At 42.6% G+C, this 288,358-nt stretch overlaps 1 protein-coding gene across 1 annotated transcript; it reads right to left on the bottom strand.

Annotated features, from left to right (window-relative positions):
- Positions 1-99,180: 99,180 nt before the first annotated feature.
- LOC126106292 (zinc finger protein 570-like) lies at positions 99,181-253,865 on the bottom strand. Its single transcript, XM_049912512.1, has 8 exons — positions 253,836-253,865; positions 248,264-248,316; positions 248,056-248,107; positions 240,823-240,885; positions 216,194-216,253; positions 194,475-194,537; positions 185,375-185,424; positions 99,181-100,028 (listed from the first exon to the last, which is right to left on the bottom strand). Exons 1-8 carry the CDS (start codon positions 253,863-253,865, stop codon positions 99,305-99,307), a joined length of 1,095 nt encoding a protein of 364 aa, XP_049768469.1. The 3' UTR covers positions 99,181-99,304.
- Between the last annotated feature and the right edge of the window lie 34,493 nt (positions 253,866-288,358).

The following is a 288,358-nucleotide window of genomic DNA, read 5'->3' as shown; positions in this document are numbered from 1 at the left end:
ATTATCGTATAAACTATTATCGCCACAAAATTGTTTTTATCAGTTTCAATACAACTCTTCTGGTGCTATCGAGAAATGCCAATAGAACTGTTATACAAATTTATTTTTTCCAAACTGACAAATAATTTTTTACTATACCAAAATTTTGCCCATTTATTGTTTTCTACCCGAAATTCTGCAGAACTATTCGTGTTTTGAGCAGGGAAATCTAGAACTATTGCATACATATAAAGAACTATTAAAAAATGTATATTTCTCGTAAAAGGGGTGCCAACTTCACGGGAAATGCTCATAAGCATTCCTTATTAAATGCAGTTACTACGTAAACAATACACTTGCACAGAATATGTTACCAGTATTTTCGATAGAACTCTTACATTGCTATCCAGAGCTGTCATCAAAACATACGAATAGACATAATTTTTTTTAGAGTAAGTGAGCCCCACAATTAATCAATTATCTTACAAACTATTATAACCACAAAAAATGTTATTATGATTATCGATAGATGTCTTGGGGTGTTATCCAGAACTGTTCATCAAAACTGTTGCAAGATTTAATTTTTTTCTGTGGATACAGTAGGTCTTCCATCAAAACAGTTACCGTATAAACTATCACCGCCACAAAGAGATGTTATTAGGATTTTCGATAGAGCTCTTGGTGTTCTGTTCAGAACTGTTGTACGAATTCATTTTTTTCGAAAATTGACAAAGAATGTTTTCGATACGAAAATTTATTCGAATTTTGTTGTTTTCTTCGCAAAATTCTGCAGGACTATTCAAATTTTGTACAAAGAACTCTAGAACTATGGCATTTCTATCAAGAACTCTGAAAAAAATATATATTTCTGTAAAAAAGGGTGCCAGCTTCACAGTGGGAGCTCTTATAGAGTTCTTAATTATGTTGCAATTTCCTCTTAAACTATTACCTGCACAAAAAAATACTACCAGGATTTTCGATAGAACTCTTCACGTGGTGTCCAGAACTGTCATCAGAACTGTTGTACGAATATATTTATATTTTCTGTAGAGAAAGTGTGTCCCACATTAAATCAATTTATCTCATAAACTATTATAGCCATAGAAAAATGTTATTGGCATTTTCGATAGAGCTCTTGGGGTTCTGTTCAGAACCGTCCTCAGAACTGTTGTACGAGTTTAATTTTTGCGAAAATTGACAATGAATGTTTTCGATACGAAAATGTTTTCGAATATTGTTGTTTTCTTCGCTAAATTCTACAGAACTATTGAAATTTTGTACAAAGAACTCTAGAACTATTTCATATCTATCAAGAACTCTGAAAAAAATATACATTTCTGAAAAAAAGGGTGCCAACTTCACAGTAAGTGAAAAGATTTTCTCCTTAAATTGCAATTATCTCGTAAACTATTAGCTGCACAAAAAAATGTTACTGGGATTTTCGATAGAACTCTTGGAGCTCTATTCAGAACTGTGCTCAGATCTGTCTTACTTATTTACATTTTGCGGAAATTGACAATGAATGTTTTCGATACGAAAATTTTTTCGAGTATTGTTGTTTTCTTCGCTAAATTCTGCAGAACTATTGAAATTTTGTACAAAGAACTCTAGAACTATTTCATATCTATCAAGAACTCTGAAAAAAATATACATTTCTGAAAAAAAGGGTGCTAACTTCACACGACTCGCCGAGCCCCAGGCTGTACCACGCAGCCAGCGAACAACGCTACGCTGTAGTCGCCGCTCAGTCTGCTATTCGCCGATTTCCACCAATGGCAGGCAGTAAAGGAAACTCCAATGAAAAACGCACATTTCCGCGAATGACAACACGCAATGCGAAGACCAATAACACCTAATACCCTTCCACCCCACCCTCATATCCAGTGACAGCACTCTTCCATAGTATACAGGGCGTTACAAAAAGGTACGGCCAAACTTTCAGGAAACATTCCTCACACACCAATAAAGAAAAGAAGTTATGTGGACATGTGTCCGGAAACGCTTAATTTCCATGTTAGAGCTCATTTTAGTTTCGTCAGTATGTACTGTACTTCCTCGATTCACCGCCAGTTGGCCCAATTGAAGGAAGGTAATGTCGACTTCGGAGCTTGTGTTGACATGCGACTCATTGCTCTACAGTACTAGTATCGAGCACATCAGTATGTAGCATTAACAGGTTTGTGTTCATCAAGAACGTGGTTTTGCAGTCAGTGCAATGTTTACAAATGCGGAGTTGGCAGATGCCCATTTGATGTATGGATTAGCACGGGGCAATAGCCGTGGCGCGGTACGTTTGTATCGAGACAGATTTCCAGATGAAGGTGTCCCGACAGGAAGACGTTCGAAGCAATTGATCAGCGTCTTTGGGAGCACGGAACATTCCAGCCTATGACTCGCGACTGGGGAAGACCTAGAACGACGAGGACACCTGCAATGGACGAGGCAATTCTTCGTGCAGTTGACGATAACCCTAATGTCAGCGCCAGAGAAATTGCTGCTGTACAAGGTAACGTTGACCACGTCAATGTATGGAGAGTGCTACGGGAGAACCAGTTGTTTCCGTAGCATGTACAGCGTGTGCAGGCACTATCAGCAGCTGATTGGCCTCCACGGGTACACTTCTGCGAATGGCTCATCCAACAATGTGTCAATCCTCATTTCAGTGCAAATGTTCTCTTTACAGATGAGGCTTCATTCCAACGTGACCAAATTGTAAATTTTCACAATCAACATGTGTGGGCTGACGAGAATCCGCACGCAATTGTGCAATCACGTCATCAACACAGATTTTCTGTGAACGTTTGGGCAGGCATTGTTGGTGATGTCTCGATTGGGCCCCATGTTCTTCCACCTACGCTCAATGGAGCACGTTATCATGATTTCATACGGCATACTCTACCTGTGCTGCTAGAACATGTGCCTTTACAAGTATGACACATGCGGTTCATGCACGATGGAGCTCCTGCACATTTCAGTCGAAGTGTTCGTACGCTTCTCAACAACAGATTCGGTGACCGATGGATTAGTAGAGGCGGACCAATTCCCTGGCCTCCATGATCTCCTGACCTCAACCCTCTTGACTTTCATTTATGGTGGCGTTTGAAAGCTCTTGTCTACGCAACCCCGGTACCAAATGTAGAGACTCTTCGTACCCTTATTGTGGACGGCTGTGATACAATACGCCATTCTCCAGGGCTGCATCAGCGCATCAGGGATTCCATGCGACGGAGGGTGGATGCACGTATCCTCGTTAACGGAGGACATTTTGAACGTTTCCTGTAACAAAGTGTTTGAAGTCACGCTGGTACGTTCTGTTGCTGTGTGTTTCCATTCCATGATTAATGTGATTTGAAGAGAAGTAATAAAATGAGCTCAAACATGGAAAGTAAGCGTTTCTGGACACATGTCCACATAACATATTTTCTTTCTTTGTGTGTGAGAAATGTTTCCTGAAAGTTTGGCCGTACCTTTTTGTAACACCCTGTATACGTAACCAAACTAGTGCTCATTCAGCATTTAGCAGTACACCCTGAGGAAGGCATCTTGCCATAGTCGCCGAAACGTCGGAATTTTATAGTTGGCAATGCGGCCTCAAACCCAGAAGAATTTTATTGACTGTGACAACGGTCGTGGAAGCCTACGTTTACATCAAAGTGAGTTCACTATCATGATCCTCAACCCACTGTAGCACAACTATGGCCTTCTGATATTGACAGTTATCCTATCCTGCCGGAAGATGTCATCGACGTCGGGGACGACATCTAACACTAAGCGTGTTAGCCACCATGCTGCCTCTGATTACTATGAGAGGTCCCGCGGTTGCCCAGCTGGTTGTACCTCTGGCCTGCCACTGCTGTCAGTGGCAGAGGCAGGACGGCCCCGTGCATGTCAGAAGTAGCTGCAGAGGAACAAAGATGAAACATAAACATTTCTTGCTTTTAAGGATGTGCCCGAGGCCTCCATGGGCATTGTAGGGACCTTAAATGTTTTGGGACACAGGTGGGCATACACATAGTTCTTTATTTACTCATTCAACTTGACTCCACCATGAACACAAATTACCGGTAGTCCTTGATTGAATATGGTAGTTTGAAGAAGGGAACGGTTCCCACACTTTTTTCATGGGGAAATACAAAAACTTCCTCCTTTTCTTATTGCTAATTTTGTCGTGACCAAACATTCATATGAAATTGATTACATTAACCTCCTATCTGAGTGAGACAGGGTTGTAGCCTCTCCTGATGTTATTCAATCTGCATACTGAGCAAGCAGTAAAGGATACAAAAGAAAAATTCGGATTAGGTATTAAAATCCATGGAGAAGAAATAAAAACTTTGAGGTTCGCCGATGACATTGTAATTCTGTCAGAGACAGCAAAGGACTTGGAAGAGCAGTTGAACGGAATGGACAGTGTCTTGAAAGGAGGGTATAAGATGAACATCAACAAAAGCAAAACGAGGATAATGGAATGTAGTCGAATTAAGTCCGGTGATGCTGAGGGGATTAGATTAGGAAATGAGACAAAAGTAGTAAAGGGGGTTTGCTATTTGGGGAGCAAAATAACTGATGATGGTCGAAGTAGAGAGGATTTCAAATGTAGACTGGCAATGGCAAGGAAAGCGTTTCTGAAGAAGAGAAATTCGTTAACATCGAGTACAGTTTTAAGTGTCAGGAAATCGTTTCTTAAAGTGTTTGTATGGAGTGGAGCCATGTATGAAAGTGAAACATGGACGATAAATACACTCCTGGGAATGGAAAAAAGAACACATTGACACCGGTGTGTCAGACCCACCATACTTGCTCCGGACACTGCGAGAGGGCTGTACAAGCAATGATCACACGCACGGCACAGCGGACACACCAGGAACCGCGGAGTTGGCCGTCGAATGGCGCTAGCTGCGCAGCATTTGTGCACCGCCGCCGTCAGTGTCAGCCAGTTTGCCGTGGCATACGGAGCTCCATCGCAGTCTTTAACACTGGTAGCATGCCGCGACAGCGTGGACGTGAACCGTATGTGCAGTTGACGGACTTTGAGCGAGGGCGTATAGTGGGCATGCGGGAGGCCGGGTGGACGTACCGCCGAATTGCTCAACACGTGGGGCGTGAGGTCTCCACAGTACATCGATGTTGTCGCCAGTGGTCGGCGGAAGGTGCACGTGCCCGTCGACCTGGGACCGGACCGCAGCGACGCACGGATGCACGCCAAGACCGTAGGATCCTACGCAGTGCCGTAGGGGACCGCACCGCCACTTCCCAGCAAATTAGGGACACTGTTGCTCCTGGGGTATCGGCGAGGACCATTCGCAACCGTCTCCATGAAGCTGGGCTACGGTCCCGCACACCGTTAGGCCGTCTTCCGCTCACGCCCCAACATCGTGCAGCCCGCCTCCAGTGGTGTCGCGACAGGCGTGAATGGAGGGACGAATGGAGACGTGTCGTCTTCAGCGATGAGAGTCGCTTCTGCCTTGGTGCCAATGATGGTCGTATGCGTGTTTGGCGCCGTGCAGGTGAGCGCCACAATCAGGACTGCATACGACCGAGGCACACAGGGCCAACACCCGGCATCATGGTGTGGGGAGCGATCTCCTACACTGGCCGTACACCACTGGTGATCGTCGAGGGGACACTGAATAGTGCACGGTACATCCAAACCGTCATCGAACCCATCGTTCTACCATTTCTAGACCGGCAAGGGAACTTGCTGTTCCAACAGGACAATGCACGTCCGCATGTATCCCGTGCCACCCAACGTGCTCTAGAAGGTGTAAGTCAACTACCCTGGCCAGCAAGATCTCCGGATCTGTCCCCCATGGAGCATGTTTGGGACTGGATGAAGCGTCGTCTCACGCGGTCTGCACGTCCAGCACGAACACTGGTCCAACTGAGGCGCCAGGTGGAAATGGCATGGCAAGCCGTTCCACAGGACTACATCCAGTATCTCTATGATCGTCTCCATGGGAGAATAGCAGCCTGCATTGCTGCGAAAGGTGGATATACACTGTACTAGTGCCGACATTGTGCATGCTCTGTTGCCTGTGTCTATGTGCCTGTGGTTCTGTCAGTGTGATCATGTGATGTATCTGACCCCAGGAATATGTCAATAAAGTTTCCCCTTCCTGGGACAATGAATTCACGGTGTTCTTATTTCAATTTCCAGGAGTGTAGTTTGGACAAGAAGAGAATAGAAGCTTTCGAAATGTGGTGCTACAGAAGAATGCTGAAGATTAGATGGGTAGATCACATAACTAATGAGGAGGTACTGAATAGAATTAGGGAGAAGAGGAGTTTGTGGCACAACTTGACAAGAAGAAGGGGCCGGTTGGTAGGACATGTTCTGAGGCATCAAGGGATCACCAATTTAGTACTGGAGGGCAGCGTGGAGGGTAAAAATCGTAGAGGAAGACCAAGAGATGAATATACTAAGCAGATTCAGAAGGATGTAGGCTGCAGTAGGTACTGGGAGATGAAGAAGCTTGCACAGGATAGAGTAGCATGGAGAACTGCATCAAACCAGTCTCAGGACTGAAGACCACAACAACAACAACCTCCTATCTCAGTATCTTGGAGAGATGAATTGGGTTGCCCTGAAGGACACAACACAATATTAAAACCCGAGGATGGGTTGCCTTCTTCAAACTGATTATGAATTACGCATTAAAACTTGTTATTATATCAAAAATAGTTATATTTTCACAAAACATTCATAGCAGAACGCGTACAGGAGATGTCTATACTACTCACTGATTTTAAAAGCATCATCTATGAAATTTATTCTGGAAATCAGTAGTGTCCTACATTTTTACTGTCCTCTGCAGTAGCTATTGCTGGTCTCATCACTGCCTCCTCAAAAATGGTTTGTACTCAAGTGGGAAGTATGAAACTGTCTTGCATACATCCTTGATCTTCTTGTCTTGAACTGGGTTTCTTTCCATTGTAGACAACTTCTATCGGAACGTGGGGCACTCTTGTCCTTTTGTAGCAAGAAAAAGTTCTTGACCACACTTTTAATGGTCTCAGACGTGGTTAAACAACCTTTAGGCAAAAAGTTTTCTAAGTGCCCGTGCTTGAAATGGACATGTGTGGGGATTTCGTTGTTGTCGTTATTGCCCAACTAACAAACTTTTAAACCATTTAGAGCAGATTACTATATGAATAACTATTATTCATTTACCTTTAATGAAGACTGTCTAATTTCAGATGTCAGACATTAAACACAAATCAGTGCTCTGATGCACTGCAAACATGAGGTTTTAAGCAACTGCGTAGCATATATGAACACCAGTTGTTTAGCCGGCTGCAGTGGCCGGGCAGTTCTAGGCGCTTCCGTCTGGAACTGCGTGACTGCTACGGTCGCAGGTTCGAATCCCGCCTCCGGCATGGATGTGTGTGATGTCCTTAGGTTAGTTAGGTTTAAGTAGTTCTAAGTTCTAGGGGACTGATGACCTCAGATGTTAAGTCCCATAGTGCTCAGAGCCATTTTTGAACCAATTGTTATAGCGGCCACGGCATTGACAGTGGACGGACTCGAAACTGGGGTATGTCCCCTTTTTCAGACTAACGAAAATTTCCGTGTGAGTTGTTATCATTCCCTTTTGATGCCTCACAATGCATATCTACATGCTAACACATTTCGTGAAAGAGATCGTTTTTTTTTATGTGTATGTTCCCTTTTTCAAAATACGAAGTCAGTTAATCTGTCTGGCTAGTACAGTCTCTGAAGTGTGTTTCTGTTTTGGCGTAATAATGCGGTGTAGTACTGAGAGGCAGGGCTGTGGCCAGACCACAGGAACGCATGCTGCTTACGCAGAGTAATGCCGAGACAGCACGCTGACTCGCTGGCGACGGCGGCGACGGCCCTGACGCCATAAAGGCGGACCAGGCAGGATAAGGTCGCTGATGTGCAGTGACCAGTTTTCAACCAGCTCCGAGCAAGTTCATTCGTTTGTTTGGAAGGAGAGGCCAACAGAGTTTGTCACCTTTTGGCCGGTTGGCAATAAAAGAAGCGAAGTGCACATCCAGCAGTCTTTCTCAAACGATTTTACAGAAACTATTTGGTAAAATATTTACTTATAGCTCTATATGTCAGATTCATGATGATGTAACCATTATTTCGTTGATGGTCATAGTTATTATGATATTTACATGTAATGCCAAAATGGTACTGAACCAGAAGATGACAGACTAAAGGCCGAAATAATAAATGTCTTTTTCCAAAGCTGTTTCACAGAGCAAGACTGCACTGTAGTTCCTTCTCCAGATTGTCGCACAAATGACCAAATAGTAGATATCGAAATAGTCGACAGAGGGATAGAGAAACAATTAGAATCCCTCAAAAGAGGAAAGGCCGCTGGACCTGATGGGATACCAGTTCGATTTTACACAGAGTACGCGAAGGAACTTGCCCCCCTTCTTGCAGCGGTGTACCGTAGGTCTGTAGAACAGCGTAGCGTTCCAAAGGATTGGAAAAGGGCACAGGTCATCCCCGTTTTCAAGAAGGGGCGTCGAACAGATGTGCAGAACTATAGACCTATATCTCTAACGTCTATCAGTTGTAGAATTTTGGAACACGTATTACGTTCGAGTATAATGACTTTTCTGGAGACTAGAAATCTACTCTGTAGGAATCAGCATGGGTTTCGAAAAAGACGATCGTGTGAAACCCAGCTCGCGCTATTCGTCCACGAGACTCAGAGGACCATAGACACGGGTTCCCAGGTTGATGCCGTCTTTCTTGATTTCCGCAAGGCGTTCGATACAGTTCCCCACAGTCGTGTAATGAACAAAGTAAGAGAATATGGAATATCAGACCAATTGTGTGATTGGATTGAGGAGTTCCTAGATAACAGGATGCAGCATGTCATTCTCAATGGAGAGAAGTCCTCCGAAGTAAGAGTGATTTCAGGTGTGCCGCAGGATAGTGTCGGAGGACCGTTGCTATTCACAATATACATAAATGACCTGGTGGATGACATCGGAAGTTCACTGAGGCTTTTTGCGGATGATGCTGTGGTATATCGAGAGGTTGTAAAACTGGAAAATTGTACTGAAATGCAGGAGGATCTGCAGCGAATTGACGCATGGTGCAGGGAATGGCAATTGAATATCAATGTAGACAAGTGTAATGTGCTGGAATACACAGAAAGATAGATCCCTTATCATTTAGCTACAATTTAGCAGGTCAGCAACTGGAAGCAGTTGATTCCATAAATTATCTGGGAGTGCGCATTAGGAGTGATTTAACATGGAATGATCATATAAAGTTGATCGTCGGTAAAGCAGATGCCAGACTGAGATTCATTGGAAGAATCCTAAGGAAATGCAATCCGAAAACAAAGGAAGTGGGTTACAGTACGCTTCTTCGCCCACTGCTTGAATACTGCTCAGCAGTGTGGGATCCGTACCAGATAGGGTTGATAGAAGAGATAAAGAAGATCCAACAGAGAGCAGTGCGCTTCGTTACAGGATCATTTAGTAATCGCGAAAGCGTTACGGAGACGATAGATAAACTCCAGTGGAAGACTCTGCAGGAGAGACGCTCAGTAGCTCGGTACGGGCTTTTGTTGAAGTTTCGAGATCATACCTTCACCGAGGAGTCAAGCGGTATATTGCTCCCTCTATGTATATCTCACGAAGAGACGATGAGGATAAAATCAGAGAGATTAGAGTCCACACAGAGGCATACCGACAATCCTTTCCACGAGCAATACGAGACTGGAATAGAAGGGAAAACCGATAGAGTTACTCAAGGTACACTCCGCCACAAACCGTCAGGTGGCTTGCGGAGTATGGATGTAGATGTAGATGTAAGTAAGACACAGATTTTTTAAATTTTTTTTATTGTGTCGTATGGCTAGGGCGCCCCGTCGGGCAGACAGTTGCCGGGTGCCAGTCTTTCAATTTGACGCCACCTGCAGTCAACGATGAAAGGACGATGATGATGAGGACATCAAAACACCCAGTCCCTGGGTGGATAAAATTCCCCGACCCAGCCGGGAATTGAACCCGGGCCCAGAGGATTGACAATCCGTCACGCTGACCATTGAGCTACCGGGGGTGGACATTAAGGCACTGTGAAAAATTCGAAAAACTTTATCATGAAAAATAGGGGTGGCTATGATTTTGCAATTTGAGGTGCATAGTATGTTGCTCCATATGAAATTTAACTAACATATCGAATTTTTCTTTAGACTTGGATGGAGGTCTCAATCTGCCACCAACCTAGAAAAATTCATCTGATGTAGCTCACTGATTTGCGATAAGACCAAAGTGAAATATCCACAACATTCCTCATTTTTCATAAGCGATTTGAGATATTGAAAAGAGATTTTGGCAAATGATAGGACATAAAGAGGGTAGTATTTTGCAATACATTCATTATACAAAGTTTCATTATCTCCCATGTTATTTCACTAAATGCAGACCATTTTTAATTGAATTTTTAAGGGTCGCCGACAGCTGGTGAAACGAGAAATGCGATGGATTCGGGAGTAACATAATCGAAGACATTACACGCTTATTTTGTCCCGAGGAGGTGGTTTTTCGTAAGTTACTGACCTTACTTTTCCTCAGTTCCTCACTTAATAAACTTAATAAACCACTGTTTCAGAATTCTCTCGAACAACATACTAATGAGATGACATTGTGTAAACACATCTTTGTTTTGGCAAAAGAAGCAAATTTTAACATGGAACAAGAGAAATGTGTAGGTTGTACTCAAAATTCGCACTCACGGCGCTTCTCTGAAAGTTAATTATGACTTACAAGTCACGAAAAAATAAATCGCTGCATTCTCAGTGTAATTCTTTTTAGATACTAACGAAAGCAAATGTGGCAGGTCTTCCTGAATGGTCGCCATACAAGTGTGGGTCTCGAGGGGCTTCACTTAATATTTACAAAAAATGTGAGCTTCACTTGACAATGGCACTTGCCCTCCAGTGCTCGGCATTTCCCCTGCAGCGCCTGCCTCTAACCCCCACCACTACTGCTCCCCAATCACGTGCCCCGCCTACTGCACATTTTAACCGTCCACGGTATTTCACACGGACTTTATTGGAAAAGACGAGGTAGCAGCAGTAGCAGCAGCACACGTAGCGGCAGGTTGGAGCACTACCCGGAGTCCGACTCTGAACTGGTGCCTGGACTCTGGCGATGGCGAGCGATCCTGTTGAGGAGGCCGTCATTTGCTGACTGCCAGTGTTGGGGCAGTCAGGCAGAGATCCGTAGGTCACGGCCCAGCAGCGGCAGAGTTTACAGTCGAGACTCCAGGGCTGTATCAGTAGGACTTGTAGTGACAGCCAACACATGGCAGGCACTGTGTGTGGCGAACGCGACTCGCCAGCCCGACACTTAAACACCAGTTCTAGGAGATGAACTCATCAACGGGTGGTGTTTGTGGGGCACTGCAAACTATTTGGAACAGGGAAAAGCCTGAGGTCTGGCGTATGTAGTGTTGAGGAATAGTAAAGAGTTGGAAACATGGAATATTTTCAAAGTTTCGTTGCCTATGCTGAGAGCCAGAGGCAGTACGTTAGCCGAGAGGAAAGGGGATTGCACGTGTATGGAATGTGTCGTCACGCAGGGGCAATGGCCTGGTTACACACAACAGGCGAGAGAGAATTGCTTAGCACACGGGTTTGTGTTAGACGGAGACTTTCATAGAGTGCGAGACAGAGGTATAGCATCAGCTGTACTGCATTTCACAACTTCGCGTAAGTCTGCCGCAACAACACATAACCCTGTCGCAAGAACACCTAAGGGGCGACTATGACAGATGAATCGGCAGTATAAGTGGAACGAATTAGAGATGGGGGATCCGCTCTTGAACTAATTCATAGAGTTCAATCTTTCAAAGGAGTGAACAATCAGTGATTCAGAAAAAAAGAACAGTAGCTCCAAACGTTTCCCACGGCAGAGAGAGAGAGAGAGAGAGAGAGACGGAGCATATCAGCAGCGCCTCTGCTGGTCACAGCACAGTGCACGCCACACAACACAGCCAGCGCCGGCCTCTGCCCTGCTTCTATCTTGGCTGCCTGCATTGCGCAGTGCCCCATTGGATTTTGTGGCGTCTCTGTGCGTCGTCTGCCGCGCAGTGTCTGGCGCAGCGTAACTTCGCATCGCACTCTGTCGGCGATCGTTTCAGTCGCACGTCCTGCCCTCTGGGCAGTTGATGCGAGCAACAGGACAGAGAGCCACCTAGCGGATAACATAGGAACTACTTGCAAAAACCCGCTCGCAAGGGAACGAACTATTTGTCTCGGAGCGGGTGAGTTCACCGCTACCCCCTCCCTCGGAACTCGCCCGCTCAACGCTCGCCCCACCGTCTCGACTCTAGCCAGAGCGTCGAGCAAAGCGACTCAGGTGTCACTGTGGTCTCTGCGGTCTCAGCTCACGCAGTAATACAGCTCGCGGCTCGACCTGCTCGACTCAGCGCCTCTGCATCGGAGTTCGTCCCCACTGGATATTGTTCTTCGTAGTAATGCCGCTATGTATATTACATTATTATGTTATGTATACATCAATTGTTTTTATTTTATTTTTATTTGTTTAAACTGATTAGATTAGGTTCCTGATGACTCCTCTTACTATAGGATTTTTATTATAGACACTCGAATTTACGCTTTAATTACGAGCGAACCGATAAACGTATCGCAAAATGTGATACACCAATATTTTCCTTGTTTTATTCTGCGTAAGGCTACATGCAGCACTTTCGTTTTACAGTCAAATTTATATTTTTTTTCTTATTCTGGTACGGATTTTGCGATTTTAGGCGTCTTTGGAAGGAAACGTTCACTTTAAAAATATATGGCTTGCAATGTATTTGTATGAGGTTAATGAAATTTTAATACGTTATAGCCAAATATATTGTTAATGTAAATCTCAAGTTACAACATTTTCCGATCACCCAAAAAACCACGATAGTGCAAAATAAATCAATAATCAAAAACTTTGTCATATCGTGGAAATTTCAATAAACAATACAAAATTCTTACTCATTATCTGTGTTACTTCAAAATAGGATCAAATAAGATCAAAATACAGGTATAGTACTGGAATAAACCAAGTTTAAAGGGCAATGTGCCTTCCATTTATTTTATATTGTAAATGAGTGGTGAGTCATGAAAAAGAGCTAATTCATTTCAGGGAGTGAACAGTTCTGATCCAATCTCTGAAAAGAACAGTTTTGCCCATCTCTAGAACAAATGCGTTCATTACAAACGAGCATGACGTCAGGACGTCGCTCGTGCTTCCTTTAAATACGCCAGCTTTGATTGCAGCAAGGCACTCGCCGTAAGATTTGCAGTTAGATGTGTACTGGGTCGCTGCGTAGCGCTCAGCTCGGTGATCGACATGTTAATCTGTATTAAGGAGATGTTGCAGTAAGGGCGGCCCATCCAGCAGCAGACGTGAGGGGACAGTACCAGCACTGGTCCTCTCTGCTGCCGCTGTCAATCATCGACCCAGGATTAGCAGACATCGCAGCAGACTCGCTCGCCGCCAATGCTGACCACATCAGTGAGCCGTTGTCGAGATCGTGCGGGGCCTAGGCCCTGTGCATCCGCCATCACAACTGGGTGAGCCGACGACACTGGGGAATTGCAGCCCGTTCCGCCCGTCCACCGCGGACGAGCCACCAGGAGGAGCAGGGAAGAAGACGGGGTGGGACGGAGTACACTCCGCACTACGAGAACGCCTCTCGTGCCGACAGCGTCGGGACTCCAACCTAGAGCCTCCACGCACAGCAGCTTGCTGTCCCCAGCCGGGCGCCGCCAGCCACGCGCGGCCGAAGTAAGGGCATTCCTCCGCTACGTCACGGCATGCGGCGCTGTGCTAGCAAGACTGGTGCGGCCCGGATCTGGTGTCATCGCTACGAGTCAGCGAGGACTTGGGGAAGGTCGTTGATATCACCAAGTCACATTGTACTCGGCAGGAATAAAGGTGTTATGAATTAATAATGTTTCTTTGGCGTTTCTGACGCTTTTACAGCCATTTCCTAGCATCCTGACAATTGGAGAGGTTACCGCTCGGCCATCCAGTCCACCATAGGCGACCGGGACCACCGGGGCGCCTACACGTAATCAATCAGTTGTATTACTTCCTGTAGGCTGGTCAATGTCCCAAGTCACCGACATATGGAGCTGTGATGTGCACAGAAGCAGGCTCATGTCAGCAGGGCATTGACTGAAAATGGTGGCATTCCTGATAAAGCACTCACATTGGCTCCGCATCCTGCTATAGCTTCATTCCACTGCACTGCCTACACCTGCCTGGGTGATGGTGTATCTGGATACAACCATTGACATAGTGTGACAAGTAACATGATCGATCCGACCAGATGACTCGTTTCCATCAGTCCACAGCCCAATCTCGTTGATCGCTTGCCTACTGTAATCATATCTAATGATGTGATAGCATCAATGTGGGAATATGTAGTGATGCAGAGCTCCCTGCTGGACAATGTGTGCTGAATATTGTGCTCTGAAACGTTTATGCCTGCATCAGCTCTGTACTCTGTCATCAGATCTGACACAGATCTGTCTTTGACCAAAATTTGGCCACTTCCAGCCCATTTTCTGTCGCTTGATGGAGATCTTCTGCAATACGGGAGGTTGGACACAATCAACACTGAAGCATGTACTGGACAGTCTGGACTTCTCCACGATCACACTTAATATTGTTTTCTATGCTGTAGCCACGTGTCACCAGATTAAACCTCGATCTACCCACTCCTGATCTCAGCCTATTCAAAGATTTCCAGTTCACCCATTACTCGTCATGTCCTGGCGGCAGAAACTCTTTTCAGACTAGAGGGAAGGGAAGCCTCCAAAGTTGCACCCTGGCATTTTCAGCAGTGGTAGTAAGTACCTTTGATGTTGTAAGGAAAGTCTTACTTGACTTCAATCACTGCGAATGCGGTTTATGCCCATACAGGAGATGGGTTTCTTCTTGTCCCACTTTCTTTCGTTCCTTATTTGGTGCAATTTCTCTTCAAATGAGAGGTGGTGCTATTCCTGCAAGGTGTCAAATCCATTCGACAGGAGTACCATTTCAAGCAACCTGTTATAATTCTGCAGGTGTCGTTGAGAGCTACGTCTACCTGTTTGGCAGATGATGAATTTTATCTAACAGGAAAAGAGCACTCTGCTGCAGAGCAGACTAATACTAGTTCAGAGGTACGGATGGCTTCTGGCTGGCTGCCCTACTGTGATCTGGCCAATTTTCTTACCGGATTGTTCCTGGTGGAACTTTTTACTTACAATTCATGCAGCGTCTCTTGAAAGTAAGAGATTCGTCCAGCATCAGTCCTAGGTGCTTTGGAGTGTAGCAGTGTTGTAACTCATTACCTGACCATGCTATCATCAACTTGCGAGTAGCTCCTCTATTTCTCAAATGAAAAATACAGACTTGAGTCTTTGAGGGGTTTGGTTTAAGCTGATTTGTGCTATAGTACCTTGATGCATCTTCAAGGGCATTTGTGAAGGTGTTCTCCACTGATTCAAAGTCTGAGCTCTGAGTGGCAAGAGCAAGGTCACCAGCATACAAGAAACTCCTGGTGTTGGGGGCTATAGATTGGTGGTTTGTATACATGTTGTATAGGATTGGAGCCAACATGTTTCCTTGGGGAAGACACATTTTCTGTAGTCTCTATCGTCTGTGCTGCCCTTGAAAGTCAATGAAGAACCTAGTGTTTTGCAGAATTGCTGCGATGAACCTAGTTAGGCTAAAATCCTTGGTCATATTGTATACCTTGAGCAGTAGTAACTGGTGGTTGACAGCGTCATAGGCCATTGATAAGTCGACAAATACAACCTCTGTCACTTTATGAGCTTCAAACACATCTTTCACGAACTCTGTAAGATTCAGCAGTTGGCCAGTCCAGCTTTTGCCAGGACGAAATCCAGCTTGTTGGGGTATTAGCAGGAGTCAGTTACAGACATCAGTTTGCATAGATGGCAGAGTAATGAAACTGGTCTAAAATCTTCGGATTGTTCCCTTCTTTACCAGGTTTCAGCAAAGCAATCACCCAGCTCTTCCGCCATATCTTTGGGATTTGATATCTGCTCACACAGTTATTAAAGAGCTGCAGAACCCATTTCTTTGTTGTTGTTCCAAAGTGCTTAATTTGCTCAGTTCGTATATCATCCGAGCCAGATGATTTTCCATCCTTACGTTGTGAAATAGCCTTGTCTAATTGTTCCATGCTAAATGATGTTCTAAGTAGATTGTTCTCCTCTTGCTCTTCTCTTTGCAATTTTAGCTTTTTGGGTTTGTGGGTTACCTTCGCGTTCAGCAGTAACTGATGTGCTATTTTATTGGCTGTAATATGTGCGGTGGTCGTTGATGGATCATTACTTATCTGTTTCAGGGTCTCCAGGCTTTATGACTGTCTTTTTTTTCATCCAAGTTTTCTATGGTTTTCATCCATTGATCCCTTTTTATCTTTCTCGTAGAGGTAATGAGTTCGTTCCCTACTTCAGCTGTTGTTTCATTCGAAGGATCTTCTTCAAATAAGTTCTGGTATTCTCTGAGTAGGATGGCTTGGTCTGATGTAAGTCCAGGAATGTAGGATGTTTGAGAATCACGAGCAGTTGACATACTGGAACAGCAGTGTGAAGGTGTCATATTGTTCTGGTGCTGATTCTATAGAAGTGACTTCGACGTCGAGCAATGCTGCAAATCTCGGCCAGTCTGCTTTTCTAAAACTAAACCTTCTTCGACACGGTAATTTGCGAGATGTAACAGCAGAAAATATTTCACAGATAATTGGTCTATGTTGTAAGTCGGGTATTGGGGGACCGACAGATTTTACAGATTGTTGGCTGATTCTGTTGCCGCTGAATATGAGGTCAGGTGATAAAGATACGTCACGGGCCCCCTCACAAAATGTTCAAGCAGTGTCGAGAGTTCACGGATTTGGATAACTGGAACACGTGACCACATCTATGATTTGGCGAGAGCGCAGAGATCATTCAAGTGACAGTTACTTTTGTATAGTGATAACACCGGGAAACAACAAGAAAAGTAAATGTAAAATGATTCTAGTTTACTATCAGCTACATGCCCAGTGCCCTATTCAGCCGAAATTCCAGTTCCAAAGAATTACCCTCTTTGGAAATACAGGAATGAAAGGCTGGTGAAGAACGGAGTGACCCCTACAACGAAGATTATGCTACTGGAGATGATTCTGTTTGTATGCAATTTGAATGATTTGGTACGAGATCTGTGACTATCCAAAAAAGCTTCAAAACTCTTAGCATCAATATTGCGCAAGAAAAACTTACTTGAAGAAGAAGCTAAAGTATCCAACCCTCGATTAAGAGACGATGCGTTTCTGCAATTTTTCGAAGTGACGATGGATTTGCATATTACCATAACGTATATGGTTTAATGGAAGAGTTTGAAATTTCAGGCTATAATGTAGCAGAACGATGATGTTCATCAATAAGTCAAATGTGAGCCTGAAGTGTGTCCTCTTCCATTATGGCACTTTATTTCGCGCAGTCCCTATAAGTCATTCAGTCTCTTTGAGTGAAGAACGCGAAGACAGGAAGACAGTCACTGATTTGTTGCAATATCACATACAACAAAGGATTATCTGTGTTGACCTTAAAATGGTCTGCTTCTTCCTTCACCAGCAACATGGATATACCAAGTATCCTTGTTATTTGTGATTGTGGGACAGCACAGCTCGTGAGAAAAACTGGATGCAGTTGAACTGTCGGCCAAGATCTGATCTGAAATCTGGTCGGAAACCTGATGATCCAAACATTTTTTATCATCCACTTATAGACAGAAGTTCCACCTCTGCATATAAAACTGGGAATCATGAAGCAATTTGTTAAAGCTTTGTCAATTGAAGGAGACTGCCTCAAGTATCTTATTTCGGCATTTTCTAACCTGTCGAAGGAAAATATGGAAAGTGGTGTGTTTGGTGGTTCATAGATTCGGCACCTCGTTAAAGATGAACTTTTCATCAGAACAATTGACATTCAGATATATTGTATGGCGTCCCCAGTGAAATAATACGAAAAGACTTAAAAACAGTATTTATAAAGAAGAGACATTTAAAAGTTGAATAATATACATTTTTCTCATGTACCTGTAAAATAATAATTTCTCTGTGTAAGTTTCGAGGGCAAAGAAATATAAGAAAATGATCTATATAGACGACAGGATATGCTCTTTTGTTAATTTTTTAGTCGTCTTCACTTCTTCTCTCGTCTTGGTTGCGTGTAGACGGACATCTTGCGAGTGCTGGCAAATGCAAGCATATTTGTACTAATTAAGCAGATAATATATTGATTTAATATTATTGTTCACTTTTAATTTGTAAGAGGTGATCCCGATTTCATGTCCGCCTGCCTTGAATTAACCTGCATTCGAGTAATTTACAGTGCAACAATCGCAGCGGCCGATGCAGCCAACGACGTCATTACGTGGCGATATTAACTTATAAAAAATTAGCGGAAGCGCAAAATTCGCGCGCTATTAACATAATATACATTTCTCTCCACAGCCGCCCGACGCTGCAGAAAATACGTAGCTTTAAGATTCTTATTTTCAGTACCACAGCCGAGAGCCAGACTCCGACTACGAGGCAATGGTTAACGGAGGTAAGAAAAAATACTCTCGCGCGTGTGTGGGCCGCAATTGTAATTAATAACTAAAGATTTTTGCTTTAAAGCTGACTAACTGAGGAAATTAATATGAAAAGCTTACTCCATTGTTCAACTTACATGCTCATGTTTTAACGTTCATTAACGTAACAAATAATTTACACTGAAGATTAATATTGTTAAAAAAAGAACTTCACAAAAGCATTTAATTGTAAATCGAAATTAAATGAAATATCAGTTTCATTAAGGCCCACCACGTAAGTCGGCAACAATCACCATCACCAATAAATTTTTGTGGTAAATAATATATTAAATTACGACGACTGACGAACGCGAGAATTGATCAAGATTGTCTAGTAACTCTTGCGGAACACCGAAGTGCTTTCTTGGAAAATGAACATCAAATTTCTTTTGTTTACATAGCCATCTTGCTGACTTCTCAGATCTTGGTGCAATATGTGATGGGCAGAGCGAACGATTCCTCCAAGATTTGAAGGTCACGGAGCCACGGTATCAAGGTAGAGAGGATTTACGTATGATGGCTGACTATTGTTGGAGCAAAAAGAGAGAATATCCACAGATTAAACACTTCGGAGGAAGCTATAGGCGAAACTTTTTACGTTACTACACTATATTTACCGTTTCGTAAAGAAACTTTACTATTTGTATGAACACAATTTAACTTGCAGTATACAGCCTTTCTATGAAAAAAACTATTCTTTATATACGTTTTCCCTTTATTTTCCTTTGTGGACATTTTGGATTACTTTTAGGGCACAGAGAGGGTATGGTGTAGCTTAAAATGTTGACATGAAAGACGAAAACTGTGAAAATTTTTTCTGTTCAGAGATTGAACGAAAGTTAGTCAAAAATAAATCGCAGATCTAAGACAACACTGCCGTTCTCAAGTGTTATCTAATTCTGGTTTTTGTAAGAAATGAAGCGAGATATAAAAGTAAGCGTAGTATATGAAACAATCTGAGTTGTACAGCAGAAACTACATGTCACAAACAAATATAAATATTTGCTAACATGCAGAGAGACAATTACCTTCGTATGTAGGGTGCAATTTGTCAAGACTTATATTTATGTGACTGACAGCTTGTATAAACCATTGTACATAAATATGCCATTCGCAGACGTGCAGTTCTTTTCCAGAACAAGACCACAGGTGACATGACTTGATGATAGCAATACAAACGTACCAAAACACGAAAAAAAGGACAAAGTACAGAAAATCACACGGAAGGGTCAACGCTTTATCGCCATAACTGACATTTAATAGTGATTGGAACAACCGAATGTAAACACTCAACTCATTCGGTTGGAGCTTTACAGTGGTATTTGTTGCATTACCTCTTACAATTAACAATTTTTGTTACAATCATTGAATAACTGAGCTAAATTTGCCTGATTTCTCTTGATTTCTATCAAAAATGAATATACACAATAATTTTTGTCAATTTGTTTTTATTCTTAATTTTTGTTTAAATGAGTGGATATTTCAGCTATTCTGTCTGCTATTCTGAAATATGAATACTATTGTTGAAAGAAACACTGCATTTTAATGTTGTAACATAACACTGATGGATTTTACTGTTTGTATTGCCTCATATGAACACACTGTTGCATTTAATACTTTGTTGCTCCACCACACGCCTTAATCACCGCTTGGCATCGTGAAGGCATCGGAAGAATTAACTTTTTAATGTACTCCTCACTCAGTTCATGAAACTACACATGCACAAGGGTCTCCAACAGCTCACGTTTATTCAGTGGCTTCTTTTTGGTGATAGCATTTCCCATAACCTTCCAACAGTTCTCAGTAGGATTGAGATCAGGGCTGTTTCCAGACCACTCTAATACTCGAACCCCATTTTGTCGAAGGAAAGATTTTACCTGAAATGTAGAAGTACATGACAATTAATCAGGAAAGTAATCTGCTTCGTGTTTGGTACAAATATTAGCCAAAGGACTCACCTTCAAAGCTCTATGGCATGGAGCGGAGTCATCCTGGAAAATGCAATTGGAAACATCTCCAAACTGGTCTCTAACGGTTGGCATAAGCTTCCTTTCAAGGATGCTTATGTAGGCATCTGCGTTGACAGTGCCATTGATGAAGTCCAGACGACCTACTCCGTGACTGGAAATGCACCCCCAGACCATGTGTCCTTGTGGGTGTTTGGCTGTATGTGTTATGCAAGATGACAAACATTCTTCACCTTTTCTGCGACACATGAACACTTTTCCATCTGAGTCATGCAGATTAAATTTGGACTCTTCTGAAAACATTACATTGTTCCACATCTCTGGTGTGCAAGTTGTATATGCCTTTACCCACTGTAGTCACTGTTGCCGCATTATCTTGGTCAATAAACGTTTCCTTCTAGGACGATGGGCTGAGAGCCCAGCCTCCAGTAGTCTCTTTCTTACAGTTCTACTTGTTACTGAGATGTTGCACATTTCTTCCCAGTCTCGCTTTAGTTCAGTTGATGACAGGTGACGATCGTTGAACGAAATCCTTTTCAATACCCTGTCCTGTTAGGCAGTAGACGCCCATTTCCGATCTCTTCCTTTCTCATGATCAACATTTCCTTTTTCCCTGTATTTTTTCAGTAACCTCGAAATCGTAGACTGATTAAATCCTGTCTTAGAGGCTATCTCTCTGGTGCTGAGACCAACAGACGAATAAGCAAGTATAGCAGCTTATTTTCTGGCGTTAATTCAACTGACCCTCCCATCTTCTCACTGCAAAGTCTCAACTCAAAACGGCAGTATAAACACTGGTTTCATTGTGAAACCAAATGACAACAACGAAGAGTTGTGTATTGTTAGAAAACATGCATGAAGAAGTCAGATTATTAAAGCAAGAATATGTCAACAAAGTTTAGCAACAATGGGACTGGTGAAGCAAACTTCTGGAAAAAACAAAAAGATGAAGTAATTCATGGCGATGCAATAAATATTTCCACCACTGTACATATCAATTCAGTTATTCACTCACTCTTTTGAATGAAAACAGATGGAAGTAAATGAGTAGTAACAATCGAATCAGCCAGCTGTAGTTTTTATTCTCTCTCTTCAAGTGAAAGCAGTTTTTAGTTTTTCTGTCAGTTGAAGCTTCTTCATCCATTCAACTGGAAGCACTATCCAGTGGTTTAGTTGACTTGACTGCGTTATCCAGTAATTCTTCTGAGAGGAAATAGTCTGTACGTAGTACATTCATCAGGTATAATACACGTACATAACAATCCACCAGATGCACACAAAGACAGTGGGTAAGCCAAAGTTGAATAAAATAAGCAATATACATATTCATTTAATTATGTAATGAAAGACTAATTCTTTCTTCTTTTCACTGACAAATGGAGGATAGCTGTGCGTTAATCTGTTCCAGGTGCATAACTAATAAAAAATCTTCGTTGTAAGTACGAAGTTGAATGAGCATAAAAGTGCTCTTAGGGGTAGGTGAAGAAGAAAGGAACATTGCGAAATTTTTGCGACTGTTTGCATTCCGTTTTACTGAAAATAATAGAGCGTCCTAGCTCCCCGTAAGCGTCCTGCTGCTGCCAGGGCCAGGGCAGCAGCCGGCATGAGAAGGTGGCACGGTGGCCAGCTGCGCACCCGCGTCCATCACGCCACCTGCTGGCCCCATATCCGGCAATACTCTTCACGCCGGCCACTGCGCCACCTCCTCGTGGCGGCTGCTACCCTGGCCCCCCCGTTCCCGGCAATAGTCTTCACGCCGGCCACCGCGCCACCTCCTCGCGCCGGCTGCTACCCTGCCCCCCCCCCCCCCCCCGTTCCCGGCAATACTCATCACGCCGGCCACCGCGCCACCTCCTCGCGCCGCCAGTTGCCCTGACCCAGACAGCAGCAGGAGGAGGCTACGGACGCGGCGCCATGCGCCTGCCCCAATGACGATGACTGTCACCCCTCCCATAGAAAAGTGTTAAATCACTCAAACCTACAGACTGAGTGAAATCACTCATTTGTATAACTGACGTAACTGACAGATAATTTGTGTCAATCGGCTGAGTGGTTGAAACCACTCAGACCTGGAGAGGACTAGTTTCATTCGGTTGTTTCATTTGACTGAAAAAAGCGACTGAGAGAAAAAACAATTCACTAGTCAATCGGTTTTTGGAAACAGTCAGTTGTCCCATCACTAACATTAAAACCAGTGTGATACATAAGTTGAATATCCCAAAGAAGGATTTTCCTGACAGTTCCATCTCGCTTCCCACACCCGGGTTCCCGGGTTCGATTCCCGGCGGGGTCAGGGATTTTCTCTGCCTCGTGATGACTGGGTGTTGTGTGCTGTTCTTAGGTTAGTTAGGTTTAAGTAGTTCTAAGTTCTAGGGGACTGATGATGGCTCTGAGCACTATGGGACTTAACATCTATGGTCATCAGTCCCCTAGAACTTAGAACTACCTAAACCTAACCAACCTAAGGACAGCACAGAACACCCAGCCATCACGAGGCAGAGAAAATCCCTGACCCCGCCGGGAATCGAACCCGGGAACCCGGGCGTGGGAAGCGAGAACGCTACCGCACGACCACGAGATGCGGGCGGGACTGATGACCATAGATGTTAAGTCCCGTAGTGCTCAGAGCCATTTGAACCATGTTTTTTTTTTACAGTTCCACATGGTTAGATGAACGTTCTGTGCATTGTACTCGAGGGGGCAGAGGCTGTGTCTACAGTACAGGATGGTTATAATTAAACTTTCACTACTTCAGCCAGTGTAGAAAGAAAAAACTATTTACCGCATGGGTACACAACTTTATTGGAATGATGTTCAGATTGTACGCTGCAGTATTTGCCTTGTTAGTAGTGTTACTGTCATGGCTTGCCGCTAGACGCCAGTACTGGTATGGCAATGCAGGGCTGAAACACAAGCATCAGTGTGCGTTACTACTGCAGACAACCAACATCGGTCTGGACGACATCAGCAGGGCTTTACTCGTAAAGCTGTTTCATCAAAACAACGGCATTAGTGCTGCTGCTCTTTTCAAGTATCGACACGTTAAACTAACACAGAGAGATTCTTTTCTTCAGTGTGGTTAGAGAATATTGTTCGAAATTTCGAACTGACTGGCGATTTGAGAATTGCTCCTGGGAGAGGCGTATGGCCAACTGGGCCACAAATTCACGAAGAAGTTACTGTTGCCATGGCTGAGAATGCTGGATCCAATGTGTGACTTTCAAGCAGTGCACGAGTTGTGGCACGACAACGGAATATTCGTTGGTCCACTGTTCAAAAAGTGCTGTGAGCAGTTGTGAAATGGCATCTCTAGTGCTGTTCTGAGGTGTCGAGGATGCTGATGGTCATCGCATCGAACAACGTTTGTAACCTAGACCGTAAACATGCCATGCAGCAATGTTACCACCTCATGTCGAAATTAAAGTGTGTTTCTCTCAGCAGTTTGTTCGCTATTTATCTTCCACATGTCCTTACAGAGTTTTCACAATATTTCATTGTCCTACGATCACTAGTTTTTCGCGTGTGCCCACTCAAGTAGCGAATGTTTAATTATAAAAAGAATGTAGAACACCAGAAGCATTAAAACCATCATCTTAACTTTTCTCTCTTTTTATTAATCCACTCTTGAAACTTTTTGTGTTTAAGTCACATAATAGTATTTATTTTGCAAATACAAATAATTTATTTGTTAACATACAATACACTTTTCAGACTAAAGTTGACAGGGAACATATTACAATTTTTGTGATGATGTTCGATAACTACTGATTTAACTACACTGTAAATATGGAATCAAATGACGAATAAGTATCTGTGATCCAAATCCATTATACGACCAATAACTTTGCTTTTGCTTGTGCCTTTATCCTGTGGTTGCACAGGGTCGGCATGGGTGGAGTCGGATTTGGCAAGGTTAATGTTAAGGGGTGGCCAGATGCCATTCTTTCCCCCACCCCGTACCCACCGGGGCAGAATTAGTTCACCCCAGCTGTCTGTGACTAGTGTAATCCATGGAATAGTGTGAACATGTTCAGATGTCTGCGAGTTGTGTAACTGAGGCGGGACATGGGGAACAGCTCGGTATTCACCTAGGGGATGTGGAAAAGCACCTAAAAATCACATCCAGGCTTGGGCAGGTTGGATCAGAGGCCGGCGCGCCTACCCAAGTCCAGGCAGCAGCGCATTAGCGCTCTCGGCTAACCTAGTGGGTCTTATATGACTAATAACTAATTTCCTAAAATAAGTGTCTGAGTCTGTAACTAAACGTCTTATTCATGATAAACTTACTTGACACGAACAATGTGTTTAAATTGGACACTAATACTCAAATTAGTCGTAAATATCGAGCTGAGTGTGGCCATTCAATGAAAATAGCACTGCATATTTTAGCAATGTGTAAAATAAGTAATGGACGAGTTACATATAATTATGTATTGGTTTGAGGTCGAGAACAATATTTAGAGTATTTTCAATTGTATTTCAGTGTATGTGTAAGGTAGTTAAGTGCTATCTCAATTCTGTGATCTCTATTATAATAGCGCGCAGGTAAGAACATGTGTGGTGAGGTGATGCACAGCTGCCGGAGTCAGCGTACAACATCATGCTCCAGTCAGTCGTGGCATTCTGTTGTGTCTGTCTGCAGGGCACACATAGAACACTTCATTTTAATTCCAATATGGGGAATGTACTTAGCCACAGCAGTGTTCATTAAGGATAGTTTAAAGCAAAAGTATTACGAAAAGAAGTGACAGAGTGTGTTTTCCAAACTCATAAATTTTTCCGGAGAGGGACAGAAGCAGAAACAGAGGCCCAACATAGGACTCAGCCAAGTGTTGCCAGTTAGCAAGTTATGCAATGGCTGGAGTGTGAGTCATGGGACAGAGAGAGAGAGAGAGAGAGAGAGAGAGAGAGAGAGAGAACTGTCTGGCAATGTCACAAAGTGTACTCTGTGCCTCCCTCCACAGGACACATTACACATCTACCTTCACATATGTGCACCACTTCTAGGCTGGAGTCTAAGATGCATTGTAAAATCTTCAGCAGTAAGCTTTTAACCGGTAACCATTGTTTTCTCACAAAATTTAACACTAATAACAAATTCCCTGTTGAAACAACCAAATAGGTTGGTTGACTCATTGCCTCCACACTTCGGGCAGAATGGGCTGGAATGCAATTTAGACATATTAATTCTCCCTCTGTCTGCATTTACAATCTAATGTGGAGATGGAGATAACATTCGTTTAAGAAATGCAGAGATAACGCAATCAAACTGGAAAACAGCTTCGAAGATCTCTTTTTTCCCAGCTTAACAGAGGCATGGTAAAGAGAACGATCTGGTACATGTTTTTATTGTTGTTGTCTTCAGTCCTGAGACTGGTTTGATGCAGCTCTCCATGCTACTCTATCCTGTGCAAGCTTCTTCATCTCCCAGTACTTACTGCAATCTACATCCTTCTCAATCTGCTTAGTGTATTCATCTCTTGGTCTCCCTCTACCATTTTTACCCTCCACGCTGCCCTCAAATACTAAATTGCTGATCCCTCGATGTCTCAGAACATGTCCTACCAATCGATCCCTTCTTCTAGTCAAGTTGTGCCACAAACTCCTCTTCTCCCCAATTCTATTCAATACCTCCTCATTAGTTATGTGTTCTACCCATCTAATCTTCAGCATTCTTCTGTAGCACCACATTTCGAAAGCTTCTATTTTCTTCTTGTCCAAACTATTTATCGTCCATTTTTCACTTCCATACATGGCTACACTCCATACAAATACTTTAAGAAATGACTTCCTGACACTTAAATCTATACTCGATGTTAACAAATTTCTCTTCTTCAGAAACGCTTTCCTTGCCATTGCGTCTACATTTTATATCCTCTCTACTTCGACCATCATCAGTTATTTTGCTCCCCAAATAGTAAAACTCCTTTACTACTTTAAGTGTCTCATTTCCTAATCTAATTCCCTCAGCATCACCCGACTTAATTCGACTACATTCCATTATCCTCGTTTTGCTTTTGTTAATGTTCATCTTATATCCTCCTTTCAAGACACTGTCCATTCCGTTGAACTGCTCTTCCAAGTCCTTTGCTGTCTCTGACAGAATTACAATGTCATCGGCGAACCTCAACGTTTTTATTTCTTCTCCATGGACTTTAATACCTACTCCGAATTTTTGTTTTGTTTCCTTTACTGCTTGCTCAATATACAGATTGAATAACATCGGGGAGAGGCTACAACGCTGTCTCACTCCCTTCCCAACCGCTGCTTCCCTTTCATGACCCTCGACTCTTATAACTGCCATCTGTTTTCTGTACAAATTGTAAATAGCCTTTCGCTCCCTGTATTTTACTCCTGCCACCTTTAGAATTTGAAAGAGAGTATTCCAGTCAACATTGTCAAATGCTTTCTCTAAGTCTACAAATGCTAGAAATGTAGGTTTGCCTTTCCTTAATCTATTTTCTAAGATAAGTCGCAGGGTCAGTATTGCCTCACGTGTTCCAATATTTCTGCGGAATCCAAACTGATGTTCGTTGAGGTCGGCTTCTACCAGTTTTTCCATTCATCGGTAAAGAATTCGCGTTAGTATTTTGCCGCTGTAACTTATTAAACTGATAGTTCGGTAATTTTCACATCTGTCAACACCCTCTTTCTTTGGGATTGGAATTATTATATTCTTCTTGAAGTCTGAGGGTATTTCGCCTGTCTCATACATCTTGCTCACCAGATGGTAGAGTTTTGTCAGGACTGGCTCTCCCAAGGCCGTCAGAAGTTCAAATGGAATGTTGCCTACTCCCGGGGCCTTGTTTCGACTCAGGTCTTTCAGTGCTCTGTCAGACTCTTCACGCAGTATCGCATCTCCCATTTCATCTTCATCTACATCCTCTTCCATTTCCATAAGATTGTCCCAAGTACATCGCCCTTGTATAGACCCTCTATATACTCCTTCCACCTTTCTGCTTTCCCTTCTTTGCTTAGAACTGGGTTTCCATCTGAGCTCTTGATATTCGTACAAGTGGCTCTCTTTTCTCCAAAGGTCTCTTTAATTTTCCTGTAGGCAGCATCTATCTTACCCCTAGTGAGATAAGCCTCTACATCCTTACATTTGTCCTCTAGCCACACCTGCTTAGCCTTTTTCGCACGTCGTGTCGATCTCATATTTGAGACGTTTGTATTCCTTTTTGCCTGCTTCATTTACTGCGTTTTTATATTTTCTCCTTTCATTAATTAAATTCAGTATTTCTTCTGTTACCCATCGATTTCTACTAGCCCTCGTCTTTTTACCTACTTGATCCTCTGCTGCCTTCACTACTTCATCCCTCAGACCTACCCATTCCTCTTCTACTGTATTTCTTTCCCCCATTCCTGTCAATTATTGCCTTATGCTCTCCCTGAAAATCTGTACAACCTCTGGTTTAGTCAGTTTATCCAGGTCCCATCTCCTTAAATTCCCACCTTTTTGCAGTTTCTTCAGTTTTAATCTACAGTTCATAACCAAAAGATTGTGGTCAGAGTCCACATCTGCCCCTGGAAATCTCTTACAATTTAAAACCCGGTTCCTAAATCTCTGTCTTACCATTATATAATCTATCTGATACCTTCTAGTATCTCCAGGATTCTTCCATGTATACAACCTTCTTTTATGATTCTTGAACCAAGTGTTAGCTATGATTAAGTTATGCTCTGTGCAAAATTCTACCAGACGGCTTCCTCTTTCATTTCTTACCCCCAATCCATATTCACCCACTATGTTTCCTTCTCTCCCTTTTCCTACTCTCGAATTCCAGTCCTGCATGACTATTAAATTTTTGTCTCCCTTCACGACCTGAATAATTTCTTTTATCTCATCATACATTTCATCAATTTCTTCATCATCTGCAGAGTTAGTTGGCATATAAACTTGTACTACTGTGGTAGGCATGGGCTTCGTGTCTATCTTGGCCACAATAATGCGTTCACTACGCTGTTGGTAGTAGCTTACCCACACTCCTATTTTTTTATTCATTATTAAACCTACTCCAGCATTACCCCTATTTGATTTTGTATTTACAATCCTGTATTCACCTGACCAGAAGTCTTGTTCCTCCTGCCACCGAACTTCACTAATTCCCACTTCAACCTATCCATTTCCTTTTTTAAATTTTCTAACCTACCTGCCCGATTAAGGGATCTGACATTCCACACTCCGATCTGTAGAACGCCAGTTTTCTTTCTCTTGATAACGACATCCTCTTGAGTAGTCCCCGCCTGGAGATCCGAATGGGGGACTATTTTACCTCCGGAATATTTTACCCAAGAGCTGTAAAGCTGCATGCCCTCGGGAAAAATTACGGCTGTAGTTTCCCCTTGCTTTCAGCCGTTTGCAGTATCAGCACAGCAAGGCCGTTTTGGTTAGTGTTGCAAGGCCAGATCAGTCAATTATCCAGACTGTTGCCCCTGCAACTACTGAAAAGGCTGCTGCCCCTCTTCAGGAACCACATGTTTGTCTGGCCTCTCAACAGATACCCCACCGTTGTGGTTGCGCCTACTGTACGGCCATCTGTATTGCTGAGGCACGCAAGCCTCTCCACCAACAGCAAGGTCTATGGTTCATGGGGGCAGGTACATACGATCTGGTACATACGGAAAAAAAATGTCTTGCACACTGAGATAAGAAAAGTAAAGTTGTATGGCATTGTTGGGTGGGAGACCCCAAAGGGCAGGTTCAACCAGCTAATTGGAAAGGTTTTTCCAATTCTTTACGCACAATATCACATTTCTTTCTTGAAGCTGCGTTTCTAATTGTATTTGGTAAGTGTAGGTGACTATAATCTGCATGTGCATCGTGTGATGTCATGTTTGATGTTCGTCTTGGATGGTGGTGGTGAGGATGATGATGATGATGATGATGATGATGACGATGATGATGATAAGAGAATGGAGTGAGTGAAACCTCATGCCAGCACATAGCCTACGCCTCTCGAATAGAACCACCGAGCATAACATCCCCATCTTTAAGTATCGACCCGCATCAAGAGGGTCATATGCCCTCACTTCATGAGACCCTGTGGCGTGGTTTGGAATTTAATCTAGGTCATTGGTGCAAAGACTGGTGATGACAGATTTTATATCGTCGCCTCTATGTTTTGCCACAGAGGTAAGGGAAAAATGCCAACAACACTTGGAAGTTATCCATCCAACCACTGGCCATGCACAATATTGCTTAACTTAACTGATTAGATGAGAACGATGTATTCTACAAGGCAAGGCCATCAGCTATGAGGCATGTGTGCACATGCACATCCCTACACCTGCACACACACACACACACACACACACACACACATGCTGATGTGCCAAAACAATATGACTGGTGCTGAAGAGTGTCCCACATATATTCCACTGGGTTCAGATCAAGTGAAATTGCTAGCCAAAACATGAGTTCACTATCATGCCTCTCAGACTACTGTAGCACTTTCCCGACTTTACAACACGGGCAGTTATTCGACTGGAAGATGTCATCACCATCAGGGGTGGGGTGGGTGTGCGAGGACATTGAGCACGAGAGGACGAAGTGGGTCTGTAATAAAGTCCGTGTAGACCATAGCTGTCACAGTGTCTCAGATTTCTCCTTCCCGTCCCACTGATGCCCTAGGTGTATCCTCTCCGTACTGGCTCCAGTGACCTGCATCTGTAGCACACGGACGTTTCGAGGAGCCTTTGGCCAGGATGACGGTGTATCTGGACATACGATTCATCCAACCAGGCGACCATTTCTGTTGACATTTCGCCTAATCTCGATGATCCCACATCCAATGTAGTTGTAACTGGTCTCTGGATCAGCATGGAAACATACAGGGGATATCCTGCTGCAGAGCTCCAGTTCAATGACATGTGCCGAATGGTGTTCTCTGAAACACTTGTGCCTGTGTCAACATTGTAGGTGTGAAATGTAGCACAAATTGTTGGCTATTCTGATCCACAGAGTGGGCAAACCTCCAATATCAACGTTCTGTGATGAGACGCAGACATCCAATACCTCGACACCTACTTGTGCTTTCACTGTTCTTCAACTACTTTCCCTCATGTCAGCAGCGTACAAACAGCTGCTCAGCTTCACGGTTGCCAAGACGCTCATTCCTGGGTGCTGAATTGTAACAGTGGTGCTTACGTCCCACTTGGGCCCGTATCGTCATTAGAGCAGTTCCCCAGTCACTGACTCTCCTCTCCTTGCGGCGCCACGCGGCCGCAACGCCGCCAGGCGCCATTCAGTCCCGTGGTGGGCCGGGCCGGCAGTGGTGCTGTTCTGGCTCGTGAGTGCGTCGTGGCCAGCACGGCAGTCGGGCGCGTGGCCGCTGCTTCACACACTGGCAGCTGTCTGTCGGCACTTGGAGTCTCACTGACCGTACTGCTTCACACACAGGATTTTCACTTCACACAGTAAATAATGATGATTAACGCCATACCACAGATATGAAATTGGCTAAAATTCTGGCAAGTTTGGAGACAAGAATGTGTCTTACTGACTTGAAAGTGTACTCCCACTGATTTCTGTGCACCTATGAACACTATGTTGACTTAGACTGACTAGATTTAAAAGAGAAAAACACCAGGACACTTGCTTTTTATACTTTATATCTAAATTCATTCCTATTCTCTCGCTTACCTTACTTGTCAGTTATTGTGGTATTTTCAGATCGATAATCAGCATGAGGATGTAGCATTTGAAAAACCCACTGCAAGTATGTATCTTTTTTTTGTGAATGGGAAAGGAACATGTAGGTGCATTACACATAAAAAAAATCTTTTCTTCAGAAATAAAACATGCTGATACATACTTTTTATTGCAGTAGCCTGGATATATTTTATGCAAGTTTAGTTACTTACAAGGTAGTAAGGTACAATTTGTTAATTCTAAAACGTGTGTAATATTTCTAATCAGTAACCGTAGACAAATTACATATTTCATACTAAAATTTAAGATTTAGTTAGAGCAAGCATGCATAGATGGCAAACAATATTCAAGTAGTAGTGCTAACATCACTGCATTGCTCACATTCTTCACAAAATTAACTTCCATACAGCTGGAGTACCGTTAGGAGAAATAGTCAAGTGGTGCTCCTTTACACCTGGTTTGGTTTCGTTACTTGTCTCAAGGACTGTAAAGCGACAGGTTGACAAGTCAGAGGCGGACGTAGGTAATACCTGCTTTTCTTTCAAGCATATCTCTTACTCTCCCTTTCAGCATGAGACAAGTTAAATCAAATGCGATAGGCCTATAGGGGGTATTGTAAAAGTATATGTCTCGACAACGTTCTACTTTTAGGAAAACTGTTTTTCAGAAATATTTAGTTAAATGAGAAATATCATTGGACGCATTTTGTTCCTCGCGCACCAGGACGTTTATATCAGGAAATTTATGTGAAGACCAGGACTGTTTTGCCCAAAACCGGGGCGTCTGGTCATCCTATGTTGACTGAAATACGCTCTTTGAAAGTCTGAAAGCAGCAGGGGTAAAAATAAGAGAGTGAAATGGGGAGTGAAAGATTACCTGTAACTTGTACGGAGACCAGATGCAAGTTGTAAGAGTTGAAGGATATGAAAGGGAAGCAGTAGACAAGAGTGGAGTGAAACAGTTTATAGCCCATCCTCGATTTTATTCAGCCTCGGCATTATTCCACTTTGGGGGCGATATAGATTGATTTGAAATGAAAGTAACAAATTTCAAAAATGCCATGATCACTGTAGTAGAGCGTTTATTCAGATTATTACCGGCTTTGGAAAATTATATTGCCGTCTTTGGATCTGTAAAGCATAGACTGAGTAAGAACAAAAGTGGGTATGAGATGTCTACATAACATGGATCCAAAACCAGCTTACACAATAGACTTAAAAAAAAAAGTCGTCCATGTGTACAATAATTTGTGTCATGTAACAAATAGACATTCCAAGAACATGTATGGCACAGTATATCGGCATGTCAGAAGTAAAAGAATCATTATAGAACGTATCATACACAGTGCACCGAATATATGTGCTCATGCTAGCTTAAAAGCCGCATACAGACTACGATTTGGTAGTAAGCATGGCAGATGTCGCAGGCAGACAGCCAGTGGCCCCGCACTAGTAATAAACTGAAATGCAGAGTTCCATATAAAGCCTAAGCACAAATATAAATCTACATAGAGTTTTACAACGCAATTATGCAGAGAATTATCCAAATCAGAGTGTAATCTTTTTGTATAACAAGCAACCCCTTAAAAAGCGTTTTTAAAAATGTTAAAAACATGAAAAAGTTGTTTTTTAAATTAAATGACTTGGATATTCTCTGTATAGTTACATTGTTAACATGTAGAGGGTGTTCAGAAATACCCGTTACAATCTTCTAGGACTTGTTAGAGGGGCGTGAGTACATAATACGGGTATTTTGAATTAGAGACCATGTCCGGAATGTACCGTTTCCGTGCTACAACCATTTGAAAACGTGTTGGAAACGCGACCACTTTTACACCTAACTGATTAAGCGTGACCCACTACTTCTCGTATTTCAGAATTCCACAAAGAAATCGCGATGGAGTCGGACGTTGTGGAGGTCGAGCAGCAGGCCATCCGTCGCCGTGAGCCTCGCCATTCAGAAGAATCATGTCGGTGTAATCTGCAAGTGTGCAGTCAAACATGTCGTTCTAAAACTCACGTACGCGTAAATGAGGTTCGAACCAGGTCTGAGAGGTAGGACTTACATCGAATGATATCAGCTAATCCGTTGTTGTTGTTGTGGTCTTCAGTCCTGAGATTGGTTTGATGCAGCTCTCCATGCTACCCTATCCTGTGCAAGCTTCTTCATCTCCCAGTACCTACTGCAACCTACATCCTTCTGAATCTGCTTAGTGTATTCATCTCTTGATCTCCCTCTACGATTTTTACCCTCCACCCTGCCCTCCAATACTAAATTGGTGATCCCTCGATGTCTCAGAACATGTCCTACCAACCGATCCCTTCTTCTAGTCAAGTTGTGCCACGAACTCCTCTTCTCCCCAATTCTATTCAATACCTCCTAATTAGTTAAGTGATCTACCCATCTCATCTTCAGCATTCTTCTGTAGCACCACATTTCGAAAGCTTCTATTCTCTTCTTGTCCAAACTATTTATCGTCCACGTTCCACTTCCATACATGGCTACACTCCATACAAATACTTTCAGAAACGACTTCCTGACATTTAAATCTGTACTCGCTGTTAACAAATTCCTCTTCTTCAGAAACGCTTTCCTTGCCATTGCCAGTCTACATTTTATATCCTCTCTACTTCGACCATCATCAGTTATTTTGCTCCCCAAATAGCAGAACTCATTTCCTACTTTAAGTGTCTCATTTCCTAATCTAATTCCCTCGGCATCACCCGACTTAATTCGACTACATTCCATTATCCTCGTTTTGCTTTTGTTGATGTTCATCTTATACCCTCCTTTCAAGACACTGTCCATTCCGTACAAATGCTCTTCCAAGTCCTTTGCTGTCTCTGAAAGAATTACAATGTCATCGGCGAACCTCAAAGTTTTTATTTCTCCTCCATGGATTTTAATACCTACTCCGAACTTTTCTTTTGTTTCCTTTATTGCTTGCTCAATATACAGATTGAATAACATCGGGAATAGGCTACAACCCTGTCTCACTCCCTTCCCAACCACTGTTTCCCTTTCATACCCCTCGACTCTTATAACTGACATCTGCTTTCTGTACAAATTGTAAATAGTCTTTCACTCCCTGTATGTTACCCCTGCCACCTTCAGAATTTGAAAGAGTATTCCAATCAACATTGTCAAAAGCTTTCTCTAAGTCTACAAATGCTAGAAACGTAGGTTTGCCTTTCCTTAATCTTTCTTCTAAGATAAGTCGTAGGGTCAGTATTGCCTCACGTGTTCCAACATTTCTACGGAATCCAAACTGATCTTCCCCAAGGTCGGCTTCTATCAGTTTTTCCATTCGTCTGTAAAGAATTCGCGTTAGTATTTTGCAGCTGTAACTTATTAAACTGATAGTTCGGTAATTTTCACATCTGTCAACACCTGCTTTCTTTGGGATTGGAATTATTATATTCTTCTTGAAGTCTGAGGGTATTTCACCTGTCTCATACATCTTGCTCACCAGATGGTAGAGTTTTTTCAGGACTGGCTCTCCCAAGGCTGTCAGTAGTTCTAATGGAATGTTGTCTGCTCCGGGGGCCTCGTTTCGACTGATGTCTTTCAGTGGTCTGTGAAACTCTTCACGCAGTATCATATCTCCCATTTCATCTTCATCTACATCCTCGTCCATTTCCATAATATCGTCCTCAAGTACATCGCTCTTGTATAGACCCTTTCATTAGCTAACTATGCCTATCAGTAGTTAGGTCTAAAATCAGTAGTTAGAGTCTTTTATTTAGCTGGCAGTATTGGCGCTCGCTGTATTGCAGTAGTTCGAGTAACGAAGATTTTTGTGAGGTGATTCATGAACGGTATAGGTTATTGTTAGTCAGGGTCATTCTTTTGTAGGGATTATTGAAAGTCAGATTGCGTTGCACTAAAAAAATTGTGTGTCAGTTTAGTGATGATCAGAGTAAGTAAAGAGAGAAATGTCTGAGTACGTTCAGTTTTGCCTAGCTTTTTGAAATTCAAATAACGTAAGGGGTTTACCAGCACAGTAATTCATTAATTTTTCTAAGGGGACGTTTCATAGTGTGTAAGGTTAGGGGCTGATGACCTTAGCAGTTAAGTCCCATAAGATTTCACACACGTTTTTTTTCCTACTGCATACCTACTAGCAAACATGTTTCAAAACGCCTGTACCATGGAAACGATACATTTCCGGACAGGGGTTCTTGTTCAAAATATTATGTATTCACTCCCCTGTACAAGACCTAGGAGATTGTAATTAGATTTTCCGAACACCCTGCACGTGGATTTATATAGGGTGTACATAAAGTTCGGGAACATTTTCAATTATTTATTGAGCAAGAACCGAACATTGTACAAATATCATAACTATGCCATTCTGAAGAGAAATCCTTAAAGTTTTTTTTCATGTATACCGCCACAGCGTAGTTTGGTAATTTGCTGATAGTGCCAGTCGCAAACATGGCGAGCTCAGGTGCCGAGCGAGCTTCCTGTCTGTTGGACTTCGAAATGGCCTCCCCGATCACCACATCTCACTCCGTGTCTTTTTTTATTCTGTGGGGTCACATTAAAGATCTGGTGTAAGTACCGCCTCTACCACGTGATGTAGCAGAGCTCCGGGAGAGAACACGGGAAGCGACTGCCACAGTCGACGATGCCATGCTGGGGCGGGTATGGCGAGAATTCTATTACCGTATTGACGTCTGCCGGATCACTCATGGTTCACATATCGAATGTCTGTAAAAAAAAACTTTCAGAATTTCTCTTCAAAATGCAAAATGTATGACATCTGTACAATGTTTAGTTCTTGTGCAATAAATAATTGAAAGTGTTCCTGGACTTTATGTACACCCTGTATTTGTGCTCAGGTGTTATACAGACGCCGTAATTGTTTGTTACTTCTGTGGTGCCACTTGGTGTCTGATCGTGATATGTATCATGTTTACTACCCGACCGCAGTCTGTATGCGGCTTTTCAACGCGCATGAACATGTATATACGCTACACTGTGTATAATGACCTATAAAATGATTGTTTTACCATTGACATGCCGATATATTACGCCATGCATGTTCTTGAAATGTGCTTTTACTACACTGATCAGCCGAAACATTATGAGCGTCTACCTCCTTAGCTGAGTGACGCCGGTACAGTAGCTAAGCGTGTCTGGTCAGAGGGTTAGCTGCCCACTGTAATAAAAAAAAAAAAAAAAGAAACTGAGTTAATCGATCAACAACGAACGGATGTCACGCCTTCTCCCCCCCCCCTCCCGAGCAGATTCAACGAGCGAAAACGAACAAAATGAGATAAAAAAAAAGGAAGTGGTAAAATGCTTGTCTCCCATGCAGTCGGCCCGAGTTCAGTTACCGGCCGGGTTGGAGATTTTTTCCGTTCGTGGACTGTGTATTGTGTTGTCATTATCACCGGCACGCACGTCACCCAGTGTGACGTCGACCGAAATAAGGCTTTCACTCGGAGGCCGAACTTCCCCGGAGGGGGCCTCCCAGCCAACAATGCCACACGCTTATTTCATTTCATTTCATTATGCCCACCTGCTGAACAGCGTGTAGTTCCACTTTTCAAACACAGTACAACAGAGATTCTACAAGTAAGTAGCATCAGATGTCTCTGTACAGGTCAAGTAATTCTCACAAATTACGGGGTGGTGCTTTACGGGCACGCAGCTGGCGCCCTATATGCGTTCCGATGGGTACAGGTCAGGCACATTTGCTGGCCGAGACATCAGTGTCAGTCCACTATAATGCCGCTCAAACCACTGCAGCACGATTCTGACCTTGAAACAGGGACAGTTATCCTGCTGGAAGATGTCATCGCTGTAGGGGAGACTTCAAGCATCAAGCGATGCAGGCGGTCCGCAGTGATGTTCACGTAGTTTGCTGCTCTCTTGATTCCTTCGGTTACCACCGCAGAGCCAATGGAAGTCCAACACACTCTACCACACAGCATAATTCTGCCCACATCCTTTGTGCAGCCACTCTTCCAAATGACGGCGTGTAAAGTGGGTATTACGTGACGATCCAGTGGGATCGGTACTGGTCTAGCGCGACAGCCATCTAACGATAGGACGGGTGAAACTACGAAAATTAGCAGACATTATCCACTTGCCAGAACAGAGAGCAGTTCTAAACTGCCGTCAGTTCGTGCATGTGCACTAAGTAGCGATAACTCATGCGTGCACTGAAGGGGGTACCGCAGTGTTTTCTGCTTGTTTCCAGAATGAGATTTTCACTCTGCAGCGGAGTGTCCGCTGATACGAAACTTCCTGGCAGATTAAAACTGTGTGCCAACCCGAGACTCGAACTCGGGACCTTTGCCTTTCGCAGGCAAGTGCTCTACACGAGCTTCATGTATGTAAAGCAGAGTTAGCTGCTCAGCAAATGAGAAAAGAAGCAAGAAAGAAAAGAAGGTAGGCACTGGGCTATTGTGACACTGAAGAAGACACAGACTATGGGCCAAGGCAATTCTAGTGCATAAAAGACGCAGAAATGTATAAGAATTTGTAATAAAAAAGTTTTAAACCTCAATATCTCTGAACTACATTTTTTGCAATAAATGACCTGTTTTCTAAAAAAGTACTGGTATAATAAAATTTTCATAGCATGCCAAGTGTGAGATTCAGCACATAAGGAACTATAATTCTACTTCAGTGTATCTAGAAAGGTGCACTCAATAATTATAGAAAATTTTAAGTTGGTGTCTTAAAAAAAGTTTCCAAGATAATGGGTCACAAAATTCGATGATTTAACATTGGCGGCGTAGGACATACAATGTCCCCTTAGAGGAAACAGGGAAGAAATTCGGAAAGGGATCTTTCCAAAACGTGTTTTTCCCCTGAGTTTCGTCTTTTAAAGTGCCGGGAAATTCTACGCTGGTGTGTAAAACATAACCATTCAAAGGGTTGATACGTTTTGCAGTTCCGAGGGAAAGTATTATGTCACTTAACTCACCCGGGAGAAAGCGTATTTTTAAGCGGTAAATCCGGGATAAATCCGGGAATTTTTTTTCCTTGTCCGCATATACACCCTGATACTACGCGTTCCACATCGCTGGCAACGGGTTCTACACAACGCTGGTGACTACTTTGAAGGTCATTAACAGGTGCAAACATGTAACTCTTTTGTATCGGTTGTGGATAAATAGTTGCCACTTAAGTTCCAACCCTCGTATTTGGAGATGAAGAGGCTTGGTAGGACAGAATACGGTGGACTAGAGTGGCATCAAACCAGTCTGTGGGCCGAAGACCACAACAAGAACACATAACCACAGTACAAACTGCCTTGCAACTATAATTTCCCATAAAAGAGAAAAATTATATAAAAGCGAACGGCTCCTCTAGTGGGAGATGTATATCAAAATCGGAAAACACTGACTGAGCCACACGTGAATTTATAATCCCCCTCAAAACCTTGAAGACATTACACGGCCAGAAAATAACATATTTTATTTCCATCAGAAACAGTTGCAGAGTATTTGCTGACAGAAGTACCTACACAATGACGCATCGTCCTTCAAAACAAAACATGTTACGTATTGTACAGCATACATTTAGAGGCAATGACAACCCACCGATGCAAGGTTCCACATTGGTGATGTTCACAGACACAATTTCCCTGCTTCGCGCCTCTTGAAGAACTGGAGCAGCGATCGTCAAACTACAGCTCGAAGGTTGCTTGCGGCTCGAACCAAGTACTGGAGTGGCCTGCGGTTCTTAGCCGTGTGTTACAATAGTATCTAGCAACTAACAGCCGAATCAAAAAGGTCAACTAACATTGAGAGCATCTTAAGAAGGTAGTTTCCCTCGTCAGTTACAAAAATAGAGAGACAGTAACATCTTAAGGTGTGCTTAATTTTAATTGACGTTGGCGAATCCGGGCATGAGGTAAGTAAAGCTGGCTGCTTACCACAGGGGCAGAGCACTAGGCTTAGAGTATGTGAGTGGTGGAAATTTTATTGTTTGTTTTCCGGTACTGACAAACCACGGGCATGTGCGACTCGTACCGATCAGCTGCTACAGTATAAATTTTGACACTGAGGTAACCTAAATTCGTGAATGTCCATTATAAAGACGGTCTTCTTCAAGTATGGCACATAGGCCTACTGTAGGAAGGAATATGAAATTAAATTAAGCCTGTTTTAATACAAAGCAACGAGAAGAAGAAAAATGACATTCAAAACATTTAGAAATGATTTGTGATCGTGTCTCGTACTGGACTGGCGGTGCCATTACTCTGGAGTCGCTGAGAGTGTCAGCAATCTGAAATACAGAACAGTCGACCCGGAGCGTTCTGAATGGTGCCGACTTCAATCAATACTTGGGGGCTGGTGACCATATACCACGCTTACTATAACTAGGCTACTGGGGGCTCATAAAATACCAACACGATTAGGCTAAAAATTAGTGAGATCGGCAGATATGCGTCCGATGTGCCGCTTCGCAATATCAGCATTGGCTCTTAAGTGGAAAACTTTGACGACCACTGGACTAAAGGAAGAAACAGAGGAAGGAAGGTAGATCAGGGTTGAACATCTCATTGCCAACCAGGATGTTGGAGTTGGAGCGGAGCATGAGCCGGGACATGAAGAGGATGGCTAAGGATTACTATCTACATCTACATGATTAGTCTGCAATTCATATTGAACTGTTGACAAAGGATGTGTACAACGACTTTCAGGCAAATTGTCCACAGCTCCGTTTTCTAACAGCGCGTGGGGAAATTGAATACATAAATGTTTCTGTGCGATTTCTGATTTCCCTTGTTTCATCAAGATGGTCGTTTCTCCGTATGTAGGTGGGAGTCAACAAAATAGAACGCCAGAAAAAATTTATACATCCTTTTAGAGGTTTCCAATTCACTCAAGATTTATTGTTGCAACAGTGCATAACAAGCGCATGAAATGATTACATTTACAGATCAATAGCACAAGCGGTTCTGAGGTACCAGGTATCGAACCGTGCTGACACACACGTGGCGTAGCCTCCACGGATGGCAATGCAGGTGTTCACTCTGGCGTCCAATCGACTGAACAGACGGCTAAAACTGTCCTGGGATACGTTGTACCACACCTGGTCGACACACTGGACTCGCTTTCTGCAAGACGACGGTTCAAACCCGCGTCCGGCCATCCCGATTTATGTTTTCTGTGATTTCCCTAAATCGATTTAGGCAAATGCCGGGATAGTTCCTTTGAAAGGGCACGGCCGACTTCCTTCCCCATCCTGCCCTAATCTGATGAGGCCAATGACCTCGCTGTTTAGTCCCCTCCCTCAAATCGACCAACCAACCTGCTCGAACTGTTCACGTAGTTCTGTATGAGTTGATGGCTAACGAGTCGCACAAGCCATTTCTCGTCCCCCACCACATCCCATCTGTGCTCGATTGGAGACAAGTCCAGAGATCGTGCTGTCCAGGGAAGTTGCCGCTCGTCTGGCAGAGCATGTTGAGTTTCACAGGCAGTGTGTGGGCTAGCGTTAGCCTCTTGGAACGACAGAACGGTAAAAGAGCAGGTGTAACAACCTTGGCTCTATGCTCAGTTTCGCGTTCACCTTGACCTCAGCTCGCTCCCAAAGGAGGTTACCCCAGTTTCGGTATACCGCTCACGGTTTGTCGAACTTCGTTCGAAGTTGATTAATACGATCTTCATCTATACAGATGGCTCTATGACCAATGACGGTGTCGGTTGTTCTTTTATTGTCGGGGCACACAGTTTCAAATACCGGCTCCATGGCCATTGTTCGGTCTTCACAGCGTAGCTATTTGCCCTCTACCAGGCTGTTCTTTACATCCGCCGCCACCGACATTCTGCTTACGTCAAAAATGGTTCAAATGGCTCCGAGCACTATGGGACTTAACATCTATGGTCATCAGTCCCCTAGAACTTAGAACTACTTAAACCTAACTAACCTAAGGACATCACACAACACCCAGACATCACGAGGCAGAGAAAATCCCTTACCCCGCCGGGAATCGAACCCGGGAACCCGGGCGCGGGAAGCGAGAACGCTACCACACGACCACGAGCTGCGTACTGCTTATGTCATCTGCTCTGATTCCCTGAGCGCCATCCAGAGTCTCAGTGATCCGTATCCGGTTCACCCTTTCGTGCACCGGATCCAACGCTCTCTTCAGCAGCTGGCGGACGACGGTTCTCCGGTTACCTTTATGTGGGTTCCTGGCCATGTCGGCATCCCTGGGAAAGAAGCTGCAGATGCCGCGGCCAAGGCTGCAGTCCTCCAGCCTCGGACAGCTTCTTGTTGTGTGCCTTCATCTGATTTTAGCAGGGTCATTTGTCAGCGCATTTTATCGCTGTGACATGCCGATTGGGCTACACTTACTGAAAACGAGCTTCGGGCCTCGAAACCTCTCCCCACGGCTTGGACGACCTCTTCACGCCCTTCTCGGCGGGAGGAGGTCGTTTTGCCCCAGTTACGAATTGGACACTGCCGGTTCAGCCATCGCCATCTGCTGACCGCTGCGCCGGCGCCGTTCTGCCCATGTGGGCAATTGCTGACGGTCCGCCACATTTTAACGTCCTGTCCGAATTTTAATACACTGCACTTTGATCTTGGCCTGCCATGTACTGTGGATGACCCAGGAGCAGCTGCTCGCGTTCTTCGTTTTATCCACTAGACAAACCTTTCTAAGGACATTTGATTATGCTGTTTTCTTTAATCCCTTGCCTGTTAATGTGCCTTTTATAGTGTTGTCCTTTTTAGTTGCTGTTTTAACCTTGTGCCTCGCAGTGCATTCATAACTTAGTCTGGGTGCTAATGACCACTGTAGTTGTGCGCCCTAAAACCACAAAAAAAGGTCTAACAACATTCTGTATGTACCAGGCGCTGGTTAGCGTCCCCTCCAGGAACACCAAAGGGGAATGAGAGTTGTAGCTTATCTCACCCCATACCATAAGGCTGTGGTGGAACCAGATGAATGCAGTCCATGGGACAGAACTCTCCACGTCTATATCACTCATGCAAATGACACTTGCGTGCAGGCATAACCTGCGTTCATCACTGTTGATCACGGCGCGCCATTCCATCTCCGAGGTGGTCCTCTGACGGCAGCAACCGAACACTACATGTCGATCCTGTGGCACGAGTGGAAGATGGGCTAGAGGTGTGTGCGGCCATAGACCCCAGTTCGCAATGGCTCATGTTGACATGTCTGGGCTCACGAGCTCTCTTATCAGTACTGTGGCAGCTGTCTGCCCTTACGATACGACGGTCCTGGATGGCGTCTGTGCTTCGCGGCCGTCCAGGACTTGGCTTACGGGTGTGAGAAATGTTCACGCGATCACAGATACCATCGTCATTGAACAACTGACCCAACACGTCCAACTCGTGTGGCAATTTCCTGAAAGGACCACCTCGCCACTTGAGAGGCCACAATTTGCCACCTTTCGGATTCGCTCAGTTGGCTGTAGGAAGCACGAGTGGGTCTCCATGGCACGGTTCCCTGCTTGCTTCACACATTTACACCACACACTGAGCCTTTCGGCTGTGAGCGTTTCCTATTAAAGGGCAGACACAGCCGGCGCTCTGGTAGCTATGTTGGCGGAAGGCGTTGAAACCGTTATCAGTACACCAGCTATCCCCCAGGTGGCATATGCCGCCATCGGATCAAAATCGGCGTCATCTTTCCAGGTGTGCTATTTTTCCTGGCAATGTATTTTGGCATTCAGAGGAGAAAGTAGGTGATTGAAATTTTGTGAAAAGACCTCCCCACAAAGAAAAATGCCTTTGTTTTAATTATTACCTCCCCAACTCGCTTATCATATACACACACTCACTCCCGCACTTCGTGATAATACCAAACGAGCTGTCCTTCTTTGAACTTCATCAGTCCTGTCTGGTAAGAGTCCCGTACTGTGCAGCAGTATTCTAGAAGAGGGCGAACGAGCGTTCTGTAGACAGCCTCCTTAGGAGAGATGTTGCACTGTCAAAGTGTTCCGCCAATAAAAATTAGTCTTTGAGTCGCCTCCCCTCCACAACATTTACTATGTAATGGTTCCAATTTAAGTTGTTCTTAATTGTAAACCCTAGGTATTCAATGGATTTAACAACTTCGGATTTCTACGATTTATCGTGTAACTGAAATTTAACTGGCTTCTTTTAGTATGCACGTGGATTATTTCACACTTTTTAGTGTTAGGGTCAATTGCCACAAGTTACACTCTTGTTAAATCATTTTGTAATTCGTTTCGAGCTTCTGATGGTTTTACAAGACGATAAACGAAACCTGAAAGTATTTGTATGGAGTGTAGCCATGTATGGAAGTGAAACGTGGACGATAAATAGTTTAGACAAGAAGAGAACAGAAGCTTTCGAAATGTGGTGCTACAGAAGAATGCTGAAGATTAGATGGGTAGATCACATAACAAATGATTAGGTATTCAACAGAACTGGGGAGAAGAGGAGTTTGTGGCACAACTTGACTAGAAGAAGGGATCAGTTGGTAGGACATGTTCTGAGGCACCAGGGGATCACAAATTTAGCATTGGAGGGCAGCGTGGAGGGTAAAAATCGTAGAGGGAGACCAAGAGATGAATACACTAAGCAGATTCAGAAGGATGTAGGCTGCAGTAGGTACTGGGAGATGAAGAAGATTGCACAGGATAGAGTAGCATGGAGAGCTGCATCAAATCACTCTCAGGACTGAAGACCACAACAACAACAACAAACGATGGCAACATTTGCAAACAATCTAAGAACATTGTTCAGATGGTCTCCTAAATAGTTTTCACACATTAAGCACTATCTTTCTTCCTTTCTTTCTTTCTTTCGCTACCGCCCTTATCCCGCATGTGCGCTGGGTCGGCAGGGTTAAGTACGGAATTGGCATGGCTAATTTTAAGGGGTGGCCGGATGCCCTTCCTGCCGCCATCCCTTAATCCCCCGGGACAGAAGTAGTGTGTCTCAGTTGTCTGTGTCTACTGTAAATCGTGAAATAGCGTGAATGTCTTTCAAATGTCTGCGAGCCGTGTAACTGAGACGGGACGTGGGGACCAGCCCGGTATTCAACTATTAGGATGCAGAAAACCGCCTAAAAGCCACATCCAGGCTGGCCGGCCGCTAATCCGCCGGGCGGATTCGATCCGAGTCCAGGAAGCAGCGCGTGTACCCTGGCGGGTACACAGGTTAAGCTCTGTAGAGAGCCTGTAAACACTTCCTTGGCGTAGCCCAGGTATAACTTTGGTTTCGTGCGCTACTCTGGCCTTTCTGACCGGAAATCGCCAATCTAGTCACACAGTGAGGACACTCCTTAGAGACACAATTGATTAGAACCCGTTTGTGAGAAATGATGTCAAAAAACTTTCTGGAAATCTAGAAAACAGTTGGCCGCATTGTGTGGAACTTTGGCCGATTTGGATTGCAAAAGGACATTGAAAAGTTCAAAGAAAGACAGCTCCTTTTGTATTATCACGAAATAGAGCAAAGAAAGTCACCGATATTAAAAGTGAGTTGCAATGCTAGTCATTAAAACATAGGTATTTTTCGTTGCAGTCAGATCTCTTCACGAAGATTCCAACACAAATTTTTCTCCTATGAATACCAAAACAGCTTCAATGGTTCATGCTCATCGCAATATTTTAACGAGACAGCTGCTCGTCATCTCCAGGTGCTTACTGACTTGTTGCTGCAGTGGCGCGCCAATATATGTGCTGGCTCGCTACAAAGCGCAGGCGCCGAGCAGTGGGGCTATGAAGGCGTCGTACACGAATCATTCAGCACGGCGGGATCCTGTGCCCCCTGCTGGACTGTAAGTACGCTGTTCGGGTCCTTATGTCGGTAACGCCATGTAGCGCTCTGTATGAAAATCACTGACTGTGCTGTGTGCAGTCTGTGGCTGGTTGGACTCATTGTTGGAATATTCGCTTGTGTAGTGTTCGGCAGTTGGATGGGAACAGCGAGTGGCGTTGCGCTGTTGGAGGTGAGCCGCCAGCAGTGGTGGATGTGGGGAGTGAGGTGGCGGAGTTTTGAGAGGTCACTATAAGCGGACGATCTGGACGTGTGTCCGCCAGAAAAAGGAAATTTGTAAAGATGGGTGTCATGAATTGATTATATGTATGTTGTTGTTGTTGTGGTCTTCAGTCTTGAGAGTGATTTGATGCAGCTCTCCATGCCACTCTATCCTGTGCAAGCCTCTTCATCTCCCAGTACTCACTGCAGCCTACATCCTTCTGAATCTGCTTAGTGTACTCATCTCTTGGTCTCCCTCTACGATTTTTACCCTCCACGCTGCCCTCCAGCACTAAATTGGCGATCCCTTGACGCCTCAGAACTTGTCCTACCAAACGATCCCTTCTTCTAGTCAAGTTGTGCCACAAACTCCTCCCCAATTCTGGTCAATACCTCCTCGTTAGTTATGTGATCTACCCATCTAATCTTCAGCATTCTTCTGTAGCACCACATTTCGAAAGCTTCTATTCTCTTCTTGTCCAAACTATTTATCGTCCACGTTTCACTTCCATACATGGCTACACTCCATACAAATACTTTCAGAAACGACTTCCTGACATTTAAATCTGTACTCGTTGTTAACAAATTTTTCTTCTTCAGAAACGCTTTCCTTGCCATTGCGTCTACATTTTATATCCTCTCTACTTCGACCATCATCAGTTATTTTGCTCCCCAAATAGCAAAACTCCTTTACTATTTTAACTGTCTCATTTCCTAATCTAATTCCCTCAGCATCATCCGACTTAATTCGACTACATTCCATTATCCTCGTTTTGCTTTTGTTGATGTTCATCTTATTCCCTCGTTTCAAGACACTGTCCAATCCGTTGAACTGCTCTTCCAAGTCCTTTGCAGTCTGACAGAATTACAATGTCATCGGTGAACCTCAAAGTTTTTATTTGTTCTCCATGGTTTTAATACCTACTCCGAACTTTTCTTTTGTTTCCTTTACTGCTTGCTCAATATACAGATTGAATAGCTTCGAGGAGAGGCTACAACCCTGTCTCACTCGCTTCCCAACCACTGATTCCCTTTCATACCCCTCGACTCTTATAACTGCCATTTGGTTTATGTACAAATTGTAAATAGCCTTTCGCTCCCTGTATTTTACCCCTGCCACGTTCAGAATTTGAAAGAGAGTATTCAAGTCAACATTTTCAAAACCTTTTTCTAAGTCTACAAATGCTAGAAATGTAGGTTTGCCTTTTCTTAATCTTTCTTCTAAGATAAGTCGTAGGGTCAGTATTGCCTCACGTGTTCCAACATTTCTATAGAATCCAAACTGATCTTCCCCGAGGTCAGCTTCTACCAGTTTTTCCATTCGTCTGTAAAGAATTCGCGTTAGTATTTTGCAGCTGTGACTTATTAAACTGATAGTTCGGTAATTTTCACATCTTTTAACACCTGCTTTCTTTGGGATTGGAATTATTATATTCTTCTTGAAGTCTGAGGGTATTTCGCTTGTCTCATACATCTTGCTCACCAGATGGTAGAGTTTTGTCAGGACTGGCTCTCCCAAGGCTGTCAGTAGTTCTAATGGAATGTTGTCTACTCCCGGGGCCTTGTTCCGACTTAAGTCTTTCAGTGCTCTATCAAACTCTTCACGCAGTATCATATCTCCCATTTCATCTTCCACTACCTCCCATTTCCATAATATTGTCCTCAAGAACATCGCCCCTGTATAGACCCTCTATATACTCCTTCCACCTTTCTGGTTTCCCTTCTTTTCTTAGAACTGGGTTTTCATCTGAGCTCTTGATATTCATGCAAGTGGTTCTCTTTTCTCCAAAAGTCTGTTTAATTTCCCTGTAGGTGCTATCTATCTTACCCCTCATGAGATAAGCCTCTACATCCTTACATTTGTCCTCTAGCCATTCTTGCTTAGCCATTTTGCACTTCCTGTCGATATCATTTTTGAGACGTTTGTATTCCTTTTTGCCTGCTTCATTTACTGCGTTTTTATATTTTCTCCTTTCATTAATTAAATTCAGTATTTCTTCTGTTACCCAAGGATATCTACTAGCCCTCGTCTTTTTACCTACTTGATCCTCTGCTGCCTTCACTACTTCATCCCTCAGAGCTACCCATTCCTCTTCTACTGTATTTCTTTCCCCCATTCCTATCAATTGTTCCCTTATGCTCTCCCTGAAACTCTGTACAACCTCTGGTTTAGTCAGTGTATCCAGGTCCCATCTCCTTAAATTCCCACCTTTTTGCAGTTTCTTCAGTTTTAATCTACAGTTCATAAGCAATAGATTGTGGTCAGAGTCCACATCTGCCCCTGGAAATGTCTTACAATTTAAAACCTGGTTCCTAAATCTCTGTCTTACCATTATATAATCTATCTGACCGGTATGTACTCGGCAATGACTATTTAAGCTGCTCCGACACGCGAACGTCTTGTGACACACGTCACAGTGTAGGGACGTTCTCCCGTGTGCAGAAGCACACAAGAGCACTGCTGATTGTGAACGTCTTCTGGCACGGTTCGCAACCATAGAGGCGGTCAGTACTGTGCAGACGGAAGTGTTTCTTCAAGACCTTCCTGCTTGGGTACGTCTTACGACACACATTGCAGCAATGCAGAGTCCCAGGACTCTCCTCGTCTTTGTCATCCTTCAGGTCCTGGAAATATGCAAGTATCCTCTTACAGAAAAGTGCTACCTCCTTCGTGGAGCATTGCACGTTGGTAACCGCCGCTACGGGTGGGCAAACTCTGGTAAGTAGAGGGCCACTGCCATCACTTCTGCTGTCGTGCTCCACTCCAGTGGGGATAACACTGCGAAAATCCAGGAAAAAAACTGTGTCAGAAAGCTTTGTCGTAACAATATAATATTGGAAATAGAAAATTACCTTAACGTACGCTAGATTGCCAAATAACTAACAAGACCTTCACGAATGTTCTACACACGTCAGTACCTTCAGAAAAGGTTATGAATGGGGAGCGTAATCGATAGACATCACAGATTTTCGATGTGTTTTATTTTTTTATCTCAATGTAAATATGTCACAGATTACTCACAGATGATACATGGACCAAAATCCATTGATAGCGATGTTACGGCAAACCAAAAATCAGGAAAATACAAAACTCAATCTTTGTCTTGCCAGGCCTAAAAAATTGTCTGGTAAGTACCATTGTACTTAAATGCATACTGTAAAGCTTATTTCGGACGACTCTTTTACTGCAACTCGCTGGTAATCGGAAGAACGGATATACTGTACCTATCCTACACTATCTATAATTCGTTCATCACAAGAAAAACCTGATGTACACAAACACAAACGCGATGACTGGTCAGAAACCGTAGCTCACGTACACTGGTGGTGTTACGCTCTTGGAAGTAGGTCCTACTTATGTATTAGATATCTTGTTACCAAGTTACGTTAAATGAAACTTTAAGATATTCTAATGTATTAGCAGCCACCAACGTTTTTCTTAATGACGGTTTAGCTATGTAGTTTTTATTTCAAAAATCGTATACAGTCACAACCTCTGCAGCGTTGTGCTCTGATTGTTGTGCTGCTAATGCGCTTATGAAAATGTCTGAGGCTGCTTTCTGTTCCGTAGTGAAACACGAGCGTGGGACACGGTTAAAAAGTTCGGAGAAATATAAATTTACGGAGATAATCGGCATTGAAGTTTTCTCGGTCGTATGAAATTCAGTTGGTAACGTAACTTAGATTAAATGTGTAGCCATGTCGGTAGCGAAATGGAATGTGATCCACGTATTGTTTTCGTGCGGTGGTTCAAATCTTCAAATCTCCACGTTATGACTTTTTTTCTCGTTCAATTTGAAATGGATACATCTCGTAATTATAAAATTCATCATCATTTTTATGAATAATGCACGTCTCCTTGTTTCTAATTACATATTGGACGTGAAATTCCTGTTTCTATTCCAAATATTAATTCTTAATTATCGATGTTTTATGAAAGACTGTTCATAAAAACTGTTTAAATTAACAAAAAGTAACAATTTAATTTCTCTAGGCAAAAAATGAAAAACCAAATCCTCTTCATTTGCACTATGTCCATCGTTTTATACTACAGAGGTGGATAAGTATCGTAGAAATATGAAAAGTAACCATTTTCACAACATCGAGCACATCATACAAATGCTGCATTTGCCACTGTACCATTACAATATGAGCCCAACAGAACTGATCTGGAGCCGAGCTGCGGGATTTGTCCCGTGAAGTAACAAGACTGTTAAGCTGCCAGACGTACTGGAACTAACGCACGCAGCTTTTTCACACGTCACTGCCGAACGCTGGCGGGACAGACAACGGCTCGTCATAAAAGGAGAAGAGAAAATGCCGCGCCCGGTTGGCTTCGTGCATTCTGTTGTGGGCAGGCTCGTTATCAACACGGCAGGTGACTCTTCTAGAGCTGAAATGTATATAAGGAACGAGCTAAGAGATTACCAGACGACTGACTGTAATTAATACCTTCAGTGGCTTCAATATTTAACCATACGGTGAAATCCTTCTATACTCTCTTACGCTACACACAGCTTATGCAGAAAAAAGTACCCTGTCGGCAAGTAAGGAATTTTCATCATTCTTGTTTTTAATTACAATAGTACCTTAGCTAAAACCGCTAACGTGTTGTGGTTTTCGTCTAGTCGTCTAAGGACCGTATTGCGGAAGATTTGCAGTGTGTTATTTCATTCTGCTTATAAATTAAATGAGATTCGAAGCTGTATTGCTCCTCTGCTCGTCTCTTTTTACGTTTGAACTGCAGCTGGCCACGTCACTGTACCAGCTTACCGGTCAGTGCTGTCCAAGTTATATGCGCCGGTAAAGCTGTTGTCCAGTATTATCACGTAGTAGTTCTATGCGTAACGCACAGCACAAAAGGTACCCTTATTATCGTACTTGACAGTACTCGAGACAGCTTGGCTGTAGTCCCACGTGAAACGGAAATCCAATGATGTTCCAGCAAACGCGGAAGAATACATAGGGCAATGTTTACATCAGGTTTATTCTTATGATGAACGGATGAGAGGTCATAATTTAAACATGACACACTTCCTCCATCCCGTGCAAATTGAAAAAAATGTTGGTTCTTTTGCCTTAGATATGGTCTAGGACGGGCCTTAGGCATCAATCATTTGTAGATGGACGTTTCCTGAGAAACCCCCGAAAAACCACGATTTATGGGTATGAAAAGAAGTAATTGTGGGGATGGTCGCTTTTGTAATTTATATTCAAGGTAGATCGTCGAAATTTTTATCATGTGTTCTTAAGATGATATTCTGGTGGCACTTTGAAACTTTTTTCGATACCATTACCCATCACCGAGCTCCAGAGGTTCAAAGTTACCATACTTATGCCGCAAAAACAGTTTTTAACGGTTTTGCATTGTGGGCTGCAGTTATCTAAATAACTAACCATAGAAAACGGCTCAAATGTTAACTCACATTTTTAGGCATTTATCCAGAAACGCCAGTTTCCCGTTTTCGAACATCTTTATCCGTTATCAAGGTACATGTCAAAAATCATGACTTTTGGGTACCAAAAGTACTAACTGTGAGGATACCCGTTTGTATAATTTACATTCACGGCAAATAATCGAAATTTTCACTATATGTTCTTGAGTCCATGTTCTCGGGGAACCAACTTATGCACGTGAAATATTCATGTAATATTTGCTCTGAGGCGTAAATGTAGTTTCAACTGACGTAGTGGGCGCCTGGCAAGGCTTCTGGTGTCATCTCAAGAGTTGAGAGGTAACGTAACTATGTTTTAGTGGCCATTTTTTCGCCAATAAAAGTTTATGACGCTGTGTATCTGTGGAACGGGCGCTTCAAGTCTACACACGCTGTCGTGGGCTGGAAATTCCTCTATGGGGCCACCTGGAGGCGAAGCACCTTACGAAAAATTATTCTGTCATGCTAAATTCTTTGTATTTGTAAATCAAACACAGAAGTTTTCGGTAAACTATACAGGTGTAGCCTAAAATGTTGTGACTTTTATGTAAAGTGAATTTGTGTTTGATGGCAGACGACTTTGTGTTAACTCTATATTATGCTTACTTACTTGTTGTTTATATGTGCCAAGTACGCAAATGTGTCGATGTTTGAGTATATAAATAAACCCTCAAAACTTTGATGATTTACAGAATTCGTTTTGTACAGGGTGGTCAGAAACAGTCTGAAAAGCTTGTAAGGATGTTACAGGGTAGACTGTGCCGGGAAATAATTGCTAAGAAAAAAGTTCGATACATTGCGCCGTTTCCTGGTTAAATAGCCGTTCCGCGCGCACTTTCAAGCCAGAGACGCTGTCGTCAAATACGTTCTCCCCTTTGTTTCCTAAAACCGAACAAAAGAGCGTTACAAAAATTGTATGTGGGACAAGACGATACGTTTACTAATGCAGACCGCATCAATTATGACAATATACACGTGAATTTTAAAATTGGATCTCCGCGCGGGGACTACTCAGGAGGATTTTGTTATAAGAAGAAACAAATCTGGCATTCTACGGATTGGAGAATGAAATGTTAGACCCCTTAATCGGGTAGGAAGGTTAGAAAATTTAAAAACGGAAATTGATAGGTTGAAGTTACATATAGCGGGAGTCAGTGAAGTTCGGCGGCAGAAGGAGCAGGAGTTCTGGGCAGGTGAATACAGGATTATAAATAAGAGATCAAACAGGGGTAATGCAGAAGAGGGGAAAATTAATATCCTTACTGCTGTTGCAGTTGATCCGCACGCTAGATCCCGCGCAATCGCACGAGAAAGTGGCATGAGTAAGGCAAGTGTTCATGCATTCTCCATCGACATAGGTTCCATCCCAGTCACATCTCTCTTCATCAAAAGCTGCTTGGAAACGATTATTAGAAACGTGTTAACCTCTGTACATGGGCATCAAGGCAGGTTACTCCAAATGTGTCTTGTATCCTGTTCATCACAAATAGATTCAACCGCAATGATTGGTCAGAAGCCGTAGTACACGTGCATTGGTGTTACTACGCTCTTGGAAGTAGGCCCTACTTAAGTATTAGATATCTCTTATTACTAAGTTACGTTAAATGAAACTTTAAGATATTCTAATGTGTTAACAGCCATCAACGTTTTTCTAAATCACGCTTTAGCTATGTAGGTTTTATTTAAAAACTCGCGTATACTCACAGTCTGTGTACTGTTGTGCTCTGATGGACGCGCTGTTAACACGCAGTGGGAAAATGGTTGAGGCCGTTTTCTGCTCCGTAGTGAAACACGCGTGTGGAACACGGTTAAAAAGTACCCAGAAATACGTTGTCCTTAATGTTTTTCACAAATTTACAGAAAAAATCGGCTTTGAAGTTTTCCATGGAACTGTATTTGAGTTGAGATACAAATACACACCTGATGTATACCGGACTCGGTAGCCTAGTAGACTGATAAACTGGTGCTGTTCGTGGGACGCTGGCTCAGGTCTTGCCTTAGCCATCCTTTTCTTCGTTCAATTTGAAATACCTACCTGTCGTAATTGCAAAATTCATCATCGTTTTTATGAGTAATGCACATCTTATAGTAGCTAATTACATAGTGCTCGCGAAATTCGTGTTTGCATTTCAAACATAAATTCTTAACTGTCGATATTTTATGAAATATGTACACTACTGGCCATTAAAATTGCTACACCAAGAAGAAATGAAGATGATAATCGGGTATTCATTGGACAAATATATTGTACTAGAACTGACATGTGATTAAATTTTCGCACAATTTGGGTGCATAGAGCCTGAGAAATCAGATGACGAAGAAATTGAAGAAATCTATGATGAGGTAAAAGAAATTATTCAGAGAGTAAAGGGAGACGAAAATTTAATAGTCATGGGTGACTGGAATTCGATAGTAGGAAAAGGAAGAGAAGGAAACGTATTAGGTTTTTATGGATTGGGGGTAAGAAATGAAAGAGGAAGCCGGCTGGTGGAATTTTGCACAGAGCATAACGTAATCATAGCTAACATTTGGTTCAAGAATCATAAAAGAAGGTTCTATACATGGAAGAAGCCTGGAGATACTGACAGGTTTCAGATAGATTATATAATGGTAAGACAGAGATTTAGGAACCAGGTTTTAAATTTTACGACATTTCCAGTGGCAGAAGTGGACTCTGACCACAATCTATTGGTTATGAACTGTAGATTAAAACCGAAGAAACTGCAAAAAGGTGGGAATTTAAGGAGATGGGACCTGGATACACTGACTAAACCAGAGGTTGTACAGAGTTTCAGGGAGAGCATAAGGGAACAATTGAAAAGAATGGGGGAAAGAAATACTGTAGAAGAAGAATGGGTAGCTTTGAGGGATGAAGTAGTGAAGGCAGCAGAGGATCAAGTAGGTAAAAACACGAGCGCTAGTAGAAATCCTTGGGTGACAGAAGAAATATTGAATTTAATTGACGAAAGGAGAAAATATAAAAATGAAGCAGGCAAAAAGGAATACAAACGTCTCAAAAATGAGATCGCCAGGAAGTGCAAAATGGATAAGCAGGCATGGCTAGAGGACAAATGTAAGGATGTAGAGGCTTATCTCACTAGTGGTAAGATAGATACTGCCTACAGGAAAATTAAAGAGACCTTTGGAGAAAAGAGAACCACTTGTATGAATATCAAGAGCTCAGATGGAAACTCAGTTCTAAGCAAAGAAGGAAAAGCAGAAAGGTGGAAGGAGTATATACAGGGTTTATACAGGGGCGATGTACTTGAGGGCAATGTTATAGAAATGGATGTAGATGAAGATGAAATGGTAGATATGATACTGCGTGAAGAGTTTGACAGAGCACTGAAAGACCTGAGTCGAAAAAAGGCCCCGGGAGTAGACAACATTCCATTAGAACTACTGACAGCCTTGGGAGAGCCAGTCCTGACAAAACTCTACCATCTGGTGAGCAAGATGTATGAGACAGGCGAAATATCCTCAGGCTTCAAGAAGAATTTCATAACTCAAATCCCAAAGAAAGCAGGTGTTGACAGATGTGAAAACTATTGAACTACCTGTTTAATAAGTCACAGCTGCAAAATACTAACACGAATTCTTTACAGACGAATGGAAAAACTGGTAGAAGCGGACCTTGGGGAAGATCAGTTTGGATTCCGTAGAAATATGGGAACACGTGAGGCAATACTGACCCTACGACTTATTTTAGGCAAACCAACGTTTCTAGCATTTGTAGACTTAGAGAAAGCTTTTGACAATGTTGACTGGAATACTGTCTTTCAAATTCCAAAGGTGGCAGGGATAAAATACAGTAAGCGAAAGGCTATTTACAATTTGTACAGCAACCAGATGGCAGTTATAAGAGTTGAGGGACATGAAAGGGAAGCAGTGGTTGGGAAGGGAGTGAGACAGGGTTGTAGCCTATCCCCGATGTTATTCAATCTGTATATTGAGCAAGCAGTAAAGGAAACAAAAGAAAAATTCTGAGTAGGTATTAAAATCCATGGAGAAGAAATAAAAACTTTGAGGGTCGCCGATGACATTGAAATTCTTTCAGAGACAGCAAAGGACTTACAAGAGCAGTTGAACGGAATGGACAGTGTCTTGAAAGGAGGGTATAAGATGAACATCAACAAAAGCAAAACGAGGATAATGGATGTAATCGAACTAAGTCGGGTGATGCTGAGGGAATTAGATTAGGAAATGAGACACTTAAAGTAGTAAAGGAGTTTTGCTATTTGGGGAGCAAATTAACTGATGATTGTCGAAGTAGAGAAGATATAAAATGTAGACTGGCAATGGCAAGGAAAACGTTTCTGAAGAAGAGGAATTTGTTAACATTGAATATAGATTTAAGTGTCAGGAGGTCGTTTCTAAAAGTATTTGTATGGAGTGTAGCCATGAATGGAAGTGAAACATGGACGATAAATAGTTTGGACAAGAAGAGAATAGAAGCTTTCGAAATGTGGTGCTACAGAAGAATGCTGAAGATTAGATGGGTAGATCACATAACTAATGAGGAGGTACTGAATAGGATTGGGTAGAAGAGGAGTTTATCGCACAACTTGACTAGAAGAAGGGATCGTTTGGTAGGACATGTTCTGAGGCATCAAGGGATCACCAAGTTAGTATTGGAGGGTAGCGTGGAGGGTAAAAATCATAGAGGGAGACCAAGATATGAATACACTAAGCAGATTCAGAAGAATGTAGGCTGCAGTAGGTACTGGGAGATGAAGAAGCTTGCACAGGATAGAGTAGCATGGAGAGCTGCATCAAACCAGTCTCAGGGCTGAAGACCACAACAACAACAACAGTACACAGAACGACCACCTCTGGCCGTAATAACGGCCTTGATACGCCTGGGCATTGAGTCAAACAGAGCTTGGATGGCGTGTACATGCAGCTTCGACACGATACCACAGTTCATCAAGAGTAGTGACTGGCGTATTGCGACGAGTCAGTTGCTCGGCCACCATCGACGAGACTTTTCAGTTGGTGAGAGATCTGGAGAATGTGCTGGCCAGGGCAGCAGTCAACATTTTCTGTATCCAGAAAGGCCCGTACAGGACCTGCAACATGCGGTCGTGCATTATCCTACTGAAATGTAGGGTTTCGCAGGGATCGAACAAAGGGTAGAGCCACGGGTCGTAACACATCTGAAATGTAACGTCCACTGTTCAGAGTGTCGTCAATGCGAACAAGAGGTGACCGAGACGTATAACCAATGGCACCCCATACCATCACGCAGGGTGATACGCCAGTATGGTGATGACGAATACACGCTTCCAATGTGCGTTCACCGCAATGTTGGCAAACGCGGATGCGACCATTATGATGCTGTAAACAGAACCTGTATTCATCCGAAAAAATGACGTTTTGCCATTCGTGCACCCAGGTTCGTCGTTGAGTACACCATCGCACGCGCTCCTGTCTGTGATGCAGTGTCAAGGGTAACCGCAGCCATAGTCTCCGAGCAGATAGTCCGTGCTGCTGCAAACGTCGTCGAACTGTTCGTGCAGATGGTTGTTGTCTTGCAAACGTCCCCATTTTTTGACTCAGGGACCGAGACGTGGCTGCACGATCCGTTATAGCCATGCGGATAAGATGCCTGTCATCTCGACTGCTAGTGATACGAGGCCGTTGGGATCCAGCACGGCGTTCCGTATTACCCTCCTGAACCCACCGATTCCATATTCTGCTAACAGTCATTGGATCTCGACCACGGCGAGCAGCAATGTGGCGATACGATAAACCGCAATCGTGATAGGTTACAATCCGAGGTTTATCAAAGTCGGAAACGTGATGGTACGCATTTCTCCTCCTTACACGAGGGATCACAACGTTTCACCAGGCAACGCCGGTCAACTGCTGTTTGTATATTAGAAATCGGTTGGAAACTTTCCTCATGTAAGCGCGTTGTAGGTGTCGCCACCGGCGCCAACCTTGTGTGAATGCTCGGAAAAGCTAATCATTTGCACATCCCAGCACCTTCTTCCTGTCGGTTAAATTTCGCGTCTGTAGCACGTCATCTTCGTGGTGTAGCAATTTTAATGGCCAGTAGTGTAAATAAAGGTTGCTTAAATTAAGAACACATAACCGTTTAATTTTTTAGGGCAAAGATGAAAAACCAAATACCATTTTATTTGGACTATGTCCATTGTTTTATACCACAGATGTAGTCTCAAACGAAGCATCGAGCACACCATTCAAAGGTTGCAATTTTAAGTCTGCCACTGTACCATTACAATATGAACCCAACAGAACTGATGTGGAGCCAAGTTAAGGGATTTGGCCCGAGAAGTAACAAGACTGCTACGCTGCCAGACGTATACTGGAACTAACGCACGCAGCTTTTTCACACGTCACTGCCGAACGCTGGCGGAACGCAGAGCGGCACGTCGTAAAACAAGAGGAGAAAGTGAGGCGCTTGGGAGGCTTCGTGGATTATGTTCTTGATCGACTCGTTACCAACGTAGCAGATGACAGTTCCAGAATTGAAATGTATTTCTCGGATTCAGATAAGGAAGGAGCTAAGACAATTCCAGACGACTGACTGTAATTAATAGTTTCAGTGGCTTCAATATTCAACAATACGATGAAATCCCTGCAGTATGCTTACGCATCACACATAGCTCACTCAGAAAAATTACGCTGTGTTTGAGTTTGGAATTTTCATTACTGTTGTTTGTAATTAGAATACCATGTTAGGTGAGAGCCAGAGCATTTTATGCTTTCCGTCTGGTCTCCTAACAAGCTTGCGATAGTGCTAGAGTTTTGCTGAATATTACTTCATTCTCTTTAAAAATTAAATGACACTCGAAGCTATATTGTTTCTCTGCTCGTCCCTTTTCACGTCTGAAGTGCAACCGCTCACACCACTGCAGGTTAGCTGCACCAGCTGGCTGGCCAGTGCTGACCAGGTTAAATGCGCCGGAAAACTGTTGTACCGCATTACCGCTCAATATATGTGCGTGTAACAGCATAAAACGTATCCTTATGATCATGCTTGACTGTACTGGACACAGCTTGGCCTCCACTCCACGTGAAACGAAATCCAATGAGATTCAAGCAAACGCGGAAGAATACATGGTGTAATGTTTACATCAGGTTTATCCTTATGATGAACACAGTGTAGTGATGAAGCCACATTTACCAATTATGATCAGAAAAATCCCCGAAACATGCACTATTCATCTGTTGACAATCCCCGATGGCTTCGTCAGGTGGAACGTCAGCGTACATGGACTGTAAACGTGTGCTGTGGGATACTAAATTATCAGCTGATAGGCCCGATTTTTCATAGACTGGTTCAAATGGCTCTGAGCACTATGAGACTTATCATCTGAGTTCATCAGTCCCCTAGAACTTAGAACTACTTAGACCTAACTAACCTAAGGACATCACACACATCCATGCCCGAGGCAGGATTCGAACCTGCGACCGTAGCGGTCTCGCGGTTACGGACTCAAGCGCCTAGAACCGCTCGGCCACACCGACCGGCCCTTTCATAGACACTGAAAGCGCACAAGTATTGCAGCCTCCTAACAGACCATCTTCCACGGATGCTAGAAGACGTTCTCCTGCAGACTAGCAGGAATCTGCGGTACCAACAAGATAACTGTCTAGCCCATAGTGCACCAAGTACTACAGCACATCTTCTCGAATTGTTTCCAGATCGTAGGGTTGGGCGCAGACGACCCCTACCTTGGCCGTCCTCTTCCTCGGATCTGACGTCTGTAGACTTCTTTTCTGTGTGGAAAACTGAAGGGCGTTGCCTATAGGGACATGCCAACTACACAAGATGATATGCAAGGACGTATTACTGCAGCCTGCTCGGACATCTCCGCTGAAATACTAGCATTTGTGCAACAGTCGTTCCACACCAGACTGTCGCTGCCGGTGGTCAGTTTGAACACAACCTCTCGTGGTCAACTGTCTCGTTACTGGCCATAACTAGTGTTTTTCTTTAGTACATGCTACCACAGGTATTGTATAAGTATCGGCATGGGAACTTTTCGAAATATGTTATCCCGTAAATCACTCTATCTAGAATCCTGCACAAACACCACTGACATTCTAATTTACCCTACGTTTAGTATGTTAACGGCATTAGGCATTGTTCCATTTAAAAAAGCGTATGCTTCTACAAAAAATACCGTTTCTAAGTATTATAATAATTTGTTGACTGGCTAAAAATACGAGCCCCTGAGTAGCAATCCATTCTGCGAAATTCGCACATCATTAGCGCTTTGCATTTCCGCAGTATTTGCGCTGCAAGTTTCAGGTGATTCACCCTATTTATAACCGACATACAGACAAGATGTTAGTGTGGCCTTCCAACGCAAACTTTTTTATCGTCTCTTTCATTTATCTTCTTAGTTCGTACTTTTAAGCCGTTGTACTTCCCAGTCATGTTGCTGGCAATGTCGTAGATTTGTCCACTACTTTCATTCAATGCCATTATCACTTAAAAAAACTATTACACTTTCGGAGAGTTGCTCAGCAGTATGGCCTTCCATGTCCAGAACCTTGCAAATCGTTGCATCGGTACAGACGGCAGGACATAACGAACTATCAGACTCAATTGGTCAATGACCTCGAATCGGTGTAGCGATCAGACGGATAAACTCTTCGCTTGTTGTTTTTCACAAGTATGACTCATACCCCAGTCCTTTATTGCCTGAACATGTGTATGTTGAATACGAAAATAGTCAAATTTACTACTAACTCTAATAAACCTAAATAATTTACATTGCAAGGTTACTCTACAGTTTCATCACTACCCTGAAACGCAAGACCTGATTTTGCCAAAAATGGCTATAACTGCAATAATTTGTTCTAAGAGCGTCCGCCAATACTTTTGTTCGATCCCAGTTTGACCTGTAAGTTGAGATTCGACACACGCATCCTTGTATTTGCGAACTAACAACGAAATTATCGCTTGTTTATGTGAAGTGCTTTCTTCATGCCTTTTGAACTAAATCTTCGCTTTCTTCCAGTCATCTGTTCCATCTTTTGCAAACCATGACGAACCGTCTGCATCCTCAATTTTGCAAACAAAACAGAATAATTCCTCTTTAGATTCTTTTCATATAATGCACTTCACTATTCTTGTTTCCCAGTCGGAATATTTCGCAATCACTAGACAATATTATAATTCGCTCTCTTAATATATTCCACTATCGTTAAACAGTAGTATTTTAGGCTATTGGTCCACAGCGAACGGCAAAGAAACGACGACACAAAATTAACGAAGGAATCGCGAAACTGCAACACGTTATACAACAGTAGAAACCTTCACTCTAGACGGCTCGTATCAAGTGCACTGTATGAAAAATAAATGCATTGTAGAACTACCGAACTACCATAACACACTACTTACAAAAATAAGTACTGTAACTATTGAAGGACATCTTCTGTACACCATGTGCTGCATTGCAAATTTTTATCTGCCAAATATGTATTTTCGTGTTTATAACCCATCATCAGTGGCAACTGTTACGCAGGAACAAACAACTATATGTACATGGATTTCTACAAAATGACAACTGTACATGTAGTAGCGGTAATATAAGTCTACTTACATTACATACCTCTATAGTAGTGAAATGCGTATAAAATAATACGATAGGATCTGAGATCTGTCATATAATAGAGTGTACAGGTTGTCGTGTACGTTACTGCTGTCAAATCTTAGGCAGTGATAATTCTTGATAACGTTTGACACAACTGTCATAGAGTGTAAACATGGAACTGACAGATCAAAGAGTCTACATTCCCTGTCCTTTGTTATTTCTAGGATATACTTTATATGATTTTATTCATTTGTTTGGAGTTTAAAGAATCTTCTGTATGTAGCCATCAAATACAAAAATTTTATAAAAGAATATAACAATATCGAAAACAGATAATATATCAGTAATATGAAGTAAAATTCACTTCAACCTATACCTGTCGAATATATTCATTCCAGTCTTCTTAATGAAATTACGAATTACTTTATACAGGGAGGTCCATTGATCGTGACCTGGCTAAATATCTCACGAAATAAGCGTCAAACGAAAAAAACAGAAAACTACAGTGAACGAAACTTGTCTAGCTTGAAGGGGGAAACCAGATGGCGCTATGGTTGGCCCGCTAGCTGGCGCTGCCGTAAGTCAAACGGATATCAACTGCGGTTTTTTTTTTTTAAATAGGAACCCACATTTTTTATTACATATTCGTGTAGTACGTAAAGAAATATGAATGTTTTAGTTGAACCACTTTATTCGCTTTGTGATAGATGGCGCTGTAATACTCACAAACATGTCTCACAATTTTAGACGAACAGTTGGTAACAGGTAGGTTTATTAAATTAAAATACAGAACGTACGTACGTTTGAACATTTTATTTCGGTTGTTCCAATGTGATACATGTACCTTTGTGAACTTATCATTTCTGAGAACGCATGCTGTTACAGCGTGATTACCTGCAAATACCACATTAATGCAATAAATGCTCAAAATGATGTCAGTCAACCTCATTGCCTTTGGTAATACCTGTAACGACATTCCTCTCAACAGCGAGTAGTTCGCCTGCCGTAATGTTCGCACATGCATTGACAATGCGCTGACGCATGTTGTCAGGCGTCGTCGGTGGATCACGATAGCAAATATCCTTCAACTTTCCCCTCAGAAAGAAATTCGGGGATGTCAGATCCGGTGAACGTGCGGGCCACAGTATGGTGCTTCGACGACCAATACACCTGTCATGAAATAAGCTATTCAATACCGCTTCAACCGCACGCGAGCTATGTGCCGGACATCCATCATGTTGGAAGTACATCACCATTCTGTCATGCAGTGAAACATCTTGCAGTAACATCGGTAGATCATTACGTAGGAAATCAGCATTCCACCACTTAGATTGCCATCCATAAAATGGTGGCCAATTACCTTCCTCCCATAATGCCGCACCATACATTAACCCGCCAAGGTCGCTGATGTTCCACTTGCCGCAGCCATCGTGGATTTTCCGTTGCCCAATAGTGAATATTATGCCGGTTTACGTTACCGCTGTTGGTGAAGGACGCTTCGTCGCTAAAAAGAACGCGTGCAAAAAATCAGTCATCGTCCCGTAATTTCTCTTGTGCCTAGGGTCAGAACTGTACACGACGTTCAAAGTCGTCGCCATGCAATTGCTGGTGCATAGAAATATGGTACGGTTGCAATCGATGTTGATGTAGCATTCTCAACACCGACGTTTTTGAGATTCCCGATTCTCGCGCAATTTGTCTGCTACTGATATGCGGATTAGCCGCGAGAGCAGCTAAAACACCTACTTGGGCATCATCCTTTGTTGCAGGTCGTGGTTGACGTTTCACATGTGGCTGAACACTTCCTGTTTCCTTAAATAACGTAACTATCCGGCGAACGGTCCGGAAACTCGTATGATGTCGTCCAGGATACCGAGCAGCATACATAGCACACGCCCGTTGGGCATTTTGATCACAGTAGCCATACATCAACACGATATCGACCTTTTCCGCAATTGGTAAACGGTCCATTTTAACACGGGTAAGGTATCACGAAGCAAATACCGTCCGCACTGGCGGAATGTTACGTGGTACCACGTACTTATACGTTTGTGACTATTACAGCGCCATCTATCACAACCATAGCGCCATCTGGTTTCCCCCTTCAAGCTAGACAAGTTTCGTTCTTTGTAGTTTTTTCGTTTGATTCTCATTTTGTGAGAGATATTTGGCCTGGTCACGATCAATGGATCACCCTGTATACTACAAAAACATGTCTTGCAAAATGTTAGTGAAACTGCAATACCGCTGTATACGCACCCACTTCGGAGTGATGAAATCCACACCAACAAATGCGCTACTGGTAGAGGGGGAGTAGAACAGGATCTCATTGATACACTCCGCACAAAACGCAACACCGCTCCTGGTCACGATCGTGTCACCTACCGTCACCTTCGTGAAGCTCCTGTCTCTTTCCTCTCCACTCTAACCAGGCTCTACAATGTAGTCCGGTCCACCGGTTACTACCCCGACCTGTGGAAAACCTCCCGTATCCTCATGTTCCTTAAACCTGGCAAACCGCCGTCCACCGTCTCCTCCTACCGTCCCATCAGCCTTACCTCGGTCTTCAGCAAGGTCCTGGAATCTATCCTCACCCGACGCATCCACCAGCATCTCCACCAGCACTGCCACCTTCCCGTTACCCAGTGTGGCTTTCGGCCGTCCTTCTCTTCCGACGATCTTCTCCTTCAACTCACTCATCTCCTTTCCGACCAGCTAAATTCCCGTCGCTCCGCAATCTTCCTCTCCCTTGACCTCGAACGCGCTTATGCCCGCTTATGGCATTCCGGTCACCTCTTCAAGCTCCAAACCTTCGCCCTTCCCATTAACTACGTCCGTCTGATCGGTTCCTTTCTCTCCCGCCGTCCTTCCTATGTCACCATCCATAACACATATTCCTACACCTTTTTCCCCTCCGCCGGTGTGCCCCAAGGCTCCGTCCTCTCCCCCCTTCTGTACCTTTTGTACACGGCGGACATGCCGCCGCCGTCGCCCCTTGTCCACCTTCTCCAGTTTGCCGATGACACCGCCTTCCTTGCCCTTGCCCCCACCCTGCAACGCTCCCAACACCTTCTCCAATGCCATCTTGACCGGTTCACTGCTTGGTGCAACCAGTGGTTGCTAAAGGTCAATCCCTCCAAAACCCAGGCGATCATTGTAGGCAAAACCACCCCTTCCTTCCGCCTCCTCGATTTCTATCTCACCGTCTATGGCCGTCCTGTCGCCCTCACTCCCACCCTTAAGTACCTTGGCGTCACCCTCGACCGTCGCCTCTCCTGGATACCCCTCCTCCGGACAATCCAAGCCAAGGCACGTTCCCGACTCCGTCTCCTCAAGCTCCTTTCCGGCCGTACATGGGGTCTGGACCCCTCCACAATCCTCCACACCTATAAATCCCTCATCCGCCCTATCCTTTGTTACGCCCATCCAGCCTGGATCTCCGCCCCCCCCTACCTTTTATAAATCCCTCCAAATCCTGGAACGTCATGCTCTCCGCCTCGCCTATCGCATCCGTCTCCCCTCCCCCACGCGGATCCTGTATGATCTCATCCCCTTCCCCCACATCCTCCTTTTCCTTGAAAGGATACGGATCCTGTACACCTCCCGCAAACTCGATCCTCCTCACCCGCTCGTATCCCCGATCCTCTCCCACCCCCGCCCGCTGCCGCGCCTGTGTTCCCACGTCCCACCCGATCTCCATCTCTCCACCCTCCTTACCCTCTCCCGAGGTGGCTTCCGCCAGCTCCCCCTCCCTGATGATGTCCTCCTCCCCTCCATCTACCCCTCCTATCAACTTTGACCTTCCCCCCCCACCTCCTGTGTCCTTTCCTTTAGGCACCCTCCCTCCCTCAACTTCTCTTTCCTCTCCCCCCTTCCTCCTCCCCTCTTCCCCCGGGCTTCCCCTCCCCCTTCCTCCCTCCCCCTCTCTCCTCTGCCCATGGCATCTCTTCTCTCCCCTCTCCCATTCCCCTCCTCCTCCTGCTCCTTCTCCTCCACTCTTGGCAGGTCCCCGGACTCATACACGCTCAGTGGACTTTCGCGCGCCGGAGGTCATCGCCATCTGTGTGTCGTGTGTGTGCCTCGATTTGTGTTTAGTGTTCTGTCACCGTCACGCATCAACTGTTCACGTGTGCCGTCGCCGTCATCCGTGTTCTGTGCGCTGTGTCACCAAGTGTTACTGTTTTTGCGTCCAGCGTGAACGGCTTCATGTTTATTGTTTTTTGTATCTCCTTTTTTTGCCCGCAGTTTTTACTATATTGTCTCTATCACCTATATGTCTTGTTATTGTTCCACTTAAGGCTGAAGAGCAGCGTACTATGCTGCTGACAGCCCGCCTGTATGAGGTCATGAAAATTACAATAAAGGAAAAAAAAGAGGGGGAGTAGATTAGTGTTTAACGTCCCGTCTACAACGAGGTCATTAGAGACAGAGCACAAGCTCGGAATAGGTGAGGGTGGGAAAGGAAATCGTCCGTGTCCTTTCAAAGGAACCGTCCCCGGATTTGCCTGAAGCGATTTAGGGAAATGACGGAAAACCTAAAACAGGATGGCCGGATGCGGGTTTGAACCGTCGTTCCCGCGGACGCGATTCCAGTGTGTCCAGCACAGCGCCGCCTGGCTGGGTGCCCCTCCAAATGAAGAGGAAGGCACTCAGGGGAGGATGCGCAGTCGAGGAATCATCGTGCCTAGAGCGTTCGTACCGTCAGATTTAGAGATTGTTCTGTCCTCCCGCAGGAAACTGGGGCATGAAGCCTTTTCACTTCATTTTGGCATACAATGTTTTGGCATATGAGTGCAGTGATTACAATTACAGCATTGCAAAGACAAATGGAGGAAACAAGACAGTGAGTAACACTGATGCACACAGACCGATCGAAGACAACAGGAGAGGACAACGCAGGACGTGCTCTATGTAGTCCACGATGACGGATATCCCCAAAAAATAAATCACCAGCTGTTACCTCCACCTATATGTCGAAACAATCACAGCGTCAAAGGTGACACAATGTTGTAGGAACACCTGCTGGTGTGGCCGAGCGGTTCTAGGCACTACAGTCTCGAACCGCGCGACCGCCACGATCGCAAGTTCGAATCCTGCCTCGGGCATGGATGTGAGTGATGTCTTTAGGTTAATTAGGTTTAAGTAGTTCTAAGTTCTAGGGGACTGATGACCTCAGATGTTAAGTCCCATAGTGCTCAGAGCCATTTTAACCATTTTATCCTAACGCATTAAGTTCCTCCACAGTAGACCGTCGATGCATAGTATTACTGTTCGTTTTTGGAGTATCATCTGCGACCAGCTTTGCGAGAGAAGCGGCGACACTTCCTGCGCAACCCACCCATCAACTGCACGACAATGCGCGGGCGCATAAGCGCAAGCTGTGGCTGCTCTGTTCGGTCAATGGGACTGGAAAGCACTGTACTATCCACCATATTCCACGGACTCAAGTCCTTGAGACTTTGATTTGATTCCAAAGATGAAGGAACCACTTCGTGGCATTCGCTTCAGAACTGTTCCAGAGATTCGACAGGCAGTAGACCGCTCCATTCGCACCATCAGCAGAACAGGCTCTGCCAACGCAATACAGGGTGTATACGCGGACAAGGAAAAAAAATTCCCGGATTTCCCGGTTAAAAATACGCTTTCTCCCGGGTGAGTTAAGTGTCATTATACTTTCCCTTGGAACTGTAAAACGTATCAACCCTTTGAATGGCTATGTTTTATACACCAGCGTAGAATTTCCCGGCGCTTTAAAAACGAAACTCAGGGGAAAAAACACGTTTCGGAAAGATCCCTTTCCGAATTTCTTCCCTGTTTCCTTCAAGGGGACATTGTATGTCCTACGCCGCCGATGTTAAATTATGGAATTTTGGAAAGTTTTTAAGACACCAACTTAAAATTTTCCATAATTATTGAATGCACCTTTCTAGATACACTGAAGTAGAATTATTACTAAAATTGTATTGTGGGGCATGTTACTCTTTTTTTTTTCAAACACTCAATTTTTGACAGAATTTTGTAAATTAGTGAACATAAAAACAAAATAACAGGATATTTTAATTATTATAGTTCCTTATATGCTGAATCTCACGCTTGGCATGCTATGAAACTTTCATTATACCAGTACTTTTTTAGAAAACTGGTCATTTATTGCAAAAAATGTAGTTCAGAGATATTGAGGTTTAAAACTTTTTTATTACAAATTCTTATACATTTCTGCGTCTTTTATGCACTAGAATTTCCTTGTCCCATAGTCTGTGTCTTCTTCAGTGTCACAATAGCCCAGTGCCTACCTTCTCCTTTTCTTTCCTGCTTCTTTTCTCATTTGCTGAGCAGCTAACTCTGCTTTACATAGATGAAGCTCATCCAGTTCCCACAGTCCTTTATCTGTGTTGCGTCCAAATCTTATCCCTAACCTCTCCATAACCTTAAGTCTTTCATAGTCCCCACCATTAAAAGTTATTACAGCGTCAGACACTGCTAACTTTAGAGCCATAAGGCCAACAAATACATTTTTAGGCACCTGGCACCACACAACATTATCGAAGGACTCATTCACATTCTGGGTCTTCCCATGTAAACACTTCTTTAGTAGCTCAGGATGTTTATGTGTAAATTCATGGAAGGTACCAGAAAATTCAGCTTGCCTATATTTAAACCAAGTGTTTCGTGGAGATGGACACAAAGCACGACATGGCTCTTCATCGGTTGATATTCGATGAAAGAAAGAGCTCCACACAGCTCTTTTCGTCTTCTCTAAATTGTCACAGTCGTCTCTAATGGCCGTCCCATAATATTCCTATAATTCATGAATTGCTTTGTCCGTTAGTCTTCCAGCACATTTTGTTGTCTTGCAATCAGACAATTTTGTGTTACCCAGCTTGGTTTTTACGTTTATTCCAACTTCTGAGACGTTGCAGTAGGCACAAAACAAAGCAATTCACAGCCTTCTAGACCGTGTTGTTCCCAAGATATGGCTGCTCAACTGTGGTAGTATATGCGCAGCTGTAAAATTTGACAGCCACACGTCAACATTCAAAATATTATTCGAAAGTCTAACAATTGTCTGATTTTAATATGTTATATACCAAAATGTTCAGGTAAGTCCAAAGTACATTACGGAGTAGAAAACAGAAAATGCCAAATCTCAGCGAATTTCACGTACAATGTCCCCTTAAGGATTGCTCAGTATACCGACTGAGTAAACGAAAACAGAAGTAACAAACTTGGAAATGCCACGATCGCTTTGGAAAGCATTTTTTTTTTCAAATTACCAGTTTTTGTAAACTCTGTTTCCACCTTTGGATCTGTAAAGCATAGACTGAGTAAGCACAAAACTTGGTGTGAGATACCTACATAACATTTTTAACATAATATGGATCCATAACGTAACATACTCACTGCACTTCAAAGTATCTCGCCCACGTGTGCAATAATCTGTATCACATACACTGATGAGGAAAAACACTACGACCAGTGCCTAATGCGAGGTTGAATGCCAGGTGCTGTTGTGGGCATGTGACACAGTAAGGAAAGGATGTGAGCGGAAGAAAGACGAATGGGCAGTCATTACAGCTAAAATACGGGCCGCATATTCGGAAAGAGATATAAGCGGTTTTGGCAAAGGGTACAGTGTTGTGGCGCTGCGGGTTGGAACTCTCTGAAATGGCGAAGCTGGTCACATATTGGCATACTACTGTCGTGAACACCTGTGGAAAGTGGTCGAAACAACGAGAAGGCCATATAGTGTTGGACATCACAAAACTAGAGACCAGAGGATCCCCCGCCGTGTAATTCAGGATAGCCACCTGTGGCAGAACCTGACGGCAGGGAACGGTGCTGGTGCAGGCACAAGTGGTTCAGAGCACACCACCATCACACAGGCCACTGTTGAACGTGCAGCTCCACATCACACGGCCCCTATGAATTCCAGTCAAAGACCTATTCCAGTGTTGACCTACCGACATCGTCAGCTACGATTGCAGTGGGCAACAGCATCACCGAGTTTTCACTACGGATCAATACAAACGTGTCGCTTGTCGAATGAATCGGATTTCGTGATACACCAGGCCGATGGTTGGGTGCTTAAGCCCCTGTTACACGATGCGCATAAACTGTACACCTATGCACCAGTGCCCCAAGCGTGCATATCTGTAACTACACGTCTTGTTCGCGTAGACCTACGGGGCTTGTCCAGAAAGTAACTTCCGATCGGGCGCTAAATGGAAACCACGTTGAAAATCAGAAACATTTCATTTGAAAGTGTTAGCTACACTTTCCAGATACTTCTCTACATAGTTGCGGCTCCGACTTGGACATTTGTCGGAGCGTTATACCAAATGTCCAACACCGTCGTCACAGGAGGCAGCCGCCTGTGCTTTTCGATAATTCTCCACTCTCTGGTCTGTAGCGCGTAGCCTGCGCCAAGTGTCGTCTTCGTATCCAGCATTTTATGTGAACAGAGATGACGCTCAGGACGAGCCAGTCAGGGCCGTGCTGTGGGCGATCCAACACTTGCCGTCGGAAGGGCCGCGGGAGCGTCTTCGCTGCCCCTGCAGAGTGCGGCTGAGAGTTGCCGTGAAGAAGGCATTTGTTGGGGCGGATTTCATCACTCCTAAGCAGGTGCGTATACAGCGGTATTGCAACCTATCCAGTTTCTCTAACATTTTGCAAGACATGTTTTTGTAGTATACAGGGTGGTCCATTGATCGTGACCGGGCCAAATACCTCTAAAAAATGAGCGTCAAACGAAAAAACTACAAAGAACGAAACTTGTCTAGCTTGAAGCGGGAAACCAGATGGCGCTGTGGTTGGCCTGCTAGATGGCGCTGCCATAGGTCAAACGGATATCAACTTCGTTTTTTTTAAAATAGGAACCCCCATTTATTATTACAGATTCGTGTAGAACGTAAAGAAATATGAATGTTTCAGTTGCACCACTTTTTTCGCTTTCCGATAGATGGCGCTGTAATAGTCACAAACATATGGCTCACAATTTTAGACGAACGGTTGGTAACAGGTAGGTTTTTTAAATTAAAATACAGAACGTACGTACGTTTGAACATTTTATTTCGGTTATTCCAATGTGATACACGTATCTTTGTGAACTGCCCGCAAGGCCTCGTCGATCGTCCAGTTTGGTGTCTGTCAGTTTTATTCGCTCAGTGTCACAGGCTACGACAGTACGTTCCGACCAGACTAGTGACTGTAGTGTGACTAGTTTACCTCAATCAGAATTGTACTTCACCAGCAGTGAGAAACTAAAGTTTGTAATAGCAAGATTACCGATATTGACATTACTTCAGCCTACAAGAGGACGAAATTCCAGTGCTCGGACAGTTTAGTCTGCCTGCCACTTACAAATCTCACAGTAGGATGGTCAATTTTACTGTGGTGAAATTAAGAGACAGTGATAACATATTCAGCTTAGATGCTTTTAATTTGTTTGGACTTAGCATCGACGACAATGTACTTTCAGTGTCTGCTTTTAAACCAAAAGACAATGTAGCTTGCTTAAAGAATTTCCTGAATTATTGTCAGAAGGAATGGGGAAAGCTCATAACTTTCTAGCACGTGTTACATTGAAAGACAATGCACAGTCTGAGTTTTTCCGCCCCGTTCCAGCTGCTTTAAGCGAAAAAGTAGCCAGTGAACTGAAAGAATTGCAAGATACTGGTGTAATTGCTCCCACTGAGACTTGTCACTGGGCAAGACCTCTCGTTTTGTTGCCTAAGCATGCTGGTCGCATTCGCATTTCAGTTGACTTCAAGTCTCCAGGCAGTAGTTCACACTTAATCCGTTACCTCGCCCTGAGGACAGGCTTGCGTGATGCCTACTTGTAAATTCCATTGGATGAAGAATCACAGAAAGTGTTTGCTGTAAATACACACTAGAACTGTTCAAGTATTTGCGTTTGCCTTCGGCAGTGTTTCTGCACCCGCCATTTTTCAACGTAACATGGAACAGCTGACTGCAAAAGTGCCATTTTTCAACGTAACATGGAACAGCTGACTGCAAAAGTGCCATTTTGTTCAAACTACCTTGACGATATTATCGTCTCAGGACGTACGCCAGAGGAAGACATTGTCGACTTGCGTGCCTTTTTTTTCTCGAGTGTTGTCAGAAGCAGGACTCAAGTGTCGACTCGAAAAGTGTGACTTTTTTTCAAAGTGAACAACAGGCCATGTGATAAACAGTCCGCGTGTGCAGCCCCTCCAATGTCATCTGCTTGCAATCCGTGACCTGCCTCTTCCTCGCAATACGCCTCAACTGCAGTCAGTACCGGGCAAGATGACGTGACGTGAGGCACTACATTCGGTTCATACCGAATACCGCTCAGATCGAGGCTTCACTGCATCGCTTGTGTCGGAAAAATTAGCCTTTCCTGTAGACCAAAGAGTGTCACGACACATTTCAGAAACTCAAAAATATCTTGCTCAGCGGCAGATGTTCAGTGTATTTTGACCCTGCCAAGTCATTAGTTTTGCAAGGCGACGCTTCTTCCTACAGAATTGGCGCTGTCCTTTCGCGCAGGATTGGTGCACAAGACAGACCTGTTGATTTTGCCTCAGAGTTGTTAACTCAAACTCAGTGCAATTATTCTCAAATAGAAAAAGAGGCTCTCGCTATCGCGTTTGGTGTGACGATATTCCATCACTATTTGTATGGTTGCACGTTCTTTTTAGTTACATATCACACGCCTTTGAAGTCCTTGTTTCACCTGTCAAAGCCAGTTCCAACAAGCACTGCTCAAAAATTGCAACGATGGGCTTTGTTGCTTTCGCAGTATCAGTATGAAATTGTGCACAGGCTCACGGTAAAGCACGGTAATGCAGACGCCCTACCTCGCCTTCCAATTGGCCCAGAATCTGATTTTGATGCATCTGCAGCATCTTGTTGCCAGATTGATGCGCAGGACTGAATTCCTGGAATCTTTTCCCATGCACAACAGTAAAATTGCACAGGACACGGAAGAGGACCCTGATCTGAGGATTTTGTTGCATTACATTCGCACGTATTGGCCTCGCTCATCGAACAGTATTCAGAACTCGGTAGTGCGCCGATACTTTGCATGTTGGCATAGCCTCTCAGTTCAACAGGGTGTTCAAAAATGGTTCAAATGGCTCTGAGCACTATGGGACTTAACGTCTGAGGTCATCAGTCCCCTAGAACTTAGAACTACTTAAACCTAACATCCATGCCCGAGGCAGGATTCGAACCTGCGACCGTAGCGGTCGCGCGGTTCCAGACTGTAGCGCCTAGAACCGCTCGGCCACCCCGGCCGGCTCAACAGGGTGTGATTCTAGTTCAGAATTACAGTGGGCAAAATCCCGTGTGCTTATTCCCAAAGTATTGCAAAAGGATGTGTTCCGATTGCTCCACCGAGGACACTGAGGAATCGATCACACTAAACAGTTAGTGCTATGACACTGTACTTGGCAGAGCACGGATGCCCATACTGAACAGATGATATAACAGTGCTACCCATGTACGGAAAACCAATTCGCTCCACCACAGACATTTGCAGCCTGGCCTAATACTCAATCGCCAAGGCAACGACAGCATATAGACTTCTCAGGACCAGTTTGGAACACTCGTCGGCGCATAGTGGTAGACTCGTTCAGCAAGTTTCCATTTGTGGTGCCTATGGCTTCTACCCCATCACGTAGCACCATTCGAGCGTTACACTCCGTCCGTGCAGGACAGTTTGCCAGACGTACTTGTGTCGGACAATGGACCGCCGTACACTTTACGTGATTTTGAACAGTTTTGTGAATGAAATGGTATCCGTCGTGTAACAAGTGCTCCGTTTCACCCCCAGTCCAACAGGGAAGCAGAGCGCTCCGACTCAAAGGAAGGCCTCGGCGCTTGTTGGTGACGTCACGTCAGCTAGGCACGGCGGACGCCAGGTCTGTCGCAGGCACAAACGCCTGGGCGTACTTATCACTATAAATCTCTTACTTTTGGACAAAATGTTTGGTATTGTTTTGGATTCTGCAGTTTTATTTAGATGAAAGATTTTCTTACTATCGTAAAGCTACAAATGAAGATCATAGTTCTGTACATCTACATCTACATCTACATCTATACTCCGCGAGCCACCTTACGGTGTGTGGCGGAGGGTACTTATTGTACCACTATCTGATCCCCCCTTCCCTGTTCCATTCACGAATTGTGCGTGGGAAGAACGACTGCTTGTAAGTCTCCGTATTTGCTCTAATTTCTCGGATCTTTTCGTTGTGATCATTACGCGAGATATATGTGGGCGGTAGTAATATGTTGCCCATCTCTTCCCGGAATGTGCTCTCTCGTAATTTCGATAATAAACCTCTCCGTATTGCGTAACGCCTTTCTTGAAGTGTCCGCCACTGGAGCTTGTTCAGCATCTCCGTAACGCTCTCGCGCTGACTAAATGTCCCCATGACGAATCGCGCTGCTTTTCGCTGGATCATGTCTATCTCTTCTATTAATCCAACCTGGTAAGGGTCCCATACTGATGAGCAATACTCAAGAATCGGACGAACAAGCGTTTTGTAAGCTACTTCTTTCGTCGATGAGTCACATTTTCTTAGAATTCTTCCTATGAATCTCAACCTGGCGCCTGCTTTTCCCACTATTTGTTTTATGTGATCATTCCACTTCAGATCGCTCCGGATAGTAACTCCTAAGTATTTTACGGTCGTTACCGCTTCCAATGATTTACCACCTATGGCATAATCGTACTGGAATGGATTTCTGCCCCTATGTATGCGCATTATATTACATTTATCTACGTTTAGGGAAAGCTGCCAGCTGTCGCACCATGCATTAATCCTCTGCAGGTCTTCCTGGAGTACGTACGAGTCTTCTGATGTTGCTACTTTCTTGTAGACAACCGTGTCATCTGCAAATAGCCTCACGGAGCTACCGATGTTGTCAACTAAGTCATTTATGTATATTGTAAACAATAAAGGTCCTATCACGCTTCCTTGCGGTACTCCCGAAATTACCTCTACATCTGCAGATTTTGAACCGTTAAGAATGACATGTTGTGTTCTTTCTTCTAGGAAATCCTGAATCCAATCACAAACCTGGTCCGATATTCCGTAAGCTCGTATTTTTTTCACTAAACGTAAGTGCGGAACCGTATCAAATACCTTCCTGAAGTCCAGGAATACGGCATCAATCTGCTCGCCAGTGTCTACGGCACTGTGAATTTCTTGGGCAAATAGGGCGAGCTGAGTTTCACATGATCTCTGTTTGCGGAATCCATGTTGGTTATGATGAAGGAGATTTGTATTATCTAAGAACGTCATAATACGAGAACACAAAACATGTTCCATTATTCTACAACAGATTGACGTAAGCGAAATAGGCCTATAATTATTCGCATCTGATTTATGACCCTTCTTGAAAATGGGAACGACCTGCGCTTTCTTCCAGTCGCTAGGTACTTTACGTTCTTCCAGCGATCTACGATAAATTGCTGATAGAAAGGGGGCAAGTTCTTTAGCATAATCACTGTAGAATCTTAAGGGTATCTCGTCTGGTCCGGATGCTTTTCCGCTACTAAGTGATAGCAGTTGTTTTTCAATTCCGATATCGTTTATTTCAATATTTTCCATTTTGGCGTCCGTGCGACGGCTGAAGTCAGGGACCGTGTTACGATTTTCCGCAGTGAAACAGTTTCGGAACACTGAATTCAGTATTTCTGCCTTTCTTCGGTCGTCCTCTGTTTCGGTGCCATCGTGGTCAACGAGTGACTGAATAGGGGATTTAGATCCGCTTACCGATTTTACATATGACCAAAACTTTTTAGGGTTCTTGTTTAGATTGTTTGCCAATGTTTTATGTTCGAATTCGTTGAATGCTTCTCTCATTGCTCTCTTTACGCTCTTTTTCGCTTCGTTCAGCTTTTCCTTATCAGCTATGATTCGACTACTCTTAAACCTATGATGAAGCTTTCTTTGTTTCCGTAGTACCTTTCGTACATGATTGTTATACCACGGTGGATCTTTCCCCTCGCTTTGGACCTTAGTCGGTACGAACTTATCTAAGGCGTACTGGACGATGTTTCTGAATTTTTTCCATTTTTGTTCCACATCCTCTTCCTCAGAAATGAACGTTTGATGGTGGTCACTCAGATATTCTGCGATTTGGGCCCTATCACTCTTGTTAAGCAAATATATTTTCCTTCCTTTCTTGGCATTTCTTATTACACTTGTAGTCATTGATGCAACCACTGACTTATGATCACTGATACCCTCTTCTACATTCACGGAGTCGAAAAGTTCCGGTCTATTTGTTGCTATGAGCTCTAAAACGTTAGCTTCACGAGTTGGTTCTCTAACTATCTGCTCGAAGTAATTCTCGGACAAGGCAGTCAGGATAATGTCACAAGAGTCTCTGTCCCTGGCTCCAGTTCTGATTGTGTGACTATCCCATTCTATACCTGGTAGATTGAAGTCTCCCCCTATTACAATAGTATGATCACGAAACTTCTTCACGACGTTCTGCAGGTTCTCTCTGAGGCGCTCAACTACTACGGTTGCTGATGCAGGTGGTCTATAGAAGCATCCGACTATCATATCTGACCCACCTTTGATACTTAGCTTAACCCAGATTATTTCACATTCGCATTCGCTAATAACTTCACTGGATATTATTGAATTCTTTACTGCTATAAATACTCCTCCACCATTGGCGTTTATCCTATCCTTGCGGTATATATTTCATTCTGTGTCTAGGATTTCGTTACTGTTCACTTCCGGTTTTAACCAACTTTCCGTTCCTAATACTATATGCGCACTATTTCCTTCAATAAGAGATACTAATTCAGGAACCTTGCCCTGGATACTCCTGCAGTTTACCAATATTACGTTAACTTTTCCTGTTTTTGGTCTCTGAGGACGGACGTTCTTTATCAACGATGATAATGTCCTCTCTGGTAAGCCGTCAGGTATTTTATCGTTTCGCCCAAGGGGGGGTCCCTCTAACCTAAAAAACCCCCGTGTGCACGCCACACGTACTCTGCTACCCTAGTAGCTGCTTCCGGTGTGTAGTGCACGCCTGACCTGTCTAGGGGGGCCCTATTACCGAATCCTGTCGAAACTAACGTAGATCAATATGAGAAGACGCTTTGCCCCATTGCAAGCTTCGGAAATTTTACACTCAAGTAACTATATTTACTTGATCCATTTTGTTATCGAAACTTACCCCAACCCCCTTACAATGAAATCGTTTCTTTTATTTATTTATTTTCGTTTGACATCGTCACTGGAATTGTGAACTAATTTACATGTGTAAATGTCCAACTGTTGCCAGTCATTAGATTACAGTCGTTTTCAACGAAAGGAATTCTAAACAGGAAACAAAATAGCTTCATACATCGAAAATATTGCTGAGCTTAAACTTTTTTAAACATGCACATTAGAAAAGATAAATATTCCCCTCTTGGAACTGAAAGGAGAAACTTCATAAGATAAAAAAATTTTATACGATAAAATAAGTATCTCTCTTTTGCCTCTTCTTCTGTCCCCCATCCCCTCCCCCAAGGTGTACAATCGCAAGATATTTCATTAACATTCACTGCTCCTCACCCCATAGTCAACCGAGATACCTAAAAAAGAGCACCAATATGTTCACAGTTTTTTGTAAAAGCAACCCAGTACAAACGTCACTTCCTCAGATTTACAAATAAGGTAAAGAAGCACGAATTCTGTTGCTGCTGGACCATGAAGTTGTTTTTGTACGTCAATCCTTAAAACAGGTGGAAATTTAAGCTCAGGAGTACACTATTTGTTAAGAAATGTAATGAATTGCACAATTAATTGATTGCAGAAATCTCTCAGAACAATGTGTGTCGGTCAACTACCGCCAATAGTTTCACATTTTCCAGTGTCAGGGAGGGAGACACCACCATTATGAGTACGCCTGCAGCAGACCTGGCGTTCGCCGTGCCTAGCTGACGTGACGTCACCAACAAGCGCCGAGGCCTTCCTTCGAGTCGGTGTTGTCCGTACGCACTTTTAAACAACAGACGGCCAAGCTTCGCACCACCTAGACACGGGAACAGGCTCTGCAACTCCTTCTCGCCTGCTATCGCTCTTGCATCAACAAAAGCAAAACGAGGATAATGGAATGTAGTCGAATTAAGTCGGGTGATGCCGAGGGAAATAGATTAGGAAATGAGACACTTAAAGTAGTAAAGGAGTCTTGCTATTTGGGGAGCAAAATAACTGATGATGGCCGAAGTAGAGAGGATATAAAATGTAGACTGGCAATGGCAAGGAAAGCGTTTCTTAAAAAGAGAAATTTGTTAACATCGAGTACAGATTTAAGTGTCAGGAAGTCGTTTCTGAAAGTATTTGTATGGAGTGTAGCCATGTATGGAAGTGAAACATGGACGATAAATAGTTAGGGTAGGAAGAGAATAGAAGCTTCCGAAATTTGGTGCTACAGAAGAATGGGTAGATCACATAACTAATGAGGAGGTATTGAATAGAATTGGGGAGAAGAGGAGTTTGTGGCTCAACTTGACGAGAAGAAGGGACCGGTTAGTAGGACATATTCTGAGGCATCAAGGGATCACAAATTTAGCATTGGAGGGCAGCGTGGAGGGTAAAAATCGTAGAGGGAAACCAAGAGATGAATACAGTAAGCAGATTCAGAAGGATGTAGGTTGCAGTAGGTACTGGGAGATGAAGGAGCTTGCACAGGATAGGGTAGCATGGACAGCTGCATCAAACCAGTCTCAGGACTGAAGACCACAACAACAACAAAAATCGCTCTTACCCGCGAGACGAACCATCACGGCGGAATTTGTGCGTGGTCTCCACCACCGGACGCTGCTGTACTTGCTGCACCCACCGTAGCATCCGGCGCCGCCAGCGGTCCGCAAGCAGCACTTCGCGCTTCGCAGTCGTGTTCTTTTCAGAGTTTACGGCAACCGTGGGCGCTGGGGAAAAGACATGATCCAGAAACGCAGTGGCTCTTTTACCTACTCGATTGCAGGTCCCGATAGTTTGCAGCGCCGCCACCAGAACCAAATTCGTGCGTGTCGTGTGCCCCACGATGCTGCTGCTTTTCTTCCCCCAGAGTCACGGCCTTTGCAGCCGCTCGCTGGTGCCACCAGGGTACCCCGGGAGCAGCGGGAGGGACGGTGCGCCCGCGCCGTCTCCGCTCGCCGACCCGCCACTGGCGCAGCCGCCGTCGCCCCAGAACGCGGCGCGCCCTCGCGCGTGGACGTGTGCCCAGGCAGCAGTTTTCCGGAGGACGTCCCTGTTGCCTCGCGTGCCAGGTAGCCTCGTCAGCATCTTCCCTTTCCCGGATATATTTCCGATGCGTTAAAGATCCAGTTGTTCTCAATTTATCATACACATATCTAAATGTACGACGTGTAGGGTAAGTACGTTGAGGATATCTTTCTGCGTATAAGTCTCTAGCTCTCACTTAATTTCGTTGGGATTCTCCGTAAATGAGAAGCGTATCGACTTGTTCTTCGAAGCAATACATCATTCACATTCGCTTGATTCGACGATAGTAGTTTTACCGTTCCATTTAGTGTTGTACTGCGAAACCGTCGAATGGTGTTTACATGTCAACGGCACGTTAGAGGGATACGCCACATTCGGCGAATATTTACTATTTGCACGATATACGACAGAGAATTGTCAGAGCATGTGCTTCGATTAGTGCAGAAGTCATAAAAGGAATACCACTCAATCCATGATAAGAAGATTGTAGCACTGCACTGATACGAATAGTCATCACTTCGAACACTTTCTGTAAATGGACGTTCGTGCCACCATTGCGACTTTCGTTGACCTTCGAAGACCTTAGTGTTACACATGATTGGATTTGTCTCGATAGCCGCTTTCGGAAAATAAGCACCAAACTATATCATCCCATTTTAAAAAACAAAGTTCTGACGCGACCCCACCTAGCAACAAGAAACCAGCGTCATATTATGGCCATCGTTGTCCAGTGCAACTTTTGTCCCACACACTATTCAGCTCCTGTTATAGTTTCCAAGTTATTCTAGGTGGAAATACCCTGTATAAAAGGCAATATCCTGACTGACTCACTCACTTACTGTTTATTACCCAGCCCCAATCACTAAGCATAGTAAATTGAAACTTGTTGATGGTTTTGCTCTTATACTGAAGGCCTCGTTTAAGTTGGGGTTTTTTGATACTACAACGCTAAGGGGTGGAATAAGGGATGAAAGGCTTTTTGAAAATATGTCACTATTAAGATAATTTTGAAGATAGACCTAAGGAAATTCGTATTTGGTTTGTCGGCCAGAAATAAACAAATATGTGTTTCAGCACTTTTGGAAATTTAACGCCTTTGGGGCTGAAACAGTGGGTCAAAATTATTTCGAAAATAAATCATTATTAAAGAACTAATGTATTTTTGAAGTTACATCTATGAAAATTGGTATTTGATTTCTCGGTTACAAGTAAAAAATTATGTTTTTCATTGTTTGTAGAAATTCAACAGCTAAGAGGGGATAAAATGTTTAACAAATATTTTGTTGGATATAAAGAAATTTGTGTTAGGGGATGAAATTTGTATGGAAATATCACCAACAGAACACAAAAGGTACGATTATCAAAAACCAGAATCGCTTTTTGGTCAGAAGTGCATTCGTAAAATACCATGCTTCTATGACCTGTAGATGCTGTTGCAATTTGTGAACATAAAAATGTTATTAGCGAACAAAACAAAAAGATCCTACTGACCTTACAGTCTATGTGAGCGAAACAGGGGGCGCTAATTTAGTTTATCTACTAACAGTATTTGTAAGTATCACTGTGTGTATGTCCCACATGTCCTCCTAAACCACTGGGCCGATTGCAACCAACCTTGCGCCACATATCGTGTCGTTTCTGGAAAGACGAACTATGGGAGCAAGAGGCACCTACCTGCCATAGGGGAGAGGGTGGGGCTGAAAAGAGTGTGACATAAAAACATAACTCGGAAATGTCTGAAGCAATTTCGACAAAACTTTGTACGAACGAAACAAATTATTTGTTTAAAAATAGTGTGGGTGTAACATACCTTACCACTACTAAGAGTGAGGCTGCGGATGTGGAGTCACGATATCTACCAAATATTCGGTAACGCCTGATTTTTAGCACCGAATCCCCGGTTTTAGGTGTCTCCAGGTTCCAGGTTCATAAGACCTAGAGGGTGGCATAACCACAAGCGCTGGCACGAAGACGAACGACGCGAGAGCAGAGAAGGCTGTGAGGCGGTGTCAGCCGGTGGCCCGCCGACCAGGACCCCGCACCGCGGCGACGGGGTCGGGTCGGCCTCTGCCCGCCCGGAGAAAATGCACGGTGTATGTTTAGAACCAAGTACTCATAAGAAGCCACCAACAAGGGAGGCCATTTACCACCGGCACAACAAATTCGTTACGACGGGTTGCTTGTGCCCGGCAAAGAGAAGCGGACGTCCCAGTGTGAGTGAAGTGAATATGGAGTGCGTACGAGAGACATTCATAAGGAGTCCAAAGAAATCGGTGCGTCGTGCATCCCGTGAACTCGAAATGACTCCAGTGACAATGTGGAAAGTCCTGCGACAGAAGCTGTTTGCGAAACCATTCAAATTGGAGCTAGTGCAGAAGCTCAATGACGATGACAAAGACAAGCGTTTTGAGTTTTGTTCGCAGTTGCAACAATTGAATGAGGATGGCGATGGCATGGTTGATCGCTTAATTTTTAGCGACGAAGCCACTTTTCACACTAATGGGGAAGCGAACGGGCACAATTGTCGAATCTGGGGTACAAAGCATCCACACGAATGCACTGAATTTCAGCGTGATTCCCCAAAGGTAAATGTTTTTTGTGCCTTGTCAAGTCGAAAACTGCATGGGCCATTCTTCTTCGCCCAGAGCACTGTCACTGGATACTCCCCCTTGGGCAAAATTTGCAGTAATGGCTGATGCCTCGAATACAATCGCACTCTCCATTCATCTTTGAGCAGCATGGAGCTCCACCCCATTTGCATCGTCAAGTTCCTGGGTACCTGAACACGGAGCTGCCAAATTGATGGATCGGCCGTGCCACAGAATGGGACACCTGTTTAATGAAATGGGATCCCTGATCACCAAATCTCATTCTGTGTGACTTTTTTCTGTGCGGACACATCAAAGATCTCGTGTATGTACCACCTTTACCACGTGATGTAGCAGAGCTCCGGTAGAGAATACGGGAAGCGGCTGCCACAGTCGATCACGCCATGTTGGGACGGGTGTGGCAAGAATTCGATTACCATATTGACGTCTGCTGGGTCATTCATGGTTCGCATATCGAATGTTTGTAAAAAAAAAAAAAAAAAAAACCCAACTTTCAGAGTTTCTCTTCAAACTGCAATTGTATGACACCTGTACAATGTTTATTTCTTGTGCAATACATAATTGAAAGTGTTCCCGGACTTTATGTACACCCTGTACAAGCGCCGCTCCAGCCAGCTTCGGCCGCAGGATGGTATAGACTGGCACTAGCGGACCCGGAGAGTAGGAGACGGACATTAGTAGAAACCACGCCTCAGAAGACAGCGCTACGATAGCAGTTATTAGAGATCCATATCCATTGCTCGTATGGACATTGTATATAGTGAAGGACTCTGTTTGCATGTCGCCCATCGCTTGTGACACGTTCTTGTGATACAAAATTAAGTATTGTCAGTCTTCTTCATTGACATAAAAACTATTAATGTTATTTGCTTCAATTGTTGAATAGCTATCCGAGAACGCAGAACCCTTTAGGCACCCTATAAGCGACGAGTGGGCAGGATCCCACAGTTAATATCTACAGCAGCACAAAATTGTATAACTGGAGTAGGAAAAGGAAGGTAGGGCTGACAATTTCGTGATAAGGTTGTTCTCACCAGAATCGACATCAAATCAACACCATAAGCAATACTTCAACATCACGGAATTTGAAATGACAAAATACATGTATAAGAAAGGTAACAGAAGAAATACTTTGGCAGAGGAGGATGGAAGTACAGAAAGGCACGGGAAGGGAAAAACAGGAATATCCCAACACAATTCACTAAAGAATGACATACACTGAAGAGCCAAAGATACTGGGACACCTACCTAATATAGTGTAGGGACCCCATGAGCACGCAGAAATGACGCAACACGACGTGACATGGACTATTGTCTGAAGTAGTGCGGAGGGAATTGACACAATAAATCCTGCAGGGCTGTCCATAAATCCGTAAGAGTAAGAGGGTTTTGGAAATCTCTTCTGAACAGCACTTTGAAAAGGATCCCAGATATGTACAGTAATGTTCATGTCTGGGGAGTTTGATGGAAGTTTTTAAATTCAGAAGAGTGTTCCTGGAGTCACTCTATAGCAATTCTGGACGTGTGGGGTGTCGCATTGTCCTGCCGGATTTGCCCAAGTCCGTCGAAATGCACAATGGACATGAATGGATGCAGGTGATCAGACAGGATGCTTACGAATGTGTCACCTGTCAGAGTCGTATCTAGACGTATCAGGTCCCCAACTGCACACGCCCCACACTATTACAGAGCCTCCACCATCTTGAACAGTCCCCTCCTGACATGCAGGATCCACGGATTCATGAGGTTGTCTCCATACCCGTACACGTCCATCCGCTCGGTACAATTTGAAACGCGACTCGTCCGACCAGGCAATATGTTTCCAGTCATCAACAGTCCAATGTCGGTGTTGGCGGCCCCAGGCGAGGCGTAAAGCTTTGTGTCGTGCAGTCATCAAGGATACAGGAGTGGGCCTTCAGGTCCGAAAGGCCATATCGATGATGTTCCGTTCAATGGTTCGCACGCTGTCACTTGTTGATGGCCCAGCATTGAAACCTGCAGCCTAACATTCACGGTACACTCGTGAAATGGTCGTACGGGAAATCCCCACTTCATCGCTACCTCGGAAATGCTGTCCCACCGCTCGTGCGCCGACTATATCACCACGTTCGAACTCACTTAAGTCTTGACAACCTGCCGTTGTAGCAGCAGTAACCGATCTAACAACTGCGCCAGACACTTGTCTTATATAGGCGTTGCTGAGCGCGGTGCCGCGTTCTGCCTGTTCACATATCTGTTATCTGAGTACGCATGCCAATACCAGTTTCTTTGGCGCTTCAGTGTAAACAGAAGTGCAGAGAACCTAAGGTGAAATGGCTGTACGAAAAATGTGAAGGAACAGAAAGAGAAATGGTCACGGGTTGACACATTCAGCACATAAAAAGTCAAAACAACCGTCAGTGAAATTTAAAAAGCTAGGCATTCAGCATTACTAGTGCATGAGAAACTCTACTGCTAAACACAGAGGAGAGAGCGGAGAGATTGAAAGAGTATGTTGAAGGCCACTAAGAGGAGAATGAACTGCCTGACGATTGTTATAGAAGAACTGTGAGTCAGCATCGATGAAAGGTGTTACAGAAAGCGCTTAACAGTACTTTAGAACAGCTGTGATGAAATAACACAGAAGATAAACATAATATTCCTGTTGAGTTTCTGAAATCATTGGGAGAAGTGGCGGGCAAATGACTATTCAGTTTGATATATAGCGTACTCGTAGGCGAGACTGGAGACATACCATCAGCGTAGTGAAGTTGGCAGCCAGCTTTCAAGAAATATACATTATTTTCAGAGTTCTTCACAGGTCTGCCATAGTTTTAGAGTTTTCTCAACAAAATTTAGATAGTTCTGCAGAATTTCTCGAAGAAAACAATAATACCTGGGAAAATTTTAATCTGGTAAAAAATCGGCAAATTTGCGAAGAAAATAATAATCGCAATTCTGAACAGCTCTCCAAGCGTTCTGCAGAAAACCCTAATGACATTTTTTTGTGCAGGTAAAAGTTTACGAGTTAACTGCAGTAATAAGGGGCCAGTTTCTCAGTCATGTTAAGTTGGCAGAAATACATTTTTTTAGTTCTTGGTAGATATGCTATAATACTAAAGTTCTTTGTAAAATTTTTTGATAGTCATGTAGAATTTTGCGAAAATAATTATGGTCACAATTCTGAATAGCTGTGAAATTGGGAACGAACTTTCGAGAAATATACGTTGCTTTCAGAGTTCTTGGTAGACATGCTATAGATCTGGTGTTCTATGTACTAAGTTTGAATAGTTCTGCAGAATTTCGCGAAGAAAACGCTTGTAATCGGGAAAATTTTAATGTTGAGATAAATTATTTGCCAATTTGTGAAGAAAACTTGTGATCGCGATTGTGAACAGCTCCCCAAGAGTTCTGCAGGAAACCTTAATGACCTTTTTTGTCAGATGATTATGAGATAATTGCAATAATGAGGGGCCTGTTTTCATTACAGAAAATATACGAAATCGCACTTGAGTTCTGATGACAGTTCTGGATAACACCCTATGAATTTTACCGAAAAACATGATGTAATTTCTTGTGAAGGTAATCGTTTATAATTGCAATAATGTGGCATCCGCTTCACTAACATATAGCGTTTCGTTCGGAGGCTGAACTTCACTGTCCTAGTTGTGATCGATGCATGTACTGTAGATACAAGTTGCTATGCATTCGACTGCTGGCAACCCCGGCAATCTAACCGTAGTTGCTATTTTTTCGTCTGCTTATTGCGTTGTGTTACAACTATGTTAATTTAATTTGATATTCTTTCCTACAGCTGAGTACCAGATTTGAAGATAGATCTCTTATAATTTGCTTACACGAAATCCTGTTACTTCAATGTTCGGTATATACTGGGATTTACTAAAATTTGGCGACATACATTATTTTTTCACAGAGGAGTACAGATGTGTCATACTATCCAACCGCCGAAGCAATATGGCGAAGGCCATTTAAATTTTAGTTTTGGACCTCCGTTTCTGTATGGTGTCTTTTTTAGCCAATTTTCCACGTGTCTGTTTTTAGCTGCCTAATATTTTGTCAGTTGGGACTGAAGTACAGTCGTTTAACTCCTCTCTGTGTTCGTGTTCTATAGTTTTGACTTGGGCGCGTATGACCCCAGTTGTTTTTTGCGACGTAAAGCAAAATAAAACAAACAAAACAAACCACTTTTTGTGCCTTCATACGTTCATAATCAGGGTTGGAAAACAGGGATAGGGGTAGGATCTCGTTCGCTTAAAGGAGGTAAAAGAACAACTGATTCACATAATTACATGAAGTAATTGCCGTCAGCTAAAAAGACACACAAATATCGGAGCACCAATCATCAATAGTCAGAAATCATCTCTTTGATGAGAGGGTGATGCTGTCTTGGATCTCGCTTATGGTGCTACAGCTGTCGGAGAGTGTCTTTTGGTGAAGACAATTAATTGTGGGCCAGATTTCTGGGTGCGAAGAGTGAGTGAGTGAGTGAGTGAGTGGGTGAGAGAGAGAGAGAGAGCGAGAGAGAGAGAGAGAGAGAAAGAGAGAGAGAGGTATATGGAGCACTGAGAGTGTAGAACTTGGAGTTGTCTGTTCACTCTGCTCACTAGAAAGAGTCCCAGCCGATGCTTAGTAGCCTAAGATAAAAGTTGTTAATATGATTTAATGGTAATTAAGTCTACAAACAATCTTTATTTTAAGGTATTAAGCTTCATCGTGGACTCCATCTAGTGCATAAGTCAACAGACAACTCTTTAAGTTCCAAGGTTTCAGTGTTCCATCTCTCCCTCTCCCCCCCCCCTCCCTCCCTCATCCCTCTCTCTCCCCATCCCCCCTCCCCTCTCTCACTCTCTCTCTCTCTCTCTCTCTCCCTCTCCATCTCCCTCTCTCTGGCAGCTGTAGCACTATACGCAAGGTCCACAAAAACACTCGCCCTCTCATCGAAGAGATTTCCGACTACTGACGTGCTCCAATAAGTGTGCGCCTTTTGAGCTGACGTCAGTTAATTGATTTAATTGCGTGAGTGACTTGTTCTTAATCTATTTAAACATCATCTGTTACAGCTCAGGAACCTTGCATGCTATTAATTTCTTTCTTTTATCCGTACATTGTTTTGTCTACAATAAATGTCAGGGATAAAAAGCAGCGCCGGCTTTAGGGTGGGGCGACCCGGGCGGTCGCCCAGGGCGCCGGGGCCCCAAGGGGCGCCACATACTAAACACATGTAAAAAAAAAAATACAATTTACAATCACCCATTTCGCGAAACTAAAATATTATTCAGTCTCATTCAACATAGGTCGCTAATCTCACGAATGCGCGATGAATTCGGGGTAGCAGAAGAGAAATCATGCTGAATGCAATCTTCGTATTGTCTGCAACCATCCATGTTTGACGCGGGCTAGCACGGGCTCTACCAAAGCGCCTCTCTTATTGGTTTCAAGAACTGCAACAAGGAAGAGCCCATGCAGCCGCACCATCTCTCGTTCACAACAGAAACTACCGGTCGCTCCAAATAAAAGAAAATACAGACTGTGAAATATACATTACATTATGATTTAATTAATACGAATGTATTTATATCGAATATTTGTGACTTAATGACTCATGTACATTAATTAATAGATCATGCAATGCGTGCACTGCATTCATAGAGAATTCTCCCCTAACGTACTGAAATAATACAGCGCCACACAATGTTTGTTAGACTGCATATGTTGGCAGCGCTACGATTTGCACCCGCATGTCAGTAATTGTCAGTAAGAGTCGGAGGCAGCGGTCATGTTTTCGTGGCGGAATAATTGTGAGTGAAACGAGTGTCGTGACTGTGTCAAAATTTTAATTTTCTGGTACGTGCGAAAAACATTTTTATCTTTCAGTTCAGGTTTTTTTCTAGTTACGTCTACTAATAGGTGAATTTCTTTATTTGTTATAGATCGAATATTGTGGTCGCGAAATAGAGCAGTGTCCAAGCAATAATTTGTCAAATTATTAAATCATGCCAGAAGAGAAGGAAATGATTAAAAAAAAGCTTTCTGGTTCAGAAAATCGGAAAAGAAAAGCTGAAAAAGAAAAAGTTCTTGAAGAAACTAAAAAGTACATGAATATTCATAAGTACCTTAAAGGAAATTCTAAGGCAAATACTTCAGATATTGAATCAAAAGTCCATGTATCAGCAAATATTTCTTCAGACTGTGAACAATTATACACAAAAAATATACAATCACCTATTGAAGGTGATCAAATTGACCAGCGCAGTACATCTTTGCATGAATCCTCTGATATTTCTCCAAGTCAAAATCAACACATGACATCTGTGGTCGATGAAAGTATCAACTTTCTTGCAATAAAAGAATACAATGTTTCTGATGTAGGTACGTGGCCAAAAGTACTTAATGCTAGAGATATAGATCGCATTATAATATGTGGACCCTCACAAGTATGTCTAAATAACTTTCCAAAAGATGAAAATGGGCGTCATTTCTCTTCAACTCATTACACAAGAAAACTATCAAACGAAGAAACTATCAGACGACGGTGGCTAGTTTATTCTGTATCAAACGACAGTGTCTTTTGCTTTTGTTGTCGACTGTTTGATTTAAAGTCAACTACTAATTTGACTACCACTGTGGGTTTCATAAATTGGAAACATTTAAGTGAAGCTCTGAAACTGCATGAAAATAGTCCTAACCACAAAAAAGCATTTACTCAATGGACTGAAGCTGAAATCAGGTTTAAAGCTGGATTAACTATTGACAAGGAAGAACAAAAGCTAATTTCTAAAGAAAGTTTACGATGGAGCAATGTGCTTCAAAGATTGATGCACATTACATTGTATTTGGCTGAAAATAATATGGCATTCAGAGGGTTATCAGATAAATTATTTACCCCAAATAATGGAAAATTCTTAGGTCTTGTACAGTTATTGGCAAAGTTTGATCCAATCATGGAAGAGCACGTCAGACTGGCATTGAATGGTGATTTGGCTGACCATTATTGCGGTAAAAATATACAAAATGAATTAATAGAACTCATGGCATCACACGTTATGTCTACAATCGCATTTCGCATAAAGGGTTCAAAGTATTATGCAATCATAGCTGACTGTACTCCAGATATAAGCCACAAAGAACAACTTTCGATAACTTTAAGATGCGCCGACATAACAGAGGATGGCGTAAGTGTAAAAGAACATTTCATCTCATTTCTGCAAATAGATGATACAACCGGTGAAGGTCTCACAGAAAGCATTTTAAAAACATTGAGTGATCTTGACCTTAACATTAATGACTGCAGAAGACAGGGCTACGATAACGGCGCGAACATGAAGGGGAAAAATAGAGGCGTCCAGAACAGAATTAAGAAGTTAAATCCACTAGCTTTTTTTGTGCCATGTGGATGCCATAGTTATAATTTGGTATTGTGTGATGCGGCAAAATCATCAGTAAAATCCGTGACACTGTTCGGAATGTTACAAAAAATGTTTAATCTATTTGCTGGATCGGTAAATAGATGGAAAATTTTGACCGACCATTTGAAGATATACACCCTGAAAAATGTAAGTGTCACACGCTGGGAAGCTCGAATTGATAGCGTCAAAGCGGTTCGTTATCAATTATGCGAAATGCATGACGCTTTGGTTTCCTTGGCCGATGCTACTGAACAAAGCGATGCTGCGGTGTCACACGAAGCGACAACACTAGGAGGACAATTAAAAGACTTCAGCTTCATTGTTTCTCTCGTGACATGGTATGATGTTCCGTTTCAAATTAACGTTGTGAGTAAAGCAAGTCAGTCACCCACAATCAACTTTGTCGAGTTTATGGGAATCCTTGACAAATGTTGCTCTTATTTGGAAACATATAGACAAACAGGTTTCGAACAAGCTATTGTAACAGCAACTGAACTGGCTTTGGATCTTGATACGCAGCCATTATTTAAACCACAAATGCGATTAAGACGTATTAAACGCAGGCCGGGTGAAGAGGCTGTTGATGATCAAATAACTGACCCAAAAAAGAAGTTTAAAGTAGAGTTTTTCAGTGCACTGTTGGACACCGTGCACATATCCATGAAAGAAAGATTTGAACAGATGCAAGAATTTTCTGCGACGTGGAGCTTCTTGTTTGACATTAAAAAAAAATCAAAATAAAGAAGAACTAATACAATGCTGTTCTAAATTACAAGAAAAGTTAACTGTCAACATGAAGTCAGATATTGATGGAAATTTGCTGTGCGACGAAATTTTAGGCCTGCAACACTATCTCGAAGACAGCCAGGCAACGCCTATTGAAGCCTTAAACTTCATAAAAAAGCATAATCTTCAAGAGTTATATCCCAACATCTGGATAACGTTACGTATTTTGCTAACAATACCAGTGACTCTCGCAAGCGGCGAACGCAGTTTTTCCAAACTGAAGTTGATAAAAACGTACTTCCGGTCTACAATGTCTCAAACAAGACTAACCAGTTTGGCCTCACTGTCCATTGAAAATGAAGTTGCAGAAAACCTGGACTTTGCTAATCTGATCAGAGACTTTGCCGACAGAAAAGCGAGAAAAGTAAAATTTTAGTTGTTTATAATTGTTTTTCATTAGGCGTAATATGTTTTGTGTTCAGATGACTGACAGAAAATATAGGTTTATGGCTTACAGTTATACACTCCTGGAAATTGAAATAAGAACACCGTGAATTCATTGTCCCAGGAAGGGGAAACTTTATTGACACATTCCTGGGGTCAGATACATCACATGATCACACTGACAGAACCACAGGCACATAGACACAGGCAACAGAGCATGCACAATGTCGGCACTAGTACAGTGTATATCCACCTTTCGCAGCAATGCAGGCTGCTATTCTCCCATGGAGACTATCGTAGAGATGCTGGATGTAGTCCTGTGGAACGGCTTGCCATGCCATTTCCACCTGGCGCCTCAGTTGGACCAGCGTTCGTGCTGGACGTGCAGACCGCGTGAGACGACGCTTCATCCAGTCCCAAACATGCTCCATGGGGGACAGATCCGGAGATCTTGCTGGCCAGGGTAGTTGACTTACACCTTCTAGAGCACGTTGGGTGGCACGGGATACATGCGGACGTGCATTGTCCTGTTGGAACAGCAAGTTCCCTTGCCGGTCTAGGAATGTTAGAACGATGGGTTCGATGACGGTTTGGATGTACCTTGCACTATTCAGTGTCCCCTCGACGATCACCAGTGGTGTACGGCCAGTGTAGGAGATCGCTCCCCACACCATGATGCTGGGTGTTGGCCCTGTGTGCCTCGGTCGTATGCAGTCCTGATTGTGGCGCTCACCTGCACGGCGCCAAACACGCATACGACCATCATTGGCACCAAGGCAGAAGCGACTCTCATCGCTGAAGACGACACGTCTCCATTCGTCCCTCCATTCACGCCTGTCGCGACACCACTGGAGGCGGGCTGCACGATATTGGGGCGTGAGCGGAAGACGGCCGAACGGTGTGCGGGACCGTAGCCCAGCTTCATGGAGACGGTTGCGAATGGTCCTCGCCGATACCCCAGGAGCAACAGTGTCCCTAATTTGCTGGGAAGTGGCGGTGCGGTCCCCTACGGCACTGCGTAGGATCCTACGGTCTTGGCTTGCATCCGTGCGTCGCTGCGGTCCGGTCCCAGGTCGACGGGCACGTGCACCTTCCGGCGACCACTGGCGACAACATCGATGTACTGAGGAGACCTCACGCCCCACGTGTTGAGCAATTCGGCGGTACGTCCAACCGGCCTCCCGCATGCCCACTATACGCCCTCGCTCAAAGTCCGTCAACTGCACATACGGTTCACGTCCACGCTGTCGCGGCATGCTACCAGTGTTAAAGACTGCGATGGAGCTCCGTATGCCACGGCAAACTGGCTGACACTGATGGCGGCGGTGCACAAATGCTGCGCAGCTAGCGCCATTCGACGGCCAACACCGCGGTTCCTGGTATGTCCGCTGTGCCGTGCGTGTGATCATTGCTTGTACAGCCCTCTCGCAGTGTCCGGAGCAAGTATGGTGGGTCTGACACACCGGTGTCAATGTGTTCTTTTTTCCATTTCCAGGAGTGTATTAAATTCAATAAAAGTATGGTACCCAATTCAAAATTAGTGTTTTTTCGTTATACATATTACCTCCTATATATAAAGATCAATTGTTGTGTGTTAGTCTCACCAAAACAAAGAAATGGCTTGACCAATTTGAATAATTTTTGTTTTGTTTTGTTCGCTTTAGTACAGGGGTGCTTCAGAAAAGAAAAGAAATATTTGGGATATACGAGCCCGTTTCAACCACATTTTACGCATCTTTTCTTTGTTTGGAACACGCAAAAACAATTTTCTGGAGTTTTTGTAGATGTACAGTGCAGTACTACGCAATATTTTTAGACAATTTCCCAAAACGTGAATGCCCAAACAATATATCACTGCTATACTGACTGTTACGGCAGCGACAGCAGCATGCTGGACTGACGTCACAGGCTACACAAGACTCACATGGAGCGTCTTAGCGGGCTTTCAGATTATTTGGATTTCATTTCCATTTAAAAAAATAAAATACTCAAATTTACGATGGAAAAAACCATGTTATGATCATAAGAAGACGCCATTAACCACTTAAGACGATTTCTAGAAAACAGTCAAATACCGTGTTGCAAAGCACTGCCAGGTTCGCTATTTATACAATAAAGGGCGCCAACTGGACGACTCGCCCGGGGCACCTGGATGGCTAAGGCCGGCCCTGATAAAAAGGATTGTATTTACCTCCATGTCGTCTCAAAGAGACATATGCATATATAACTATCGACAACTGTTCTTAGCTCTAGGAAATGTTCACTGTGTAATGACTGCCATAAATTAGATATGGGAGAATTTTTCGAGGACTTCACTTCATAGTTTGGAGGTCCTGATTTTTATTTAAAGCGCATCCATCAGTAATGGACTTTCGCATTGTCTCTTGAAGTACTCTTTCACGTAATAGACGGTATGACCTTGACAGACACCAGAAAACACAAACTCAGACTAACAAAGAAGAAGTGAAGCTTGTACTTGAATCTGACGAATGGAAAGAATATGTGACTTAGAAAAAGGAAGACTCCAGAAAAAGACAAATTACTTTTGCTAAAGTAAGTTACAAAGAGTTTGCGTCACAAAAGCGTTATATGAACCTTCTTTAGCATTAGTAAAATTAAGATAAACTTCTTTTTGATGGTGATGATAAACTTGGTCTCCAAATATTTGCACGCCACCTTGGTAATAAGGGTACTGAAATGAAAGCGAAAAAATTGCTAAACTATGGGAGCCAGTAACGAGACAATGAGGAACTCTCTCAGAACGTATCTCAGCAACTGGAAGACCTTGCCCATTCTTGTACTTTCTGCTCTCTAGCTTTGGATGGATCAACGGACATAAGCGATGTTGCCCAGTACATCATTTTTATAACTTCAGTTTTTGTTAATTTTAATGTCTTCGATGATCTTGCCAATCTGGAGACACTGTATGCTAAAACAATAGGTTCGCAGGAGATCTTCTGTAAAGTTTGGAAGGTAGGAGGCGAGGTACTGGCAGAAGTAAAGCTGTGAGGACGGGGCGTGAGTCGTGCTTGGGTAGCTCAGATGGTAGAGTACTTGCCCGCGAAAGGCAAAGATCCCGAGTTCGAGTCTCGGTCCGGCACACAGTTTTAATCAGCCAAGAATTTTGATATCAGCGCACACTCCGCTGCAGCGCGAAAATCTCATTCTGGCAATAGGATCACAAACATTTGAAAAATTAAAATTGTGCCTACAAAAATTTAAAAGTACAAAACGTCATCAATGGGTGTAGTAGTGGAGAGCCGTCAATGGCACTGCGACTTCGCTCAAAAATTTTTAAAATTACCCTATTCTAAAACAGTACTGCAGTATACATTGAGTCACTGTGTGGAAAGACTTTAACACGCAAAGTATGCAGGATGTTATGCCACTGGTTATGTGAGTAAACCTAGAGCTACAACATTAACTACACGAGATTTATGAGGGTACTGTGTATTTTTGGATTTGGAGTATGGTGAACTTGTCTTACATTGTGAGACGCAGTATTTCTACAGGAAAGCTTCTGAGTACATTTTGGAACTTGAAAAATGCTGTTTCTGATGTTTTACGAGAGGAAAATGCACAACCTGAAAAATGAACCATATGATACGACGACAAGAAATTGGATTTGGCATTTTTAGTTGAAGTTAGTTGCCATCTCAAAATCTAAATTTACAACTAAAAGACAAAAGCTTGCTTGGCGCGGGTTTCTTTTTGTTTCATTAGAGCGAACCTGTTTCAATTGCATTTCGAAGGCTGCTGCCCAAGAAACTTCTGATGATCTGGTGCCATGTGCATTGTTTATCGGTTGCATCTGGAAACTGTGAAATGACTTTATTGGGACAGGCACCACGCTTTTCTGAACACAGATATTACATTTGATTTGGACGTGATAGCTATATTTTCAACGCTTTTTTTCAACAACTTAGGAAATTCGGATTTTGGCACCACTCCTCTATTCTTCCATTTCCAATCATCTAGCACATTTATCCAAGCAAGTTTTAAACGTCTAAATAAGGCCACAGCATGTGGCTGGCACAAATGAGTAGAATTAGGTGGTAGAAGCACAAATTTAATGACTCGAGAGATTGTCATCTGTAATCGCTTTAGGTGCTTCTAATTGCCAGGCATAAGGCAAGACAATTTCAACAAACAATGATTCAAACGTTGTTAGGTCAAACCAACCACTTTGATTCCTAGTATACCCTGCACCAGTTATGCCCCCTTCAGTCCAATATCGAAGAGATTTTTTGCCCTATAAACCGTGTCCTGGGCCGTCGACAGCTGCTGCTGTCATCACACTGATACTTGACTTACAACTATTCACTATCGTTTTCAGACTGTCTTGTGCCTCGCTTCACTATTACTTTCACTTGTCCAGGATCGTCACAAAAGGTTGTCTCGTCATTGTTTATAATACTGGAGGGAGGGACACCGCTCAACATCACTTCAAGTTTCTGAAAATAATCAATCACTGTTTCTGGGGTAACTGCTGCCTTTGCCCTCTTCACATTTCCACTTACTCTAACCGTTAGCTCTTTATTTCTTTTCAGAAAAGATTCTGCCCACTCGGACCAGACTGACTGTCATGAAATCTTTTTTCAATCCTCCCTGCTCGATTGAGATATGTCTGTACAAAGTTCCTAACATCATTATTCCTCAAAGGAAACCCCCATTTCGCAGAACACAATAATCCTTCAACCAGGCTTTTTGCCTCACTGTTGGTGAACAATAGTTGACCGCCTATTTTGTATTTGTATCTTTCCTTGAGTCTGACATTTAATGTGGTACATGGAACTGCGTAGTACTCTGAACCTTTCCGGATACTTAATTTTCCTGATTTGACAGCTTTCACCGGATTTAGAAGAAATTCTGGTTTGTAGTTAGATTTCCGTGTTGGTCCAGGACCTTTTGGAACACTCGCGTGATCGGATTCACCCTACAAAAATGCAATTTTGTAATTAGGCCTGCATAGTGACTAAGCAGTATTAGCAATAAACAAAAAATGAAACTGTATCACTTAAGACGTTCAAATGCAAGCAATAATATTGCAATTCACCAGTTACACTTTGGAAGTAACAGGCACCAGCAGAAGTTTTCGCATTGTTGTGTTGACTACACGAGTGCAGCCCAAGAACGACACACCTACTGGCAATGAGATTTGCTGGTTGCGCGCACTCCAACACGCCATTGTTGTTGATAGGTTACTCAAGAATTGACGACAATGGTCGGATGAAATATAATTGTTAAAATGCTACGCTCAGTTATCCAAACGTGGCAAAACCGGCAAATGATTGGATTGACACTACCTGATCGGATTCACCTCATTTTACGGTTTTTTTTTTGTTTCGGCGATAGCTGTAGCGCCATTCCTTGCTTGATCTTTTCCCAAGTCTCATCGCCTGTAATAATTTTCCCCAGAAATGCATCACCTTCGAGATGGACACAATGCAAAAATTCTTCACAGGCATCGAAGGGATGGTCTTTCAATTCGGCAATTTTGATGTGGCATCCATATTGCAGACACCTTACTGAAGTGTAGTAGATTCTGATAAACATTCTGCAATGAATCAATACTAATTCTCAAACTTGTGGCTATTTTGTTCAGAGTTAAGTGCGTGTTCTTTACAAGCTCCTCTACTAACGCAATGTTCTCAGCTGTCACTATGCAGAAGGCCCGGTCTGGTCTTTGGGCATTCTCCACAGAAGTTACACCGCTTTTAAACTCTCTACACCAGTCGTACACTTGCTGCAATGACAAACACGAATCGCTGCATTGCGCTGTCATTCTACAATGAATTTAGAATAGTTTGACACCTTCACTACACAAAAAACGCATCAAACATCGCTGCTCAACCGTGGAGCATGTTGACGGCGGGGTTGCCATCTTGATGTGCTGCCTTCCCCTGCATTGTAGCATCACTCTGCCACCTGTTGGTCACTTTCTGACAATAAAAAAAAGAAAATGGCGAACATACATTTAACATCTTTAGAAAACCAACAGCCGCAGACACAATAATACATTCCATGTCTAACCATCCCCAAAGCCAGAAACTTGGCGTACTAAGACGTATGTTACATACATTAAACAGAACCCCACTCAACAAGAGCAGCTATGAAAAAGAAATGAATACAATCACACAAATAGCTAGGAACAATGGGTATGACACACACATAGTACACAGGCTCAATAAAAAAAATACAAAACAAACACAACATTTCCAACCCACAAGCTGACAACTTACAAATACACTCAACAAACACACACAATGATAACACCACACAGAAAAGAACCAGATGGTACACTATGACCTACATCAATAAACTAACACACAGAATTGCAAACATCGTGAACAGACAGGGATTCCAAATAGCTTATAAGTCTAGGCAAACCCTCCAATCACACCTAAGCCAACCAGCTACCAAGAGGGACAAATTCCAACAATCAGGAATATATAAACTTGAATGTCAATGTTGTGATGCAGTATATGTAGGCATGACATGCAGGAATTTTAAAACACGATACAAAGAACATATATACATACACACACACATACACACACACACACACACACACACACACACACACACACACACACAGCCCACAAAAAAAGCCACACGCACACAAATGCATACACAAACAGATCACAGAAACTTCAATAATTACACCCAACAGTTTGGCAATAACATCTGACAGTCGGCAACACAAACCAAAACATTGCATCGAAACAAGTGTTCAGTTGATAGTGTTGTGAAATGCGGGAAAAAACCGCAAACTGGCACTTATAAGAAGAACAACAACACCAAAAATGCAACAGGAACGTAATACGTAGGAAATCATCCATACAACCTGTAAGTACAGTTCAAAATATTACTACTTAATAGGAAATACCAACCACAAGAAGTGTTTATAACCTAAACGTACAGTGACTAAAATGTAAATTAAATAGCACACATATATACATATTCCAGGCCATTGACGATGCCTTGCAGGAAATAAAGGCTAAACGCATATGGCACTAAAATCGTGTTTTATTTAGTTGCTGTCAGACGGTCCATAAGTAAAAATTATCAATATACCGTAAATGATGAGGTTCTGTTGGTTACATGGTACTAAAGGGAGGTGAGAGAGTAAAAATTGTAGGACAAGACAGACACTGGAATACTTACAGACGAAGACATCAGCAATCAGCACAGGAGAGGAAGTTGTAGTGGGACATGTCAAACCAGTCAGATGACTGACGAGCCCTCACCATCCCTCACCCCCCCCCCCCAAAAAAAAAAAAAGAAAGGCTGATTAGTGACAGTGCTGATGCGGTTTTGTATCTAGATGTGGTTGGGGGGAAGGAGGTATACCTCTGTAACACCATAACATACTTCTACCATGTTTGGTACACGTATCAGTTGCTATGTGGAAATATGTATTGTGACAGTAGGACATCTTTAGCATCGCTATGGATAAGGATGGGGCTGAAATAGTAACATAAAAGCATAACTCAGGAAAACCCGGAGCAATTTCAACCAAATTTGGTATGCACATGCATCATTTTTATTGGTATAAAAATGATGTGGAAGTACCATACTCCTACCTTACCCGGGGTGGGGGTGGGGTTGAGAAGGGGGGTGACATCTAAAAATGTTCGAAAACTACTTGTTGGTATTTACTTGCTATATTCAGGGGACTTTAAATACTTTAAAGTATGGAGTGCATTCCATCTCTTATTGTGTTGGCCGGCTGGGGTGGCTGAGCGGTTCTAGGCGCTACAGTCTGGAACCGCGCGACCGCTACGGTCACAGGTTCGAATCCTGCCTCGGGCATGGATGTGTGTGATGTCCTTAGGTTAGTTAGGTTTAAGTAGTTCTAAGTTCTACGGGACTGATGACCTCAGAAGTTAAGTCCCATAGCGCTAAGAGCCATTTGAACCATTTATTGTGTTGCTCGTTTTGTCAACCGGGTGGCGAGAATCAGCAGTGCAGAGAGCCGATGATTTTATCAGCGTGTTTCACGACAATGATCATACCGCACGAGTGAGTACCGCTGATACATTTACCGTCCTTTCTGGAATCACACGGTGTAAAACAAGAGGAGAACCAGGCAGTTCCCACCGATAGTCCTGTTTCTTGAGATGACAGTCTGCTATTGTCAACTTTTGGGGAAACGGAAACATTGGGGAAGAAAATTTCTGGACTGGGAAAATTGGGGAGGTATTTTATCTGCCTGGTCTTACTGCCAATGCCATGGCTAATATTTTAGTTCAAACAACACAAACTTAGGTTTTTAGATAATCACTAGATGTCCCTCTCTTTTCAGATCAATCGATACACCTTTCCTTTTGTGGGAGACTAGCCTCACAATTGAGACCTCTCGCTGACGTCACTATGACGTGTACATGCCCAGTTCCCACAATTCAGGATGTTTATCGTCTTTTGTGTTCGTATCGAGTTGAGTGAAAACGCCATATTGGATTCAATTATTTCAGGTGAAGCTTGTATTTGTTGGGTTTTATATTACACCGTATGTCGTATGAATATACGATGTTTCAAATATTGAGGATCTGTCGAAAACGTGTCGATATTGATATGATTTGCTATAGTTAAATGTAAGGTATTAACAAAAAAATGAAAGATCTTGTGGCATTTTTGGCCAAGAGGCCCCATCTGGGGAAGTTCGGCAGCCGGGTTGCAAGTCATCTCAGGTGATGCCACATTAGGCGACTTGAGCGTCGATGATGATGACGACACAACACAACGCCCAATCCACGAGCGATGAAAATCTCCAATCCGGGTCCGCTGCATCGGGAGGTGTAAAAAAAAAAAAAATACCAGCCCTCAGGGATGGATTTTGTGTGTTCACAGAACAGGTATCAGTTTCGAAGTGAGATATACGAGGGGTGTTTGAAAAGTCCATGCAAAAATAAATACTAGTTACATGTTTGGGGTAAACCTTTATTACATGTCGACATGGCCTCTTTTTAGACTTATACACTTCGTCCAACGCTGTTCTAATTTGCTGATCCCTTCCGAATAATAGGAATTGTCCAAGTCTGTAAACTAGCTGTTAGTTGCTGCAGGTACCTCGCGTGAATAAAATCTTTGTCCCGCCTGCCATTTCTTCAAATTGGGGAACAAATAGTAGTCTGAGGGAGCCAAGTCTGGAGAACAGGGAGGATGTAAAACGAGTTGGAATCCTATTTCCAATAATTTTGGGATCACAACTGCTGAGGTGTGTGCTGGTGCTTTGTCGTGGTGGAAAAGGACTTTTTTGCGGCTCGGTTTTCAAACGGTCCAATAACCGTGAATAATATGCACCTGTAATAGTTTTACCCCTTTCCAGATAGTCGATGAGGATTATCCCTTGCGAATCCCAAAAGACATTCGCCATAACCTTTCCGGCTGAAGGAATGGTCTTGGTCTTTTTTGGTGCAGATTCTCCCTTGGTAACCCATTTTTTAGATTGCTGTTTGGTCTCAGGAGTACAGTAATGTATCCATGTTTCGCCCACAGTGACGAAACGACGCTTAAAGTCCTGTGGATTCTTCCTGAACAGCTGCAAACCATCCTTGCAACACTTCAAACGATTCCATTTTTGGTCAAGCGTGAGCAATCGCGGAACCCATCTTGCAGATAGTTTTCTCATGTCCAAATATTTATGCAAAATATTATGTACCCGTTCATTCGAGATGCCCACAGCACTAGCAATCTCACGCACCTTAACTCTTCTGTCATCCATCTCCATACCATGGATTTTATCAATGATTTCTGGAGTCGTAACCTCCACAGGGCGTCCAGAACGTTCAGCATCACTTGTGCCCATATGGCCACTCCAAAAATTTTGAAACCACTTATAGTGTTCTGCACGAAGGTGCAAAGTCACCATAATGTTTATCAAGCTTCTCTTTAGTCTCCTGAGGCGTTTTGCCTTTCATAAAGGAATGTTTAATCACCACACGAAATTCATTTTCGTCCATTTTTTGACAATCACTCGACTTCCTTGATTCACACGAATGCCAAACACAAAGAAATAGACCAATATGGCTGAAACCTGGTGTGCGTTCTTTCCAAAGATGCTACTAACTACACATGACCTCGACACGCGTCGGTGGTGCCATCTCTCAGACTTTGCACGGACTTTTGAAACGCCCCCTCGTACGTGATACGCTAATTGTAAGCAACTGGAACAATGGAAATATAGAAGAAAGAAATCAAGCGTGAAGCCTCTAGAGCACATTATTTTTTATTTTTTTTTTGTCAAGTTTTTTTTTATTTGCAAATTAGAAATGTTAGATTACGTGCTGCAATTTTTTGATCTGTACGGTAATATTACGGCCCTAAACACACAATTCCACCTCCTCGAGCTACGAACATGGATAACAAATAATAGTTTAAAGGAATAGGTAGGTTCGAGATGTTTGGGGAAAGGTTGTGTAAACAGAATCATTTAGGGATCGTCTTTGTCTGCTATGCGGGAATTTCTGAAACTCAGTCTGGAAAAGCCGATCTCAAACAAAATGTAAGTGTACGGGGCACAAATATTATGTGACATATGCATACGCAGACAAAGCTATGGGCAAAAAGGTAGTTTACTAGTATTAATTAGATACAACGAGCGCCATAAGACGCGTCGCAGTCACACGACTCCGTGTGGGTGTACGAAGTCCTACGGAGCACGTGACAGCCGTACGGGCGTCAGCCCGAGTGCACGCGCGAGTGAGTCTTGAGGCTGGAACTCTGGTTGAATGCCTTGTGGCAGACCTGACAAGTGTACGGGCGCTCGCCCGAGTGCACTCTCGCGTGCCTCCTGAGATTGCTGCCACATACGAACGCCTTGTGGCACACTCCGCAGGAGTAGGGGTGTTCCCCCGTGTGCACGCGCGAGTGTTTCCTCAGGTTGGTGCTGCTCACGAATGCCTTGCGACACACTCTGCAGACGTACGGCCGCTCGCCCGTGTGCACTCGCGAGTGGACCTTGAGGCTGCTCTCACACGACAACACCTTGTGGCACACTCGGCAGACGTGAGGGCCGTCGCCGGTGTGCCGACGCGAGTGGCTCTTCAGGTGGGCGTTGCTCGGAAAGGTCTCGTGGCAGACGTCGCAACTGTACGGGCGCTCGCCAGTGTGCCGGCGCGAGTGGATCTTCCAGCCGCCCCGGCTTACGAATGTCTTGTGGCACACACTGCACGAATACGGAAATTCTTTGTCCTCCGCCAGCCCCAGGAACTGTGCAGTTGTCTCCTTGGCGGTGGCGAGATTGTGCACACTCTGTAGCGTACCATTGTCGCGTTCACAGAACGCTACCTGATTGGGGCTGCATTGTACGGTGTTGCTCGGTCCAGTAGGCACACCATCTCCGCTAGCCAAACAGCAACTGCCATCCGTTTCCTTGTCGTCTTCCGTGCCAACGGGGATACTACTGCGGAATTGTGAAAAAAAAAAAAGGTTTCAGAAAGCTTTGCCATAACAGTACACTATTAGGATATGAAAAATAACATTGAAATATGGACTGTTGCACAAGTCAAATAAAAGGTCCCTCAATGTATTTCATACGAGATCGTCTGCAAACAATACTATAAATCATAAGGATAATGCATCTATATCAGAGATATGCTTCATTCTTGGTCCGAATGAATTTGTAAATTTATCATTGATTATTCACGGCCATTACATGAACCAAGTTCACTGACAGCGATGTTATTGCAACCTGAAACGTCAGAGAGCATGAACTTCTATTAGTGCTCTACCAGATGTACTAAATTCTCCGAAATGGTCAGCGCAACTCTAACACATACTACACTACTGGCTACACCACGAAGATAACGTGCTACAGACGCGAAATTTAACTCGAAGGAAGAAGATGCTATGATATGCAAATTATTAGCTTTTCAGACCATTCACACAAGGTTGGCGTCGGTAGCGACACCTACAACGTGCTGAAACGAGGAAAGTTTCCAGCCGATTTCTCATACACAAACAGCAGTTCACCGGCGTTGCCTGGTGAAACGTTGTTGTGATGCCTCGTGTAAGGAGGAGAAATGCGTACCATCACGTTTCCGACTTTGATAAAGGTCGGATTGTAGCCTATCGCGATTACGGTTAATCGAATCGCGACATTGCTGTTCACGTTGGTCGAGATCCAACGACTGTTAGCAGAATATGGAATCGGTGGGTTCAGGAGGGTAATACGGAACGCCGTGCTGGATCCCAACGGCCTCGTATCACTACCAGTCGAGATGACAGGCATCTTATCCGCATGGATGTAACAGGTCATTCAGCCACGTTTCGATCACTGAGTCAACAGATGGGGAAGTTTGCAAGGCAACAACCATCTGCACGAACAGTTTGACGACGTTTACAGCAGCAGGGACTATCAGCTCGGAGACCACGGCTGCGGTTACCCTTGACGCTGCATCACAGACCCGTGCGATGGTGTACTCAACGACGAACCTGGGTGCACGAATGACAAAACGGCATTTTTTCGGATGAATCCAGGTTCTGTTTCCAGCATCATGATGGTCGCGTCCGTGTTTGGGGACATCGCGGTGAACGCACATTGGAAGCGTGTATTCGTCATCGCCATACTGGCGTATCACCCGGCGTGATGGTATGGGGTGTCATTGGTTACGCGTCTCGGTCACGCACTTTGAACAGTGGACGTTACATTTCAGATATGTTACGACCCGTGGCTCTAACCTTCATTCGATCCCTCCGAAACCCTACATTTCAGCAGGATAATGCACGACCGCATGTTGCAGGTCCTTTACGGGCCTTTCTGGACACAGAAAATGTTCGACTGCTGCCCTGGCCAGCACATTCTCCAGATCTCTCGCCAATTGGAAACGTCTGGTCAATGGTGGCCGAGCAACTGGCTCGTCACAATACGCCCGTCACTACTCTTGATGAACTGTGTTATCGTGTTGAAGCTGCACGGGCAACTGTACCTGTACACGCCATCCAAGCTCTGTTTGACTCAATGCCCAGGCGTATCAAGGCCGTTATTACGGCCGGAGGTGGTTTTTCTGGGTACTGATTTCTCAGGATCTATGCAGCCAAACTGCGTGAAAATGTAATCACATGTCATTTCTAGTATGATATATTTGTCCAATGAATATCCGTTAATATCTGCATTTCTTCTTGGTATAGCAATTTTAATGGCCAGTAGTGTATTTGAACATTATTCAAAGAGCTCTTCACTTGAAATAAACAGCTGTCCAATTACAATTACTTGACGGCTGACGCCTGACACTCGGCGCTCCAGTGTCGCCGCATCGCCTGCCGGCTGTCGCTCGGTTATGGGCGACACACAAACACGGCGGGTTACTTCACAAATGCTGTTAATGTCTAACGCGGAGCTTTGTCGGGAGTGGCTGCCACGAGGTATGTCGGAAATGCGAGACGCTCCGTCGACAGGTGATCTCAAGTGACCAGTGACTGACCTGCGGCAGATGACGCCTTTTGTTGCTCTGAGTTAAAACTCACGACCTATGCTGACCACAGTCTCGTGATGTGCAATGTATCTGAGAAAGCGGCGGTCAACATTCTGCGGCAGAACTCAAATCACGATCGTTTTATTTACGGCGATCAAGCTAACCTCTACGAGCAAACTCAAGACAGAAAAATATCCGGTGTCATCGCTAAAAGCAATTCGTAATTCCTCGCTATTACTGGTTACCTGAAACTATACTCGCATCAGCTACACGATCTGCTGCATTAACAACCGATGAGCAGTCCTCGTAACCTACGGCCTTCTATAGGTCACGTATGTACGCTAATCATTGCCCCACGGCACAAAACTGCGATAAGTAGTTACATTTATGACTGGTGCTCCAGTCGAAACGATGAATTGAATCCTTCAAAAATTGCTTCACATAATGTCGTGCGAAGCTTATCTGATGCAAGCCGATCTCTGCGGTTATGATAACTACATTATGACGCTCAATCGCATCTTGTGCGGAAGTGTATTGTAGTGTTTGGTTAGTTCTGTGTATGAAACGCGTGTATCTCGTAAGGCTAGGCGCAAATTGAGACGCGTATAGCGCGCATTTTTGTAACATCACAGTTTCAAATAGGACCGCGCAAATTGCGACGCGACGCGACTGGGACGCGACACGCGCCTGCGCCAGGTCGCGCGGCGTTGTGGCTGAGGCACAGTTTCTCGCGCCGCACGTCGCGCGTGCCTCGCTAGCACCGTGGGAAATTTGAGGTGGGAAGCGGAAGAGTAGCCCGGTCATGTGCTCACATCGGACCGGTGCATATGAGCAGTGGTAGTATTGCCCATACGATAAATTTTGCCTTACTGTGTACTAAATTTCATTGCCTCTGGGTAGTGTTTCGTTTTTCGCCATTTAAACGCTCCATCTTTCTTCGTTAGTACATTATACTTTTCTGTTATTTATATCTGTATAGTTTTGTTTTGTTTTTCTTCTGTCAAGAAAAATGCATACTTCAGTAACTGATGAGCCATTGGCCGCTGGAATTGTATCATATGCCTCCGCGATGTTTTCAGATCGCAAGAAGGGACAGAGAGTAGTCAATAAGGAAGCAAGGAATATTATAAAATCATGTGATTAAGAATCAAGGTAGGAAAGTGAAGCAAGGTTATCTTCTCGCTGTCTAGTATGCTGGCGTATCCGTATGATCTGTTACAAAAATTTAGAAAGGGATAATCTCCACAGGTGTGATCCCTTTGTGCTCCTGGCAAAAAGCGTCCAAGATCTGAAGTACAGAAGTCTCAGTGTGATTACTCTGATATGGATGTAATAATGTAACACGTCACACTGTACTACATGTATGTGAACATCACATTTCCACTGCAAGCTAGAAACAGTCGAAAAGCAGTCACAAATAACCAAGTTTTAATTGGTTCGCCGTGATGAGAAAAAGCATTTCAATTGTTGCATGCACATCATCAGCACTAATAAACTAATTATACAACAGGCTACACAAATGAAGAAAATGGTCGGTATTATTACTAAAGTAGGAATATCCTAAAAGAGTGTTATGATTAGATATATTTAATTTGTTGAAATGTACTGCTGACAAAGGCAGATCTACTTTCATGACAATGTTTTTCGAACTCCAACTCACAACGCACACATGCGCATTCCTGTCGCGCGCATTATCCTCCGCTGCTGACAATACACTGACCATTGTGTTGTGCGACAGATCAATTGTTTATTTTTCTCAATAACAACTATTTTATTCGCGATCACACATTGTCGGTTTGGCAAGCCGTAGGTGAGTAACCAGTATCTGGCATGTGCCTATCATTACGCCTGAAGGAACGCTCGTCATTATTTTAATACTGCTCAGATCAAGAGAAGGAATAAAATCCTTTGGTAAGTTTCCATTCCAGTCGCTCAGTGTCAAAATACGGTGGGTTACGTGGATTCCACCAAAATTCCAATGGAATTGGTAATCTGTTTTTGTGTGAGTTGTTAATCGTTTCTCATTCGAAGAAGCATCACCGTTTCTGAGTAACGGCCACATTTCTCTTGGTGAATGGTTTAATTGTACTTCCTTTGTCTCAGTGTAATTTGCAAAACTCATCTCACAGCAACTATTGAGACAGAATTCCGAAACGGAGTGCCTCATTAAATAAGTAATTGGCAATCAAGGAGCTCAATAGCTTACGAAAAACCACATAGTGTCGGTTTGCAGTAACATAAAAGAAGAAATTTCATGCTTATTTTCATACTAGGAAGCGGCCGGCCGAAGTGGCCGAGCGGTTAAAGGCGCTACAGTCTGGAACCGCACGACCGCTACGGTCGCAGGTTCGAATCCTGCCTCGGGCATGGATGTGTGTGATGTTCTTAGGTTAGTTAGGTTTAAGTAGGTCTAAGTTCTAGGGGACTTATGACCACAGCAGTTGAGTACCATAGTGCTCAGAGCCATTTGAACCATACTAGGAAGCTATTGTTTCGCTAGCTGTCGATAACTCTTAAAGAATTAGTCACTGGAGTGCAATAAATTAAAAAGGGAAGTATAAGTACCGATATATCGCCATAGATAAGAAAGTTCCGTGTGTTTAAGAATTGACAGAACACTCTCCTCCTTGTGTGCTATCATTCACCAAAATTTCGTTTCGATGTCTCGAGCGGTTTAGGAGATGGAGAGATGTTGCGAGTATTTCATTCTCTCGGGCGTGAGATCGGAAGTGAGCGTGCTACATGGGATCCGTTTTCTCGAGATCGGAGGCAGATAGAGACCTCCTCCCAAATCTAAACAAAAATTGAGCATGTTAGCTAAATTTCATACGCAGCAACATATGGTGCAACACGCACCAAACGCAGAATCATAGCGACCCATAACTTTCGTTGCAAACTTTTTGAGTTTTGCATAGTGTCTTACTAAAATGTGTACATCACAATAAGAATGGTCATTAGCGAGTTGATGGGCACTTCGCCACGAAGCTGACATATAACGCTACAAGTAAGGCAAAAATCATATATTTTCAGTGAATGGTTTCTGTAAAATCGTTTGAGGAAGATAACAGGTTGCGCGCGCTTCGGTTCTGTCAGCGCAGAGCTTCGCCAGTCGTCGCGTGCGAAGTGTGGTGTGCGCGTCGCAATATGCGCTGCACCCGCGCGACTCGTGGGGAACGTGCGTGTCGTGCTGTAGTAGTAGTGTCGTGTCACGTCACACGTGCTATACGCGTCTCAGTATGCGCCTAGCCTATTTAGGCAAGCGCTCACGCGCGCGCGCGCGCGCCTGTGTGTGTGTGTGTGTGTGTGTGTGTGTTTTTGTTATCATACGAAATAAAATGGCCAGACTCATGATTCGTGATCCTAACACATCAAGAAAGAATCCCGGACAAGAAATTGGCAGTGAACTGACCAATTGTTACGCCAGTTTGGCAACGACGATCAGTTCTGGCGTGACGTAGAGAGCTTTGGCTGGACGAAACTAGCTCCAACGCGTGAAGTGTCAACTACCAAGTAGTTTTCATCGGACTAAAGTAACGTTGGGACGTGTTAGGGCTCTGTTCCGTCGGCCTTCCTACCACCACAAGTCACTTTCACAGAAACTAGTGAGCGACCCTGTCAAGACACCAACTCGGTGTGCCCTGTACGCCGTAGTCTTCTTCAGTTACGAAACGACAATGTAAAGTTTCTACACTCCTGGAAATGGAAAAAAGAACACATTGACACCGGTGTGTCAGACCCACCATACTTGCTCCGGACACTGCGAGAGGGCTGTACAAGCAATGATCACACGCACGGCACAGCGGACACACCAGGAACCGCGGTGTTGGCCGTCGAATGGCGCTAGCTGCGCAGCATTTGTGCACCGCCGCCGTCAGTGTCAGCCAGTTTGCCGTGGCATACGGAGCTCCATCGCAGTCTTTAACACTGGTAGCATGCCGCGACAGCGTGGACGTGAACCGTATGTGCAGTTGACGGACTTTGAGCGAGGGCGTATAGTGGGCATGCGGGAGGCCGGTTGGACGTACCGCCGAATTGCTCAACACGTGGGGCGTGAGGTCTCCACAGTACATCGATGTTGTCGCCAGTGGTCGGCGGAAGGTGCACGTGCCCGTCGACCTGGGACCGGACCGCAGCGGCGCACGGATGCACGCCAAGACCGTAGGATCCTACGCAGTGCCGTAGGGAACCGCACCGCCACTTCCCAGCAAATTAGGGACACTGTTGCTCCTGGGGTATCGGCGAGGACCATTCGCAACCGTCTCCATGAAGCTGGGCTACGGTCCCGCACACCGTTAGGCCGTCTTCCGCTCAAGCCCCTACAACGTGCAGCCCGCCTCCAGTGGTGTCGCGACAGGCGTGAATGGAGGGACGAATGGAGACGTGTCGTCTTCAGCGATGAGAGTCGCTTCTGCCTTGGTGCCAATGATGGTCGTATGCGTGTTTGGCGCCGTGCAGGTGAGCGCCACAATCAGGACTGCATACGACCGAGGCACACAGGGCCAACACCCGGCATCATGGTGTGGGGAGCGATCTCCTACACTGGCCGTACACCACTGGTGATCGTCGAGGGGACACTGAATAGTGCACGGTACATCCAAACCGTCATCGAACCCATCGTTATACCATTCCTAGACCGGCAAGGGAACTTGCTGTTCCAACTGGACAATGCACGTCCGCATGTATCCCGTGCCACCCAACGTGCTCTAGAAGGTGTAAGTCAACTACCCTGGCCAGCAAGATCTCCGGATCTGTCCCCCATTGAGCATGTTTGGGACTGGATGAAGCGTCTTCTCACGCGGTCTGCACGTCCAGCACGAACGCTGGTCCAACTGAGGCGCCAGGTGGAAATGGCATGGCAAGCCGTTCCACAGGACTACATCCAGCATCTCTACGATCGTCTCCATGGGAGAATAGCAGCCTGCATTGCTGCGAAAGGTGGATATACACTGTACTAGTGCCGACATTGTGCATGCTCTGTTGCCTGTGTCTATGTGCCTGTGGTTCTGTCAGTGTGATCATGTGATGTATCTGACCCCAGGAATGTGTCAATAAAGTATCCCCTTCCTGGGACAATGAATTCACGGTGTTCTTATTTCAATTTCCAGGAGCGTAGTTCGGTCGTGTCGAGTGAGAGAGTGCGCTGAAATTGTACGACCGGCACGGTGACGTGTGATTATTATGCATTTGAAGAAGATGTAAAGTTCCGTAATGGAATTTTTCTTGAAAACTGTGACGTAAAGGATGTTATTCTGGAAGAAAAGTTTTCACTGGAATAAGCTGAGATTTTGTTGAGACATGAGTAGACAATGGTGGTACGGCGTGTTTGGAAAGTCGATGTGCAGGTTACGTTAAAGGTTCGAAACAAAGTTGGCAGAACTGTTTTTTCATAGATAGTCAATTTTTCTTTATTTAATTCATTCTACTGTTAAGTAACATCTGGCTGTTTGGTTCCGTGGATGAAAGTTATTGAATGTGATATATAATATCTAATGTTTAGATTTTCTATTTGTTTTCAAATTACGGTGCTTTCAAGTAAGGAACATACTTTTCTTGTTGAACACGTGCTTCGACGAGGCGATTAACACAAATATTTAGTGGAGGTGGCATTTTCTAAAAAATTCTTGGAAACAGTTCTACCTCATCATAATGCAGTTCGTCGACGTATTGAGAAATTTTAAGAGACAGGCTCAGTGTAAGAACTTGAAGAATACCTATACTAAACGAACAGAAGTTGTTGGATGCTTCTGACTATGCAGCAGGGCCCAGTAAAATCACTGCACACGTTCGCACAAGAGAAACATATCGGACTTGCAACCGCGCGAAAAGTAGTTAGGCAAACACTGAAATTGTTCCCGTATAAAGTGACTGCAGTTCAAGAATTGGAAGATGCCAGTACTGAAATGTGAAATCCGTTGCTACAAATGGTTTACATTATTTGCTAGGAGGAATACCAGTGATAGCTTCTACACAGACGAGCCCTGGTTCCATCTCTCTGGTCATGTTAACACACAGAACACACGACAATGGCCAACGGAGATTCTCCTGCTATGCTTGAAACGCCATTGCATGACCAGAACATTGGAGTTTGAGCAGCGGGATTATATTATTTTTTGAAGAAATTGTGAACAGTAAACATTACGGTTTAATAGTGGACGATTTCATTGGCCGGCTAATGGAAGATAAAATCAGCTACTCGCAGTTTAACTGCGCACACAGCTAACATCTCTACGCCTCTCTGCAAGAGTGTTTGGAGAAAGTCTCATCTCAAAATAATGCGGCCCGCTCGCTTCCCGGATCCCGCGAAACCAGACCTTTTTTCCTTGAGGATAGCAAAATCTGTTGTGTATCGCAATCGCCTATGCATGCATTGTGGCCGACAAACGTAAGTAACTGCGCATATCACAGTCAGATATGCGGAAAGTGTTATCTAGTAAAATTAACAAAACAACTCTGCGACAAGAAACAATTTATTTAGGACACTCAACAGTGTATTAGGTAATCTTAAACAGCTAAGTACTAATCTGTAAATAATTGTATTTGTGTGAATCCCTAATCGTTTTTATACAGTATCGACCTGTTATTAAGCTGTTTTTTGGAGAGGAAATTCTAAGTAATGAGACATAACTAACATTTGAAATACTTCATTAATATAATACAGTATTTTGTTCGGTTTATCTGAACTGTGATCATATTTCTTGAGGGCACACAGGATACTTAATTGCAAATGTAATAAAGGTTATGAAGCCACAGAATAATGCTATATCCACCTATGATAAACTCTAGTAGTCAGTTCTGGGAGAAAGTTTACATCTAGAACCCCAACGATATCCATCATCCATAAATAAATGCGAATGCACGGCATAAGGTGCTTCCCATTGCACCACACACAGAAGCTCAAGCCACGCATTCTCCGACAGCGAATGAGTGTTCAGTAGAGTTCTGAGCGCCCTGCTGTGAATGCCGTAGCCAACATTTTATTCATCTTCAATTGTCATTGACCATATATATATAACGGAATAGAATTCATCTCTTATACATAATATCGACATACACAGTTACAGAAATATAGGCATGAATTTTAAATTTTAACATACGTTCACAATCCGTACACCAAACAATTTTGTTATATTATAAAATGGAGCTTCAGTCAACCAGTTAAACATTTTTCTTTGAAATAATTTACAAGACATGGAGCGTGCTGAGGCTGGTAATTTGTTAAAAGATTTTCCTCTGGGAAAGAGGGATGCTTTTACCAATTTGTCTTGGAATATCTGTTTTAATTTTTTCCCTAGTGTTGTGCTGGTGTATATCTCCTCTTATTTGATATTCTTTTACATCCAATTTAATGTATAGCGAAGTGCCATACACAGGTTGTTCTATGCAACACGCAATGTTATAGTTGGCCTTCATAAATCACGCACGAGATTTTCATATTCTCTGGCTCGCTATGCACAGGCTATAAGTCCTACGGAAGGAACGAACAGGACCTTTTTGTGGGAAACAGGGTAATTAAATTTTGCACTGGGATACGTTTTCCCCAGAGGCCGTAATTTTCAAGCTATTCAAGAAAGGCGTACAAAAGCGATCTTAAAACGGACCCACACTCAGCCCCACCGGTCAGGATTTCTACTGTGTTGCTCATGGCACTCTCTCCTGCCACTGCACTACTATTCGCGACTGCGCGGATTATTTCCCACATACAACCTCTATGGTCTTCATTGACTGGCTTTATTACGCCACCGGCTTAGTCGAGCGCTTACAAATTATAAAACTGAAGTTTTTATACATTATATCAAACAGTTGTCTGAATTTTAACAGCATAAATAATTAAATCTTTCTATTCGTACTGCCTTCTGACCACGAAACTATTCTTCTTGTAAGGATTAAGTTTGGATCGAACTGCCAGCGTAATTAGTTTCAGCATAAAGTTCACGAAAGTCGTTTTTCAATCAATATCCTCACGAGCACATTTAAATTAATAATGCTAACGAAATAGCCGAATATGTTGGTGGGGTAATACTCCAATCAATAGAGATCAGAAATGTCGAACATCGGGAACAGTCCGCGTAGTCGGAAATTTTAGCACAGTGGTGGGAAAGAGTGTCAGAACAAGATACTAGAAATCATGACTTTGAGGGATGACTGTAGGACGGAGGTATGTTTGAAGGTCACTTTCTTGAATAACTCGTAAATTCCGGCCTCCAGCGCATCGCAGTACAAAATTTAACTACTTTAAATTTCCTACAAAAAAGACCTGCTCACTTTTTTCTGCTAGATTAATATTTTGCGCGTAGCTAGCCAAAGAACACGAAAATCTCGCGCATAACACAACATCGGTAAGGACAGTTGATTCATCCTGTATACATGGTGGTCCATTGATCGTGACCGGGCCATATATCTCACGAAATAAGCGTCAAACGAAAAAACTACAAAGAGCGGAACTTTTCTAGCTTGAAGAGGGAAACCAGATGGCGCATGGTTGGCCCGCTAGATGGCGTTGCCTTAGGTCAAACGGATACAAACTGCGTTTTTAAAAACAGGAATCCCCATTTTTTATTACATATTTGTCTAGTACGTAAACAAATATGAATGTTTTAGTTGGACCACTTTTTCGCTTTGTGATAGATGGCGCTGTAATAGTCACAAACATACGGCTCACAATTTTAGACGAACAGTTGGTAACAGGTAGGTTTTTTAAATTAAAATACAGAACGTACGTACGTTTGAACATTTTATTTCGGTTGCTCCAATGTGATACATGTACCTTTGTGAACTTATCATTTCTGAGAACACATATTGTTAGAGCGTGATTACCTGTAAATACCACATTAATGCAATAAATACTCAAAATGATATCCGTCAACCTGAATGCATTTGGCAATACCTTTAACGACATTCCTCTCAACAGCGAGTAGTTCGCCTTCCGTAATGTTCGCACATGCACTGATAATATGCTGACGCATGTAGTCAGGCGTTGTCGGTGGATCGCGAAAGCAAATATCCTTCAACTTTCCCCAAAGAAAGAAATTCGGGGACGTCAGATCCGGTGAACACGCGGGCCGTGGTACGGTGCTTCGACCACCAATCCACCTGTCATGAAATATCCTATTCGACACCGCTTCAACCGCACGCGAGCTATGGGCCGGACATCCATCATGTTGGAAGTACATCGCCATTCTGTCCTGCAGTGAAACATCTTGTAGTAATATCGGTAGAACATTACTTAGGAAATCAGCATACATTGTACCATTTAGATTGCCATCGATAAAATGGGGGCCAGTTATCCTTCCTCCCATAATGCCGCACCATACATTAAACCGCCAAGGTCGCTGATTTTCCGTTGCCCAGTAGTGAATATTATGCTGGTTTACGTGACCGCTGTTGGTGAATGACACTTCGTCGCATTCTCAACACCGACGTTTTTGAGATTCCCGATTCTCGCGCAATTTGTCCTACTGATGTGCGGATTAGCCGCGAGAGCAGCTAAAACACCTACTTGGGCATCATCCTTTGTTGCAGGTTGTGGTTGACGTTTCACATGTGGGTGAACACTTCCTGTTTCCTTAAATAACGTAATTATCCGGCGAACGGTCCGGACACTTGGATGATGTCGTCCAAGATACCGAACAGCATACATAGCACACGCCCGTTGGGCATTTTGATCACAATAGCCATACATCAACACGATACTGACCTTTTCCGCAATTGGTAAACGGTCCATTTTAACACGGGTAATGTATCACGAAGCAAATACCGTCCGCTCTGGCGGAATATTACGTGATACCACGTACTTATACGTTTGTGACTATTACAGCGCCATCAATCACAAAGCGAAAAAAGTGGTCCAACCAAAACATTCATATTTCTTTACGTACTACACGAATATGTAATAAAAAATAGGGGTTCCTATTTTAAAAAAACGCATTTGATATCCGTTTGACCTACGGCTGCGCCATCTAGCGGACCAACCATAGAGCCATCTGGTTTCCCCCTTCAATCTAGACAAGTTTCGTTCTTTGTAGTTTTTTCGTTTGATGCTTATTTCATGGGATATGTGGCCCGGTCACGATCGATGGACCACCCTGTATAACATCAAAACGTTGGCAGTTAAGTTGGGCTTGGGACCCACCTCCTAGTGTGAACGCCGGATCGAATGTTCGTTGGTTCTGTAGCGATTTATTGTGTCTATTGAATGGCTATGTATTTTCTGTGTCTGAAATTTTGGAGTACTGACTCGAATATGGGAACAGCATTAAAGCTTTGAGTTTTTTCATGAATGTGAATGTGTATGGGAAACTACGAACTGCGAATGTAACAACAAATTGAAAAGATTGGGCGCTTGGAACGAAATAAGTAAGCTGTTACAAAATAATCTGCGCGATGTGAAAAAGAAAACGGAATCTTTGTGGATATCTTTCTACTGCAGGTACAGCTCTCCTAAATAGAGTGACAATATTTCGAAATTTTAGAATCTACGTAATGGAATAACAATTCGAAATATTTAGCTTCCACTGCGGAAATACACTCCTGGAAATTGAAATAAGAACACCGTGAATTCATTGTCCCAGGAAGGGGATACTTTATTGACACATTCCTGGGGTCAGATACATCACATGATCACACTGACAGAACCACAGGCACATAGACACATGCAACAGTGCATGCACAATGTCGGCACTAGTACAGTGTATATCCACCTTTCGCAGCAATGCAGGCTGCTATTCTCCCATGGAGACGATCGTAGAGATGCTGGATGTAGTCCTGTGGAACGGCTTGCCATGCCATTTCCACCTGGCGCCTCAGTTGGACCAGCGTTCGTGCTGGACGTGCAGACCGCGTGAGACGACGCTTCATCCAGTCCCAAACATGCTCAATGGGGGACAGATCCGGAGATCTTGCTGGCCAGGGTAGTTGACTTACACCTTCTAGAGCACGTTGGGTGGCACGGGATACATGCGGACGTGCATTGTCCAGTTGGAACAGCAAGTTCCCTTGCCGGTCTAGGAATGGTATAACGATGGGTTCGATGACGGTTTGGATGTACCGTGCACTATTCAGTGTCCCCTCGACGATCACCAGTGGTGTACGGCCAGTGTAGGAGATCGCTCCCCACACCATGATGCCGGGTGTTGGCCCTGTGTGCCTCGGTCGTATGCAGTCCTGATTGTGGCGCTCACCTGCACGGCGCCAAACACGCATACGACCATCATTGGCACCAAGGCAGAAGCGACTCTCATCGCTGAAGACGACACGTCTCCATTCGTCCCTCCATTCACGCCTGTCGCGACACCACTGGAGGCGGGCTGCACGATGTTGGGGCGTGAGCGGAAGACGGCCTAACGGTGTGCGGGACCGTAGCCCAGCTTCATGGAGACGGTTGCGAATGGTCCTCGCCGATACCCCAGGAGCAACAGTGTCCCTAATTTGCTGGGAAGTGGCGGTGCGGTCCCCTACGGCACTGCGTAGGATCCTACGGTCTTGGCGTGTATCCGTGCGTCGCTGCGATCCGGTCCCAGGTCGACGGGCACGTGCACCTTCCGCCGATCACTGGCGACAACATCGATGTACTGTGGAGACCTCACGCCCCACGTGTTGAGCAATTCGGCGGTACGTCCACCCGGCCTCCCGCATGCCCACTATACGCCCTCGCTCAAAGTCCGTCAACTGCACATACGGTTCACGTCCACGCTGTCGCGGCATGCTACCAGTGTTAAAGACTGCGATGGAGCTCCGTATGCCACGGCAAACTGGCTGACACTGACGGCGGCGGTGCACAAATGCTGCGCAGCTAGCGCCATTCGACGGCCAACACCGCGCGGTTCCTGGTGTGTCCGCTGTGCCGTGCGTGTGATCATTGCTTGTACAGCCCTCTCGCAGTGTCCGGAGCAAGTATGGTGGGTCTGACACACCGGTGTCAATGTGTTCTTTTTTCCATTTCCAGGAGTGTATTATGAAGTAGCCATATTCCAAATCTGCTCCCTACTTTTTAAAAGAGAGGTTGTCAGGTAGCATAGTTTCTTCTTCTACTCCTTTTTCGGATGATTAGCTTCTTGCAGTAAAATAAATGCAAAGTCTTCTTCTTCCCTCACAATATCGGCCGACGAAACTACTATTATAACGCTACTTGATAACAGTAACAAAATGGGAGCAACTTCGACAGGTTACCAGGACCAACTGCAATTCCACGTGACCAAATCCCTTGAGCCCAACGCTTTGGTATGCTGAGGATGTCAGATCGAACGCCAATGGGATGGCGACCAACATATCGGCCGAATCCACTGGCTATCGTTCGTTTGCCTTTGTTGGACTACCGTGTACGTGCCTTAAAACCGCTTTCATACCGTTTACTGGCAATGTATCGTCAAAAATTGGGAGACTACTGCAGCAATACCACACAACGTCCGTTTTCCGCCCGCCAGTGAAAATACGGACTTTATTACAGACAGACCTTTGTCTCAAAAAAGCGGAAATGTGCCAAGTTCCGTGGTAACGCGAAAAAAGTTTGTATTGGACATACGGTTGACGCAATCGAAGATAGTGTACAGAAAATGAGCACGACACCACTTACTGCAGCCCAACAGCTCTGCTACAGCAAACACTGCACTGAAAATGGACATAAACTGAATAACCAGCAAACGAAGGTCCGGGGTAGTATTGATAAATTCTGGGACTCCATTTTCAAAGAAGCGATTGAAATGCGTGTGAGTGATAACTTACTCATCAGGATCACTGCTTTCCAACTGAGTAAGGCGTGGTAGCCAATACTAGGCTCCATCAAAGCAGAGCGTGACACATCCCCTATCACGATTGTACCACCTCCAAAACCCATTGCCAACGCTGAAGTGTCTGGCGTAGGTCAAGTACCCGGCGAGATTTGTTTCACTGTTCTAATGTCTTAGGCTAAATTTACACTGCCCGCGATGCGATGCGATGCGATGCCGAGCCGAGCGGAGCGATGAAGCGCTGAAATCGCGACAATGGACAGGCTTGGTTTAACAGTGGCAACAGAGCGATGACCGCTTAGACTGCAGGCTGGGCCGAGCGATGTGATGCGGTGCGATGCGATGACTCCGCTGTAGTCGCAACCGAGTTTGCGTTTCGCGCGAGTGTTTGGAGCGATTGCTTGTTTGCGCTTGCGTCTGGAGTAATTGCTTGCTTGCGATGGACGTCGAAAGACTAATTAACAATGTGCGTGAACGCCCCGTGTTGTGGGACCAGAAAAATAAATATTACCACAATAGGGATTTTGTTCGTCAAGCATGGAACGAAATAGCTGAAGATTGTGGAACAGACAGTAAGTACAAAAAAGTAAAATAAATAGCTACAAGACTCCACGAAATAAGTAACACAAACAACTTAGTTTATTTTCTAATTTTAATTGTGTGTAGATACTATTACAATGTTTTGATAATGAAATGACGTTCACAATAGTTACAGTATTTGATAATTTTGGCATGAAATATTTTTGCATTAATGACTGTTGAAATGGTTTTTGGCGGCCTCTCTGACACTCCTCGCTCTTCTTGAAGCACTACTGTTTGCTCTGTCATTTTGGAAGCATGCTGCTAAAGCACTGTGTTCTGATATGTCCTGGTCAATAGACAGTTGAAGGGAAATGTCAGGCCCATCTTTATCGATTATTGTATTGTGCAAAACGCAGATGCACTGAATAATAATGTCTGCATGTTCTACAGAAGTTTCAATTTCCTTTCGGAGAAGGCGCCACTTGCTGGCCACAATTCCGAAAGTGCGTTCCACCACCGTTCTAGCCCTCGATAGCCTCCTGTTAAATAACCACTCTTCCTCAGTCAGTGACAGTCCAGGGAAAGGGCGCATTAAGTTTTCCAGTAGTGGAAAGGCTTCATCTCCAACCAACACTAATGGGGCTTTTACTGAAGTACCTGGTAGTTCTTTCGGTGGAGGCCAGTTTTCAGTTTCGTTCAAAATATTATTGTACAAGTTACTTGCTCTAAATGTGCCACTATCTGATTGCTTGCCACAGCCTCCAATGTCAACTGCTATTAATCTGCAATTAGCATCGGCTACAGCTAGTAAAGCAAGCGAAAAATATTTTTTGTAATTGTAATACATTGTCCCAGAATGAGGTGGACATTTAACCCGAACATGCTTACCATCAATGGCGCCCACACAATTCGGAAAATTCCAGTTGGCATACATGTGTTTCGCAGCGGTTTGAAGCAGTGGTATAGTAGGAGAAGGCAGGTGTACAAGGCTCAGAATTTCGCATATTGTGGCGCATGTTTCATGCACACATTGTGCGACTGTAGTTAGACCCATCCGAAACGACTGTGACAGTGCACGGAAAGACATCCCAACCGACAAATATCTGAAAAAGAATAAAATGAGCGTAATTGAAGGATGTGATAAGGACAAAAATGTATTAAGTATACAGTGTACTTAATTATTTACGCATATTTCACGTCTATATTTTCAGGCGAGGTACTGAAGAATAAATGGAAGAACCTACGTGACACTTTCCGTTCTGAACTCAAAAAAAAAAAAAAACTCGTGCTGAACGTTCAGGAGACGAAGGTGGCATGCCGCCTTTCCAATCCGTGGTACGAGCTAATGACCTTCCTGACTGACATAATGACACCACGGAAGACGAAGACTAATCTTCATCACAGTAAAAGAACAGCATCGCAACACGACGACGCACCCCACGACGTAACATTTTCACCAGCTCTTACAGAGAGAGATGAAACCAACCAAGCCAACTCTTCAAGACTGTCTGTAAGTTCAGAGGGTAGCGTTTCGATGCCTGCTCCCTCACCCACCCTACACACAAACCAAGACAAAAGATCCAAGAAATCGACAAACTCTGAGTTGCTAAATATAGAGAAGCAAAAGTTGAAGCTAATTGAGCAACAAATGTCGAAATCAGAAACGCAAGATGACAGCTATCATTTTGTAGTGAGTTTGCTGCCAGCAATGCGAAAACTATCACCAGCAGCTCAGTTGAGAGCCAGGATAAAAATTCAGCAGGTTCTTTTGGAAGAATTGGAACATTCAACCACATCCACTGCACATTCGTTGATGTCACCTTATGCACCTGAAAATCCATTTGAATTCGTAATTGCTGGAAATCCGCAAAATGAAATAGTCATTTCTGAAATTCAACCTGATGACATTGTTATTTTAAGCCACCAAGATTCTGAAAACTTTGATACTTAAGTGAGTGAGCTGTGATGTATTTAACTTCTCATTGTCAACTACATCAAAATTTATTAAAAGAAAGTTTGAATCTATCACAATTTGTAAATTTTTCATAATAAAATGATTACTGTAAACTTAATATTGTGTACTTACCTGATGGTGATCATAACTTTCTCTTCAGGGGTAATAGCCATTCTGAAATTTGTGTTTTGCTTCTGTAATCTATTTGAAACGGACGACACTATATAATCAAATGTCTCTGTAGTCATTCTGAAATAATTACAAAATGTATCCTCATCTTTTCTCAAGTCACTGTACAAATGATGAAATTCTCCTAAAGACCTCCTCTGCTTGTTGATTTCATGCACCCATTCACGACTGCGTTGAATTCTCAGAGCACTGTTTTCTAATATAAAAGAATTTACTGGTTCGAGGAAACACGACATCGTGCCGAGGCTGCTCAACTGCCCGCCAGATCGCGAGCGCGCTGTATCGTGTGCAATGTAAACGCTCCATCGCATTGCATCGCTTTGGCCATTATGCTTCGCGTCGCATCGCATCGCAGGCGGTGTAAACGTACACTTATGCTGTTTGACGTACAACGTACAACGAATTGAACGAAATTGTTCTCTTTAAATTTTAAAGTTTAACATATCGTCGCTAGGCAATGAAAACCTCGTAACTCCATCTGACAATGAAATCCACGTAACTCCATTACCAAATGTAGACAATTATGCCACACAGCCTGTTGAAACCTTCCTTCTTCGAGTTGTACGGTGTCGCCATCTAGCGGTTATAATGAAAAACATCTCCACCGATATGTAGTTTATGCTGTAAACCTCGCATCTCCAGTAATCGCCATTGTTGGTGTACAGGGCGAACGCATGCTTCAAGATCAAAACGTCTTTTGGTGTGATAGTAACCTTTTTGACTGACAGACCCAACACTGCTTTATTGCCACAGGTACGTCTTAGTATTTCTAGGTATTTATGTATTGTATTTTAATATACTGAATTAATATTGACCTCGTTAAATACAATGTTGATTTACGAGTTTTTCATCGCGCGTAAAGCAGACTGCACTCGGTACATGCGAGGTTTTAATTTTAGAACTTAACAGAATCGTATACATTCTACAGTAACTACTTTGTTTCCATCTATGGGTAAAATGAGTAAATTCACTCTTCACCTTGTGAAACAAGCCGACAACGGGTCATATCGTATAAAATCACCGGGAGAAGATTCTAGTCAAGTTCCCCCTTGTCCTGCACCAAAAGAAAGAGTAGACCTACAAAATGAAGGTAAACCGTAGTTTATATTGTTGTAGCTTCAAGTAAGATCCTTGTTTGAAAGTTAAGGTGATTAAATTATTTAAATATTATTGATGACATTATTGTTTACACTACAGATAATGCGGAAAAAGAAGCCAATACAGAGGCGGATTCCACTTCTGAGTCAAGTCTTTTCAAACACAGCAGCGAGGATGATATCTCCAGTGGCAGTAGTGGTGTGTATGATCCAGATAAAAACAAAAATGACCATAGCAGTAACAACAGGTCGAAAGACGACGATGACGAAGTTGATGTGGGAATAAAAAGTACTAAGCAGCGCCGTAAAAGGAAAAGTAATCAATCACTTCAAAGTTTGCAGAAAGAAAAACGTATGAGGGGACAGGATTATTTAGGAATGCAAAAAGATGAGTTTGGCAAAAAGAGACCAACAATGAACAGAAGTAGGAGGGAAATGAAGCCACGATGTACTTGTAAACATTCTCCCTTAAATCGGAACAGGAATTGCACGGATATTACAGAAGAGCAGAGACCGCTAATATTTAATCATTTATGGGAGGATATGTCTTGTGGTGAAAGAAACATTTTTGTTAGAAGCCATGTCTACTACGTTCCAGTTAACAGACGCAGAAGTAATTCATAATCTAATAAATCTCACCGTTTTAACACACTATATTACAATTTTGTAATAGAAGGACAGAAAAAAACTGTCTGCAAGACTATGTTTCTGAATACTTTGTGCTTAGGCGAATGGAGTGTGAGAACATGGGCATTTAGTGCATCAGGAAGAACGCTTGCAGAAGGGCCTCAAATGCAGGAGAGACCAACGAAAGTTTCAGGTGGACGACAATCAGCATCAGATTTTTTGCAGAGTTGCCGAAACTGGAATCGCATTACTGCCATCATTCTTCCACAAAACTCTACTTGGAACCTAAATCAGAACTACATTGGGAATATATAGAATTTTGAAAGAAAAGATGACAAATCCCAGCTGCTTGCAAACAGTTCTGCGAGGTATTCGATGGAAACAATCTTAACTTATTTTCTCCTAAAAAGGACCAGTGCGATCTTTGTTGTTCTCACCAGACAGGCAATCTCTCAGACAGTGAATACTCTTTGCATACGGCCCGAAAAACTGTGACAAGGGAAGCGAAAAATAGTGATAAATTAGGACCAGCTAGAGTGTTTACAATGGACCTTCAAGCACATCTGCTTTCTCCCAGGCTAAAAGCATCTGCTCTGTACTATAAAAACAAACTAAAGGTCCATAACTTTACCATCTATGATTTAAAAAGTAACGATGGTTATTGTTACCTTTGGCTCGAGAGTGAAGGTTGACTAACAGCTTCGGAATTTGCCAGTATACTCGTGTATTTTATAGAAACGTACGTCCAAAATGATTCAGAAGCCATTTTCTATAGCGACGGATGCACGTACCAGAATCGAAACTCAGTCATGAGTAATGCACTGGCTCACTTGCCAATCAGAAAGACATTACAATAGCGCAAAAATTTCTGGAGAAAGGTCACACTCAAATGGAGTGTGATTCTATGCACTCCACCATAGAAATGAAGTTAAAAAACAGACATATTTATACTCCTACTGGCTATGTAGAAGTTTGTACTACTGCAAGACCTTATGTTGTCAATTATTTGGACCACACGTGTTTCAAGTCCTGTGATAAACTCTCGTTGTATTCGTCTATTCGGCCAGGATCCAAAACTGGGGATCCAACAGTGACTGATATCCGGTGTCTCAAGTATGATCCCTCCGCAAGAATGGAATATAAATTGCAATTCAGCGACACATGGGAACCACTTCCAAGAAGGATGTCAAACATACCCAGCTCATTTACAGTGCCCCCTCTCTACAGTTCACCACTAAAGATCAGCGCAGAAAAGTTTACGCATTTGCAACAACTAAAGCTGGTCCTTCCTGAGGATGTGCATTCATTTTATGACCCACTGCCTCACATTTTTAATGAGAGAACATGTCCGTCCCTAAAAAAATGCAGCCGAAAATAAACATGTTTACAATTACCTATGACCGTGATTGTGATAGCAGCAGTAATAGTAACAATGATAAATGTTAATAAACTGCACAAGTGCTTACAGTAATAAAAGTTTAATTAAAGCTAACAACATTGTTTCTATGTTTTTTTAACACTGTAATTTATTGACATCCAGATTCCAATATTTTGATCAATGTGAAATTATTCATTTCACTTTATATCTGTAACAATGTATCCTTACAGATGTTTCATAATAGAAAAATACTGTAAAGTTTAAGTAAGTATTTTTTAAAACAAATTAAGCATTCATTCATTTCAATTCTTAACCGTGCTCTCGTTACATGCCTCTTATCTCCATTACTACCAAAAAAATAACTGTGTAAACCTCGTAACTCCAAAAACCGGCAGACAATTTGAAGTGCATAATAAAGTCTTATGTACCAATGACCAGATCCATATTGTGTAGCATAAACCACTACATTTGACTAATCAGGTCCCCATGTGATTTCTATATGAATGGTTCCCTAGTGGTTGTACGAGGGTTGGAACTTGAATAGTGGCAGCTATTTATTCACGACCGATACAAAAGAGTTACATGTCTGCACCTGTTACTGTCCTTCAAAGTAGTCACTAGCGCTGAGTAGAACCCGTTGCCAGCAATGTGGACGGCGTAGTATACCGTTATAGTTGAATTCTTGTATCTTGGCGGTTCGCGTATGCCCGCCCAGACGCGGGAGATTGCTGCGTTGCCAGTTGTACGCGCCAAGGGAAGCAGCGTCATAGTATAGTTCGCAAACTTACGTTTAGGGGGGAGCGCGCAGTTTATGAAGGAAAGCCACTACGGCCGCATTAAGCCTTTCGCTGCTGCAGACAACGTGCTCCCCGCAGTCCGCGCTGTGCGGCATTTTGCCATCACTGCACTGCTGTGCAGACACACGGTGTTTCGACTGCTTTGACACTTTATCATTCGATTTCACAAAAACTATTTGGCCCAAAACTTTGATTTTTACACATCTTCTTGACTGATACCTTCCTCTCAGAAATGACTTAATTTTGTTTCGATGTTCAACGCAGTTATTGTTCAGCATTAAATGTAGTAAACCATTGCACGCAATTTTGAAGAGTTTGCAGAGGTAAAAGTCCACAGCGTATACTTTCCGTATGGTCGATTTTAGTTGCCACTAGAAATTACAAAAAATTACATTCAAACGAATAAAATTCATGAAGTAAGACACTTCGATATTGTAAATAAAGAAAATATTAAGCACCGAACAATATTTGAACTCAGAACCTTTCGTTAGCATCCCAACACTTTAACCATTATGCTAACGCAGCTCATCATTCAATTGTTTTCCTGGAGGACTTTAAAATATGACGCAAAATACCCACAAAAACTGATGGTATGACTATGAATTACTCACGTTTCGTCGAAGTACAACAGGAAATAAACAATTACCGCTGTTCTTTATTGCAAAGAAAGCGGTTAGTGAGAATGGTAAAAAACACCTTTCCTTGCTATCGCCTGAATTAGGAGGCTTATTGCCTCTTTGGTTTAATTAATTAATAGAATATGAAGCAATTGGTATAAAGAATGATTTTTCCAAACTTTCTATAAAAGAAAGCCTGCTATCAAGACAATGCTTTTGTTCAGTTACTTTATTTAAGACTGAACGTTTCTAAAACTGAAGACACTCCATGCTATGCACTGCAGTCGAGCTCTGGCAACGTCGTTCTCTGTTCATTGGCTGACTGTGTTTTGTGACATCAGATGCACAGAACGAACCTAAACTCGGCCGCCGTCGTAAATGACGCGCACTTTAGCAGAGTCTGTTCTGTTGATGGTGCGAATGGAGCGGTCTAAAGTTATGGTGGTTCTCGTGTACGACTGTGCTGGTGTTATCTTAACGCATTTCGTTCCTCCACGGCAGACCGTCAATGCACAGTACTATTGTTCGTTTTTTTGGAGCATCACCTGCGACCAGCTTTGCGAAAGAAGCGGCGACACTTTCTGCGCACCATCATTTTGCACGACAATGCGACCACCATACTGCCCGGACCTAAGTCCTTGTGACTTTGATTTGATTCCGAAGATGAAGGAACCACTTCGCGTCATTACCTTCAGAACTGTTCCAGGGATTCGACAGGCAGTAGACCGCTCCATTCGCACCACCAACAGAACAGGCTCTGCTAGCGGTATACTACGCCCTCCACATCGCTGCCAATGGGTTCTACACAATGCTTTGAAGGACAGTAACGGCTGCAAACATGTAACTCTTTTGTATCGGTAAATAAATAGTTGCCACTATTTAAGTTCCAACCCTCGTGCTATTCTGTTTGACAATGTTGTTTCTGTTGGGACTAGGTCGTCTGTTTCCTGGTTTTTCAACGAACAATACATTTACTGATTCACTGAGTTGAAGTTTTATCAATGTACGTCACCTGAGTACCAAGGAATAAAAGCTTCTACTGTAATAAAGTTAGCAATATTAACTCTAGAATTCTGTGTGAATCTTCTCAGCAGCTTTCCACTGAAGGAACCCTGTTTCGTAGCCAACCTGCTCAACTGGTGTAGAATTTTAACAGAGCGGTTTCAACGATGGAATTCGCGCGCGCGCTCTTGTGTGTTTGTGTGTGTGTGTGTGTGTGTGTGTGTGTGTGTGTGTGTGTGAGAGAGAGAGAGAGAGAGAGAGAGAGAGAGAGAGAGAGAGAGAGAGAGATAGATATGTACATAAGATGTTTGACTTTAGCATAATAATTAAACGAACTTTATCGTACAGGCTATTCAATTACAAGTCCAATGAGCTTTCCTGCTTCTCTTTTGGAAAGAAGAGTCTTAGCTTGAAGGGAGTGTATAATTTGCTGACTGTAATCCGTCGAATGTTTAATGATCGATTTACATGTGATCCATCAGTCCGTCTAACAATACAGTGCATTTATCAAAAGTTTATGGAACCTTGATCGGCAGCAGACAACTGGCAACGAAATGCAGGACTCCCAAGACCAGGAAGATCTGCAATGAACGTAGCTCTCCTACGAGGTGTAGCATAAGGATCATCAAGCCAGGCAGTCGTTGCAGTTTTCAAACTGGGATTCCCCAATGAACTGCGTGGCGTACGTTGAAATATGATCTTGCGATATAACATTACCACATTCAAATCGCCCAACCTCTAAAAATGGATCAAAAATTTGTTACCATTTAATGCTGTCAGATTGTATTTGCACTGGCGAATTACACCTGTGACTTCAAGAAGCGATATTCATTGCACGTGGTGTGTACGTGCCGGCTTAATCGTTCGTTTCTGTGTGTTAATCATGATGTCGAACAGGCTGAAACTTCTACGTAAATTACAAATTACGGAAAAAAAATGGCTCTGAGCACTATGGGACTCAACATCTATGGTCATGAGTCCCCTAGAACTTAGAACTACTTAAACCTAACTAACCTAAGGACATCACACAACACCCAGTCATCACGAGGCAGAGAAAATCCCTGACCCCGCCGGGAATCGAACCCGGGAACCCGGGCGCGGGAAGCGAGAACGCTACCGCACGACCACGAGCTGCGGACACAAATTACGGAAAATTCTTTTCACTTAATTTAAGAATACGTTTCATGACCGGGAGCATATCTATCATGCTAAAGATTAACACTTTAGCCTAACTTTACTCCACTAAAACCGGAAAAAATAATGAAGTACAACATAGCAAGTCTCATTCATGAGATGGCTAACAATGGAGTTTACAAATGAATAAAAACTATTACAGTCACCGGTCGTGAAACAATTATTGCACTAAGACAGACGTGTGAAGGCGGTTTTTAACTAACAACGGTATCCGTAAAAAGTCCACCACAGATTTGATTGAAATTTAGCACAGGTATTAGTTTCGAACACAAAATCCCAGCCTATGTTGTACTCCACCTTGACTGTAAGCTTTTCTTCTTCTATTTTTTTACAAATTCGACATGGCAGTTTTCTGTGCCACGTAGGACCTAATTACTGAGCTTGACTGATTCATAATTTGTTGATATATTACCATTTGATAACTAAGTTGTACGTCACTACTGTACATTTATTCGCATCATATTACAAATAACGTCCCATAATAAAACAAACGTTTCCACCAATTCTCATTGGCACTTGGCGACATTTAACACGGCTCACTAACCCAGCCTCAGGATAGCGAGCTACTGCCTGTCACGGCATCCTACCAATACTGTTTACTGAAACACGCCTGTTGGGAGTTTCTTTGCATTTCTGGAACTCGTGCATACTTTGGATGTCTCGAGCGCTAAGAGACAATTTTAAATTGCTTATTATTCGCGCGTAGGCTTTGGTCAGAGTGGCTGGGTCGCTGGAAGATGTGCTTCTTTTTGTCATCGTCGCTTGGCAGGGAGGGGCGCGGGAGTTCTACTGTGTAAGGTAGTAGTGAGGCAGGCGCCGAGCTGAGGGTGGCATTGTAGACGTGAAGTTCAGTGCATCTGTGTTTAAGTAAAATGATTTGAAACAGTGGAGAAAGATTTCATTAGTGATTTAGAACGAAAAGAAGAATATTTTTTTTATTTAGTGACACTAGAGTCGCACGTAGTTCGGAATGAGACATCCATTTCAGGGATTTTTCTTTATCGACTGAATAATTTCACTGTAAGGTACTTTTCACGTTTATTAATGATTTGTCTAACATTTGTGAGAAGAGATTGGTATAAATGTTGCCCTTTGTCAATGTTAATGAGTGTTGTAACATGAATTGCATACAAGTAATAATATATCAGATAATTTAAAAGCAGTTTGTGGAATGGTGGAATAAGGAGTGTGAAAAGCACTAATACAAAGAGCCCAAAAATGGAGAAAATGGAGATGTTCGAAAAAAGAGAAAGACCTTGAACAATTCAGACAACAAAGAAAAGAAACATCAGAAATAATGTGGAAAATCAAAGGAAACTTTGAAAATTCTCAGCTTATTGAAATAGAAGAAAATATCACCAAAAATAATACTAGAAATTTTTATCAAACTTTTAAAAACATACTTAAAGAATATCAGGCGCCAAGTATTTGTTTCAAAGGTGAAAATGGCAAAATGGGATTAAATAACAAAGAAAATTGTGAAATTTTTGCAAAAATTTTTGACACGCTGTTAAACTGTCCAGTTCCAACAGATAAATTAGAATTTCCAATGACACCTCAAAATCTAGAGGAAGACTTCCCACCAACAGTGTTAGAAATTCATGAAGCCATCAAAACATTCAAAAACAATAAAGCAAGTAGTGAAGACTCCATTACAGCAGAATTATTGAAGAGGTCAGAACCAAAAATCATAAGGTACCTAGAACTGCTTCTTGAGAACATTTGGGAAACTGAAAAGATTCCAGTTGAATGGAAGACGGCATTAATCCACCCGCTACATAAAAAGAGAGACAAACAAAATGTCAGTAATTACAGAGGGGTGTCTCTTCTGCCAGTGGCATACAAAATTTTACCAAAAATTCTTCTGAGCAGAGTGGTAGCTGCTTTAGACAAACAACTGGGAGAATATCAGGGTGGTTTTCGAAAGGAAAGATCCTGTGCAGAACAAATTTTTAACTTAAAGTCAATAATTCGCCATAGAATGCTAACCAACAAACCAATAACACTAACATTTATTGATTTCAAGAAAGCATTTGATTGTATACACAGAGAACCAATAGATAAGGTCATTAGAGAATTTGGTGTTAAATCAAAATCAGCAAATATAATTCGTGAAACAGTAACAGGTACAATATATAAAGCCTAATTTATGGGAGAAGTGTCTCACCCATTTGAAATAAAAACTGGTGTTGGACAAGATGATGGTTTATCACCTTTACTATTTAATTGTGTTCTAGAAAAATTGTAAGGATCTGGAATTCGGAGCTACAAAATCACATAATTGAACCGATAACTTTGGGAAGGAAAACAAATGGAATCAAGGTGAACTGCTTGGCTTTTGCGGATGATTTTGCAATACTTTCAGAAAACCTGACAGAAGCAATTATTCAGTTAAACCTTCTCGAAAAAAGAGAAAACATAACTGGTCTCAAAATTTTAGTTGAAAAAACAACGTTTATGACAAATATAAAAATGCGCCAAAATTCATAGAAACACAAATAGGTAAAATAGAGCGAGTAAATAAATTTAAATATTTTGGAGAGACTATACAACAGAATGGACTAGAAAAATCTGCAATAGATGTAAGAATTAACAAAATGGAAAGAGCACATGGTTTGACCAAAAATATTTACAACAAGAAATGTATATCTATAAAAACAAAACTAAAACACTACACCACAGTGGTACGACCAGAAAGTTTATATGGATCTGAATGCCTAACGATGAACTAGAAGATGGACAGACTAGAGGTACTGGAAAGAAGGATTATTAGAAAAATAATGGGTGCAGTAAAAACTGCGGATGGTTGGAAAATAAGACGTAATGAGAAGATCTACAAAAATATAGAGAAAATATCTGAAGTAATGGCCAAACGAAGTTTAACCTTTTTCGGGCACCTCTACCAAATGGATGGAAATAAACAAAACAAATACTCCTATACTTCTGGAAGAAGAAATTGACAACAGCATGGATTACAGAAGTAAGGAAAGATCTAGAAAGAAACACCATCAAGGAATCAGAAATAGCAGAAAGAAACCGTTTTAAAAATAAAATACTAAATTTGGTAGGCTTTCCAAGCAGAAGAAATAAAAAGTCGGGAACAACATGGACAGAAGAAAGGAAGAGACTTCACGGGGAGAAAATGAGGGAACACTGGAAAAATAGGAAACAACAACAAAGGAAGAAGAGGAACTGAAGCTGTTAACGTGATCCAAAAAAAAAAAAAAAAAAAGTAACATTTCACTTAAGAGCATCGCCTAAAGTCTCGATCCAAGTCATTTTTATAATGTGTATAAAAGAGTTTGCTTGGTGCCTGGAGCTTTGCACCAAGTCCTCAGGAATGGTCGTTAGAAATTGAAGCTGCGTACAGGAAGCAGCAGGCAATTACATTACAGCGTAAGATATTTTCATTTCAGGATCAGTTTGCTACGAAAATCATCAACACACAGGGACCTTCTCATGCGCAGCATTCACTTTGTTTAATTAAAGAGATTCGTAGTAAAGTTCAGGATTTAATCAGTTTGCACCTTTTTTTAGAATGATCATAAAACAGAACCATATTGTATTCTGGTAGGCAGATATATATGGTTTCTCGTGCAGTTGGAAATGCACAAGTCAGCCAAAGCTAAAGTTACAACAAACTCGGAATGAGTTCTAAAATAAAATCAAACAAAAAAAATATTTTTAACTTTCAGTTGGCGATAGTTCTGTCTGCTTCGGGCGTCGGGGAATCTTTTGTGAATTTTGTAGTCAGATATGCACCCTGTAGTTAGATTATGTACCCTGTTCTCTCTAACATTTTCTTCGTAGTTCGTTTTTGCGCTACGCTTATAAATTAATCATTTGTGTTTTCTGTCGGATCTAGATCAACATACATAATTTTGAAAATATATTTTCTTGTGAATATTGTTCTTTACTGTCACGCTGCGTAAGACGACAAACAGGAATTCTCGTACCAGTATTCATTAGACAATAGCTATGTCCAATTCAATAAAAAATAGCTCCGAATTCTAACGAATTACTGCATCCTACTTTAGACAATTCAAGAGGTAGATTCTTCCCGCACAGACAGTCACGTTCCAACAAATATGGAAAAGTTACCTAATTCGAATAGGAATGTGTTTGCAAGCCTAAATGTTTCTTTTGTCAATGACACACCTACTTCAACTTCACAGGTTTCAGTTTCCAGGCGGGGAATCGACCACAACACAGACATTACAAAGTCAAGTCACAACAAACGTAGCCAATAAGAATACTGATAAAACACTCACCACACAATGATTAACGGCAGCTCTTCAAAGACCAATGATCTCGGGACAATGCTTCAGATTTTACTCGCAGAAAACAACAAAATTCTGGCGACACAACTTGACAACAAACAACAGGAAAGAACATTTTCGCGACTCAACAACCAGAAAGTAATAAAACGTTAGCGACACATCTTGACACAAAACAGAAGAAAAGTAACAAAATTCTATCGAGTCATATTGACCAAACATTGCGAAAGCACAGTGAAATACTTGAGAATCAGCTAACAAACCGCACTGACACGAAATTAAATAAAATTTCTCAGCATTTCGAAGCGCTTGTAGTAATCAGACACAGTTTCAGACTATTTTCGCAACGAGTTGTTGAAGTAGATAATCAGTTACAAAATATCAAAGAAACAATGCACAAAGAGAAAGATTTGCTTCTTAAGAAAATACATAAAGTAGTTCCCAGTGCTGCAGTCGCAAGACGACAACGTAAAACACTCAAGCATTCGAAACAGATCAGTGATTTGGAATCGGCAATTAATAAAGTCGACAATGACGCAAGCGTAATTTTTAACACCACAAGTAGAAGACGTTTCTCAAAAAAAAAAGTCGAACAATTAGTGCTCAACTCGGCAGACACACTTCCCACACCTTTTACACAAACAGAAGAATTTCTTCCATTACAGCGTTTTCAACATGACCAGCAAACAGTGAACAACATCAACGCACAGGAGATTAAAAAGCAGTCTTGCCAACATTGCGAAAATCATATGACCAAAACCCTTTTGATTCTCCAAATACTTTTCAAGGACAGTCAGACGGATTTACATATGAACAAAATGTGCGCAGAATGAGAAGAATAAGGGACTCTGAAACGGAACAGTGGCAATCGCGAACATTTTACGATAGAAACGATATACAAAATTCTCCAAGACACGACCGTTCGACTATAAATATTTTCTTTCAGTACGAACATTCAAAGCTTTTAAAAATGCAAATACAGACTTGCACCCATTAGACTGGATTCAGCAACTCTCTTCCTCTTTAACTCCAGCATGACAAGTAACTCACAAATTAAGAGTTCATTGGCAGTTTTTTAAAAGGCGGATGCGCCCAGTATCCAGCAATATTATTCTGTTGAAGAAGAATTCCAGAACGTATTTTTAGCGGCGTATTGGTCGGAAGCGGCACAGCGAGGCGTCAAAGATCATTTAATTAAACCTACCAAATTTTGAGAATTCGCAACAATTTCGTAATTTTTTGAGAACACTGTGCAACATTTAACAGAGCCAGTTAGTCCGCTCCCATTCAGCCTTGCATTTCAAAACTTTCTCGTTCACTATGTTTTCTTTACTTAAAGGTCAACAGAAAGAATGTACACTCCTGGAAATGGAAAAAAGAACACATTGACACCGGTGTGTCAGATCCACCATACTTGCTCCGGACACTGCGAGAGGGCTGTACAAGCAATGATCACACGCACGGCACAGCGGACACACCAGGAACCGCGGTGTTGGCCGTCGAATGGCGCTAGCTGCGCAGCATTTGTGCACCGCCGCCGTCAGTGTCAGCCAGTTTGCCGTGGCATACGGAGCTCCATCGCAGTCTTTAACACTGGTAGCATGCCGCGACAGCGTGGACGTGAACCGTATGTGCAGTTGACGGACTTTGAGCGAGGGCGTATAGTGGGCATGCGGGAGGCCGGGTGGACGTACCGCCGAATTGCTCAACACGTGGGGCGTGAGGTCTCCACAGTACATCGATGTTGTCGCCAGTGGTCGGCGGAGGGTGCACGTGCCCGTCGACCTGGGACCGGACCGCAGCGACGCACGGATGCACGCCAAGACCGTAGGATCCTACGCAGTGCCGTAGGGGACCGCACCGCCACTTCCCAGCAAATTAGGGACACTGTTGCTCCTGGGGTATCGGCGAGGACCATTCGCAACCGTCTCCATGAAGCTGGGCTACGGTCCCGCACACCGTTAGGCCGTCTTCCGCTCACGCCCCAACATCGTGCAGCCCGCCTCCAGTGGTGTCGTGACAGGCGTGAATGGAGGGACGAATGGAGTCGTGTCGTCTTCAGCGATAAGAGTCGCTTCTGCCTTGGTGCCAATGATGGTCGTATGCGTGTTTGGCGCCGTGCAGGTGAGCGCCACAATCAGGACTGCATACGACCGAGGCACACAGGGCCAACACCCGGCATCAAGGTGTGGGGAGCGATCTCCTACACTGGCCGTACACCACTGGTGATCGTCGAGGGGACACTGAATAGTGCACGGTACATCCAAACCGTCATCGAACCCATCGTTCTACCATTCCTAGACCGGCAAGGGAACTTGCTGTTCCAACAGGACAATGCACGTCCGCATGTATCCCGTGCCACCCAACGTGCTCTAGAAGGTGTAAGTCAACTACCCTGGCCAGCAAGATCTCCGGATCTGTCCCCCATTGAGCATGTTTGGGACTGGATGAAGCGTCGTCTCACGCGGTCTGCACGTCCAGCACGAACGCTGGTCCAACTGAGGCGCCAGGTGGAAATGGCATGGCAAGCCGTTCCACAGGACTACATCCAGCATCTCTACGATCGTCTCCATGGGAGAATAGCAGCCTGCATTGCTGCGAAAGGTGGATATATACTGTACTAGTGCCGACATTGTGCATGCTCTGTTGCCTGTGTCTATGTGCCTGTGGTTCTGTCAGTGTGATCATGTGATGTATCTGACCCCAGGAATGTGTCAATAAAGTTTCCCCTTCCTGGGACAATGAATTCACGGTGTTCTTATTTCAATTTCCAGGAGTGTATTAATGCATTTCGCAAACTACTTCAATTACTTGAAATTCAGCAGTCTGATTATTCTTCCGTTAAGAAAAATTTCTCTCAAAGCAACAGAGGTTACAATGGCAATAGGAATCAAGGTTATAACAGATCATTTAAGAACAGACACGACCGACGATACGGCAATAATCAGAAGAGGGATCAGAGTAATTACAGCACGCGAATCAGTTTTAACAGACAGCTTCAGTACAGTCAGCAAGAAAACCAAAACTCTGCTGGTACCAACCAACACTTTCAGCAGCAAGGTAATAGCTGGCACACTTCGTCTCGGCAAAATTACGGATCACAGCAGAATTAGAATAATAATAATCAGGAAAACAATTATGTTCATCGAAATAAAGAGTTAAATGCCAAGCGTCACGTATCAGAGGGTACGACAACAGAACCACAATCAGAATTACAGGCACAGTAACAGCAATGACACCAGGCAAAATGATAGTTCGGAACAGCAACAACACTGCGTATTCAGTGAACCAGATAGTCGCTTTCGTCCTCCTGACACACAATGACTAGAAGCTCAGCATACTGTGGACGTCAATAGCAAAGCCTCTTCTACAGACAGTATGACTACACTAACAGAACGTACCACGATAGAAGACATAAGAGACACTTTATTGTAGGAAAAAGAACAGATACAAAATAATGTGTACCATCCGATTATCAATATACAAACTGAATCACATAATTTCACCGCAGTAATTGACTATGGATCTCCAGTTACAGTGATTAGTGATGCAGCATTTAATAAATGCAATGCGAATAATTGTTGCCCTACATTCCCATTACAAAAGACTAAAGTTAGAGGAGCAGTTCCTGGAAAAGGAGTAGATGCAAAACTACAGACACACTTAAAACTTACTATCATGGTCACACATTTTATACAAATTTTTGGATCGTCCCAGTTTTAACAACTGAAATTATGCTAGGTATGGATTTCTTGAAAGAACATAAAGCGCTTTTGGACTTTAAGGACTCATTTTCTACAACGTAACAATAACAAGCAAGTTGCCTTACAGTTTCAGCAGAGCATTTCAGTGAATGAACAGGAAATTAACAGGATATGATTTCGCACCAAGTAATGACGTCTGACTGAAGAATTTTATTTGTTATGCCATAATTGATTGATATCCTTCGACACTGGATCCTTATCATGTTTTTGGCAATATCTTTTAATGCAAAAGACACAAAATTTTCACACGCAAGTTTTTTAAACACAAAGAATACACAACATCATTTTTCACTGACATCTTTTTCTACCGACAATGCAGGTGAAGAGTCTAATTTCGACGTTTCGCAGACGATCAAAGCCAAGGTAGACATTTGTGAAGCAGCAACAGACAAAGACAGACAACAGTTACAAGAAGTTTTATAATCGCATTTACAGGTTTTTGACAATGCACCCGGCACATGTGGTTCCAAACAAGACATATCGTTAAGGCGTGTGTGGATTCACGACAGATTAATGAAACAGATAGACCACAGGAACTTGATGAAATGATACAAAAGTTTCATGGTGTAACAGTGTTTTCGACGTCAGATTTAAAGACTGGATTTTGGCAAATAGGACTTTACCCCAATTGTGGTAAGTACACTGCCTTCTTATGCTTTGGTAATAGTTATCAATTCTGCAAATTACCCCTCGGCCTTACCATATCTTCAGCAGCTTTCATTCGTGGCATGAATACTATTCTTCTATATGATTTAAAAGAAAGGGTCACAGCATATGCCGATGACATACTCATTGCGGAAGCAACTTAGCATAAACACAACAGTATGTTGAATGCACTACTGGATACATTATCACATCAGGGTATTCCAGTCAATCTACATAAATTAGAGTTTGGAAAATCTATTTTTAGGCCACATTATCTCTGTTGAAGTAACTGAACCTGACTCAGATAAACTTCCAGCTACTATTCCCACAACTAAAAAAACATTAAGTTTTCTTGGCCTCGTCAATTTTTTTAGCCGTTTTATTCATTATATGGCTTTAGACATACTAAGGCTTTGTCAGCTAGGTGGTAAATACTCAAATTGGTTCTGGGATGATCAGGCATTAACTGAATCTGAAACGTGCTTTATAGAATGCCCCACTATTATCACACCCAGATCTTTTCAAAGATTTTTGTGTTGCACAGACAGCTCCAAACGGCACTTGGAGTTCATCTCTTCCAGGAAATAGAAGAGAATGATGTGATCGTCACGAAAAGTATTGCCTTTGCCAGTCGTGTATTTTCCCCAGCAGAAATAAATTATTTCATTATAGAACTCGAAACATTATCGGTCCTCTCAGCTTTTACAAAATTTCGTTATTTCTTGTATTGCAAACACTCTAAAGTGTGTACAGACCTCTGTGCAATTCAGTTACTCATGTCCGCCAAATTTTCGCAAAGTCGTCTGGGAGGAAGGAAATTTTATGTACAGTCATTCAATTTCAGTCATCCATATTCCAGGCACACAAAATGTAGACGCTGACGCTTTATCACGATCTCTTACTGCTTCCATACAATTTTGTCGATCAAACTTTTTTACATCTAGCAAGTTGCGTTAAAAGATATTACCAAAGAACAGGTTAAGGATCCAGTGTGGAAGAATATCAAACAATTATGGCATAGCCGAGAATTCTTCCGGGTTGTATGGCCGTGGTCCATGGAACTCTTCTATCCCTGACGTTTCGTCCAAGGCTACGTTGGACGAAACGTCACAGTTCCATAGACCACGGCCATACAACCCGGAAGAATTCTCGGCAGCTGATACATCCGGTCGTGAAAGCCTTCATTGTATAATTATGGCATAACAAACAAAATTCTACTATCAGACATTATTACTTGGTACGAAATCACATCCTTTTCAAACATTTAAAACCCGACAGTAATACTTGGCTTCTTCTTGGTGATCTTACCAACAAACTGATATGGTATGCTCATTACGGGCCAAGAAAGTGTTTCCCCATACTTCGTCAAACAACCTATTTCATGGACATGGAGAAAAGAATTAGGCGCGTTCTCGCGAAATGCAAACACTGTCAGCATGCAAAATCTTCCGATACATCACATTTGGCTCCACTTTTCCCAATTATCCCCATTAAATTACGCCATTTAGCGGCGGTCGACCTCTACACGCCTATTCTAAGGAACAAAAAAAGTTTTGCTTACATGTTTGTTGCAGTTGAGGTAACATCTACATTTATTTCCTTTACGCCACTTCGCAGAGTTACAGCTAAAACTCTTTCAGTTGCATTCACTAAGAATTTTTTACCACACGTAGGACACGCAGAAATGGTTATAAAATGACTTCCTTTTAGTAAAGAATATTAAATGAAATAAAGAAAATACATTCACATTACAAACAGCAAAACATATGATGACGTGGTTATGTCACAAATATCAATATCCGCAACGGCCTCGGACATTGCACAACTGAAAGATTAAACACATTTTTATATACAGGTACCATGCTTCCTCCAACCCATGTGAAAGAATAATGAAACAGATAGGAAAAGTATGTAGACTTTATTGCCACAAACAATACCCTGAATGGGACAGATATATGAGATAGTTTAGGACACCATTAATTCAATTCCTAATGATACAACTTTGCTCTTGCCACAGTTACTTTTGAAGAATAAAATCCTCCAAACAAAATAAAAGAACTTGTTTCTTTCTCCAAGTCACAGTGTTTACGTAATCGTGAACTGATTGGCATTGCAACTACTAAAATAATAAAGATAGCTGAGAAGAGGAAAATGATTCGAAGTTGGACAAAAAGTTTTGGTTCGAGCTCAAAATTCTCTTGTAAAGCAAAGAACAAGTGTCAAAAATTTCCATTACTTTATTACGGACCGTTTCGGATTCGAAGAGTTCCACATCCCAACGTAGAACGAAAGCTTCGAGATGTCATCAAATCACCAATACAAAACCGTTCACTGAATAATTATTTGAATTTCGTTTCTCTAAAGATGACACCAACGCACCAATCTACACTAAAGAAATTGGTATAGGTATGCGTATTCAAATACAGAGATATGTGAAGAGTCTATATAAGACAACAAGTGTCTGGCGCAGTTGTTAGATTGGTTGCCCGTGTTATGTATATAAATGAGTTATTTATGAAGGTTTTGCCTGATACCACTTGAGTTCAGTTCTGTCAATGAGTGTGGGCTTGTGGCTGTCACTATTCCAAACTGATTTTAGAATCTAAGGGTGCAAGAATGCAGATGTAATTCTTCTGATTTACGAATTGTGCTTTATAATCAGTGAAAGTTGTTGAATGCAGCTACCTCACTTTTGAGTTATGTCTATAATTACCTGTAGGCTCGTATCACGAGTTCGAGCTGTTTGTTTGCATCTTAAAAAAAAAAAAAACTAAAGGGGAATTTCTGCATTTGTAGTGTGTTTAATTTTTGCTAAATAATTAACTAACGAGTCGTCTCTGTTGTATCTTTCGTTAACAGTGATCTTGTTAAAGATGCCTCAGTACCATGACTGAAATTTTAATGAAGGTTTCTATTGCTGTGGTAGCGGCAACCACCGTCCTGTGTTAGTAGAGGAGGAGGAATTATTGCTACTGACGTCACCCCTGCCACCGCCCCTATCACCATAAATTTGGACCACCTTTGTCAGCCATTTTGGCTATTTCGAAGGCAATGGCGTTCTGATAATTACTAGCAATAGCCGAGGCTGATATTTGTGACATAACCACTTCATCATATGTTTTGCTGTTTGTAATGTGAATGTATTTTCTTTATTTCATTTAATATTCTTTACTAAAAGGAAGTCATTTTATACTGTTGCCCTTATGAGTTGTTTGCCATTAGTTGCTTCTTGAAATTTAGTCATTTCAGTTAATGTTATTCTTGAACGTTTGCTTTTAAAAATAAATTCATTAGTGTTTCAAACAACGTTAATAAATTCGTTATGACTCAGTACCAGAAACACTCAACACCTGCTCTGTACCGATTCTAACATGTATATGCACACAGAATAGCAATTGCTTTGGCTCATACTGTGTCTATAGGGCGTTTCCTCTATTTGGTTTCACTGCGTCATGACTTATGTAGTAGATACAATTGTTACAGACCATATACAACGCTATGTTCTAAAATAATTGACCCAGATCTTTACAATCCATCATTTTACAAGCAAAGGTTACGTAAAAGAAGACAGCTTGGATTTTTTCCGCCAAAGACAAAGGCGTCACAGAAGATAAAAACAACACGAGAAACAATAACATCGAATTTTGTGCGTCATAATGCATTTTCTATTACAGGCTAACGTACAGATAGGAATGACAGAACAGGTAGCGTACATATATTTGCAAATGTGCAACATGTACCGTCAGTAATCAGAGGAGATATTTAATTTCAGCGTCTGTGCTACAACCATGGTTTCTTCATTGACTGTAAGAATTTTAATATAGGTGTCGCATATGAAGTGAAGACTGAATCATTTATTACAGATGAAGTATGTGAAGCAATAATTTGTGGATTTTTATGATGATGACATGATGACATAACAGGAAGTGAGGATAGCGAATTTTTTATGATTATTATGCAGACGTTTATGGTTTATGATTTGAAGTATGGCATACTGATGTTAAAGATTGTTAGTGATTATGTGACGATTTTACCCTTGGTGCATGCTATGTTGATTGGGGTTTGGTGTGTTTCTCTAATGAGTAGTATTTCTAATGGTTTGCGATAAGGTGTTGCATAACATAGTGCAAGTCTATAAATTTACAGGAAGATAAGCACTTTGTCTCAACAATATGCATTTTCTTCTTTGTGAACAGCAACGTGAAGAACTGAAGACGCTTATTGCCATGTACTTGATTTGATGCATCCGTAGTTCTGTTTGCGCTAATGGATTTTTTCCTCATTCACAGGATATCATTTCTCATTCTTTTTCAGCTATAGTTAACCGACTTCATAGGAAAGACAAAATTTCTTAATTATTTTCATTCTGTATTTTTATTTTGCTTGTTCATAGATATTGAGTACTCTTTTTGATACCATTTAAATTTTGCATTTACAGTCACTGGCTAATTTATTAGACGCACTATAGTTTTTAAGCAAATTTTGATTTATGTCTCACGAAATTTGTTTTTTAATACACAAATTGTGATAAAATGATTATGTTTAGTCTACTTCATAACTAAGGTGATATAACAAATAAATAAAACGTAGTATCTGTTGAAAATATTTTATTTCAATTTGTTGAAAATTTTTCAATAATGACAACAAAAATTAAAATATTGTATAAGCGAAAACATTAGTTTTAATATCTTGTTTTGCCACCTTTCGCAGCTATGAGAGCCTGCATTTGTGGATGATGATATCACACATGGATGATCTTCTCTAAGAACTGTGTTTTCGTTGTGATATCTTTTGTCACTTCACTCTTCATTAGTTCCAATACATTTTCTATGGGGGTCCATGCCGGAACTACCTTTCCAGTCTAACAAAGGGATATTTTGTTCCTTCAGAAAGGATTTAACTGACCTGGCTGTGAGACAGGGAGCTCCATCCTGCATAAAACTTCGGGCACCATTGTCTGAGCTGTGGTATTAAAAGTTTATGCAGGACTTCCTTGTGCTGGTCTTGTCTCATTATGCCTTTAACCACGTAAACACTTCCTGTACCCTAGCCACAGATGACAGACCAAATCATCACCTTAATTGCATGTTTTACGGTCTGAGTAATGCAGTCGGGATGAAATTTTTCTCCTGTTCGACGGTGCACGTACTGAGATTTGTTAGTTAAAATTTCAAACGTGCTTTCATCGCTGAAGCATACCTGTAAAACATCAAGAAACGTAATTAATATACTACGAATAAATGCAGCACAGGTTATAACACACCGAAAATGATAATCTTAAAGTTAAATTACCATTTCCAGACGTTCACATCTTTATCACACCACTGTTTAGCCCACTTCAGACGCTTTGCTTTCATTGTGGCTGTTAACTTTGGTTTTACAGCGGGTCGACAGGCCTTGAAACCAATATCCTTCAACTTTCTGCGAACAGTGCGTTCAGATGCATTCACATTAGCCTCGTCCGGTTGAGATTTTAACTGTTTCGTTGTTGCAAATCTGATTTTTGGGCAAATTCTTTTGAGAAATCTTTCAGAACTTGGAGTGAACATTTGTTTTCTTCCACGTTTATTCTTCCTTCTGGGGCTCATTCTTCACCTGAATCAATTTTCTTCATGCGCCTCACGCTAGCTTCTGACATTTCCCGATTGGAATACATTTTCGTATTAACGAGGGCTTTCACCTAAGGTTTTTTACGTAGTGAAAGGTCACCTTTCTTATCCATTTTAAAGGATTAGTAATATCTAGCTGTTAAACAATCAATTGTGATGTCGTTATTACGCTGTACTGTGCACATTGATACTTACAATAAGTCAATACTCAAATGTCACGAAGCAACAACAGATACAAAATTCAACAATGTAGTAAGTGCCCTGACTAACTGTCATAAATTTTCCGCTTAATCACATTAAATATAGTACTCAACACGTAATCATTACAAATAACATTAAACATGTGCAGTGCGTCTAATAATTTGGCCAGGGACTGTAGGGTAATTACAAGTAATTGGCATGTGCATAGGTTAAGGTTTAGAGATCACATTTTCATTTGCTTTATGTTTTGTAACTGACGGACGACAGACAAATGCAATAATTTCTTCTTTTTTTACAGCAGCAAAATATACTTCACATTCCTCTATTTTCCTTCCCTTTACTCTGTAATCTTATGAGCATTCACTCGAGTATGAAAAAAAAAAAAAAAAATGAAAAAAAAAACACTGCAGAAATCACTATAGTACTCTTGAATAACGACACGCGTGGTCTACTCATACTCGTGTGAACAGTAATAACACTGACAACAATGTTTGCATATTGATATTTGCACATTGCCCGTGCATGTAATGATTACAGTATTTTAATGTTTCTTTCCTCTCACAGATTTCGATTGTGATTATTTTCTCTAAGATGTCACTACCGACACATCTGTATAAAATGTAATTTCGATGCTGGTCAGAAATAATCATCTTGTGGTGCAGTCAGAAATGTTTGTTATTCTTTGCCACGTAATCTGAGAATTTACTATACATAGCTTTGGATAAATGTCTTAACTTCATTTTTTTCTCGCTGTATTGTAACAGAATACATGTGCTGTGTAAAAGCAGCACATTCAAGGACTCACTAAGTGCAGTCTGAGAAAGTTCGACGTATTATGAACGTTTCTTTAGCGCGACATGCCACATCGATTAACATGATTTTAGATGACTACACAGTCATTTGGTGAAAATGACATGGCAGTACCTTTTGTGAATTGACTGACTCTAGTTATCACTGGACTCATTATGGGCAAGTACTGCACCCATTCTTAGTCGCCTCACAAACAATCATGCTACAATGCTTGCATTTCATAAATTATAACAATGTTATAAGTGCTAAAAGACACTTCATCATTTGCTAGGTAGTGTACTGTGTACACTCACGCCAACAGCTTCGTGTACAATGACCACGAAAAAAAATTGCTTCGATACATATTTGCTACGACTAAAAGGCAATGTAATCACAGGTCAATCTCATGCGTTTTTGTGCAGAATGACTACAAAAATAATAACGCCATTAATGTCATTTTTCCCACACTTGATGACTTCATAACTAGTGCACACTAATGTAATACACAATTTTCTTCAACTTGTGCACACTTCTATCAAATGAAATATAACATATTCTGAGTGCACCTGGGCACCAATGTAAGCAATATTTGTAACATTACTTGGAGCACGAAATGTACAAAGCTTTTTGGAAATTAATTTATGTGCGACTGAGCACCACTAACTACAAAACAAAATTTTTCGTGACTTCTTTACGGTGCATATATGCATGTCACATGTATATATTGTATATTCTGTAATCTTTTCATGTTTCTCTATGATATAATGTAGTACTTCTTAGTTTACTTCTAGTTTGTGTACTATTGTATAGACGAATATTTCAGTACGCTCTTTGCCATATGCAAAAATCATCCTACAAAATTCTGGCTGCAGAGGCCGTGGGATAGTGAAATAGGTCTATTGGGAGTTCGTTATTTGCATTCCTGGAATTTTTACATACTTTCGATGACTCAAACGCCAAGCGATAATTTTGAATCTCTTATTTTTCAAGAACAGTCTTTGGTCGCAGTAGCTCTGTAGCTGGAAAATGCGTGTTTTGTCATCGCTGCTTGGCAGCGAGCAGCGCAAGTGTTCTGTCGTTAGGGTGACAGTGAGACAGACTCCGAGCAGAGGACTCGAGGCAATGTAGAAGTAAAGTTAAGTGCATACGTGTTTAAGTAAAACGATTTGTGTTTGAATATTGTGAAACAGAGGAAAAAGATTTGATTAGTGATTTAGAACGAAAACAGCACCAAGATGAATAAAGGTAAAATTTTTTATTTAGTGGCACTGCAGTCGCATGATTTAGGATTCATTGTTGAATGAGACATCCATATCAGGGAACTTGAGATTTTCATCAAAGATTGAGTAATTTTCACTGTAAGGTACTTCTCATGTTTATTGACAAGCTTCCTGGATGCAGGGACAATGACATCGCAATCCGAGATGGCGTTGACAGGAAATGTAAAGAATACAGAATGGCAGCAGTGGGAAATTTAAAGAAATTAAACAGTGCCGGGGGAAAATCTAAAGATTTTAGCTTCTATTAAATTGAAACAGCGAATCACAGCACAGTATGTTACCAGCCATTAGAACGAAAAAGTCACCAGCCAGTACCTGCCATGTTCAAAAGTATCTGAACGGTCCGAATTATGAATCAAAATATTTTAGATATATCTAGAATACTACACTACTTCAATTTTTAAATTTCCCGTCATCAGCTATCTTGAATTTTTTTAATTTCCCACCAGCGCCATCTTAGATTGCAATGCCATCCTCCCTGCAACTAGTGAACACGCATATGTTGGTAACATAGCATTCACGGGGAGCTAAAGCCACGATATAGATCCCAAACCGAGGCTGAAGGCTACGCCACAAACCCTACGACATACACTCAGGACAAGAACTGACGATAACTCTACGGTGGGGAAGGTATAACAGAGATGATGATCAGTTCTGAAAACATTCCCTCTGAAGAGAATAAAGGGCAAAATGGAACACGTCTGAACCACCTCCATTTTGCCAACGACATTGTACTATTTGCCTCTGCAAAGAAACTTCAACACTGAAACTGAGAGCTTAACGGAAACTTCCGACACATATTGTCATGACAGAAAATCTGTCATGACAATATTATTTTAATCTATCTACCACACATAGACACAACCTTGACTCTTAACAAATTGGTAAGTTGTTTCGTCTAGTGTTCTGTCAGTGATATCAAAAGCGATTCCAACAACAAGGTTTGCCAGACCACACCACCGATGGTGTTCCGCATATTTCTGCCCTGTGCAGCGGGCACATTCCCTGGCACCATAAAAATCACCTGGTGTAAATCCATGCTCTCTGGAACTACACACGGAGGCTATGTAAAGGTTTTTAACCACCGCTACCAGTCACAATAATTTGTTAACTAATGTATTGTTTATGTATTGTGCGACATGTTTCGAGGCTATACCTCATCATCAGGCTATGTGACTGGCAGCAGTGGTTAAAACATTTACATATTTTTTTAGACAGTCACGGTCCAAAAATAGTCAAAATGGCTACAAATTCTTACATACCAATGTCTGTGCTGTGAGCTGCAGCAGGCTCCTCAAGACCACGAGCAAAATTCTGGAGTGTGTCATACCCTAAAGAGTTCAAATGCCATTAACTGAAAACAACGCCATTCAGGCAAAGCAAGTTGGGTTGAAAAAAAACTATCGGCAAACATGCAGGTCCTTAGATCGCCAAAACCTCAATCTATTTAAACCTACTTCAGCTGGCCATTTAAACTGAGACAAACCTTACGATAACACAGGGTGTACATAAAGTCCAGGAAACGCTTTCAATTAGTTATTGCACAAGAACTAAACATTGTACAGATGTCATACAATTGCAGTTTGAAGAGAAACTCTGAAGGTTTTTTTTAATTTTTTTTATAACAAACATTTGATGTGCGAACCATGAATGACCCGGCAGGCGTCAATACTAGAATCGAATTCTTGCTGTACCCGACCCAGCATGGCATCGTCGACTGTGGCAGTCGCTTGCCGTATTCTCTCCCGGAGCTCTGCTACATCACGTGGTAGAGGCAGTACATACACTAGATCTTCAATGTGACCCCACAGAAAAGAGTCACACAGAATGAGATCTGGTGATCAGGGAGGCCATTTCATTAAACAGCTGTCCCTTCTGTGGCACGGCCGATCCATCGATTTGGCAGCTACGTGTTCAGGTACCCAGGAACTTCACGATGAAAATGGGGTGGAGCTCCATCCTGCTGAAAGATGAACGGAGAGTACGATTGTATTTGAGGCATCATCCATTGTTGCAACATATGTCTAAGGAGGAATATCCAGTGACAGTGCTCTGGGCGAAGAAGAATGGCCCATACAGTTTTCTACGTGACAAGGCACAAAAAACATTTACCTTTGGGAAATCTTGCACAAATTCAGTGCATTCGTGTGGATGCTTTGTACCTCAGATTCGACAATTATGACTGTTCACTTCCCCATTAGTGCGAAAAGTGGCTTCGTCACTGAAAATTAAGCGATCAACAATGCCACTCCATCCTCATTCAATTGTTGCAACTGTGGAAAAAACTCAAAACGCTTGCTTTGTCGTCGTCACTGAGCTTCTGCGCTAGCTCCAATTTGAATGGTTTCATAGACAGCTTCTGTCGCAGGACTTACCACACTGTCGTTGGAGCCATTTCGAGATCGTGGGATGCACGACGCACCGATTTCTTTGGACTCCTTATGAATGTCTCTCGTACGCACTCCATATTCACTTCACTCACACTGGGACGTCCGCTTCTCTTTGACGGGCACAAGCAACCCGTCGTAACGAATTTGTTGTGCCGGTGGTAAATGGCCTCCCTTGTTGGTGGCTTCTTATGAGTACTTGGTTCGAAACATCCGTTGCACAGCTGTAGCACACTTGTTTTTGTCGAACTCCAACACACAGAAAGCTCGCTCCGCACCAGAACTCGCCATGTTTGCGACTAGCGCTGACTATCGGCAAATTACCAAACTCTGTGGCGATATACATGAAGAAATTAAAAAAAAAACTTTCAGGGTTTCTCTTCAAAATGACATATGTATGGTATCTGTACAATGTTTGGTTCTTGTGCAATAAATAATTGAAAGTGTTCCCGGCCTTTTGTACACCCTGTTTAGGGGATGAAAAACACATTGAAAATTTCTCCCAATAAAGACAATAGCTAAATTCTGAGCCGTAACGATTCACAGTAGTACGTTAATCACTCAAAGCCATCAGGATCGAATACCATACAAATAGACTTCCTACAAGGTTGTGTGTTATCACCTATCCATTTCAATCTTTTCATCAGTGACATATCGGATGGTTATAATTAAACTGACGGCGCTCCGAATGCTGCAGTGCGGAATATTTATATCGTACGATGCTGAAATATCGTACGTACGATCATTAGTCGATGCACTGATGGAGTATACTAAAAACAATAGTTCTACTTTCTGCCGCCAGGTGAAAATATGGCGCTATGAGCAGTCAGAATCAGTCATTTGTCACGTTTTGACGTCAATACAGTGGCCGTTGCTTTGTAAGAGCACGTGAACACCCTTACTTCCGACAGCTTGCGGTTTTATTGGTTATTTTTCTTTGAATGCTGTTAAACGTAATACAAATATGGTAATCTGAAATATACGGCACTAAATCTACCGCGCTACGTTCCGTTGCTACTGGTCTCTCGACTCCGTGAAACTTGGCATCAGAGTCACGAGCAACCGTCACTTGGGCACGTTTTAAGGAGCAACTGGCATGACGTAATTGCCTTACGGGCCAAATACATGCAGATTTGATAAACAACGTGCACGGCTCACCGCGTGCACTGCTAGCCCCCTGCCACTCAACTAAAAGTTTACATCAATGTAGTACACTACCGTAGACTTTTATCCCGATTCGCATGCCATAAATCCCGCTAGATCAGTGTTTCTCAAACTGGGGCGCGACCCTGGGGTGGGGATTGGGGGTGGGGTGGGGGGGAAATGGCGTGCAAGGGGGGGGAGGCAGGTTACGTTAGGGAAAAAAATTTTCTTAGTAACCAGTGTTGCCAATTTAGCGACAAAAATGATTTAGCGACTTATCTGGCGACTTTTGGAGTACTGACGACTTTTGAAGTACAAATCAAAACTATTTTGGGCCAGTATTTTCATTAACTATAGAATGGGTACTACACTGACTTTGTTCTAGGTTTACTAAGTTAAATTACCTTCTTAGCAGATCATGTAGCATTGTTCAGCATTTAGTAAACCTGAATGTGGGAATTGCCTGCAGGGTAAGAAAACGACTATAGAACAATTCATTATTCATTACCCACTAGCCTGTTATCGTCGATAGCGTATCGATCTATAATTCTTCAACTTTTGAACTCCCTTTATTTTTCGAACTGACAAAAAACATACGTAATATTAAGTATAATAAAATACGTCTCTGTCCAGCAACCTCTAATTTTTCGAAATGTTAACTCACAGTCCAATTATTACCACATGCACAGTGGTAACGCAAGAACAATTCGGTGGGGGTATATCAGACATTATTACGTTTTAAACAATGAACAATAGGACTGATGTCGAGTTACCGAGCGAGTAGATTGTTTCATGACCTCTATGTTCGCCTGAGTGTTAATGTATTTTCAGTGATTATAAATTGGTGAAACTTACGTTGTGGTGGCTTACATAATGGATTTACCACAGAAGAAGTAGCAGTACGCTCAAAAATATCGGGATGCGTGGGAAGCAGAACCTGAATTCAATAGGTGACTGAAACCAGTCGTTGGAGACTTATCCAAGGCAAGATGTCAAGTATGTGCAACCGAGTTTTATGCTAAATTGTGTGATATTAGAAAGCATTCGAAAACTATTAATCATAAACAAAAAATTGATTTAAAAAAACACGAACCACCTTACCTGTGAAAATTGTTCCGAAAACGACAGTTAGAATAGCAAGCAGAGCGGAAGGCACCCTTTCTTTATATATTGCTGAATATTGTTCTACTTTAGCTGAAGATAATTTAGGACCGTGCATGAAGGTGTTTTTCGGTGATGAGGGCGCTAAAAACATTTAATTACATCGTACAAAGTGGACTAACATTATAACTGAAGTTTTGGCTCCATATTTTACACAATCATTGGTTGAAGATATAGGTAACCAAAAATACGGTGTACTAATAGATGAACCCACAGATGTATCAATATGTAAAATGCTAGGTATCGTTATACGGTACTATAGTGTAAACAATCAAACCATTAGATCAGCATTTCTCAAACTCGCTGTAGTGGGAACTGGAGATGCAAGAAATCTGGCTGCTGTTCTTGTCAATTCTTTGAAAGTTCTCAAACTTCCAATCGCTAATATGGTAGGAGTTGGCACAGATAATGCTTCCGCAATGGTTGGAATAAACAATGGGCTTTTCGAGCAACCCAAGAGAGAATATGGTTTGAAGCATTTCGTATTGATCCGTTGCATTTGTCACACTCTTCAGCTTGCAGTTTCGCATGCCTCAGTGAATACCATACCTAAAAACATAGAGTTTCTTGTACGAGAAACCTACAATTGGTTCTCCATTTCACCCAAAAGACAAGAGGAATATAAAAAGGTTTATAAGACAATAAATTGTGGAAAACAGCCACTAAAATTTTTGAAGGTCTGTGCAACACATTGGCTTTCATTTGAACCAGCAATACGAAGAATTGTGGAGCAGTGGGAAGAACTAAAGCAACAGTTTTCACTTGCCATGGTTCAAGACAATTGTTACATTGCTGATCTTTTGTACAAGTTGTATTTTGACGACTCAAATCATCTTTACATGTTTTACCTTAAACATGCTTTAAAAGACGTACAAATAGCAATAAAAGCTTTTGAAGGAGAAGACAAAATAAATTAATAGATACACTTGTATTTCTCATGTAGTCACTCGGACAAAACAGTTTTTCCAACTGTTGATTTGTTGACAACACCAGTTCCAAGCGAATGTATGTACGCAAAACCGAACCTTGGCTTAATGTTTGAACAGAAATTGTCTGAGTCAACTTTGTCTGAAGAAAATAAAGTTTATTTGAAGAAGATATGCATTCAGTTTAGTCTGAAACTCATAAAAGAAATTCAACAAAAGAAAATGTCAATGCTGAATGTTGAAGAAACACTAAAAGTGAATAAAAATAATGCTGTAGCGGATGTAGCCAAAGAATTGGGTTTTAGTGACGATTTCATAGATGGTATGCTGCAAGAATGGCATAATATCAACTTCATTAGGTGGAATAACACTACTAACACTGTTCGATTTTGGAGTGAGGTTTTGCAGTATAAAAATTCCGCAGGGGAGAATCCTTTTTCTTTGATTTCACAGCTAGCAATGACTGTTCTATGCCTACCGCATTCAAATGCAGGAGTGGAAAGAATATTCAGTTCTATGAACATTATAAAAACAAAACAACGTAACAGATTATCGTTAAAGACAATTAATGCTTTAATCATATTGAGAGACAAGCTGAAGAAACAAAATAAAGATTGTGCATCTTTTGGCATACCGTCAGCCATATTGGAGCTTATCGGAACGAACAAAAGTTACTCTTTTGTGACAAAACCAGTCGAACTGCAACATCATCTTTTGAGCGACGTTCAACCCTCTACATCAACTACAGTTCTGTCAGAGCATGAAACAAAAGAGTTATTCGATCTTCTGAGTGACGACGATGAATAGCTCACATAGCGGTATGTATGTATTTTGTAACCTAATTTGAGTTCTTGCTTTCTTTTGTTACAAATATAGTTGTATATATCTAGTATATTTGACTACTGTGATTGAAACAACAATTTATGTGTTGCGTCAGTTATGATAACATGTTTAATTAAACGTTAGCGTATTTTATATGTATGTTGTTATAAGCGATGCGTTATGTAATTAAGACAATATAGCAATTACGTATGCGACAATTTTTATTAATATTTTGTCAACACCCCCCCTCTCCCCCCCCCCCCTTCCTGGCTTATTGCACCATTCACAGCACGAAATTTTCAGTACACGCCTAGTAAAATCAGTTTTAGCGACTTTCTAGCGACTTTTGATATTGAATCTAGCGACTCGGGTTTTTTAGAGTTGGCAACACTGTTAGTAACAATCAGTCAGAGCGGGCGCACACGTGAGATTTATTGTCGCGCAACCACTTCGTCTTTGTTGCTGTCCTAATGCTTCGGTTTTTGAGAGCTCATTCATGATGAGCAACTGTTTCCTGACAGCGAACCCATTCAAAGGGTTTATGCAGTGCAGTCGACCAGCGCACAGAGATGGATTGTTTTGAGACTGAAATGGTTTTTTGCTCTTATCACTCGGCAAATGACAAAACAATGGGAAAGGAAGTATTGGATTCACTCGTGTATGTCTGAAAGACTAAATAAAGGGAAATTCGCTTTAATATTTCAAGAGCTGAGATGTTACCCAGAGAAATTCTTCAGTTATTTCCGCATGAGCGCAACGTCATTTGACGAGCGGTCACATTTCTGGGACCTGCCATCACCTACCAAAACACAAATCTGCGACTGGCGATTCCGCCGGAAGAGAGACTCGGTGTTACATTACGGTTGGTTGCATGAAATTACACATTTTTTATTTGGTTTGATATTATTTATTATTCGAGAAAACCAGTTAATAACAGTAATCGATACGTCCTGTATAAAATATGTCTAAAGCAACTGATTACAACGGCAGAAAATGAGTGCAGCTATAAAGTGTAAACACTGTTGCGTGTAGTGACATCTTACATAGTTTCTGATTCATTTGATGGCACAGAAAAATTAGTGCGGTATGCGTTCATGCTGTCGCAATCATGAGAAGACGTCAGGACGGTGTACGAGCTGTTTCCAGGAGAAGGTTGATTGTCAGACATGTTGTTGTTGTTGTGGTCTTCAGTCCTGAGACTGGTTTGATGCAGCTCTCCATGCTACTCTATCCTGTGCAAGCTTCATCTCCCAGTACCTACTGCAGCCTACGTCCTTCTGAATCTGCTTAGTGTATTCATCTCTTGGTCTCCCTCTACGGTTTTTACCCCCCACGCTGCCCTCTAATACTAAATTGGTGACCCCTTGATGCCTCAGAATATTCCCTTCCAACCGATCCCTTCTTCTAGTCAAGATGTGCCATAAATTTCTCTTCTCCCTAATTCCATTCAATACCTCCTCATTAGTTATGTGATCTACCCATCTCATCTTCAGCGTTCTTCTGTAGCACCACATTTCGAAAGCTTCTATTCTTTTCTTGTCTACTCTATTTATCGTCCATGTTTCACTTCCATACATGGCTACACTCCATACAACTTCCTGACACTTATATCAATACTCGAAGTTAACAAATTTCTCATCTTCAGAAACGCTTTCCTTGCCATTGCCAGTCTACATTTTATATCTTCTCTACTTCGGCCATCATCAGTTATTTTGCTCCCCAAATAGCAAAACTCCATTACTACTTTAAGTGTCTCATTTCCAAATCTAATTCCCTCAGCAATACCCGACTTAATTCGGCTACATTCCATTATCCTCGTATTGCTTTTGTTGATGTTCATCTTTTACCGCCGGCCACTGTGGCCGAGCGGTTCTTGGCACTTCAGTCCGGAACCGCGCGACTGCTACGGTCGCAGATTCGAATCCTGCCTCAGGCATGGATGTGTGTGATGTCCTTAGGTTTAAGTAGTTCTACGTCTGGGGGACTGGTGACCTAGGATGTTAAGTCCCATAGTGCTCAGAGCCATTTGAACCAATTTGAACCATCTTATACCCTCCTTTCAAGACACTGTCCATTCCATTCAACTGCTCTTCCAAGTCCTTTGCTGTGTCTGACGGAATTACAATGCCATCGGCGAACCTCAAAGTTTTTATTTCTTCTCCATGGATTTTAATACCTACTCCGAACTTTTCTTTTGTTTCCTTTACTGCATGCTCAATATACAGATTGAATAGCATCGGGGAGAGGCTACAACCCTGTCTCACTCCCTTCCCAACCACTGCTTCCCTTTCGTGTCCCTCGACTCTTATAACTGCCATCTGGTTTCTGTACAAATTGTAAATAGTCTTTCGGTCTCTGTATTTTACCCCTGCCACCTTCAGAATTTGAAAGAGAGTATTCCAGTCAACATTGTCAAAAGCTTTCTCTAAGTCTACAAATGCTAGAAACGTAGGTTTGCCTTTTCTTAATCTATCTTCTAAGATATGTCGTAGGGTCACTATTGGCTCACGTGTTCCAACATTTCTACGGACTCCGAACTGATCTTCCCCGAGGTCGACTTCTACCAGTTTTTCCATTCGTCTGTAAAGAATTCGCGTTAGTATTTTGAGCTGTGACTTATTAAACTGACAGTTCGGTAATTTTCACATCTGTCAACACCTGCTTTCTTTGGGATTGGAATTATTATATTCTTCTTGAAGTCTGAGGGAATTTCGCCTGTCTCATACATCTTGCTCACCAGATGGTAGAGTTTAGTCAGAGATAGATGTTGCCGTAAACACTCGCACAGGGGTGGAGATGCTAGAATACCGAACGCCACCACTGAAACTATCAAGTGTGTCATTTGGTAGACAAGTGTTCTGGAAACGTCTTATTACCTGAAGAATATCAATTTGCGCATCGATCATTCGGTGTGTGGGTTTCTTTTCTGGAAATCTGTGGTAAGTTCTTATAGGACCAAACTGCTGAGGTCATCGTTCCCTAAGCTTACACACTACTTAATCTAACTTACGCTAAGGACAACACAATCACACACCCATGCCCGAGGGAGGACTCGAACATCCGAATCCGTGCGAACAGTGACAAGATGCCCGAGACCACGCGGCTACCCCGCGCGGCGTGTGGGTTTTGCTTTCAGCATTGGTACAAGAGACAAGGCAAAATGTGTTGCAGGGTCATCCATTGATGAAGTAGTTTCTTTCTTCTCTCGAAGTATATCGAGTAAAGGTTCTTCATAACTCCTCTTATTCTTATTTGGATTATAGGAGGTATGTGGAGAACGATCAATGGGTGGCCTTTGAACGTTCTCTGTTTCTTCAGGTTACTCATCACTTACTACTGGTTCAGCATTTCCACTTGTTTCACGTGCTTCTACGGCTGCTAGAAGAAATAAAAACTGATCGTACAATTTCTACTTTCGGTGCTTTACGGCTGGTTGTCCTGACTTGACCGATTTTTGCTCACGCAAAGCATGTCCTTGGCTTTTTCGACCTTCGTTGTACCAGCGTTCCTAGGAAGCAAAGACAATAAATTGAAACGCTTGACACTGTCGTAGATTTTAATTTATTTTGATGAAATAAAAATGAAAACTACTGTAATTCAATTACTTTAAATCACTTACGAAACTTCATAAATTATTATAACTTTTTTTCAGGTATCTAGCAACTGGATCAACTTTCAACGATCTTTCATACAACTACCTGATTGGTGCTAGCACAATCCGCAAACTAGTGAAAGCAACATGCACTGAAATATGAAATGCTTTGCAGCCTATGGTTATGCCAGAGAAATGTGAAGAAGAGTAGTTGCACAATGCTGAGCAGTTCTATAAAAATACCCATTTACCCAACATCATAGGTGCTATAGACGGAAAACATATTTGAATAATACTTCAATGTTCTGACTGAGAATTTTTTAATTACAAAAAATTCTTTTCCGGTGTGTTGAATATCTGATTTGTCTTCAGAGATGTTGGTGCAAATGGAGCAGCAAGTGATTCCTCAGTTTTTAATAATTCGAATATGGGCAGAAAGCTGCAACGTAACCTTCTGAACATACCAAACGATCGAACATTGTTTAACGATCCAGGAGACAAACCAATGCCTTTTTGTCTGGCTGCTGATTAAGCTTTTGGTTTATCGAGGCACAACTTGCGCCCGTTTGCTAAAAAAACGCTAACCCCATTAAAGAAAATGTTCAACCTTAGGCATACAGCTACTCGTCGTATAGTTGAACGCATATTTGGCATACTGGCATATTATCAATAGTCCTCTTGATGTTATCAATGATTTCTGCGATTCAATAATGAAAGCATGTTGTATGCTCCACAATTTTGTGCGCAGAAGAGGTGGAATCATCTTTACAGATATGGCTTATGAATGTCCACTGAAGAGTACAGTTATTGAAAACCAAGCTGGAACTATACCTGCTATCAATATACGCAAGTACACTACTGGCCATTAAAATTGCTACACAATGAAGATGATGTGCAACAGACGCGAAATTTAACCGACAGGAAGAAGATGCTGTGATAGCCAATGATTAGCTTTTCAGAGCGTTCACACAAGGTTGGCGCCGGTGGCGACACCTACAACGTCCTGACATGAGCAAAGTTTCCAACCGATTTCTCATACACAAACAGCATTTGACTGGCGTTGCCTGGTGAAAGGTGGTTGCGATGCCTCGTGTAAGGAGGAGAAATGCGTACCATCACGTTGCCGACTTTGATAAAGGTCGGATTGTAGCGTATCGCGATTGCGGTTTATCGTACGGCGACATTGCTGCTCGCGTTGGTCGAGATCCAATGACTATTAGCAGAATATGGAATCGGTGGGTTCAGGAGGGTAATACGGAACGCCGTGCCGGATCCCAACGGCTTCTTATCACTAGCAGTCGAGATGACAGGCACCTTATCCGCATGGCTGTAACGGATCGTGCAGCCACGTATCGATCCCTGACTCAACAGATGGGGACGTTTGCAAGACAACAACCATCTGCACAAACAGTTCGACGACGTTTGCAGTAGCATGGGCTATCAGCTCGGAGACCATGGCTGCGGTTACCCTTGACGCTGCATCACAGACAGGAGCGCCTGCGATGGTGTACTCAATTAAGAACCTGGGTGCACGAATGGCAAAACGTCATTTTTTCGAATGATCCAGGTTCTGTTTACAGCATCATGATGATCGCATCCGTGTTTGGCGACATCACAGTGAACGCACATTGGAAGCGTGTATTCGTCATCGCCATACTGGCGTATCACCCGGCGTGATGGTATGGGGTGCCATTGGTTACACGTCTCGGTCACCTCTTGTTCGCATTGACGGCACTTTGAACAGTGGACGTTACATTTCAGATGTGATACGACCCGTGGCTCTATCTTTCATTCGATCCGTGCGAAATCCTACATTTCAGCAGGATAATGCACGACCGCATGTTGCAGGTCCTGTACGGGCCTTTCTGGATACAGAAAATGTTCGACTGCTGCCCTGGCCAGCACATTCTCCAGATCTCTCATCAATTGAAAACGCCTGGTCAGTGGTGGCCGAGCAACTGGCTTGTCACAATACACCCGTCACTACTCTTGATGAACTGTGGTATCGTGCTGAAGCTGCACGGGCAACTGTACCTGTACACGTCATCCAAGCTCTGTTTGACTCAATGCCCAGGCGTATCTAGGCCGTTATTACGGCCAGAGGTGGTTGTTCGGGGTACTGATTGCTCAGGGTCTATGCACCCAAATTGCGTGAAAATGTAATCACATGTCAGTTCTAGTATGATATATTTGTCCAATGGATACCCGTTTATCATCTGCATTTCTTCTTGGTGTAGCAATTTTACTGGCCAGTAGTATATTTTGCAGCCTATTTTACGTTCCCTGGAGGAACTGTTCCGTGGCAGTACGATGGACTCTGATTTCACTACGACTCAACAACACTGAAAAACGTACTTATTCTGTCCACAAAACATTATTAAGAAGTGTAATATAATAACGATGTTGAAAATATGTCAATAAAAGCAACTTTGTAAAATAAAAACCTACCTGCTTGTTCTTTAAAAAAAAATTCTGTAGAGAGTTGTTCCCAGATCGTACGTTTACACTCACTTCTTTCCCATAGTTTGCTTTTCAAAGTAGTGTGAGAATAATCTTTTAAAGTTTTATTGAACAATGCAGGCCTTTTTCTACTTCATTTATGAGCAATTCACTATCGATGCCTTCACCCCTCACAACAGCCATTTTACGAACTTCAGAGTTTCCAACTGCAAACAACTGAGGCGGCGACTACATTGTCGACCGTGTGCGCGCATGCCAGACGCCGGATACTGGCCTACTGCTTGCCAGACTGAACTGACGATGTGTTATCCGCGAGCGAGAGGGATGTTACTGTCAGACTTGAGTTCCGAATCAGATTCGGATACTAACGCTGAAGAGGAAGTATTGCTTTACTCGTTAATAAATAAAAAATTCAAATCCACAAATATATTTTGTATGAAAGGAAAGCGTGTGGACAATTTGACTGATTTCACGAATTACTTCCGAATGACCCAGAATGCAGTTTTATGAAGTACATGGAATAGTAAAGCACGCCATTGACTCAAATGGATGTAATGCACAGGAGCCGATTGCTAGTGAACAAAAACTGGCAGTATTTTTGAGGTAAGTGATGAACGCTCACATTAATTTTTTTATGTAAGGAATTATAAAATTTTGCACCCTTGTGTCTAGGCACTTTATTTTCAGCCCCCTGACACAGAACCGGTGCGTGTTATATAAGTTTGACACCTATGCGCGCGCGCATGTGTGTGTGTGTGTGTGTGTGTGTGTGTGTGAGCAGGCAGGGCATCGTAGCGCCGAAACTAATGGATTGATTTTAATGGAGTTTTTTTTGTTTGAAAGTTGGTTTAATGGGGAGTGTTCTTAGCTATACTTAATGAAAATACGCTCAGCCGTTTTCTAACTAGCCACATGAACTAAAAATGTTTGGCATCAGTAGGCTCTCTAGCTATACGTTGCCTAAACCATATGATCTACATCAAGGTACATAGTACCAGATTGTAGAACTCAAACAGTCTAATTAAAAGTCGTCGAAAGCATACGTTTATCTTTCACGGTTGAAATGCAATATTTAGTAGCTCTTTTTGACCTACAGAATACACCTACGAATCAGAAAAAGAGAAATGTAAACCCAATAAGTGGTTTTCAAATATTGAAGTATTAAAAATCCTTTTGTTTTTCTTTGCAATTCTACCAAAGCCGATTCGTCGTGGGCACCAGGAAACAACTATTTCATCAACGAATTGCAACACCCCGTACAGTTTTCACGCAACGTAATGCAATAGACGCTAGGTCTTAACCGAATCTCATCTTGACAAAAAAGATTCTGCTAGCTGGAGTGGGTTTTTTAAAATTTTTGACCAAATTTCTCTTGTTAGTGTTTTATTGCAATAATACATGTTCATAAACAAAAAATGTTAATTTATAATTAATGAAAATCTGGATCGGTTTAACGAAAACTACTCAGAAAAGAAAACGAACAATACACAAAATGCTGATATAAAAAAAGAATTAAAATCTTAAGCGAACATAATTATGATGACCCCTTCAGATTTCTTGAAAACGGTGAACAAAGTCAGTGAGATGAGACAAACCGGATTCAGTTGTGTCGACTGTTGCTGTCCTGGATAGTGAGATGCTGTCTGTTGGTCAGAATCTGTCGATATATACATGTCGATGAAGGATGAGAAAAAGGTTCTGTATTGTTTGGCGCTGAATTATTTTAAGAAGATGACATCGAATGTGTCTGGCTCCCTACGTTAATTATTTCTTCTTCCACAAGTGACACAGCCTGGAAAAGTTGACCTCTGATTCTGTGCTCGTAACTTTGAGGCATGTTTTTTGTCAGCTGATACACAGATACAAAAAAATTGTGAAGAGGGTCATCTTTGATATAGTTTGACTCCAATGCTCTTCTTTCTTCTGCCCTTTGTCGTGCCCTGTCCTCACGCTGTTGCATAGATTGTTTTAGCAGAATTACAACGTCTTCCTGTTTTCTTTTTCTTGATTGATTTCTTTGAATAACTGGAGTTGACGTAGCGGTGTGATGTGTTATGCACTCTGTTCCTAAGCTCCTACTACATACTTCATTGCTGTCGTTGTTATTAATATCTTGACTTTGCTCGTTCTCCTCATAGTCGAGTGAGTTGTTATCTTCTAATTCCTTTCTTGCTTATGTTTTAGTTATAACTTGTGAGCTGTGATCGCTGCCATCACTTATATTATTACCACGTGGACCAGCTGACATAAAAGGTTCAAGAAATGGCACCTGGTTTTGATATCTCCGTGGCTTGATGTTCTCAGCAGCAGGTCCGCTTTTCATATATTTCAGCTGTCGTCGCTGCCTCTCAGCTTAAGCCACAAAGTTTTTGTCTCTTCCCCTGCAATAATCAACAACGTATAACTCATAAGGAATTAATATTGTTCCATATACACACACAAACTAAAAATAACCAATATTAACTTAGAGTGTTTGGATAAAGACATATTTGCAATGCACTTTTATCGTTCCACATTAACAATATAATTTCGTTGTGTTTAAGATATTTAGCCTCCGGAGACAGCTACAAAAGTATTGCGTATAACTATCTCTTGGGAGATCGAACTGTATCTAATACTGTAAAAGAAGTAGCTATCGCTGTATGGAAAGAATTGCAACCTACAACACAGACATAGAAATCAGTCGCTTCACGGTTTGAACACAAATGGCAATTCCCACCACACTGCGTTGGTGCAGTCGACGGTAAACATGTTCTTATTAAAAAAACTTCGCAAAAGCGGATCATTGTACTTTAGTTATAAACATACACGCTCCATTGTTTTGATGTCGACAGTTGACGCAAATTACAAATTTATCACCGTCGATGTTGGCGCAATGGGATGATTCAGCGTTGCACATGTATTTGCTAGCAGTGTGTTGGCCAAGAAAACACATTATTACTTCCCACTCCTGAACTAATACCTACAATTGCTAATCCAATGCCGTATGTGTTTGTGTTAGATGAACCTTTCCCATTATCGGAAAATATTATTAGACCATATCCAAGGAGACAGGTTACCGATAATTATGAATATCAGGTCTTCAATGCCAAACTTTCTCGAGCACGACAAACTGTTGAACGTGCTTTCGGTGTGTTCAGGAAACCATTTGAACCAAAGTCGGCATAGTGAAAGGTGTTGTGAAAGCAGCCTGCGTTCTGCACAACTATTTCCTATCTTCAGTACTAGTTGCAAATAATTTAAATGACATCGAACGGTTGCCATCAACTTATTTAATTCGTGAGCAAGGGAACAGGTGGAGGACTTCATCAGCTGCCTTCAAAGGGAGGAAAAATTTCACTGAATATTTCAACACTTGCACAGCAGCACATCAGTCAGTTTTACTTGGTAATTATTGACAATATAACAACTTCCAATTATTGTACCATTATTGTGCTCCACAGGTTATGTGCTCAAGCAAAATACACATTACTGATATGTATTAACTAAAAAACTGTGAAATAAAAATTGCAGTACTTACCGTCTTTCGAACTCAAATACTTCGCTATATAGCTCCAAAACCGGTTCTTGAGTTTGACCTTCATGTAGTCTGCGTGTTTTGTGTCATACAGCTGCCTGTGTTCCCTCAGTGCCTCTATTAATTTTTCTTCTGCCATTGTGAGCAGTAAACTATTCATCCACTGCACAACGCCCACTGAACAGCAGAATAGCCTGTGTACTGTCAGTAGCTCGCGACAAGAATGCAGAATCTAGCTAGGTGGTGCCTTGTGGAAGAGTTCACGTCGTTCGAAACACACTGTCATAAATGTTGTCTGTCGTTGTCTCCAATACTTTTCAATAAATTAAATATATCAAATCGCCACACTTTTTCAAAGATACTCATGCTTTCGGAATAATACCGACCACATATTCATTTGTGTATCCTGTTACACAGTTAGCTTATTAATGCTGATACTGTGTATGCTACCATGTAGATGTTTTTCTCGTCATGACGAGCCAAGTATAACATTGTCATTCGTGAAGGTTTCTCGACTGTTTCTAGCTTGCAGTGGAAATGTGATGTTCACATGCATGTAGTACAGTGTGTCGTTATTACATTTTACATCCACATCCAAGTAATGACAGTGAGACTTGTATACTTCATATCTTGGACGCATTTTTACCAGGAGCACAAAGCACCTGGGAGATTATTCCTTTCCGAAACAGATCGTACGGATATGCCAGTATACTAGGAAGCGAGAAGATAACGTTGTTTTTCCTACCTTGCTTTTTTATCACAGGATTTTATAATATTCCTTGCTTCCTTATTCACTACCCTCTGTCCCTTGTTGCGATCTGAAAACGTCTTGGAGGAATATGATGCAATTCCAGCTGTCAATGGCTAACCAGTTACTGAAGTATGAATTTTTCTTGAGAGAAGAAAAACAAAACAAAACGAAACTATACAAATATAAATAACAGAAAAGTATAATGCACTAACGAAGATAGCTGGAGCGTTTAAATGGCGAAAAACGAAACACTACCCAAAGCCAATAAAATTTAGTATACAGTGAGGCAATATGTATCTTATGGGCACTATTACCATTGCTCATATGCGCCGTGCCGCAGTGAGCATAAGGTCGGGCTACATTTCCGCTCCCCGCCTCAACTTTCCCACGGTGCTAGCATCGCACGCGCAACGCACGGCGCGAGAAGCTGTGCCGCAACCACAACGCCGAGCGACCTGGCGCAGGCGCGTGTCGCGTCCCAGCCGCGTCGCGTCGCGTCGCAATTTGCGCGGTCCCGGCTAGGCGCAAATTGAGACGCGTATAGCACGTGTGGCGTGACACGACACTACAGCGGGACACGCACGGGTCGCGCGGGTGCAGCGCATATTGCGACGCGCACACCACACTTCGCACGCGCCGACTGGCGACGCTCTGCGCTGACAGAACCGAAGCGCGCGCAACCTGTTACCTTTCTCAAACGATTTTACAGAAGCTATTCACTGAAAATACATGACTTTTGCCTTACTTGTAGCGTTATATATCAGCTTCGTGGCGAAGTGCCCATCGCCTCGCTAATGACCATTCTTATTGTGATATGCACATTTTAGTAAGACACTACACAAAACTCAAAAAGTTTGCAAAGAACATTAGGGATCGCTATGATTTTGCGATTGGTGCGTATTACACCGTATGTTACTGCTATGAAATTTAGCAAACATGCTGAATTTTTGTTTTGACTTGGGAGGTGATCTCTATCTGCCTCCGACCTCGAGAAAAAGGATCCCATGTAGCGCGCCGCTCACTTCCGATCTCACGCAGGCGAGAGTGAAATCCTCGCAACATCTCTCGTATCTCCTAAACCGCTCGAGACATCGAAACGAAAGTTTGGCGAATGATAGCACACAAGGAGGAGAGTGTTTTGCCAGTTCTTAAAGACACGGAACTTTCTTATCTATGGCGATATATCAGTACTTATACTTCCCTTTATACACTCCTGGAAATGGAAAAAAGAACACATTGACACCGGTGTGTCAGACCCACCATACTTGCTCCGGACACTGCGAAAGGGCTGTACAAGCAATGATCACACGCACGGCACAGCGGACACACCAGGAACCGCGGTGTTGGCCGTCGAATGGCGCTAGCTGCGCAGCATTTGTGCACCGCCGCCGTCAGTGTCAGCCAGTTTGCCGTGGCATACGGAGCTCCATCGCAGTCTTTAACACTGGTAGCATGCCGCGACAGCGTGGACGTGAACCGTATGTGCAGTTGACGGACTTTGAGCGAGGGCGTATAGTGGGCATGCGGGAGGCCGGGTGGACGTACCGCCGAATTGCTCAACACGTGGGGCGTGAGGTCTCCACAGTACATCGATGTTGTCGTCAGTGGACGGCGGAAGGTGCACGTGCCCGTCGACCTGGGACCGGACCGCAGCGACGCACGGATGCACGCCAAGACCGTAGGATCCTACGCAGTGCCGTAGGGGACCGCACCGCCACTTCCCAGCAAATCAGGGACACTGTTGCTCCTTGGGTATCGGCGAGGACCATTCGCAACCGTCTCCATGAAGCTGGGCTACGGTCCCGCACACCGTTAGGCCGTCTTCCGCTCACGCCCCAACATCATGCAGCCCGCCTCCAGTGGTGTCGCGACAGGCGTGAATGGAGGGACGAATGGAGACGTGTCGTCTTCAGCGATGAGAGTCGCTTCTGCCTTGGTGCCAATGATGGTCGTATGCGTGTTTGGCGCCGTGCAGGTGAGCGCCACAATCAGGACTGCATACGACCGAGGCACACAGGGCCAAAACCCGGCATCATGGTGTGGTGAGCGATCTCCTACACTGGCCGTACATCACTGGTGATCGTCGAGGGGATACTGAATAGTGCACGGTATATCCAAACCGTCATCGAACCCATCGTTCTACCATTCCTAGACCGGCAAGGGAACTTGCTGTTCCAACAGGACAATGCACGTCCGCATGTATCCCGTGCACCCAACGTGCTCTAGAAGGTGTAAGTCAACTACCCTGGCCAGCAAGATCTCCGGATCTGTCCCCCATTGAGTATGTTTGGGACTGGATGAAGCGTCGTCTCACGCGGTCTGCACGTCCGGCACAAACGCTGGTCCAAATGAGGCGCCAGGTGGTAATGGCATGGCAAGCCGTTCCACAGGACTACATCCAGCATCTCTACGATCGACTCCATGGGAGAATAGCAGCCTGCATTGCTGCGAAAGGTGGATATACACTGTACTAGTGCCGACATTGTGCATACTCTGTTGCCTGTGTCTATATGCCTGTGATTCTGTCAGTGTGATCATGTGATGTATCTGACCCCAGGAATGTGTCAATAAAGTTTCCCCTTCCTGGGACAATGAATTCACGGTGTTCTTATTTGAATTTCCAGGAGTGTATTTATTTGACTCCAATGACTATGTTTTCAACAGCTAGCGAAACAAGAGCTTCCTAGAATGAAAATAAACATGAAATTTCTTTTTTTATGTTACTGCAAACCGACACTATGAAGTTTTTCGTAAGCTATCGAGCTCTGTGATTGCCAATTACTTGTTTAATGAGGCACTCTGTTTCGGAATTCTGTCTCAATAGCTGCTGTGAGATGAGTTTGGCAAATTACACTGTGACAAAGGAAGTACAATTAGACCAGTCACCAAGAGAAATGTGGCCGTTACTCACAAACGGTGATGCTTCTTCGAATGAGAAAAGGTTAACTCACAGAAAAATAGATTGCCAGTTCCGTTGGAATTTTCGTGGAATCCCCGTAACCCATCGTATTTTTGACACTGAACGACTGGAATGGAAACTTGCCAAAGGATTTTATTCCTTCTCTTGATCTGAGCAGTATTAAAATAATGACGAGCTTTCCTTCAGGCGCAATGATAGACACATGCCAGATACTTGTTACTCACCTACCGCTTGCCAAACTGACAATGTGTGATCGCGAATTAAATAGTTGTTATTGAGAAAAATAAACAATTGATCTGTTGCACAATACAATGGTCAGTGTATTGTCAGCAGCGGAGGATAATGCGCGCGACAGGACTGCACAAGCTAGCCATGTGTACCTTGTGAGTTGGAGTTCGAAAAACATTGTCATGACAGTAGTCAGCAGTACATTTCAACAAATTAATCTAATCATGACACTCTTTAAGGATATTCCTACTTTCGTAGTAATACCGACCATTTCTTTCATTTGTGTAGCCTGTTGTACAATTAGTTTATTAATGCTGATAATGTGCATGCAACAGTTGAAATGCGTTTTCTCATCACGGCGAACCAATTAAAACATTGTTATTTGTGACTGCTTATCGACTGTTTCTAGTTTGCAGAGGAAATGTGATGTTCACATACATGTAGTAGTGTGTCGTATTAAATTATTACATCCATATAAAAGTAATCACAGTGAGACTTCTGTACTTCAGATCTTGGATGCTTTTTACGAGGAGCACAAAGGGATCACACCTGTGGAGATTATTCATTTCTAAATCTTTGTAACAGATCGTACAGATACCCCAGCATACTAGGCAGCGAGACGATAACCTTGTTTTACTTTCCTACCTTGATTCTTAATCACATGATTTTATAATATTCTTTGCTTCCTTATTCACTACCCTCTGTTCCTTCTTGCGATCTGAAAACATTGCGGAGGCATATGATACAATTCCAGCGGCCAATGGCTCACCAGTTACTGAAGTATGCATTTTTCTTGAGAGAAGAAAAACAAAAAACTACACAGATATAAATAACAGAAAAGTATAATATACTAGCGAAGAGAGCTGGAGCGTTTAAATGGCGAAAAACGAAACACTACCCAAAGCCAATAAAATTTAGTACACAGTAAGGCAAAATTTATCGTATGGGCAATACTACCACTGCTCATATGCGCCGTTCCGATGTGAGCATATGGCCGGGCTACTTTTCCGCTCCCCGCCTCAAATTTCCCACGGTGCTAGCGAGGCACGTGCGACGCGCGGCGCGAGAAACTGTGCCTCAACCGCAACGCCGCGCGACCTGGCGCAGGCGCGTGTCGCGTCCCAGTCGCGTCGCGTCGCAGTTTGCGCGTGAACCTGTGAAGTTACAAAAATGCGCGCTGCGCTGCGTCGCGCCACACGCGTCTCAGTTTGTGCTTAGCCTTACATATGATTGCACAGACTCTGTGGAAAAGACACAAAGTCTCTCGTCTGCGCCCGCCCTTAGGTTTAACTTTCGCCGAACAAACGACATGCCGCTGATATGGTCTGAATTTCGCGCGACGTCGGTGTTAACGTCAGACGCGTTCGACATTGATGAAGCTGCTGTCACATTTTCAGCATTGTTTGAAATGATCGAACTGCGCGGCTTCCTTCAACGTCACCTAGGAACAAAACCTACACGCGAGCCGGTCGCTGTCGCCGAGCGGTTCTAGGCGCTACAGTCTGGAACCGCGAGACCGCTACGGTCGCAGGTTAGGATCCTACCTCGAGCATGGATGTGAGTGATGTCCTTAGGTTAGTAAGGTTTAAGTAGTTCTAAGTTCTAGGGGACTGATGACCTCAGAAGTCAAGTTCCATAGTGCTCAGAGCCATTTGAAACTACTACGCGCGAGAGCTGAGTACGATTTGTTCCTAGGTAGCGTTGCGTCCTTAGTCGGCGGAATACCCTTTCTCGCCTGCGCCATTACTGGTTCCGTAACTATCCCGCCCAGTGCAAAGTTTAGCTCGTGGATCTCAACGCATCCTTATAGTGACGATTATAATTATAGACTTTGCGAGGAAGACTTGTCTGCAGTACGAAGCACTTCCTGATTAGTGACAAACATCAAGATAGCATCGGTCCAACAACTGGCGTAGGGGAGGGAGATAGTCCACAGGCGAAAACGAGGACGCATGATGAGAACTATTTATTGCTAGGCTTCACAAAAACTACGATCTATGGTGAAGGACGTCCGTAGTATGTAGTTTGTTTAACGATTTTAGCTGTTGATGCCATGAGACCTTACAAGTTAAAGAGGCATCTTGAGACCAAACATCCTAAATTAACGGGAAAAGCAAAAGATATTTTTGTCAGAAAACTGTTTTACTATCTACCCCGAAGAACTTAGATAGAACGACGAAAGTGAAGTGTAAGGCTCTTTTAGTCTCTTACCAGGTTTCTCATAGAATTGCTAAATGCAAGAAACCACACACGGTTACAAAAACTCAAGTTTTACCACCAGTGATTGATTTAGGATCAACAATGTTTGGCGAATTATTTGCTCAACAGTTGAAGAGTACTCCTGTCTTTAATGACAGTGCGTAGAAGAATTTTAGACATTTCTGACGATTTACTCGAGCAATTAATCGATAAATCGCGTAACAAATATTTTCCACTTTAAAAGGACGAAGCAACTGACATTCATAAAGATGCTCATATGATTGCTTGTGTTCGTGTTGGTTTCGTTGATGAATTTAACATTCGAGAGGAATTTGTTTTCTGTGAGCCGATACAGAAAATAGCTTCAGCTGAAAGCCTTTTTGACATGCTCAATACTTTTTAAATTCATACACGGTACATTATAGAATAAGTGCATTGGAGTATGCACAGACGGAGCTCCGTTATGTCTGGAATTCATGATGGATTACCAAGTTTATTTTTTTAAAGTGATTCAATATATTCATCCTGTCCCAACGTTATGAGCAAATATGACTAATTTAAATCGCCTGCACTGTTACAGTTACATAATTGACTGTAGATAGGAGGGTACATTAGAGGTTCCACTGTTCGTGTTATTTCAAGATTGCACTTGTTACTCTGAAACGTACTCTTTTCTACTACATTATTTCCCCACTTTTCGGGTATATGATGCTGATCTTCAGAAATCTTTGTCTTTGTCATCGCAGGAAGTTGTATGTCTTCTTACAAGACTAGATGCCCTTGACAATCACTATAAGTTGTTGTTCTAGAGGGTTTTTAAAGTGATTTTGAATTATACCGTGACTGACTGGCAGATCTTAAAGGATTTAGACTTCTGCTGATTCCCTGACTAGGGACTCGGTTATTTGCTACACCTAACGAAGAAGTCGTCATCATCATCATCATCATCATCATTATTATTTAAGACTGATTATGCCTTTCAGCGTTCAGTCTGGAGCTTAGTCCCCTTATAAAATTCCTCCATGATCCACTATTCAGTGCTAACATTGGTGCCTCTTCCGATGTTAAGCCTATTACTTTAAAATCATTCTTAACCGAATCCAGGTACCTTCTCCTTGGTCTGCCCCGACTCCTCCTACCCTCTACTGCTGAACCCGTGAGTCTCTTGGGTAACCTTGTTCCTCCCATGCGTGTAACATCTAAGCCTGTTCGCCCTGACAGCTACATCTGTAGAGTTCATTCCCAGTTTTTCTTTGATTTCCTCATTGTGGACACCCTCCTGCCATTGTTCCCATCTCCTAGTACCAGCAATTATCCTAGCTACTTTCATATCCGTAACCTCAAACTTATTGATAAAGGTAACCTGTATCCACCCAGCTTTCGCTCCCATACAACAAAGTTGGTCGAAAGATTGAACGGTGCACAGATTATTTAGTCTTGGTACTGACTTCCTTCTTGCAGAAGAGAGTAGATCGTAGCTGAGCGCTCACTGCATTAGCTTTGCTACACCTCGCTTCCAGTTCTTTCACTATGTTGCCATCCAGTGAGAATATACATCCTAAGTACTTGAAACTGTCCACCTGTTCTAACTTTGTTCCTCCTATTTGGCACTCAATCCGTTTATATCTCTTTCCCACTGACATTACTTTCGTTTTGGAGATGCTAATCTTCATACCATAGTCCTTACATTTCTGATCTAGCTCTGAAATATTACTTTGCAAACTTTCAATCGAATCTGCCATCACAACTAAGTCATCCACATATGCGAGACTGCTTATTTTGTGTTCACATATTTTAATCTCACCCAGCCAGTCTATTGTTTTCAACATATGATCCATAAATAATATGAACAACAGTGGAGACAGGTTGCAGCCTTGTCTTACCCTTGAAACTACTCTGAACCATGAACTCAATTTACCGTCAACTAACTGCTACCTGACTATCTATGTAAAGACCTTTAATTGCTTGCAAAAGTTTGCCTCCTATTCCATAATCTTGTAGAACAGACAATAACTTCCTCCTAGGAACCCGGTCATATGCCTTTTCTAGATTTATAAAGCATAGATACAGTTCTCTGTTCCACTCGTAACACTTCTCCATTATTTGCCGTAAGCTAAAGATCTGGTCCTGACAACCTCTAAGAGGCCTAAACCCACACTGATTTTCATCCAGTTTGTCAACTAATACTCGCACTTTCCTTTCAACAATACCCGAGAAGATTTTACCCACAACGCTGATTAAAGAGATACCTCTGTAGTTGTTACAATCTTTTCTGTTTCCATGTTTAAAGATTGATGTGATTACTTCTTTCGTCCAGTCTGATGGAACCTGTGCCGACTCCCACGCCATTTCAATTATCCTGTGTAGCCATTTAAGACCTGACATTCCACTGTATTTGATGAGTTCCGACTTAATTTCATCCACCCCAGCCGCTTTATTGCACTGCAATCTATTGACCATTTTTTCCACTTCCTCAAATGTGATCCTATTTCCATCATCATTCCTATCCCATTGTAAATTGAAATCTGAAAGTATTTTCACCTACATTGAGCAACTCTTCAAAATATTCGTTCCATCTGCCCAAGGCATCAACAGGATTCACCAGGAGTTTTCCTGACCTGTCCAAAATACTTGTCATTTCCTTCTTACCTCCCTTTCGAAGGCTACTAATTACACTCCAGAATGGTTTTCCAACCTGTTTCCAAAGTCTTCCCAAGATTTCTTCTTGGATGCTGCAATTTTCTGTTTGGCTTTGTTTCTTTCTTCAACATAACTTTCTCTGTCTACCTGAGTTCTCGTATGTAGCCATTTTTGATACACCTTTTTCCTTTTACAAGCTGCCTTGACTATGTCATTCCACCAAGCTGTTTGCTTCATCTTACTTTTACACACTACTGTTCCAAGACATTCTTTAGCCACGAAGAAGTGCATAGTGAAAAACGAAACGTTTTTTTGTGGGTCCCACCACATACAATTTCATCCCTGAACTGGACGGCTGGGTTGTCCGGTCGGAGGCGCTGAAGACAGGTGTTAACCTAAACAAGGCACCTCTGCTGGTCCGTGGTTCCAGTGACACACTTGTGCCAGGTAAGTACGAGGTTGCTGGCTCCCACTCGCGCGAACTCAGAACTCAGCAGTCTTCTTTGCCTTAGAATGCTGAGCAGGAGGTCCCCACTCCAGCAATAGAGAAGTAACGACAGTCAGCCCTGCGCCCACCAAATGCCGTAACAATTTTTATACCAAAAAAGACAAATTACGTTCCCTCGCAGTGACACAGTTCCGACAGTTTCGTGATGGTTACGGAACTCCGTCATTCAGTACTGGCCGCTTGGCACTAACCCTGGAGAGGCTGCAGAACACACACGCTACCCGGTCCGGTGCTCATTAAACTGCGGTCAGTGAGCTGCATGCGGCCGGAACTGAGTTAGCGCCCCGCAGTTACCAGCCGTATTTTATAATATGTCCGCATTGTTATTAAAATAGCATTGATCGCTTTTTCCATTTTCTATAACAACGTCATATTTCAAAGCAATACAAATTTTACGAATAAAAATTACTCGTTCTTTAAAATAGGTTTATTAAAAAAAACGAAAAACTTTAGCACTGCTGCTATGGCTAAGGCCGGTATTACACTATCGTATTTCTTACACAAAGAAATACGATCAAATATTCGTCGTATTTCTTTGACAAAGATCTTTGACGTGGCGCTGAAAAGCGCTATTACACGGTCGTCATATTTTTCATCAAATTTCAGGTTGGCGGACAGCAACTTGTTATGCGCTGCATTTGCTACTACCACAATTGCACTGTGTGCGTACTTGGAATAAAAGCGGCGGGAAAAATGGGAACACACTTGGATGAAGTCATCGAGATAGTAAAAGCATTCAGCAAAATTTGTTACGAGAGCTGCTAGTGGATGACGTCAAGTCTTGTATATAAATTAATTACGAATAGATGAAAGTGTATTTCAGTATAAGCTCAGTAAAGTGGCTTCTCATATTACAAAACAGAATACTCTCTTCAGAAATGCTGTATGTGCAGAAGACAGGTAAACTGTGAACTGGGATTTCTTGATACAGGAGAGAGCTACTCTAGTTTACAACATAGCCCTGAAATATCACACTAACCAAATTCTTATTTTTGAATACCTTAGTAAATGGAATTAGTGTTCCAACAACTGAAAAATTAAAAAAAAGTACGAAACAGATGACCGCTTTTTAACTTGTGATGTACAGGGTTCAAATGGCTCTGAGCACTATGGGACTTAACATCTATGGTCATCAGTCCCCTAGAACTTAGAACTACTTAAACCTAACTAACGTAAGGACAGCACACAACACCCAGCCACCACGAGGCAGAGAAAATCCCTGACCCCGCCGGGAATCGAACCCGGGAACCCGGGCGTGGGAAGCGAGAACGCTACCGCACGACCACGAGATGCGGGCAGTACAGTAAAGTCTTAACTTATTTTTCTACGTAATCGCCAATACGATTGAGGCAATTGTCACACTGTGACACAAGCTTTTCGATGCCTTCCTTGAAGAATGTTGCCGCCAGTGAGAACAGGTAAGTCTTGACGGCGTCCTGAAGTTCTTCGTTAGTAGCGAAGCGCTGCTCACCTAACCGTGACTTCAGTTCTCGGAACAGGTGATAATCACTTGGTGCTAGGTCCGGGCTGTACGATGGATGTTCAAAAACTTCCCATTTAAACTTTTTGAGGAGGTCTTTTGTCATGTTGGCACTGTGTGGTCGGGCGTTGTCACGGACCAAAACAATGCCAGACGAAAGCATTCCTCTGCGTTTGTTTTGAATGGCTCTGCGGAGACGATGTAAAGTTTCACAATAAACTTCCTCGGTTATCGTCGTAGCTTGCTCCATGAAGTCCACCAGCAGCACTCCTTTATGGTCCCAAAACACAGTGGCCATTGTTTTTCTTTTCGTCAGTGAATGTTTGAACTTTTTTGGCTTGCTTGGGGAAGCTGAGTGCATCCACTGCTTTGATTGTTCCTTTGTTTCAGGATTGTCATAGAGGACCCACGTTTCATCGCCAGTAACAATCGACTTTAAAAAAACGTTTCCCTCATTGGCATAACATGTGAGAAACGATAATGCTGACGCCATCCTTTGCGTTTTGTGGTCGGTACTCAGCATTTTTGGGATCCAACGTGCACACAATATCCGATAGCCTAGGCCTTGAGTCACAATTGTGTACAAAACAGATCTTGAAATGTCTGGAAATTCATCAGACACTTCGTTAATTGTAAACCTTCGTTTGCATCTCACCGCCTGATCAACACGCTCAACGAGGCCTACAGTGGCGACTGACTTGCGACCTTGTCCACCTTCATCATGGACGTCTGTTCGTCCCCCTTTAAATTTTCGACACCATTCTCGAACACTACCATCACTCATAACGTCGTTACCATACACGTTGCTCATTCTGTGATGGATTTCCGCAGCACTACATCCTTCTGCTTGCAGAAAACGGATTACACTTCGTAACTCACATTTGGCGGGAGCATCGAGCATAGTTGCCATGTTTATAAGGACGTAGCTCGGCTACGACTGACACCAGCAGCTGAAAACGGCAGAGGTTGTGGTGGGGGGAGCTGCGCAATCGCATGACGCGCAGGTCCGGCCCCTCCCTACCTCTTACTTGCTTAGATGGACGATCGGAGGTTGTAAAAAAAACAGCCCTCGTACAATACACCCGTCCCTGTCATAAAACACACAGCCACATCAGTTTTCAACGTTAGACTTGGACCAGGTCTTCCGGTCTCAACAGCAGTCCCAAGTTTCCACACTGTGCAAAACTACGAAGGACGGCAAGGAGGAATGCTACAATTACACAGGTAATCGTAAACAAGCGAGTTCAAATAAGTGCTCACTCACGGAGTGAAGTAGACAATGTCTCTATAGCATTAGTCAGTTTACAAATTGTTGTGACTGACAATTCGCAATTTTTCACAAACACAACTTTTATTTATGTAAGTTTACAAGATTGATGACTGAACAACAAAAGAATGGTAACAATAACGATGCCATTAAAAGTCTCCAAATTGAGGCAAACAAAACTTCACTTCTAATTTTCCACAAAGTTTCGTGGTAACACACACACACACACACACACACACACACACACACACACACACACACAGTCCATGAGGTGGACGTCCGGAGTGAACTGAACTTCGGGGCTGATTCTAACTCCTAAATAGCTGTCTCCAGCCAATCAGGTTTTGGCGTAGTGATACTTCCTGCAGGCAGTGGCTCAAGCTCCCCCTGCAGGAAGTAGTGCTCGGAATGTATGTTTCCATTATCTTGTATGTAAATAGCCGGTGTTTACCACGGTGCTTTTGGTACGCCTCGGACATAGACAGGTCCTCTGTGCTGTAATATGCGTTGCCAGCACTCAGGGGCTACATTGGCTCCAGCATAGCACAAGCCTTTTTCAGTTCATTCTGGTCACAGTCGAGCATCGGTCCAGCTGCCAGAAGCGTGGTCGTGTCGGCAGTGCCTGTGCTTCTTGTGCTAGCCGCAAAGCCAATAAGCCACAAAACAGTGCATAGAATTATACACTACTGGCCGTTAAAATTGCTACACCACGAATATGACGTGTTCCAGACGCGACATTTAATCGACAGGAAGAAGATGTTGTGATACATAAAATGATTAGCTTTTCAGAGCATTCACACAAGGTTGGCGCCGGTAGCGACACCTACAACGTGCTGACAAGAGGAAAGTTTCCAACCGATTTCTCATACGCAAACAGCAGTTGACCAGCGTTGCCTGGTGAAACGTTGTTGTGATGCGTCATGTAAGGAGGAGAAATACGTACCATCACGTTTCTGACTTTGATAAAGATAGGATTGCGGTTTATCATATCGCAACACTGCTGCTCACGTTGGTCGAGATCCAAAGACAGAATATGGAATCGGTGGGTTCAGGAGGGTAATACGGAACGCCGTGCTGGATCCCAATGGCCTCGTATCACTAGCAGTTGAGATGACAGGCATCTTATACGCACGGCTGTAATGGATCGTGCAGCCACGTCTCGATCCCTGAGTCAGCAGATGAGGACGTTTGCAAGGCAAGAACCATCTGCACGAACAGTGCGACAACGTTTGCAGCAGCATGGACTATCAGCTCGGAGACCACGGCTGTGGTTACCCTTGATGCTGCATCACAGACAGGAGCGCCAGTGATGATGTACTCAATGACGAACCTGGGTGCACGAATGGCAAAACGTCACTCTTTCGGATGAATCCAGGTTCTGTTTACAGCATCATGATGGTCGCATCCGTGTTTCGCGACATTGCAGTGAACGCACATTGGAAACGTGCATTTGTCATCGCCATACTGGCGTATCACCCGGCGTGATGGTATGGGGTGCCATTGCTTACACGTCTCGGTCACCTATTGTTCGCATTGACGGCACTTCGAACAGTGGACGTTACATTTCAGATGTATTACGACCTGTCGCTTTACCCTTCATTCAATCCCTGCGAAACCCTACATTTCAGCAGGATAATGCACGACCGTATATTGCAAGTCCTGTACGGGCCTTTCTCGATACGGAAAATGTTCGACTGCTACCCTGGCCAGCACATTCTCCAGATCTCTCACCAATTGAAAGAGTCTGGTCAATGGTGGCCGAGCAACTGGCTCGTCACAATACGCCAGTCACTACTCTTGATGAACTGTGGTATCGTGTTGAAGCTGCATAGGCAGCTGTACCTGTACACGCCATCCAAGCTCTGTTTGACTCAGTGCCCAGGCATATCAAGCCCGTTATTATGGTCAGCAGTGGTTGTTCTGGGTAGTGATTTCTCAGGATCTATGCACACAGATTGCGTGAAAATGTAATCACATGTCAGTTCTAGTATAATATATTTGTCCAATGAATACCCGTTTATCATCTGCATTTGTTCTTGGTGTGGCAATTTTAATGGCCAGTAGTGTAATTTTAGTTATCCCAGAAACAGGCAAAAGACGAAAATTGGGCGTGAATAAGTAATGCAACACTTTTTTTGTGATAGCAGGTTAGTTTTATTCACGAACCTAATACATCACATTGTTCTCGACTCTTTTGGTTATATTACCCCATTTTTCAGCATAATCTCCGTTCAATGAGATGGCCTTGCGCCTTACTGGGAAGGCCTGTACGCCAGCGTGGTACCTTTCCACTCGTCGACGTCGGAGCCAGCGTCTTGCTACATCAGTAACTCCCCCATCACTCGCTCACTGCTTTCCTCGGAGTGCATATTTCATTCGACCAAACAGATGGAAGTCGGAAGATGCGAGATCCCGGCTGTAGGGTCGAGGGGGAGAACATCCAATGAAGTTCTGTGAGCTCCGCTCAGGTGCGCAGACTTGTGTGAGGTCTTGCGATGTCGGGGAGAAGGCGAAGTTCGTTTGTATTTTTGTGGCGACGAACACGCTGAAGCCGTTTCTTGTTTCCTACAGGTAGCAAAATACACTTCAGAGTTGATCGTTGCACCATGAGGAAGGACATCATAATAACCCCTTCGGAGTCCCAGAAGACCGTCGCCATGACTTTACCAGCTGAGGGTGCGGCTTTGAATTATTTCTTCGGAGCACAGGTCGTGTCGCGCCACTCCATAAAATGTCGTTTTATTTCCGGTTCTAAGTGATGAACCAATGTCTCGTCGTCTGTGACGGCGCTGGATAAAAAATTGTCACCATCGGCCTCTTAACGCGCAAGTAATTCCGCAGAGATGATCCACTGTTGCTCTTTATGGTCTTCTATTACGGCGAGAAACCCACCTGGCGGACGAGTTTGACAGCACTACCTACAGAGCAGCGAGGTGTTCGATTGTGATGCATCGATCACCTCGAATGGGAGTGTCCGCACGTTCCAACACTGCACAGCTCACAGCTGTGCTCGGACAGCACGCGAGAGATCGAACACATTTGCGTGACCGTGTTGCGATAATGACAGACGCCGTGCTATTGTCACTACCACGTACTGTAGACATTTTGTAAGCACCAATGAATTTATGTGATGCTCTGTTTCCCGCTGTAAGAAACTCAGTGGCAGCTCTCTGCTTCGAACGCAAATCCGTTACAGGCGCCATTTTGCAGCCTACGTACAGCGCCGCCGCCACCAATCGGAACTTCATGAAATTATAGGGGCTCAAGCGGGAGTATTCCGCCATGTCCCACAGCAAATTCGGCATTTTTTTCAACCGAAACAGGGCGAAAAAAAATGTGTTACGTATCGAGCGTCCCTCGCACTTACAAATCTTACAAAAAAGAATATTATTTTAAGGGGATGCACGGGGTTCTGCAAACTTAGTGAATATAACTCTTGGCTCACCTTTATCACAACTATTTACTTAGAAGTTTATGCCGTACACTGACGAGCCACGGCATTATGGCCGCATGCTTAATAATGTGTTGGTCCACCATTGCAATGCAATAAACCAGCAGTCCTGCGCAACACGTCTTCTACACGTCCTTGGTAGATTTCCGAAGGTGTGTGGTACCAGTCGTCTACATACAGGTCACGAAATTCCTGTAAATTACGAGTGAGCTATTTCTGAGCAATGAGTTGGAGTTCGACAGTGTCCCTGAAACACTGGCTGACAAAAAAAAAAAAAAAAAAAAAAAAAAAGTGAAACACCCCAAAGGGGAGCAGTAAACGAAACGAAACGTCATGGGATTATAGGGTATGTGTTGTCATTTCAGTAAATACTATATCGAGTCAATTTACACAGATATGGCAGTATGACCCCACTTATTTGTATGAAGTTGCACCCGTTATGGCATGGATGCATCCACGGATTCAGTTGGAAACGGCCTCAAAGCCGCTGCATGTTAAAACTGAAGTAAGCTGACCAATGACTGATGTAACTGGTCCTCGGTATCCTGGATACTCACACTGCGATGGGGTTGACATCCGAGCTGGTCCCAAACAGGTCCTCTTGCGGGCAAATCTGTACATATACTCATGCTCACAAATTAAGGTTAATTGCAGAATGTGGTGCCACACAACGTGGCACTACACAAAACTGGCGCTAACAGCATAGGCACATAGGGAAAACACACGACACAGATCTGTATGTCCACGCTATTGGTGATAAGTTGAGAAAACCGTACCGAAACACACATGCTACAAAACGTCGCTGTTTCTTGTGCATGTATCCTGACATCAATGTGGGACATGATCACCATGCACACGTACACAGGCCGCACAACGGGTTGGCATACTCCGGATCAGGTGGTCGAGCTGCTGTTGGGGTATAGCCTCTCATTCTTGCACCAGTGCCTGTCGGAGCTCCTGAAGTGTTGTAGGGGTTTGAAGACGTGCAGCGATACGTCGACCGAGAGGATCCCAGATGTGCTTGATGGGGTTTAAGGTCTGGAGAACAGGCAGGCCACTCCACTCATCTGACATCTTCCGTTTCAAGGTACTCCTCCACGACAGCAGCTCGGTGGGGTCGCGCATTTTCATCCATCAGGAGGAAGATGGGACCTATTGCACCCCTGAAAATGCGGACATACTGGTGCAAAAAATGACGTCCCGATACACCTAACCTGTTACATTTCCTCTGACAAAGACATGCAGGGGTGTACGTGCACCAATCATAATCCACCACACACCATCATACTACGACCTCCATACAGGTCCCTTTCAAGGACATTAAGGGGTTGGTATCTCGTTCCTGCTTTACGCCAGATGAAAACCCGGCGAGAATCACTGTTCAGACTATACTTGGAGTCGTCCATGAACATAACCTGAGACCACTGTTCCTATGACCATGTACTGTGTTCTTGACACGAGGCTTTACAGGCTCTCCTGTGACCAGGGGTCAGTGGAATGCACCATGTAGGTCTCCGGGCGAATAAAATAAGTCTGTTCAGCCGTCTGTACACTGTGTGTCTGGAGACAACTGTTCCAGTGGCTGTGGTAAGGTCTCGAGCAAGGCTACCTGCAGTACTCCATGGCCGTCTGCGGGCACTGATGGTGAGATATCACTCTTCTTGTGGTGTTGTACACTGAACGTCCCATAGGCTTCCTGTCTGCTGGAATAGTTGCCATAATCTTGACCTACGGCCTGCTGTGTTTGACCAGCCTCCAGTCGCCATAGTATTCTACTCCTCATAACGTCATCAATGTGTGCTCTTTGAGCCATTTTCAACACGCAGTCACCATTAACAAGTATGAAAACTTTCTGCACACTTATTCACTGCACCGCACTCTGACATGCACCAACACACCTCTGCGTATGTGGACTGCTGCCAGCGCCACCGTGCGATGACCGCAGGTCAAATGCACCGCATGATCACACCCCGAGGTGGTTTAAACCCGCAAACCACCCACCAGAGCATTGTTTCACCATGTATCAGCATTATCCTTAATTTATGAGCATGAGCGTATTACTGCCCATAGGAGTACCTGACGGTACAGACAGTTACAGAGACACATCTCATGTGTGGATGAGCATTGATCTATATGAAAATGGCATCGCATGAGAAGTGACAGATGAGGGGCAGGATGTCTGAAGTATCATTGTGGCATCACATTTCGCTCACTCACTGCTTGTCATGACTTCAATAATACCCAGAACTCTCCACACGATGACGCCAAGAGCAAAGCTGCTGTGTCTCTCCAAAACACTAGAAGAAAGAGCTCTTTCCCCAGGTTGATGCCACACTCGAGGACGATGGTCATCCATAGTAGTGCAAGGCCACAATTAATTGCTAAACACAAAGCAGGGCCATTCATCACAGCAGTCAATACTTCCCTGCCATGGTATCATTCCAAAAGCACCCACTTAGTTGTGGTTGCAGGCACAGATGTGCTGGATGCACAAAACAGCAATCCTCCTTTGTCGTGGTCAGATGTGGTCGACCAGAACCATGATGATGAGTATGCCGACCCTCACGTTCTCATATAGTCCTAACATCAGGCCACTGTCACTTCAGAATGCTTCACGAATCTGAATATTGCACGACTCTACCAGTCATCTTAATGGAGTCCCACAATGAGGCCCTGTTCAAATTCTGTCAGGTGCTGACAGCGTTTCTCCACACATGTACACAGCATCTCCATATTCTTCACAATGGTCACAGAACATCTGACACTTATTTGCTCTGCCAGCCTGGTAACGACACTAAATACGAACAACACTAATGTATTCTGGTGGTCACTCCACCTGCACACGCCTTACATGCCCACAATGCCACAAGGCAACATTCAACCAGGCAGCAGGAGTGGTCTTAATGTTTTGGCTCATTGGTGTATAGTGAACACGAACTGCAATCCCTTTTTTTGTGTCATCAGTCTTCTCACCGGTTTGATGCGACCCACCACTAACTACTCTCCTGTGCCAGTTTCGTCATCTCAGGGTAGCACTTGCAACGTACGTCTTCAATTTATTTGGTTTTCTATGACCTGGAAAAAGCCTTTGTTTCAGTGCCTAGATATGCCATGTGGCAGGTACTAAGATACTTTGGATGTTCTGAGCAGTATGAGGATCTGGTTCAAGCTATACATGATGGCATCTCTGGACAGGATTTTCATGGTAACACTGCACTGCATTTGTTTCCAGTCACTCAGAGTTTGAAACGCGGCTGTGTTCTTGCTCCAGCCCTCTTTGCTCTGTACATGGCTGCACAAATAATGTGCAAACAACCACGGCACGGAGAATAAATTTCGTTTTGATGGAAGTCTCTTCATTCTGGCAAAGCTTCATTCGCAAGTATGTACCCAGGTTACAGAACTGCGGTACGGCAATGACACTGCATATACTGCTCTAACACCAGCGGAGTTACAATTGTCAGTCAACTGCTTTAAAACTGCATGTGATCGCTTTGGTCTTATCGTCAATGCGGGGAAAAAAGAAGGTACTCGCACAACCTACCCCAGGATTAACTCTCCCACAGTTGAATATCTCTATCCTAGACACAGCACTGGAGAAGGCTAGGTATTTTTCATATCTCGGAAGCATGTTGTCTATATGGCGTAACTGCGAACAAAATGTTGATAAAAGAATGGGGGCTTCCCATGCACCATTTGGGCGGTTAACACACAGAATCTTCAAGAATAAAGACCTAAAGCTGCACACGAAACTCATGATGTGCAGACCTATTGTCATTTCTATGCTCCTGTAGGGCTGTGAAACTTCGACACACTACCGCCACGATATCAGGAAACTTTAACACTTCCACCAACAAATTGCCAGATACATCTTGAACATTAATTGGGAAGACCTTGTGACCCACGTTGCGATTCTTGAGAAAGCGCATCTAAGCAGCATTGAGGCAACCATCATCGCTCATCAGCTGAGATGCTTAGGCCACGTTCATCGCATGAGTAATAGGAGGCTTCCCCGCCAAATTCTTTACGGTGAACTCCGCTCTGGCAGTAGGCCTCACGGAGCCCCTCTGAAGCACTTAAAGGACCGGATAAAATACACCGTGAAGACAGCTGGCCTAAACATACAAACATGGGAAGAATGGGCTGCGGACCGCTTACTGTGGAGGAACACTAAATCCACCGCTGACAACTTCTTTGAAGGAGAACGCTGCAGATATGAGGCGGCCAAGCGACAAGCAAGCAAGCAAGCTCTGTCAGTTACAACCTCACCATCCTCTATCTGTTCTGTGCGATGTATGTGGATGCGCGTTACTGGAAACACATCCATAAGCTGAACTGAAAAGCTCATAATACGAAGGAAGAAGCTGTGCATACTCGGAATCGAGTTGCCGCCGGCGACGACGACAATGGCTGGATGTATTCCAGTCTCAATCTTGGCTCTGAGCACTATGAGACTTAACATCTGAGGTCATCAGTCCCCTAGAACTTAGAACTACTTAAACCTAACTAACCTAAGGACATCACACACACCCATGCCCGAGGCACGATTCGAACCTGCGACCGTAGCGGTCGCGCGGTTCCAGACTGTAGCGCCTAGAACCGCTCGGCCACCCCGGCCGGCAGTCTCAATCTTCCTCAACAATTTTTGTCCTCTTCAGCTCCCTCTAATACCACGGAAGTTATTCCGTGATGTCGTTAACAGATGTGCTACCACCACGTCTCTTCTTCTTGTCAAGTGTTTTGCATATATTCCGATTCTGCAGAGAACCGCCTCTTTCCCTACATTACCAGTCCAACAAACTTTCAACATTCTTCTGCATCACCACATCTCAAACGCTTTAGTTTTCTTCTGTTCCGGACTTCTATAGTCCACGTTTCACTACAATGCTGTGCTCCAAACGTACATTCTTAAGAATTTCTTCCTCAAATTAAGGTCTATGTTTGATAACAGTTGACTTCTCTGGCCAGGAATGCCCTTTTCGCCAGTGGCAGTCTGCTTATGATGTCCTTCGTGCTCTGTGCATCACGGGTTATTTTGCTGCCTTCGTCTTCATGACCATCAGTCCTGATGTTAAGTTTCTCGCTGTTCTCATTCCTGCCACTTTTCATTACTTTCGTCTTTCTTCGATTTACTCTCATTCATATTCTGTGCTCATTAGACAGTTCATTCCATTCTGTACACCCTGTAATTCTTCTTACGTTCACACAGGAGAGCAATGCCATTAGCGAATCTTATCATTTATAATCATTGATATCCTTTCATCTTGAATTTTAATTCTTCTCTTGAACCTTCTCTTTATTTCCATCATTGCTTCTTCGATGTATAGCCTGAAATGTAGGGGCGAATAATTACATCTCTGTCTTACACCCTTTTTAACCCGAGCACTTCGTTCTTGGTCTCACTATTATGGTTCCCTCTCGGTTCTTGTACATACTGTATATTACTCGTCCTGCCCTATAGCTTACCTCTATTTTTCTCAGAATTTCGAACACCTTACACTATCTGACATTGTCGAATGCTTTTTCTAGTCGACAAATCCTGTGAACGTGTCTTGATTTTTCGTTAATCTTGCTTCCATTATCATCCGCAACGTCTAAACTGCCTCTCTGGTTCCTTTATCTTCCCTAAAGCCGAACTGATCGTCATCTAATGCATCCTCAATTTTCTTTTTCATTCTTCTGTATATTACTATTGTCAGCAACATGGATGCATTAGCTGTTAAGCTGATTTTGTGAAGTCATTTCTTCGGAGCTTCTCTTTATCGCATGATCTACAGCCTTGGCGATCTTCAAGCATAACTCTTTATTTTTTATTACTTCCGTATCCTACTTCTTTGTGCTTGTTCTTTCCTGATTAGTCTCTTTAACCTTTAGCCTATTCTTCATAACTACTAAATTGTGATCTGAGTCTACAACTGAAATCTCCTCGTATGTCCCAACTTTTCCAAGTATACATCGTCCTCTTGTGAATCTTGACCAGTATATTCGCTATTACTAGCTGAAATTTACAGCAGGACCCTATTAGTCTTCCTCCTCTCTCATTCCTAGTACCAATCACATACAGTCGTGTAACTCTTTCTTTCCTCTACAATCGCATTCTAGTCCCCCATGTCCATTAGATTTTCATCTCCCTTTACGTATGAATTATACGTTCGATATCTTCATATATTTTCTCTACCTCTTTATCTTCTGCTTGCGACGTCAGCGTGTACAGGATGGCAATTATTGAACTACATGAAAAAATGTAAATTAGTTACAAACTACGGCGTCCAGACATTTTATTTAGGTAACGTCACTACAGACATTCCGATTTAGGTGATGACAAGTTCAATATGCCTGCCATCCGTGACAATGATATGGCGCATGACTCGCTGAAGTGCCGGAACATCGATGCTCTCGATGACATTCGGAATGTCTGTTTTCAGCTCAGCAATGGTTTTGGGGTAATTTCTGTACACCTTGTCTTTAATATAGCCGCACAAAAAGGAGTCGCGTGCGTTCAGATCCGGAGAATATGGCGGCCATTTGAGGCCCATGCCAGTGGCCTCTGAGTACCCATAGCCGGAATGCGGTCCCGAAAGTGCTCCTCCAGGACATCAGACACTCTCCTGCTTCGATGACGTCGAGCTCCGTCATGCATGAACCTCATCTTGTCGAACTCAGGGTCACTTTTGATAATGGGGATGAAATCATCTTCCAAAGCCTTCACGTACCCTTCGGTACTCACTGTGCCATCAAAGAATATCGCATCGATTATTCCGTGACTGGACACTGGACACGTTGAGGGTGAAGAGAGCTCTCGATCGCGAAATGCGGATTCTCAGTCCCCCAAACGCGCCAATTTTGCTTACTGAAAGTGGGCTTCACTGCTAAACCAAACCATATTCACATCAAAGTCCCATTCGTCAGTTCTGTGTTGGAGAAACAGAACAGCTGTTCCATGGCCCTGGGGCTTAATGGCTGATGGGTTTGAATTTTGTATGGGAAGAGTTTGAGAGTAAATCGGAGAAAGACGAAGGTAATGAGAAGTAGTAGAAATGAGAACAGCGAGAAACTTAACATCAGGATTGATGGTCACGAAGTCAATGAAGTTAAGGAATTCTGCTACGTAGGCAGTAAAATAACCAATGACGGATGGAGCAAGGAGGACATCAAAAGCAGACTCGCTATGGCAAAAAAGGCATTTCTGGCCAAGAGAAGTCTACTAATATCAAACACCGGCCTTAATTTGAGGAAGAAATTTCTGAGGATGTACGTCTGGAGTACAGCATTGTATGGTAGTGAAACATGGACTGTGGGAAAACCGGAACTGAAGAGAATCGAAGCATTTGAGATGTGGTGCTATAGACGAATGTTGAAAATTAGGTGGACTAATAAGGTAAGGAATGAGGAGGTTCTACGCAGAATCGGAGAGGAAAGGAATATGTGGAAAACACTGATAAGGAGAAGGGACAGGATGATAGGACATCTGCTAAGACATGAGGGAATGACTTCCATGGTACTAGAGGGAGCTGTAGACAGAGATTGGAATACGTTAAGCAAATAATTGAGGACGTAGGTTGCAAGTGCTACTCTGAGATGAAGAGGTTAGCACAGGAAAGGAATTCGTGGCGGGCCGCATCAAACCAGTCAGTAGACTGATGAAAAAAGGGGGGGGGGGAGGGAAGAGATGAAAGTCTTCAATAACAATTTGTCACAGTGTCTGCCAATTGATTCCCATCTGTTGTGCAGCTCGCCCGATCGATTTCCTGGGGCTGGTTTGAAACATAGCGCGTATCTTCTCGATATTTTCAGGTGTTTTCAGCCTTTTTGGGCGACCGACATTGTCAACACTGACATCACGAACACTACCCGTTCTCTCAAACCTGCGAATCAACCAAGAACAAATGCAGATGATAAACGAGTATTCATTGGACAAATACATTATACTAGAACTGACATGTGATTACATTTTCACGCAATCTGTGTGCATAAATCCTGAGTAATCGGTACCCAGAACAACCACTTCTGGCCGTAATAACGGCCCTGATACGCCTGGGCATTCAGTCAAACTGAGCTTGGATAGGGTGTACAGGTACAGCTGCCCATGCAGCTTCAAAACGATACCACAGTTCATCAAGAGTAGTGACTGGCGTATTGTGACAAGCCAGTTGCTCGGCCACCATTGATCAGACGTTTGTCATTTGGTGAGAGATCTGGAGAATGTGCTGGCCAGGCCAGCAGTCGAACATTTTCTGCATCCAGAAAGGCCCGTACAGGACCTGCAGCATGCGGTCGTGCATTATCCTGCTGAAATGTAGGGTTTCGCAGGAATCGAATGAAGGGTAGAGCCACGGGTCGTAGTACATCTGAAATGAAACGTCCAGTGTTCAAAGTGCCGTCAATGCGAACAAGAGGTGACCGAGACGTGTAACCAATGGCACCCCATACCACCACGCCGGGCGATACGTCAGTATGGCGAAGACGAATACACGCTTCCAATGTGCGTTCACCGCGATGACACCAAACACGGATGCGACCATCATGATGCTGTAAACAGAATGACGTTTTGCCATTTGTGCACCCAGGTTCGTCGTTGAGTAGCGTGATGCAGCGTCAAGGGTAACCGCAACAGTGGTCTCCGAGCTGATAGTCAGTGTTGCTGCAAACGTCGTCGAACTGTTCGTGCAAATGGTTGTTTTCTTGCAAACGTCCCCATCTGTTGACTCAGGGATCGAGACGTGGCTGCACGATCCGTTACAGCCATGCGGATAAGATGCCTGTCATCTCGACTGCTAGTGATACGAGGCCGTTGGGATCCAGCACGGCGTTCCGTGTTACCCTCCTGAACCCCCGATTCCATAATCTGCTAACAGTCATTGGATCTCGACCAACGCGGGAAGCAATGTCGCCGTACGATAAACCGCAATCGCGATACGCTACAATCCGACCTTTATCAAAGTCGTAAACGTGATGGTACGCATTTCTCCTCCTTACACGAGGCATCGCAACCACCTTTCACCAGGCAACGCCAGTCAAATGCTGTTTGTGTATGAGAAATCGGTTGGAAACTTTCCTCATGTCAGCACGTTGTAGGTGTCGCCACCGGCGCCAACCTTGTCTGAATGCTCTGAGAAGTTAATCATTTGCATATCACAGCGTCTTCTTCGTGTCGGTTAAATTTCGCGCCTAGAGCACGTCATCTTCGTGGTGTAGCAATTTTAATGGCCAGTAGTGTATATTTCCCCATTTTGTCAGTGCCAAGCTATACCTCACACCCCCTATGACACAGCCGGGGCGGTACTTGAGCTCCACAGGAAGGAAACCTCGTCACACCCGTCTCATCTGGCTCCTGGGCATTTCCATCAGTACTTGTTCGCAAGGCAAACACCACCTTCACACTTTCTGAGGACTTTCTATGAAGTAAATACTCATATGTATGTAGATACATTTCTGAGCCTTCACCCTCAAGGACAAGTGGCGAATGTTTTATCAAGGTCATCCTTCAGGCACATATACACAGCTTCCATTGCATCTGGAAGTCGCAACAGGTTTAAATTTTAAACACGCCATTCAGCCAATGTCAGTATCACAGTTTACCCCTTGGAATTTGCAACACCCCCACCATTTTTCAGCGCTATGAAGAACAACTGGTCCGCAATACTCCTGCGTGTTGAAATTATTTTGATGTTATAGTTGTTATGGGTGCTATTTAATACGAACATCTGCACAATCTTCACATTTGTAATCGCCACATCACAGAACGCAGACTGAAATGCAATGTAAAGAAAAGTCAATCTGTGCAATATTTAGATTTTTTGGCCAGCAGAAAAGGAAATTTCGCCCCACAACCACTTGTACAAGCCACTGGTAGCGTGCTCCCTCCTCACAATCTGAAGAAACTGCAATACTTCACGGGCGAAGGTATCTGTTGTGATAGATTCATTGGCAATGTAGCGTAGGTTTTGTAGCCACTCAATGCACTTCAGAAGAAGGGAGCAAAATTCCTTTGCATATTCAAAGAAGTTTTTTGCGTGCAGTCGGTTATCATTTGCTACACTTCCACGATATTTTGACTTGCCATCTGCCAGTCATCCTCGGCTGAGCCATCAAAGAAAGACTTCCCCCGTACTGCAGCTTCTGAAACCCTGTCGTCTAAGTTCGTGTTTGCAGCCAAACTGATTACACCACATGATGGCCAACACTACGTGATTTCGAATTGTCAGCTGCCAAACCATGTATTCCCTATGGTATCGGTTATACAGACCCGTACAAGACGACGACTCAGGTCCCGAGCTAGCGGCACAAACCCACAACGAGGCAGTTGTCTACAAGATAATCAGCAATCGGATAACCGGTTGGCTGTGATTTGATGCAACTGCGCTGCATATCGCATCGAGTGTGTCACTACTGTGGCGTAATACTTGAACGCGGGACCAGGGTGATATAATGAAAATTTATTTTATAATTGTTTAATTAAAGTGATTTCGCTCATATAAGTTCATTTTAACGTAGTTTAATTAAACTAAGATTAAACTACGCTTTTGCTCATACACGTTTCTCTTGGTGAGGCGAAGACGGCTACTCTTCACGCGTGTACAAAGTACGCCGCACACCCGTTCGTGTAAAAAAAAAAAAAAAAAAAAAAAAAGTTTTGCATCGCGTCTTTACCGAGAGTTCCGGAACCTGAACAGAAAACTGGACTAGAGATCGACATAAACATCATTTACGCCCTTTTTATTGCTCATGAACACCACACATTGCATGTCGTACCACCATACAGCGAGACCTTCAGAGGTGGTGGTCCAGATTGCTGTACACACCGGTACCTCTAATAGTCAGTAGCACGTCCTCTCGCATTGATGCACGCCTGTATCGTCGCATACCCTCCACAAGTTCATCAAGGTACTGTTGGTCCATATTGTCCCACTCCTTAACGAAGATTCGGCGTAGATCCCTCAGAATGGTTGGTGGGTCACGTCGTCCATACACAGCCCTTTCCAATCTATCCCAGGCATGTTTGATGGGGTTCATGTCTGGAGAACATGCTAGCCACTCTAGTCGAGCTATGTCGTTATCCTGAAGGAAGTCATTCACAAGATATGCACGATGGGGGCGCGAATTCTCGTCCATGAAAGACGAATGCCTCGTCAATAAGCTGCCAATATGGTGGTTCCACTATTGGTCGGAGGATGGCATTCACGTATCGTACAGCCATTACGGCGCCTTCTGTGACCACCAACAGTGTACGTCAGCCCCACATAATGCCACCCCAAAACTCAGGGAACCTCCACCTTGCTGCACTCGCTGGACAATGTGTCTAAGGCGTTCAGCCTGACTGGAATGCCTCCAAATACATCTCCGACCATTGTCTAGTTGAAGGCATATGCGACATTCATCAGTGAAGAGATCGTGATGCCAGTCCTGAGTGGTCCATTTGGCATGTTGTTGGGCCCATCTGTACCATGCTGCATGGTGTCGTGGTTCCAAAGATGGACCTCGCCATGGACGACGAGAGTGAAGTTGCATATCATGCAACATATTGCGCACAGTTTGAGTCGTAACATGACGTCCTGTTGCTGCACGAAAAGCATTATTCAACATGATGGCATTGCCGTTAGGGTTCCTCCGGGCCATAATTGACAGCGGTCATCCCCTGCAGTAGTAGCCCTTGGGCGGCCTGAGCGAGGCATGTCATCGACAGTCCCTGCCTCTCTGTATCTCCTCCATGTCCGAAAAACATCACCTTGGTTCACTCCGAAACGCCAGGACACTTCCCTTGTTGAGAGCCCTTCCTGGCACAAAGTAACAATGTGCACATGATCGAACCGCAGTACTGACCGTCGTCTAGGCATGACTGAACAACAGACAACACGAGATGTGTACCTCCTTCCTGGTGGAATGACTGGAACTGGACGGCTGTTGGACGCCCTCCGTCTAACAGGTGCTGCTCAGGTTTAGTGACATCTCTGAACAGTCAAAGGGACTGTGCCTGTGATACAATATCCACACTCGACGTCTATCTTCAGGAGTTCTGGAAACTGGGCTGATGCAATACTTGTTTTGATGTGTGTATATTGTTTATCTTCATTTGATTTACAGATATCAGACAACTTCATACAGATATCTGACTGTTTCAATGTTTTTGGGCTGTAGATCAGTTTCCTGAAGAAGTCTAAGAAGTTTCTTCCATTTATTTTCCTCCATCTATACCACCAGGAACTTACAAATTATAAATACTGTGTACCTACTATCTACAATTAACATCTGCTGTCGAAGTGCGATAACCAAGTCAATACCAAATTTAGTGGTGTTGCCATGCATATCTCGCACTAATTCAGCTGATGCAAGTTTAGTGTTATACAACATAACGAGTTCATAAACTGGGTTCTCTTACTGAACTAAGATCAAACTGATATGCAATCAGTGACATTTAAATAAATGACCCTAAATTCAAAGCAAGCACCAACTCTTGACTCTAGGTGACTTTTATACAACAATGAAATGCCCCACACTGCCCACTGAACACAAGAATTACATGAATTAGTTCAAATGGTACTTTTTGAACATCCTCTCTACAGAACAGTATTGGTTCCTAGTAAATTATGTCTTTTCATGCACAAGGGAAAGTGGCTTGTCTCTCTACAGAACAGTCTTGGTTCCTAGTAAATTCTGTCTTTTCATGAACAAGGGAAAGCGGCTTGTCTCCACACACTTTGACTCAGAAAAACAACTTCAAGATACCATTAGAGGGAGACTGCAGTCTCTGACAGCAGAACATCATGCAGAGGGAATTTGGTAAACTCAAATTTCGATGGTGACTACATGCAGAAGAAATACACAGTGGTACTGGTAGTTTTTAAGTTTTTCCAATAAATTTTGTCCCACAGTTCCACTATTTTATTAACAGTCCGACATACGTTACTTCCTGGATAGCACCTGCATTTATAATATAATTGCGAAAAGTCATATCCAGTAACAGAGAGATTTAAGCTTAATTTTACACAACTTGTTACACTGGTACACAGGTACACTGAAAATTCGCAAGGAATAAACTGTTCGCCAACAGAAATTATTCAAAAGGTGCTGACATGAGGGTAAATTAAAGAACATAAGAAGGAAAGCAAGAAAAAGGGGGAATTTTTGTAGCATTCATCGTGCACTGCCTGTACAAGAATCTGGATACGAAAACAATAGTACACAAAATTAAAAACAACTAATATGAATTGTTGTACAATACCTTTCTGGTTCACTGCCATAGCTTGTCGACTCCACGTCATTTTGGAGCACCTGAAAGGATTAAGGACATTAATAACAATAATGATGATGATGATGATGGTGGTGGTGGTGGTGGTGGTGGTGGTGGTGATAACGACAGATCAGTTGCTCTTGTAAGTCAATGAAACATGGGAAATTTGTAAAATTAATAAAACAGTGTTTATCCAGACAGCTGAAATGTCACTTGCAAGAAATGCCAGAGGATGTCATCTCCAACATAATGTACCGAATAATGCAAGGCTGGAACAAAGTGAAGCAAGCACGACACTATGCGTCAGCTGATAATTCATGTTGACACCAATATGAAGATAGGATAGAAAAAGTCACGCAACCCAAAATGATACTCCTTGGGAAACCTTTGCAGGTTGACTGTACAAGAAATGGTGTGATTCATAAAACTGGAACAGGTTTTAGGCCTAATCATGGATGGAAGATGATGATTAATGTTAGTTAAATCAAAGTTCAAAATGAAACACAGACAGGCAAACAACCATATTCAGCACAATAAAAGCTAATAACTTAACAACATTATACATAAAAATTTCTGCCTCACACAAATACCTCTGCTCTATGAAATAGGGGAGTGGGGGAAAGAATGAGAAATTTAAGAATTTTCCTGTACACCTACACAGCACAAGCCTTGTAATAATGTCTCATAATATACTTCACATACTTTTCAAACATTCACTGGCTATTAAAAATCAAAGTAAATAAATTACAATAGCTCCATAATGTTAAAACGCCGTAAATAGGTCACTCAAAATCCAGGTTAAGGTTAATACACTTCGTATAAAAAGGCTACTAACTGGGTACATGTTGGAACAAACAGCATGTCACTTGGGCTCCAAAATCTTACCTGGATCATTCCAGTGACTGGCAGGATAGATCGAGAAGATTAGCCCGGCTCGTAGAGTTCCTACAAAGCTCAAAATCTGCAGCACTGCCCAGTAACTCATCATACCCCTGGATTTGAGTCAAGTGTAAGGCGATGTTGTAATCTAGGCTGCAACCTACTAGATTTGTGTCATAGGGTTGAGAACTGTAGAGTTTCCCTAAATCAGGAGCATCCAAGATTTCAGCTCACAGGCTGTGCCCGGGCACAAGTGCCAAAGCGCTCAGCCTCACTGCACGTTTCCCCCACCATCACATCATACCCCACCACTCTACCCAAGTGCGAGGAGGCAGAAGAGGGGAAAACTGCGGATGCACTGCACTTCAATGGCAGTAGAATTGCACTGCATACAATCTGGATTTATATTTCACATACAACATACATCACAAACAAAATAAATTTTGAGTATTATTTAAGTATTTTTGCGTCACTGAAGACTTAATATAATTTTCATCTGGTACAAAATGTCAGCATATGAACAGCTGCAGACAATTTCACAGTTTCACACTCAAGCTGCCATGTAATCGTGACTTACACTTGTACTATGATACCTTGCTTCTTGTCAAATTTTGTGCTTCCAGGCTAACGTGAAGTACCCTAAAGGTTTTGATGAGAATTTGAGTGTGTCAAAATGTGTGACATAAATGACTATATCTTTTGGTTGTACTGGTTTAGGAGCTTACATTTAATACACCACCAAGGGTCTACAGACCATAGTATGTGACATAAATTTGGTTCATCTGCCCGTTCCTGAGATAGAGGGGTCTTAACAAACAGACGAATAGACAGAGTGTGAGACAGCAAAGAATAAAAATAAATTTTCAAGTGATATAATTACAGATTTACAGTTTATGGGTTTTTTCTTTGGTTGGATCGCGAACCTTGCTTCTTACTAATTGCATGATTCTAGGACAATGGGAAGTACCCCACAGCTTTTGACGTGTAAGTTTGCAAGTATCAAAGAATGTGACACAAATAGCCATATCTTTTGATTGCATTGACTAAGAAGCTTCAATTTTTTACACCACCAAGTGACCGTATACTTCAGTATGTGACATAAATTACAGCTTGATACCTCTAATCATTCCTGGAAAAAAAATGATTTTAAGATACAGACAGACAACAAAGTGATCATATAAGGCTTCCATTTTTACCGACTGAGGTATGGAACCCTACAAACATCTTTCACACAAATATGTCGATAGAAACATTGCAGACCTTTCACAACCACATTGTGGAGACCTGGAAACTCTTCTTGGGGAAAGCAATGTAGGCGTTCTGGACAGTTTTAACTTAAGAAAATTTGCCAGTAAAACTTTAATTACATTGCAGGTCAGTCAGGTAATCTGCCCGTGCACAATGGCGCTCTCAAATGAAACAGCAAAAGGTCTTGAAAACAACTCGAATTCAGATGTAAGATTGGCAGTGTCCAGAAACCTTTGCAGAACCATCCCTTTAATACTCTCAATGCCACAGTGAATTCTTGAAACTTCGCATTCACTTACAGGCTAGTGAGATTAGGTAACTGGACTGTCTTTGCGAGTATGTGTCCCTTCTACAATGCAATTATCTTTTAAACGCATCCCCATCAAATCAGAAAGAAGTTACTTTGCAATGTTTTACTGCAGACAGTGTGCACTCAAAGTCCACTTAAAATGTAAAGTCTGCAATCCATATAGGATATTCTAATTTTCGTTCCTGCTCTCCTTTTTCCTTCATAAATTCAACAATAGCGACTTTTAAATCGAAAAATCATCCCATACCATAGGAAATCTCCACACTCTTCGTTCATTTCCACTGAAATGTTGCAATTGACAATGAATAACACGTGCTACTTCAGAAATTTTACTATTCATACCACTTATTTCTTTATTGCTCTAGGCCTGCAAATTTAGCAACAAGGGCCTTGGATCGCACATGCTCCACACATAAAGTTTGGCACGCCTTGGCTGGCCCCACCCTAAAAGGCTCAGGTGGGCACTACACATCCGAGGGTGCTACCCAGGTAGCTGACTGTGCATGGTGTGCACATAAGACATGTTTTGATTCCGTGAGCCTCCATCTAGTCTAGATAATGATAATTCTAGATACAGCCGGCCAGTTGAAATCTGAAAATTCAGATCACTGAAATTTTTGTGGGAAATTAAAGTGTATATCAAAAGGATTCGCTAATGACGGGAGGAGATGAAGCTTGCACAGGATCGAGTAGCATGGAGAGCTGCATCAAACCAGTCTCAGGACTGAAGACAACAACAACAACAACAACAACAACAGAAAATGGAGGTAGTGTATTTATCACAGTGGACAAGAAACTCAAACCCATTGAGACAGAAATTCAGTCTGTATGTGAGATCGTTTGGGCAAGACTCAGTACTAAGGGTGTGCATAAGCTTACAGTTCGATCCTTCTATCCTTCTGTGGAGCACCAGACTCATCCCCAAACGTAACCAAAAACCTTACAGAGAATCTCAGTTTTCTAGAACAGAAGCTTCTCGGTTATACTGTCATCATCAGAGGAGATTAATCTTCCAATACTCATTTGTAATATTTATAGTTTTATAAAGGTGGGCATGGCTAGATGTCCAGTGAAACATTACCAAATACCTTCTCTGAAAACTACCTAAAACACATGGTTGGGAAACCCACACATGATGCAAATAGATTTACAACAAACAGGCCTGACCTCTTTGAGGATGTCACCTAGAAAATGGTATCAATGACCATGTGGTAGTCTTAGCAACAATGACTGCCAAAGCATAAGGTGCAATTAAAACAAATGGTAGGATTTATGTGTGGGCAAACCAGGTAAAGAGGTAGTAGTGTTGTATTTCAATAAGGAACTCGAAACATTTAGCTCTGGAGAGCAGCATGTAAAAGAACTGTGACTCAGATTTACAAGAATAGCTGACCATGCACTTGACAGGTATGTACCTAATAGAACAGTTCATGATGGTTAGGACCCAGCTTGGCACACAAGTAACTATAGTGGATGTAAGCAAAAGAGAGGTATACAGATAGAATGATGCTACTTGAAACATGTTTAGCTGTAAAGCGGGCAATGTGTGAAACTTTCAACGACTACCATAGCAGAATATTATCAGAAGATATCTCACAAATCTTTTAGATTGAGAAATCCTGGTTGCACGTAAAGGCCATTACAGCTACCCAAGTTAGTGATTAGACACTCATGAACGAGACAAGAACTGAATGAAACTGAGAGCAGCAGAGGAAAAGCAGAAATACTGAACTTTACGTTCAAATGTTCCTTTAGTGTCCACCACCACAGCTGAGTCGATGTCGCACTGGCTTGTCACGCCAGGGGCCCGGGTTCGATTCCCAGCTGGGTTGGAGATTGTCTCTGGGGACTGGGTGTCTGTGTTGTCTTTATCATAATCATTTCATTCTCATCGATGCCCAAGTTGCCAAAGTGGCGTCACATCGAAAGAATTGCACCAGGTGATCAGGTCTACCCACCAGGAGGCCTTCGCCACAGGAATTTCATTTCATTTCACTTTAATGTTCCTTTATATGGGTTACCAATTAGTGTAATATCATTGTGGGCAGTTCAGTAATGAATGAATGAAATGCAACATTGAAGAATACTCCAACTCCCTGATTGATAAAAATGAGGGGGATGTTGATATAAAAACCCAGAACTACAAGATGCCTAAAAATTAATTTAACTGGGACTGCAAAGAAGCAAAAGCACGTAAAGAATTTGTAAAATAAATAGTGCTGTATACAAGATACAGGGTGACAATTATTGAACTATATGAAAATAAATGAATTAGTTACAAGCTACAGCTTGCACACAATTTATTCAACATGTAAACATCACTACAGATATTCGGATTTAGGTTATGACATGTTCGTTATGCCTGCCAGCATAGGTGATGATGTGGCGCAGACAAATAGCGGAATTCTGCATGACCCGCTGAAGTTCCAGAACATCGATGCTCCTGATGACCTCTTGGGTGGCTGTTTTCAAAGCTCAGCAATGGTTTTGGGGTTACTGCTGTACACCTTGTCTTTAATATAACCCACAAAAAAGAAGTTGAATGTGTTCAGATCTGGAGAATATGGCAGCCAATTGATGCCCATCCCAGTGGCCTCTGGGTATCCCAGAGCCAGAATGTGGTCCCCGAAATGCTCCTCCAGGACATCAACCAATCTTCTGCTTTGATGGGGTCGAGCTCCATCTTGCATGAACCACATCTTGTCAAAATCAGGGTCACTCTGGATAATGGGGATAAAATCATCTTCCAAAACCTTCGTGTAGCAATTGGTAGTCACTGTGCCATCAAGGAATATCACACCATTCCGTGACTGGACATTGCACACCACACAGTTATCCGTTGAGGGTGAAGAGACTTCTCGATTGTGAAATGCCGGTCCTCAGACCCCCAAATGTGCCAATTTTACTTACTGATGAACCCATCCAAATAAAAGGGTGCTTAAGGCATACGCATATGGGCATACTAATTCCCACCATGCCTCGTAGACAACTGTACAGTTTGAACGTCCTAATGCAAACCATTCAGAAGTTATGACAATTTTATTTCATATAGTTCAATAATTGTAAGCCTGTCGTTGCACACAATTTTGCAGAGGTACAAAGTGAAGCCATTATCCCAAGAAGTGCAGAAGGATAGCTTATGTTACATGCAGAAGAAAAGGCTGATACACTACTGGCCATTAAAATTGCTACACCAAGAAGAAATGCAGATGATAAACGGGTATTGATTGGACAAATATATTATACTAGAACTGACATGTGATTACATTTTCACACAATTTGGGTGCAGGGATCCAGAGAAATCAGTTCTCAGAACAACCACCTCTGGCAGTAATAACGGCCTTGATATGCCTGGGCATTAAGTCAAAAAGAGCTTGGATGGCGTATACAGGTGCAGCTGCCCATGCAGCTTCAACTTGATACCACAGTTCATCAAAAGTAGTGATTGGCATATTGCAGGGGCGGGGAAACGTTGCACGTGGCTCATGAGCGCACAGCGCTGCACGTGTGCTGCTCGCGTGCAGGCGTCGACCGGGGCTGTGGAGACAGCCAGCAGGTTGCGGCAGTGTAGTGCCAGGCTAAGCTGCGGACATTGATGCGAAGTGAGCACTATGTAGTGAACATTGTATTTCAAGAAACGGAGAAGTGGAGATTTGCTATCTTTTAAAAAGTAATGGGAGAATCATTTTTTCTTTGTGCAAAAACGTGAACATTCGAAATGTTTAATATGTGGCAGTATTCTCGCTGGCCAACGGAAGTTTAGTATTGAAGGCCATTATAATAAATTTCACAAGGACGAGTACAATTTATTGTCGGATTCTGACCGGATGGGGAATTGACTGAGCTTAAGAAGAGTGATCTGACGATACCAGATGAATCTGTCGTAGTTGGCCGGCCGGAGTGGCCGAGCGGTTCTAGGCACTACAGTCTGGAACCGCGCAACCTCTATGGTCACAGGTTCGAATCCTGCCTTGGGCATGGATGTGTGTGATGCCCTTAGGTTAGTTAGGTTTAAGTAGTTCTAAGTTCTAGGGGACTGATGACCACAGCAGTTAAGTCCCATAGTGCTCAGAGCCATTTGAATTTGTCGTAGTTGCTGTTGTCACGAGATATCTGCGACTTTCTCTCGTCATGTCTCCCATTTAACTGATTTAACATTTTATGGAGCACTGTTTTCAAGTTTTCAGGGCAACAACAATAATAGCCCAGCGGTATGTGCAAGTTATAAGGCTGCGCTTAATATAGTGAGAGCTGGAAAACCATTTGCTGAATTAATAAGTCTCGGTTAAGAGCAAACATCAGTGATGAAAATTTACGTAACTGTTTGTGTTTGTCTGTATGTAGAAATTTTGTTCCAGATATTAAACATATTGTAAACTCCACCTGTGATAATTAAATAAAACCTATCGTAGGTAATAGGTACTCTTTCAAACCATGATTTCTTTCAAGCACTCCTACTAACCTTATTCATTCACTCAATAAAGCAAGCTAGGAAACAAAACGCATTACAGAGGAAGGAGCGGACAGAAGGTATGGTGGGGATGGGAGATAAGCGGGTGGCTAGCTTGCCCCTGTGTGCACGCGGAACACCTGTTAACTGCACGCATGCAAGTGCACCGCACATGTGCAGGATTTCTGCCCGCCCCTGGCATATTGTGACGAGCCAGTTCCTCGCCCACCATTGATTAGACGTTTTCATTTGGTGAGAGATCTGGAGAATGCGCTGGCCAGGGCAGCAGTCGAACATTTTCTGTATCCAGAAAGGCCCGTACAGGACCTGCAACAAGCAGTCGTGCATTATCCTGCTGAAATGTAGGGTTTCACAGGGATCGAATGAAGGTTAGAGCCACGGGTCGTAACACATCTGAAACGTAACGTCCACTGTTCGAAGTGCCGTCAATGCGAACAAGAGGTGACAGAAATGTGTAAGCAATGGCACCCCATACCATCACGCCGGGTGATACACCAGTATGGCGATGTGTTCACTGCAATGTCGCCAAACACGGATGTGACCATCATGATGCTGTAAACAGAACCTGGATTCATCCGAAAGAGTGACGTTTTGCCATTCGTGCACCCAGGTTTGTCGTTGAGTACACCACCACAGGCACTCCTGTCTGTGATGAAGCGTCTAGGGTAACCGCAGCCATGGTCTCCGAGATGATAGTCTATGCTGCTGCAAACGTCATGGAACTGTTCATGTAGATGGTTGTTGTCTTGCAAACGTTCCCATCTGTTGACTCAGGGATCGAGACAAGGCTGCATGATCCGTTAGCCATGCGGATAAGATGCCTGTCATCTCGACTGCTAGTGATAAGAGGCCGTTGAGGTCCAGCACGGCATTCTGTATTTCCGTCCTGAACCCACCGATTCCATATTCTGCTAACAGTCATTGGATCTCGACCAACGTGAGCAGCAATGTCGTGATACGATAAACCGCAATCGCGATAGGCTACAATCCGACCTTTATCAAAGTTGGAAACGTGATGGTACACATTTCTCCTCCTTACATGAGGCATCACAACAACCTTTCACCATGCAACGCTGGTCAACTGCTGTTTGTGTATGAGAAATCGGTAGGTGTCACCACTGGTGCCAACCTTGTGTGAATGCTCTGAAAAGCTAATGATTTGCATATCACAGCACCTTCTCCCTGTCGGTTAAATTTCGCATCTGTAGCACGTCATCTTCCTGGTGAAGCAATTTTAAAGGCCAGTAGTGTATATGGCAGAAATGCCTGGGATGTCTGCACAATGAAGAACAGCTTCTTAACAGTCAGATGAGAGAAAAGGAGCAAGTTTGTGATGAAGGAGGAGGTTACCAGCAATGTGAATGAAGTGTGGCAATAGTAAATGATTCAAGCTTAAAGAATTTAGCAACAGTGAGTGTGGTACGTTTGGAATTATTAAAATCAGTTGGAGCTACAGGAACTAGCAGGCTATTTGATCTCCTTGATCTCACGTTCCAAATACGTAACAGGAGAACTGATGTATTACTTTCAGAAATTATTGTCATCGGAGAAGAAGTGAACAGACAGTGTGGAACATTATTAACAATCAGTGTGACATATTGTGCTTATAAACAGCTGACTAAAATTCACAGAGGAACAGTAACAAAGAAGTCAGCCATGCCCTTTCAAAAGAACCGTCCTGGCATTTGCCTAAAGTGATTTAGGGAAATCACAGAAAACCTAAATCAGTGTGGCCGAATGTGGCTTTGAACTGCCGTCGTCGTTAATGCGAGTTCAGTGTGATAACCACTGCGCTACCTTGTTTAGTAAGAACAGTTATAAATATAAATGGATGAAAGAATAAGGAAAAAATTTAGAAAATCACTGCCAAACCACAGCTAAAAGTTGAATCCTGTGGCATGCTTGTGGGACTGTTGGTAAGTTACTATTTACAACAAGAAGGTATTTGGATTGAGTGCTCATCAAACATAGTTTTATATCTTGGCAAGTTGTCCATTTTATAAAGAATGTTGCAATTGAAATGTCGTACCATTTATTTCTCCCCATAACATTATGAGTCACTTCAAACAGCTATTCCTTGCACGTGACAGTTTGTGAGTTTATTGCCTGATGATGCAACCAAGCAACAAATATCTCAGAATTACTAAAGTATATGGGATTTTTTGTATGTCGGTACTACTTACGGGTTCTTTTTTTGTGTATGATGCGTCATGTGGGGAAGTGGTTTCTTCCTCTAGCAGACATTCCTGTACAGAAAGAAGAAGAGCAGTTACACATTAACTGAAAAGTTGAACAAAAGAAGCATAAGGAACTACATAAATTACCTGTTTATATTTCCACAACATACAAATGGAGTTACACTTCCACAGTAGAAACACTAGCACTGCACTTTTTGTAACAGTCTTCAGTCCAAAGCCTGCTTTAATGCAGCACTCTCCACAGTAGTCTATCTTGTGCAAGGCTCTTTGCTACTGTATTATGACTGCAAACTACATCTACTTGAACCTGTTTACTGTAGCTAAACCTCGGTCTCCTTCCACAGTTTTTTTCGCATCCATACTTCCCTTCATTGCCAAACCAACTGTTACTTGATATTTCAGGGTGTGTCCTACCTACTGGTACCTTCTTTCAGTTTAGTATGCAGAAAGAGGGATGTTGCTAGATAAAAAACCACGTGTAGTATACTGAAACTTTAACTCACTGTTGTCACTGCTATGTGCTCAATATAGGATCCTTGCTTTAATATGGTGTACACCTAGTGAGTACAAAGCTTTTGGTTCCAGCTCCAATGCACTCCTCATCTCATCAACAACTCTGTTGTGCCATAGGGCTCTACTTAGTTCACATTTTTTGACTTATTCCACATCTATGAGGATAATTTCTCATCAGAACTTGTGAAAAAATATTAGTAGATCTTTTTTAAAATACAAGGTGTCACGGAGACTTTATGAGAAATGTGCAAACTTGTATGGGTGGGTCAAGGGCAGCAGAGTGTTTCCGAGGGGTGACATCAGAAACATTTGAGACAGACAGGTCTCAGACAAGGGGATGTTCTCTCATGCATTCTGTTGTATGACAACAGATGTGGGCTGGAGTGCAGATGGATAGTAATTTCAACTGTCTCACATATGCAGATGATATAGGTGAATCAAACTATGAGTTTAAGGAAGTGTATAATAAAATGAACAACTATGCATAGAAGATTGGGCTGAAGGTGAATCAAGACAATGTAGAGTACATGCAATTAGGAAGAATACAAAAAGCCAAAAAAAATTGCTTGAGACAGATGGATGAGGTTCAAGAGTTTATCACTTCAAATACTTGGGATCTCGGTTTACCAGCAACAACAGTGTAGAAATGAATGTCAAGGAAAGACTAGCAATGAGAATGAAATGCGTATATACCCTCAGGGAAATGTTCAGCTCAAAATCAAAATCAACAAACACTAAGGCAAGAATATATAACACAGTGATATGCCTAGTAGTCATGTAAGTCTCAGAAGCCTGTATCATGACTAAACGACACAAGGAAAAACTGTTGATATTTGAAAGAAGAACAATGAGGAAGATACGGGGACCCAGCTTCAACAAAGGAGAATGGAGGAGGAGAGAGAATATGCGAGAAGAAAGACAGGTGAAGAAAGCACTCGAAGGGGAACCAAACACCAGATGCCCCACAGGAACACTGAGATAGTGCCGAATGGACGATCTGGTGAGCACCTGGCAGTGCAGGGGACTGAAGGCACCTGGAGGAGCTGGCCACAAAATGGAAGGAAATGCAGGCAGTTTGTGGAAGCAGCGTGTGGCCTGCAGGGCTTCTGATGACTGGATATGTGTACTCATTTTTGTTTCATGACATAGTGAGCATCTTATATACTCACATATCACAAATATATATATATATATATATATATATATATATATATATATATATATATATATATATATATATATATATATATATATATATAAAAAAAGCGCTGGCTGGTCGATAGACACACAAACAAACACAAACATACACACAAAATCTAGCTTTCGCAACCAACGGTTGCCTCGTCAGGAAAGAGGGAAGGAGAAGGAAAGACAAAAGGATATGGGTTTTAAGGGAGAGGGTAAGGAGTCATTCCAATCCCGGGAGCGGAAAGACTTACCTTAGGGGGAAAAAAGGACAGGTATACACTCGCACACACACACATATCCATCCATACATACAAGACACATTAAGACAAGACAGTCTGCTTGTGTCTTGTATGTATGGATGGATATGTGTGTGTGTGCGAGTGTATACCTGTCCTTTTTTCCCCCTAAGGTAAGTCTTTCCGCTCCCGGGATTGGAATGACTCCTTACCCTCTCCCTTAAAACCCATATCCTTTTGTCTTTCCTTCTCCTTCCCTCTTTCCTGACGAGGCAACCGTTGGTTGCGAAAGCTAGATTTTGTGTGTATGTTTGTGTTTGTTTGTGTGTCTATCGACCAGCCAGCGCTTTTGTTTGGTAAGTCTCATCATCTTTCTTTTTAAATATATTTTTCCCACGTGGAATGTTTCCCTCTATTATATTCATATATATATATATATATATATATTTTTTTTTTTAATTGAGTCAATTCCTTCTTCTGGCTGTACTGGTAATCATCTTGCACCACAGTTGGTTAAGCTGTGCTGAGTGACAAAACATTTTCCTTGCTTGTGACAACAGTATGAGTTTATTATTGCAATTCTTCTGAATTAGCTGAGGTGGTAGCTAGTCAGCAGTCTCAAGTTTCAGCAGCAAGTAGAGAGTCTGCAGTTGGTTGAAAATTGGATGCTTCCACCCGTGTGTTGTGCCAGATTGTACTGTTGATTATGGTTCATACGGGAAGTTCAGTATTATATTACTTAGTCACATCAAAAAATCTGGCCAAGTTGGAGTTTCAGTGTGGAAAGGCAGTAAGCGAGTTGTGGCAGAACGGCAGTACTCCTACATTAAGTAGCTATATTTTTGGTGTTTTTGTAACAAACAAATTGTCTGCATCATTGTCCAACCTAATTAAAACCATTTCAAAATAATAATAGAGCAAAACAGAAACTTAGATCTACTGTTTGATAAAAGACCAAATGTCATGGAATAGGAAAAGAGGATTGATGGGTCATAATCGTATTGGTGGGACCACTCGAGGTGGAGGGCCAATGTGGAGACTGGCCACCTGGCCTCGCCTGTTCACCCTGTGACTGGACAAGTGGCCGCTCCTTCGGCAGGGTCCGAGCACGCACAACGGTGGAGGAGTGTACTGGTTATCGGAAGCTCCGATGTCAAGTGCATTACGGAGCCTCTTAGGCAGATAGCGTTCAGAACTGGATAGAAAGCCAACGTACACTCGGTATGTCTGCCAGGGTGGCTCATCGGAGACGTGAAGGTGGCCTCGCCTATGGCTATCGAGCATGCGGGGTACAGTCGTCTGCAAGTTGCGGCTCACATCGGCACCGACAATGCCTTTCACATTGGTTCTGAGGCGATATTTAGTTCGTACAAGCGGCTGGCAGAGGTGGTGAAGACTGCTGGCCCCACGTGCAGGGTGCGAGCAGAGCTCGCAATTTGCAGTGTCGTTCTCAGAGTTGATCAGGGTTCTTTGGTTAGGAGCCAAACAGAGGGCCTCAACCGTCAGGGTTCGTCGACTCTGTGACGGTCTCGGCTGCAGATTTCCAGACCTGCATTATTGTGTGAGGATTTGTAGGACTTTCTTTGGTAGGTCAGAGATGCACTACATAAATTGAGCAGCTACTTGAGTAGCAGGGTACTTGAGGAGTGCACATCAGTGTTTCTTAGGCTAGGCGGTCATTTGAGGTGCTCTAATGAACACTAGCCAGTCGATTTACAGCAAGGGAAGTCAAATGACATTCAGAATAAACACACTTCGACTGTCACAATTTTATCAGTAAACTGTTTAAGTATTCATAATTAAGTTCCCGAATTTACTGTTCTCCATGAAAGTTCTCACACTCACACTATTTTTGGGATCGAGAGGTGGCTGAAATTCGAAGTGGAAAGCTCCGAGGTATTTAGCGAGTTGTAGAATGTATATCAGAAAGACAGATTAGAGGCCATAAGAGGGAGGGGGGGGGGGGGGGGGAGTTCATCACAATTGACAAAAGCATTGTCTCTAGTGAGGTTGAAGTTGAGTGTGACAGCGAAGCCATCTGGTCACATTTACAGCTGTAAATGAAACTAAGTTAATTGTTGCATGTTTTTATGGCCACCTGATTCCACTGTGAGAGTTCAAGAGTCACTCAAAGAAAGTCTACAATCAATAGTGCATAAACACCAGATCGTGCAATATTAGTTGCAGGTAACTTTAACCTGCTGAGTATAAACTGGGATGTCTAGGGATTCATTGCAGGGAGTACAGACAGACAGTCATGCGAAGTACTTTTGAATACATTTTCTGAAAGCTGCCTTGACCAGCTAGCTTGAGAGGCCACACACATTGCAAATATCTCAGACCTTGTCTAAGGCTGGACCTTACTGACAGTGGCCGTACATAAACGGGGATTAGCGATTGTGATGTCATCGTAGCAACTGTGATTATGAAAGACAATAAATCAGACAAGAAGGCTAGGAGAGTTATTTGAATGCACAGTGTCTGTTCCTCCAAAAGAACAGACACCACACGGATCCCGCAGCTGTGAAACACTATATGTAAACTGCAGGGGGATCACCACTGCAGCTGACACCAGTGATTCGCCCCTCGCCCCCCCCCCCCCCCTTCAATTTACGACTAGTAGAGTGTACTGCTAGACAGAGCAGATACACAGTTATTAACATCTCACTTAGACAGTGACTTGGCATCATTTAGTTCCAGTAAGATGGGTGGAATTGTGGGCAGAGTTTAAGCAGACTGTAAATCGTCTGGATAAGTGGATAGGATGGAAAAGATCTACCACGGTTTAGGAACAAAATTTGGCGGATGTTGAGGAAGCAGAGGCTGTTCCACTCTAGGTTCAAAAGGGGACGCACAAATGATGACAAATGAAGGTTAGTAGAGATTCGTGCGTCTGTGAAAAGATCTATGCGTGCAGCACATGGCTACTACCACTATCACACCTTAGTAAGACTTGGCAGAGAACCTGAGAAAATTTTGGTCATATGTAAAATCACTAAGCGGGTTTAAGGCTTCCATTTAGTCTCTTGTTGACCAGTCTGGTGTGGCAGTTGAGGATAGCAAAATGAAAGCCGAAGTTTTAAATTTCACATTCAAGAAATCGTTCACACAGAAGAACCATACAAACGTACTATAATTTGACCATCGGAGAGACTCCCACAAATAGAAATTCCATGTGGCTAGGGCCTCCTGCCACGATATCGTTCGCCGGTGCAAGTCTTTCGAGTTGACGCCAATGTGGCGACTTGCGTGTCAGTGGGTATGAAATGAGAATGATAAGGACAACACGACACCCAGAAAATCTCCAACCCAGCTGGGAATCGAACTCGGGCTGTTAGGTACGACAGTCCATCGCACTGGCCACTCGGCAACCGGCAGTGGACAGTCTCCTATATGGATGACGTAAAAATAAGCATACCTGGTGTAGAGAAACAACAGAAAGATTTGAAAACAACTAAGTCACCAGGGACAGACGGAATCCCAATTCGGTTTTACAAAGAGTACTCTACGGCATTGGTCCCTTACATAGGTTGCACTTTATCGTGAATCTCTCACCCTGCACATAGTCCCAAGAGACAGGAAAAAAGCACAGTGAGGTCATCAGTCCCATGTCTTGACAGTCTCTGAAAGAGTGAATCATAAGGATCTACAGTATATTCCCAGATCCTTCAGTTTATACTGGCTCTCGGGACTTATTTAAGTAGGCTTCTACGTGATAGATAGTGCCTATCTTCAAGTGCCCATTACTAAAGTTTTTCAGCACTTCCAGGACAGTCAACTATGGTTCAAACAAATCTGTAACTATTTGTGTTGGTCTCCTTTGTAATATATACGTTCTGTTAGTCTCATACATATTCCCTTAGCTTTTTCCAATTCAGGTATCTGATAATTTCTCTAGGACTCTTGTGAAAGTTTTTGGAAATGAAACCAAGCTTTCTCAAAATTTAGGAATCTAGGAAAGTACTGACACGAACTATTTACAAAAGAGTGAAAAGACTCGTAGAAGCGGACCTTGGGCGAGATCAGTTTGTGCTCCAGAGAACTGTAGGAACATGTGAACTAATACTGACCTTGGATCTCATGTCAGAAGACCAGTTCAAAAAGAGGCGAACCTACATTTATAGCGTTTAAATATTTAGAGAAAGCTTTTGACAAGGTCACTGGAATACACTCTTTGAAATTGTGAAGGCAGCAATACAGGGAGTGAAGGGATATTTACAACTTTTACAAGAAGCAGACTGCAGTTATGAGAGTCGAAGGACGTAAAGACACACAATGAGAGTGAGACAGGGTTGTAACCTATCCCCAACATTATTCAGTCTGTAAAACAAGCAAGAAGTAAAAGAAACCAAAGAAAAATTTGGATAACAAATTAAAGTTCACAGATCCCAAATAAAAGACAGTCTCAGTTTAATATTTATTGATTAATAACATGTTTTGCAATCTTAGCATATCATCAGAATAACTTAAAAAGGCAATAGAGACCGTGTTAGTCCAAATTAAAAGCCATGGCAATGGTCACCTTACTCAATACTAAAAATCATGAAAAAAAAGGCTGAAGCGAAAAATGTAATTGTCAACTGAAGATAAAAATCTGAGCACCAGTAGCAAGAAATGTAGTGATGCCAGGTTTCATACGCCTGTGTCACACTAATAAACAAATACTGTAGCTGATAAAAATGCTACTGAGGCAGGGACAATGTGATTATCTTCAGCTGACAATTGAATTTTTTGCTTCAACCAGTTTCTTTCCACAGTTGTCATATTGACTAATGTGATTATCATCACGGCTTTTAATTCTGGCTAATGCAGGCTATAGTGCCTTATTAAGTTGATGCGCTAAGAGCGTGAAATGCTTTAATATACAATACATACTGCAACAGAGACTGTCTTTTATTTGGAATATAGAATCATTGTTGTTGCATCGGGCCAGAGCAGAATGGACCAATTTGTACTTACGTTCACAGAGGTGAAATAAAAACTTTGAGGTTTGTTGATGACATTGTAGTTTTCTCAGAGACAGCGAAGGATTTGGAAGGGCAGTTAAACAGAATGGAGAGTGTATTTAAAAAGGCTTATACAATGAAAATCGATGAAAGTAAGGCATGGGTAATGGCATACACTGTACAGTAAAATTGAAACAGGTGCTGCGGAGGGTACTAGCTTAGGAAATGAGACACTGAAAGCAGTAAATATGTTTTGCTGTTTGGGTAGAAAAATAACAAAAGATGGTCAAAGTAGAGAAGATATGCAGACTAGCAATAGAAACAAGTGTTTCTAAAAAAGAGTACTTTGTTAACACCTAATATAAAATTAAGTATTAGGAAGTATTTGCCTTTATTGTAGCCCTGTATAGAAGTGAAAAGTGGGTGTTCAGCAGTTTAGACTAGAAGAGAAAAAAAGGTTTTGAAAACTTGTGTTATAGAAGAATGCTGAAGACTAGATAGGTATATCAAACAGCTAATGAAGTGGTGCTAAACTTAAATGGTGATAAAAGAACTTTACGCCACAACTTTGTTAAACAAAGGAATCATTTGAAGGGCATGTCCTGAGGCATGGTAATATGATGAAATGGGAATGCAGTTTCCACCACATCTTGCTTATACGGAACTTTGATTACAAAATACACCTTATGAGGCCTGTTCAAACATTCGCAATTTTGTGCCAATGCTGTGTTGGAGCAAAATGCAGTTAGCATTCCTGCACGTGCCTGTGTTTAATATGTAGCTGCCTGAAGTTTCACTGTTGTATGTCTGTTAGTTGTTGTTGGTGCTGTACTGAGGAGAACACTGTGGGGTAGAGTTTGTGAATTTCGAGATGACAAGAGTTAGAGGAGCATCACGTCTGCATGAAACTCAAGAAAACTTTTACAGAAAAACACCAAATTATGCAGGAAGCCTGTTTTATCCTACTGTACAGGAGCATAACATCATTTGCTGAGAAACCGTTGGCTACTGCAATTTGCTTCAATATACTAAGTTCTTGCTATATTTCATTGTTGGCCAATGGTAATATACTTGTTGGAGGAGTTGGAGATTTACAAGGCCAAAACGCATGAGCCCACTAGTCTACTCAACGGACAAAGCGATTTTGTGCCCAGCGCCTACTTTGCTTTGTCGGATAACATACTATGATAATCACTTAATGCCTCGTGCATTTATACCTACCCTTGCTTGATGATTTATGTTGGTAACAGTATGCATATGCCTTACATCCATACACTCGTCACTCTATTCCTGTAACTGATAATATCCTACGTATTCATGGATTGTATGGCCAGACTATATAATTTTATTTATTGACTATTAATGTGTTGTATAAACGTTTTCTGTGGGAGACATATCATGACATATGAAAAGCCCTCTTTTGGTTAAGTTCTTACGAACGCTGCACGCCTACCTAACATCCTGGCGGCTGAGCAAACAGAGGGCGCTCATCATTGATCTGTCTTTTCTTCAGTTATTTTGTCATATATCCATTTTAGCTTTCGTAGATAATTTATAGGTTACTACAGGCAACATATTACATATATTTTATTTTTGACCACAAATTCACCATAAAAGTGTCAGACCTATTATCTTTGTATATTCATTTTTTAATAATTTTATATGGGTAACTGTATTCATCTTTTACTTTATCACAACTGTTTTCTATGATACGAGGGCAGTTCAATAAGTAATGCAACACATTTTTTTTTCTCGGCCAATTTTGGTTGAAAAAACCGGAAATTTCTTGTGGAATATTTTCAAACATTCCAGCTTCGTCTCGTATAGTTTCATTGACTTCCGACAGGTGGCAGCGCTGTACGGAGCTGTTAAAATGGCGTCTGTAACGGATGTGCGTCGCAAACAACGGGCAGTGATCGAGTTTCTTTTGGCGGAAAACCAGGGCATCTCAGATATTCGTAGGCGCTTGCAGAATGTCTACGGTGATCTGGCAGTGGACAAAAGCACGGTGAGTCATTGGGCAAAGCGTGTGTCATCATCGCCGCAAGGTCGAGCGAGACTGTCTGATCTCCCGCGTGCGGGCCGGCCGTGCACAGCTGTGACTCCTGCAATGGCGGAGCGTGCGAACACACTCGATCGAGATGATCGACGGATCACCATCAAACAACTCAGTGCTCAACTTGACATCTCTGTTGGTAGTGCTGTCACAATTGTTCACCAGTTGGGATATTCAAGGGTTTGTTCCCGCTGGGTCCCTCGTTGTCTAACCGAACACCATAAAGAGCAAAGGAGAACCATCTGTGCGGAATTGCTTGCTCGTCATGTGGCTGAGGGTGACAATTTCTTGTCAAAGATTGTTACAGGCGATGAAACATGGGTTCATCACTTCGAACCTGAAACAAAACGGCAATCAATGGATTGGCGCCACACCCACTCCCCTACCAAGAAAAAGTTTAAAGCCATACCCTAAGCCGGTAAAGTCATGGTTACAGTATTCTGGGATGCTGAAGGGGTTATTCTGTTCGATGTCCTTCCCCATGGTCAAACGATCAACTCTGAAGTTTATTGTGCTACTCTTCGGAAATTGAAGAAACGACTTCAGCGTGTTCGTAGGCACAAAAATCTGAACGAACTTCTCCTTCTTCATGACAACGCAAGACCTCACACAAGTCTTCACACCCGAGAGGAGCTCACAAAACTTCAGTGGACTGTTCTTCCTCATGCACCCTACAGCCCCGATCTCGCACCGTCGGATTTCCATATGTTTGGCCCAATGAAGGACGCAATCCGTGGGAGGCACTACGCGGATGATGAAGAGGTTATTGATGCAGTACGACGTTGGCTCCGACATCGACCAGTGGAATGGTACCGTGCAGGCATACAGGCCCTCATTTCAAGGTGGCGTAAGGCCGTAGCATTGAATGGAGATTACGTTGAAAAATAGTGTTGTGTAGCTAAAAGATTGGGGAATAACCTGGTGTATTTCAATGCTGAATAAAACAACCCCTGTTTCAGAAAAAAAATGTGTTGCACTACTTATTGAACTGCCCTCGTAGCTACCAAAATTTAAAAGTCTGCTACATGTATTTTACCTAATGTGTTTTTATCAGATTATGGTTCTTATGCAAATGATGACTACATCTAAGCCCACAGTAGCAACATCTATGAAGGATGTAGGCAAACAGTTTTCTGGTAACTACTGCACTTCAGTAAGTTTTGTACAATAATGCCAGTAGCAAAATGATTGTGTGGACGATGTGGCCTATTTTACACTGTATTTTAAATTTATGTGATGATGCTGTGCTGAGTATATTTATATGTTTTGACGATGCCATTAAGGCCTTATCACATTAGGACATGGTGTAGAACAGGTACGCTTTACCTTATTTTATGTGTACATTTCCAAGGTTGTATGATACTATATTGTGATATGAAATGCTGTATTATGTTGAAAGATAGACTGCCCACTAGGTGTATATATTTTTTATATTGTACATCTGAAGATGGTCATTACCAACTTAAACCGGTCATGGTCAAAGGAATTTATATTGTGATCTCAAGACTGGAATAAAAAAAACATTTGTTCAGAAAGGTTCTCCAAGACCAAAAAAATCTTGTCACGTCAGGTTACATGTCAAAGCCATGCTGCTACTTTTCTTTGACTTTGATGATTAGTGCATCATGAATTCATGCCACAGAGACAAACTGTTAATCAATGGTACTGGACATGTTGTGACACCTACAAGAAAATGTTACATGTCCAGAAATGTGGCAAACCAATTCATGGCTCTTGCATCATGATAATGCACCTGCACATTCATCCTCGTTAGCGTGTGACTACTGCACAAGTTTCACAAGCTGCAACATGGTCATGAATTGAACAGTGACCTGAAAAAAGAATAAATTTCCTTTACTTTACATCTATGGTCACAAATTTTTGGGTCATTAGACTAAGTATTTCAGTCAATAAAGACCCCCCCCCCACCTTTATTTTACATCGTACAATTATTGTTGAAGAACGTGTGTACACTGCAGTAGCAACATCTGGTGAACTTGCAACACAAACATTTTGTGGCTACTGTATGACAGCCTGTTTTCAACAGTAGTGTTGTTGTTGTTTATGTGTCTATCGACCTGCCAGCGCTTTTGTTTGGTAAGTCTCGTCATCTTTCTTTTTAGACATATTTTTCCCACGTGGAATGTTTCCCTCTATTATATTCATATCTATTATTTATATCTATATTTAATAGAGGGAAAAATTCCATGTGGGAAAAATATATATAAAAAACAAAGATGCTGTGACTTACCAAACGGGAAAACGCTGGTAGATAGACACAATAAAAAACACACAAACACACACACAAATTTCAAGCTTTCACAACCCAAGGTTGCTTCATCACACACACACACACACACACACACACACACACACACACACACACACACAGACACAGGCAGGCATATGTAAATGCAAAGAGGTTGGGCAGAGATGTCAGTTGAGGCGGAAGTACAGAGGCAAAGATGTTGTTGAATGACAGGTGATGTATGAGGGGCGGCAACTTGAAATTAGCGGAGGTTGAGGCCTGGTAGGTAATGGGAAGAGAGAATATATTGAAGGGCAAGTTCCCATCTCCGGAGTTCTGATAGGGTGGTGTCAGTGGGAAGTATCCAAATAACCCGGATGGTGTAACACTGTGCCAAGATGTGCTGACTGGGCACCAAGGCATGTTTAGCCACAGAAAGCCAAAGGTCCCGAGTTCGAGACTCGGTTCGGCACACAGTTTTAATCTGCCACGAAGTTTCATATCAGCGCACACTCCTCTGCAGAGTGAAAATCTCATTCCAGAATTTATTTATGTTCAATGAACATTGTGGCCCAAAGTTCCGGTTACTACACTGGCGACAAAGAGGTCACCGTTTTGCTTCACTGAGTGTTACTGTGGATGTCAGATTCCATGGGCTGTGGTGGTAACAGTTAAACCAGCAACACAAACAGCTAAATCTTCCACAGGAGCAGTAACAGCAGCAGCATCACAACTCGACCAAGCACTTATTTCATTTACAATAACAGCAAGTCTTGATCTAGCACTTAAAAACAACACCTGCAGCAGTCACAGGTGCTGACAGAGATGATATTTCAGCCATTTAACAAGTTTGAAGAAGCTGGCTGGACGGCAACATGTATGCCAGCAGTGATCTCCACAAGAAGAAAGCCACCAACAAACAGTGCCAGAAGTTCCTCAGACTTCCAGGCGGATGTCAACAGGATGAGAAAGCCAGCAATATTAAGACCGTCATCAACCTGACAGTGAGAGCACTGGATGAGCCAACAATCTCCGTGCTGTTGAAGGGCCTTAACTTTGCTCTGGCTCCAAGAACGTTACCAAAATGTTACATCATCAGCGACGTTGAGCTGGACTCCCGCCAAGAGCAGCCGAGTAAGTGAGACCAGCAGGGTAATCGAGAAAGCAAGAATGCCACAGAACAACATTACGGTAGAAGAGCGCAAGGCACTGTTGAACCTCTGCGATGACAAGGGTATAGTGGTCTTAGCAGCAGACAAAGGGAATGCGACAGTCCTACTGAAGTCAGAACATTACTCGCAGAAGATTAACACCTTACTACAAGATCCAGCATACAAAGAAGTGGGGAAAGACGCAACTGCTTCTGTTACGCGCAAGACCATCGATCTTCTCAACATCTCAGGACTTGACAGAAACACCATCAGGAAGCTTTACCCTCGGGCACTGGCTCTACCGCGACTGTAAAGCCTCCCAAAGATCCATAAGGAGGATGTCCCACTACGTCCTATATTGAACACCATAAATTCTCCAACATATGGTGTAGCGAAGCACCTAACACAGCTGTTAAAACCACTCGTGGGTCACTGCCCTCACCATGTCAAGAACTCGACCGAATTCGTTAAGGTACTCCAAGGGTTACGCCTGGATGAGAAGGATCTACTAGTCAGCTTTGAAGTCACTTCTCTTTTCACCGGGGTGCCGCTCTACTTGAAGGTCACTTCGGTGGGGACACACTCAGACTCTTTCGTCTTGTGTTCACCACAACATACTTCAAATGTGGTGGGAAATTCTATGAACAAACAGATGGTGTTGCCACGAGTTCCCCCCGACCCCATATATTGCCAACTTGTACATGGAGCATTTTGAAGATGTGGCACTGAACACCGCTCGCCATAAACCAAAGGTATTATACAGATACATACACAACACTTTTGTAGTGTGGCCCCGTGGCAAGAAAAAACTACAGGAGTTCCTATACCATCTCAGTGGCATACATGACAGCACCAAATTCACCATGGAGGTAGAAGAGAATGGCTGCCTTCCCTTCTTGGATATTTTGATCAAGAAAAATGCAGCTGGTACATTGGGACACTCGGTCTACGGGAAGAAGATGCACATGGACTTATATCTCAATGCTCAGATCTGCCACCATCCAGCACAACATAACTCAATACTGAACACTTTAGTACAAAGAGCCAGGTCGTTCTGTGACAGCGAGAGGTTGCCGCGTGAGTTAGCACATCTGCGGGAGACCTTCTGTAAGAATGACACAAATAAGACACGCCTTGCATGTAGGCAAGAGGAGGGAGGAGAAACCAGAAGAAGATGAAGCAAAACATGTGGTGTTTCTGCTGTTTGCTGGACCACCAACAGCCACGATCGCAAGAATATTAAAGAAGCACGAAATAACGACCATCTTTCGTGCACCGAAAAAGTCAAAGATATACTAGGCTCAACCAAAGACCAACTGGGGTTGCAGACGCTGTGCATTTACAGTATTGAGTGTGAATGTGGGATGGAATATATCGGGCAGACACAACAATGTATCTCCCAGCACTGCACTGAACGCACCAGGAACATATGACTAGGACAGACAAACAAGTCCACAGTAGCAGAACATAGCATTATCAAGGGACACACCTTCGAATTTGAAAAAACGAAGAAGCTGTGCAGTGCCAGTTAATTCTGGGACTCAATCTTGAAAGAGGCAGTGGAGGTACGTCTGCACAATAATTTAGTAAACAGGGATAGCGGTTTTCAGCTCAGTGTAGTGTGGAATCCCAAAATTGACAAAATATGTCAGGAATGCTCCGATTTGAAAGCAGTGGCGTCTGCAGACCGACTGGATAGCCACCAGGTCTCAACACCGGTCCGCGCCGTGACCCCCCCCCCCCCCAACACCCCCAACCACTACAGACGCAGTACCCCCTTCCGGAGGAACGTGATTGGCCAGTCTAGAGTAGTGGACGACAGCCAAGCAGCTATACAGATATGTAGAACACAGCATCCCGACACTTTGCCCGAAGATGATGGGTACGAAACTCATTGAAACATTGTGACAAGACGTTGCCACCACTCGGCTGATAACCCGAGAAGAATTCATCAGTGGAATACGCCGAGAAAGACTGCGATTGCATATAAGTTTCAAGAAGACTGAAAAATGTATCAAAAATGCTTTCCACTGCTTTTTCAGGCAACAGACATTAAATGTCCCCCATCAGCAACAGGCCTTTCTACATCTACATACATACTCCACAAGCCAGCACATGGTGTTTGGCAGAGGGTACCGTGTACCACTATTGACCATTTTCTTTCCTGTTCCACTCGCAACTAGAGCAAGGGAAGAATATTTATATGCATCCATATATGCCCCAATCTTTATAATCTTATTTTTGTGGTCCTTACATGAAATGCATGTTGGCCGCAGTAGAATTGTTCTGCAGTCAGTCTCCAATGCCGTTTCCCTAAGTTTTCTCAACAGCAAAAAGAACATTGCCTTCCCTCCTGCGATTCCCCTTTGAGTTCCCGAACTATATCTCTGTATTACTTGCATGATGTTCAAACATACCGGTACAAAATCTATCAGCCTGCCTCTGAATTGCTTCGATGTCATCCTTTAATCGGACCTGGTGCAGATCCCAAATACTCGAACAGCACTCAACAATGGATCACACTCATGTCCTATATGTGGTCTTCTTTACAGATGAACCACACTTTCCTAAATTTCTTCCAATAAACTGAAGCTGACCATCTATCTCCCCCAATACAATCCTTAAATCCTCATTCCGTGCCATGTTGTCTTGCAATATTACGCCTAGACATTTAATCACTGTGACTGCGTCAAACAGCACACTACTAATTCTGTATCTGAACATTATAAGTATGTTTTTTCCTGCTGATCTGCATTAACTTACATTCTTCGACATTTAGAGCTAGCTGCCATTCATCACACTGACTAGAAAGTTTATATTGGCCATCTTGTATCATCCTACAGTCACCCAATGAGACAACTTCGCATACACAACAGCAGAATCAGCAAACCGCAGCAGATTTCTGCCCACCCTGTCTGCCAGATCATTTATGTATATAGAGAACAACAGTGGTCGTATCACACTTTCCTGGAGCACTCCTGACAATATTCTTGTCTCTGATGAACAACTTGCAATCGAGGACAACATACTCGCCTCTGTTGCTTAAGAAGTCTTTGAGCCACTCACATATCTGGGAAACTATTCCGTATGCTTGTACTTCTGTTAACAATCGGCAGTACGGAACCGTGCACATGCCTTACTGATATCTGTCAATGAATCCTCAATTACATTCCTCAGTTCAAAAGTTAGACCCACTGTCCGATCTGTCAGTGTTGCTGTTATTTGATACATTTTCTTTATTGTCTGAGCATGTTTACAACAAAGTACATGTGGTAGTGGCAAGGCTAGAATTCTTACATCAGCAGAAGTCCAACACTGTATGTTATGCAACCTGGGTAGTGAAATTTCTGGTCTTGGATAAAAAATGTTGAGTCACATCCAAGAGCATTACACCATACAAAGAAAGTTTAATTCACAATGTAGTGATTTGCTTCGCATCGGGTAAAGAGGTTTACGAACAAGCTTTACAACAGTCTGACCCCTCTCCATGACTGAAGTGGTACAAATTTTAAATATCACAAGTGGTGCAACTAAGTTTTCAGCAGACTTTGACATTTAAAGTGTGGGCCAGAGCTAAAGTGACACAGAGCAGCGGGTTTTCATGTCTAGAGATAAACAAGTTCCATACAGTGACGGCCAACCAGCCACGTTCTCCACAGTTCCAAACTGGTACCAGGTGTCATCCACAGCGATACACTGTTTTCCAGTTGCCCATAAGGTTTTCCCTTGCATCCCACATGGAAATGTCCACATTTTGAGGATGAGTATAAGTGTTTACATAAAGGTCACATTGCGGAAGTATTCCATAGCACTGCAGACCCCAAGCAGTAAACCCAAGTCCGTGAAAATAAAACTGTGAACAATTTTGTTACAAACAATGATGGAAAACATTCCAGTGACTTGTCCTTTCGATACCAGCATGTCAATCTCAGTGATAAACCAGTGGACGTACTTAAGTGTGTGTATTCCATCGCTCAGAACAGTGAATCAAAGTTGCACGCAATGCCTTTTATCTGTTCAACTTTACGTATGCACTTAATTTCCAACAACACAACTATGCATGCACAATTTCCTTGAAATGGAGGCCATGGGAACAAGTGCATTGTTTCCCAGGCCCAGTGGAAATCTCTTGTGCTGTTGAGCACACAACACGCTACTGCGGACCATGTGCGTCTCACTTCATAGAGTGCCGAGGTTACGCTATAAGGAATTTATGTGCAGCAATGTCCGTTGACTCCAGACAGAGCATACAGAAATTTATAGATGATTACAGTCAACGAGAAGTCATACAGAATGCCACTTCTAAAGGTTATTTGAATAAAAATGTGAGATGTGTTCCCCTGAGCACCGAGTATATTATTAGATAAAAAGGCTCATATCACATTACTGTAAAGAATAATATGATGTTAAGTCTTGAAGCAGGAAAGAAGCAGCCTACAAATATATGTAAACTGTGGATGAATATTCATGCTATGCTGACTTAAGGGCACAATTGAGGAGCCTGATCTGAACAAAAGAAGTGATGAGTTATGTGTAGCTCCTCAACAACCTACTGGAAACTGAAATGGAAGGACAATGATGATGTTAAATATACAAAACTGGAAAACATAACATCTGTTCTAGTGCATTCTGGCATCTATAACGTTCCCACATTTGTTGAGTCTCAGTATGTTATTTCCATTTGAGTTCCCGAAACATCCCCATAACATCTACATGTTGTTCGAACCTGCCACTAACAAATGTAGCTACCCACCTCTGAATTCTACATCTACATCTACATCTACATCTACATCTACATGATTACTCTGTAATTCACATTTAAGTGCTTGGCAGAGGGTTCATCGAACCACAATCATACTATCTCTCTACCATTCCACTCCCGAACAGCACGCGGGAAAAACGAACACCTAAACCTTTCTGTTCGAGCTCTGATTTCTCTTATTTTATTTTGATGATCATTCCTACCTATGTAGGTTGGGCTCAACAAAATATTTTCGCATTAGGAACAGAAAGTTGGTGACTGAAATTTCGTAAATAGATCTCGCCGCGACGAAAAACGTCTTTGCTTTAATGACTTCCATCCCAACTCGCGTATCATATCTGCCACACTCTCTCCCCTATTACGTGATAATACAAAATGAGCTGCCCTTTTTTGCACCCTGAATTGGTTCGGTGTCTTCCTTTAATCCGAACTCATGTGGATCCCAAACACACAAACAGTACTCAAGAACAGATCACACTAGCATCGTAAATTAGGTCTCCTTTACAAATGAACCACACTTTCCTAAAATTCTACCAATAGACGAAAGTCAACTATTTGCCTTCCCTACCACAGTTTTCACATGCTCATTCCATTGCATATCACTTTGCAACAATATGTCCACATATTTAAATGACATGATCATATCGAGAAGGACATTACTAATGATGTAACCGAACATGGCGGGTTTGTTTTTCCAACTCCTCGGCATTAACTTACATTTTTTTGGAGCTAACTGCTATTCATCACACCTATTAGAAATTCTCTGTAAGTCATCTTGTATCATCCTGAAGTCACTTATCTTCTACACCTCCACAAGCACCTCAGATTACTGACTACCCTATCCACCAAATCATCTACGTACACAGAAAATAATTGTGGTCCTAGCAAACTTCCCTGGGACACTCCTGACAATACCCTTGTCTCTGATGAATACCCCCATCAAGGACAACATACTGGGTTCTATTACTTAAGGAGCCTTTGAGTCACATACCTGGGAATCAATTTTGTATGCTCAGTACGCCTTAGATAAGTTCGTACCGACTAAGGTCCAAAGCGAGGGGAAAGATCCACCGTGGTATAACAATCATGTACGAAAGGTACTACGGAAACAAAGAAAGCTTCATCATAGGTTTAAGAGTAGTCGAATCATAGCTGATAAGGAAAAGCTGAACGAAGCGAAAAAGAGCGTAAAGAGAGCAATGAGAGAAGCATTCAACGAATTCGAACATAAAACATTGGCAAACAATCTAAACAAGAACCCTAAAAAGTTTTGGTCATATGTAAAATCGGTAAGCGGATCTAAGTCCCCTATTCAGTCACTCGTTGACCACGATGGCACCGAAACAGAGGACGACCGAAGAAAGGCAGAAATACTGAATTCAGTGTTCCGAAACTGTTTCACTGCGGAAAATCGTAACACGGTCCCTGACTTCAGCCGTCGCATGGACGCCAAAATGGAAAATATTGAAATAAACGATATCGGAATTGAAAAACAACTGCTATCACTTAGTAGCGGAAAAGCATCCGGACCAGACGAGATACCCTTAAGATTCTACAGTGATTATGCTAAAGAACTTGCCCCCTTTCTATCAGCAATTTATCGTAGATCGCTGGAAGAACGTAAAGTACCTAGCGACTGGAAGAAAGCGCAGGTCGTTCCCATTTTCAAGAAGGGTCATAAATCAGATGCGAATAATTATAGGCCTATTTCGCTTACGTCAATCTGTTGTAGAATAATGGAACATGTTTTGTGTTCTCGTATTACGACGTTCTTAGATAATACAAATCTCCTTCATCATAACCAACATGGATTCCGCAAACAGAGATCATGTGAAACTCAGCTCGCCCTATTTGCCCAAGAAATTCACAGTGCCGTAGACACTGGCGAGCAGATTGATGCCGTATTCCTGGACTTCAGGAAGGCAATTGATACGGTTCCGCACTTACGTTTAGTGAAAAAAATACGAGCTTACGGAATATCGGACCAGGTTTGTGATTGGATTCAGGATTTCCTAGAAGAAAGAACACAACATGTCATTCTTAACGGTTCAAAATCTGCAGATGTAGAGGTAATTTCGGGAGTACCGCAAGGAAGCGTGATAGGACCTTTATTGTTTACAATATACATAAATGACTTAGTTGACAACATCGGTAGCTCCGTGAGGCTATTTGCAGATGACACGGTTGTCTACAAGAAAGTAGCAACATCAGAAGACTCGTACGTACTCCAGGAAGACCTGCAGAGGATTAATGCATGGTGCGACAGCTGGCAGCTTTCCCTAAACGTAGATAAATGTAATATAATGCGCATACATAGGGGCAGAAATCCATTCCAGTGCGATTATGCCATAGGTGGTAAATCATTGGAAGCGGTAACGACCGTAAAATACTTAGGAGTTACTATCCGGAGCGATCTGAAGTGGAATGATCACATAAAACAAATAGTGGGAAAAGCAGGCGCCAGGTTGAGATTCATAGGAAGAATTCTAAGAAAATGTGACTCATCGACGAAAGAAGTAGCTTACAAAACGCTTGTTCGTCCGATTCTTGAGTATTGCTCATCAGTATGGGACCCTTACCAGGTTGGATTAATAGAAGAGATAGACATGATCCAGCGAAAAGCAGCGCGATTCATCATGGGGACATTTAGTCAGCGCGAGAGCATTACGGAGATGCTGAACAAGCTCCAGTGGCGGACACTTCAAGAAAGGCGTTACGCAATACGGAGAGGTTTATTATCGAAATTACGAGAGAGCACATTCCGGGAAGAGATGGGCAACATATTACTACCGCCCACATATATCTCGCGTAATGATCACAACGAAAAGATCCGAGAAATTAGAGCAAATACGGAGACTTACAAGCAGTCGTTCTTCCCACGCACAATTCGTGAATGGAACAGGGAAGGGGAGATCAGATAGTGGTACAATAAGTACCCTCCGCCACACACCGTAAGGTGGCTCGCGGAGTATAGATGTAGATGTAGATACCTTCATTAGCAGTTTGCAGTGGTGTACCATGTCAAATGCTTTTCGCATATGTAAAAATATGGAATGTTCCTGCCTGAGTTATGCTCAGTGATAAAATCGAAATGATTCTATTCCTATATGCTGAAACATTTTGGCAACTGTCTGCCACGGGCATGTGATGTGGTAAGGGAAGAATATAAACAGCAGTGACACAAGTAACTTTGACAAAGGAAAAATTTTTATGGCCCGATACCTAGAAAGAAGAATCTTGAAAACTGTGGTGCTGGTCACCTATTCACATGTCACTGCCATGAGCATCTATGGAAAGTGGTTGAAGTATGTTGAAACCACCAGGTGTCCGTATCTCATCACAGAATGTGAAGGTCGGAATCTTCCCCACCGTGTAAAGTAGGATACGCAGTGATGAGTGGTAGGCCTGATGAAAGAGACAATGATGGTGCAGACACAACTTGGAAAACACCATTCAGAATGCACTGTTGAGTATGTGGTTTCTCAGGAGACAGCCACTACATGTTTCCATGCTGACATAGCGAAATTATCAATTATGATTCCTCTGGGCTCTGGATCATCAAAATAGGATCACACATCAATGCCTGTCTGGATGAATCAGTTTTATTTTTACACCACGTTATGTCCAGATACACTATTACCTAGGCAAGTGGCCACTTGTCACACGCACCGAGCCACGGGCATAGGCCGATGGGGAACTTATCTTGCTATAGAGGACATTCACCTAGGATTTTGTGGGACCTGCAGAAATAATTGAAAGCATGTAGACAGCTGTGGACTATGTGAATGTGACAGTGAACACAATGCATCCCTTCATGTTTAACATCTTCATCAACTGACCCATCGTCTTCAAGCTGCCTGTCCATGTCACTAGGCCAGAATTGTGCTACAGTGATTTGAGGAGCACAGCACCGAACTAACAACTAACACTGATGGCCGGAACCAAACAGAGCAAATCTGGGACACTATCATCTGCCGTCTTCATGCCCATAAACCAGAGGCCCATATTATAGGGTAATTGCATGACTTTTACATGTGCATCTGGTGCTACATACATCCAGAAACATACCTATGATTTGCCAAATCCATGCCACATATGAGTGCTGCTGCATTGTGTTCCAAAGGTGGACCAGCACGCTGTGAAGCAGCTGGTCATAGTGTTTTGGCTCACCTATGTGGAACAGAGTGTTTAGCTGAGACATCGTAAATCACAGCCCAAAATGTACAAGAATCCTGTTACCACTAGGGGCTCATATGACCACTCAGGCATTATATGCATTGTTCCCAGCAGGAATAAGGGTGTTATGACTCGGCCATTATTACATTAGATTGGGTGGAGCACTATTTTATGCTAGTCACTTATGGGCTATCTGAAAGCTGCAGGAGCGAAAACTATGGTGGTTTGCTGCAGCCAAAGAGGAAAAGTCTTGCAACCACGGAAATCTGGCAGCTTATGTTATCTCTTTTTTTTTAATCATCCTCATATATTTACATTCCATTAAGTTTTCTCTCTTTTCTCACTACCACAATGTAAAAGCAACCATGAAACACACACTATTTAATTAAAAACATAATATGCAGGAAGAAATAGGAGGTAATACTTACAATATTCTCTTCTTTAATGAAGATCTGTTCAAATGGTTGTAGTTCAGGTTCAGTTGATATCTGCAGGTAGGAAAACACATTGAGTTCACACAGATACACAATGGGCATAAAAATGAAATTTGTCCATATTATATACAGGGATGTATATTTAGTAAGTTGAGGCTATGTCCAGCACTTCAGCTAATGTATTTAAAAGTTGTTGTATACTACTACTGGACTGATATACGCAAACAAAAATTAATTTTTCATAAATGTCAATCTCTATTAGCTGGACACCACATACTTCAAACCATTCATCAGCACCAATGTGTAATTTTCTCTTCTCCCTTACTTTAAATTGGGGTCACTGCTGGACATAAATGTGTGATACTTTACTCACTACACAAGCCCTACAATAACAGCTAATTTTCCAATATGATGGTAATACTGTCTGTCAGATTTCTGTATCCCTACAACAGTGCCATATGAAACAAATTATAGTGCTATCTAAAAATTGAAGTGCAATCTCAAATTGCTGAACTTCATTTTCTACTAAAAGCACATTTTGATCCCTGTTCTACCAGTATATGTTCCAATTTTACAAGTAACCATAAGCTACAACAGATAGGAACCCTACTCACAACGGAAATATATCGGATCTAATGGCAACAAATAGACCTGACCTCTTTGAGGGTGCCCATGTTGAAACTGGTATCAGTGACCAAGACACAGTTGTGGCAACAATGACTACCAAAGTACAAGGGCAATTAAAACAAGCATAAAAATATATATGTTCAATAAACCAGATAAAAAATCAGTAATGTCAATCTCAATGAGGAACTTTAAACTTTCAGTACAGACCAGATGCATGTAAAGAAACTCTAGCTCAAGTTTAAAAGAATGGTTGATTATGCACTGGATAGATATGTAGACAGTAAAACAGTTCATACTGGGAGGGAACCTCCGTAGTATACAGTCACTGTAAAGAAACTTCTAAAGAAACAAAGATTACTGCAAAATATGTGTAAAACAAAGCACAGGGCTATAGATAGAGAGATCTGAATGAAACACATTCAGCTGTCAAGAGAGCAATGCATGATGCTGCCTTCAGAATACTGTCAAATGGCATTTCACAAAATCCAAAGAAATTCTAGTTGTAATGAAAGGCTGTTAGTGGCACCAAAATTAGTGCCCAGTCCCTAGCAAATAAGACAGGAACTGAAATTGAGGGTAGCAAAGCAATAGCTGAAATAAATGCTTAACTCACTTTTCAAATGTTCCTTTACAAAGGAAGACCTAGGAGAATTGTCCCAATTTAATCCTCATACCACTGAAAAGATTAATGAAATAAGTATAATTTCAGTGGTGTTGGAAAACAGACGAAATTGTTACAATTGAACAAAGCTCCAGGCCCCAAAGGAATCCCTGTCAGATTCTATACTGAATTTGTGGCTGAGTTAGCCCCTCTTCTGACTATAATCTATTACAGATCACTCAAACAAAAACCATGCCCAGTTCTTGGAAAAAGGCACAGGTCACACCCGTCCACAAGGAGGGTACTAGAAGTGACTCACAAAACTATCCTGACGTTGATTTGTTGTAGAATATTAGAACATATTCTGAGCTCAAACATAATGAGGTATCTTGAACAGAATGACTTCCTCAATGCCAACCAGCACAATTTTCGAAAACATCGATCAAGTGAAAGCCAACTCCCACTGTTCTCACATGACATACTGAAAGCTTTGGATCTTAAAAACCAAGTAGATGCAGTGTTTCTCGATTTACAAAAAGCATTTGACTCAGTACCGCACCTGCGCTTCTTGTCATACGATCATATGGTGTATCAAGTGAAATGTGTGACTGGAGTGAAGACTTTTTGGTAGAGGGGCACAGCATGTTATCTCGCATGGAGAGTCGTCGTCAGATGTAGGTTGGTTTGGGGTATAATGGAACCAAACTACAGGGTCATCAGTCCCTTTGTCCCCATGCAAACAAGTGTCAACTTAAAAAAATTTCCAAAAGGAGTTGGGGAAAGTAACAGGGCATAAAACTAATGAGGAACCACACCAAAAGAGAAAACAAAAGAAGCAGTCCAAAAGGGGAAACCGTACGCTACAAGGAAAAGTGGAGGAAGGTATTAAAATCATATAGCAGATGGCCTGGACTGGCAGATCACAAGAATAAAAAAGGATGAGCCAATCACACTGCAATACACTGAAGTCTCCAGCCTAAGAGACAAGGCGAGATGAACACATATAGGGAATAGACTAACACCAAGGCAAACAAAATGCAAAGAAAGAGTCATGAAGAGGGAAAATGGATGGAGGGTGGAGGCCTAGGAGAGAAGGCCAGGTGCCCAAATAAAATGTAAAACTAAATCAGCCATTGAGGCACTGTTGCCCAACACCGCAGGAAGGTTAAAAGGCTGCCGCAGAGTGGCTAAAATTGGGCAGTCCGACAAGATGTGGGCGACAGTCATATGGGAGCCACAGTGACACCGGCACGGGAGCTCATGACAGAGGAGGTGACCTTCACCTTCGTCTTTTCCCTATGTGTGTTCATCTCGCCTTGTCGCTTAGGCTGTAGATTTTAGTGTGTTGCAGTGTGGCTCGCACGGATGACCGCCACGCATTCGTTGTCTCCTTGCTAAAACGGAGTTTATTTGGTGTACTGCGGGTGCACTATTCAGTATCCCAGAGTGCAAAAACTTTACAGTGGAAGACTAATCAGAGATCAGTCTCTGGCAGGTCAATCTCCAGAGTTGGTTTTGCCGGTAGCCTTTTTTGCCATGCTGTCAGCAAGTTCATTGCCCGGAATCCCGACGTGTCCTGGGGTCAAGATTGAGGTCACTGAATGTCCACTGTTGCTGAGGGCATAAACAGACTCCTAGATAGTCATTACCAAAGGATGTCGAGGGAAGCACTGGTCGAGAGCTTGTAGGCTGCTTAAGGAGTCACTACAGATGACAAAGATTGGCGCAGGAGCAGATATGCTCAAGAGCGTGATAGATGGCTACCACTCTGCAGTGAAAACACTGCAGCCATCCGGCAAGGAGTGCTGCTGTACAGTATGTCCAATGTGAGTGTAAGTGAAGCCAACAAGACCACTGACCACTGATCCATCGGTGTAGACTATTTCTGAGCCCTGGAACTTGTCGAGAAGAGAGAAAAATTGCTGGCGGAGAGCCTCAGGTGGAACTGAGCCTTCTGGGCCTTGTGATAGGTCCAGATGAAGCTGTGAGCAAGGCATGGACCCACAGGAAAGGTGTTACAGGGAAAGCATCAAGTTTGGTATGAAGCGACTGGACACGGACGGCAAGGGTATTTCCAGTTCTGGGCCGCTGTTGCAAAAGATGGATCGCTGTGTTATGGAAAAGGTGATGGTAATTTGGATGGTGAGACACACTACGAATGTGTGTGGTATATTTTGTGAGCAGTAGTTGCTGCCGGGGCTGCAATGGAGGAACACCAGCTTCCACGAGGAGGCTGATCACTGGGTCCATTCGGAAAACTCCGGTCACGAGCCGAACTCCTCAGTGTGTAACGCCGGAAATGCATATCCTCCTATTTCTATTTATTGTACTATAAATTTGTTTTCCTTATTTTTGTTACTTGAATATATAACCTTTCTGTGTCTTCGTATATTGTAATTGTTTTACTATTTGTGTATATATATATGCATTTATGTCGATGTATAATTGGTTTGTTTCGTAAATATTATTTGTATTTTTACGCTGGGTCTTGCCTAGGGAAAACTGCTATCGAACGATTACATCGATAGGTCGTGTGAAGAATCAAAGTGTGTAGGATCTTTGGTAGTGTTAACTCTGTCGCGTGGAGCGCGGGCAGAGCAGAGGGAGTCTGGCTGGAGTAGCGAGTGGAGTAGGTGTGTTGTGTAAAGCTCCCGCGAGTTGCCGCGCTTTCGGGGTTTGGCAGCATGTAATTGCGCTCGACTTGCGATGATAGTTTCTGACATGGTGTCGCGGACGGGAAGCATTAGCTGGCGCACATCAAGAGCCCGTTTCGCCTGGTGACCGTGTTGAGAAGAAGGCGCGCCAACATCCAGCTTCTGCAACAGCGACGGCCAACAATGAGTGACTGTCGCCACCTCCTCGATCGACGGCTTCAAACCTTCAATCAACCAAAAGGAAGACTGGAAGCACGTTAAGTTTTAGAACTGTATGGCAGACCTCAGCTTTTCAAACTGTACCATTTTCGTAACTATAATTACAGCAACTTAGCATGAACATTTGTTGCTCATTGTCCCAATTGCATTACCAAGCAGGGTCCCTTCATTTTCCGGAATGAACCCGAGTGTCGTTGAAATTCAAACGCCAGCATTAAAATAACAATATAGCATTTCACTACTTTAATTTCAAAGTTCAGTTAAAGTATTCATAGCTGGCTGGCTACAATACTTAGATTACACAAGCACAAATTAAGAGTGCGAGTTTTTGTTACCATATTTTAGCTTACCTGTGACTGCAGCTCAGCTTGGTACATACTAAATTTTACTATTGTTAATTGTTCAGAATCATTTAATTTAAGTTCAAAGTTAAATCTCTTATTTCTAAATTGCGTAGATTCAAGTAGCTTTTGAAATGATTGTTGAGGTAGTCCAAGACTAACTGTACTTTACTGAATTTCGATGTGCTTCAGAAAGAAAGCCCACTATTAACTTCAGTCACTAAATTAACTTTCGATTTTCCGGTTTTATTAATTCTTTTGCTAAATTAAGTCAGAGTGTAGCGAAATTTATTAATTCTGACAAACTTTCAGTTTTAACACTACACATGTCAACCTTCAGTTGCCACGCTTCTAGTGCTAATTATATGTGTAATAATCTTTCTTTTTCAGTTACTATAGTAATTGTCCTTAGGACTGGCGACCGTAATTTCCCCCAAATCTCAAATATCTAATTACCGTTAGTTATTTGTTAACGTAACGGCCGCACATTTACTTTCTTTATTAACTTTAACCCATTTCAAAATTAATTTCCACCAGTTTCATTTGCGTTTTTCCTTTCATTTAGATGTAACCCTTTCCTCCCTCTTTACCGACAGATTAACTTTGGTGACGATTGCTTTTCCCAAATTTCCATTAGGTACACGCGGTTTAATTTTTCACTGTCATTAAGGTCGATAAGTGAGGGGGAGGTTACAAGTGGTGGCCAGGGTCCAGTAGATGCAGTGTGGAGGGTGATGCTGAACCATATACCAGGCTCCCTTAGTCAATACGAGACTGTACCAGGGCTTTGTACAGCTGCAGCATCCCAGTCAGTGTGGCTCAGGCATCGCGTAATATTAAGATGCCACCAGCACTTGTCCTTAAGCTGATGAAGATGGGGAAACCAAGTTAAGCAGGTATCAAAGATCAGTCCCCAAAAGCAGTAAGTCTCCACTACATCAAGTAGTCGGTCATCGAGGTAAAGTTCTGGATGGGGTGGACAGTACGATGACAACGGATGTGCATGACACAAGTCTTGGTGGCCAAAAACTGAAAGTCGTCAATGAGGTCCGTGACTGCACCTTCCATGTGGCTCCATGCAGCCAGCATTCAGCCACACCAATAGAAGAGAAGCGGGAGGAAACACAAAAATTGTCAGCATATAGGACAAATGATACTGAGGACCCTGATGGCAACTAAAAAGAGTGGGATACTCGCGTCAGAGCCCTTGTGTGTGTGGGGGTGAACTGGGGGAAGCACCGATGCGAACTCTGAAAGTGTGGAGCAACAAGAAGTTCCATATGAAAATCGGGAGTGGACCTCAGAGACTCCACTCGTGCCGAGTAGTGAGGATATGATGTCACCAAGAGGTACTCAAGGCCTTTATCATGTCAAAAGACGGCAAAAAGGTGTTGTCGCCGAGAAACGACCGATCTAGTAGCAGACTCCAGGTGGACCAAGTTGTTGGTGGTGGAGTGCCCTTGGCAGTGCCCCTGGGACAGAGCCAGAGGGCACTGCAACTCAAGGAGCCAACACAACCGTCGGCTCACCATATATTCGAGCAGCTTGCATAGAACGTTGGTGAGGATGATAGCTATACACATCTAGCAGGTTCTTACCAGGGTTTAGAACTGGAGCGATGATCCTTTCTTGCCATTGCAATGGGAATTCACCATCACTCCAGATGCAATTGGAGACGGCAACAAAGTAGTGCTGATAATCTGCTAACAGTTTTTGGGAATGGATGCAATCTGGGCCAGGGGAGATGTCAGAACAGTCGGCAAGGGCACTGAGAAATCCCCACTCACTGAAGGGAGCATTATATGGCTAAGGATGGTGTGGAGCAAAAGATAGTGTTGTCGTTCTACCCACTGTTTGAGGAGACCAAAGGTGGGGTGGTAATTCTCAGACGCAGAGGTGTCAGCACAATGCTCGGCAAGACACTCTGTGATTACTTGTGGATCAACAAATACAGCTCCATGTGTAGAAATTCCAAGTACACCTGCAGGTGTATAAAGTCGTTGGAGCTTGGTCCAAACTGGGAAAGGACAGATCTGTTTTTCAATGGCGGGGACACAGCATTCCAAACACACCTGCTTCCATCATCTAATGAGTAGGTGGACCTGGGCACAGAACCATTTGAAGCAATGAGGTTCTCCAGGGGTGGATGATGCTTACGACATTGGAGGGCCCATCTGCAGTCTCTAATGGCTGCAGCTATTTCCAGCAACCACCAAGGCAATGACTTCCACCGAGGACAACCTGAGGTACAGTGGATTGCCAAGTCAGCTCCGGCAACAATGATAGTAGTGATGATGTGGATCACCTCATCGATGGTGCCATGCAATGGAGATTCAACGGTAATAGCGGAGGTGAAAGCGTATCAGTCAGACTTGGTAAGAGCTGATCGCAGCAAGTATCCAGACGAGTGATGCTGGGGTAGGGACAAGAAGAGTGGAAAGTGGTCAGTACCACACAAGTCGTTATGAGCTCTCCAGTGGACAGACGGGAGATGGCCAGGACTGCAAACTGAGAGCTCAATGGCCGAGTATGTGCCATGGGCCACACTAAAATGTTTGGGGGCACCTGTATTTAGGAAGTGAAGGTCGAGTTGAGTTATTAGGTCCCTGACATGTTTACCACAGCCAGTAACCTTGGTTCCAGCGCACAAAGGGTTATGGGCGATAATATCACCCAGAAGTAGAAAAGGTGGCGGGAGTTGGGAAATTAGTGCAGCCAATACAGGAGGTGGCACTTCACCATCTGGAGAAAGGTAGATGTTACAGATGGTAATTTCCTGCATTGTTCTCATCCGGACAGCCACAGCTTTGTAAGGTGTTTGAAGGGGGTTACAGGTTCACTACAAACAGAGGGAAGGTCATAGATACAAACTCCACCCGACAGTCTGTCACAATCACTATGTTTTTCGTAGTACCCTCGATAGCCACGAACGGCGGAGGACCGCACTGTGAGAAACCAGGTTTCCTGAAGGGCAATGCAAAAAGCAGGTGTAATGCTTAAGAGTTGTCATAACTAAGCCACGAGGGAGAAAAAACTGCCACAGTTCCACTGAGTACAACGCTTTCTGGAGTCGAGAAAGGCACGAAGTGACCAAGGAGGCAGGTTATGCCTCAGCATCATCTGCTGCCACTGGTTGAGTATTTGTATCCGTTGTTATTAAGGGTGAGGCGTCGGAAAGATCCAGGTCCTCGGGAGATGCTAAAATCTCCACCTCGTCCTCAGATACAGAACTGGTAGGGAGTGGTGGCGTTGGGGCTACAGGAGAGTCCTGTTTCTAAGCAGACTACTTCTTCGTTTGCTTGACCTCCTGCTTCTGTTTAGGGGCTTGCTGGGAGGACTTCTCCAAAGTAGCTTCAGGATGGAGGAAGAGTGTGAAGCCCTTCATTCCCTTCATTCAGCAGCTTGTGGCTCTTTCAGCCGCTGGCAAGTGTCCACTGTGGCATTAGTGGAGACCACGGAAAGGAGGGTGCCAAGGGACCCCTTCCGTGCAAGAGGAACCAGAGGCAACTGTGGCCTCTCCAGCTTTGGGGAGGGGACCGATGCCCCTGGTGTTTGGGGGGGTATTGCTGCCGAACTAGGTGCTTTGGGAGCAACAGGACAGATGTATTTGGACACAGAGGACCCACTCTACGCTGCAGAGATCTCAGGAGTACCGTCGCATGTGAGGGTGATATAGCCATAGCTACAGCATATGTAGATGCCAAGCGAATGGGGTGCAACCATTTTACATTTAGCGTCTTGATAAGTCAGCTGGTCCAGGGTCTTGTACTTCACAATTTTCTTTTCCTTTTCGAGAACTGTGCAGTCTGGCGAGCAGGCGTAGTAGTCTTCACAGTTGACACATGTGGGAGAAGGCACACATGAAGTATTTGGAAACAGTGAACTTCATGAGTCTCGACATGTGGCACTGGAATTGCAGCGGGAAGACATGTGCCCGAACTTCCAACACTTTAAGCACCGCATAGAGGGAAGGATCTATAGTTTTATGTTACATTAGTAAATCATCACCCTGACCTTTTCAGGCAATGAATCACCCTCAAAGGCCAAGATGAAGGCACCGGTTGCAACCCTATAGCCTTTATGTCCCCTATAGACACACTGGATGAAGTGAACATCCCACCGTTCTAAATTGGCGCAGAGCTCGTCGTCAGACTGCAAGTGAAGGTTGCAATGTAAAACTGGACCATATTGAGGCTTTTATGGGGAGTCACGGAAACAGGAATATCACCCAGCTGGTATCAAGACTGACCCATTTCTCATTTTGGACAGTGCTATCACCTCCCCAAACTTATCCTCCAGATGTTCAACAAAAAATAGGGGCTTCATAGCTAGAAAAGAGTCCCCATCTGTTCTGCTGCAGAATATTGCTCGCTTGTTTCTGTATCCCTACGTTCCTCCCATGGCGTAGCGAGGGAGGGGAACTATTTAGGGTCATACCTGTCAGTATTGTATTCTAACTTTCCCTTCTTAGAGACTGCTGGCACCATTCGACCACCAGCAGGAGAAGACTTGGTCCGCTTCATCACAGGACATCGGCCCTGATGCCACCCACTCCGATCAGGGGTCTCCCCATGGGTGACACCCAGCCACAGCAAAGGCCACCTGGCATGATGGCCGTTGCTGGGAGTCCCGATGCTGCAAGAAGATGGGCATCTACTCCTTGGCATACATGAGGAGTTAGCAGCTCAGGCCTCAGCAGTGTGATCCCTGTGTTGTCATGGAACTACCACCAAATGGGAACAGGATGGCCCAACCACAACAAACTGGCTACCGTGCTGGATACTGGGTGCAGAGAAATCCAGTATTGTCATGGGAGCAAAAGAGACAGCAGGGAATGGAAGAAGGCAACGTAACTCGGAAGGTGTCCTTGCCCAAATAGGTGAACTGCGGGTGTAGTTACAGTGCCGTGACAATAAGAGGAGCAGAAGGTTTAACGGCAAGATGGATATCTGTGATGCACCACATAAGACGTCCTTCCCCACATGGCCCGCACTTTGGTAGAATTTTGAAAGTGTGAGGTCGAGCCCTTAGAGGAGACCAGAACTTATTAGACCGAAAAGTGGGAGGCTCCTCTTAGTCGCCTCTTAAGCATCCTCAGATGTAGAAGTAACTTCAGGTGTGCCCCAGGGAAGTATGTTGGGACCCCTGGTGTTGATATTGTATATTAATCTCCTTGCAGACAATATTAATAGTAAAATTGGGCTTTTTGCAGATGATGCAGTTATCTATAATGAAGTACTATGTGCAAGAAGCTTCATAAATATTCAGTCAGCTCTTGATAAGATTTCAACATGGTGCAGAGATTGGCAACTTGCTCTAAATGTTCAGAAATGTATAATTTTGCACTTCACAAAACTAAAAAACATAGTATCCTATGACTACAATATCAATGAGTCACTGCTGGAATCACCAACTCTTACTAGTAGTACCTTGATGTAACACTTTGTAGGGATATGAGATGGAATGATTACAGAGGTTCCGTTGTGAGTAAACCAAGTGGTAGAATACTGGGGAAGAGCAATCAGTCTACAAAAGAGACTGCTTACAAATCACTTGTATGATCCGTCCTAAAATATTGCTCATGTGGGACCTGTACAAGATAGGACTAACAGGGGATATTTAACGTATGCAGAGAAGGGTAGCATGTATGGCCACATGTTAGTTTAATCCATGGGAGAGTGTCACAGATACTGAAGGAACTGAATTGACAGACTCTTGAAGATAGATGGAAACTATCCCAAGAAAGTCTATTAACAAAGTTTAAGAACTGGCTTTAAATGATTGTGCAAGGAAGATACAACAACTCCCCTACATATCACTCACATAGTGATCTTGAGGATAAGATTAGAATAATTACTGCATGCATGGAGGCATTCAAACATTCTTTCTTCTCACGTTCCATACATGAATGGAACAGGATGAAAACCTAATACTGGTACAATGGGACATACCCTCCGCCATGCAACTCACAGGGTTTTCAGAGTATAGATATAGATGCAAAAGCCCATTTCTTCATGTACTAATTTTTTTAATGATGTTCTATATTGATTGTGTGTGGGCACCTATTATTTGGATTTATGATAAGAAGAAACCTGGTTTCCTGGACAACCCATTCCCCTATGGTTTCACTGATCAGATCAACTGACCTCAGTTTCACATTCCCATTCAGGTGTATGTCCTGCTCAGCAAAATCCCATCTATTGATAGTCCCAACTGATATCAGTGTAACATGCCTGAAGTTTAATGAGGCACTGACTACAACAATAGAATAATTGCACTGTAGCATTAATTTTTGCTAGTGTTGTTGTTGTGGTTGTTATCAGTCCGAAGACTGGTTTACGCAGCTCTCCATGCTATTCTATCCTGAGCAAGTCCTCTTCACCTCCGTATAACAACCGCAACCCACATCCAACACTTCCCTCCAACATCAAAGTCACGATTCCTAGATGTCTTAGAAAGCATCCTATCAACTGATCCCTTTTTTTAGTCAAGTTATGCCACGAATTTCTTTCCTCCCCACTTTTACTCAATACCTCCTAAATAGTTATGCAATCTACCTATCTAATCTTCAGCATTCCTCTGTAGCACCATACTCTGAAACTGTCTTTGCTAGTCTAAACTGTGTATCGTCCACATTTTGCTTCTGTACAAGGCTGCATTACAGACAAATGCCTCGAGAAAAGACTTCCTAACACTTAAATTAATATTCCATGTTAACAGGTTTTTCTTCTTCAGAAATGATTTTCTTACCACTGGCATTCTACATTCTTTCTACTTCAACTATTGAAAGTTATTTTATCACCCAAATAACAAAACTTTACTGCTATCATCAGTGTATTATTTTCTTATCTAAATCCCTCACCATCACCTTATATAATCTGACTACATTCCATTATCCTTTTAATTTTATTAATGTTCATTTTATATCCTCTTTTCAAGACACTGTCCCTTCTGTTTAACTGTTCTTCCAAGTCCTTTGGCATCTCTGAGAATTACATCATCATAAACCTCAAAGTTTTTATTTCTTCTTACTGAACTTTAATTCTTGCTCCAAATGTTTATTTGGTTTCCTTTATTGCTTGCTCACTGTATAGATTGAATAACATTAGGGATAGGCTACAACCCTGTCTTATTCCCTTCTCAGCCACTGCTACCTTCTCATGCCCTAGATTCTTGCAGCTGCCGTCCAGTTTCCGTACAAGTTGTAAATAACTTTTTGTTTCCTGTATTTTACTCCTGCTACCTTCAGAAATTTAAAGTGTGTTTGCTGGGTACTGGCTTTCCATCTGTTGTTGTTGTTGTTGTTGTTGTGGTCTTCAGTCCTGAGACTGGTTTGATGCAGCTCTCCATGCTAATCTATCCTGTGCAAGCTCCTTCATCTCCCAGTACCTACTGCAACCTACATCCTTCTGAATCTGCTTAGTGTATTCATTTTTTGGTCTCCCTCTACGATTCTTACCCTCCACGCTGCCCTCTAATACTAAACTGGTGACCCCTTGATGCCTCAGAACATGTCCTACCAACCGATCCCTTCCTCTTGTCAAGTTGAGCCACAAATTACTCTTCTCCCCAATTCTATTCAATACCTCCTCATTAGTTACATGATCTACCCATCTAATCTTCAGCATTCTTCTGTAACACCACATTTCGAAAGCTTCTATTCTCTTCTTGTCCAAACTATTTATCGTCCATGTTTCACTTCCATACATGGCTACACTCCATACAAATACTTTCAGAAACGACTTCCTGACACTTAAATCTATACTCAATGTTAACAAATTTCTCTTCTTCAGAAACGCTTTCCTTACCATTGCCAGTCTACATTTTATATCCTCTCTACTTCGACCATCATCAGTTATTTTGCTCCCCAAATAGCAAAACTCCTTCACTACTTTAAGTGTTTCATTTCCTAATCTAATTCCCTCAGCATCACCCGACTTAATTCGACTACATTCCATTATCCTTGTTTTGTTTTTGTTGATGTGCATCTTATATCCTCCTTTCAAGACACTGTCCATTCCGTTCAACTGCTCTTCCAAGTCCTTTGCTGTCTCTAACAGAATTACAATGTCATCGGCAAACCTCAAAGTTTTTATTTCTTCTCCATGAATTTTAATACCTACTCCGAATTTTTCCTTTGCTTCCTTTACTGCTTGCTCAATATACAGATTGAATAACATCGGGGAGAGCCTACAACCCTGTCTCACTCCCTTCCCAACCACTGCTTCCCTTTCATGCCCCTCGACTCTTATAACTGCCATCTGGTTTCTGTACAAATTGTAAATACCCTTTCGCTCCCTGTATTTTACCCCCGCCACCTTTAGAATTTGAAAGAGAGTATTCCAGTCAACACTGTCAAAAGCTTTCTCTAAGTCTACAAATGCTAGAAACGTAGGTTTGCCTTTCCTTAATCTTTCTTCTAAGATAAGTCGTAAGGTCAGTATTGCCTCACGTGTTCCAACATTTCTACAGAATCCAAACTGATCTTCCCTGAGGTCGGCTTCTACCAGTTTTTCTATTCGTCTATAAAGAATTCGTGTTAGTATTTTGCAGCTGTGACTTATTAAACTGATAGATCGGTAATTTTCACATCTGTCAACAGCTGCTTTCTTTGGGATTGGAATTATTATATTCTTCTTGAAGTCTGAGGGTATTTCACCTGTCTCGTACATCTTGCTCACCAGATGGTAGAGTTTTGTCAGGACTGGATCTCCCAAGGCAATCAGTAGTTCTAATGGAATGTTGTCTACTCCCGGGGCCTTGTTTCGACTCAGTTCTTTCAGTGCTCTGTCAAACTCTTCACGCAGTATCGTATCTCCCATTTCATCTTCATCTACATCCTCTTCCATTTCCATAATATTGTCCTCAAGTACATCACCCTTGTATAGACCCTCTATATACTCTGCTTTCCCCTCTTTGCTTAGAACTGGGTTTCCATCTGAGCTCTTGATATTCATACAAGTGGCTCTCTTTTCTCCAAAGGTCTCTTTAATTTTCCTGTAGGCAGTATCTATCTTACCCCTAGTGAGATAAGCCTCCGCATCCTTACATTTGTCCTCTAGCCATGCCTGCTTAGCCATTTTGCACTTCCTGTCGATCTCATTTTTGAGACGTTTGTATTCCTTTTTGCCTGCTTCATTTACTGCAGTTTTATATTTTCTCCTTTCATCAATTATATTCAATATTTCTTCTGTTACCCAAGGATTTCTACTAGCCCTCGTCTTTTTACCTACTTGATCCTCCGCTGCCTTCACTACTTCATCCCTCAGAGCTACCCATTCGTCTTCTACTGTATTTCTTTCCCCCATTCCTGTCAATTATTCCCTTATGCTTTCCCTGAAACTCTGTACAACCTCTGGTTTAGTCAGTTTATCCAGGTCCCATCTCCTTAAATTCCCACCTTTTTGCAATTTCTTCAGTTTTAATCTACAGTTCATAACCAATAGATTGTGGTCAGAGTCCACATCTGCCCCTGGAAATGTTCTACAATTTAAAACCTGATTCCTAAATCTCTGTCTTACCATTATACAATCTATCTGATACCTTTCAGCATCTCCAGGGTTCTTCCATGTATACAACCTTCTTTTATGATTCTTGAACCAAGTGTTAGCTACGATTAAGTTATGCTCTGTGCAGAATTCTAAAAGATGGCTTCCTCTTTCATTTCTTAGCCCCAATCCATATTCACCTACTATGTTTCCTTCTCTCCCTTTTCCTACTGTCGAATTCCAGTCACCCATGACTATTAAATTTTCGTCTCCCTTGACTACCTGAATAATTTCTTTTATCTCACCATACATTTCTTCAATTTCTTCGTCATCTGCAGAGCTAGTTGGCATATAAACTTGTACTACTGTAGTAGGCATGGGCTTCGTGTCTATCTTGGCCACTACAATACATTCACTATGCTGTTTGTAGTAGCTTACCCACACTCCTATTTTTTTATTCATTATTAAACCTACTCCTGCATTACCCCTATTTGATTTTGTATTTATAACCCTGTATTCACCTGACCAGAAGTCTTGTTCCTCCTGCCACTGAACTTCACTAATTTACACTATATCTAATTTTAACCTATCCATTTCCCTTTTTAAATTTTCTAACCTACCTGTCCGATTAAGGGATCTGACATTCCACGCTCCGATCCGTAGAATGCCAGTTTTCTTTCTCCTGATAACTACGTCCTCTTGAGTAGTCCCTGCCCGGAGATTCGAATGGGGGACTATTTTACCTCCGGAATATTTTACCCAAGAGGACGCCATCATCATTTAACCATACAGTAAAGCTGCATGCCCTCGGGAAAAATTACAGCTGTAGTTTCCCCTTGCTTTCAGCCGTTCGCAGTACCCCAACTGCAAGGCTGTTTTGGTTAATGTTACAAGGCCAGATCAGTCAATCATCCAGACTGTTGCCCCTGCAACTACTGAAAAGGCTGCTGCCCCTCTTCAGGAACCACACGTTTGTCTGGCCTCTCAACAGATACCCCTCCGTTGTGGTTGCACCTATGGTACGGCTATCTGAATCGTTGAGGCATGCAAGCCTCCCCCACCAACGGCAAGGTCCGTGGTTCATGGGGGGAGGGCTTTCCATCTGCGCTCTTGAAATTTATGAAGGCATTTTTGTATTCTCCAAAGGCTCTTTCTACTATATAAACCAAATATTTGCTGTATAGGGGAATTTTTTACAAATATTCAACTAATAGATATTGTATGCATGTAACAGACACCAGATGATAATGCTAAACTTTCACTCTGTGGTGGTATAGATATTGTAATGAAACTTATGAACAGGTTATAGCTTTGCAATGAGTCAAACCGAGACCTACGTTTTGTAGGTGCAAGTCTTTCACTATCCGAGTTAGCGAAGCACAGAAGAACAATGCCGTAATATGTTTAGCCGCAAACTTTCTTGGGGCTGTATTTTTGATCTGTGATTTCTCTCATTTTGTACATTCGTATAAACATTTTAATGGGGTACAGGAGGAATTACATGAACCTGAAACCCAATGAGAAAATTTTGTAGGTTATTCAGAGAGATTTTCTGAGTATTTTGGTACAAGATGATCCGAAGTATTCGGTGGCTTGCTACAGAGTTCTTGTATTTTGTTCGATTTCTTAATCCCACTTGTTTTGTATGTGTATTGCACTGAAAATATTTGCACAGTAAAGCAAATGTCAACAACATACTGTCAGGAAACAAACGTTTCATCCATTCACAGTACTTGCTGTTGACAATACTGATTCCCACTTTACTCTTTGGCTTCAAGTTTGCATTCAGTACTGCTCTGTCCTGTGCCAGGTTTGTTTTTCCTGCAGTGTTTGTTATAGGCTAACAGTGGTACTCGGCAATACAGGTAGGCTTGTGACTTCTGAAATTTTCCCGGCGTATTTCTTCTTCTAATAATTTCCGGGTATGTCGACGGGATCCGGCTGCATACCCGGAAATTATTAGAAGAACAGGTAGGCTTATCAGTGAAGTGTAGGCCAATATGCCCCTAAAGTACAAGTTCATCAAATGCAATGGAAGAGTGGCACAATGGCACTACGCTGTGTCGTACCCACAGGGACGGCGACCGCATCACAGTACTTTTGTCACTGCCCGAGTGTTGTTACATTTCCCTGTGTCTTGTGTTATCTGTTTGAGCAAATGTGTATTGTAGGTTGTTTCACTCTTCTCAAGGTATTTTACAGAAAGAAACATAATGGGACAAAAAAATTACTTTATTACTCTTTAAGCCTTTCAATTATTCTTTTTCATTTCTGGGAATTGGGATGAAAATTTCGTAATTTTGTATCCGAGCAGAAGTTATTTTTAGGAACTACTTCATTTACCAGAAACCAAATTGACTTTCCAAATCCAAGTTATGGATCGTCCACTATAGAGGACAGAGATTTAATGGTTCAGTTTTCATAGTTTTCATAATTTTTTACAGTGCACTTTTAATCTCTTAAATTTGAAATTTTTGTGGAAGTGGTTACACTGGTTAGAATACATTGTATCTACTATGAGAAGCTCTTTGGGTAAGTAGTCACACTCGGCCACAATCCGTGCGCAGCCAACACTTAGAGCATGCCTTGGAATTGCAAACGTGTCAAAAGACAGCACTGGAATGCAGACTCGTACAACAGAATGTCCACTAGTACCCTACAGCCCCTGCCTTACCAACCTTTAGAACACATATATTGACTGGAAATAAAATCGTCCACTACAGTGGACAAATACATCAAAACGTTAAAAAGCCACTGGAGGTCATGGGCTTCTTGTGCCAAAATAAGCAAAAAATGTTCTTGAAGAATCTCTGAAATTTTATCACTGCAGTACAATTTCACCGATATAAAAATCTGACATATGAGAGAGAGCTGTATTTAATATTAGAATGACTTTTACCATAAATAACAGCTTACTAACGCAATACGAGATGAGAAATTAAATCTTGCTCAAACTATTTGTTCATTCTTTGTTAACTCTACCACCGAGTGCTAATACTGATGACACACATTACTTACTATGTCTGTTGGTGAATCGACTGTTCACTCTACTGCAATGCGAGTGTTTTTTTTTTAAACTTCCTAGCGGATTAAAACTGTATGTCAGACTGGACCTCAAACTCACAACATTGCCTTTTGTATGTAATGCTGTTACCTGTTGAGATATCCAGGCACTGCTAATTATCTGCCCTCACAGCTTGACTCTCTCCATGAATGATAGTCCAGCAAAGAATGCAGATGAGCTTCCATGAAGCTTCCAAAGGAGGAGAGGGGTACCAGCAGAACTCAAGGTGAGAGGGTAGGCCACAAGTTGTGCCTGGGTAGTTCTTTCGATAAGAGAACTGCCTACAAAAGTCATGGCTCCAGATTTGAGTCCCAGACCAGCATCCCTGTCAATACTTATTGGTTTACCTTATTGTTAGTGACCAGGCAATTATCTGTGAACATGTTATTAAAAGTTGTGAAGATTAACTTATTTATATGCAAACTATCTTTCCCCAAACAATTAGCACTTAAAAATTTCTGGGGATCTTTGACTATTTTTTTTATTTTATTTACTAACACATTTACTTCCATCTGAAACAATTAGGGTGTAGGACATTTCTTATATCCAACTAGACATACTTAGTAAGTCAACATTACAATGTGTACAGTAAATGAGCAATTTAATAATAATCATAATAATAATAGCAAAACTTAGTAAGTCAACATTACAATTTGTAAAATAAATGAGCAATTTAATAATAATAATAAAATAATAACAATAGCAAAATTCTGTGGTGAAATTTTGGAATCATCTAGGGTTCGACAAGATGATGGCCTCTCCCAAATGCTCTTCAACTGCACTGCGGAAAAGGTAATAAGGGAACAGAATCTTACACTTCAAGAAAAAGAAATCCAAGAAATCAGACTGGTATACAGAAATTCTAATGTAAGACTCAACTGTCTAACCTTCGAAGAGGATTTAGCAATACTTTTCAAAAACACCAATATGGCAACTCAGCAAATCAACCAGTTCAAAGCGATAATATTATGAAAACGATAGGTGATAATCACCATATAGGGGAGATGCAAATCACAGACAGGCACAACAAAAAGACTGTCAAACAAAGCTTTCAGCTAAACAGGCCTTCACACACACACACACACACACACACACACACACACACACACACACACAACCACAGTCTCTGGCGGCCTAAATGTTTACATGTTTAGAAGTTAGTAAATGTCAGTCTTACAACTATTAAGCAATTTCCTCATTACATTCTTGTTGACTGTGGCCAATGAAATTTATCACAAATGTATGAGAACAGCGGAGAAGGACTCAATGTGGAGAAGAAGTTAACTGAGTTAACTGGTGATAGAAAAAGCTCCTCGCCTCTTGTACTACTCCTTAACTTTCCAGTCCAAGTTTTCTGTCAGCAGTCAGCAGTATATATATCAAGTCCTTATTTATTATGGATGGGATTTAGTTTCGGAGATTGTTATGATTAGGAAGTTTTAAATGAGGAAGGCATAAAACTGAGCCCATCTAAAAAAATATCTATTGTTGGCCACACAGAATAATAACCACTACTGTTTATCTTTTTCGGTATTTTTGTGTGATACTTTTCCGGATCAAGTCCATTCTTCCTACTGTCCGTCTCACATTCAGAACCTGACTCCTTTCTTTTTCTGATGCTGTCTGCTACGAACAAAGCAGTCCTTACTTGATTTTTCATTTAGAATTATAAAGTGCATCTTCCCATTCAGCCTCTCCTTGGCTTCAGAAGTTTGTGGTCATTAGTGAGAAAGAGCTACAAGTATTTTAATTACAATGCTGGCAGAGCGCTGTGAGGAAGTAGAAGTCGCCATTGTCAGTCAGAGCTCATGAACTAGCCACACCCAGTATGACCGTCATGATAAACCTTTCCCCTACAGGCAACAGATTACACATTATTGTAATTTTCTTCTTCATTTTCAACTTCAGATTCACCGGGACTCTTAACTGATGCATTCGCTCATTACTACCCCTGGTAGTTTTATAACTATCTTGTGGCATTAACTGAAAATATCAAAGCTCTCAATGACCGAAGGCACACCACGTTCCTTCTGCTGACCAGATAATGACCTTTTCAAAATTTGTAGTTATTACAGTGACATTGTCAGCTTTCCAAAATGCTCCAAATATTGAGCCCTGCTGAATGTGTATGCCACTGACTAGAAGAAATTTTAGTTGCACACTGAAGGCAAATTTTCCACTTGACAACTATCTGCTGCAGTGGCTGTTGTATGTTGGACTGAAATATCAGTTTATTTTATATTCTCCACTACTGCAGAGTTTCAGCTGGGTAGCTATTTTCAAGTTAGTGTATTATAACCCATCAGACAGACACATCTTATCTGCAGTCTAAATGTTGTCTCGTCACATGTGCCATGTCCAGAAAATAAGACTACTGGGCAACTTATGCTCAAACGGACTTTTTTCAACACATTTGGCAAAACTGCATTCAGGGACAAGATGTTGGCCTCAGGACACACACTTGTTTGTCTCACGAGTCAGTCAGCTGGAAACACTTCTTGTAGTGCTGTACTGAAATGAGTGTGTCTACTCTGAATCCCATTAGCTGTGAGGTGAGGAGCATAATCCAATTTTTTCTCAGAAAGGTAAATGTGGCAGTGTTCCAGATTTTTTAACGAAATCAAAACTATTTGTGGGGATCTTGTGATGAATTGTACACACATATAGAAGCCGTGTTTTGAGTCTAACGCGGCAGAAATGATGTCCACGATGAACAAAGGAGTAAGTGTCTCTCAACTGTGACTGATGTGATGGTGAAAGATGAAGAAGAAATTATTTGTGGCAACCACTGACTGAATTTGGAAGAGATGAACAGAATACTTCCAGATATTCCCAGATTTCTTCTGCAAGAAATCGTTACTGAAAGAAGGTAAAACTTAATTTTCTCCTTGCATATAAAATGGTCAAACAACTTAAACGAATACAACCAGTTGTGATTTTTGACAACTGCTTAAACCTACAGTTGAGTGGTTGTCACCTGGCTGCATTCCCAAGCATTATCTGAACATTATTAAAACATACGGTTTTCGAAAGCTGTGTTCGAGGAGGTTACCGAAAACAACTCGCAGATCAACACAGAGACAACAGAATCACATCTTCTTGGGAATTACTCTAGCTCTTCCTACGGGAAGGTGAGCACCTCCTTGTCTCTAATGTGACTGGTGATGAAATGCTTGTGGCCCATATCACCTGTGAGATGAAAAGACCATCAATGCCATGGCAACATCCCTCCTCATCATCAACAAAAATTGTTTTAGTCTGAATAGTATTGGCCTCCATTTAGTGCAACTGTAAAGGGACTGTTGTCATTTAATACTGAGTGACGCTGTGAAAGCCTTAAGACATTATGGAGGGAGACAGAAAAAAGTAAAGGGACAATGTGTATCCCCAGAAAGCCAACCCCCCCCCCCCCCCCCCTCCGAGCAACTCATGAATTAATTTGGCTGGGACATCAACAACAATCCTGCTCACAGCTCTAATGTGGCACTTTCAGATTTTCATCTTTTTACATCTCTGAAGATGTCTACAGGCAAAAATGGTTTGAAAAGCTACAGACTCCAGTCAAACACTGCCCAAAGGCAGTGTCAAAACACATTTTGATCTACACCTGTGAATTTTTTAGTTTTTCATTATTATATTGCTAGTTCAGTTTTTAGACAATTGAGTATTCTTAATTTTGTATATCTGGCCGGTTGGCCAAAGACGAATGAAGACATTATCATCATTTTAAAATCCAGCCAATACACAACATTTTAACAATGTGTCACTATACAAATGTTGAGAGTATAATCAAAAATAAAAGGATATTTTAATCCAACTAATGACAGCCAGTGTGGCAGACAATCATTCAGACAATATTAGAAGAGACTGCTGCTCTGCACCTCACAGACATAACACAGACTTGTGAGTCTACTGAGCTCTAACTACACACACACACCTTCTTCCTTCACATGTTCTCAAACATTTGACAAGGTAGTTGTCATAACTACAAAAACACTTTTCTCACAACTTTTCAACAACTGCTCAGCAGGATTCTGAAACAGATTCGCCGCAGAAAAAGCAATACATGATTTCACAAAATCATGTTTTGGTGCATCTAAACAAGAAACATTATCCTATTAGTACAGAGTGGTTATAATTAAACTTTCGCTACTTGAGAGGCCCCCATTAAAAATGAGTGACTGTAACAATAGAAACTTTGTGGAAACATTCGTAAGGACATGCTGAAGAGAAATAACAAATAAAAGATTGAAAGAAACACATTTTAATTTCCACAAGAGAGGGTAACATTTGTTACTTGCTTACCACGTTTACATTCCAGTTTACAAATGTTGCTCAATTTGACAACCATCTGCATCCCTGACAGCCTGAAACTATGGAGAGACACTATTTCACACCTGTTTGTAGCGCTTTTCAAATGGTGGTCCACATTCTGGACAATTTGAGTGAATGACCCGGCTACCCAGATTGCCCAACATGAACCTTATTGAACATTTGTGGGACACAATCGAGAGGTCAGTTCGTGCACAAAATCCTTCACCTGCAACACTTTCATGACTATAAATGGCTACAGAGGCAGCAAGGCTCAATATTTCTGCAACGGACTTCCTACGACTTGTCAAGACCGTGCCATACCGAGTTGCCGCACTGTGTCGGGCGAAAGAAGATCCGACACAATATCGGCAAGTATCCCATGACTTTTGTCACCTTCGTGTAATTCAAACAGCCTGAGTGTGTCGAAAGTTGCCCAGATGGACATCTCGGATGAAGAAAACGAAGGGAATGCTGAAAGGAATATACATAAGGGCAATACAAAGGAAATGAACTCTAAGGCAGTACAACAGAAAGGGAAGAGAAAGCAAATAAAGATGAGTTGGGAGATACGATACTGTGTGAAGGATTTGACAGGAAACTGGCAACCTTTATCAAAACAAGGCTGCTGGAGTAGATGACACTCCCTCAGATTTATTAAAACGTGGGGGAGAGCCAGCCATAACAATACTATTCCATCTCTTGCACAAGACAGGCAAAATACCCTCAGAATTCAAGAAGAATGTAATAATCTCAGTAAAAAAGAAGGCAAGTGCTGATGGGATGAATATTACCAATGTATCAGTTTAATAATCATGGCTGCAAAATACTGATATAAATTACTATAGTCTGGGAGTTTGGTACTGACAATTCAGTAGCGTCACCCTGTTGCCTAGTGAACACAGGCAGCCAGCCAATGACAGACTGCACTCTAGCAGGTAGCAGGAGCCACACTGCCGCTCTGTAAACCTGACGTGCGCATGTCAGAAACGAGCTAGTGAGTGTCTCACGTGCAATCGGTGCTGTCATTTGTATTAACAGTTCAGTTCATAGTTTATTCTGTCTTTGTTGCTGTTAGTGTTTATTTGCTTCTGTTTCCTTTTAAACAATGTCCAGAGCAATCAGTAGTGCCAGCCCAACACCTGAAGTGAAATGAAGGAAGGTGCTACACAGCCAAGAACGTGAATTCGTGTGTGTGGTGAGGGGTACTTTGAAAAAGAAAAGGAAAATGGTGAGCCCTTGTTCCCTGTTGCTCAGGTTGTTAAGAGCACTGCAGCAGCATTGAAAATAAGCAAGAACACTTTTGTAACAATAGGGAAAGAACAGTACAGTATACACTATGGTAACAGTGGCACAACAAGGCTAGACACACCAGGAAAGAAGCAGCCAAGGAAAAAGCAAGATTTCGAAAACGATGCTATTTGTCATCACATGTATAGCTATTAGAAGAGAAGGGGACAAATCACTTTGTCTAAATTACTTGTGTCACCTTCAGAAAGACGATTTTTTTGAAGGAAGCAAATTTTTATTGTGTTCATTATGTACAGTGATGAAAGACACAGACTTAATCTATTCAGTGTTTAAGGGAAACAAAATATTGATGTAAAGGACAAATGTAATCACATGGCACTGCAGATTTCTACGCAGAATCGTGGGTGCGAGATTCGAATCCATAGTGTGGCCAGATAAAATATGGGTTAACGCCAGCCGTTCATGACGCAGAGGCTGGAGTGATGGAACGCCCGAGGGGAGTGTGGCAGTGCCTTTTGGGAGAGGATGACGAATTATTGTTTTACATGCAGGTACCTCAGCTAGTTTTGTGTCAAACCGCTTGTTAATGTTTCATTCAAAAAAGACAGGTGATTACCACGAAGAGGTGAACAGTGTGGTTTTTTAAAGTGCTTCAAAGCATTGCTTATGATGAATGTGACAAATCCAACCGTGATTGAGGTCGACAATACCCCTTTATCATTCCGTTGTTCACGATAGGATACCAACTTTGGCAATGAAAAAAGAAGACATTATTCAGTGGCTGAAACAATGAAAAGTGTATTTCAGAGAAGATAAGTAGAAGGCAGAAGTACTCAAAACTGTGGCACAAAGGAAACCACAATTTCCGGGATATGTAATTGATGAGATTGCCAAAAGGCACAGGCATGAAATTGTTTGGCTTCCTCCATACCATTGTCACTTCAATGTCATTGAAGAGGTATGGGCGCAAATAAAAAATTATGCTGCCACAAACAATAAAAAATTCATGATCTCTGAAGTTGAAAATCTTCTTGTAGCAGCTATCAATCAAGTGACAAGTGAGATGTGGACAAAAATTGTGAACAGTACTGAAAGCGTCATGAGAGAGGCAGCCAATAACAAAAGTGTTGTTGAAGAATACGTAGAAATTTAAATATACAACTGGGAGGAAGCTGCGCTAGTTCGAGCCGTGCTGAAGAAGATTTCTGACAGTAATGAGAGTGACGTTTTTTCCATTAGCATAACTAAAACACACTCAAGAATGTAAGGATTCAGCATGCCATCGACCTATCATTATACTGTGAGTACCATCTTCAGATTTTAACTGTTAATATACTGATAAATTATGCAGTCACACATTGTAGAACTAATTAAGATTGCTAATATTCAACAATGGAAACAAAAACTGCATATGTTGTACAATTTGAGAAAATAGTTTTCATTTATATTGTGAAATTTTAGAAATAACTTTATGATATTTCATCATATTAGATACTAAATAGCTGTTTTCAATTTTTCAAGCTTATATATTACAAGCAGCAACTATAAATAAACTCATGCATACAAATATGACCTGCATGTTATTGATGCTTTTGTTCCAGAGCACAGAGAGCTTCATGTTTACCGGTGCCATATCTCCTAAAGTCCAAACTTTGCAGAAATTCTCCTTTCATACCTTGCAGAACTAGCACTTCTAGAAGAAGGTAAACAAGACAGATCTATGGATTAGGAGATATAATGAGATGACTCAGTAATTAAAAATGTTAAACGGTAATCTGGCAGTCATGTTGTTAAATGAGTAATGTGTGGTGGAGATGGATTGGTTGCGACCATAACTACAGCATGCCACAGCCAACAAAGAATTACTAGTGAGGGGTAGTAAAATAAATACATCAGAAATTTGCCCCCCCCCCCCTCCCACGCTCTCTCTCTCTCTCTCTCTCTCTCTCTCTCTCTCTCTCTCTATTTGCATCCAGTAATTTGGCCCACACAAATGCAATGCACAGATTTTATTGCCACAAGTGCTACACAAAAGTAAATATGAGTATGTGCATTAATATTACGTACTGGTTCCTCTTTGATGTCAATTTCATCGTATGCCGAAACTGCCTCTGCCTCTCCTGTAGATTCCTGTAAGAAAAGAACAAGCCAAAAAAATTATCAGAAACATAAAGAAGGCCAAAAGTCATCAGAAAGAAGATGCACTCATTCATCGTGTTCTGTAAATACCGTAATGAAGGAAACTCTTCAAAGATGTCGAATGAGTCAAAGTTGTACCTTATGAGGCATAACTAGCAACTGCTGGTTACTTCTGTAAGGTATATTAACAACAAATTGACCAGCAATAATCTACTCAACTTACAAGTATGGTAATTACAACTAGATTGCTTTAATGAGGTACATTCAAAAAGTAAGTTCCAATCGCATCCAGAGATGGCACGAGCAGTTGGATAAGAATGCACACACAATGGACCAGAGAGGAGGTACGAGGGAGAAATGCAGTGCACTTTCATTCTTATGGCAGCAGTGGTTACTGCACAGTGCTGGGATAAAATGGCTGCTCTGATTCTGCCTCCCACCAACTGCGAGGTTCAAGCAATTATCCAATTTTTGTATGTTCAGAAACAATCTTCAGCAGAGATCCATAGCCAATGTTTCACAGATGAGACACTACGAGTAACAGTACGGTCACACGACGGTGGAGGCAAGGCCGACCACAGCAACACCAGTGCGGCAAGCAGTTCTGCAGAACTGGTGCTTTACAATTTCAGAATTCTCTTATCAATTCCCCCAGATGTCTCACTCACTGTCACATTAAATTGTTTCTCAGTGGCTTGGTTTTCATAAAGTGTGTGCAAGGTGGGTGCCAAGGCAACTGATAGATGAAGACAGAAGGCAACTGACAGATGAAGACAGAAAACAAAAGTATTGCCACAGCATCGACATTCCTACTGCAGTACACGGAGAAAGGGGACAGAGTTCCTTGACCGTGCTGTCACTGGGGATGAAATGTGGGTCTCACATTCCACATCAGAAGCAAAATAACAATCCCTACATTGGCAACATAGTGGTTAACCAGTGGACACCAAATTCAAGCAGACAGTCTCTGTATAAAAAAAAAGTAAAAAGAAAATGATCGGCACTGTCAGGCATTGAAAAAACTGACAAGGGTGATACAGAGCAAGATATGTGGAATGTTGACAAGAGGCATTATGCTCGTTCACGACAATGTAAGACCCCAAACAGCCAATACCACACGATATGTGTCGAAACAGTTCGGATGGGAGATCTTCGACAATCCACCCTACAGCCTCAACTATGCCCCGTGTGGCTTTCATCTCTTCTGTCTCACAAAGCTTTGTCCGGCAGGAAAATGTTTCCACAACAATGCTGAGATGCAACCGAGTGACTTTGGGGCTCCGAGCATTGGCAGCAGACTCCTATTACAAGCGCATACAACTGATGCTGTAGCAGTACAATAAATGGTGATGAATGTGTTGAGAAATAGCCAGTGTACCTACATAGACAGTCCAATAAATGTTTCTTACTTAGTTACGTTTTTTGTCTTCTTTAGCACCCATCAAAACCTATTATCCAGCCACAATATTATTTTACTCGGCCTCCGATGGCCGTTACAACAGACTCGTGGCGAAGTTACAGTAAACGAGTAAAGTGGTGACTAAGGAAAACGTAACGCACTGTGAATAATTCCAAGACAGTTGTGTATATACTATCAAGTGGTTTAGTGTGTCTTCATGAAATACCACAACAAAAACTCACAATAAACAAACTGAAGCACCTTCACCCTCAGGTGCAATAATATCCTGGTCAACTTTTACTTTCTGGATGCACATCATATACCCACATTAGCAAAAAAGAAACAGCGACTTTATAAAACAAACTGCTGCTCTTTTTCTTATACTACTCATCATCTGTTTTTGTTTAATACTTCAAAAACAGCATTTCCTTTACACAGACACCTATCAGCTGTCTATTTACTGGCAAAGTCAAGTTCTGTTTAATACATACATTAGAGTTATGCACAATTTACATCTGCGAGTCTAAATATCCTGACAAATTGCAGAAGTTGTGATTAATGAGGTAGTCTCACAAAAGAATGTCGTGACTACAGTTGCGACTGATGCATCTTTCATTGGGTAGCACAGTTTTTGAAGAAGTAGGAACTGTAAGCCTTGCATTTGCTAGCCCACTATGTTCACTATTAGCATGCTGAATATCTGGAGTGAGTACCGCAAGCTCCAAATGTCACAACTAGCACAGTTATGCCTTGCCCGGCTTCCGACAGAAGGCGAACATGAGTGGCTTACGGTATACAAAAATGGTTAAATGTCTACATTGAATCATGTGCCCAAACTTTTAGATGGGAGCTATAGGCCACAAAGAGCTCACTGTCACATGTTAACCAATTTTCTTGCAATGGTAATAACTTGCAGCAAGGAATAATTCTTGACAACTGGATATTGAGAACAATGACTGCTGAATGAAAAGACAGCAAACTGAAAGAAGTGGAAAGATATTCACTTATCTTAATTAGAAAATATTAAACTGTTCTAACTGCCCCTGTTATTCGTATTAGCTTTTTAATGCACGAGTTCCCAGTGAGATCATGTGATAAATGTAAATTGGTTCAATCATTGAGCAACAAACAAAAAGGGTGACGGAAGAAAAAAAATAAATAAATAAAAATAATAGCATCCTATAATTAGTATGCTATAAGCAACAACTTGTGCCACAAACATTCTATCAATTCAAAATCACTACAACTTCTTCGAAGGAAATAACTAACACTCTTAAACACAAAAATTATTATGTGGTTGATAAAATTTCAAGCAAAATATTAGACAAATTCTTTTAATATAGCTTCTGTACTTGGCCATATATTTAATGCATTACTTTTACCATCTATCTTTTCATACAGGCTAAAGTATGCCATTGTTAGGCCCCTATTTAAGAAGAGAGTAATAGATATTAATATCTTTCAATTAACTTTTTCCTCAAATGTTTTGGAGAATGGTTGCGCATATCTGCAAATAAAAATTTCTGTGTCATTCACAATTTGAATTTCACAAAGGGCTCTCCACTGAATACATCAACTACAATTTCAATAAGCACATAGCAAAGTATCTGAATGATACAATTTTAAGTATCGGAATTTTAGTTCATTCATCTAAACTACTTTACTGTGTAAATGACAACATTCTTTTGGAGCAACTTTTGGTTTTTGATATACAGTGAGTATGTGGTTCACTTATTTAACTGATAGGAAGTAAAGAATCGTGTTAGATAGCTCACGCAGATCTCATGATGCTTCTGTTCTTGTTATACATATTACGATCTACTGTATTACACTGGTAAAGCAGAAATATTGCTCTTAGGTGATGATGCAAGCATCATAACCACACCCAACAGGATTCCATTTGATTAAAACATGAATCAGAAATCACATATCATACATCTTCTCAACCCTCGAATTCAGCAACTCTTGCTTGGTATTTAATTGCTGATTTTGGGGATGAAAGCATTATAAAATTAGCTGACACTGCATACTTTCATTTATTTATGTCATTTGTACCACACCACATTGCAGATTACAGATCTGAAATGCAAACTGACGGACATTGTGTGCCAAAAGATCCACACTCAGGACAATACTCTACAAAAAAGATTGCCCAGAACATATAAAACAGAAACTTACAATGTATGCTAATGAGACTACAATTATATGTGCAACTAAGATGAGGGAGGAGGTGGAAAGGAAGCACTCCTAAATAATGAAGCTGCAAATAAATATATAGTAAAAAAATCTTTTTATACATCAGTCCAAAATAGTGTATGCAATGTTCCAAACTAAACAGAGTGAAAAGTATGATGTGAATATTAAATGGTGAGGCAATTAAAGAAGTACATGGCACACAATTTTTGGGAAATGTAACAAATTTGCAATTTGACATGGGGAGCATACGGATTTACTTTGTAAAAAATAAACAAACAGATTTTCCTCATGCACAACACTGCAAAAGTCGTGGATGATAAAGTACTCAGGGCAATGTAGCATGGACTTGGGTTCCCACATCTGTCCCACTCAATTCATATAGAGGGTAATGCATAAGCATAACAGCTTACAAAGAATACTTACCATTCAGAAAAGAGCAGTAACATGTATACCAAAAAACCACCCAGGCAAACTTGCAGACAAGTTTTGTACACAATAACATTTTGACAGTGTACTCGCTGTACATATAACAGAATATTATGGCGGTGACAGTAACTTATAAACACCACCTAAATAAAGATGTACTGAGCATTTAAATGTCAGAAAGTCTTTTCTGAAAGTATTTATGTGGAGTTTAGCCATGTATGGAAGTGAAACGTGAATGATAAACATTTTCGACAAGGAGGAAATGGAAGCTTTTTAAATTTGGTGCTACAGAAGAATGGTGAAGATCAGGTGGGTAGATCACATAACTAGTGAAGAGGTACTGAATGGAATTGGGGAGAAAAGCAATTTGTGGCACAACCACACTAGAAGAAATGGTCAGTTGATGGGACACACTTTGAAACATTAAAGGATCAACTGTTTAGTACTGCAGGAAAGATTGCGGGGGGGATAAAAATTGTAGAGGGAGATGAAAAGACAAATACAGTAAACAGATTCAGAAGGATGTAAGTTTCAGTCATTTTTTGGTGGTGATGAGGCTTGCACAGGATAGAGTAACATGGAGAGATGCATCAAATCAGTCTTTGGACTGAAGACAGCAGCAGCAGCAATTACATGTTTCTTACAGAGAAATGTATATACAATATGAGTGAATATTAAGTGTCAAAGTGAATATTAGCTATTATATTATAACAGAAAATATGTAATAATCTCGTACGTGTCAATAAAATGTAACCTTGTTTTCTTCACTGCACATTTGACGTATATATAAAATTGTATGACACACGCTATATTCTCAGTTGGAAATTATCACCTATTGTCCAGTCAATGGGCAAAAATAAATAAATATGGAATGATTTTCTAGGGAAATTCCACAAAAACGCCATCTTTCAGCTACATAATGTCAAAGTTGGAAAACTAATAACTGCAACCAGTTTTCAACAATTTTGTGACAGTTTCTGAGAAAAGCTAATTGAGTGCATTTTAGTATGTTCACAGAAAGGTTCCTTACAATCAGTTCTACTAAACTGCATAACTACTTGTGAATATACTCGGAAGTACTAATGTGTAAAGATGCAGATAACGTTTCATCAATTTGATGCCATACTGCTAAATATTAACATTTATTTTCTTAATTTTTTTCCGTTACAAAGAGCAAGTGTTTTTGTGTTAGAAAACTTTTTTGTTTTTGTTTTGTAGACAGTATGATAAAATTTTAAAAAATGATCTTCAAAATGCTACTACCAAATATTCATAAACTGTTGTCATATTTAATTTTTATACCCTTTTGTAACTTTTAGGTTATGTAATTTTGTACATTTCCTTAATTTTTTTTTTCTTTTTACCCATATCTACTCATAGCCAAGACATCTTTATGATACTGGATAGAGATAAAAAGGAGAACATGATAAATGCAAACTATAAATTATTCATATAAAATAAACTGATGCAGGTACTAGAACCATCCACACAGGGTCATTTACACACACATTGGCTAACGTATGTGGTGGTATAGTTTTTAGTGGCAGACTGGTCCAACAGCTGCCACCAACCAGTAAAATGCAAAACACATTAGCAGGTGTGTCCACAAATTGTGTGTGTGGGTGTGTCTAGTATGTAAAGAAGTATACTTGTACACCTATTGGTGAGTGTTCTTTCCTTTTCTTTCTTTCTTTATTTATTTTTTTAATTGTAACCAAGAAATTAAATTAGACAGTTTTAGCTCCTTTACGGCAAATGAGTTGTTAAGATTAGAAAAACATATGACTGTTTTGTTTAATAGGTAAAGTCAAAGTGGTATATCACAAGGATGTCTAAAATTATTTTGTAAATAATTTAGGAGTAGCCTAAAGGAGACCACTCCCCAAATATCAGAAGCATTAAGCCATCAACAGGCACACACTAAAGACAAAGAAAACTTGCTAGTGCGTTTTGTGTGTGTATTTGCACTCTACCTCAACAAAGGATTCGTTCTGAAAGCTAGCAAGTTTTCTTTTTGTTTTGTGTGTGCCTGTCAATGGCTTAACACTTCTACTACTCAGTGAATGGTCGTCTTTACTTCTAAATTATTTACATTTTACCAGAACTTTTCTAATATACTGAAAATTACTTTGTGTTACACAGTTGGATTGAAATGTTGGCCCTGATTTTACCATTTTACATAACTGACTGTTTGGACAATTCAGAGTAGCATCAAACCATTCTCAATTGCTGTAAAAATGCATTATAATAACTGAACAAATTCCAGACTAATCAACAATGACCACTGAAAGCACACCCTGGTTGTGACGGTGAAACATGTTCAGTGATCTACTTCTAATATAAAGATTTGCTTCTTGTTCAGTTTGAGTCCCTCCAAAAGCACTGTACAGCTCTTTTGAAGAAGGGAAAAAATAAAATAAAAAAGTCATTAAATGGTTTAAGTGTTTTTGATCAAGTAAAAGCAGGTTAATTAAGATAACTCACAAAACTGGAACAATAAGTGAGAATGGGGTTCGCAAAAAGAGTCAATTATACTGTCCAAAGTCTTGGCCATTTTCCTACAAAATTGTAAAAAGTTTCAAAATAATATTCACATGGCTACATAAAGAGAAAAGACTTGCCAAATACAAAGTGAAATTTGTGGTCAGATTCCAGTGGGTTTAAGCCACAGGCAAAATACTAATGATTAATAACACTGATTTGATTGTGATTACTTGTTAATCGAGTAAAAAAAAAGTACTTCAAATTCTGAGATTTGCAAATGTTAACACTCCCTCCAAAATGTTGGTTGGTACCAAGAGCTGGCTTCTGAATGTATCACTTCAACCAAAAGGGTAAAAAAGCAAGCAAGCTTACACAGTACAGTGCTATGTACACAGTGCCTGTCAAGATGACGAGAAAAGTCATTTCTGATACAAAAACAGTTTCAGCCTTGAGGATGATGATTTAATCAGTTTCAAAATGTGTTAAATGTGACAATAATAGAATTTATTGTATAAGATATATAGTTATCAGATTAAAGACTGGTTTAGGGTGGGATTAAGTAGTGGTAATATTTCACAATACGGCATCAAAATCTCCACAATTTTTATAAAAAATTACTCACACATTCAGACAACAACAACATCTAGAATACTCACAAATAAGAGATGCTGCTTGGCTGAACTGATAACAGGTACCTTATTTGCATATCTGCAAAATGCCAGTGCACAAAATTGCACATTAGTATGTTCAAGAATTATTGCGGTCACAAAATAGTTGAAAAATTGTGGAAATCTGATGCACTACTTACAACATATGGTTTCTGAAATACTGTTCAACGTTTTGCTACAATAAGCAACAACATACAGCCTGCTATTGATTTTATAATTATAAATGTTGAGTCCAACAGGTAAGATTACCTGACAAATGAAATGAATGTCAGACCATAACTCACAGACTATAATTTAAAATATTCTATGAAGGTAGTTACTCATTAATGTTTCTCTTACACAGATATTAGCATCTCTAACACAGAGATTCTAAAGAAAAAGTGGAAAATGAACACTGGCCAGAATTGTACCTTTCTGATAATATAGGCTAAATGATAAATATAACCTTTTACTGGGCATTTGCTTAAAAACAACAGATGAGTGCCTACCAAGTCAAACAAGGATAGTGAAAAAAAAGGTGTGGGGAGGGGGGGGGGGGGGGCATGTGCCATGGATTACAAAGGGTTCACTTGTTGAGTACTGTAAAAAACCAAAACAGCTTTATAATATTAGCAAAAATCCACAAAGGCATGACCTCTTGCATGAATATTATTTATCTTGCAAGATAATTTACAACAAATCCTTAAAAAAAAAAACTACAAAACACCATTGCCCAGTCATCGAAAAAATCAGAAGCACATGAAAGATGATTAACAGAGACATAGGAAAACTGTTAGACAATATTAACAAAAGCCTGAAGCTCAAAGTGAAGAATAAATTAATAGAAGATCCTGTAGTTTTTAGCAACAAATACTTTACAAACATATGCCAGAGCATGACACAGAACAAGAAAAGTGATCCTCTACAAGACCTGCAGCTACTTAAAAATAAGCAAGACCCTACCAGTAGCCTCAGATATGTATACCTGACAAGAGATACTTAAAGTGATTAAAAGAAAAAAAAAAGATAATAATACCTCCAGTGACACAAATGAGCTATCGAATAAAATATTGACGTTAACAACATATTAAATGGCCAAACCGCTTTGCCATTTTGTTAATTCATGTCTGAAGGAGGGTATTTTCCAGCTAGTATCTTGCCATTGTACAAAGAGGGAGATCTAATGTGCTCTAATAACTACAGACCAGTTAGTCTGTGACCCATTTTTTTCAAAGGTTATTGAAAAAAATAGCATACATTAAATTTATGTTGAATTTTGAGAGAAACAGCACCATAAATGGTAGGAAGTTTGGATTCCAGAAAGGAAAATTGGTAGTTTCAGTTACATTTGAATGTATAAATATAATCTCAGTGGTTCGACGCGCAGGTCGCCGAAGTGGCGTCAAATCGAAAGACCTGCACCAGGCGAACGGTCTACCCGATGGGAGGCCCTAGCCACACGACATTTCCATTTATATCTCAGTGGTGTTAGATAAAGGCCAAAGTTCTCTCAATATATTTTGTGACTTATCTAAACGTTTCAGCCTAGTTGACTATAACATTTTAATAAGGAAACTTGACCACTAAGGAATTAGTGGTACAGCTCTTGATATCACTGTATCATATCTGCAAAACAGAACAATCAGAAGAACTACAATCCATACAAAAGAAATATCTGTCAGCATTTCCAGAAAGTAAGTCACAGTCTACCACAGGGGCCTCTGTTGTTCCCATTGTTTATAAATGATGTATCTCTAAACAAGTGAAATATATCTTCTTTTTTTTTTATTTTTAGGCTATACCACTAGCATGACAACCATTGACAAAAATATACAAGATACAATATCAGAAATCAAAATGAAACATGAGTCTGTCACTCAGTGACTTGATACCAATAGGCTAATCCTCAATAATGAGAAAACTAAAGCAATATTGTTAAGGAACAATAAAAGAAAAAAACAGAGGAATTCTCATAACTGAAGACACTCAATATAAATGTCGTTCAAAAAACAAAATTCTTGGGGTTCACTGTAGATTTACTGTGGATGGACCACATTGCCACCATAACTAGCAAACAAAGGTCCACGACATTTCTTCTCTGAATCATTATTACACTAATAACAGATGATGTTATGTGGATGGTATATTTCTCATTTTTTGCTATTATGACATATTCTATTGTGAAATTAGAGGTCAGCTGAGTGATTCAATAAAATCTTCAAACTGCAAAAATTAGCAACCAGTATAATGGCTAGTGCAAGAAAACAAACAGCTGTAAGCCACTATGCAAAAAAACTTAAAATTCTAACCTACAATATGTGTACATACAAAATATTACTATTGCAAGGGAAAATTAGAACAAACTCATTAAAAATGAAGACATACATAGCCACAAATGAAGACACACACATAAATGTGGATAAAACACTGCTTATATGGCAATAAAACAGTTCAACTGTTTACCACTTCATATTTCAAACATCGGCTTAAAAGAAAAATTTAAACAAACAATAAAAGCATTCTTGTAGAATGTCCTTTCTATTCAGTCGGTGAATTCACGGTCCATGCAAAAAAATGGAAATAGGGGTATGGTGTAATAAAATTAAAATGTATATAGCCAGAATAGCAGTAGATTCAAAATGTGTGTGATATAACAGAATTAAACTGTGTACAGATAGATTATACAGTAGATGAAAAATGTTTCATTATGTATGGTGTTACTATATTTAATAATGATACACCTGTGATAATGAAATAGGCCTAGTGTATGTGATTATTATTTTGTAAAACTGACAATGCAAATATTTGTCTGGATCTGATCCTTATATGTGCAGCCAAAGCCACTCAATAAACAAACAAACTGGTTCACTTGTTGTGGATGAGCCAACATGTAATTAACTAAGTATGTTTTTCTACAAATAGATTTCATTCATTTCCCGATCAAACACACGATATGGCAAATACATGAATGGGCAATCTGCTTTTTAATAAATAAAGCCCAGACTGCACAGCAATAACTTAAAATCCTCAAGTCTTCCAATGTTGGGATGGAATTCATACGAAAACAAATATCACATATTTATTGTGAATTGTGGTTTATTTGTCTCAAAAAGTACATAATCTAAATCATTTGATTCAGGTACAGGACACACGTCAAATTGTGGTAAAATTTCACCATAAACAAAGAACATATGATGTTAACAAGACAGCATCATAATAATAATATTATAATACAATTTTGTTATACGTGCATACAATAAAATCTTACACTTAATTACCCCTTGCTCAAGTGATCATTTCATTCTCTATGAATTCTTCTATTGAAATAGTAGCATTTCGTCCACATAATCTGCTGTAGCCTCGGTTTTAAAAATTTCAGGCTTCCTATTACATATGTTGTTGCCTATTAACTTGTTGCATATTGTCATCCCCATATCCTGTGGAGTCCGTGCATATAATTTCAACTGCTGTGTGGGTAGCATAAAATTATTTTTATTTCTCGTGTTACAAAAATAATTTTATGCTACCCATACAACAGTTGAAATTATACGCACGGGCCCCACAGTATATGGGGATGACAATATACAAGTTAATGGGCAAAAACATATGCTGTTTTCGTATGAATCATATTACAGTATTATATAACTGCGTGTTCCATGCGCTCCTAGATTGCAGCATGTAATGCATAAATTATCTTACTAACTTAGCTTAAAGTAAAATTATTGAGGCCCTTGTATAGTCTGCCTGACACTTCATACAACTGTGCCTAAAAATGTAACTTCCAACCATAGAGAGTGCACACAATCCATTCAACAGTTATCATACACTCACCATATCCGAAGCGAATGTTATTAATTTAAATCAAGAGCACTTGTTCGAAACTTCCATTCGTAAATTTCTTAAAAATCAGCAACAGCTGACACACCTTGCAATGTAAACTTTACGTTCAGGCGAATTGTACTACGTCGGTACCAACACTAAAAGAAAAATTCACTGTTTTTGCTACAGCGATGGTGCATCATCATAGTGTGCTGCAAATTACGTGTAATTTACGACATGTGTACTGTATCTATAAACAGTTACTATCCACCATTTCCATGACAAATATTTAAATTACTTCCCATAATAAAATATAAATTTTGTAACATTATGGTACACCTGTATCGTAATCGATGAAAAACAAAACCACGCCGATGTTCGTGATAACAATATTTACTCCGTAACTCCAATCAGTTTTGAAAAACAAGGTCACATGTCCTAGGAAAGCAATTAGCAAGCGTACTCCTACAAAGCTAAGGGGAAGATAAGTTTATAAAAGTAACTACTAGATAAGTTGTGTGCCTGAATTGATCGTTTTGGGTCCATTTCCATCACCGAAACTGTGCCGGACCAGCATTTGATCGTGAGACCTTTGCCTTTCGTCGGCAAGGGCTGTGAGGGCGGGTCGTGAGTCGTGTTCTGATAGCCCAGTCGTTGGAGCATTTGCCTGCGAAAGGCAAAGTTCCCATGTTTGAATCCCGGTCCGGCACACAGTTTTTATCTGCCGAAACTAACAAATCAGCGCACACTCGCTGCAGAGGCAGAACTGAGATTATGGATTTCTACTATCGTATGAAGATGCCATGTACTAAAGCAGACGAGTGTTTTATCGGCAGTACTGGTGTGCTGGAAATAGCGTATCTGTTAGAAATCACAGTGATTGAGACGTCACAGATATCACAATAACAGCTTCTCAGAATCTAATTGCGATTTGAGCCTCAATTAGCAGTCGCAAGTAGCATTTCACATTCGACGCCATGTGCCATCTGTTGGCGGAATTTCGTACTGCTTTCTGTAAACCTGGTGTCATGCTATGGAATTAGCTGCCACTTCAGTGGCAAGTCGCGTCTAAAGTCGCAAGTAGCAATTCAGTAGGTTCAAATTTTTTGTGGAGTATATCGATTGTGTTGTGTCGGGAATAATTTTCCATATATTGCCGAAATACTGTCAAAATCATTGGACGGCAGAGCGTGTATAACAGTAAATCAAAAGGACTAAACCAAATAGCCAATAAATATAATAGCGGAAACTTAGACACAAGAATGCATTAGGTCCGTAAGAGACAAGTATAGACCTTGGCACGAAACATCAGCGACAGCGGTACATCTAGCGGCTCGAAATGATAACTACGTTTTGATCGCCTGCTGGCACGTAATCACGCATGAAATGAAGCATGAGATGTCTTGGATTTCGCTCTCATACGTAAATTAATGGGCACAAGAAGGTACTTAATGAACCATAGGTTGGGAATCTTGAAATAAAGGAAATTTTTTTTTCTTTGGAATAAATAATTTTATTCGTCAGAGAACTGAATGTGAGACTACATCAATAATTACAAGTGACATCTTACAAAATTATTTCATCACACATGCATAATTTTCTGCAATTTGACATTTTTGCAGAAGAGTCATTTATTTTATTTACATATGCTTTAAACAGCACCGAAAAGAATTTGTTAGCCAACAAGAGGAAACAATATTCACGAACACCCTCTACAGCAGCACACTGACTCATCAGTCTATGGACCAATATATTTCTAACTTCACAAGTGCTTTCCAATAAAAAAAATTACTAAAATGACCCCTGAAAATCTCAGACATTGTAGAAGATTACAATTTTGCACATTCATTGAGAAAAAAATTTTTTTACAAATATATGAAATGCGTCATGATAATTTTGTTCAGTTGATATTAAAGCAATTTTACACTTGTGCTCAATTCTGATTATGGCCCAACAAATAACGTAATTACCTGCATTTCATAGTACAGCAGCTGCTGCATCCTTAATTCCATCAGGGGGCGACATTACCGATAGACCTATTACTGACACGAACCATGAGGTTCTTCATCTACAGATCTTTCTGCGTAAGAAGAAATGCTGCAACATCGAATTCACAGTTACTGCTTTATGGTGAAGATAACAAGCTGTTTATCATAACTGTCCTAAGAGCAATGCGAAATTTTCATGCATCTGGGGTAACATTGTTGCACCCGACTGTCTCTCACTATGGCAAATATATTTTCAATACCATCCTGTGTCAGTCTTATGGTAAAAAGACGCTTGAAATTAAACCATTCTGACCACAAGTACTTTAGAGCACCGCAGTTTATCTAATCCAACCTTGAATTGTTGTTCCACATCATCTGTGGTGTCACCGCCAGACACCACACTTGCTAGGTGGTAGCTTTTAAATCGGTCGCGGTCCGCTAGGATACGTCGGACCCGCGTGTCGCCACTGTCAGTGATAGCAGACCGAGCGCCGCCACACGGCAGGTCTAGAGAGACGTCCGTTCGCCCCAGTTGTACAGCCGACTTTGCTAGCGATGCTACACTGGGGCGAGTGCTAGGGCGTCTCTCTAGACCTGCCGTGTGGCGGCGCTCGGTCTGCTATCACTGACAGTGGCGACACGCGGGTCCGACGTATACTAGCGGACCGCGGCCGATTTAAAAGCTACCACCTAGCAAGTGTGGTGTCTGGCGGTGACACCACATCATCTTCTCGCTTTCTCTTCTTTTGGCTTGGTCTGAAGTTCTTTCCTCTCTGTCGGGCAATACTGAAGGAACAGAACCAGGCCAAATACTGAAACGAGGAGAATAAAATGTTTCATGTAGGAGCAGTAATGTAATAAATCACTGGACAGGCGTTAAATATAGCCATTTTATTGCTTTACAAACAACTCTTACCCTTGGCTTAGTAAATTCTTGTTCTTGAAGTCCTTCTCTACTCCTATTTAAATGCTCTGGACCTTTTTTCTAAATATTTCGTCAAGATATGCCCTACTACGAATAATCCACTGTTTACATCTAAAAATAACAAAAGGCTCGTTAGAAATAAAAAGAAATTATGAGATATAATTGAAATTATAAGAAGTACCACTAACTCACTGAAAGAAAATAACCACAAATTTACATAAACAGTTACATTTCTTTATTCCTCTGGAATCTGGAGGAAGACTTTCGATCACTTTGTTGCCGGTAATTATTGCAACCATATATGTCACAAACAACACCTCTACCTGCCATTTTCAGCTGATGAACAAAAGAAACTATCTTTCAAGTAACCTTTCCTAGTTGTTTACACATGCCAGTCTGGTAGTATCTATCCAATATCTGCACTGGCTTCGTGAAAGAAGGCATTACGAGGACGGAAAGTGTATAAAACGTCGCTAATTTCCTCGAACTGCAACTGTAACCATTCGCAATCTCCACACAAGTCATCCTTGTTTACTCCTAGTTTCATTGATGATATTGTCACGTAGAAGAAGGTGTAACTAGATGAATGGCGAACACTAACTTCACTTAACGAAGGTTTATTCAGCACATGCACATACAAGAGCACGGTATGAACTGCCTCCGGCCAGAACACATACAGTATATATATACAGCTACAGTACATTCCAGTACAATGCTTCTTGACATTTGTGGATACTTCTAGAATGTACTCGAACAGAATATAGAAATTAAAATTGTAGAGTCCGGGTGAGTTTTGAACTCACGACCCACCATGCAACAGTTTAGTCTCATAACCACCATACGACAGTGTTATTCAGCTTCTGCGACAATCCGTTTATATCTTTCTCAAAGTCAACGTAAATGTGCGTGTCAGCTTGAGAGAACTAGGGATAGTAACTGTCTACTGTCAATCTCAAGCTATGTTTACAAGTGAGAGGTTTTTCACTCTCAGAGAGCTTTTGCGATTGAAACAGCGCCGAGAATCAGGTCGCCGGGAATGTCCTCGAGTGGGACAAAATAATCAAATAGTCCCTCTCTGCGAGTTACTTTGCCCAAGTGAGAGTTATGCTCGGTGAGATTTACGGTAATACTGTAGTATTTGCAGTCACTAGTGGAGAGCTCTTCTGATGAATTCGAGCAAGAGGCAAGTTGGCACTATTATTGTAATAGCTATCTGCAGAAAAGAAAGAAAAGCAAGTGAAAGAAGAACGCAAGTTAAAACGTGGATAGACAGGTGAAGTGAATTAGGTGCAACCCATACGCTAAACTGGGAACTACAAACTAAGGATGCCCAGCTGTTCCGGATATTTTGCAGATTAATGAGCTGTGAAGTGCAGTTTCTTAACGATTCTGTTGGGTCAGAAGTCGCAAAAAGTGTTAGAAAAACGAGACGAGCAACATCCGTGCTGAATAGAGGGATGGTTACCTTGCGATAAGCCAATCTCACATTAAAATATTTTGTCTCTTAGAGCAGCCGTACATTTCAATGTACTGCCGCCCAATGACACTAAACTACCATTCTTCAGACGATTCGTACAGCAACCGACAGTACCTCTTTCGCATCTCCGTTTGCACAATTGGATCACTAAAGAAACTTGTGCGACAATTTATGTGGGTCTGAAAGCGAAGTACTTACCGGTATAACGTAAACATCTTTTGGCGTTTATGCCACACCTCTCCCCACATGTTATTATACCCTCTTAAGACAAAAATAAAGGAAGCACCACGAAGGAATCATCCGAATGGGACGAAAATCGGTAGATGTGATGTACAGAAACAAACAAATGATCACAGTTTCAGAAAAATTCGATGATTTAGTCAAGAGAAAAGGCCTCACAAATTAAGGAAGCCAATAACGCGTTGGTCCACCTCTGGCCCTTATGCAAGCCTTGACACTGATTGCTGAGAGTTGTTGGATATCCTCTTGAGGGATACTGTGCAAAATTCTGTTCAATTGGAGCGTTAGATCGTCAAAATCCAGAGATGGTTGGAGGGCCGTTCCCACTTAGGGAGAGATCCGGCGACATTGCTGGCCAGTGCACGGTCTGGCAAGCAATAGAAATACTCGCCGTGAGAGGACGGGCATTATCTTGCTGAAATGTAACCCCAAAACAGCTTGCGATGAAGGGCAACAAAGTTGGGCTTAGAACATCGTCGATGTAGCGCTGTTCTGTAAGGATGTTGCGGATGACAACCAAAGGGGTCCTGGCTATGAAAATAAATGGCACCGTAGATAATCGCTCTTGGCTGTCAGTCCGCGTGGTGGGCAAGTCAGTGGCGTCTCCAGACACATCTTAGCTGGTCATTGGGGGGGGGGGGGGGGGGACTCATCACTGAAGACAGTTCTACTCCAGTCAACGTGATTTCAAGCCTGACACCACTGAAAACGATCTTGTTAGTGTGCAGACATCAACGGTGGTCGGCTCAACACACTTTGTGTGAGGCACCTATTAACGGTTCTTATGGTCACTGAAACAACAGTTGTACGTCGGATCGATGATGATGATGAATCCGTGGCTCTGAGTGCCTGTCCCTCCTCATGTTCTGCCGTCTCTCTAGATCCACCACTTCCTTCTCGACGCTGTGTTTGGCAATGGTTCACCCACTCCTGCCAACATCGTCGAAAAGTGGCGTTGGTCCTGGTGTAACCGCGACCGGAACGGTCGTGGGGTTGCCGTGAAGGAAAGCGCGGTGGGACCCACAGAGCGACGCGCGAACAACACAAACAGGGGAGGACGGACACAACAACGAAGGACAAGCGAGCGAGACCTTGCGAACAACAAGCAAGAAACAACAGAGTCACAAGAAAACCACACGAATCAATCACATCCACTCGTACACAGAACAAAGTAACCTAAATACGCTGTCTGATGCGAGATGTCGATAGACTCACGCAACGTTTAGACTGACTCGCGAAGCGAGAGGCAGGTACTTGAACAGGTGGTTGGGGACGCCGCTATTGGTCGCTGGGACCACGAGTTCCAACGCGGCGCCCCCACATTGAGGCGCGCGCCACCGCAGCTTACTTCGCGACGGTGCAGAGACCTCTAGGGGTCTTCGACGTCCGTGCCGTCTGGCCCGGATTCAAAACCCGCGGCGCGCGGTACCCCAGGTCCTATTCAAACCTCAGTAATTCGCCGATTACTCCAAAAGGCTTGTCTGAGCCCAAATACACGTCCTCCCTCAAATACAGGGTGCCCTATTCAAACCTCCACGATTTCAAGGACACAGGACAGAAAACCACAGTAGATACGACAGTGAAAAATCGACCACAATGTAGAGCATCTCAAAGAATTTATATTCTCGCATCATAAGTCCCAAGTATCGTCGCCAGAGTGCAGCATGGTGGTATGAAGTGGGAAGGGAGACTACACAGCAGCGAGCGCAAGCAATAGTGTGGTTTGCAGAAACGAAATCGCCGATTACTGTGCAAAGAAATCATCGTCGTGTGTATGAATGTGATGCACCTGATGTGAAAACAATTAAGGAATGGTATAGGAAGTTTCTGGCAACAGGAAGCGTTCTGAAACATTCTAGCGGTGCACGTTAGGAGTTTCAGAAGTGACAGTGGAGAACATCAGACAAATGTTTCTCAGAAGCCCACATACAACAATTCGTCAAGCATCTAGGCAACTAGCCGGCCGGAGAGGCCTAGCGGTTGTCGGTACTTCAGTCTGGAACCGCGCGACCGCTACGGTCGCAGGTTCGAATCCTGCCTCGGGCATGGATGTGTGTGATGTCCTTAGGTTAGTTAGGTTTAAGTAGTTCTAAGTTCTAGGGGACTGATGACCACAGCAGTTAAGTCCCATAGTGCTCAGAGCCATTTGAACCATCGAGACAACTTGATGTACCTATGTAGGTCAACACTGCATCGTGTAATTCACCAGCGTCTTTGCATGTGTGCTTACCAAGTGCAAATTCTGCAACATCTGACGCCAAACGATAAACCATGCCGACAACAATTTGCTGCAGATATGCTGCAGCGTACTGATACGTATGCCAGCTTTCTGGAAAGATGTTTATTCTTAGAGGGTGCAAGCTTTCATCTGTCAGGAAGGGTTAATAGGCACAATGTTCGGATTTGGGGTTCCCAAAATCCGCACGTTGTCATTGAACATGTTTGTGATCGCCCTAAACTTGACATCTGGTGCGGGCTAATGGACGACAGGATTGTTGGACGTTCTTCCTAGCGGAACAAACAGTGAATGGATAAGTGTATCTGGACATGCTGGAGTAGTTTTTGTATCCTCAGATACAAGACTTGCAACCCATCATTTTTCAACAAGATGGAGCTCCGCGGCATTGGTCAACGGCTGTTCGCAAGTTCTTTGAGAGGAAATTTCCCAGTCGTTGGGTCGGACGCGGAGGACCCATTGCCTGGCCACCACACTCACCCGACATTACGCCGCTTGAGTTCTCCATGTGGGGATTCGTGAAGGACCGCGTGTATCCGACCAAAGACGACGATATTTCTACGTTGCGACATCGTATCACTAATGCGACTGCAACAATAATAGTAGTTCTAATATCAGCAGCACGGTTGAAGATGTTTATTATCATTCAAACAATAAATCCCTGCTTCTCTGCAGGTTCCAGCACGATATGGCGTCTACTCATCCTATTCGATAAGCGTCCTGTTAACAACGATGTGAATCTTTCTATGCTGTACGTTAAAGCTTAACACAAAATAAACTTAAAAAAAAGAAGGAAACCACCGCACCGCGGAAGAGTTATGCAAATATGTCACAAATTGATATTGGTACAGGTATCGGCGGAAAATGGAGAATTGTAAGCCCTGGCGCCCGATGGGTGAGTGTGTGACCCTGAAGCGCAATTTCACCGCATAGCTGCCAAGTATAGTAAACAGGAGAGAGACATGTCGGTACCAGTGCATAAAGTCGTTGCGAATTTCATTCCGTGTACTCACCGATAGGCGCACGAGCGATACACGCAGATATCAGTGCAGGGTGTCCCACTCAAACCTCCCTGATTTCAAAGACCCAGGAAAAAAAAGAAACACGGTAGGTACGACAGTGAAAAATGCACCACATTGTACAGCTTCTCAAAGAATTTATTTATTTATCATCAATACACCTCTACATGTGAACCATTTGTAGCACTATGGGACTTAACTTCTGAGGTCATCAGTCCCCTAGAACTTAGAACTACTTAAACCTAACTAACCTAAGGACATCACACAAATCCATGCCCCAGGCAGGATTCGAACCTGCGACCGTAGCGGTCGCGCGGTTCCACACTGAAGCGCCTAGAACCGCACGGCCACTCCGGCCGGCGAAGTAGACAACATTCCATTAGAACAACTGATAGCCTTGGGAGAGCCAGCCCTGACAAAACTCTACCATCTGGTGAACAAGATGTATGAGACAGGCGATATACGCTCAGACTTCAAGAACAATATAATAATTCCAATCTTAAAGAAAGCAGGTGTTGACAGGTGTGAAAATTACCGCACTATCAGTTTAATAAGTCATATTTGCAAAATAATAACACGGATTCTTTACACACGAATGGAAAAACTGGTAGAAGCCGACCTCGGGGAAGATCAGTTTGCATTCCATAGAAATGTTGGAACACGTGAGGCAATACTGACCCTACGACTTATCTTAGAAGACAGATTAAGGAAAGGCAAGCCTACGTTTCTAGCATTTGTAGACTTGGAAAAAGCTTTTGACAATGTTGACTGGAATACTGTCTTTCAAATTCAAAGGCTATTTACAATTTGTACAGAAACTAAACTGCAGTTATAAGAGTCGAGGGGCATGAAAGGGAGGCAGCGGTTGGGAAGGGAGTGAGACAGGGTTGTAGCCTCTCCCCGATGTTATTCAATCTATATATTGAGGAAGCAGTGAAGAAAACAAAAGAAAAATTCGGAGTAGGAATTAAAATCCATGGAGAAGAAATAAAAACTTTGAGGTTCGCCGATGACATTGTAATTCTGACAGAGCTGTAAGAGCAGTTGAACGGAATGGACAGTGTCTTGAAAGGACTATATAATATGAACATCAACAATAACAAAACGACGCTAATGGAATGTAGTTGAATTAAATCAGGTGATGCTGAGGGACTTAGATTACTATTTAAGAAGCAAAATAACTGATGATGGTCAAAGTATGGAGGATATAAAATGTAGACTGGCAGTGGCAAGGAAAGCGTTTCTGAAGAAGAGAAATTTGATAAGATCGAGTATAGATTTAAGTGTCAGGAAGTCGTTTCTGAAAGTATTTGCATGGAGTGTAGCCATCTATGGAAGTGAAACATGGACGATAAATAGTTTAGACAAGGAGAGAATAGAAGCTTTCGAAATGTGGTGCTACAGAAGAATGCTGAAGATTAGATGGGTAGATCACATAACTAATGAGGAGGTATTGAATAGAATTGGGGAGAAGAGGAGCTTGTGGCACAACTTGACTAGAAGAAGGGATCGGTTGGCAGGACATGTTCTGAGGCATCAAGTGATCACCAATTTAGTATTGGAGGGAAGCGTGGAGGGTAAAAATCATAGAGGGAGAACAAGAGATGAATACACTAAGCAAATTCAGAAGGATGTGGGTTGCAGTAGTTATTCGGAGATGAAGAGTCTTGCACAGGATAGAATAGTGTGGAGAGCTGCATCAAACCAATCTCTGGACTGAAGGCCACAACAAAACAACAATTACTTTATATCTTTTCCTACAAGTCTTTTTTCTATTTCACGCAAGTCAGCTTGTAGTCAAACTGACACTATAAGATTGATTCCACAGTTCCTGGCAGCAGTCGACTTTCTTTCATCAGTCCACTGCTGCGATAGTGAGAATAGTCTCTGCACAGTGAAGGTATGTGAGGGAATAAAAAACAAATACTCGCATAATTTTAGCAACTGGCATATGCGTTTAGAATTTTCGGTTCCCTTAAGAAAGTACATCCACCTTTCTTCCACGGTGTGTTTAGACTTGCATTCTTCCAAGTCTGTTTAGATCCTTCAGGTACATGTATTCCTGAAAACAATTATCGCCTCACGTCTTCACACAATTTTTAGCGAGGTGCACAATAGTGTTCCCAGTCACCGCCTATTCTAGGGTTTCACACAGCGTCATCCAATCAAATACTTGATATTTATTTAAAAAAAACAGCCCATTTCTCTAAATAATTAAATGCTATGGTGTAGAAAACCATTGTGTCTTCCCCAAATTTCGATATGAAATTAATTACTTCTTGGTTAGAGTTATCACTTTTTAATTTGTTCAGATTCGTCTTGGTTTGCATTCAATAAAATCGCCAGTCTTCTCTTTCCTTCCTCAGGCTTTTTCGTAAGCGATGACATGTTTATTAAACGGTAAACAGTCGACAGTAGAACTTTAGTAATCGAAGTACCCGTCACTATACACTTCACGTCCTATGCCCGCAGTAAACACTTCAAACATTACTAACTTGTACTCGTTTTTTGCATCTTCCATCAGATCGCTATTCAAGTGTGAACTGCCTGATTCTTCCGTGTAGCGCTGCTTAAATAGTTCCTGTTCCGTACCACTGGCGAAGTCTGCTATTTTCTCGAATGATTTACTCTTGGTCTAGAAACTGCCTGCATCGTCAATACAGGATTCGCAACATGCAACGCCATCTGTGAGACTACCCTGTCAACATTAACTTGTTGACGTAAAGAAAACTAACTGAGGCTACATGTACATGTTGTGCTAAACTGTTTAATCAATGTGGAAATGCAACGTAGCAGCGGTTACTTCAGAACTCGTACAAGTGTTTCGCAAAATCGGGCAAAAATTGGATCTTGTTCAGGTGTCGGGAGAAGAAGGTCCATAACGGTGACGGTCCCGAATCATCTGGACGGATGGCAACCCTATTATAACGTCAAAAATGTGCCAGAGATACTGGTTGCGCGCCGGGTAAATGAGTGTGGGGCAGTCATTGTTGGGCTTGCTAGAAAGTATGATTAAGTTGAAAGTGTAACGTCTATCCGTAATGCAGTTATTTCGTAGAAAGGAGCGCAGAATTAATTATGAGATTTATGGTTGAAAAAGCATCCTGTCTGTTAATCAGCAAGTTTCGTGGAGGAACGTATTGATGATAGAAAGTAAAATGAAAAGGCTTGTGTGATCAATGATTACCTGTTTAATTAACGTGGAAATGGAACGTAGCAATGGTTACTTCATTGTGGATGTGAAATGAGCTTTTCTATTAAGACAAGACTGGATGAAATTAGGGAGGATTTGTTACATACTAAGGGGCAATAAACAGAGAAAATGGACCTGTACTGTAATTATTTCCAAGCGACATTTTCCGTTTTTCAATCGCACAACTTTTAAATTTGAAAAGCTTAAGAGTCCTGTTCGTCATAGGCACATGGTCATATTTCGTAGCGAAGCTTGCTCTCTATGTAAACCTGGGAATATGCGAGTCGCGATAGCCGCAAAGTTAACTAAAATAACCGACAGGAGGAACTTTGCAACTGTCTCCGTCAATTTTACGCACTTCCCTATCCGTTGCGTGAGGAATTAGTTTCACCAAGTGGAGCCCTCATAAATATTGCAATCTATGCGGGGAACATGATCACAAAAGAAATGCCGCTTTATGTTTGTAATGAAATTCCAACGTTGATAACTGTTAATTGTGACTAAGGTTGCCAACTGTCCGGTTTCAGACAGGACAGTCCGGTTTTTAAATAAAAACTGTTGTGTCCAGTCGAACGTCCCGACCGGATGTCTAATGTGTGGTTTTTGGGCCATCTTAACCCCTAACAGTGTGGTCTCTCGGACCGCGCGGAAATTTGCGAACTCGTTCCCCAAGGCTAGTTGTGAAATGCTTCTAGACTCCCCGTACGCTCCTTAAATTGCCAAGCCTACGATGTTTCGTTGCCGGTTGCGATATCGCCTTCTGCGTCTATTGCTGACATGTGTTACTGACGGGTGTTGGAGTCTGCTAGACCGCGCCTCGTGAACTGCGTACCTGTTTTCTTCAGTACGGTACCCTATAGCTCAAAATGTGTTCGCACGAATGTGTCAGTTTTAACTTTCCCGAGTTTCACGAACCTGTTAGTCGGCCTATGGAGGAAGGTGTCAGTATATGGATGAAGAAATAAACGAAAAAGACGAGGATTTTACATTAGCCAGTGATCACAGTTCTGCTGTCGAACAAGAGTATCATTTAGAGGAAGAAATTCTGGAAAGTTGTGATGTGGATGTGTTTTTTGAATGAAATATTTAAAGTGTCTGTAAAAATCGAATGTGTTCTAAGTGGTGATAAGAAAAATGTAGTTCCCAGCAATGAATGTCAATTTGAGAGACTTTCTTTTTGTATCTATCGGGTGGAATTTTTATGCGCAAATTTAAAACTTGGAATCTAAATTTATTTGGAAATTTATTTGGAAATTTATTTACTACAGAGATTATATACTTTTTGAGAATGTAAAACTGAGTACTCTAACAGTCAATTATGTGTACTATTTAATAAAACCACACAAAATTAAGTGCTTTTGTGTGATAAACAGTAAAATGTTGCAGGCCTTTTCCATTAATTTTCGGGTTTGCTGACAGATCCCATCAACATTCTGCCACGATACTTCGGCCCAGGGACATCCGGTCATTCTCAGGTCAGTAGACAACGTACTGGAGAGACCTGTGTTTTTCCTTTATTGTTCTTTGATTCCCCTGCCTCATATGGACAGGGGAGGGCTGGCAGTGGCACAGTCCACCGCTCTCAGCCAAAAGGCTTTAACAAAAATATAAGGGGAACTCTTACATAAAAATCAAGGGTAACAAGGGGAATATAAAAATACAGTAAATGGAGATGATGTGAGTTAAAATATACACTAATATGAGAACTTTCAAATTCTGAAGGTTGCAGGAGTAAAATACAGGGAGCAAAAGCCTATTTACAATTTGTACAGAAACCAGATGGCAGTTATAAGAGTCCAGGGACATAAAAGGGAAACAGTGGTTGGGAAGGGAGTGAGACAGGGTTGTAGCCTATCCCCCATGTTATTCAGTCTGTATATTGAGCAAGCAATAAAGGAAACAAAAGAAAAGTTCGGAGTAGGTATTAAAATCCACGGAGAAGAAATAAAAACTTTGAGGTTCGCCGATGACATTGTAATTCTGTCAGAGACGGCAAAGGACTTGGAAGAGCAGTTGAACGGAATGGAAAGGCGTGTATAAAATGAACATCAACAAAAGCAAAACGAGGATAATGGAATGTAGTCGAATTAAGTCGGGTGATGCAGAGGGAATTAGATTAGGAAATGAGACACTTAAAGAAGGAAAGGAGTTTTGCAATTTGGGGAGCAAAATAACTGATGATGGTCGAAGTAGAGAGGTTATAAAATGTAGACTGGCAATGGCAAGGAAAGCGTTTCTGAAGAAGAGAAATTTGTTAACATCGAGTATAGATTTAAGTGTCAGCAAGTCTTTTCTGAAAGTATTTGTTTGGAGTGTAGCCATGTATGGAAGTGAAACATGGACGATAAATAGTTTGGACAAGAAGAGAGTAGAAGCTTTCTAAATGTGGTGCTACAGAAAAATGCTGAAGAATCGATGGGTAGATCACGTAACTAATGAGGAGGTATTGACTAGAATTGGGGAGAAGAGGAGCTTGTGGCACAACTTGACTAGAAGAAGGGATCAGTTGGTAGGACATGTTCTGAGACATCGACGGATCACCAATTTAGTATTGGAGGGCAGCGTGGGGGGTAAAAATCGTAGAGGGAGACCAAGAGATGAATACACTAAGCAGATTGAGAAGGATGTAGGCTGCGGTAGGTACTGGGAGATGAAGATTGCACAGGATAGAGTAGCATGGAGAGCTGCATCAAACCAGTCTCAGGACTGAAGACCACAACGACAACAACAATGAGAACATTGGGGGGACAAGTAAAAAGTCGACATAAAGTTAAAAGTTAAAATCACTGGAGTCAAACACAAGTTAAAAGTCGGCCACAGCATAAAAATCACACAGAGTCAGACACTTAAAAAACAATACCACTGGAAATGACGGAACACTCACAAAGAATAAAACCCGCTGGTAGGGGCCTTCCAAAGGACTGGAGGTTGGGGTGGAGGAAAAAAGAGGGGAGGGGGGATGGGGGGGGTGGGAGGAAAAGAAAAAGGGGGGGACAGTGTGTACACCAAGAGGCAGGAGATGAAGAGGGAAGACAAGGCAGGAGGGAGTGCAGGAGCACAGGAGCACAGGACAGGGAAGGGGCATAGGAGGGGGAAAGCTTCTTAGGAGAAGGGAGGGGGACGAGATCGAGCCCTGAGGAGGAGGCAGGAGGAAGGTGGGGTTAGATTTGGTAGGAAGGGTAGATGTCAGGGTGTAGCTCCAGGAGGGGTAGATGCTGGAAGTTGCATTGGGAAAGGAGGCGGAGGGTGTGGAGATGGAGAGAGGGTGGGACACAATGGTAAAGGAGCGGCAACAGGCTAGGGGTGGAGAAGGGGGACACTAGGGGGTGAGGGGGATCGAGTTGGCGGGCAATATACAGGGTGTGGATGCGTTCAAGGAAAAGGAGGTGAGGGAAAGGGGATGATGTTGCAGAGGATGCATGTGGGGGACAGAAGGCAGATGTGGAAGGTGAGGCTTTATAGAACCTGGGAGGGGCAGAAATCCAAGCAACACTGGCATAACAAAGGATGGGGAGGATCAAGGATTTGTAGGTGTGAACGGTGGTGCAAGGATGCAGTCCCCATGTTCGGGCAGACAGGAGTCTCAGGAAGCGGAGTCTGTTGTGAACTTTGTGTTGGATTATAAGGAGATGGGGAGTCCGGGTGAGATGGCGGTCGAGGGTGAGGCCAAGGTATTTGAGGGTAGGAGTGAGGTGGGTAGGATGACCATAAATGGTTAGGTAGATATCATGGCGATGGAAGGAGTGGGTGGTGCAGCCTATGATGATCGCTTGGGTCTTGGAGGGGTTGATATGTAAGAATCACTGGTTGTATGAAGCGGTGAACTGGTCACGTTCAGTTTGGGAGGTAAATTGGGACCACTGAAGGGTAGTATAAAGGGCTAGGAAGGTGGTGTCATCAGCAAATTGGAGGAGATGAACAGGCAGGGAAGGTTTGGGCATATCAGCTGTGTACAGGAGATAGAGGAGAGGAGAAAGGACGGAGCCTTGGGGCACGCCAGCGGGGGGATAGAGGGTGCGGCAGTTGGAATTGTGGATAGTCACATAGGAGGGACGATGGGAGAGGAAGAAAGCAACGAGATGGACGAAATTGATTGGGAGAGCATAGGTCTGGAGTTTGAAGAGCAGCTCGGGATGCCAGACATGGTCATAGACGTTCTGGAGGTCTAAGGAAACAAAGATAGCGGAGCGAGGGGAGTTAAGTTGGATAGAAAGAAGATTGGTAAGGTTAAGGAGCTAGTCGTCGTCTGAGAAGGTAAGCCACATTGGGTAAGGGGAAGGAGGTGGTGCTGGTTAAGGTGGCGGTGAATAAGGTGAGAGAGGATGGCCTCGAAGACCTTACTGAACATGGAGGTGAGGCAGATTTGACGATGGGAAGAGGTATGAGAGGGGGGTTTGTTGAGTTTAGGGAACAGGAGGACAAGGGAAGTCTTCCACAGGCCGGGGTGAGGAGACCTGATCCAGTCATGCCCGAGGCAGGATTCGAACCTGCGACCATAGCGGTCGCGCAGTTCCAGACTGTAGCGCCCAGAACCGCTCGGCCACACCGGCCGGCTCTTCGTAAATATCGAAGCATTAAAGGATCGAGGCTGAAGAACATGATTCGGAAGTTCGAATGAGCTGCCAATTTGGGAATTGGTCCCAGAAAGACCGGCGGCCAATTGCTCCACAAATCGTTCCTGAAGTGACCTTTGCCATGGCTGAGAATGCTGGACACAATGTGCGATTTGAGCAGTGCACGGGCTGCGTCACGATAGCTCAACATTCCATGGCCCATTGTTCGAAAGTTGCTTCAAGGAATTGCGAAGTTGTATCTGTACAAGCTCCACATACCTCACCAACTTTCGCCACGCCACGAAGACTTTAGAGTAGACTTTGCTCTTATTTTTCTTTCTTCGAGTTGATGCCGTGTGCCCTCGAAACATTTGTGGAGAGAAGAAGCACTCTTTACACTAACAGGGGCAGCGAACACACAAGACCGTCGCATTTTGGGACTGTCACTGCCAACCAACGGTCATGAAGTTCTCCCGCACAGTGAACACGTGACTGTGCGGTGTGGGTTCACTGCACAATCCATGACTGCTCTATGTTTCTTTGATGAACTCAGACCCCAAGCACCAGGGACATGTAGGGTGAACGGCACAAGTTACTTTGATCCTTTCTCTATGGAAGAGAAGTGCTTTGGACTTAACAGTTGTAATGGACAATGGACCTTCATCTGAAACTGCCAATTAGCAGCTCCGTAACACATCTGGAGAAAAGCGAATCATTGATTGATCTTTCCACACTGCGTGGCCACCATGGTCATCGTATTTGAACCCGTGCATTTTCTGGCTGTGTAGTCAACTGAAGGACACGGATTATCAACGGGACTCTAACATATGTTGAAGGTTGAAGATGAGCATAGCGAGGGAGATGACCAACACCCCACCTACGATGTTTCGAGCAGCAATAGTGCAAACTCTAGTGCGGTTCCAAGCTGTTGTGGATGCAGATGGTCGTTACATTGAGCAACGTTTGCGGCCTGGAATGTAAATATGGTACGCAGTTAAAAAATGTTACCCTCTCAATGGTTTAATCACTATTTCTCTTCTGCATGGCCTTACAAAAGTTTACACAGTTTCACTGCCCTACGATGACTCAGTACTCATGGGGGTCATCTCAAGTAGCTAATTATAGCCGCCCTGTACATTGGAAGGAAGGAGAATTGTAGTAAGTTTCATGGAAATCTATGGTTTACTGATTGTAGTACGTAGAACGTTTAAGGATCGATTTGAACATGATCCACCAAGCAGTTCAACAATACACTGCATTGGTCAAAAGCTTATGGAAACTGAATCAGCAGCAGACAACTGTCACCGAAGTGTAGGCCTTCGAGACCAGAAATATCTGTAACGAACGTTGCTGTCGTATAGCAAGGTGTAGAGCAGATTCCTTCGAAGTCAACCAGACGGTGCAATTTTAAAACTGGAATTTGCCAGTGAGCTGTGTGGTGTTTCCCGAAACACGAACTTGCAGTGCGACCATACCACACTGAATTGTCCAGCCTCTAACAGTGGAGCAGTTAGTGTTAGTGTTCAATGTTGTCAGATTTTAGCCGAATTAACGAATATTCAGAAAGATATTTTTTGGAAGGTACTGGCATTCATCAATGATACGTACCTGTGGACAACACTGGCTACGGAGAGCAGTGATCTGGTGCTATATTTAAGTTAAAACTGACAGTCGAGATCGCAATAACATTTGTTTATTTACCGGTTTCGGGTTATGTTAAAGCCATGCTCAGAATTTTTGGCCCCTTAAACGAATATTATCGCGATATGGACTTTTGATTTTCATCTGTTCACCAATGAGGCTACTTTTCATACAAGTGGAATAGTTAACACCATTTTTGGGGCCGTGAAAAACCCCATTTAATCCAGGAAAATGAACGTAATTCTCCTAAGGCGAATGTTTGGCGTGCTGTGACCTCCATTAGAGTAACGCGGCCCGACTGCTCTACACTCCTACACGAGCTGTGCTGGCCCCGGCTCGTGCGTCGGTTTAAACCTCGTCTGTTACTCTGCGTTTGGTTTCCAGCGGTTATTGCGGTTGTGCCACGGTTCTTCCTCTTTCTACGTGTGGCAGGAGTGGTGTGTATCGATATTCGCACCTTGTACTATCTCTGCTCTGTTGCTTACAGTTTCCGGCCAGCCGGTGTGCGGCAGTCGGTCGGCTGGTGTGGATCAGCCAGGAATCCTCCGCGCGGCGCAGTGGGCCGGGCCCGCTGGCGGTCTCTACGCAGTCTCGGGGTGTGTGGGAGCTGTTCCGACTGCTACGAGGTTCGTGGCTCACCGACTCGGGACATCAAAGTTAAGTGGTGATTTAATTACCAGAGCCAGCCTGTTCACATTGTGCCGCTGGTTTTCGTGGTTGGCTCTTGCGGGTATTCCCGTGAGCAACAGCCAGTGTTCGAGTTGGCGAAAGTTTGGCCACCATCCGGTGGAGTTTAATTGTATTTTGGTTACTTCAAGTCCAAGTGCACCAGCTGAATTTTCTGCCTTGTGGCCGTTAGCGTTCCGGTTACCTGTCCTGTCCAGTGAGGTAAAATTCAGGCAGTGACCTTTCCTCACCGTGTTGTCGCTGTCCAACATGTGTGTGTAGTTTTGACAGCGTATGCATACTTGGTTGTGGGCGACTACGCTTTTTACGTTTTGGCTTTGGAGTTCCTTGTGTACTTGGGTGGAAAGCAAGTCGTCTTGTCGGTGGGTCTGTTGTCCGTTGACTGTCTCTTGGTTGGGTTGCCAGTGGATCGGATATAGTTGTGCTAACTACCTGTCTCCCCTAAGAGAACGTTAAGGGGCTCCGGAACGCCCTATACTTGCAATGTTAAAATAACGCTTATAAATTACATCTTTCCTCACAAAGTATTTGAGGTAGGAAGTTGAACTTTTTACAGATTATTTATTGGAATATGGGCTACAACTTAACACAGGGATTTTACAAAATTTTAGTTCAGTTATTAAAGATGATTTTTTTTCAATTGTAATGAAAATTCACAACATTTTTTTGCAATTTTTTTATTTATATATTCAAAAATATACAGTTTTTTTGGAAAAAGGCTGTGTTAAATTATGCAGAAGGTACTGTGTAACATTTACTGAAAGTCTGAAACAAATATGCTTGGAAGATCCTTAGAAAACATGTAATTAGTATGAGAAAATAAAAGTTTTGGGAATCGAGCGAAAAAGATTGGATTAACTTTTTAGTGCATTCCAGGTCCATAGGATGGATTATCTTCATCCTCTGCAAACTCCTCCTCCAGCTTCCTCTTGTTCCTCCTCCTGTTTACTCTTGCTTGTATTTCTAGACTCTTTACAGCCCTGTCTGCAGCCCGAAGGCGTTCCTTGTCTAAAGCAAGCATCGCTCGTACCATGTTAGAACCTATCTTCATTCCCATATTTATAAATACCTTGCACCTTACAATGTTGCCATCATTGAAAGTCGCAACAGCAACTTTACTTTTACTCATTATTATACTTTAACAAAACAGAGACTCAAGAAACAGAATTAATTACGAATATTTTCGAGATAACGACAGAGTAAATAAACATGAAACAATCGACAATCACACCAGCGATATATATTGAACCATCACAGGTTAGCCACAACACATACTTTATCTCACATCACTAAAATGTACCTGATGAACACGGACGTTAATAATAACACCATTTGACAGCAGTTTAACAGCGTCACAGTGGGTTACGCCCACGTAGAACACATTTCAAAAAAAAATTTAAAAATAGTTGTAGTCTTCGGAATTGAATAAATTATATATCTATTAAAAGGTAATAGTCTGCAGATTCAGAAAACGCAAAAAAGTAAAAATTGAACTTTTCATGATTTTGAGCCTTTCCGGAGCCCCTTAATATTTCAAGTATAGACCGACCCCAGGAAACTTCTGAGCGCCGCTGGCTGTACTGCGTTTTCTTACTGGTGTTTGTGTATTTTAATACCTCATAGCCGATGGATTGAATTTGTCTGCTTATAGTTGTGTTTCAGTAACGGGCCTTCAGCCGTTTTAAAACTGAAAGTTCCTTACTTGTCAAGTCCTGCATTGTTTGGGGCTTCAGCTTCATAAAAAAAATATTTAAGGATAAATCCTTGGGCTTCCTGCCTTGTAAAAATGTATTGTAGTTGTGTTTTCAATGATGGGCCTTCAGGCATTTTAAAATTAAAATTCCGTACTTGTCAAGTCTTAAGATTGTTTGGGCCTTCAGCCTCATTTGCAATATTATTTAAGGATAAAACATTGCGCTTTCTGCCTTTTGACAGTTTATTGTAGTTGTGTTTTAAACCACGGGCCTTCAGCCGTTTCAAAAATTAAAGAGGTTGTGCCCTTAAGCTATAAGATTGTATGACATATTCAGTCGATAGTTAAGCTCGGAAATTTGCACTGTAATGACTGGGCAACTAAATAAAGTTATATGTATTCGAGTGTAACTGACAGCCGCTCACTTTTGGCCCCTTTCCACAGTTCCAACTACCTGTTCTGTCCTGCGGATTTAACCAGGTGTTTCACTACAGTGAATGCAAATGTGTACTTACCGATGTAGAAAGAGTACGTCACTGAGGAAATTCCGATACAAATCCGATGAGTGGGTCCTCCCAAGGTTGCTGACCACTGCAATATAACTGTACTTTATATACTTAGCTTGACCAAATACAAGGGGTGTTCAGTAAGTAATGCAACACATTTTTTTCTGAAAGCAGGTTAATTTTACTCAGGATTCAAAAACAGCATATTATTCCCCACTCTTTTGGCTACAAAGCCCTATTTTTCAACGTAATCCCCGTTCAATGCGACGGCCCTACGGCACCTTCCTGGGAGGGCCCGTATGCCCGCACGGTACCACTCCACTCGTTGGGGTCTGACCCAACGCCTAACTGCATCAATAGCCTTCCCGTCATCCACGTACTGCCTGCCGCAGAGCGCATCCTTCACTGGGCCAAACAGGTGGATGGCGGAAGCAACGTTCTGCCCAGCGTGTACGCAAGTTCCAACGTCACAGCAGTGACAGGTGTGACCGGACAGCTTTCTGCGACCCTGTTCCGACGATAAGAGACGCCTCGCCCTACGACTTTCCTTGCTTTTGTTCACTGCCAGGTCACAATAAACATTCTGCAAGCGCCTATGGACATCTGTGATACTCTGGTTTTCTGCCAAAAGAAACTCAATGACATCTCTCTGATTGGAATGTACAGGGTGTCCGAAAAGTATTTCCCTGATTACATAAATTGATAACTCAGGCTAGAAGTAAGATACAAATATGAAACTAGTGTCTAATTGTTAACAAACTATCAAAGTTTTTTTTATGTTTTAGGTTCGCATCACGTAAGTAGTGGATGAGGTGCATTGCCCAAGAAGACATGTTAACCAATCAGGAAAAGGCACAGTGTGTCCTGTGGTACCATGAGACACGATCACCAACCACAGTGCAGAGACACTTCCAGACAACATTAGGAAGGAGTCCACCTGGTGTCAAGAGCATTAAAGCCTGGTATGAGAAGTTCAAGAACACAGGATCGGTTGCTGACCTTCCGAGGTCTGGTCGACCAAGAACCTCAGCAGGCAGGGTGGAAGCTGTAAGGCAGTCTTTTCTGCTAAGTCCAAAGAAATCGGTGCACAGGGCCTCACGTGAATTACAGATGCCAAAAAGCTTTCTCCATGACATTTTACACAAACGTTTGTTTCGTGCATGCAAAGTGCAAATCGTTCAGGCCTTGTTGCCCAATGACAGTACACGTCGATATGACTTTGTGGTCGAAATGCTATCACGTATTGAGGACAATGATGGTTATCTCAGACGAATTGCCTTTTCCGACGAAGCGACCTTTTTTGTCAGTGAAGTAGTGAATCACCATAATGTGCGTATTTGGGGTTCACAACCCGCTGGCGAGGTCATGGAGTGCACCAGAGGCAGTCCAAAGGTGAATGTTTGGTGCGCGCTATTGCACGATCGAAGTATCGGGCCATTCTTCTTCGCTGAGGCTACCATCACACCTGCAGTGTATCTGGACATGTTGCAACTGTATGCTGTTCCTCAGCTGCTTCAGTATCACCCCGATGTCTTGTTTCAGCAAGACGGTGCACCGCCTCATTGCGGTTTGGACGTCCGTGCCTATCTCGATATGACCTTTCCTGGGCGATGGATTGGTCGTGATGAGCCAACGGTTTGGCCTCCACGCTCTCCTGACATAACCCCATTACACTTCTTTTTACGGGGTTATGTCAAGAACGAGGTCTACCGAACACGTTTACCAGATCTTGAAACCCTGCGGCAACGGATAACCACAGTCGTTGAATTGATCCCTCCAGTGATGTTGGCTAATGTGTGGACGGAAATTGAATATCGCCTAGATGTGCTACGTGCTACCAAGGGTGCTCATTTGGAAGTTTAATGATATGTGAAAAGAAACTTTGATAGTTTGTAAACAATCAGACACCAGTTTCATATTTGTATCTTACTTCTAGCCTGAGTTATCAATTTATGTAATCAGGGAAAGACTTTTCGGACACCCTGTACTTCTCTTACAGACTCATTTTGAAGGCTATGTGTAGCTCCGCCACCTATAGGAATCTCATAAAAAGTATGGGAGCAGAAGTGCGAATATTCTGCGATGTCCCACAACTAATTCCGCATTCTTTCAAACGAATTTGGCCGAGTAAAACAAAGTGTTGCATTATTTATTGAACGCCCCTCGTACTTCCTGGCATATGGATCGATCATGGTGGACCATTGCACTGGCGATCACAAACACTGGACTTGACACACTGTGAGTTTTGGTTGTGAGGAAAGGTCAAGCAGCGTGTGAACGAAAGGAAAATTAACAGCTTCAAGAATCGGTTATGAGAAGTGATTAACCCACGCTCTGTGAAATGTGTAAACGGGCTTTACGTTCCTCTGTCAATCGTTGATTTCTATGTGTTACACGTGATATTAAGTTGAGATCATTATGTAAATTCTAAGAACTTGTGCATCCTGAGAAGCACTTTTTGGTTGTTTGCTCTGCATTCTATGACTGGGAGGCCTTTACGGCCAGTTCGGTCTCATCCTGTTGTTATTACTCATTTAGCACCACCCAGGAGGCACGTGTGACTTATGGTATGCCACACACGCGAGTAACCTTGCCCCATTGTTGATGAATGCCAGAAACGAGCCTTCAGGGGATCAATATATGACATCCACCATGCATCACCTGAAGAGCTCAACTGGATGAACATATTGGACTTAGAAATCTAAGAACTTGTGTAAATGTGTACATAATTTAGTATAATACTTTGGACATTTGGTTCTGTACCTGTATTTTGCTTGTCATCTCTTACACTGTATACTTTTAAAATTTTATATTTGATCCAAGCCCTGTATCATCATACGTTAAATAAAATAAATTATATAAATTACAAATAATGGAAACATTCATTTAAATTAATTTATATACACACTTCACGAACAGGAACATATCCAACATACAACAGGTTAGCACTATAGCAACATTTAACAGAAAAAATGGTGGAGTACAACAAAGCATGCCTTCTGTAATATGACCACTAACAATGCAGCTTACGAGCGGACAAAAACTATTGCAGAATCATGGGCTGTGAAACAGCTGTCGGTATAAGATGCCTGCAACTGCTATTTAACTGACAACGGGACCCAGAAAAAGTGCATCACAGATTTAGTTGAAATTTAGCACAGGTTTTTGTGTCCGATACAAAATCAACAGTTCCGTTGTTCTCCAGCTTGACATTCAACTTTTTTTTTTCACAAATTCGACGTGAAAGATTTGTGTGTCATGTACGACCTAGTCACTGTTTTTGATTATGGACTGGTTCATAACGTTCTGATACATTAGCAGCTGGTAACTACACTGTCGGCCACTCCATTACATATATACGAACCATATTAAAACAATATCCTATAAATAAAGAAAAGCGATTCCACCAGTGTTTATTGTCACCTATCGCCATTTAACATGGGTCAGTATCCCCACCTCAATATAGTGAAGCGTTTTTTGACGCTGCAACATTTTACCAAAACTATATAGGGCCAGTGTAATGTACACAAATCAATCGTAATTCAACAATTAGTATTAAACTGATTGCGTCCAGTCTTCAAGGTTGAATTTCCATTCCAAAACTGCTGCCACATTCTTTTTCATTATGCATGTTGATACTGTTTTCTTATGTGTGACTGAAGTGCATAGAATTATTTGCTTCATATCTTTTTTTAGATTTAAATCTAAGATTTTAATTTGCCCAGTACCTCCGAGAATCTCTTTAATTTTAACTATGCCATATACACTATGTGCTCAAAAGTACCGGACACCCCCAAAAACATACGTTTTTCATATTAGGTGCATTGTACTGCCACCTACTGCCAGGTACTCCATATCAGCGACCTCAGTAGTCATTAGACATCGTCAGAGAGCAGAATGGGGCGCTCCGCAGAACTCACGGACTTCGAACGTGGTCAGGTGATTGGGTGTCACTTGTGTCATATGTCTGTACGCGAGATTTCCACACTCCTAAACATCCCTCGGTCCACTGTTTCCGATGTGATACTGAAGTGGAAATCTGAACGGACACATACAACACAAAAATGTACAGGCCGACATCGTCTGTTGACTGACAGAAACGGCTGACAGTTGGAGAGGTTCGTAATGTGTAATAGGCAGACATCTATCCAGACAGGAATTGGCGGGAGGTGAGAAAACTTGAATTTCATGGTCGAGCGACTGCTCATATGCCACATATCACTCCAGTAAATGACGAGCGACGCCTTGCTTGATGTAAGGAGCGTAAACATTGGACGATTGAGCAGTGGAAAAACGTTGTATGGAGTGACGAATCACGGTACACAATGTGACGATCCGATGGCAGGGTGTGGGTATGGCAAATGCCCAGTGAACGTCATCTGCCAGCTTTTGAAGTGCCAACAGTAGAATCCGGAGGTGGTGGTGTTATGGTGTGTTCATGTTTTTCATGGAGGGGTCTTACACCCATTGTTCTTTTGCGTGGCACTGTCACAGCACAGGCCTACATTGATGTTTTAAGCATCTTCTTGCTTCCCACTGTTGAAGAGAAATTCGGGGATGATGATTGCATCTCTCAACCCGATCGAGCGCCTGTTCATAATGCACGGCCTGTGGCAGAGTGGTTACACGACAATAACATCCCTGTAATGGACTGGCCTGCACAGAGTCCAGACCTGAATCCTATAAAACACCTTTGGGATGTTTTGGAACGCTGACTTTGTGCCAGGCCTCACCGACCGACATCGATGCCTCTCCTGAGTGCAGCACTCCGTGAAGAATGGGCTGCCATTCCCCAAGAAACCTTCCAACGCCTGACTGAACGTACAACTGCGAGGGTGGAAGCTCTCATCAAGCTAAGAGTGGGCCAATACCATATTAAATTCCAGCATTACCGATGGAGGGCGCCACGAACGTGTAAGTCATTTTCGGCCAGGTGTCCGGATACTTTTCGTCACATAGTGTACCAGATGGTTGCAACTGAAGTGCATATACTCACGGAGTCGTAAGGCAGCGAAAATTGGTAGATATGCTAACCGATTTACAACGAAAAAAAAATAGTTCAAATTTTGGCTACCAGGTGCAAATCTAACGCTGTATAGCATCCCGTTGATGTGTGTGATGCTCATATGTAGCATATTGTGTAATCGACCGTTAATAAAATCACCGTTACGCCTTCCTCGCTCGTTTGACTTTTTCTGTTGACGACCCATTTCTAATACACTCCTGGAAATGGAAAAAAGAACACATTGACACCGGTGTGTCAGACCCACCATACTTGCTCCGGACACTGCGAGAGGGCTGTACAAGCAATGATCACACGCACGGCACAGCGGACACACCAGGAACCGCGGTGTTGGCCGTCGAATGGCGCTAGCTGCGCAGCATTTGTGCAACGCCGCCGTCAGTGTCAGCCAGTTTGCCGTGGCATACGGAGCTCCATCGCAGTCTTTAACACTGGTAGCATGCCGCGACAGCGTGGACGTGAACCGTATGTGCAGTTGACGGACTTTGAGCGAGGGCGTATAGTGGGCATGCGGGAGGCCGGGTGGACGTACCGCCGAATTGCTCAACACGTGGGGCGTGAGGTCTCCACAGTACATCGATGTTGTCGCCAGTGGTCGGCGGAAGGTGCACGTGCCCGTCGACCTGGGACCGGATCACAGCGACGCACGGATGCACGCCAAGACCGTAGGATCCTACGCAGTGCCGTAGGGGACCGCACCGCCACTTCCCAGCAAATTAGGGACACTGTTGCTCCTGGGGTATCGGCGAGGACCATTCGCAACCGTCTCCATGAAGCTGGGCTACGGTCCCGCACACCGTTAGGCCGTCTTCCGCTCACGCCCCAACATCGTGCAGCCCGCCTCCAGTGGTGTCGCGACAGGCGTGAATGGAGGGACGAATGGAGACGTGTCGTCTTCAGCGATGAGAGTCGCTTCTGCCTTGGTGCCAATGATGGTCGTATGCGTGTTTGGCGCCGTGCAGGTGAGCGCCACAATCAGGACTGCATACGACCGAGGCACACAGGGCCAACACCCGGCATCATGGTGTGGGGAGCGATCTCCTACACTGGCCGTACACCACTGGTGATCGTCGAGGGGACACTGAATAGTGCACAGTACATCCAAACCGTCATCGAATCCATCGTTCTACCATTCCTAGACCGGCAAGGGAACTTGCTGTTCCAACAGGACAATGCACGTCCGCATGTATCCCGTGCCACCCAACGTGCTCTAGAAGGTGTAAGTCAACTACCCTGGCCAGCAAGATCTCCAGATCTGTCCCCCATTGAGCATGTTTGGGACTGGATGAAGCGTCGTCTCACGCGGTCTGCACGTCCAGCACGAACGCTGGTCCAACTGAGGCGCCAGGTGGAAATGGCATGGCAAGCCGTTCCACAGGACTACATCCAGCATCTCTACGATCGTCTCCATGGGAGAACAGTAGCCTGCATTGCTGCGAAAGGTGGATATACACTGTACTAGTGCCGACGTTGTGCATGCTCTGTTGCCTGTGTCTATGTGCCTGTGGTTCTGTCAGTGTGATCATGTGATGTATCTGACCCCAGGAATGTGTCAATAAAGTTTCCCCTTCCTGGGACAATGAATTCACGGTGTTCTTATTTCAATTTCCAGGAGTGTACACTACGCACGAAAATATTTTACACGTCTTTCGTGGATTCACAAAGCCAGATTTGCACTTGGTGGCCAAAATTAGAGCTAATGTTTCCAGAGCGTAAATAGGTTACGCTTTAACGCATTAGAATACCTACCAAGTTTCGGTGCCATATGATAATTACTGTCCACGTTGGATCTCTGCCAGTAGCTGCATTTTAATAATAACGACCTGGTATATGAGTATGTCTGGCATGTGATATTGTCTCCTCTCTGGAGTAACTGTTTTATACACAGAACACTCGTAGTTGTCAAATTTTGTGACCCGACACCATCCTCGCTAGTCCTTGTGAACTGACCATTACTATAACCATGATCAAGCAGATGAAACAGCTGACATGTTAGCCTAACACAAATTATCCACTAAAGCGCTTTTCTGATTGAACTACCCTTTACAGAACAAAATGTGGTAGCATCTAAATTTTTATGAGCGTGTATTAGTTCCTTTTTTATTTATGTTGATATTGCTGTGCAACTAAATCGAGGTTTTATGCAATTCTTTACGTCTTGAAGTATTATATTATTACTAAGGTAAGAGAGGTTTGATACTGTTAATTGTGAACAATGCACAAGAACTGATGATATTTTTTAAATCGACTTGGCATAGTACAGTTTTGGCTATGATGAATATTTCACGAGTTTGATCATTTCGCAGTTTTGTAGTCCATATAATAAGCTTACTGCAAATAGCTATTATACTAAGATTACACTTTTATCACACTGACGAAAATAATTGCAGCACCAAGAAGAAGTTGTGTGACATAAACGAAAGATGGAAGGCGTGTTTACACGTCTGAAAGATGATGTCTATTCAAATTTCGAGCCACTCGCACAGATGTGGCGCTAGTAGTGCCACCATGGGGGTGAAAATCAGGTTTGCTTTAAATACACGCTGTACCGTTCGTGAGCGTTAGTTACCTGTGAGACTGGACGTAGTGAATTGATGTCAGTCAAGAATGCCTTTAAGATGACAAAAACACCATTATCAACACCTCACTGAGTTTGAAAGAGGTCGTATAATATGGCTAGGAGAAGCTGGATGTTTCTTCTGCGGCACTGCAGAAAGACCTGACAGGAATGTAGTCATTATAGATGACTGCTGACAGCAGTGGTCACGGGAATGTGTGGTCGAAAGAAGAGAAAAAAAAAAGAAAAAAAAGGAAAAAAAAAAGAAAGTGACATGTTCCACATCCACGAGGATCTCCTCAACACAGAACTATGGAAAGAAAAACTAATCTAATCTAAGAGACGGCCACGTGGCACTACGGACACGGATGACCGCCGTGTTCGGCGTGTGGCTCTGTCGCGTCGTACTGCACCTGCAGCAGCAATTTGCACAGCAGCTGGCACTGCAGCGACACAACGAGCTGCTACAAACCGGTTATCGGTACTTCAAGGACAGCTCCGAGCCAGCCGGCCAATAGCCTGCAAGAAATTTGTCTGCAGTCTAACCACACTGGACCTACACCTGGAGTTGTCTTCAAGGGTGTGGTTTTGTGTGACAGCAGGGGCACTCTGATGGTTATGCCATGCTCCCTGACCGACAGTGTGTACATCAGCCTGATGACTCGACCTGTCGTGCTGCCGTTCATGAATAGCATTCCAGGGGGTGTTTTCCAACAGGATAACACTCGTCCACATACCGCCGTTGAAACCGAGACTGTCGACATGTTGCCTCGGCCTGCTCGACATCAAATCTGTCTCCAGTCGAGCACATATGGGACGTCATCGGACGGCAACTCCAGCATCACCCACAAACGGCATTAGTCGTTCCTCTACTGACCGACCAAGTGCAAAAGACGTCCCACAAACTGACATCCAGCACCTGTGAAACACAATGCATCCACATTTGCATGCCTGCATTCAACACTCTTGTGATTACACCTGTTATTAATGGACCAGCATTTCATATTTGCAATGGCTTACCTCTTGCTTACCTTAAACATTTTTGCAATGTTAATGACGTAGATATACTTAGTAAATGTATTCCCTAAATTTCATTCCTCTACATTAATTACTGTTTGGTGTAGCGATTTTTTTCTGTCAGTGTAGTTTTAGGATTGCAGTGCTCAAACTACAATATTCAGTTTACATATTACAGTAATAATGAACTGAGTCACAGGCAATTGTAGTTTTATGAAACATCTGTTAGGACGACTTCGTTATCATCTTCATTTCTGGTGCAGCCATAATTATACTCGTCACCCATTCTAATGCAGACTGCGTTCTCTAGGTTTGTGTGTCTAGCGAAGAGTATCACGAAGTTGTAGTAACTCTGTTTACTTGGTGACGACGTTCAGTCGCAATAGGTAACAGGAATGACACAACTTTATCACGTTTCAGAATAAACGCGATTTGTACAAACAGGAGGCTTACGACATGTCCAAAAAGTCAGACTTCTTGTTTGTCATAATGCAACGTCTGCTTATTAACCTCTTACAGCACGCGTCAGAACCAAAAGGGCATTAGCCTGAATGCAGTTGCAAGGGTTGCACCGAGATCGAACTTAAGGTGAACGTCTTGTGGCAGACGCAGCAGTTGAACGGAAGATCCCCAGTGTGCACACGTACGTGGTTGTTCAAGCTGCTGGGAAACAAGAATTTCTTGTGACAAAATCTGCAACTGAAAGGTTGTGAGTGCATATTAAGGAAACGTTTTCCCGTGAATATGTTGAGACACAGGTCACAAGTGAATTGACGTAAGCCAGAGTGCACTCGCGAATGTTTCTTCAGACAGCTATTACTGATGAATTTCTTGTGACACACTTTGCAGACGTGAGGACGTTCGCCCGTATGCAGACGCGAATGACTCCACAGCGTGCCCTGGCTCCTGAACGTCTTGTGACACACTTTACACGTGTACGGACATTCGCCCGTGTGCTGACGTGAATGTGCTTTCAGGGCGCCGCTGGTTGTGAACGCCTTGTGACACACATCGCAACGATGCGGGCGTTCACCGGTGTGCAGACGCAGGTGGACCTTCAAGGTAGAGCTGCTTTTCAATGTTTTGTGACACACGGTGCACGAATGCTGAAATTCACGGCTGTCTGTATGTTCGTGTTCTTCCAGGTCCTGCAAATGTGCAAATTTCTTCTTACAGGTGGCACAGCTGTACGCAAGATGTCGTGTACCAGTTTTGTGCGTGGAGAATACTGCCGCCTTGGTTGTGCACTGTACGATGTTGGCTATTCCTGCAGCTAATCCAACCCTGGTAGCCAAACCGCCACTGCCATCGGCACTGTTGTCCTCCGCGCCAGTGGGGATCATGCTGCAGAATTGCGGAAAAACTGTGTCAGAAAAGTTTGTCAAACAGTGAAAAATCATAAAAGAATAATTATATTACAATGCACTGCATCTCTAAATGTCTCATATGACCCCCATGACTTCACAGCGTATTACAGGGTTGCAGAGAAGATTATAAATAGGGAGCATAATGCATTGATACCACAAATACGAGGGTTGGAGCTTAAATAGTGGCAACTATTTATTCACAACCGGTACAAAAGTGTTACGTGTTTGCACCTGTTACTGTCCTTCAAAGAAGTCACCAGCGTTGTGTAGAACCCGTTGCCAGCGATGTGGAAGGCGTAGTATACCGTTAGCAGAGCCTGTTCTGTTGATGGTGTGAATGGAGAGGTCTACTGCCTGTCGAATCTCTGGAACAGTTCTGAAGCGAATGACACGAAGTGGTACCTTCATCTTCGGAATCAAATCAAAGTCACGAGGACTTAAGTCCGGGGAGTATGGTGGATGGTACAGTACTTCCCAGTCCCATCGACCGAACAGAGCAGCCACAGCTTGCGCCCGCGCATTGTCGTGGGTTGCGCAGAAAGTGTCGCCGCTTCTTTCACGAAGCTGCTCGCATGTGATGCTCCAAAAAAACGAACAGTAATACTGTGCATTGACGGTTTGCCGAGGAGGAACGTAATGCGTTAGGATAACACCATCACAGTCGTACACGGGAATCGCCATAGCTTTAGACCGCTCCTTTCGCACCATCAACAGAATAGGCTCTGCTAACGTTATACGACGCCTTCCACATCGCTTTCAACGGGTTCTACACAGCGCTGCTGACTACTTTGAAGGACAGTAACAGGTGTAGACACGTAACACTTTTGTATCGGTTGTGAATAAATAGTTGCCAACCCTCGTATTTGCACCTTCCTGTTGAGATAAGTGTCTCCGAACATTCACATTATACGAACTCACATCCACCAATAGCGACGTTACTGCAATGTCAAATGTAAGGAAAATATGAACCCCCCATTACTGCTCTATCATATGTACTAAATTTGCCAAATGTAGCTGTAGAACTCAAATATTTCCTATTTCAACTGGTCTTCACAGATCCCTTCCGTTCAAACTCATAGGTAGTGTTGGTAAGTGTCACGACTGTTCCGATGGCCTTCTTATTACCCAGAAGTCTCTCGTCACAGAAATAAGTGAGTGACACTGCTTGTCTACAGCAGCTGCTGCCTCGTCTGTTGAGAAGTGGGAAGGCGTGCCGCATATACTTGTGCTTAGAAGAGTTTAAAATTTCGTTTCTGGCTGGTAGCTGTCTTTAGGTTGAAGTGAAACTTAGGCGATGTTGTTTCCAGGAATGACAATGTGTTTTTTACTTGGGCAGTGGTCGCATAGGGTATCAGCAATGTGTGTCCAGACAGCACATCCGAGATCAGCCCTTACACACAAAAAAATGGCAGTATTGTGCTTTCCCGCCGGGAAAGCCTGAAGAGTTACATCAGTATTGTGCTTGTTCATCAAAATTTAGTTTCCTGTCAATGGAGTTAAGTCTTAAGATGTATCAGGAATTATTCAGGAGGAAGAATTTTAATTAGAACTGAAATCTCCTGCCTTTCACAGACCATTGCTCTACTGTCTGGGCTACCCACACACAGCCTGCCCTCACAGCTGCACTTCCACCAGTACCTTGCCTCCTACCTTCCAAAGGTCACAGAAGTTGTCGTCTATAGCCTGCTAGACTAACACCCTTGGAGGAAAGGATATTGTGGAAAATTGTGCAAAGACTGGAATGTAGGAGAGAGACACTGGCGGCAGTAGTGATGTGAGACAGGTCGTGTCTGGATAACCTTTCTTTTATTTCCACCATTGCTTCCTCGATGCACAGATTGAACAGTAGGGAGTCTCTTCTCAGCGATCGCAGGCCCTGGAGACCACGTGCTGCATCGACGATCTGCTTCCACCACCTTCTATCTCTTGCAGTCTCTCTCCACCGTGTGGAAATTCCTAATGCTGTGATGTCCTTCTGTATCTCATCTTTCCACCTAGTACGATGTTGGCCCAATGGTCTTGTTGCCTGGAGAGTTCCTTCAAATGCTTTCTTGGTGATTCTGTTGTTTTTCATTCTAACCACATGTCCAGCCTGTTGCAGTCTCCTACTTTTTAATTTCTAATGATAGTGGGTTGATTCATTAACTCATAAATTTCATTGTTCTTTAGAATTCTCCACATGCCATTCTCTAACACAGGTGCCCAGATTTTTCTTTCGAAAACATTCATTTTTTCTCTTTCATTCTTTGTAAGTGTCCAGCTTTCTGAACCATATAGTACTATGGGGCAGATGATGGTGTTGTATATCTTCATCTTTGTGGTGATTGACAAAGCTTTACTTTTGAGTGGGTTGCTTAGTGAGTACAGACATCTTGACCCTGAGGCTATTCTTTCGTTTATATCCACTGTTATAATACTTTTACTGTTGAAACATGATCCAAGGTATTTAAACTGAAGAACTTTTCTGAATTTAAAAGGTTGGTCAATTTCAAAGTAAGGATTTGGTTTTATGACTCGACCTCGACATCCTTTTTAATATGAGCACTACGTTCCTTGTTGTCCACTCTTATTATTCCCTCTTGGTTGTTGTACAGATTGTACATGACCCGTCTCTCCCTATAGCTTACCCCCCACTTTTTTTAAAAATTTCGAACATCTTGCACCATTTTACACTGTCAAACGCTTTTTCTAGGTCGACAAATCCTAAGAACGCGTCTTGATTTTTCTTTAGTCTTGCTTCCATTATTAACTGCAACGTCAGAATTGCCTCTCTCGTGCCTTTACCTTTTCTAAAGCCAAATTGCTCATTCATTAGTGCATCATCGATTTTCTTTTCCATTCTTCTGTATATTATTCACGTGAGCAACTTGGATGCATGAGCTGTTAAGCTGACTGTGCGATAATTCTCGCTCTTGTCAGCTCTCGCCGTCTTCGGAATTGTGTGGATAATGCATTTTCCGAAAGTCAGATGGTATGTCGCCAGACTCATACAGATGGTATGTCGCCAGACTCATACATTCGACACACCAATGTGAATAGTCGTTTTGTTGCCGCTTCCCCCAATGATATTAGAAATTCTGATGGACTCTTATCTATCCCTTCTGCTTTATTTAAGTCCTCCAAAGATCTATTAAATTCCGATTCTAGCACTAGACCCCCTATCTCTTCTAAATCAACTCCTGTTTCTTCTTCTATCACATGAGACAAATCTACCCCCTCATAGAGGCTTTCAATGTATTCTTTCCACCTGTCCACTCTCTCCTCTTCATTTAACAGTGGAACTCCCTTTGCAATCTTAATGTCATCACCATTATTTTTAATGACACTGAAGGTTGTTTTGACTTTCCTGTGTGCTGAGTCTGTCGTTCCGACAATAACAGCAGTGAGTTATTTTGATATCGATTTCATGACAGTATTCCAAGCGCAATTAGAAAAACAGTTATCTATTTCTGCATTTAATTACTTTGTATTTTGATGTATTTTACAAGATCTGCACCTTCCAAAAGAAAATAAAAAGCAAGAATGATGAGCTTTTCCCACAAAATAAAAAACTGGATTTTATAAACAAACAATATATTATTATACCCTCCACATTGTAGCTGAATTCCTGTTGTGGAGGATCATTCCAGTCCACCAGCTCAGCGATTTTTCCTAGCAATTTTTCTGGGTCGTGTGGGGAGGTATGGGATGAGGGGGTGGAATGTCCTCCAGTGGTGCACTGCACACTAGTCAGTCGATCACTGTATGTCAATGTGAGCAAACACACGAAAATTTTCCAACAAGACAACACCTTCAATCTGCATCTGCGTAATTACACAAGTAGGGCATGTAGTTGTTGGAGAAGATAATGCTTGCACCTTCCAGTCCAATAGCTCAGCACAGACAGAGCGTTTTCCGCCAATTTCCAGACAGGGAGGGGAAGGGGATGAGGAGGGGAGACTAAGCCTTTCCTGCCAATTTCCAACCAGGTAACACTAAAATAAAAAAAAAAAACTACCCTATCTCTTTCCTTTCGAGCAGCTCTGCACAAACTGAGTCTTTTGCCTGCCAATTTTCTAAGAAGGGAGAGGTAATTAATTCATCAATTTAATGAATTAGTCATTTAACATCGAACGTGTGCTTGTATAGGCGATGGAGATTTCCTAAACAGCTGTGGGAGGTGGAAGGGGAGAGGTGGAGCGTTTCACAGGACAGATTATCCCCAGTGAGGTTATAAATCAATACCCAGCGAGTCATTAATCAATCAGCATACCAACAGGTTTGCCCCCTGAATGTATGTCACTTGCATGAACAAAATGCACCAGCACTGCCATTACCCTACTACTCACCTCAATATGCTTGACAGACATCTAATCTATATCCAACTTTTCTCGGAGTGTCTTGCAGGATTGGAGGTATAAGATTTGTGACAGCTGTACAAATGTGATGGGGCAGGTCTGGTAGATTAAGCAGCTGGTGTGTCTAAACTCTTGATAAACCCTTACAGAAAAAAGTGGCATAATGTCTCAACTACTTCTCCCAATCCAGTGATCTGGGAACCCATGATCCAAGAAATCTCTTGCAATGTTCGGAAAATGGCATGATGCACCATCTTGTTGGAAAATAATGTCACGAGGAAGTTGTGGCACAGCATACATGTCTACATACTTGTTGCATTTGATATTAGGCTCCGTGAAGAAGAATGGGCCTATAACCTTGTCCTTCAACGATCCACACACATTCACTTTCACAGAGTCATGTTCACAGTGAATCACTAGGTGGTGTGGGAGAGGGAGTGGATTCAGTTCCCCCTGTGTGGCAGTTGTGTGTGTGTTTACAGTGCCAGAAGTGTACAATGTAGCCTCATCCGAGAAACAAACGAAATGAGGAATATCTCACTTTGCCTCGTTTCCATCTATTTGTGCCAGTATAATCTTAGTGAATGCCTACTGTCGCTGTCAGTCCTCAGGCTTGATTTTGCAACAAAGCTGCAGTTACTACACCTATGGGTGCAACCTTTTGTGGACAACATTGAGTGCTGTCGAACGAAGTAACTTTAACTGCCTACTTGTTTATTGGGCCGACTGCTGGAAGAACGTGCAGATTAATTCAACTGTAGCCTCTGCAACTGTGCACTTGGTGTGGAGGCCAACATCGAAAGCAGACTCCCAGTTTCCCCAAGCCGCTTCCCATTTCTTGATTGTTATGTTAAGTGGGAACACCGTCAGTTGGATGGAGCCCATACGCCGAAAATGACGCAAAACATGGTTCTGCTGTGGAATCCACATGGCTACTGATGCGCACGTACTTGAACAAAGCAGTTACGTGCATTCGGATGCAGTACCAAAAACCGCAAACAAACACAGAAAACATTTTGAGTTACTATACCGCCACTAAATTTCTCAACTATGTCACAATTTATTAAATTTCATATTATTATATGTTTAAATTGGACATCTTGTTTCATACTCTATTTACTGAATCATAAATTTTATTCCATTGAAACATAATCATTGTACCAGTGAACAGCCCGATGCTTAATTTGGAACTCAGCTATTCATTTCTGAATGGGCGCTTACATCTACATCTATGGAAATACCCTGCAACCACTGTGAAGTATGTGGCAGAGCGTATTTCTCCTTGTACCAAGTACTATAGTTCCTTCCCATTCCATTTGCATATTCACTGCGGGAAGATTGACTGGTTAAATGTTTTTCTGCTTACTTAGTATTACCATGACTTCACAATACCTATCGCAGCAACATGTACGAGGCAGCAGTATTTTCTTTCTTAACACTGGTTTTTAAAATATTGTTAAGCACGCTTTAGTGGAATAGCTTCTGCCAGTGCAAGCTCTTAGACATTTCCATGTGACTCAGCATCGCATCAATAAATGAACAAATTAATGTAGACTATTACACACTCCAACTAAACAGAGCTTTTTTGTGAATAAAACTGCCTTTTCTTGCTGCACTGTAATTTATTTCTCCCAGACGTTTCTCACCCTTTCTTTTAGTTTTTTACTCTAATGCATCTTCAATGGGAGTTAGAATGATACTTTTGATGCGTTTAGATTATCAAACAGTTCACGTCGTGTTTGTTAGGTAAATAATTAAGTACTTACAGTTTGTTGGCATCTGCATTTCCTCTCCTCTGTCCTGTACGTCCCACTACCACTTCATTTCCGAAGCATAAGCACATTTTTAATTTCCGAACTTTTTATTCACAACGTCCGCCAGGTTTATCTTCATTTTTGTGGTGCACTATTACTCTGGTGAACAACATGCAGTTTGGTTATCTCAAAGTATGTCTGCAACTAGGACTAACCTAGAAGCTTCCTATATTGTTCTTTTTTTTTCATTTCGTATCTTATTATAATACATGATGATACA

Source organism: Schistocerca cancellata, chromosome 10, assembly GCF_023864275.1.
Source record: "Schistocerca cancellata isolate TAMUIC-IGC-003103 chromosome 10, iqSchCanc2.1, whole genome shotgun sequence".
Classification (NCBI taxonomy): domain Eukaryota; kingdom Metazoa; phylum Arthropoda; class Insecta; order Orthoptera; family Acrididae; genus Schistocerca; species Schistocerca cancellata.
Note: the sequence above shows the minus strand (reverse complement) of the source record. Positions and strands in the feature narration are given on the sequence as shown.

What these genes read in the sequence shown, in the direction of transcription:
- LOC126106292 (XM_049912512.1), bottom strand. Translation starts at nt 253,865, where the DNA reads ATGCAGCAGCTGCTGTACTATGAAATGCAG. An exon ending in TTGACATCAAAGAGGAACCA is followed by an intron (nt 216,254 to 240,822) that starts GTACGTAATATT and finishes TCCTACCTGCAG; the next exon opens with ATATCAACTGAACCTGAACT. An exon ending in TCATTAAAGAAGAGAATATT is followed by an intron (nt 194,538 to 216,193) that starts GTAAGTATTACC and finishes CTTTCTGTACAG; the next exon opens with GAATGTCTGCTAGAGGAAGA.